At 42.9% G+C, this 250,342-nt stretch overlaps 1 protein-coding gene, 2 long non-coding RNA genes and 1 pseudogene across 3 annotated transcripts; all 4 read right to left on the bottom strand.

Annotated features, from left to right (window-relative positions):
* Positions 1 to 9,015: 9,015 nt before the first annotated feature.
* On the bottom strand, positions 9,016 to 132,511 carry TRPM1 (transient receptor potential cation channel subfamily M member 1). Its single transcript, XM_072784708.1, has 30 exons — positions 132,416 to 132,511; positions 108,747 to 108,837; positions 92,659 to 92,786; positions 91,186 to 91,296; positions 83,929 to 84,008; positions 79,522 to 79,717; positions 78,001 to 78,214; positions 77,228 to 77,352; positions 76,158 to 76,329; positions 74,145 to 74,319; positions 73,591 to 73,714; positions 72,684 to 72,756; positions 71,655 to 71,755; positions 63,578 to 63,751; positions 61,762 to 61,896; positions 60,917 to 60,967; positions 58,547 to 58,687; positions 57,617 to 57,646; positions 53,735 to 54,027; positions 50,775 to 51,003; positions 43,030 to 43,152; positions 42,700 to 42,831; positions 40,328 to 40,456; positions 37,991 to 38,242; positions 36,468 to 36,642; positions 34,865 to 34,885; positions 33,952 to 34,096; positions 32,074 to 32,276; positions 31,046 to 31,178; positions 9,016 to 10,288 (listed from the first exon to the last, which is right to left on the bottom strand). The coding sequence occupies exons 1-30, from the start codon at positions 132,509 to 132,511 to the stop codon at positions 9,016 to 9,018; spliced, it is 5,325 nt and encodes a 1,774-aa protein (XP_072640809.1).
* LOC140624041 (U4 spliceosomal RNA) lies at positions 32,460 to 32,632 on the bottom strand (annotated as a pseudogene).
* A 50,119-nt stretch (positions 132,512 to 182,630) lies between the features above and the next one.
* On the bottom strand, positions 182,631 to 189,068 carry LOC140610114 (uncharacterized). The gene is made up of 3 exons (XR_012011902.1): positions 188,485 to 189,068; positions 183,543 to 183,685; positions 182,631 to 183,414 (listed from the first exon to the last, which is right to left on the bottom strand). It is a non-coding gene; the product is annotated as an uncharacterized lncRNA (long non-coding RNA).
* A 7,624-nt stretch (positions 189,069 to 196,692) lies between these two features.
* Positions 196,693 to 220,364, bottom strand: LOC140610110 (uncharacterized). Its single transcript, XR_012011897.1, has 3 exons — positions 220,246 to 220,364; positions 202,004 to 202,066; positions 196,693 to 196,955 (listed from the first exon to the last, which is right to left on the bottom strand). It is a non-coding gene; the product is annotated as an uncharacterized lncRNA (long non-coding RNA).
* Positions 220,365 to 250,342: the final 29,978 nt, after the last annotated feature.

Raw genomic sequence — 250,342 nt, 5'->3', positions numbered from 1 at the left:
AAGGCAGGCACCAAACCGCTGCACCACCCAGGGATCCCTACTTGAGTGACTTTGTGATTTGGGTTTTGTCATATTGATTTTCTTAGGATCTACAACTTTAATACGTGACCCTACAACTGAAAAGTAGAAAAACTTTGATTTCCAGATTTGTTATTAACCTAACACTAAATTTTATGGCATTTTCAGATACCTAATTGTATTGACTTGGGCTGCCATAATAAAATATTACAGACTCTATGCTCAAACAACAGAAATTTCTTTCTCACAGTTCTAGAAGGTGGGAAGTCTAAGATCAAGGTACAGACAAGCTAGATTTCTCCTAAGAGCTCTTGGACTTGCTTGCCAATGTTGGTTGGCTGTATTTTCATAGGCCCAAGGGTGGGAAAAGCAGAGAGAGAGTGGGAGAGAGAGACACAGCAAGCACATGTGCTCTGGTATCTCTTCTTTTAAGGGCACTGATCCCGTTGGATCCAGATCCCACCCTTAATGATCTCACTAAAAAGTACCTCCTAAAGGTCCTATCTCTGAATATAGTCACATTGGGGGGACACGGCTTCAACATATGAATTTTGGAAGGACACAGTGCAGTCCATAGCACTAGTCTTACAGCCTCTATTCAGCCCTGACCTCCCTGATACTTTGACTACTTCTTCTTTTGTCTCTAATGCCACTATTTTATTCTCCTATTTTTTTTATTCTATTCTATTATTGGTTCTGTCATGATAGATATTGGTATTCCCTACAGAGCACTTCCTTTCCCCTATGAAAAGAAAAAAAGTGCTAACCTTTCTTGAATACCTGTTATATTCTAGGTATTTTATATATTCATTCAGTTATCAAATTTGTATCGAGTGCTACCTTTGTGCTAAAAAAGAATGTTCAGGTGGTCAAGAAGACAAAGTTCCTACTTATGGCATTATAGATAGAATGATACATAAAAAATGAATATATAACATGTCAGATCATAATAAGAGCCATGAAGAAAAATAAAACATGGAAAAAGGATGAGACTTCTATTTTGTGATGGGAGGTGAGGTGAGGTGTGGTCATGGAAGGCTTTTCTGACAAAATGACGTTTGAGCAGAGACCAAAGAAGTGAGGGAGCAAGCCAGGAGGAAAACAGAAGGGAAAGCTTGGGGACAGAGGGCATAGCAGTGCAAATGCCCTGAGATGAGAGCCTGCCTGGTGTGTTTGAGGCCAATATGGCTGATACAGCCTAATCCACTGGAAGAGGAAGTCAAAGAACAGGCCAGATCTCATAGGGCCTGAAAGTTGAGAAAAACTTTTGCAATATTTTGAGCTGAGAGTGATATAATCTGGCTGATATTTTTAAAACAATTGTTCCTACTGCTGTAGAGGTACAGCATGGTAGAAGCCAAGAGACTAGTTGGGAGCTACTAGAATAGTCCAGGTAAAAGAAAGTAATGGTGGAAGCAGTGGGAAAAGTAAAACATGGTTATATATACTGTCCACAAAACTATGCCATTGCCTGGGTATGTGGGCCTTTAAGATGACTATTAAGTAATTTTAAAAATCTATTTCTTGAGGGAGATTCTGGAAACATTGCAACAGCAACATTATTGTTTGCTCTCCACATAAAAACAGGCAAAGCAATTCTAAAGCAAAATCAAAACCCATAGATGACATCTACACCAGATCTAAGTGAAATGGTATCCCCATAATCTCCAGTACAGGCAAGTGAGAACATAGCAATAGCAGTCACAAGATCTTTGTGGTATCAACTGAGGAAATCAGTGAGGCATCTAGAAAATTCCAGAGTAGCAGAAGGTATTCACTGGAAAGCCCAGCCAGTCAAGTTGAAAATAGCAGCTGAAATAGGAAGGGGTGTTTGTTATCTCCAAGATCATGGGAGTGCGAGGGGCTCATGGTAAGGTCTGAGGAGATTGGAGCAATATAACTGTAGGAACTCTTGAAACTGACTTAACCAGGGCTTCCTTAGGAAAGGGGCCAACACTGAGGACAGACTTCTGGGCATGGAAACAAAATTGAACCAGATAGAGACAAAGGAAAGAGAAGGTCCAGAAAAAATAAATAAATAAAGGACCAGAAAGCCTCTACAAGTAAGCTGACTTTTAACATGTTAATATACTACACCATAAAAAATAAAAATAAAAAAATAAAAAAACAGAAAAAGGCTCTTTGTGAAATTAGAAAAGCTGTCCTGAAAACTGCCTCCTTCAAAAAGTTCAAGAAAACCCATTTCACATACACATAAGCAACAGGGAAGTATGGAAGTCAAATCCCATAGAAGATGACCATAGTCAGAAAGAGAATAAGAACAGAATAGCACTTCTAGGGACACCTGGGTGGCTTAGCGGTTGAGCGTGTGCCTTCGGCTCAGGGAGTGATCCTGGAATCTGGGATCGAGTGCTGCATCGGGCTCCCTGCGAGGAATCCGCTTCTCTCTCTGCCTCTCTCTGCCTCTCTCTCTCTCTCTCTCTCTCTGTGTGTGTGTGTGTCTCATGAATAAATAAATAAAATCTTAAAAAAAAAAAGAATAGCGCTTCTACAGATAATAAAAGCATACCAGAAAGACAAGCCCACAGGGAAGATCAAAGCTAACACCCACTACTTAAAAGACACTAAAATGATATGAGACATGAACGAACTATATAAATCAGAGTTAGTAACAATCAAAATGAAACTAACCAATTTGGAATTAGAAATTAGAAATAAGAAATAGGAAATTAGAAATTAGAAATAATTTAGAATTAGAAATAAGAAATAGGAAATTAGAAATTAGAATTAGAATTAGAAATAAGAAAATAAGAATTAGAAATAAGAAATTAGAATTAGAAAAAAATAGAATTAGAAATTAGAAATTAGAATTAGAAATAAGAAAAAAAATACTTTGGAAATGAAGACTAAACTGAAAGAAACCCAAGGGTTAGTAAACACATTTGATTATGCCTTAAGAGAAGTGGAAGACAAAGAGGAGGAAGTTTTTTTTTTTAAAATCAATGAAGAGAGGTTTAAAAAAGATCAGAGAGAAAAATGGCAAATATTGAAGATATGCAAAGGAGATCCAGCATACAGGTAATAGGAGTCCCTGGGGAAAAAAAGGGAAGCAGGGATAAGAAAACAGAACAGATACTACAAACTAGACTTCAAGAAAGTCTCCTTGAGATTAAAAAAGAAAAAAAGATTTGCATCTATGCATTGAGAGGACACATTGCACCTGAGAAAATTGACCTAGAATTATCAACACTAAGACACGTTCTTGTAAAACTACTGGATTTTTTTTTAAAAATTTATTTATTTATGTTAGTCACACAGAGAGAGAGAGAGAGGCAGAGACACAGGCAGAGGGAGAAGCAGGCTCCATGCACCGGCAGCCCGACGTGGGATTCGATCCCGGGTCTCCAGGATCGCGCCCTGGGCCAAAGGCAGGCGCCAAACCGCTGTGCCACCCAGGGATCCCAAAACTATTGGATTTTAAAGAAAAAAATAATGCAAATTTCTTTGGGTACCTAGACAAAAAGAGCAAGTGACTTAGATGAAAGAGATTTAGATTATCTTCAGACTTTTTGGCAGCAATGCTTTATGATGGAAGAAAATGGAACAACATATTTAATATACTCAAGGAGAAAAATGTGAGAACTTGATAATTGCAAGAGATTGAAACACATCCATATGTTAAAATTCATGAGGTAATGATTGTGTGTGTGTGTGTGTGTATCTCAATCTATTGGTCACCATTCAGGATAATAGGTAACCTACTCAACATCCTAAAAACCAATGGGAAAAGCCAATCATTGTCTTTGTTGTACGATATGACCTGTACTACTATGAAACAAGTAGCAGGTGAAAGGAATAATTTCTTTATAAAGTATCCTAACTAATAAAAGAAAAAGAAATCATAGGGTAGATTATTATAATTTTTAGCTTCCTATGAATTAAGTAACCTTAATTCATAGTATCAAACAGTATCAACAGCTACAGACACCCCAGAAAGAGTCAAATAGACATATGTGCCTTATGAGGGAGGAAGCAACACCATCCAAATAGCCTTGCTAAAAGAATTGAATCCAAGCCTGAGTAAGCCTCTAAATTCTGACAATTTGTAGAAACGGTGAAACATGTCAAACTGCATATGAATATTCAACTAGTAAAATTCAGATTGTGGGAAACTTTGCAAGACAAATGGCCCATGCTCTTTAACAGATAGATGTAAGGAAGAGAAAGTAATGGGAGAGAGTCAGCAAGTAGAAAAAAGAGAGAGAGCAAGCAAAGCTCAATTATAGTGCTAAAGGACATTCAGGTGATGAAGCTATAATGAAATGCAAGTGTGGTGATTTTAAAACATGTCTGCAGAATTTTATTTTAAAGATTTATTTATTTATTTGAGAGAGAGACAGAGATAGTGTGTGTGAGGGGAGGGGCAGAGAGAATCTTGAGCAGACTCCATATTGAGCACAGAGCCAGACATGGAGCTCAATCTCAGGACCCTGAGATCATAACCTGAGCTGAAACTAAGAGTCAGACGCTTAACTGACAGCACCACCCATACGCCCCATGTCTGCAAAATTCTAAACACTCCTTCCTCTCTTCAAATCTGGACTGGCCTTAGTGACTCACCTGTAACCAAGAGAATGCAACGAAAGTGACTCTGCATGACTTCTGAAGCTAAGTTCTAAAAAGCAATGACATTTCCTCCTGGCTCACTGGGACACTCAACTTTTGAAGCTCTGAACTACTATGTAAGAAATCTAATTTCTATGAGGCTGCCATGCTGTGAGAAAGCCCAGGTCACATGCAGAGACCATGCATGGGTCCTCTGGTGGATCATCCTAGCTGAGATTCAGATCCCAGCTGACAAACAGGATCCATCCCCAGGCATGTGAGGGAAGGGAAGATGCTTCTAGATGATGTCAGCCTCCAGTTGTTGAATCATCTCCAGACACTGAGTCTTCCCAGCTCAAATACTATGAAATAGAAATAGTGGTGTGCTCTAGTGCATTTGTACTGGCTTGCAGGAGCCAATTGTCAGCATTTTTTCCCAACTCCACATTCAGATATCACATGGGTAGCTTGCAATTGGTCGTGGTAGGAGGGTTTACCATGAAAATCACCAAATACTATAAATCAGGGGCATTTTTCTGTGCCTTGACTGAATTCCTGAGCCACAACATCCATAAACATAATAACATAGGTGTTTTAAGCCACCTAGGTTCAGTCATGTTTTTACAACAAGGAAGTGACTACTGTAAATAGACAGTGGTCATTTTTGTGGGAAGGAAAGTGATTGAGATTGGAACTTCTGAAGCTTCTGGGGTAGCTGGAAATTCTATTAATATGAGTGGTGGTTATGAAGATTTTCATCTTAAAGTAATGAAGTCATATATTTGTTTTGTGTGATTTTCTGTATCCTTTATAATAAACATTTCTTTAAAATAATCTTTTCATGTTGGAGATAGTAGGGTGATGACTTCATTTGTCTTTTTTCCAATATGTACCAAGCAAAATGCATTTTTAAAAGTCTTTATATTTTAAAAATTAATTTGAGAGAGAGCAAGCAAGAGATCACAAGTGGGGGCGGGGGAGAGCGGGACAGAGGAAGAGGGAGAAGCAGACTCCTCACTGAGCAGGGAATCTGATGTGGGGCTTGATCCCAGGAAACTGGGATCATGACCTAAGCCAAAGGCAGATGCTTAACCATCTGAGCCACCCAGGTGCCCTTAAAATGCATTTTTTAAAACTTTTATTTTTAAAATGTAAGCTCTACGCCCAGTTTAGGGCTTGAACTAATGACCCCATGATCAAGAGTTGCATGCTGTATCGAATGAGCCAGCTAACTGCCCCCAAAATGCATGTTTTGTTATGGAATAACTCTAGGATAATGCTAAGAGTTAAATTTTGTAAACCTAAATTGTGTAAGCCTATAGGATTCTCAAGATGATACAATATATATTCAGAAAATAAGCAATAATACAGTCTCAAAGGAGAGAACCACTTATGAGTTCAATTCTTAATTTCTCTCGATCAAAGTAAAACAATGAGCTTACTTTCAGCTTATACAAATATCATAACATTTATGAGTGTGCCAGAATTTATGGTATATAAGAATAGTCTTAGTATATTTCTTACTGTGTTTTACACAGAGCAGAAATATGCTTCTAATTTATTTACTAAGACAATTTTTAAATTTTTATTTATCTGAGAAAGAGAAAGAGAGAATGAGAAAGAAAGCACAAGTGGGGAGAGGGAGAGTGAGAAGCAGACTCCCTGTTGAGCAGGGAGCCTGATGTGGGACTTAAACCCAGGACTCCGGGATTATGACCTGAACCAAAGGCAGGTGCTTAACTGATTGAGCCACCCAGGTATCCCTACTAAGGCAACTTTATAGTAAATGCTTTGAACATACACAGTGTTCCTATTTTAATTGTATTAGATATTAATAGATTTGATTAGATTAGATATTATTTCCTAGCATATATCCTCTATATTTAGCAAACTTAAAATGACAGAGTAATAATATCATAAGCAAGCTAGCACAGTGCCCTATATAATAGGCCCTTATTCAATATTTGAGCTATATTGAGTGGTAGAGTGCGTATATAGTATGATTTCAGGTATGCAAGACAGGTCCCTGCCACAGGTTCTGAAATTCCACCATTACAATGTCCATGGGTCTTTAAGATGAATATCTAAAGGAAAATATCACATCCCTTTCAGTCAACACCTCTACGGGCATCACAAATCTCATGAAACTTATGGGAATGGACTTGGCCCCATGGCAAGATAGGAGAGATCTCAGAAAGGGCAGGGGGTAGCTATGGAATGAATGCAGAAGTGGGAGTTCCAAAGATAAGGTTTGCCTTCTTCATATCCACTCTGTTGAACATAGGTTCTCCAGCTTATTCTGAGAAACCCTTTTTTTCTAGAATGTGGCAAAGAGCTGAAAGTTTTCTTGGCACCAAAAGGAAAGATTTAGGAATGAGGTAAAATGTAATGAATTAAGCATTGGGTCAAATAACACATGTAGTAGGACTGATTAAATTTTCATAGCAGCAATGTCCACAATAGCCAAACTGTGGAAGGAGCCATGATGTCCTTCGACAGATGAATGGATAAAGAAGATGTGGTCTATACAATGGAATATTGCTCAGCCATCAGAAAGGATGAATACCTACCATTTACAAGGCATTGATGGAACTGAAGGATATTATGCTGAGTGAAATAAGGCAATCGGAGAAAAACAATTATTATATAGTTTTACTCATATGTGGAATGTAAGAAAGTGTAAGGGACCATAAGGGAAAGGAAGGAAACTGAGTGGGGAAAAACTAGGAAGACAAACCATGAGAAGCTCCTAACTCTGGGAAACAAACGAAGTGTTGCATGCAGAAGGGGAGGTAGGTCGGGGGATATGGTAACCAGGTGATGGGTACTAAGGAGAGCACATGATGAGATGAGCACTGGGTGTTATATGCTGGCAAGTTGAATTTAAATTAAATTAAAAAAAAAATATATATATATATACATATATATAATAAAATTAAGATTAAGGAAATAAAATCAGCTCTATTAAAATAGGAAAAAACCTCTCAATGTAGCAGTAGCTTTGTTTATTAAGTAAATGTTATCATTTCTTACATTTCAAAGCCCCATCATCCATGCAATGGTATTCTAGTGCTTTTTGATAAATTCAGCCCGATTCAGGGATTTTTAACCTGATTATTAAAAATTTCAGTCTCATTTAGTTGTTAATTATCTCTGATCACTATCTTTATAACTAATATAACTACGTAACTAACATAACTATGGTGAATCTCTCTCTTTCTCTTTTCCCTTGCTGGTTTTTGATGATGTGACAGTCCGAGTCTCACATGAGAATGAGAATGGGTGCAGTGGCTATTTTGTGATTATCATCATTTCTATCTGACCTGCCTCCCCCCATGAGGGACTTCACTAAAGTAACAGTAGGCATGTAACTCCAAGCATGAGGGTGGCCTTCTATGTGTGCTCCAGGGACTCCATGAGTCTCCCTGAGACTTCCCAAGAGAGACTTTTGGGAGATAGTAAGGGCCGAGGATCCAACTCTAACTTCCATGAATATTTAGTGGCCTATGTCCTAGCCAGAGGAGAGCCCTTTCTGTCCCTCTCTGCCCGTTTGTATTGTCAAGAGTGGTGGTGGTAGGCATGGCTTTAAGGGTTCCTAGACAGCAGCTCCTGACATGAGCATGGGGGGCCTCAGCAGTCTGGTAGGTTTTTGAACTTACAAGCTGAAGCACAGCACCTTGTATTCTCAGCCATTAATGGTCTCTGAGATTTTCAACAATTCCCACCTTGATGATGTATGTATCTCTGAGGTTTTACCCATGGCTTTGGACAAACCACTGGATAGGCAGAGGTACAATTTTGTTGTGTTTGCTCTCAGGGACTCTATGACAACAGGAAAATGCACATTGGATACTTTATTTTTACACGTCAACAAAACCCCTGGTCACCCTAAACTATTACAGTATGATCTTTGACATAATCGTGTACTGTTTTCACTGTGTAATTATAAAACATAAAATATTGAAACAGAAATAAAAAACCCATAAAAATATGATGCTGATGGCTCCTTTCCACTTCTTACTTCTTGTACCTCACAATTTTTTCTTCTCCTTCCTCTTCTTTATTCCATGTTTGCTTTTTCACATGTCTCTCTTTTTACATATCCCTTTACTCCATTAGTAACCTACTGGTGGCACACAAGGACATTTCTTAGGCTACTTGGTGGCCTTCAGAAATAAAGAGATTATAGAATCTTTTACTGATTGAGGAATTTATTTTCACTGTCATTTGATCATACCCCAACTAAAAACAACCTAAGTTTACTAATACATGCTAGCAAAATAGTACTTTACGTATAGTGCATTACATTTTAAACCTGAAGTCCAAATTGCCAAACATTTTTAGTGAAAATGTTTTCAGAAATTGATGATTAGATGGCCAAGATGGCATTCATCAATGATTTTGATATAAAAATCAAAGAAACAGAATATGTCAACATTCAGTTTCTGTGGAAGTTTTCTCTTGCTTGGCCTTCTGTTCTTCTGTCGTAATTCCAGACACAACTGCTAAGTTACTTACACTGCAGGCATGTCCTGATCTGTCTAGTTTGTCCTGAGTGGCTCTAGCTTTCCTAGGATGGCCATGTAAACTTTTTGACCTTAGAGATGGGAAACCCATGGTTTGGTCTGGTTTCACAGACAGTAAATTTTCCTTCTCAGTTCTGTCAGTTACGGCTACAGATAAATGAGAGATTTGAGGGACCATTTCAGACACACAGTTATCATCTTCGATATCGGTAAATTGCTCTTTATGCTCGGCTTGCATCACAGCTTCTGAGACAATGTAAGGGATGTCGGTACTTCGAGAACGTGTAATCTTTTGAACTTGATATTTCCATTCTCTCGTCCACTGCTGAACTGTAGAGGGGTGTGCTCGGTCCCTGATTGAACTGTACTCTGTATTCCAGTTGTTAACCCCACGGACCAGCTTTTGTCCACGGGAATATACAAAGCTTCTGGACTTCATGGTTTTAAAAGCACTGAAGGTTTCATCAGGGTGATAGCGTGTCAACTTTGCTTCTTCCATGGGATAGGAAATTGTGCCTTCTATCTGTGTTGTTTCCACTGTTAGCTGAGGGTTCTGAAAATCTGATTTGTTCTGTCCGTACATAACATCTGTTTCATTTACACTTGGGGGAATAGTTTCTTCCCTTTTGGAGTCTACCTGCCTTCCATCATCTTTGGCTGAAATCCCAATATCTGGACCTAATTTCATTTCTGAAGCATTTTTGACGTTGTCTAATGCAAGTTGACTGCAGTCTGGTGTTGCTGGAGGACTTGTGCTGGATAAAAGGTGAAGGCTGCCCTGACGCTCTGGTACCAGATGCATTTTTGACTCCTTATCTTCTTTCATTCGGAAGGAACAGGCTTTTTTCCTGAATCCTGTCCCTGGTGGCATGGATAGAGAAGCATCCTCATACAGCAACTCCTCTCCATTAAAATGGTATCTATACATGCTGTAGCCATCGGCACTATTGATACTGCTTTGTCTTAGGAGATAAGTTGCATCACATTCAGAAGAAGCTCGGGACCGTGTCTGTATCAGGTCCGTCCTGTCAATTCCTGCGAGATTTTCAAGAGCATTCACCATTCTGTTAGACAGTTCTTCCAGTTGAGAAAGTCGAAGGTCAACAGTCTGTAGGGACGTCTTCATAAAATTTTCTCTTTCATTGATTTCTTCCAATCTCATTGACATGTTTTCAACTCTGGTGAACACAAAGGGATAGATTTATTACCCTGAGATGAACTAAATATTAAAAACAAAAGTATAATGTCATTATTGTCATATGATTTTTCTGTCTTTTGAGAATCATGATTGTTCATTGGGCATATTTTCAAACTTCAAACTACTTCATACTTCAAACTACTAAAAATGACTGTGAGGAGCATTAGAAAGTAACAGAAATACAGTTAACACACAGTGCATACTATTTACCATTCATGGCTCTAAATGTCTTATATATTTGCTAATAAGTACTTACTGTGGCACTATTCTAGGCTAGTTTAATCTTCACAACAGCCCTGTGAGGTAAGCATTATTATCATCATCCCCATTTTAATGAGGTAATCAAGTCATAGTGTAAATAATTTGTCCAAGGTCACATGGCTGGTAAGCAATGGAGCTGCACACAGTGTACTTTTGAATGCACACAATGTACCTCTAACATTTGCTCCAGCTTTTGTCTCTTAGCTGGTACATCATGTTGCCTTTGAGAATAAAGGAAGATACTAGCACTTAGGTTTTTGAGGTTTGATTATAGCTATCAGCAATTAATGGTTATGAGGGTAAAATTAATTAAAATCCTATTTGAAGTTCAGGGGATTCAGAAGATGAATTGTTAGTAATTTAGTACAGCTTATCAGATGGTTTACTTAAGGGACAAGAGGTCATTTAATTATCAGAAGAATTACTGCTAATTTTAAATTGCTCATTATATTTAATAATTAGTAATTCCTTAATTGGTTCTTTTAAAAAAGATCATGGCTGGGGATCCCTGGGTGGCTCAGCGGTTTAGCGCCTGCCTTTGGCCCAGGGCGCGATCCTGGAGTCCCAGGATCAAGTCCCACGTCAGGCTCCTGGCATGGAGCCTGCTTCTCCCTCCTCCTGTGTCTCTGCCTCTCTCTCTTTCTGTCTATGATAAATAAATAAATAAATCTTAAAAAAAAAAATCATGGCTGATTATAAATATCTGCTGTCAGATTTTTAACTCCTAGAAGATCAGGCAACAACTTATGAAACCACAGTGTTGTTGGAACTAAAGCCTGCTGGTATAGACTATGTTTTATGTTTCAAAAAAACATACAGTATGAATTTTTTCAACCAGTTCATGAAAGTTAACTCTAAGAGGCAGAAGTACACCCAGCACCTAGCACTGCCTTCTAAAGGTTGAATTTGGAGCACCTGGGTGGCTCAGTTGGTTGAGCATCCATCGCTTGATTTTGACTCAGGTCACTATCTCAGGGTCACGAGATGGAGCCTCTCCCTCCTCAGCTCACACTCAGCGGGGAGTCTGCTTGAGATTCTCTCTCCCACTTCCTCTGTGCTTCCCTCCCCCAACCCCACTCACACATGCACCTACTCTCTCTCTCTCTCAAATAAGTAAGTAAGTAAGTAAGTAAATAAATAAATAAATAATTTTAAAAATAAAAATAAAATTTGAATTTGCTCCTCAGGACATGGTAGGGGTGGGCAATGTGAATCATGGCTCCCAGGCAGAAGCCTCTGGACTCTGAGCCAGCAGTGTGGTGCTCTGTTTCAGCAGGTTCGTCCCTGGGTGAAGACCAATGCTTCAGTCTGATTCTGTCATACTTCGTTTCTTTCCCACCTTCTGATCTTTTCTTAGAAGCGTACAGGCAGTCTCTAGGGCCACCCAGTTTGCATTGAGTCTGTGTCTAGCAGGTCCTTGCTACCTTCTTTACATATCCTTATAAATCCTTTCACCTGTTCTCCTTGCTTCCCGCTTACCCATGCCCTGAATGCGTGCTGCTCTTTTCTGCACTAAGTTTCTTCTGACTATGTCTCCTGTGTTTTCCTTACTCCCTGCTACCTCTGTGGTTACCCTTCCCTACATTCTTCTAGAGCTGCTTTTGCCAATGCTGTGCTTCTGTTGGCCACATTGACAGCTGCACTCTGATGTGTGGGAGGGTCCTTGGCTTCTATTCTTAACTTTTTTTTATGGAGGAAAAGACTATTTATATGTCCCCTAGGAAACCACATCATTTGAGCAGGAAGGGTCTGGCTTCCTGGAAATTCACCACCAGGAGGACCAAATTCACTGTGTATGAGAAGTCCTGACTTCTGTACCATAGATACTACAGGTTCTAAGGGTTCTTTCTTCTCTTGCATTTCAGGGACCAAGAGAACTTTTGCTATAAACTTATATTAACTCAAGTAAGACTTGATTTTCTCTGTTAAATGTAATGTCATCTTGCTTACTTCAAATCTGTTACCCTCAATGATTCCTTTTGTGTTAAGATCCATAATCTCCTTTGTAAAGTCAAACTTGAGATCCTTTAACAAATACTACATTAAGAGATAATGCAGCTGTACAAACTTTGAAAAATAAATACACTGGTAGAATATAGATAAGTATCTCTCCTCTCATCTTTTATAATTCTCTGCCTTTGTTTTTCCTGCATTACCTAATTCAGATAACAGCATTGCCAGCCACTCATACATAAAAAAGAAACTTGCTATTTGTCACAACATGAATGGACTGAGAGGGTATTATGCTCAATGAAGTCAGAGAAAGACAAATACCATATGATTTCACTTGTAGGAGAATCTAAAAAAGAAAACATGTGAACAAACAATGAAATGAAAACAGATCCCTAAATGCAGAGAACAAACTGGTATTACCAGAGAGGAGGGGGAGGGAGGATGGGCAAAATGGATGAAGGGGAGGGGGAGGTACAGGCCTCTGGTTATAGAATAAGCCAAGGAGAGGGAAGGTACATACTCAGTAGTATTATACTAGTGTTGTGTAATGACAGATGGTAGCTACACTGGTGGTGAGCAGAGCATAACATATAGAGTTGTCAGATCACCTTTGTACACCTAACACTCGTGTAACATTGTGTGTCAACCACACTTAAATAAAAAAACAAAAAGGAAATCTCAAAGTCATCTGATTCTTTAGTCTCCCTTACTGTTACTCTGCCTCCCTACTTCAACCCTTGCATTGAATAAGCTACCAATCTCCATAGTGGGATAGGACTACTCTGCAGGTGTCTCTAAATCTCCACCTGTTCCTTCTGCCACTCCCTTAGTTGAAACTGTGGAAGAAATAATGTTTCATGATGTGGTTTCGATAAAGAAAAATTATCAGATGCTTATTTCAACTTTGTTGACAGTTGCTGCAATGGAACAACAAAGTTTAAATGGTTGTACCTAATCAAGGGACACTGTATTGAGTTTTTATAGTATGTATGAGAGGAGAAAGAAATAAATGAGTTTAAGTTCACTTATATCTGAAATGATGAACAAAAAGGATGGATAAGAAACCATCTCCTGTGCTAGCCATATTTTGTGACTTCCCACAATAACTTGAGACATTTCACAAATCTTGACATCCATGCGAAGAGTGATTTCCATTTCAGATGTGGAAAGACAGGCTAGCTAGGAAACACTTTGACAAGAGTCCCAGATCTGTTGACACACTGAGTGACAGGAAAACATATAAGTCTGTCATATCTCATAGAGCAAGATATGAACTTTCTTACTAAGTCTTGATTCTGCTTTTCTTTCAGCATAGAGTGAAATATTTTTCAGCATAGCACAGAATAAAAAGCTATTCTCAGGCTAAGTGATTCGGTCTTAAAAATATTTTCCTTGCATGCCATATTTCTAATTTTACATTTCTTTTTTGAATTTTTCTCTTAGAAATTTTCATACAGTAAATGGACTATTTCTTCTTTTAGTATTCAGTTGTATGAATCATCCACTGGGTAAATTTAAGATGTCAAATGTGTTGATACATTTATATATGGCAATGGGATTAACACTGTAGTGTTAGCTAACACCTTTATAATGTCACATAATTATCCTTTATTTTTTTGTGGTAGGAGCAATTAAGATCTAGTATTTTAGCAATGCTTAAGTTAATAATACCGTATTTTTTTTACTATAACCACTATGTTGTACAGTAGACCTCCAGGACTTATTTATTTACTGGTTGCAAGTTTGTACCCCTAAAAAACATATCCTCAATTCCCATGGTAACCCCTGTGTAACCACCATTCTACTCTCTATTTTTATGACTTTAGCTTTTGCTGATACCACATGTACATGAGATCATACAGCATTTCTCTTTCTCTGTTTGACTTATTTCACTTAAGCCTCATGACCCCAAGGGCCATCCATGTTGCCACAAGTGGCAGGGTTTCTTTCTTTGTCGTGGCTAAATACTATTTCACTGTATATATAAAACCATGTCTTCTTCATCCATTCATCTGTTGTGGACAGACCTAGGCTATTACAATAATGTTGCAATAAACATCAGAGTGCATTTATCTCCTGATACTCTGTTTTCATTTCCTTTGGATATGAGGAGAGAGAGGCAAGATGGAGGAAGAGTAGGGGCTGGAGATGTACCCAGCAGTGGAATTACTGGATCATCTGATAGTTCTATTTTTAAATTTTTGAGGAAACTCCGTATCATTGTTCATAGTGGCTGAACCAATAAGTTTTCATTTCATATCTAGAGAATACAGTGAGTGTATGTTTAGCTTTATAAGAAACTGTCAAACTGTATTTCAGAGTGGCTGTACCATTTTATAGTCCTACCAGCAGTGTAGGAGAGTTCCAGCAGCTCAGTGTCTTTGTCAACACTTGGTATTGTCAGTATGTTTTTATTTTGTTTTTATTTTAAATGTAAATGTGTGTAGAGTTATCTCATCATGGTCTTAATTTGCATTTCAATAACAGTTAATAATATTGAGCATCTTTTTATGTGCTTGTTATGCACTTATGCCAAACTTAAGTCTTCTTTGGTGTGTCTATTCTCATCTTTTGCCCATTTAAAAAATTGGATTATTTTCTCCCATATTATTGAGTTTTGAAGTTTAGAACAGTTATGGAATTTTAAATTCCAGAAGTTTAAGACTGCTGGTACATTGTTCAATAGCACTGGTAGAGTGGACATCCGTACCCTGCTCTCTATTTTATTTTATTTTATTTTATTTTATTTTATTTTATTATTTTATTTTATTTTATTTTATTTTAATTTTTTTAAAGACTTTAGTTATTCATGAGAGACACAAGAGAGGCAGAGACCTAGACAGAGGGAGAAGCAGGCTCTCGTGGAGAACCCGATGTGGGACTTTGGGATCATGCCCTGAGCCAAAGGTAGACACTTAACCACTGAGCCACCCAGGCATTCCTCTTTTTTTTTTTTTTTTTAAATCATGAATGGATTTTGAACTTGGTGGAAATGTTTTTTTCTTCACCACTTGATATCATCATATATTTTCTTTAAACTGTTAATGTAGTAGATTCTCTGGATTTTCAAATATTGAAAAGCCTTTCATCCCTGGGACAAACTTTACTTGGTTGTGGCTAGACTCAACTTGCTGATATTTGTTATGAAGTTTTAAAAGTCTCTGTGATCATAAGGGCTATTGGTCTATAGTTTTCTTTTTTAGCTCTGACTTTGGTTTTTGTGTCAGGGTCATGCTGGCCTCAGAAATAAATTGGGAAATAACTATATCATTTACTATAGATTTTATAGTGGTTGTTCTAGGGACTACAAAGTAGATGGTAACATTTCACAGTCTCCTTAGCAACAATATTTTACCACTTCAATAGGAATGTGAAGACATTGCCACCATACAGGTCCATTTTTTGTTGACATCTTTTGCTTTGCTTGTCTTAGACATTACATAGACATGTATTGAAAACCCCAACATTCCTTCATTCCTGATGGTCCAAGTTTACTTCTGGTATAGGTTCTTCCATCTGAAGAATTTCTTGTAGTAATCTTTTGGAGCCCAACTCTAATCATGAATTCTCTAAGAAGACCTTTATTTCATATTAATTCCTGAAGAATTTGTGTTGCATATAGAATTTTGGGGTTGGCAGTTCTTTTTTTTTTCAGCTTTAAAACCATAATGCTACTTTTTCCTGGTCTTCTTGGTTTCTTGTGAGAAATCTGCCCATATTTAAATAGCTGTTCCCCTATAAGTAATGTGTCATTTTTCTCTGGCTGCTGTAATTTTTTTGTCTTTTGTTTTCAGAAGATTCTACCATGTACCTGGGTGTGGATTTCTTTGAGTTATTCTTGTTTGATGTTTGCTAAATTTCTTTAAGGTGTAGATATATGTCTTTCACCCAATTCGGACTTTTTTCAGTAATTATTTCTTAAAATATTTTCTGCACCACATTTTTTTTCTCTTTTCTTATTAAGACTCTGATGGCATAGTTCACATCTTTTGCTATTGTCTCATAGTTCCATGAGGTTCCTTTTTTCCCTGGTTTATTTACTCTGTTGCTCAAATTAGGTAGTTTCTACGTAAGATATATATATCTTCAAGTTTACAGATTCCTTCCTCTCTCATCTCTGATGAGATGATGCTATGGAGGCTAGCCAGTGAAATTTTAATTTCACTTACTATATTTTTCAGTTCTAAACTTTTCATTGGTTCTTTTTTATATCATCTATTTTTTCCAAGACTTTCTATCTTTTCATTAGTTTCAACATTCTTTGCCATTATGTTCAAGCACTTTTATAATAGTTACTTTAAAGTCTATCAAATAAAAAAAAATAAAGTCTATCAAATAATTCAAACATCTGCACTACCTTGGCCTCGACATTTATTGACTTTTTTTCACCAGGTAAATTGAGATTTTTCTGAATTTTTCATATTCTAAATTATTTTAGATTATATTGTAGACATTTTTAATACTATGTCATATGACACAGAGTCCTGTTTAAATCTCATGAAGAATGTTGATATTTTTCTTTTAGCAGTTGACTGACCTGGTTAGGCTCAAGATGCCAGTTCCACCATAATTTTTGTGGGCTATGATTCCAATTTCAGTTCAATTTTCAAAATCTTAGCAGTGCTTTTGGAATCTATCCTGTGTGTGTGCAGCCCAGTGATCAGTTTGGGATCTTGGTAGTGGTCTGTTTATTAGTTCAGTACTCAATGCTTTTGACATCTTTTGTCTTCTTCTTTTTCTAAAGATTTTATTTATTCATGAGAGACACAGAGAGATAGGCAGAGACATAGACAGAGGGAGAAGCAGGCTCTGTGCAGGGAGCCCAATGCAGGACTCGATCCCAGGACTCCAGGATCACAGCCTGAGCCAAAGGCAGATACTCAACCACTGAGCAACTCAGGCATCCATCTTCTTTTTAAGTACAGGCATTTTCAATTAATGCCTGTATTAAATTTAGTTAAATTTAATTTAAAACGTTTTAATTTAACAGGCATTTAAGTAATTAATACAGAATAATTACTGTTTTTGTAATTATTCTCAGTACTGCTTTTGCTGTGTACTATAAGTTTGGGTTACGTTGTGTTTTCAGTTTTATTCATCTTGAAGTATACTTTTTCTTTGTCTTTAAAAAAATTGTTTACATTGTTGTAAAATACATGTAACATAAAACTTACCATCTTAACCATTTTTAAATGTACAAATGTATAGTTCAGTGGCATTTAGAACATTCACACTGTTGTCCAGCTTCAAAGTACTCTCCAATTTCCCTTATGATTTCTTCTTTGACTCATTGGTCATTAAAGTGTTGTTTAAAAAATAAAAATAAAAACAAATAAAAAAAATAAAGTGTTGTTTAATTTTCATATATTTGTGAATTTTCCAAATCTCCTTTTGTTATTAATTTATTATCTTATTCATTGTGGTCAGAGTAAACACTTTGATTAATTTCAATCTTTTAGAAATTTGGTGAGATTTGCTATATGGCCTAACATACGGTGTATCTTGGATAATGTTCCACATGCTCTTGAGAAGAATGCATATCCTGCTGTTGTCGAGTAAAGTATTCTGTTATGCTGAGTTGGCCTATAGTATTATTCAAGTCTTTTATTTTTTATATCTTTTGTCTAGTTATTCTATCATTAATGTGAGATATTAGAGTCTCCAACTATTACTCTAGACCTGTCTGCTTCTCCCTTTAATTCTGTCAGTTTCTGCTTCATATATTATGAAGCTCTACTATTAGATGCATATATTTATAATTATCCTCTTTGATAGGTTGACCATTTTATCATAATTTAATGTCCTTTTTAAAAATTTAATGTCCTTCTTTGTCTCTATTAACAATTCTTGTCTTAAAACCTGTTTTGTCTGATATTAGTATACTTATCATAGCTATACTAATTTTTTAAAGATTTATTTATTTATTTGAGAGAGAGAGAATGTGAGGGGGGAGGGGCAAAGGGACGAGGAAGGAGAACCTCAACCAGACTCCTCACTAAGGGTGGAGCCTGATGTGGGGCTTGATCCCAGGATCCTAACTGAACTCAAGAATCAGCCACTTAAACAACTGAGCTACCCAGGTGCACCACAGCTATACTAAATCTGATGACTGCTTATGTGGAGTATCTTCCATACTTTTACTTTCAAACTACAGTCTGACAGTCTTTGTGCTTTAATTGGAGAGTTTAATCCATTTATATTTAATATGATTACTGATAAGGTAGAATTTACCCCTATCATTTTACTATTTGTTTTCTACATGTCTTATGTCTTTTTTTGCTCAGTTCCTCCATTACTACCTTCTTCTGTGTTAAATAGACATTTTCTTTCTTTTTTTAAAAAAGAAAATTTACTTATTTTTGAGAGAGAGAGGGTGAGTGAGAGAAAAAAAGGGAGAACATAAGCCTGGCCGGGACAGGGGGGGCAGACTCCCCACTGAGCAGGGAGCCTGATATAGGGCTTGATTCCAGGACCTTAGGATCATGACCTAAGCCAAAGGCAGACACCCAACTGACTGAGCTATGCAGGTGCCCCTTAAATAGACATTTTCTAGTGTACCATTTTAATTCCCTTTTCATGTCTTTTGTCATTTATTTTTTAGCCATTTTCTTAGTGGTTGTCCTAGAGACTACAATGAACATCTTAATTTATGACAATCTAGTTCAAATTAATGCCAATTTAATTTCAATAGTATTAAAAATATGCTCTTTTAAAGTTCATTCCTTCCTCCTTTACTTTATGCTGTTGTCACAGATTACGTCTTTACATGTTGTGTGTCCATCAATGTAGATTTGTAATTATAACTTTATACAGTTATCTTTTAAATCACATAGAAAATAAAAAATTAGTTACAAGCAAAAAATACATTTATAATGTCTTTTATACTTTTCTATGTAGTAACCTTATAATGTCTTTTATACTTATGTATGTAGTTATTATGGTGCTCTTTATTTCTTCATGTGGATTTTAGTAGTCTGGCGAACTTTCATTTCTACCCAAAGGACTTCTTAGTATCTCTACTAGGGCAGGTCTAGTAGTTACAAATTCTTTCAGTGTTTGCTATCTGGGAATATATTAATTTCTCCTTCATTTTTTGAAACACTGTTTTGCTAGATACACTATTCTTGGTTAATAGTCTTTTTCTTTCAGCACTTTGAATATTTCATCCCTCTGCCTTCTGGGCTCCCGGGTTTCCAGCGAGAGGTCAGCCTTTTATTTTATTGAGGATGCTTTGTGTGTGATGAGTTGCTTTTCTCTTGATTCTCTCAAGATTTTTTCCTTTGGCTTATGACAGTTTGATGACTATTTAAATAAGTGTGGATGTCTTTGAGTTTATTTTACTTGGATCACTTCTTGGCCTTTTGACTAAGATCAAGTGAAGTTTATTTTACTGGGAGTTCATTGAACTTCTATGTGTAGATTCATATTTTTCATCAAATTTGGGAAATCTTTGGCCTTTATTTATTGAGATATTTTCTGCCACTTTCTTTTTGTTTCCTTCTGGCATTCCCATTAGGTGTATGCTATCATGCTGATGGTATTCCACAGGTCTCTGAGAATCTGTTCATTCTTTTATATTTCTCTTCCTTAGACTGGATAATCTCAACTGATTTATCTTCAAGTGTACTAATTCTTTCTTCTGCCTGCTCAGCTATGATTTTGAGACTCTATAGTAAAATTTTCCTTTCAGTTATTTTACTTTACAATTCCAGAATTTCTGGTTCTTCACCTTCTCCTTCTCTTTCCTTTTCTTAAATATAATTTCTGTCTCTTTATTTGTATTCTCTATATGGTGAGACCTCATTCTCAACTTCCCTGTAGATCTTTAGAGATGGTATTCTTTAGCTCTTTGAATGTGTTTACAATAACTGATTTAAAGTCTTTGTCAGGGGCAGCCCAGGTGGCTCAGCAGTTTAGTGCCACCTTCAGCCCGAGGTGTGATCCTGGAGACCCAGGATCCAGTCCCATGTCAGGATCCCTGCGTGGAGCCTGCTTCTCCCTCTGCCTGTGTCTCTGCCTCTCTCTCTCTCTCTCTCCCCTCTGTATATTCTAGTGAATAAATAAATTAAATCCTTAAAAAAATAAATGTCAGAAAGTCCAACATCCGATTTCTTAGGGCCAGTTTCTTTGATTGCCTTTTCCCTAGGTGTGGACCATACTGTCTTGTTTCTTTGCGTATCTTTTTATTTAAAACTGGGCATTTTGAGTAATATTGCATGGCAACTCTGGAAGTCTGATTCTCTTTCTTCCCCAGGGTTTGTTAATTATTGATTCATATTATAGTAGTTGTTGCTTATTTAGTGACTTTTCTGAAATGATTCTATAAAGCCTGTATTCTTTGTTGTGTTTGGCCACTGAAATTCTGTTCTGTTAGCTCAGTGGTCAGCTAATGATTGAACAGAGAATTCCTTAAATCTCTGGAATAAAAAAAAACTCCCAGTCTTTGCTGAGGGATTCTGTGCATGTTCATCATCAACACTCAGCCAGAGTTTGCATCTTTGTCTTAGCCTTCACTTCCTGTTTTCACAGAGCCTTTAGGTCAGCTAGAACGGGAAGCTTTCTGTCTTCTCAGTATTTTCTGAGCATGTGCACAGACATATGCATGCCTATGGCCTTCTAGATTCCCAGGAATATGTTAGAACTTTTCAAAGCCTTATGGACATCTCATCTCATTTCCCAGCCTTTTTTCTGAAGCTTTTGGTTAGTCTCATTTACCCCAACTCTGTTATTTATCACCTTGGGGAGTAGGGACCAAAACATTCGCATGTAAATGTTTATGACAAATGCCCTCTCCCTATCCCCACCTTGGCTAGCAGTTTTATTTAGCCTTGGTCTAGTTCCAAGTCAAGGGAAATTAAGGTAAGTCTTTTGAACCAATCTTTCAGGGAGCCACCAGACAGGTCAAAATAGATAATTGCAACTTTTTGTGTATGTGGTTCTTTCTGCTTCCACTAGTACCAGGAATTCAGCCTGTTATTTTCATGGCTGCCAGTGAACTGAGGAGTGGGGGATGGGACTAGGTAAACTGAAATGCACAAAGCTCACTTAAAAAAAATATTAAGCCATGTTTCTTGAGTAAGCACTTCACAGATTGTTACAAGCCATTGGTTCATTTCCATCTTTCTAAAAAGTTGATTCTGAAAGTTTTGACAGTTTTATTGTTACTTTTATGGAGTTATCCAAGAGTTCCTTACTCTACCATTTTTTGTTCACTTTATCTTTCTCAATCCTTTAGGGATGCTAATAGCAGAACCACACACACACACACACACACACACACACACATACACATGCACGCACACACATGTGCACACACACACAAATACACACAGTTTGGGGGTGAGCTCTTAAGTTCATAAGCAACTTTGTAGGGTTACTTTTGCAAGTTCATTCCTCCCTACAATCTCCTAGGTGTTTCTAGTATCTTGGAGCTCCCCCTTTCCAACCTCCATTAAAAAATCTGGGGCTTTAATTAATTAATTTACTCTGCGTTTCACTTCCACAACTATGCCTGCTTCCAGGGCCAAGTGGCAGGAGGAGAAAGAGCAAGAAAGCAAAAAGAAAGAATTGGTCCCACTTTCTTGATTCTTGATGCAATAGTTAAAGACTTTACTGGACCACTGGATCTCTTACAACTGACTCAGCAGAACAATAGGAAGGGAAAGAAGGCACTCTTTGAATAAGCAAGATGAGGTCTCACTATAATTTACTTTAATATTAAAAGATATACGACCTCATTTTATACCCCAGGCTGATAAAGCAAAAAGTGTTAGTTATTAGGAATAGCCTCCTTGCCTCCAATGGCTTCTTGCTCCAACCCAAAACAGTAACACAGGTACTCAATCATGTCACCCCTTGCTTGCTTAAAAACAGTAGCAGTAAAAAAACAAAACAACAACAAAAAAACAGTAGCAGTTTCTCATAACACTTAAGATTAAAAATCAAATTTTATTACAATGTTGGATACCAAGGAGTGTGTTAAAAGGAAACCTTATAATCTCCACTTGTATATTTCTATGATAGAAACAGTCGGCACTGTCTCAGCATCATGTAAAGTGTCATGTAAATGCAGCTTCAGGTTTTCCCTTCCAATTTCTTAGTAGCCCTTAACCTCATCCTATAAAGATTTTTGTTTCTTGGGGTGCCTGGGCAGCTCAGTCAATTAAGCATCTGCCTTCAGCTCAGGTCATGATCCCAGAGTGGTGGGATCAAGCTCTGGTGTCTGGCTCCCTGCTCAGTGGGGAGCTTGCTGCTCCCCCTCCTCCTCCCTAGCTCATGTTCTCTCTTGGTATCTCTATCACTATCTCTGTCTCTCTCTCAGATAAATAAATACTATCTTCAAAAAAAGATTTCTTGGGCAGCCCTGGTGGCTTAGCAGTTTAGCGCTGCCTTCAGCCCAGGGCGTGATCCTGGAGACCCCGGGATCAGTCCCAGCATGTCAGGCTCCCTGCATGGAGCCTGCTTCTCCCTCTGCCTGTGTCTCTGCCTCTTTCTCTCTCTCAATCTCTCTCTCTCTCTATCTCTCTCTCTGTTTCTCTCTCTCTCTCTCTCTGTGACTCTAATAAATAAATAAAATCTTAAAAAAAAAAAAAGATTTCTGTTTCTTATATACATTCAAGACTTTTCAGAATCTGGCCCCCAGCCTCCCTTTCTGTCTCATCTTGTTGCTCATCCTCAAATTTGCTTCACAAACATTCCATCATCATCAAGATGGAAAACTAAAATTCTTCTAGAACTTGAGAACCCCAAACGCCAGGGCACATGATGACCTCAGTTTGAGAAAACTTGTTCTAGAACTTGCTACCTCTGATATTTATAGAACCAGATGAATGAAAGCTGCCTTGGTGATGCCAGGGATCCCAGCCATTGTAGATAAAATTATGTTGCTATCCTGGCTTCTAATATTTAATTAGATTAACATGACTGTATTGTTTATTATTTTTCAAAATAATACTTATTTTATAAAATAGGTCAGTATTTGCTTTTGAGATTTTCAAATCCTTTGGTCAAATTACTTATAACTATTATTCTAGTATGACTAGTATTTGGTTCAAAGAGACTATTTCTTTGGATAACATTTTTGTGCTACAAATGCACTGTCTTAGACTGAAATATTGATTTCTTACAGATCTACTTCTATCCATTTTCACCAATTTGAATTCATGGCTTCTCTAATTATTTCTGTTTGGATTTACATATAGATCACTAAGTAGATTCACTAGGTTTTATTTCACACACCATGGTGGCATTCCCTTCGCAGCCAAAATTCTTCCATTTAGAATACTTTGGCAAAGTCACTAAGGCCATTTTTCTAACTACCAAACATCTGAATTTCAGCTGGCAGGCCAGAAGAACAATTCGTGAGGGTTAGCCTTTTATATCAGAGGAAACTAGAACCAAGTGAAATCTATAAACTGGCTGGGCCCAAAGTAATCATGCTCCTGTCTTTGAATAAAATTTAAGCCGCACTTGATTTATGACAATATTTGCCCTGTCTTTTACTACTTTATGTCTCCTACTAAAATCACTGAGAGTCCAGAACCTAACTGGCTTTATCAATCCTAGTTAATAATAGCTAAATTTGTTCCCTTCACATTTCTGTTTGATTCAGAGATTAGCACAGATTAGTCTACAGGATTTTCTGTTCAAAGCCCACATTCCCTCACCAGTCTCAAAATCTGGCACATATATAATTCTACTTGTTTTGTAAATTAAGAAAGTGAGAGATAACTATACCAGATTAGAAACTGACATTGCACATCAGGACTCTTTGTTTTAGCTTGTTTTCAAGAAAGAAGGGCTGTTTATGATCAATATTTTGTTAACTTCAGGATTCTCTTTGAGTTGTGCCCATATTCACATTAGGGATGAAGTGCTCCATCAGCTCCTCTTTATTATACATCTGTCACCAGTGACAATAAACAGCAATTAACAACCATAGTAGCATGATGGTGTTGTGAGAATTAAGTGAAATTGTGTCAGTGAAAGCACCTTGTGAGTTGTAAATGCTATGCAAGTGTAAAATAATGTGACCGTGTGAAGTAGGTGTGATTGCAAATCTCCAGATGCTTTCATCTGTATCTTCATATATCTATTATCTAGGATATTTCGTTTTGGACATTATGCAACTAAACCTGAACGTAGCTTAATTAGAACACATTTTTTAAAGGCATTGTAAATAATGTTTTCCATTTCATTCAAATAAGAGGCACAACAGTATATAAATTTGTGGCACTTTTGTGGTAACTTCCAAGAGAATACTTATATATGGTATAACTTTATTGGAGTTTCATAGACTCTTATCTATTAAATATAAGGCCCAAATTCATGGTCTCATGATAAGAGTCCATGTGTGTGTTTCTTAAAACCAAGAACTTAGATATTTGGAGTTCTGTAGTAAGCTAGTTACTAAAACCTGTTTTATGTGCAGTCATCTTTTCAAGTGCAATCATTACCCTTCACCTGCAAGGCATCTTATAAATTATATGGGAATATTTCCTTAATGATAGAGTTCAATGTTAACCTAAAAACATAATGTTACTGGAAATCCAGTTTATACTTGAAGAAACCCATGTTTCAAGGTTGCATGGTATTCTATATTGAGTTCTTAGAGTATTCTTACCCTGTAATTTTATTCCAGGTCTACAGATCATAAACTTGTCTGATCTAGTCCAAATTTTATATCCAGCTATTTTAATTTCTATCTACTTCTTCATATGAGGCTGCCTTTTAAGTTTAGTAATTATAGTGAGAACGCTCAGGATGGAACTTGGTTGTGCTTACTTACAGAGTATTTATACGTGAAAGACTAAACAAAGATCAAGACTTAAGTCTGAAATCTTCCAGCTTTCTCATTGTTTTTAATAAACAAAATACTGAAGACTTACCAAAAGAATGTTAAACTCTACAGGATTTTAGCTCTAGGCTAAAATCATCATTTATATATACCAACATGGCCATACTTCAGATATCCTTGGTTTCTAAAATTCAAGTCATCTAAGTCATTAGCCTTTTCTGGCTATATTCCACTTGTCTTGTTCAGGCAAGACTCTGGTCAACCACTCACTGAAGCCCTTAGTGATATCCTAGGTTCTCTCTCCCTTCCAGCATAGTCGTGTCATTTTGCCACTAGAGCTCAACAGCTGGGCAGGGAAAAATGGTACCTTGAGGTAGTGTAATATGTTTATGCTACCATTTGCAAACACTAATATCATTGTGGTATCCCCACTGATTGGTTCTTGGGAACATAGGTCCCTTTCAGCCTCCTTTTTGCTATGCCCCATGCTCCATTCACTAACTGTATCCTTGCCCTTGGGTTCTAGAGAGTCACTGTTAAAGGTCATGGGAATCACCTTGACTTGGCCCAATACAAAATCATATTAGCTAATTTTACTTAGGTCCTCAGTATTCCTTCTGAGCAATCTCTTGGCTAGCTCCTTCCTATCATATTTTCCCAAAAGGTGAACTCAAATCCTCTCTAGTGGCTTCAAGTCTATAATGTTACCAGAGGGTACTCTTTCCCCATTCCTGTCATTCCTTCCTATGTGTCTGGACTTTATATTAGTGTGAAATTCTTGGCCTCTCTACAGTCCTTTATTTATTCTTGAGGAGGACTGATTTTCTGATTGGAGTTTGAAGACCAGAACACCAGCTTGCTTTTCTCTCTCTCTTTGGGGGCCAGCTGCCTGCATAGAGCATGGGTTCTTACTTTGTTTTGTTCATATGGTAAGCTTAGTGGGGAAAGCTGATTCTGCCTGTGAGAAGAGAGGCCAGCAGTTGCTTGTGACTGAGTGGCTATGGCTAATTCTGTGTATTTGGCGAGAACTGAACCATATCCTCTGGCACAACATTTATTACTGTAAAGCCAATACTATTTTTATCTCTATCTGCCTGATGTCTGCATCTCTCGCTGAATTGGCTCTCAAAGTCAGGTAAGGAAGAAGATGGTCATTTACCAGACACAAATTCTAACATTTAATCTCACCCCTTCCCCATAATCCAAGCAACTTTGACTCCAGTTAATTTCTGAGATTAAGACATTCAGATGGAATCTTCCCCAAACTTCTCTCCCATCACTATGTGTTTGTCTTTCTATGATCCTGTCCATATCAGAGGAATCACCCACCTCTTTTCTGAGACTCATCTCTCTTTCAGGTCTTCTTCTACTGACTATCTAATTTCTCTCCTTCTTGTCTTTCTTGTTATGGTCTCTGTTACCAGCATCTCTTCTTGATCACTCAGGAAGAGGATGCCAAATAAGATCTCAAGACCAGAAATTGCTGCTTTCCTAATCAAGCCTAGAGGAAACCCAACACCTTAGCCCAGATCCACAAATACAACATGTGAGCATATGACCCAGAAGTCTTGGTGGAATCCAAACCTTCTATTATAGGTTTAGCTAGTCTAAGACCCATAGATGCTTAAATACAAGACCACAGCATTGAAAATGTATACTTTATGAATTATATAGCCTGCATACTTGAAAATATCATATATGCAAAATAAAATTTATGCAAATAGAAGATATGAATGAGTAAACAAGAGATAGTAAGGAGGCAATGTTCACCATGTATTCCAAAAACCTATAACAATGTACTTGTTATAATTAAATATTAAGTTTGGTCCTAAGCTTCCTTGATGCCATGGAAAAAAGGAAAACACACTGGCTTACATAATTCTCATTGTTCAAGAAAAGGAAGTTGAATCTCTGATGAAATTATTTTAGAAAAGATTCTTTTCAACTCAGTTGTTCTTGAATCTGTGAACCAGGGGATGCCAAACCACAAAAGGAATGATGTGTTCAGCAGTGGATTTTCCAAGAGATACAGAGATGGCTTTCAAATTCTGATTGATAAAGATACATGTTACTAGGTATTAGTCTGATATGATGAGATAGAATATCTAGGTTGACGAACTTTACCTTGGTTGTGCTGGCAGAAGTTATAAAATATTCTTTCACCAGCCCTCTTGGTTATCTGATATTAACCTTTCAGGCAAAGAAGCAACACCTGTCAACACCACAAGTTGTTTTGGCGTTGCTGATATTAAAGATTCTTCCTGACAATTATGGGTAGCAGAATCATTTGTTTATTGAGACCGTTCCTAGTTGCCAACAGCAAAATCGGTTTCAAACCTGGGGGGAGCATAGTTGACATCCTATTTGATATTCATTGAGGATAGGATGGAAATTGCATTCAGGTCAGGACATGAATTTTTTAGTTATCCATTCATTCAGAAACTCAAGCTCTTGCTATGTTGAGATGTGCAGACTTCTTAACCTAGTCTAAGGTATGAGGTGATCAAGGAAGTTTTCCATAAGGAATTGACATTTGAGCAAAGATCCAAAGGGTGAGCAGGCAGAGGGAACAACATGTACAAAACTCCTATGGCAGGAAGGGAGTGGTGGCTTAGAGGAAGTGACAGAAGGCTAGCAAAACTGAACGCCAAGCATGAAAGGAGGACAGTCCAGAGTGAGGCTGGACCTGGGAGCAATGGGAGCCACTCAAAGGCTTTTAAAGAGAGCTAGTGGGGAGCGATGCAACCAGAGTGAAGTCTAGTTAGTGAGCGCAAAAATGAATTGAAAGAGCAGAAATGATTATGGAGAGCTCAGATGCTATGAGAGCAACTGCAGGAATCCTAGTGAAAAATGCTAGTAGCTTGTACTAGTGTGCTGGTGATAGAGAAGGAAAGAGGTGGAGTCGGGATCATGATTCATTCATGGGGGAAGAAAGCAGAATTTGATGATTTGACAGTGTCTGTCTTGCTAAATGAGATGGCTAGTGGAGCCACTCTCAGAGCCCAGAGCATGTCCAACTTTGGGAAGAAATCCGTTGAGTGCAGTGCCCTAAGTCAGCTAAGTGGGCATGCTGGGTGGGGCTTTGAGCTAAGTACCTTGCTGCAGTGTTGTTGCTAACTAAAAACTGAATCATACTGTAAATCTCTGATTGAGGGACTAAATGTTGGATCTCACAAGATGGTGAAATTGTTAGAACTTTATATATTACTTTCCAAACATTAAGGGAAAGCCATGAATGTGCTTCCTCCACAGAAGGCCTCAAAACACCCTGCATGAAGGAGCACAAGTATGTAAACTTCTTGTGTGAACATGTTTGTAAGACTGAGTCATGCAAATTGCTGGCTCAGGTTTTGAAAGGTACCTGACAAGAAGGAGGCCAGGCAGAGACTGATGCCAACAGCACCTTTCATAGAGGCTCCCTCCTAACCAGACCCCGCAAAGTGAAAGGAGCTGGGATGACAGCTGAGAGAACAGCAGAATCATCAAATGGCAAATGGTGACCCGGAAAATAAAAACAACCCAATATGTAAAGAAGATTTTTAAAAATGACAAAAATATCTGAGTACTCAAAAATTTGATTTTAAAAAGTAATCACTGGTGGGGCGCCTGGGTGACTCAGTGGTTGAGCATCTGCCCTTGGCTCAGGACGTGATCCTGGGGTCCTGGGATCCAGTACCACATCAGACTCCCTGCAGGGAGCCTGCTTCTCCCTCTGGCTGTGTCTCTGCCTCTCTCTCTTTCTGTGTCTCTCATGAATAAATAAATACAATCTTTTTTTTTTTTTTTAAAAAGTAATCACTGGTGTCAAATTTAGGTAAAAAGAACTAGTTTTATTTCTATTCTTCAACCTTCTTTCTTGTTCCTCAACTGTCCTGGTGAAGGGTGAAGGAAAGGCACCTTCTCCCCAGACTTTCTCCTCCTTTTGTCTTTGATATGCATCTGTGATTCAGCCTAGAAATGGTCAACAAGTGAACGGGAGGGGCAGGAATGCTCTCCCATCACTCTTGGAGATCTCAATGAAGGGAAACGGGAAGTAGATGTTTTTACGGCCCAGCACATTTTCATTCCTATTACGTGTGCACAGAGCCCCAAGAGGAAAATGCAGTTTGGTAGTGACCTGATAACCACATTCTTGGAGGCTTGCTCTAAGAATGGTAAAAATCCAAACAATGCTGGGAGAAGGGAGGAGGGGAAAAGGCAGAGTGAAACAAAACACAATTTCCATTGTAAATTACTGGCTGTGATCAAATCCAAGTTAATGTCTAACTAAAAAAGTTGAAATTTTAGAATATTAAGATGGGGGTAGCTTATCTTTCTCAGGAAGAAATTTTTATATCTTAAAAGCTTAGTAATTACTATTAAAACAGCAAAGAAGCACTGAAAAGTTTTATTGAAAATGTATCTTATTAAGGCCAAAAGTTAGTACAGATAACCCTTAAATTTGGCAGGTTGGATTACAAGGTGTCCAGTGCTGGATGGGTAAGGGCCCAGAGAGCTACAGCTGCCAGGGGCGTTGTCTCTCCCATGGACTGTGGCAGCCACCGGCCTAAACAGGCACACCAGGGAGACCTGAAGGTGTATTGTGAATCGTGTTGTAATTGTTGAGACCCTCAACTAGATGGTTTCCGAAATATTCTTTCGAATGTCTTTATGTCTGTCAATAAATACATGTAACTGTGCTAGACACTTTGATTCTGAGGACTGAAGGATGGAATGGTAAGCTAGTATCCCCTTAGGCATCGTCCTTCTACCTGCATTGCTGCTTAAACTCTTTGGAAGGATATTTTATCAATTACCACATTCTTTGAGTAATAATAACAATAGCTTACACTGATTGTATTAAGTGATGAAGGTTCTTAAAATCATATGATTTGAAAGATATAGATAGTGTAATTTTATTGTTTTTGTCTGCCCTATGCTGGTTACTCTTTCCCAGCTGCAGGAAGAGCAACACTGGAAAGTCCAGAAAATGTCATCCTTTCTGGCTCTTCCTGGCCTGCCTTCATTTGCTCATTCATAGATTCATGCACGTATGCATTCATTCGTTCTGCATTTATTAAGCACTAGCATATGGATGATAGTGATTTTGCCAGGACCCAGGATGTTAAATTGTCTGAAAAACACATCATGCCCTAGTTTAGAAGCTTCCCATCTCATGGAAGACAGACACTTCTGCTCCTCCCAAAGTTCCTGGTGGCATAGAAGCAGAGAGGAGGGAGCCCTTACCTCTGCTCTGCCAGGTTGGGAAAGGAGCAACAGGAACATTAAGGCACGAAGAGCAGGTCAGTCCCTAGGGGAATACTATTCCTTGACAAGGCAACCCCAAGTCAAAAGATGGCTTCCCCGGCATTTACACAGCCCTGCAGCTGGATTTTCTCTCATTGATGCAGGGTAATTGCAATAAAACCTCTTACTTTAGGAGTGGGCAAGAACGGTCAGGGTTTTTTTCAGTTTGGTTTGGCTTAGTTTGGGCCTGGAATATTTGCAATGCAGCATTCCCTTCTCTATACAATTTACAATCACCATTTCACGGTGGATATTTTCACATTGTTTTGGGGTAAAAACACGCAAAGAATCCAAAGTTTGAACAAAGAAGAGAATTTGGGAGTGAACATTTATATGGACGTTGGCATCCCCTGTAGAATGGGGCGGAGGAGCCCGCAAACCCTTGGCCTGTAGGCCATCGAGGGCCACCACGGGCCACCACTGGCCCCGGGCTGGGCGCACCTCTCACAAGTGACGCGGATGCGCTCATCGCTGGACGACTGCTGCTCATCCTCCTTCTCCTGGAAGTGCTCCTGAACACACTGCTCCTCGAACTCGTGCAGCCTCTTCAGCTCCTCATCGCTGAGAAACAGCTCTGCGTAAAGGGAGAAGCATTTGCTGAGAAATGAGCCCCAACCATAAATAATCAATTTAGTTGCATTATTGCGAATTCCACGAATCAACCTGAATTGAACTCACTTGTTGTCACTTGTAGGCAATTCTCTGACTACACCAATGGTTTATTACTTAAACAGGTTGTAATATGCAGAAACCATCTTTCTGCTGGAGCAAAATGGCTTACTTTTTTTTAACACAAAACACCACTATGACAGCTATTTGCAAAGTGAAACCAAGCACTATTTTCTGGAGAACCCTTTGCATGTATTTTACGGATAGAGTCAGGTGGACATCATTACTGTCCTACCCTCTTCAGATACAACACATTGAAGCAGTCTTAAAGGGAGTATATATATATAGAGAGAGAGGAGTCATTTTTTTAAGTTTAAATATTTAATAATATATTTTTAAAGATATTTAAATTCAATTTGCCAATATATAGTATAACATCCAGTGCTCATCTCATCATGTGTCCTCCTTAATGACCATTCAATCAGTTACTGCCTCCCCCAGCCCACCTCCCCATCTGCAACCCTTTGTTTATTTCCCAGTGTTAGGAGTCTATCTTGGCTTGTCTTCCTCTCTAATTTTTCCCTACTCAGTTTCCCGGTTTTGGAGGAGTCATTTTCAAGAACTCTCTCGGTTTCTGATCTCATCATGAGCAGGCTTTCGGTAACACTAATTACTCAGAAACTAACAGTACTGGAATAAAATCAACATAAAATGAGAAGCATCCTGCAAAGAACAACAGTTGGACTAGAGTGTTATGTTTTCACACAATTTAAGTAATTTAGTGAGATTTCCATGAGGGTGTCCAGTTGGAACACTCTTGAAATTTGCCCAAGAGAGAAACGAAAGAATCCTGCACGTACTTAGACCACGATCCTGCTCATCTTGATCCCCTTCTCTTTTTTTCCTACAGCGACCACTAAGACGCATAATGATTATATAGATGTGGCTTAAAATGATCATCGGTGGAGGTAGGACTGGCCGGTCATGAAATGTCATTATCAGCTGATAACGCTGGAATTTCCACACCTGGTTGGATATTGACTTAACTTCAAAGAAGGTATTGCTTTAAAAAGAATAAATGTTTAATTAGTTATTTTACTTTTCATTTAAATTTCCCAGGGCAATCATTTACTCACATGGAAATGAAAATAAACAATGAAATGGCCTTTTAGCACCTCTGATTATTAGATTACCCTGTCTTTTGGTTTATCTGTCAGTGTGGATTATCTACACACAGGGACATTTTCCTCATATAAGTAAGAATTAAGTGTATTGAAGCTGCTACATATTGTTCTCTTGAAACACCATACTGTGGTCTACTGACTCATATGCTCAGGAAAATTTTATTTCATATTTTTCAATTAGCAATAATCGCACGGATAAACCTCATTGGCTACAATACTGTCACTGCACAAAGCTTTATTTCATATTTTTAAAGGTAGGAGCTATCCAACTAAGTATTTTGAAATATTTAAATCTGTAATACAGTTGAACAAGAGTTTGAACCAGATTCTTTCCAAAGCCTTGGTCAGCTCTAAGATTCTATATTTCTTTGTTTCTTTCTTTTTATGGACAGAATTTCTGTTGTCTTCTTTTTTTTTTTTTTAATTCATGAGAATCAGAGAAAGAGAAAGAGAAAGAGAGAGAGAGAGGCAGAGACATAGGCAGAAGGAGAAGCAGGCTCCCTGCAGAGAGCCCAATGCAGGACTCAACCCCAGAACCCCGGGATCACGATCTGAGCCTAAGGAAGACACTTAATCACTGAGCCATTCAGGTGCCCCAAGATTCTATATTTCTATGAAGGATTTTTCCCTCATATTTTTCATCTTAGAAGATACAATTTTTTGGAACATTTATTAGGCATGGTCATAGGCTCAACACATCATGCGAAAATGGGCAAGTTTTACAAGAGACTTGATTTTATAATTTAAGCCATATCTTTCCTAGGCCATTTTATCTTCTATTCTGTAAATGATAAGGAAAGTATTTTATATAATATTACAGTAATTGTCACAACTTATGAGATTCACATTGCTTTCTGTGCCTCTGGTAATGAATTATAGTCACATCTTGATCAAATCTTCCCTACCTCAGGAGACTTTTATCTAAGGATATATTTTCAGTAGATTAAAATACCTGTTACAATGTTAAAACACAAACTGAGATTAAATGTATTTAACAGAAAGACAAATACCATATGGTTTCATTCATATGTGGAATTTAAGAAACAAAACAAACAAAAAAGAGAGAAAAGTAAAAAGAAAACCAACCCAGACTCTTTTTTTCTCCCCACAGCCTTGAAGAAAAAACCCCCCAAAGTCAGAGAACAAACTGGTGGCTGCCAGAGGGGAGCTATGTGGGGGAATGGGTGAAATAGATAAAGGGGATTAAAAGTACAGTAATTGCATCCTGATGAGCACTGAGTAATGTACAGAATTAATGAACCATTGTTTTGTACACCTGAAACTGATACAACACTATGTTAATTGTACTTCAATAAAAAAATAAGATATTGAACCATCAAAAAATTTCTAAATGTATTTAAGTGTCAACTTTTGATTCATGAATACATGAAACCCAGTTTAAGTTTTAATTAAAGAGATTGCAAAAATTCTGCATATTTAAAAGTTCTACTGAAATTCTGTGTAAATCCATGGTCACACGAGTGTTCCAAGATTAAACTGGAAATTTGTAATGTAATAAATAATAGGCACCCAGTCATCAGACTTGACACATACTTGAAAACTGCAATAAGCAAGTTCACAAGCAGGATGTTGGCCACCAGTAGGTAGCACGCCATGATGGCAGGTGTGAGCCAGGCACCCGGGATACAGGGCGGGAGCCGCTTGCCTTCTTCATCATACTGGTTGTCACCACAAGGAGCTGAAACAAAAGTTTATCTTTATGTAATTTTTACATAAAATGAATAGAGTAAGTAACTTACATATGCCACTACATGATCTTTTTCTTTTTTAATATGATTTTTCCCTGATTTCATAAGCAATGAAAACTATAAACTTGTACAAAGAAAATAAGAAACTCACTTCTACACTCAGAGATAGTCATTCTTGACTTGTCATATTGATAAACATTTTCCTATTTCTGCATTTATGTTTTTCATATACAGAAGTTTTTCCTTCATTTCTAAGCAGATAAATCTATCTGTATGTTTTTTCTTTACTGTTATCTGTTAGAAAGTTATTATGTCTTCTGATTATTTATTTAACATCATCTCATGTTGTCTCCTTGGTATCACTTGTACATGAACTTTGGAAATAATTTTGTTATGAGGGAGGAGGTAAGGATGCCCTCTACTCTCAAATCCATTAATCAACAGATTTGGTGTCATGTTTGGAAAATCATCTTTTCTCTCTCTGCTCATTCAAAATGCCACTTCGATCCTATAGGACCTATTTCCTGAACTAAAAAATAGAATGACCCCAACAGTGATAAGTGAAATAACTTCCATGAATTTATAATCTACCTACTTTTTTACTTACTCATAGTTTAAAAGAGCATTGACATCAGAAAACAAGAGAAGTATTAAAAACCAGTGTAAGAGAAGTATTGAAAACCAACTCCTAGCTAAGGGAGAAACTGATTAATACACACATTTCATGGACTAGAGTCATTGATTCTGTGTAAACTTACGATTAATTTCCATGGCGTAGACTATATAGCGATTGGAAAGCAGGATTTTATTTTTTTAGTTGTGACAGGAAGGGAGGGAAGAAAACAAGACAACAGTTGAGAAGAAAGTAAAACAAATGATTAACAACACAAGAATGGTTTTGGTGTCAAGATATGCAAAGTATTCAAGTTTGGGAATTACAGATTCATGCCAGGAAAAAGTGGTCTATTTAGAAGAAACTGTAAACATTATTAATTCTAGGGAATACATATATATTTCATGAATATTGATTTTACCATGTGTCATAAGCAATAAAAAGCTCACACATTAAAAATACTGTGAAAAAGATATGAGGCTACTGGCAGATGATCATATTAACCAACTGGTTAACCAATCAGGCAGTCTCTATATCCCAGTTGAAATACCTCATAAGCACATATAAATGCAAAATTATTATGCAATAACCAGATCAAGAATGAAAAACCTGCATTTAATGATGTTACTGAGAATAGCCTCAAGTTTGCCTCTTTATCTTCACATTACCCAATTAAATAATAAAAAAATATCATAATTTATGTCTGGATCATATGTTTACCTAAGTAAATACTCTTTTGAAACCAAATTAGATTTTTATGTTCCAGTTTACCAAGCTACACATTCAATAATTGACTTTGAGATACTGGTTATAATAATGTGTTCAGAATCACGTTATAAAAGCTAGATAGAAGGCATTGTGTGAACTAGTTATCAGTCTAACCCAGTGGCAGAAGATGTACTGAAAACCCTGCATTTCATACAAGGGGAGGATGTTCAAAACCATCTCCCAAGAAGCAGAACACCAGAAATAGCAGATGTGCTCTTGTATCTGTATCTTTGTGACAGAGCACAACATGCAAATGAAGGTATGGTCTGGATACAAAAAACAGGTCTGAGGAGCCTCAATCTATTGGTGATACATTAACTGGCCAGGTGAAATAGGCATAAGAACATTTAAGCTTCACTTCCTACAACACGGGAGACACCATGACCTGCTGCCTCAGCCTGGGGAGGAGCTGGGGCCTACGCCCCCCAGAAATCCATGCAGGATTATGGCTCATTTCCTCTGCTAACATCTGGATGATATTGTTGATATGTTGTTGATAATAATAATAATAAGTTGAACTCCATAAGTGAAGAGGAGATTGATAGCCATGTGGAAAATGAGCTTTGGAGAAGAAGCTTGAAGAAGAGGATGACACAAAGCACCAGTCACCCTGTCATGCCTTCTGTCTCATTATACTCATAACACTACCAGCTCTGTCTGAGGGTAGAAAGAGGTTGAAGAAATATTGGGATATTGGCACTGGGACTACATTCATGTGATAAGGTATTCACCAGGTCCAGCTAAAGGGATATGAGACTCTCAAAATTCTGGTTAATGGTTTTTAGAATAGAAGGAATGACTGATGTCTCAAAAACCTACATTTCATATTCTGTATTTATTCCTTCTTAAAATAATTTTATGCTCAGAGCAGAATAAAAAATAATTTATCTCCAAATTAACACATGCTCTTCTATTAATTTGGAACTGATCATCTGCCTCAGAAGCAGGGAAGAGAATCTTACTATCAATTCTATTCTTACGGTCTATCTGGTCTGCAAACACCTCTCCATAGATCATCCAGTAGGGCATGTAGAAGATGTTTCGGGCCAGTTTCCAAGACGGCTCCTCATCTGGGTGCAAAATGGCTTGACGGGCTACTCCAAAACTCATCAGCACAACCAGCATAATGACCACAAAATACAGCATGTCAATCATCTGAGTAAAGAGAAAATGTGTCTCTTACCGTCTTGAGTCATGGGCCAGGTTTGCCTGGTTCATTATATTGCTCTTCATGAGTGTTTAATTAGGATGAAAAGAGCCTCTTTCCCTTCTCTCCATCCCATCCACAGGCTTCTAGTGTTTATATGCCATGCAATGCATACATCTTATTCTAGAACATTGACTCCCCCATTTGCTCTTACTCTTTCTTCTCCTCTATTATTGCCCATAAACAAATATTCCTCTCATAACTACAACTGCAAATGGAGAAAGGGAAGAATTATGGGGGAAACATGGGAATTTGTAAGGGAAACTGAAGAGAAAGAGAAGGAGATATATAAGAAAGGAACAAGATGAATTGAGAGTACAGAATGATATTTATTCATTCATTACACAACTGTTGAGTGGTTACAATGAGTAATGCTCTGGTTACTGTGGATACAGAATTGGTATAATTCCTAATTTTGGATATCCCTGAAGATGAGAGCCCTTGTCAAGATAGGCTAAATCATATATCCCTTCACTCAAAGCTGCTCATGCTATAAAGAGTAATTTGTAACTTAAGATAACTTCCTTTCTTCCAGGACCAGTCCTAACACTGAAGCTATTTTAGGTGATGTAAAGATTACCTGCTAGCTCATTTTTTTGTTTCATATTGTATGATTTATTCTGGAAGAAATGTTGCCATGGATTTGTCTTGGCCTAATCACATGAATTGCCTTTGTCTATTCCAGGCCAGAGTACATGGGCAGAAGACTCTCTGGAATAGGAGTGGGGGAGTGACCCTGGGCCCCATTTGTTTCTGGCTTTTACTACATGTTAACTACAGATTATATATAAATATATAGACACAGTATTAATGTACATATATACAGTGCATCTCTCTTTGTAGATAAAGTAGTATATACTGTGTGTATATGTATATATATATGTATAGGATAGAATAGAAGTAGTATATAGTAGTAGTATATACTGTATTAACATGTAGGAGAACTATGTATCGTTTTTAAAATTTTTATTTATTTATTTGACAGAGAGAGCACAAGCAAGGGGAGCAGCAGGCAGAGGGAAGGGGAGAAGCAGGCTCCCCATAGAGCAGGGAGTCTGCAGTGGGGCTTGATCCCAGGACCCTGAGATCATGCCCTGAACCAAAGGCTGACACTTAACCGACTGAGCCACGCAGGCGCCCAAGAACTATGTATCTTAAAGCAAAAACATTTCCTGTAAGAAACCAACTACAAAGGAAAGACCAAATGAAGTCTAATAAAGCCACACCCAAGGCCTGGTCTCAGGTCCTAACCACAACCACAATGTCTCTAGCTCCTAAAGGGGTGTAAGTACTAACCATCTTTCCAATCATCATCACATAGGGCCCCAGATATTTGTTGACACCAAAAATGTCCAGGACTCGGATATACCAGAAGATGATATCCACACAGTAGATCACTCGGCCATAGCCCATGTATGGCTGCTTCTGTAGGCGGAGGATTGCTCCAATCATGAACATGGAAATGGCTACAAGATCCGTGATGTTCCAGTACTCCTGAAGCCAAACTTTTATTTTCTGGCTGAGTTTGCCTGGTTCTGACATGAGGATCTGAAAACAAATGCCAAAGAACAATAACAGGGAGTGCTGTATTGGAAGCCTCTTAGAATCTTGGAAAGATAGGACTGGTGGAACATTCCAGGGCATCTGGTCCCATTTCCTGCTTAAGACCTTTAAACACTAATCTTCTCAGGCAGAGAAAGATATCTTGAAAGGGAAATTCCATGGAATCTTCTATATTCCTAGATGCAGTGTTTCACAAATTCTCAGGAAATGCCTTCTAAATCATGTCTTTCTGGGTGAAATAAAAGCAGCTGCCTCTTGATTTCTTTTTAATTCTCTGGATATGTGCCCGTCAGCCCACGTTCCAGAGTTAGTCCAGGAAGAAAAGCCTAGAGCAGAGACACACCCGTGTGGTCTACAAAGGGTAATCCACCTGATGGAGAAGGCAGATTGGGCTAGGAGATGTTTTTTTTGCCACAATTCCTTTGCAACTTAGATGTGAGAAGTCAGGGGAAAGTAAAATATTTTCTCCTACTTGAGATATTACCCTTTAAAAATCGCCATTGATTGGGAGTTCCTGGATGGCTCAGTCAGTTAAGCATCTGACTCTTGGCTTTGGCTCAGGTCATGATCTCTGGGTCGTGAGATGGAGAGACCCTGCCATTAGTGGAGAGTCTGCTTGACATTCTCTCTGCCCCTCATTCTGCCTTTCCCCCTGACCTCTTGTGCATGCTCTCTCTCTCAAATAAATCTCTAAAAAAAAGTCACCACTGATAAAAATCACTACTTCCTCAGGGTAAAATTGAAACTACTTAACAAACAGCATGCAAAGATACATAGAGAGAGTGAGCCCCATGGATGTGGCTATGGTGTGCAGTAGGGTGGGGGGCTGCTGTACCATGGTGTACCCCTTCAGTTATGGAGACTGGGGCCCTGGGGACCCCATGACTGGGATGGGGTGGTGGCTATTTTTTGGCCAGCACAGAAGGGATTCACTAGTTTAACAACCCGTGTACACTATAGCCTGGAAGATGAGCTCCTAGAATAAAGAATAGTATCTTAGCAAATGGCTGATGCTCAGCGGCATCATGGTGGCAGTAGGGATGGCATGGCAGGCTACTTGGGGGTAATTCCAGTTGTAACATTTGCAGAGTTTGATGAAGCCCAACTAGAAAAGAAAGACTAGTAGCAAAGGAGATGGGATTTTAAATGTTGGATTTTGGGGTGCCTGGGTGGCTCAGTGGTTGAGTATCTGCCTTTGGCTCAGGGCATGATCTCATTGAGATCCTTGCAAGGAGCCTACTTATCCCTCTGCATGTGTCTCTGCCTCTCTCTGTGTGTCTCTTATGAATAAATAAATAAGAACTTAAAATAAAATGTTGAATTTGGTACTTTTCTTTTTTGGTTTCTCAGATTCTCATTAGACTGACAGCATCGAACTCACTCTATTGGGAAGAAGTTGTCAGTAATATTTTTTCCAATTCAGTGAAAGGACTAATAATGATGGCAAAATAGTAGTACTGATTCTATACCAGTTGGAAGAAGCATGTGGAAACCCTTTTGTATGCTTTTTTAGTTCAGATTCATTTTTTCTTAGATATAGCTTGCCCTTCACAAACTAATAAAGTGAATGAAAATTCATAGAAAAGTACATGTCCCTATTTCCTCTGCCATCCTCTCAGAGCCTCCTGAGAGCCCTTCCTTAATAAGAAGGAAGACTCCACATTGCAGGTGGCAGGGAGATGTGGAATCTGAGTCCTAAGTTGTAGGTAAATAGTCATCTTGTATGTCTTTCAGTTCCAGGGAAACAGAGCAAAAATCTGTACCCGGTTGTAGTAATTGGTTTACCTCTGGCAGCATTTACTATTGCTTTTACAGTCACTGAGACTGTTTTTATTGCTAAATACCATTGATTTTTGCCTTGTGTTTTGATTTGCAAATTCAAATTCAGTTGGAAGCAGAAGACATATAAATCTTAAGCAAGAGAATGGGATACACTTGGTATTGTCATACCCCAAAAGAAAAAGTTACCAGAGCACTCATGATTTGCATGAGGTGTTTTGCAAATAAGAAGCTATATCTGAATCAAAGTTTGCATTCAGTGGCCCCGGGAAGGACCTTTGGGGTAATCACCTCTCGTATTTTCTCCAATGCCAGGGTCAGGATGTAGGAGATGACAATCCACTCCTGGAGACAGGGCCAGCGGTCCATCCGCACCAGGATGACATAGTTGAAGAGCAGTAGGTAGCCCAAGTACGATATCTGAGGGGCAGAACAACTATTAGCAGTGTTTGGGGAGATAACACGTGCTGGGAAAAAAAACTTTTGAAATCCTATTTTCAGGTTGACAGGTCTTCTAAAACAAGTTTGCACTCCCAACTAGACTGACTCATTTAGAGGAAACCTTCTGTTTCCATCGCCAGTGTGGATAAATTCTGAAGCAGATCAGGACGCATTTTATACTTTAGGATGATATGGGCACTGGCATTCTTTTTCTAAAGGAAGACGTTATTTGTGGCTACTATCACCTTCATGGGGGAATTATGGAGCTGCACAAAATGATGATACATAAGGAAATTTTTAATATTTCACTGATGTGTCTTCTACATTCCTGAAATCGGAAAATATTACTTACTCTCCCTGCCTTTCAAATTTCCCTCTTGAATCTTTTCACTGCTGATAAATGTGGGAGGTTAGAAGGGGTGAGGGGTGAGAGCTGTCTGTCGAGGTCCACAGAGCTGTCCCGAGTCCCCACAATTAGGAATGACATATCTATGGTTTGCTGAGGCCACAGCATGCTCCCTATCTTTGTGGCAGGAAAAGATGCAGAGTTTGGAGATATATGGGAGTGATGTATGGGGTGGAGGGAGGTGGTCTGAAGTTCATTGCTTAAAGTTGATTTACGGTGTAGCTGATGAATCTTAACCTCCAGAGCCCCTCGCTGGTCCAGGCTCTTCTGGAGTAATGGGGGTAGGAGTGGGGTATTCTAACAAGTGTGTATTTGTGATTCAACAGTTGTTGTCCTTTTTAAGATTCAGGGGATACCTGGGTGGCTTAATGGTTTAGAGCCTGCCTTTGGCCCAGGATGTGATCCTGGAGTCCCGGGATCAAGTTCCACATTGGGGTCCCTGCATGGAGCCTGTTTCTCCCTCTACCTGTGTCTCTGCCTCTCTCTCTGTGTGTGTGTTTCTTGTGAATAAATAAAAATAAAATCTTAAAAAAAAAAGATTCACCCCCACCTCTCCAAATTGTATAAGTTTTACCAGTAAAATAGGTAAAGTCCCTTGTATCCATGATGTATTCCTTGCAGTAGGATTAGAGCCAGAGTTCTCAAAATTGGGCTGCATCAGAATCCCCTGGGAAGCTATAAAATGTGTAACATCTTGCCACAGGCCAGAGATAGCATTCAGAGTATTCAGAGGTGTGGGGTGACTCTGGGGCTCCTCTGCTTCCTAACTCTGCCCTGTGCTGAGCTCTCCTGCAGGCCAGGTGCCTCACTGGTGCTCAGCTGGTTCTGACTAGAGCAGGTGGGTAACAGTGGCTTCTCTGCATCACCCGTTGTAGCTACCAAAATGTTGGGTGTCCAGGCCCATGGTTGATCTGGGTCCCCATGCAGCCTTCCTCTGCCTACTGCCTGCCCCACTGCCTAATGCCCCATCCAGAGCCTTGGACCTGTCTCCTCACCTTCCATTGCTGCTCCTGCCTAGTCAGTCACAAATGGAACAACATGACAGGGCTTGCTTGGCATAGGCTATAGCATATGTGCTTGGGACTTCATGGGTAGTCTTGCCCCACCCTCCCCAGATTGCAATGGTTGTGAGAGCCTCTACGTGCATGCTGGGCCCTCCTGCAACCAGAGCTTACCTACAAAAGTCATAGCATGCATGTGTAAGGCTGAGGCCACTCTTGTTATAGCTGGCACCACACTCTTGGGGATGTTAAAACAGTGGGCCCCAAAGGCATGTGGAGGAAAATGTACAACCAAGCAGTTGTCAGTTTGGTGTGCATTTCAGAGTGGAGAGGCCTTAATTTGCTTCTCTGTTCTAGGAGCTTATGATCTGGGTTCAACTACACTCCTTTGGTAAACCCACTGGTTTTATGAAGAAAATGGCATTTGTCAGTTCGCTCTTTAAACCACGAGTCCACTTTGTTCACTTAAAAATAAAACTGTATTTCCCTAAGTTTCTATTACTGAAGGCATTAAAAAATCCTTCATCTTAAGCAAACAGGACTGTTTTGCTTTACAAAGTGATGCTTTTGGGGCTAGGATGGCCACATTCCTGCATGCGTGTAAATATAGGACAAGATATGCAGATACAATTTTAGCTGAAGATCTGAATGAGTCCCGGTTTTGTTTTCACAATTCATTTTAATTCTGTGAATTTTAAACATTTTATTTTTTTTTATTTTAAACATTTTAAAAAGCCTTTGACATGTTTTTCAAGTCTCACAATTCTGTGTGCTCAAAACATGCTATGTAGCAAATGCTAAGGAGGAAGCCTTACCGTGTAAAACCAGAACTTGACAATGGGAGCGTTATAGAATTCACAGATTTTCATTCCAATGGGAATGCTTCTTTGCTTTTTGTGCTCATTCTCCTCATCACCCTTTCTTGAACCAGCGTCTGCATTTGCATCCTGGAAAACAGAATGGCACATGTCAAGCAGGTTGCTGAATGGGAAATACATAACATTTAACAGACAGGTCTCTTTAAAAATAAAGAATTATACAGAGTTCCCCAATTATGGTGGTTTCTAAACTCATGGTAAGAGAAATCTCAACAATTTTGAGAATGAGAGTGAATTGATACTTTTATGATCAAGTGTAGCACTGACCATATTCTCCTCTTCTTTCTCTTTACCATCTTCATTCTCCTTGGATGTCTGATAAGAGAAGTCATCATATGTGCGAAACTCCAAAAACAAGATGGTAGGGGGAAGAAGAATCCCCATTATAACCTATGTAGAATGAGAAAAAAATTGTTAAGATTTTTAGATTTTTAAGCTATGGCAAACCTAGAAAATTTTCCTAGTATACGTAAAAATTTAAAATTATGATCTTCAGCATTACTCAATAAATTAAGCAGTCCTATGACAGGTTTATCACTGTCCTGATGTTCTGTGGCTTATTTGGTTTGATACATTGGTGGAGTTGCAGACTGTGAAAAAGAACTTGTGCCAAATTATTTCAGATAGACAGCAAGTGGTATTGTGTGGAATCCTTAAAAAGCAGAGGGCTTACATTAAGTTTCAAAGCAGGTAAATTTTTAAAATATAATAATAAAAGTGAGAATAAATAAATAAAATAAATAATACCTTCAGGGAAGTAAATAGAAAATATTTTATATGGAAATAACTTAGATGTAAATGTGAAGGTATGGATCAAGATAAAAGACAAATGTAATTTGGGCTTGACCTAGACAAAAGGATGCCCTGGCCCGTGGGTGGAAAACTTTGTTGTCATTTTTATCAGTGCTGTGATGTGTATCTCCAATATGGAAATTTGTTCCCAATGTTCAGTGCTGAGAAAAATCTCTCACGGCGATCCATTATTAAGAACACCACAAAGGGGCTATTTCTACCATATTTAAAAAGTTATATGATGAAAAAATTCAGGTGCATGAATAGACCAAACAAAGGAATAGAATAGAAGGTCCAGAAATAGATTCAAATACACATAGAAAAATAGTATTAAGTAAAGGTACCACTTCAAATTGGAAGAATAAAGATGGACTATTTAATAAGTGGTATTGAGAAATCATGGGTGATCATCTAAAACACAATTAAGTTGGATTCTATCTCACAGCAGCATAAATTAAAGATTAAAAATTTCATGAAAAAAAATATAAAGATTTCATGAAAGAAGGCAGCCCCGGTGGCGCAGTGGTTTGGCGCTGCCTGCAGCTCAGGGCATGATCCTGGAGACCTAGGATCGAGTCCCATGTCGGGCTCCCTGCATGGAGCCTGCTTCTCCCTCTGCCTGTGTCTCTGCCTCTCTCTCTCTCTCTGTGTGTCTCTATGAATAAATAAATAAAATCTTAAAAAAAAAATAAAGATTTCATGAAAGAGAAAAAAGGTAGTGGTAGTGTGGGAAGAATGTAAAATAACTAAAAAGAATCACATAAGAATTTTTCAGAAGAGGATGGTTGGGGAAAGGCCTTTCTAATTATGCTCCCAAATCAAGAAGTAATTATACCTTAATTTTAAGATTAGCAAAATGAAATAAGCAATCAAAGAAAAATCACTATATTTGGAAATTTAAACAAGCACGAAGTTTCTGTACAGAAAAAAAAAAAAAAAAAGCCTTAACCGAAGTAAAAAACAACTCATAGGAAAACATATTTGCAGCTCATGTAACAGGCAAAGGGCTAATCTTTCTAATTAGAAAAGAGTTCCTAGAAATTGAGAAGAAAAAAAATCTAACAATCCAGCAGAAAAATAAGCAAAGGCTGTGAGCTGAGACATTGGTACTGAGAGGAGAATGTTCTCACCCTTACTCAATAAGATAAATGCAATTACTACACAGAGATATTGTAGTTTACCACTAGATTGGAAAAATTCAAAAGTTAACTCCTCCCCTGTGTTGGTGAGACTGTGGGAAAACAGACATTCTCCTACATTGTCGGTGGAGGTACAAATTGAACAATCCCCACAGAGGGAGGCTGGTCGAACCTATCAAAATTGCAAGCACATATCCCCATGGAGCCACTAATTCCACTTCTGGACATCTATCTAACAGATACGTGAGACACCATATGTGTCCAAGAACATTCATTCTGCCACTGGGTATAACACCACGAGACAGGAGTGACCTCCATGGCCTCAGAGGGGACTGGCTAAATATTAATCTGAAATAATGGAATGTGATCCAGCTGGGAAAGAATGAGAACTTCCTATATAATAATATGGAAAGAGCTCCTGGTTTAGGTGAAAAAGCAAGATACTAAATAGTGAGTATGCCAGCTCTTGTGAAAAAGAGAATACAAAGACGATGATCACTCATAGTAGCTTTAGAAATGGAAGGACGCACAAGGAATGACTATCAGTGGTTGCTGCTGGGTGGGAACAGGGCAGATGTGGGACAGGTGTGGGAGGGACACATTGTCATTTACACTTTTAAATAGTCTTGTTTTAATTTTTGAACTATGTGCATATTACCTACTTTAAAAAGTTAGGTTAAAAAGAACAAACAAAAAAGAATGATCCAAATAATTATTGCTTTAAAATAAGTATATTTTTATGCTGTAAGTGTAGAAATGCTTTGAAGGAAATTTGGTGCTTAAAAATATTTCTACCTCTTGGCATACATAATATTTAAGAGAAGCATTAGGTGAAAAAAGGAAAGTGTTTGCAACTTAATCAACTTTCTTGGGTCTCTTTTCTGAATTTTATTTACTCATATTTTATTTTATGATTTGTGATTTATTCATATTTTAAAAATCAAAGTGGGAGCACCTGGGTGGCTCAGTGGTTGAGCGTCTCCCTTCGGCTCAGGTTGTGATCTTGGGGTCCTAGGATCAAGTCCTGCATTGGGCTCTTCGTGGGGAGCCTGCTTCTCCATCTGCCTATGTCTCTGCCTCTTTCTGTGTCTCTCATGAATAAACAAAATATTTAAAAAGTCAGAGTAATATGGATACGTGGTTGAACATCTGAATGGGCTGGATGGACTCCTAGTAAAAAGAGGAGGACCTCTGCTCATTTCTCTGCTTCTCCAATCCTGTTCCCCAAGGCAAACTCTTGTAAATATTTTTTATCATAAAATAAAATGCAGATACAAAACACACCACACACACAAAGGCAAAGATTAATGAGTCATTATAAAGTGAGCATCCTCATATTCCTTGCAAATTATAAAATTGGTTCGTGTCAGCCACTGTAGAAGCCCTTTCACGTACCCTGCCCTATCACAAATCCATCTCCAAAAGGATCCTCCATCCTCACTTTAAAGGAACAAAGTTCTTTCTGTTCTTTTATAGCTTTATCTCCTGACTGTGCATCCCTAGATGTGGGTTATCCAGTTTGGGGGCTACAAGCCACATGTTGCTATGGAGCACTAGAAATGTGGCTGGTCTAAATGGGGATGTGCACTTGTAAGTGCAAAGTACCCAACAGATTTCAAAGACTTAGTACAAAAACAGAATATTAACTATCTCATTAATGATTTTTTCAATTGATATGTCAAAACGATAATATTTTGTATTTGCATGTACTGATTTAAATAAATATTAAAAATAATTTCAACTGTTTCTTTTTACAATATACTTTCATTTTTTAATTTATTATATTTTTAATTTTTAAAAAAGATTTATTTATTTATTCATGAGAGACACAGAAAGAGAGAGGTAGAGACACAGGCAGAGGGAGAAGCAGGCTCCTCCACGGAGCCCGATGGGGGATTCAATCCCAGATCCTGGGATCATACCCTGAGCCGAAGGCAGACACTGAACCACTGAGCCACCCAAGTGTCCCTATTATATTTTTAATTTTAATTATGGTATAGTTAACATATACTGTTACTATTTTCAGGTGTATGATATAGTGACTCAACACTTCCTTACATTCCTCAGTGCTCATCATGATAAGTATACTCTCTAATTACAATGTATTTTAACAAAGCTTTTTATAACCATTAAAGGTTTTACTTTTTGTAACTAGAAAGTTTAAAATGACAGGTGGCTTGCATTTTATTTCTATTGGAAAGTGCTGTGGCAGGCACTATGATTTAATCTTGCCCTTTAAAATTCTGGTATTTTTAAAAAAGATTTTATTTATTTATTCATGAGAGACACACACAGAGAGGCAGAGACACCAGCAAAGGGAGAAGCAGGCTCCATGTGGGGAGCCCCATGTGGAACTCATTCCTGAGCCAAAGGCAGAGCTCAACCACTAAGCCACCCAGGTGCCCCCAAATTCTGGTATGTTTTTATTTTTATTTTTTTTTCTGGTATGTTTTTAAATTGTTTTTTGGTATGCATGTTTTCCGGATGGTTATCTGAAGAGCTCGAGGATTTGGACCTGTAGAGTTGATTATGGAGTGGATTTGGGGGATTACATGACTTTTATACTATTCAAGGTGTTCCTTTGTCCACTTGGTGGCTGGATGCAGAGTCCTGACCAGACCCAGGTTCAAGCTCCTTGCTGAGACTGTAGACAGTATGTTCCTTCATCAGGAAGGGCTTGGTGATGTTTGCAGCCACTGATGCTCATTAGATTTGTTAACTCACTGGGTGTTGAGAGTTGGTGATGTTCTAACTCATTTATTTTTCATCTCTTAGTTGGAATAAATCTATGAACACTCTCACATTTCCCTTCATCTTCTCAGTGGTTACTCATGGTTGAGTTCCTGTAGAAAATGCAGGATGAATGCTTGATTCTTATTTAACTATCTTTCAGCTAATGAATTGGTTTCTTATTATCCACTGAAGATATTAAAATATCATTATAAACTCATGGATTTAAACATGTATAATGTATTTCCATCTATTGCTGTTACTAATATTACTAAAAGTCAAATTGTCCCATCTTTGGCCAGTGGAAACTTCTGGTCTTCCGGTTCTTACCCTACTGGTCTTTGATAGCTTCTTTGCCTTCTGGTGTGTCAAGATGTTCTAGGCTTATCTTGTACATTTCTTGCTGGATCTGGAAAGGACCACATCACTAAGAAATTCTGGCTCCAGTTAGTGGGAAATGATATTGGAGATGTTTATGGCTTTTAGGTAGGTCATTGTATCTAGGCTTTTCATGGGTCAGAGAAGGAATGAGTTCATATTGATGCTTCCAATAAGTGCTACAGGGTTTCTACTCTGACCTTTCTAGACTATAGCTGTGTTTCCTTTTGTTTCACACTGAGTCCTAGTTCTCAAGGACTGATCTGATTATAGAATTAAAATATCCCTTGTTACTCAGTTGCTTTAACTTTATAGTTTCAGAATAACACTGTTAATACTACTACTATCAATCATGATTGCTGGAAACATTTCCTTTTTTTTTTTTTTTGCATAGGTGCTCTGATTCTCTCTTCCCTTTTAAAATGGTTATATTATATCTATATTATTAGAACACATAGCCATTACATACTATGGTCTCTCCGTCTTAACCCTTCCCTAGTTTCAGCACTGTAAGTAAATATCTGAGGCTTTTCATTAGTCCTTATACTGATGTCTCTCTGGTTATTTTGGTTCTTGGAAGGTCATTCTCTAATAGTCTTCAGAAAGGGCTCCTAGGAACAATATTTCCTGGGGTTCTTGCCTGTTGGTAAGAACTTTTGTGTACCCTTTATATTTAACAATCACTTTTGTTGGATATAAAATCCTGACTTGTCATTTTCCTTCTGGGAGTATCTTTATATGACACACCCTATTTTTTTTTTTTTCCTGACACAAATGATTGCTGTTGAAAGTCTGATGGTAATTTTCTTTCCCTTATAAGTCACTTTTGTTGCTGTTGTATCTTGCCTGGATGTACAGAGAGCTTTTTGTTTTTCACTAAAATCCAGTAATTTAAAAATATGTGTTAAAAAAAATATGTGTTGATGTTGGTTGTTCCAGTTTGATATACTCAGATTTTGAATGTGTTTTTTAAATATATAATTTCAAATCATTTATCTTCAAGAAAAATCTTTGAATTATATTTTGACATAGTAACTTAGAACTATTTCTGATTTTGTTTTTTTATTTTATTTTTTTTTAATTTTTATTTATTTATGATAGTCACAGAGAGAGAAAGAGAGAGAGGCAGAGACATAGGCAGAGGGAGAAGCAGGCTCCATGCAAGGGGCCTGATGTGGGACTTGATCCCAGGAGGCTGGGATCATACCCTGAGCTGAAGGCAGATGCTCAACCACTGAGCCACCCAGGCATCCTACTATTTCTGATTTTAGTTCTTAATGATAACTTCACATTTTGAACAACCTGAGTGATATCTTATACTGCTATTTCTTTGTTAATGTAAGTATGACCTATTGACATCCTATGATTTTAGACAAGATTTGACCTTTTCATCCTATTCCTCTGTTCCACCTTTAATAGCAACATGAATATTTTCAGTTCCCAAAAAGTTGCCTTTGTAACTTTACATCATAAGCTGAAATCTTTATCTTTTGTGTCAACAACATTTGATAGTCTCAATTTCCCACTTTATAATATGGGATATTATCCTTCTTACTGCCCTCCCTTCTGCCTTTCACCACCCAATTTTTCCCTGCTGTGCCTTTGCTTTTGAGTTTTCATACTTGGTGGCATTTGAATTGTTTAGGAATTCTATTTGAGTCTTCAGTGCTTTGTCTATGGGCCTACTCTAAAAGCTGAAAACCAAGAACAAGCATTTCCACTTTTATTAATATATAAATATTGTGTATTGCATGGCTATATAGCAATTTTAATACAGAATTCTGGCAGCACTAAAGGATCATGTTCTTGGAATCAGAGGTCAAATGGTCTTTTTTACACTCTATCAGCCATTCAGAATCATTCCAAATTTTAATTTTAATCATAACTGAAACTTAACTATTGGTGTATATATTTTTTTTCCTGAGATTGGATTCCCCTTGTACATTCTCTTGAAGGATTTTCTTATTAGGAAATTGTTCTTGTTTTCTTCCTTAACCTATATCTCTGATACTTGTAGCTTCTTAGTACCTCCATTTTTGGAGTCATTTCTGTTCTTCTTGAGCACTTTCTTCTTGGATCTCAATGACTCCTTATACCCATTTAATCTGACTGACTTAATCGTGCTGCTCATTTTTCATACAGGAATAAAGCATAACCTTCATACTTTTTAAGACATGGATTGCCTTCTATTTGACAGAACCACACTACACAGTATAACATACAATGTCTTTTCTTTATACTCATGGCTATCTCATGAGATTGGCATAATATTGCCATTAGGGACTGGGTTATCTAAAGATAACCTAATAGTTGGGGCACTTGGGTGGCTCAGTTGGTTAGATGTCCAACTCTTGATCTCAGCTCAGATCTTGCTCTCAGCGTTGTGAGTTCAAGCCCTGCACTGGGATCCGCGCTGGGTGTGGAGCCAACTTAAAAGAAAAAAAAAAAAAGGTAACCTAGTCATTAATAGTAAACAGCAGAGCTAGGATTTGATCAAAATACACTTTTCTACCCACTACATCCTTTGCAAACCCTTTCATAATTTTATATTCTCTTAGAAACCCTATGTAGTGAAAACATTGCCAATTAAAATAACATCACATAACTTTAGAGTTGTAAGGGGATCTGTAGAAACAGAGTTCAGATGCCTGCTTCAATGGCAGGTAGATGGCCTGTCCAGGGGTTTGAGGTTAGTTAAGGTGGACTCCAAGCTCTGTAAGCCAGGGATTGTGGTTAGTTTGGGCATTAGACCACTTGGGTTCAGATCCTGGACCCATGCTTTACCACGCTTTACTAGGTAAGTTACTTAATATTGAAATGTCAGGTTTTCATCTCAAAGACAAACATCTGCCTGGTGGGGTTGTTCTGAGGAATAAATGAAATAATCCCCAGGAAGTGCCCAGCTAAGCAGGGTGCAGCGTTAAGAGCTCACAGGTGTCACTTGTTACTGATATAACCACAAGTCATACGTACTTTTAGGCCGGGGTTTTTCCTCATTCTCAGCCTTCCCATCCACATGTCAGTCAGCAGCATCTGGCTGCAGGTGTGAGCGATGAAGTCCCGGTGCTTGGCGGCCACCGCCAGCTTGAGGCATGTGGAGTTGCTCCAATTCTTCAGCTCATAAGTCAGCAGTTTCATGGCAATCTGCTCATCATGCTTATAGGACTGATCTAACAACTCCACGGCAAGCTGGCCAAAGTCTCTGGAGGGAAAGATATGAGATCAGAACTGAAGCTGCAATGTCACATGCTCTTTGTTAGAGAGACATGTTGACAGGGACATCATGGAGCCACAGGACAGAGAATGCTTGATTTCCAATCCTCTGCAGTCAGGAGGCTCATGGGGTATGTTGCCAGAGCGGAATAGCTTGGGACCAGAACTCTGTGCTTGGTCATATTGGGCTACTGACTGTTCTTGCTGCAAATGGAGCTTTTTTTTAATTTTAAAAACTAAAAAAAGATTTTATTTATTTATTCATGAGAGACACACACACACAGAGGCAGAGACATAGGCAGAGGGAGAAGCAGGCTCCGCATAGGGAGCCTGATGCGGAACTTGATCCCTGGACCCTGGGATCATGACCTGAGCCAAAGACAGACACTCAACCACTGACCCACCCAAGTGCCCCTCAGATGGAGTTCGTATTGGACTGCCCCTCAGGCCCCAGGGACATCTGCCCCTCAGGCCCCAGGGACACAAAGATGAGAAGACAATTTCTTTCCCTTGAGTATTCATGGAACAGGGATACAGACAGAAAGGACAGCAAAGCCTCTGTGGCAATGGAAGTCAGAATAGTAACTACCCTTTGTGGAGGGTACAGATGGACATTGAAAGGGGACACCAGGAAGGCTGGCAGGTCTGAGTAAGTTCCTGTTTCTTGATCTAGGTGCTAGTCATATACTGGTATGTGAACACATACATTTGTATGTATGCCTTCTCAGCATGTGTGCAATATTTCAATGACATGCTGGTTACAAGAGAATTCAACACTGTCAATGCTATGAAAGAGACAGGTTCTAGCTGTCATGGGGCATAGAGCAGTGAAGTTCTAGTCAATGGAGGTGGAGGATGGGAAAGTAATGTGAGCCAAGTTGGAGGAGGAGAGGATGACATAAGTTGAATTGTAGACATAATATTTTTAAAAAATATTTTAAAAAATATTTACTTGAGAGAGATTAAGTCAGAGAGAGAGAGAGAGAAAGAACACAGAGGAAGAAGCCGACTTCCTGCTGAGCAGAGAGCCCAGTGCAGGGCTTGATCCCAGGACCCTGAGATGGTGACCTGAACTGAAGGCAGACATTTAATCAACTGAGGCACCCAGTTGCCCCTGTAAACATAAAATTTATTCCATTTTCTACATGACCCTCATTCAAATATTCAATAACAGTCATAAACATGCTCTGTTCCTTCAACATTTTCATGGAATGTGGTTAAGATAAAGTCCCATGGTGATCACCCTTCATGTTTTTGTTTCATTTTTTGTAAAGTTTTAGTCCAATGATGAGCTGAAGGATATAGAAGGGAGGAATGGCATTCTCTGTTCTCTCAAGAGCAATGCTTTCAGGCCTCAGGTTCTATAGGCTGTGCGGTGACGTAGCACCATGATAATCTTCCAAGAAGCAGAAGGATATTGCTGAGCAACCCACTGAATTAGGAGAATACTTCCTTATTTTTTAGATAGCCTCGAATTCCTGATGTTTAGAAATCAGCTAGTGACTTTGGAAATCATTGAGTCCAAAATAAGAGCAGTGTGTCTCAGAAAACAAAGATGTTAGATGTTGGCAGAGTTGATTGTACAGGCCTCAAGTTTATGGGCGTATAAAGTTGTATTGGGACTTCTGGGTTTGAGTTCTGCATGTAAGGGGCTTGGAAGTGACCACTTGTCCTAACAATAAGTGAAAGGTTGGACAAACTGAAAAATTGATAAATCTTCTAAATTCATCAGAGAATTGAGGTCACAGGGCCAACTTCTCCCAAAATTGCAGAGACAGACAGGTGGATACAGAGACTCATGACTTACTAGAGCACAAACCTCTAGAACCAGAGCAGAGGGGGTAGTAAAACCCAAACTATAATTGATAAATTGTTGGAGGCTCTGTGAGCACACATCTGAGACTTAATAACTCCAGGGGCGCCCAGTCTTAGGGAAGTGTGCTCACACTTTTGTGAGCTTTACCACCAAGAGCTCCACAAGTTCCCATGAGAGTTCCCAAGTTCTCATCTCTCCCAAGATGAGAGAAAAATCTCCTTATGTGTCAACACAAGGAGGAGAAAAGGAAGCATCCTGAAATATGTCAGAGTACTCTGATCTTCTTAACAAGACTTGCCCAAAGGAGAAACTAGTTAGCCACAGTTTAACTTGGGAGTTATCAGAGCCTAACTGGCCCCTCTAGCTGTCCTGTCCCAGCTAAACGGGAGGAAAATGGAGGAGCACTTGGGAAATTCATGTTCAGGGACACATTTATGAGAGTTGTTCTCTTTTGTGTATTTCTGTATGGAAATCCATTTTACTGTCTTTGCATTAGAATTATGTTTCAATAGCTCAATGAGAGGGCAATAAAAACAATGACAGTATAGAAATACCTCAGAGAGACAGGAGAAAAAATATTGACATAATGGACAAAGTGATTTATGAACAAGCTTTAAACATAATTGTACTGGGAAGCCTGGGTGGCTCAGGTCATGATCCTTGGGTCCTGGGATAGAGTCCTGCATTGGGCTCTCTGTGAGGAACCTGCTTCTCCCTCTGCCTTCTGTCTCTGCCTCTCTCTCTCTCTCTTGTGAATAAATAAATAACTCTTTAAAAAAAAGATTATTTAAAAAATAAACATAATTGTACTTAAGTGAGAAATACATTTGCCACCCTCCCCCAAAAGGGCAAGTACTCAGGACAGTAATTTCTCCTGGTTCTTAAGTTCCCTTGAGACACTAACTTTGAGTTGTTGTCCAAATCCTGGGAGATATCATCCACCAGCTCACTCTCGGAGGATTCATGGGCCATGGACTTGTAGAGCTTACAGGCCACCAGTGCTTTGGCCATGCTTTCCTCTCCTCGCTGCCAGAGGAAGACTGCCATTTTCTGGCGCTTCATCAGCACAGCCCACACCATCAGCTCATGGAAGGGATACTGGAACCGACTCACAGCAGGGTCATCTACATCAATGTCAATCTCTTCCTCCTTTTTCTTCTTTTTCTTCTTCTTCCCTTTGGCTGGAGGCTCATCATCCTGAGGGGAGGCAAACACATTTTTCATGGTTCTGCTATAAGTGCACAACAAAGGATTTCATGACTACCAAAAAAAAAAAAAGGAAAACCCTTCGTCAGCAGTAATAAAGAGATTTTGTAAATATATCTGCAGTTCTCACTCAGTATATTGATTCTTGTGAATAGAAGCACATGTTTATTATAATAAGTAAACCATCTAAACCCAAATTGACAGAAATAGCATACTACTGTTTGATGAGTTTATACTCCTGGGTTGGCAGGTTTTTTTTTCACAAGCCTTTAAAAACTGAGGGAATACAAATAACAAGTATACATGGGGATGTGGAGGAAAAGGCACCCTCATACACTGTTGGTGGAAATGCAAGCTGGTGCAGTCACTGTGGAAAACCATATGGAGGTTCCTCAAAATATTAAAAATAGAACTACCCTATGATCCAGTAATTCCACTGCTGACCATTTACTCAAAGAAAACAAAAACACTAATTTGAAAAGATACATATACCCCTATGTTTATTGCAGTATTATTTACAATAGCTAAGATGTGAAAGCAACACGTGTCCATCGACAGATGAATGAATGAAGATGTGGTATTTATACACAATGGAATATTACTCAGCCGTAAGAAAGAATAAGATCTTGTCATTTGCAACAACATGGATGGATGTAGAGGATATTATGATAAGTAAAATAAGTTAGAAAGAGAAAGATACTACATGATTTTCACTTATGTGTGGAATCTAGAAAACGAAACAAATAAATAAGCTGACAAGCAAAAATCCCAGACTTATGTACAGAGAAAAAACTGGTGGCTGCCAGAGGGGAGGGTATGTAGGGATGGGTGAAATAAGTGAAGGGGATTCAGAGGTACAGACTTCTAGTTATAAAATAAACAAGTCTTAGAGATGAAAACTACAGCATAGGGAATATAGGCAATAATGTTGTAATAACGCTGTATGGTGACTGATGGTGATGACACTTGTCAGGGTGAGCATTGAGTAATGTATAGAATTGTTGAATCAGCCGTACACCCGAAACTAATATAACGCTGTATGTCAACTATACTTCAGTAATAAATATTTTAAAACCCTTGGAAGCCTGGGTGGCTCAGTGGTTGAGTGTCTGCCTTTGGCTCAGGGAATGATCCTGGGGTCCTGGGATTGAGTCCTGCATTGGGCTTCTCGCAGGGAGCCTGCTTCTTTGTCTGCCTATGTCTCTGCCTCTCCCTATGTCTCTCATGAATAAATAAATAAAATAAAACCCTGAGGACATGCTGCAAAACTGAAACAAAGAATACACTAAAATACAAACAGCACCATGGGAGAGGCAGGTAAAGTTTATTTCCTCAGGGAAGTCTCCCAATATCAACACTCATTTGCCAGATATATGTGAACCAGAGATTAATAGGAAAATGTAGAAGGGGATAGAGAAAAATCTTGTAGGTTTCCTTATCAGTGTTTAAATGGAACAAACATTCCTTTTTAAATGAGCTTTGTCCTTTCATGAGTGTGGTACAGAGGAAAAGCCAAAATTTCCATTTCTTAAAGGGATGATGAGCGATGGTTCTGAAAATAGAACAGCATCTGAAAGAAAGGTGGGTCATGACTGCAAGGATTGGGAGTGCAACATGGGAGCAAATTGAAAAATATGTGGGGCTCAGATTATTGCAGGCTAAGACTTCAATACTCAGTGGAATAATAGACATGGATATTTATTCTTTTGCAAACAGCTTTCCCATCAATTATCTATACTTATTCTTCAATGACTCAGAGATTGTGAATTTCTTCCATTCCCTCAGATGAGGAAGTTGTGGCCCAAAGTCTGGACAACATGTGCACATTCACACAGCTGGAGTGGCTGGGCAGGGGGTGGGGCTCTCTAATTCCTATCATGCATTATTCATGACTGACTTAATTGTTATAATCTCTTAGTGAGTCGTTGTAATATTTTTATTGAAACTGCCATACCTTGCCCTGGATTTAAGTGTTTTTATTCTATTTTTCTAATTTGTCACAGTAAAATTACAGTTATAGTAATTTAGGGAAGATTGTTCTATATAGGTTAAAAATTGCCATATAGAAATTTTAAAATAAACATAGCTTTATTTTCAAGAACATACCAAATTAGCCCAGTGTCAGGCTCCATGTTGAATGTGGAATCTGCTTAAGACTCTCTCCTTCCCTTGCCCTTCCCCCACCTTTAAATATATATGTATATATTTAAAAAATATATACCAAAGTAAATATAAATCTACAAATAGTTATGAAATGTTATGAAACAGAAGCCCTTTAAGCCTACCTTTCTATAATATATAATATTATCAAAATATTAATTCATGTAAATTATCTTAAAGTAGTTTTAAGATTGCTAGAGAGAGGATATAATAAGGAGGAGTTAATTTTCCGAAACCACTATCAACAAGAAAAAGAGAAACAACCCAATAAAATAACAAAAGATACGAACTGGATGTATAAAGAGAAATGGACACATCCACAATCACAGTAAGAGTCCCTGAATGCACCTCACTTAGAAATGAACTTGAAAAAATTCCTAAATATAGAAACAAATTAAATTACATAATTACCAAGTTTGATCTGACAGCTAAATGTAAGAAATATTCCCAACAAACCAAGAATACATGTTTATTTCTAGCATACATGGATCTTACCAAAACTCTACCAGGCATTATACTCCAAGTCCTTTGAGATTTTGTATCTCAAAAGATTCCAGAAATCATGTAGTCTACATATCAAGGAATAAAACAACAACAAAGTCTGCATCTGGAAATACTTAAATGTACTTATGGATTTTAAATACTCTTGGGTTAGGGGCACCTGGGTGGCTCAGTCAGTTAAGTGTCTGCCTTCAGCTCAGGTCATGACCTCAGGGTCCTGGGATTGAGCCCTGCAGGAGCCAGCTGACTCCCTGTTCAGTGGGGAGTCTGCTTCTCCCTCTCCCTCTGCCTCTCCTCCTCTGGTTGTGTTCTCCCTCACACATTAAAAAAAAAAAAAAAAAAAAAAAACCTTCAAATGCTCTTGGATTAGAGAGAAAATTATAAACACTTTAGAAATGAATGGCAATGAAGGTTCTACTTACCTAAATTTGTGAAATATCATGAAAACAATGCTCAGAGAAAAATTTATACCTTTCATGCATTTATTGCAATAAAGGGAAGATTGAAAATGAGTCAGCCTCACTTACAAAAGGAGTCAATAAAACAATATAGTAACTATAGAAACTATATGAAAGGAATGAATAAAAATGAAGCAAGTATTATTAAGAACAAAAACAGGAAAAGGAAAGTTGCTTGATAAAGCAAAAATACCAATCAAATATGTAGGCCAGTTTGGTTAAGAAAAAAAGAAGATATAAATTTTTTTAGAAATCAGAAGGGCGCACAATTAAGATATTGAGGAATTTGAAACAGAATACAATATTAAGGTTTATAACAATGAATTTGAAAGTCTAGATTAAATAAATTGTTTTCTAGGAAAGTCTATATAACAAAAGTTGACTCTAAAACAGAAAGCCTGACTGGACTCATAAAGTGATTATTGGTGAATATAAAATCAATGAAAACATATCTTACTTACTTCCATTCCTAGAAGTTTAAGAGCTTTAGGCTGCATAATAAAAGAGGATAAAAACATCCATTTAATCATATAACTAACGTTAGTGACAGTAACATCAGTAGTACATTAGTAGTATTGTTAGTAGGGGACATAATCCTAGGTTAAAACGTACTTTATATCATTAACAATTAAGGGCAATACTCAAGGAAAGGAAATGCTTTAATATGGAAACTGCTTCTGGACAGCTAAAGTCAGTTAAGGAGAAAGATGTGCAGACATATATCTGATTTCAGATGGAATCAGAGAGGTTCTCTAACAGAAATGCAGACACAGAACTTATGGAGCTCTATGTGGGGGTCGAGAGGAGGGCTTCATGAAAGATCTGATATTTGAGTTGGGCTTGCAATATGCGTGGAATTTTGATCAGGGGGAAAACATGGCTCATGGCTAGTACAGTAGTACAGTTTGATTCTGGCAGAGGTTTCTGGTGTCCCATGACAGTGTGGAGCAGTTCTCAGGCTGACAGAGGGCCTTGGATGCTGTGATATAATGAGTTTGGCAGTGATTCCTCAGATGGTGGGGAGCACTGGAAGTATTTGAGCAGGGAATGCACAGCCATGTTCCTTGGTTTGGAAGATGAAGGTAGCTACAGCAATAGGATGGATTGGAGAGGGCAGAGACAAGGGAGCCTAGGAGGAAGCCTATTTTGGACAAAGGACAGAGGGCAGATGTAATTGATGGGCTGAGAGTGTAAAGGCTCTGGGTGAAACATGGGCATCTCTAGGGACTGTACAGCCTCACACCTGGATTGCTACTGGAGGAAGGACAGGTGTGCTTGAGGATGGGGTGATGAACTTGGCTTTGAATAGGCTGAGTTATATTGGGAAGGACAGCAAGGGACCACATGTGACTCTAGGAACAATAAAACATCACAAGTTCACTTTGTTCTACCCTCTTAGGTCCAAACAAGTTGTTATAAAGGGTCCGAAAGCTCTTCCGAGTATAATTGCAGCGATACGCCCCGCCCATGAGGTACTCCAGCACAAGCCCTATGTCGATTAGGCTGATGTGGTAATCAGGTGGCAAGTTGCCCTGGAAGAAAAGAAGCCATGTCTCAGGCCCTGCAAGAATGCATCCCAAGTGTGGTCTTCATCACACACCTTGGGCACAAGTAGCCATTCCAGGCCACAACTTGGATGTTGATGTAAGGAACGGATTAAACAATATTCAGTCTATTACCATATGACTGAGATAGATGAGGATTAAGCCATACTTCAGAGAATGGAGTTAAGCTTTCCCAGTGAGAAAAGTTAGAAAGCCATGAGACTGCAGGGTAGAGCTCTGGACTTGTCCGTGGGCTAGTTCAAAATGGCCTGCTGTGTGCACGTGTAGATGTAGAGGAGATAGGGTGCACCTGCTGTGGAACCTCCTTTGTGAGAGCAGATGAGTTCTATTGAGAAGGTGCTTTGATAGCTGCCTGTAGGGGAGAAGCCAGCTTCAGGAGCCTGGAGTCCAGATTTTGTGCTGAAGGAGGAAGTAACCACATTGATGGGAAGGAGGACTCCATAGGAGGCAGTGGGAAGACAGTGCATCCCAGGGCTGGGAATTTCTTAGGGAAAGCTCCACAAGGTGCCCTGTGACTTTCTGAAGGAGAAGTAGAGTGTTGCAACAAAATACAACAGGATATGTTGAGACAAGGTTGGCCAGTCACTCATGTACCTGGACTGTTGACTTAACCAGGAGGCAGAGATGACCAGTTGATTGTAAGGATTTTTTTTTTCTTTTTTCTTTTCTATATGTTATGTCTTATTGCTTGTTTAGTTTCACATGGCTGAAATGATGGTGGAAACTTGGGGCCCATTGCACAGAGATTACACATTCCAAATGTCCTCTGTTTTATATTAGAATTGGCCACATTTTGCCAAAATACTTCACGCAGGCATTAAGGAGTTTGTTCAGCCCCTATAGATGATCCTTCACCCTGTCGGGGATTCCATATGCAGAGACAAGGAGAGGTGTCCCTGCCCTCAAGGAGCTCACTCTTTTGGAGAAGGGGGCAAAGCTACAAACAGTGAGTTTGGCCCTGAACTCCTGAGGCATAGCTTACCTGAAGTAGCCAGGAGCAGACAAAGCAGGAACTGTGGGTGACAGAGAGGAAGAACACTGCAGACATGAGCAAGGCATGGCCCACTCTGTGGGCCTCAGAGAGTATGGCATGTGTACCTGGGGTGGGGATGGGATGGGAAAGAGTAGGGGGTGTTGCTGGACCTGAGTCCAATGGGGTACAAGTGTCTTGGAAGGACTTTGAACTTCATGAGATTTTGGAGGATTTTAAGTCAGGGAGTCCTATGACTGGGATGGTCAGGGGGCATGGGGCTGGAGATGGGAAGAGGATTCTTGAAGCCATTTAGGTGAGAAATGGTTGGGTCTGAATTTGGGTAGGTGTGGCTTTTGAATGTTTGCTCTTCCTAATCTATGGGATCTGGGGAATCAGATTCCTAATGGAGGGAAGCAAGGGCACTGGTCCCTCTTGGCTCTCAGATCCACTGATTCTGTGCTGATCCAGTGCGTATTTGTAGAAGCTGAATTCCTGAATTCTTAGAAGTAGACATTTGTGTAAAGGATGACCAGGCTACCTAGGACTCTGAAAACTCCATTTTCTCATTTGAGTCATTTTCTCTTGCTCAGAATATGAATAGACGTTCCACACTTTGCAAGCCAGAGACTGCATCCTAGAGGAATGAATCACTTCTACATTAATCCAACCTAATCCTTCAGCCTGTGGTGACACGACAGAACAGTGAGTGAACGAGATCCTACAGGAACACGGATGGTAAGTAGTTAGTAGCAGTAGAAGGCACGGGGTGGTGGGGAACATCTATCACTAATGAGGGAGCAGAGAGGACAACTGCTTCAGTTCACAGAACACACACAGTGACATGAGGCATGTTCCTTCTGGGAACTGGCTCAAGTGAAGGAGTGAGCAGTGGATCTTAAAGTAGATGCAGAACATGAGGCTCTACTGACATGGAGGCTCAGGTCAGCGGTAGGATGACACCTCCCTGGCTGTTGCCCCAGGCATTGGTAATGGTGCCATAATCAGTCATTCAACATGAACCTACCATGTGTGGGGATGAATGTGAAATTTAAAAAAGATAATATATATACATTTTTTTCAGTTTGAAGTAAACCCTTTTATGGAGAGAGGAATTCATTATTTCTGATGCCTCCAATAATATATTTTAGAAATTTAAAAATTGCTTTATAAAATGTCATATTGAAAGACACCAGTGGGTAAGAAATATAAAATGGCAGACTGACCTTTTTTACATCTCTCACCAGCAAATGAAGTGTGTTTGGTGGACCCAGCCTCTGAAAGAGAAGCATTCAGCCATATTAAATATGTTTTTCTCTTGAACTCTTGGAACTAAATCCTACCCTACTCTATAGAATTAATGACCTGTGAGAGCTGGAATGTAATCCACTATCAGACTGTTTCTTTTGCAAGATAGGACTGATTGTGGTTAAGGAGTACATGTTCAAAAATGCACTAAGTGCTTCCCACTGAATTATTTTAAAGAGCACCTTATGGTATGCAATATTGTGTGAAAAATTCAGCAAGGACCAAACAACTGTTGATGACAATTTTCATTATGTGAAATTTTATAATGGGAACAGGGAATGTACATTCTCAAAATCCACATTATAATAATACATGCCAAGAGGATTTTGCACGTATATTTGCATTCTCAGATAGTGGAGTTCTTTGGAGTGAAAGCGTAGTTCATTTTTCTCTGAAGCTGCTTTAAGTGCTGCTTTTTAAGTGGATGTCCCAAGAAACTGCTCACCCTGGTAACTTTTCACTCTGTTAATGACTTAGGAAGCTAGATTCTCTCTTTGTATAAACTAGTGTTCATATACCACACCCGAGTTCTTTCTGCAGCTGTCTGGTGAGGCATGGCAGTAGTTTGGTAAGAACGTGAACATAAGCAGTGGCCAGCATGGGTGAGAACAGCCACCTGCCATTAAATGATAGGCCTCCCAACTGAAACCAGTGTTCCAGGGATTCTGCGCTCATCTTTGGGCATTTATAAAAATATACGCTGGTGATAAATATAATCAGATGGCTAGCTTCCCTCTGGTCTCCCTCCTTCTAGAACACTTACTGTGTTGTAAAGCTCTTCCAGTCTTGGAATGGTGAGAAAGTGTTGCATATTCACTCCATTTTCAATCAGGAGCTTCACAAAGTCCACTCGATCTAAGACTAAAGCATCCAGCATGGCTTGTTCCAGAGCATTTACCTGAACAAACCAACAAGAGAAAGCCCATGAGGAGCACCTGGGTGGCTCAGTCAGTAGAGCATCTGCCTTCAGCACAGGTCATGATCCCAGGGTCCTAGGATAGAGTCCCACATCAGGCTCCCTGCTCAGCGAGGAGCCTGCTTCTCCCTCTCTTCCCTGCTTATGCTCTCTCTCATTATCTCTGTCTCTGTCTCTCTCTCAAATAAAGAGGGAGCCCATGAGTGGCCTCCCAGAGAGACTCCAGGCAAGAGGCAGACTGGAAGCATCTGGAAAAGTACAGTCTGACCCCCTAGGCCCTAGAGCATGCCAAATCTGGTTCTCTTTGCCTTTGAGTTTGTCTGGAGTAAATACTCCCCATCTCCCCTCTTTTTTCTCAGCTTGGTCCCTACCTTTCCTATCAGAGTATCAAAGCTTGACAAATTTTTAACATTTTAAAACAAATTGAAGAGGATTCAAAATTACAACCAAACTGGTGTTGGTCTTTCCAGTTTCGATTTAGTTTTTTTTTTTTTTAAAGATTTTATTTATTTATTCATGAGAGACACACAGAGAGGTAGAGACACAGGCAGAGGGAGAAGCAGGCTCCATGCAGGGAGCCTGATGTGGGACTCGAAACTGGGACTCCAGGATCACGCCCTGGGCCAAAGGCAGATGCTCAACTGCTGAGCCACCCAGGCATCCCTCAGTTTAATTTTAATTAAAAATTGAGTTTATTCACTTTTCTTTTGAAATAAAGATGGCGGACAGCCCGGGTGGCTCAGCAGTTTAGTGCCTTCAGCCCAGGGTGTGATCCTGAGACCTGGGATCAAGTTTCACATCAGGCTCCCTGTGTGGAGCCTGTTTCTCCCACTGCTTATATCTCTGCCTCTCAATCTCTGTGTCTCTCATGAATAAATAAATAAAATATTTAAAAACATCATGAAATAAAGATGGCAAAGAAAAACCACATAAATGGTAGCATTCTTTGCAAAATGCAACTATAATCAGTACTTGAACCTCTAAGCCCTGGACTCCATACACAATGTATTTTGAGGCAGTGGATTATAATATTTTATATGCTATTATCTATTGTTTCTGCTTCTGCCCTTTAAAAATGATGGAAACTGAAGTATTCAGTATATAATGAGAAGTCTTCTGGAGAGAGCAGCTGGGGAGAGTTTAGTGGCTGTGACGATGTCAGAGTCACATGTCAGGGCAGAGGCCTCACGCCTTCCTTGTCTATGTGGTCAGAGCAGCAAGGCCAGGAACACTGCAGCGTGTGGCTCAGCCTCCTGGCGCAGACGAATGCTGTTACCTGCACATCCCAATCATGGGCTCCTTCTACTGTTCCCTGAACTATGTTTATTTCCAAATAATTGGTTGTTTTCCCATATTTTCAGGTATTAAGCATCTACGTATCTGCCAGGCAGAGAGAGCCAATGTTGGGCACCTCTCTGAGCTTCATAGCTTCATTCTCCCACAAGGCAGGAATGTTTGTGACAGGCGCTGTTTGTGAAACCTGCTGCTGCCTTTTGAAATATTGACACCATCCCATCACTGCTCCACTGCCTTCTGGGACTCAGAGCCTGGGTGGAGCTGAAGCAGAGGCAACAGGGACTACTGTCCCTTTCCCTGGAGAATGACAGTCACCAACTCGTGATCTTCGTGACCCAGGAAAGGGGAGTGAAGACTCTACGCATACCCAGTTCAGCAGCTCAATCTTCCGGGGGTCTGTTTCTTCCTCCACCTCCTCTTTCACTTTCCCTTTCTTCTTGCCTTTTCCTTTTCCCCTTCCCCCCTTGGTAGTTGCTGTTGGGGGCTTCTTTTCCTTCTCTGTGACTTTGCTATCCGTCGGGGGTGCCAGGCTTCCCAGGGGCTGCAGTCCACAGCAAACAGAGTTAGGAAAATATGTTAGGGTTGCCCCTGGTCCCAAGACAAGCACATGGACTCTAGCCCCCCTTTCACCTCCAAGTGCACACATATATGTACACACATATAAGCACAAGGCAGCCATGCACAAACATGCATACGTGTACACACATGCATGCACGCACACGCACATACACACACACTCAATCATTGTTGGCCTGCCACTAGCAGGAGGAGGCCCTGATACCATGAACCACTGTTACTAATGGGTTTGATGAAGCACATTTATATACTTAAAGGAGTTGACATTTTGATTCATGTGTGTTTTTGCCCAAAGGAAGGGATGCTGAGAGGTAGGTTCAAAGGCACCAAAGACAGTTGCTAATGTAGAAAGGAGAAAATGATCATGAAGGGATCAGAGACAATGGATATATCTGGTATACCCAAGGATGCCTGTTTGGATAGAACTGTGACTGAGCTTATTGGTGGGTAAAGAAGGCCTCCTGGGTGTTACTGAAGTGAATGCAATGTGGTGACAGATTGGACATGTCAAGACCAAGAATGTGCTCCACTCAGATAATGGGAGAGAGCACAGAAATAGGACCTGGCCCCTGGGCCTGTCTTCTGGTCACATGGAGAACATGGAGCAGGGGCTGGATATGGCCCTGGTACAGATAGCGACAACAACAAGGAAACAAAGTTGACTCCTCCAGCTTCTGTGCTATCTTGCCAGACTTGTCCTATTCTCTGGCCAAGCTCTTCTGGTGAACTGCATCCTTTCCCTTCCCACGCTCTGCTCCACATACTCCATGCTGCTTCTTCCCATCTGACCATTGCTGTGGCTGTGGCCATGGATGACTGTTATGGTGCTACCTCATGGATGTCTCTCAGTCCTCCTTGTGCTGGGCACTTAGCACATCTGTTTCTGCTGCCTGCTTCATCCTTGAGCCTCTTCTCCCTGCTTCTCAGGCATTGCATGCTCTGGTTTTCCTATCTGGCCTCTACTTCTCAGCACAGGTTATAAATGTTAAGGCTCTTTAGGGCTCTGTCCTCAATCCCCTTCCTTTCTTCTGTACTCTCCCTCAGCAACCTTATCGAGGCCCACACTGCCAGTCTCCATGTATTTGCACAAGACCTATCTTTTCTAGTCTCAGTCCATGTTTCTCCCTAGAGTTCCTGCTGCCAAGTTAGTACCTCCACTTGGATGTCTCAAAGGCTCTTTCAGCTCATAATGTCCAAAACCTCACTCAGAACCATTCCCTCCAACCTATTCCTCTTCCAGTGTCCTTTAATTCAGTGAAGTGGCGAACCAGAGAATTGAAAGTAATTGTTGTTATCTCACTCCCCACACTGCCTTCCTCTATGATTAATCCGCCTCAAAGTGCAGTCATGTTTCCTGCCAAATATGGCCTTATTCTGTCCCATTCTTGACTTCTCCTCTGCTTCTGCTCTAGCCCAAGGTGATGTCTTTCTCCTGAATTACTTCAATAGCCTATTAACAGGACTCCTCCCACCTGGCATTGTACCTACCCAATATATTTTCTATGTTAAATTCAGAATGATCCTAAAAATGTACATGCGACCGTGTAACTCTCCTGCTTGACATCCTTAAGTGGGGCAGGGCAGAGATTATATTGAGGTCACCATGCATATTTATATGATTCTTGGTCAACACAGACATATGGATGAGTGTCCTGGCTGACTCCTCATGCAGACAAGACTATTAAAATCCTCAGTGAGAAAGTAACACAGCATTCAACAAATGGTGCTGGGAAAACTGGACATTCACATGCAAAAGAATGAAGCTGGATCCTTATCTACTAACATTGTATATAAAAATTAACCCAAAATGGATCAAAAACCTAAATGTAAAAGCTAAAACTCCAAAACTCTTGGAAGAAAGCCTAAGGCAAGGCTTCATGAGATTGGATTCATGAAGTCAAGCTTCATAACTTCTTGGATATGGTGCCAAAAACAGAGGCAGTGAAAGAAAAAATAGGCAAATGGGACTCTATCAAGATTAACAATTTGTGCATCCAAAGACAGTATCAACAGAGTAAAGGCAACACACCTAATGAAGAGAATATTTGCAAATCACATATCTGATAAGAGATTAACATCTAGAATTTATAGAGAACTCCTACACTCAACAACAAAACCCAGACTGATTAAAAAACAAAATAACTTGAACAGGCATTTCTCAAAAGAAGATCTGCAAATGCCCAAGTACATGAAAAGATGCTCAACATCATTAGTCATCAAAGAAATGCAAATCTGGGCAGCCCCGGTGCCCAGTGGTTTGGCACCGCCTTCTGCCGGGGTGTGATCCTGGAGACCCAGGATTGAGTCCCACATCAGGTTCCCTGCATGGACCCTGATTCTCTCCCTCTCCCTCTCCCTCTCCCTCTCCCTCTGCCTGTGTCTCTGTCTCTCTCTCTCTTTCTCTCTCTCTCTCTGTCATGAATAAATAAATAAAAGCTTTAATTTCATTAAAAAAAAGAAATGCAAATCAAAATCACAATGAGACAACCCCCTATCAAAAACAAGTGTTGGCAAGAATGTGGCAAAATTGGAACTCTCGTGCACTTTTGGAGGAAATGTAAAATGGTGCAGCTGCCATGGAAAAGCTTGGCAGCTCCTTAAAAAATTAAAAATAGAATTATCATATGATCCAGCAATTCTGTTTCTGGGTATATATCCAAAAGAATTGAAAACAGGGTCTCAAAGAGGTATTTGTGCACCCATGTTCATAGCAGTGTTATTAAAAATAGCCAAAATGTGGAAACAACCCAAGTGTCCATTGATGGATGAATGGGTAAGAAAATGTGGTCTATACATACAGTGATTAAGCCTTAAAAGGGAGGGAAATCCTAACACATGCCAAAATAAAAATGAACCTTGAGTATCTTAAGCTAAGTGAAATGAGCCAGTCACAAAAGGATAAATACTGTATTATTTCACTTGTAAGAGATATTTAAAGTGGTCAAACTCATAGTAACAGAAAGTAGAACGGGGTGCCAGGGGTTGGGGGGGTGGAAAGTAGGAAATGGGGAGTTATTGTTTCACAGATACAGAATTTTAGTTTTACAAGATGAAGTGTCCTGCAGATGGATAGTGATGGTTGTACTACAATGTGAATGCACTTAGTGCCCCTGAACTGTGCTCCTCAAAATGTTTAAAGTGGTAAATTTTCTTTAAATGTGTTTTATCACAATAAAGAGATTGGGGAAAAAAGCAGAAACAGGATGATACAGCAGTTGAGGAAACAAAGTATGAAAGACCAGAAGGAATAGCAAAAATTGCCAGTCATCTTATTGTGAAGAGCTTCAAGCAGCCCTGTGGGGAGTTCAAATGGGGAGAAACTGAGGTCAATAAGCAGCATCCACTTGATGACTATTTAGTGAGCCCTCTTGAAGTAGATCCTCCAGCCCCAGTCAAGCCCTCAAATGACTGCAGCCCAAGCCTACAGCTTAATTATAATCTCATGAGAGCACCTGAGCCAGAACTACCCAGCTGAGCCACTCCCAAATTCCTGACCCACGGACACTGTGTGAGATAATATTTATTGTTGCTCACAAAAAGACAAGCCCTTAAGCTGTTCCCCCAAACTCTTGGTCCCAGCCTTTTCTCCTATACCAGGTCTGTAGTGCTCTGTAATGCACGGTCCTGGTTGGCTTGCAGCCTCCTCCCAAGTCAACCCCTTCTCACTCTGCATTCTGACCTTTTTTCCTTCTTAAATAATTATTTGGAAATGTCCCATTCTTTCTCACCCCAGGCCCTTTACATGCTCTTCTCTCTGTATGGAAGATGCTCACCCCTCAGTCTTCACCAGCCAGCATCTATTCCCCTGTTAGGTCTCAGTGTTAGTTCCACTTTTCCAGTAAGGTCTTCCCTGGTGTCTCAATAAAAAGTAGCCCTCCCATCCCCCACATGTCTCATGGAAATGTGCATTTTTCCTTCTTATTACTACAATTTATAATCCGGTATTTATTCTTCTGATTATCTGTTTCTTGTCTGCCTCCCTTTTCTTGCCCACCCTCCCACACCACGTTCACACCAACACCACGCAGAGAGTTCTATAATGGCTATGGTAGGTCTGTTTTATTCACCTCTGTGTCTTCAGAATCTAGCATAGTGGCCTGGCACATAGGAGATGATTGGTGAACATTTGTTGAGTGAATGAATGAGTAAAAACATGGATTTTTTTTAAAAAGTTTTGTTTGGTTCAAGAAAGCCAAAGAAGAGATCAGTTCTACCATTTGCTCCTGCTGAGTGAATGAGAGGAGCAGAATTCCTCCTTCTCTATTTTAACTTCTGTCTTTACCATTGGAGAGAATTAAAGATGGAGTGGATGTGGTCAGGCATCATAAGAGAACTCCTAGATGCTCAAACAAGCTCATCCATTTTTCCTTCAAGGGCCACACCCTGGGATTCTAAGAACATGGTTGGTAATCTTAGAGGGGTAGCCTCTAACCTGGGCCAATACACCCTTTATTTTGAGGAGGGACTTCAGGGGCTACCTGGGGGGAGGTGGCCAATAGAGTGGGCTTGGCTCTTATCTACTATTTATGTTGTTACTCTACTCAACTAACTAAGAGCTTCTAACTAAAATACCTTGAAAACGACCATTCTGGAGGAATCACAAATAATAAGAGAGGTATAATAGGGTGGAAAGAGAGAGTAGGGCACTTTAGCATTTGAGCAGGCTGAGAGGAAAGTGATATGGTAGGTATATTGGGTAACATATTTGGAATTTTAAATATGTTGAGAGGCTGACATGATGGACTAAATCTAGCAAGGTAAGATGTAACAAGAAATGATGTCTCCCACCCAGGTCCACCTGGGCCCAAGAATAGCTAACCTCAGAACAGCAAGATGTGGTTTATTATGTGTGAGCATGATAAAACTCTTGAGAATTTCTGCAGGTAGAAACTTGTACAAGTGAAAGATTACATATTGCTGTATGACCAGAAGTGTAGCTCCAGCACAAGGCAGGTGGCAGTCCTACTCTGAGCTGCACAAGGTGTTAGTTTGTGGACACTACTCTTTTAAAAGGATGTGGGATGGCATGGACCATGTCTGAAGAGAGGAGATTCCTCTTTGCAACCTCACATACAGGTTAAACAATCACTTGCTGGGGATATTGTTCATAATATTCCTTTATTATCTTTTTAATGTCCTTGGGGTCTGTAGTGATATTCCCTCTTTCATTTCTGATATTAGTATTCTTAGTTAGCTTGGCTAGTAGCTTATTAACTTTATTAATGTTTTCGGATAACTAGATTTTGGTTGATTTTTCTATTGATTTCCTGTGTTCAGTGTTATTGATTTATGCTTTAATTTTTATTCTAACATATGCATTTACTGCTAGAAATTTCCCTCTAAGCACTGCTTTTGCTGCATCCCACAAATTTTGTTAAGTTGTATTTTCCTTTTCATATATGAAATGAAAATTTCATTTCAAAAAATATTTACAAATTTCTCTTGAGACTTTTTCTCTGATCTACATGCTATGTAGAAGTATGATAAGTAGACTTGGGAAAATATGTTTAACCTCTTGGGAGCATCAATTTTTTTTCTACATTATAAAATAAGGACAATCAGATCTATTTCAGAGTTGTGAAGGCTAATCCAGTAATACTCATGTATGTGAACATATGGGGTAAAGCTCAGTGTATGATCTAAGCACCAGGCATTATTATCAATTTCTAATTTGAATATAAGATTTTAGTTCATGCGTTTCATTAAGGGCAAGCCCTTGCCTACAGAGGGAAGCCAAATAAATGGTTCTCATTCTGAAAAATAAGCAGACATTTCTTTCTGTTTCAGAAATCTCAGTGAAGCTGCCTAAGGTTTGTAGATTTTTGTCTTTAAAATGGGCAGAGGTTCTCAAACCTAGTTCTTGGATGCTTATACTGAGTTTGGCCTATTTCTTTAAAAAATTGTTAGTCCAAGTTTTTGTGACTTAGTATAAATAAATTACCTTGTTATATGTACGTATCAAACACTACTCCCCCCCCTTTTGTTGTTATGTTCTTAACAAAACCTTTTAACAAAGAGTTTTGTTGTGACAGTTTTTGTTTTTGTACTTAACAAAAAATATAGATAGAAGAATACTGACTAGTAAAATATAACAAATCAGACCTAGGATTGCTTTGTCATGTAAAGTCATTGTCATTGCTTGTCATTGTCAAGTCCTCCCTACTGTGAGTTATATATTATGTCAAGAATTCTAGAAAGACTATATATTTACAGCCACATAATTAATTGAGTGGTTCAACCATTAAAGGAAGATTTTTGGAGACCATATACTGCATTGTGGGGAGACAGAAGGATTTTGGTTCTAGATTGCAGTCTTGAACACATCTCCTGCTTACCCTCTCTCCCCACAGAAATGATAGCAAAAGACTATGATAGAGAAAAATCTATTTCAAGAAGAGGCAGAAGAGAGCTATTAACACATGTCTGAAAATGCTGACCATGGAGAGGAAGCTGAACCCAGAAGGAGTAATGTGGAGGTAACAGTAGAGGTGGAACCAGATTTTTTTAAAGAATGAGACTTAACGTTGGATGGAAAGCATGGTGATTAGTGGAAGGACGGTCTACAGAGCAGGAGACCACTCATTCCTTCTTGTGTGCCATGCCACTACCCCAGTAGGCAGGTGCAGAATAACTGCATTCCTAGTCTTCACCCCTAGGCAGAAACTGGAGGAAGAGCTGCTAAAGAATTGGAAGGATCTGCCTAGAGAGATCTAGAACCTCATTAGTCTATTCTAATCTGTACATGGCAAAGCAAAACTGTTTAGTGACTAAGTAGGCTTCCTACACTAATTAATAAGTCTCATCCCTCACTCGGAAATGGGGATGGACAAGCCAGAATCTGCAACAGAAAAAGACAAAATGAACTTAATGGGAGCAGCTGACCAGAGAGTGAAATAGAATTTAGGGAACAGAAGAGGATTTTAAAAATCCAATTTGTATCTTTAGGTATTGCATTCATGAGAGGAAAACAGGCTGGCATGAAAATGGAACCATCAAGAAGAAACCCTAGAGACGCCTGGGTGACTCATCAGATGAGTGCCTGCCTTTGGCCCAGGGCATGATCCTGGAGTTCCAGGATGGAGTCGCACATCGGGCTCCCTGTGTGGAGCCTGCTTCTCTCACTGCTTCTCTCTCTGCCTATGTCTCTGCCTCTCTCTCTCTTTCTCTCTGTGTCTCTCATGAATAAATAAAATATTTTTTAAAAAAGAAGAAAGCCTAGAGTTGTTTATGACACATACTCACACCTGCACTGCCCGACAACCATATCACACACATGAACATCCTTTTACACATTACACATAGCACACACACAGAGATACCACAGATATATACCACACACACACACACATTGAACCGTACACGTATGTCACACACCACACCACACAACATAACATATACCCACACACATGCTACACGCAGACACATACACCCCATGCCCCAAAGACCATACACACACACACACACACACACACACACACACAGAATTCTCTAGGCCTCCAGGGTACCATGGAACTGAATTAAAAAAAAAATGCTATCAATGCAATCATCGTATTTAATTTTAATGGGCATTTTCTTTCTTCTTTTTCTTGAAAAGAGTAAATCCCACCTTCCACCGGCAAAGATAAAATATTTGCTGCTTATTTCTTCAAGAACACTGGTTTGAATCTGTAATTACTACTAGTAGCTCTTCTTGCTGGTTCTTTGAAGTTAAATGGTGACATCTCCTAATAATCCTAATGGATTGCATATTGGATCATCAGAAACCCCAGGTAATTTCCTAAGATCTGTGTCATGAGGGAGAACATACTAATATATCATCTGTACAAAGTCATGGTAAAATGTATGAAATGAAAAACACTTAGTTTCACCGGCCAGTGGGGCCCAAAGACAAAGATCTGGCTTCGTGCTATGTCGACCCGGTTCCAAGCCAGTGCCAAGCTCAGCTGGTCTGGAGCCGATGCATTTGTTCCTGGAAAGGAAGAAACGAAGCTTTTCTCACTCCATGCGTAGACTGCCCTGGTTTGACAGGTGCTAGGTGGTGAGTACGGGCTTCCCTAAGTTGACTCACACCAGCCTGGAATTAAGCACTCCTGCTTTTTCTTTTACCCCTGGGTGACTGCTCAGGCCCCAAAGCTAAGAACTTCATATTCTCAAAGTTGCCTGAAAGTAGGTTGGAGGCAACCACTTTCCATACCTATGTGGCTTAGTCTCTCTGGAAAGGACAGAAGAGGAACCTGGTGACTCCAGGATCCTCATCTGCAAGAAGGTAGGAGCCCTGGGACTGCCCTGACATCTGCCAGGCCAGGACAAGGGATGCTGCCCCTTCAAGCCAAAGGTGAGTACAGGCCAAGAGCAACAGCTGCACAGGACTTCAGGGAGACCAGCACAGGACTGCCAGGCAGCTGGCCCGTTGGTGACATTCTCCTTTCTCATCCCTGCCTCCTCGTCATCCCAGAGTAGCCAAGAGGCAGGGAGGAAATGTGTGTTCTGGAGCGACCCCATGAGTGCCCAGGTTGCAACCTGTCATTAGGAGCAGGATGGAGAAATTGAACAGAACATTGTGGGATGCAGTGATAACAATGAAAAATGGTTCATGGCCACCCGCTATGAGGAAATCATTAATTGACCAGTTAGAAATAGAAACTGGTCTGACTTGAGCCCATCACGGGTCGTCGGCACACACAGAAAACACCCCTTCCCAGGAAACCCATTGTGAGCTTTGTCACACTGCTATAGCTTCATACTGAGATAACTCTAGGCAGCCTGGCTGGCTCAGGATTCTATCACTAATAGACACAATTCCTGGCAGGAGAAGAGTGAGTTTTCTTGGCCATGAGCAAAGCCCCAGGCTAGGCCAGCACCAAGAGGCCAAGAGTCGCTATTTCCTAAGAGCTTACCTTTCAACAGGGCAGTTAAAATAGACATCTCAATGTCCTGCTGACCTTCGGCACCCATTCTAAACACAGTGACCTGAAAACAAGTTAATTATGAAAAGACAAGGAAAAGCCAAGTTGAAATTGAAAGGGAGAATTGGGGTGTCTTTTTTAAAAAGGACCATGTAAAGGTCCTTTAAGGACCCTTAAAAGGTCCTTAATAAGGACGAGTTTAAAAAACTGACATATAATGCAATGATTCTGAGTGCAACAATTTTAAACCAGGTGCTTTTCATTTCCACAAGTGACAGCATTGCTCATCCAGGCTCTGAGTCCTTGCCAGGATCTCTATCTTATTATTTTACCTAATCTGCTCTAACACTCCCAAGAAGGAAGAACCCATTCAGAATCTGCGTAGTCTGATATCTAAATCGCTATGGGAGATGACACAATCATTACTACTCAGAAATTTGCTCCATTTGAGTGAAATTTGTAGTTAAGAATTTTGAAGGGGCTGCCTTATGTGTGTATTCTTCTACCAGCATAGTTAGGGAGGGCAAGAAGTGAGAATAATTACTGATTTGGAAAATGAAAGAATAAAATTTTGTAAGCATACCTAAAAGGGTATGTCTGTCATTCCTCAAGTCTTTACATATGATTAATGTCATAAACCTCAGAACTGGTGTGATGTGGCATGGTGTCACTTGATGTTGGCTAAGATCTGAAAGTACCTGGGTCCCTCTTCTGTGCATGTGTATTCTGCTTCCATCATGTGGGCATAATGGCCAGTTTGGTAGGCATTTGTCAACTGCCCCTTGGAAAAGCCTGGACTAAAATATGAACAAGTCCATCATGCACACATGGGCAGAATTAGCAAGGAAACATAATTCTCTCTATGGAGCTGGTTTGGAAATAAACGCAAGACACTTACAAGTTCTTTCTTTTTCATGCACTCCATTATAATTGCAAACAGCTGATGTGATTGTGTCTTGTTGTAATTAAATGTTTTCTGAATGGTAACTAGAAGCTGATCCTTGAGGGATTCATTTATTACTCTGTTCAAAGGAAACGCAAAAGAGAAGAAAACACACGAATTAAATCTGTACATGAATAAATCAGACAACTCTATGTCCGTCTGGTGTCTTTGACTTGAATCTTTGCCATTGGAGGGGATCCCAGGCTAGGAGACAAAAAGGGACCACAGTCAAAAACTGCATTCACATGTGTCCTAAATTCCAGGCTTGTTGGAAACCTTATAAGGGAAAATGAAGTTGGAAGAGAGTGTATTCCCCCAGAGAAAGAATTCTGTAAGAAACATCATGCTCTTGACAGCTCCCTCACATGCTGACCTCAGAAAATGGAAGAGATCTAGTAAATCATTATTTAGCATTTTTGGAATGGCTAAATGCACCACTTAAATTTTCTTCTTGGCCTAACAAGAAGGCAGCTCAAAACCCACCCTCTGTAACATGTCAGAAATCCTACCCTCCTTCTTCACAATACTTGTGTGCAAAAGACAGAATGTCTGAGGCTCGTCCGCTGCCATCACAAACCACCACGGGGACCGGAGGGTCTTCTCGGAGATATTCCAAGACGATGGAAACCACATTAGGGCCTCCTTCCACCACCAGGCCCACGACGGGCACACCCTGCCCCAGTCCTGCAACATAAAACACATTCATCGTAGAGACCAATGTCACAGCACAAATTACCTGGGAGGGCAAAGCTGGGCCACCATTATTAGCCTGTCAGTGAATGCTTGTTTCCAGAGTCCTCTCTCTGTCTCCATCAGATAATAGGACTCTTCAGGAACTCGGGAGGAACAGGCTAATTTCTGGAGGCAGAATCAACAGGGTGAACTCTGAGAAGCAGGAGGCAGGAGGAAGACCTCAAGAACCTGAGATTCTGGAGAGGGAAGACAGTGGGAGTGGAGGAGCCACAGAGACGTATTTGTCTACTTGGCACTCAGATTGGACAGGACAGGTTATATTCTGAGCGTGTTTCACCTTGTGTCCCTTGGTGGTGATGGGAGTTAATGAGCATCAAAGGATGACAAGTAGGAGAAACATCCTTTGTCTTCAGTCCCGATGGCCTTCAGATAAAATCTGCTAGCATACATTAGGAGGAAAACTAAAAATTTCAAGTGGCCAGATTCAGAGTTTCTGGTTTGCTTCCACTGTGCATTTCTATATCTAGGAACTCCTAAAAATTTTGAACGATTTTGTCTTCTTCTACCACAATAATATCAGTTATGTTCATTTCAGAGAATATAATGAGGGTCTGGTTGTGCCAAGCGCTGGCCAACAGACACTGCAAAATGGGTCAAGAGGACATGGGCCCTGCCTTTCAGATTCCCAACCCAAGCAACTCTTGGCATTCTAGATCTTCAGGAATATGGAGGCCAGATCACTTTATTTTCTAGAAACAGGGTAAAATTGGTTCTTCTTGGTTTAGGCTGGACTCCCCAAAGCTCCAAGCTGTGAGAGGTGACAACTGAGCACCCCTTTGCTGTCCCTGCCCCTCTCAGAACCCTAGGCAAAGGATGACAAAGGGAAGCCCACAAGTCACATGGCCAGATGAAGTTGGGTAGTGTGAAAACTTAAAGTCCAAGACAAAAATGTGAGAACAAAAAAGCCTGTCATCCAGCAGTTTATCAATCAAGATTTGACTCTTGGAAATCCACAGTCACCCTTAGAAGGTAAGCATTCTAACCATTTGTGCCATCTTCTAGGCCCTTGATTAGCCTTGACCATGACCATTTCCAGGGCTTAGACTGGCTTTCACAAAAATCTCATCAGTGATGGTAAAAGCAAAATACTCTTTAAAATCTTTTCATAATATTTTGGCAATAAGAACTGCTGGAGTATGAACATGTTCCAAGAGATGACACCAGTTATTTTCATTCTAACTGGTTATTATTTCATCTGGTTGTGGTTTGTTCCTTTCTCTTGAGCTTGACCTCACCATCCTCCCCGGGGTGGCAGCTCCACTGCAAAGCTGTGCTACATGAACCAGGACAGGTGGGGCCTTGGGGAGCAACCTCCTCCAACAGTTTCCCAACCCAGCCTGCCTTAGTTTGGATGAGAGACCCAGAGCTACAGAGCTATTTAATGTAATGATCATGCTAACACTTACTTGATGGGAAGGAATCCTACTACATCTTTGAGTGAGAAGCTTTCTTCCTGTTCAGATATTACAAAAATAACTACAGTAATTACCCTGTAATTATGTAGTGGGCAATGCCATCACCATGACAAGTGCCGCAGGGCTGTTTCTTGCACCATCCCTCCTGCGAGCCTGGGGCAGAGCATCACCACATAGCTCAGTGGGTGTGATTTGGTAGGTGGCCAAGGTGAGGGGGCTAGACAAGTCTGTTGATTTGATGTTCTGTTGATCTGACAAGAATCAAGGTGCAAGCTCTCAGCACCCTTGGGAAGTGAGCCCAGGTTTCATGGCAGCAGTGGCAGCCCAGCACCCATGGCCTTCGCCGGAACTTACTTGTGTTAATCTTCTGTAGAGAGATGTGTTTTTCTAGCTGCCTCCGCAGCTTCACCTCGGCACCGTATTTGCCCAGGGTACCATTGTCAGCCAGGATGAAATGGGTGTGCGAGTTGTTGAGCAATGAGAGCTTGCTTAGGGGGTTGGACATGGTCTGGTACACTCTTGTTACCTGACAAAATGCACAACACAGATTAGAGCTGCAGAACTAGGATGTGAAGACTAACAGGGAAAACAAGAAGAATACCTACGTATGCCGTGGCTACTTCATCTAATTGTGCACTTAAATCTACTCTCACTTCCCTGTCCTCATTATTGAAGAATTTCTTTTCACAACTTTCCATATTAAATTAGGAAAAAAAGAAATTATTTTAGATAATGACAACCCAGCATTTTAGATAGTAAAAACCCAGACATTGCATTCCTGGGCACTTACTGCTGAGAAATGAAAACTGACAGTAACACAAAATCTTGCACATGGACGTCTATGGTAGCTTCATTTGTGATAACCAAACTGGAAACAACTCAGAGGCACTTAAATAGATATGTGGCTAAATGAACTGTGGTACATCCATATCATGGAATACCACTCAGCAAAAAAAAAAAAAAAAAAAGAGAGAGAGAGAGAGAGAGAGAATGAGAATGAACCATTGATATACACATCAACCTGGACTGATCTCTAGGAATGTGGATTTAAAAACATCCTCAAGGCTACATAGTGCATGATCCCATTTATAGAATTCTTGGAATAATGACATTATAGAGATAAGGGGCAGATTAGTGGCTGTCAGGGGCTAAGGAGGTTGTAGAGTTGGGAAGGAGCGAGGCAAGGCTATTAAGGGGCAACATGGGTGATCCTCGTGGTGATGGAAATGTTCTGCATCTTGACTGTATCAATGTCAATATCCCAATTGTGATACTGTACCATAGTTTTGCAAGATGTTATCATTAGGAAGGGTGGGAAGGGCATATGGGACCTCTATTATTATAACTACAGGGGAATCCACAATTATCTCAAAATAAAGACTGATTTTTTTTAACTTACCAATATCTAGGGAGAAAATACTTACATCCTTTCCAATCAGGTCTTCCTTATTTTCCACGATGCCCCAAGGAGCAATTCCTATAGCACAAACCCGGCCTCTGGACTTAGAAGAGTGATCTTTTAAGGCATCCCCTACATGGCTGATAACACCTGTAAGCAGCCATAAATCATATTTTTAGGACCATTACCTCACATCATACCATTATTTATGAATGTTAGGGACTTCTTCTCTGAGCCACTCCATTTGCTATGGAATAGGGTTGAAGCATGACCTACATCATTAAAATCAAAGTACATCAAAAGCTGAGTTCATAATACCTAGTCATTCTGCATTAGCTCTTAGAAAAGGGAAAACAAAAACCAAAAACCAAAGCACAGTACAGAGACTTCCTTTACAAATTTCTTGAGACCTAAAGATGGAAGTAAGTGGGGTGCCTTGGCAGTCCTTGGCTACAGTTAGCTAAAGTTGAGAGTCAGACTGCCTGGCATGTCCCTAGCTTCTCTTTGCCTCAGTTTCCTCTCCCATAGGTCAGTGGGAAGGACTGTCAATGGCCTCAGCGAAAATGAGGCTTGAACAGGTCTCAGTTCAAGGAATGGCACATCATGGGTACCAGAAAGGTTGACCATTATCACTATCATATCAAAATAACAAAAAGCCACTGGATAAATATTTCACTTCTGTCATAAATATTGTCAGGTTGCAATACATTTTTTTTAAATCTTAATTATTCAAAAGCTCTTTGGGAATCATAGTGAGTTCTGGGTTTGTTTACTGAAATGGAACGAGGCTGCTCTTACCAGTACTGACGCCTCCAGTGAAGATCCAGGCCCCAGTGGTCATGGCAGCCTTGATCAGACCTTTCCCAAAGACCTGTTTCAGCTTGGGCTGCATCTCAAAGTTCTGGAGGCCTCCATGCACAGATATTAAGAGCTTGGGGAGTTCCAGCTGCCAATCTTTCACCATAAGATGAAGCAGTGAATCTGGCTTGGTGTCATAGGATACTCGGATATACTGCAAAAGAGTGTGTGATGCTCAGTACTGTTCTTGGTTTTCCTTTCATATCACAGGGGAACAGGGCTACTGCTCTTGTCCAAGCAAAAGCTATTTTGCCTTTCTGTTCCTCTGTGTGAGTCTGTGGCCAAGTGAGGGAAGAGAACTTTGGAAGGGTTGCCAGATTTAGCAAATAAAAATATAGGACACTCAGTTAAATTTGAATTTCATGTGAACATTGAAAAATGTCTTATTGTAAATATGACTTATGCAATATTTGGGACATATTTATACTAAAAAGTTATCTGTTGTTTATCTTAAATTCAAATATAAATGTGTGTCCTGTGTTTTACCTGGCAACCCTTAATTTTGAAAATCACTTCTAAAGCTGTCTCAGCTAGAAACATGGCTCCAGAATTTGGACAGGGTATTGTTGAGGGAGTGGCCCACTGGTCACACTGACTGGGTGCTGAGAATGGGGATCCTGGGCCAACCTCTGGACTTGACCTTACCCCCAAAGTGAAGAAGAGGTTAATGATCAGATGCCTTGGCCCCTATGAACTGCTTCTTTGTGTCCATGCCAATATGTAGGGTACCATTCCAGAAGTCCCTATGTGGTGCTATTTGGAACACAAATGAATTTTATTTGCACAATGACGTTGGGCTAGTGGAATAAAATGAAATAGCAAATATGATCTGACTGGGCATGTGGGAGTATTATTCAGAATTAGCTGAAAGGGATCACAGTGCTGACGCCTCCCCTCTCTGGCAGGGCTCATCAGAAAGGCAGAGAGCACTCCCTGTTTACATGCAAATGTGAAAGACCTTAGTCTTCTTGGGCCAGCTGAATGCAGGCCCAGGGAGGCTGTGGACAGACTTCAGAGGGAACTATTTCCAGACAGTCCTAAGCCATTTAGGGTGGGGGAGTGGGAGCTTGAAGGTCCACAGTTATAAAAAACAAAACCAAATCCCAAACAATCCCCCAAAACAAATAGCATCATTTCCCACTCATCACTGCAGATGGAGCAATGAGTATGGTTGCAGACTTAGGCCAGAGCATGATTTGTGGATTCACAATTCTGGTGTGAATTTAGTGACACTACATATTTTTTTTATAATAGTGCTCAGTTTCCAAATCTCATGACTACAAAGTTGAGTGTGCAGATATATTTCTTGCCTTTGCAATGAAATATCTAGGAAGACTGAGCTACACCCCCAGAAAGAAGACCTAGGTGGGGGTCTTGAAGGCTGCAGTCTGGGGGTCTAGGAGGCTGGCCTCTGATGGAGACTGTCGGCTTAGCTGCATCCCTTCCTAAGACCTCTCTTACCATGGCTTTATTGGAGTATCCGCCACCCTGGAATTCAAGAGTTCCATAGGAATCTGTTGGGTAGCTCTGGGTGTGTTTGCTGACAGACCATTTTTCGGGCAGAGTCTCCACCTGTTTATTCTCCTCTTCATTTTTGCCAGATGTTATACCAGGCAGTGGGGGGATATGCTGGTTGGTGAGCTGGCCACAACAACACCTGAAAACAAAGACAAAAGTGAGTCTTTCTGTAACATTTTTCTCCTTAAAATGAGTTAATCTAAACAGAAGGGTAGCACCCAAATAAGGCAGATTAACACCTTACTTATCCAGCTTTGTTGGGATAGAAATGCCCCTTATGATGGGCTTTTCCAGATAATCAACATATATCTATTTATATGCCAGTCCATTTAAAACCCATTGGGTGGTTGCCCTTCCTTACTGAACATGTTTTAACTCTTTTCGATGTTTTGAAAACATCAATATGGACATCAGTTTTGAACATTTTGTGACAAATATAATCACGCCCTCCAGATACAGAGTTGACCTTCTGAGATTTTACAATATTGTTGAATTCTTCTGTTAGTAATAATTCTGCTTAGTAAAACATTTCTCTACATTTTTCTTTTTTTCTCTACATTTTTCTAAGTAACACTGAAAATATATTTCTTATATTTTTATTATATTTAAGAATCTTTTGCTAAGTCCAAAGTCATGAAGATTTGCTCCTATGTTTTTGTCTAAGAGTTTTCTAATTTTAGCCCCTATTTAGGTTTTGATACATTTTGACCTAATTTTTGTATATGATGTGAGGTGGGGGGTCTACATACATTTTTTCACATCTTGGTGTCTAGTTGTTCCAGTAACGTTTGATGAACAGACTATTCTTTCTCTATTTGTTTTGGCAGCCTTGCTGAAATATTGATTGCCCATTGATGTACGGGTATTTCTGGACTCACAATTCTATTCCATTAGTCTGCATGTTTATTCTTATGCCAGTACCACACTATTTTGATTACTGTAGCTCTGTAGTAAGTTTGGAAATCAGGTAGCATGAATCCTCCTAATTTGTTCTTTTTTTAATGTAAGATTGCTTTTGCTATTCTGCATCCCTTGCAATTCCATATTGATTGGCTTGTCAATCTCTGTAACAAAGTGAGCTGGGATTTTTTTAAATTTAAATTTAACTTGCTAACATGTAGTATAACATGCAGTGCTCATCATATCCCGTGCTCTCCTTAATGTCAGTCACCCAGTTACTCCATCCCCCCTGATTCTAGTAGGGACTGCATTGAGTCTAGATTATTTTGTGAATATTGCCATGTTAACAATGCTAACTGTTCTGACCCATGAACATGGGCTAGTTTTTCAATTATTTAGATCTTTGTTAATTTCTTTCAACTATGTTTTGTACTTTTCAGAGTAAAGGTTTTGCACTTCTTTTGTAAGTTGATTCCTAAGTATTTTATTCTTTTATTTGTTCATTTTCACTTTCTAAAATTTTAAGTAGCCTCCGTGCACAGAGTAGAGCCCAGGGCAGGACTTGAACTCACAACCCTGAGATGGAGACCGGAGCTGTGATCAAAAGAGCCTGAGCCTAACTAACTGATCTACCCAAGAACCCCAGTATCTTATTCTTTTTGATGGCATTGTATATGAAATTGTTTTTGTTAGTTTCATTTTCCTATTGTTCATTGTAAGTAGATAGAAATACATGTGATTTTTGTATACTGATCTTTTTTTTTACACTGCAAACTTGCTGAATTTGCTTGTAAGTTACAATAGTTTTTTAGTTATTCCTTAGGATTTTCTATATACAACATGATGTCGTCTACCAATAAAGGTAGCTTTACTTCTTCCTTTCCACTATGGTTGCCTTTTGTTTCTTTCTCCTAATTACCATGGCTAGGACCCCTAGTACAATTTTGATTAGAAGTGGTGAGAGTGGACATCCTTGTCTTGTCTCTGATGTTAGGGGCAAAGCATCTAATCTTTCACCATGAAGTATGATGTTAACTATGGATTTTCATAGATGTCCTTTATCAGACTGAAGAAGTTCTATTCCTATTTTCTAGATTTTTTTAAATCATAAAAGTTTTGGATTTTGTCAAATGCTGATTTTGCTGTCAGTTGAGATGATGATATGATTTTTGTTTTTTACTCTATTGATGTGATGTATTGTGTTTTCTTTTTTTAAAAAAGATTTTATTTATTTATTCATGAGAGATACAGAGAGAGAGAGGCAGAGACACAGGCAGAGAGAGACGCAGGCTCCTCACAGGGAGCCTGATGTGGGACTCTATCCCAGGGCCTCCAGGATCACACCCTAAGCCAAAGTTAGACGCTCAACCCCGAAGCCACTAAGCCACCCAGGCGTCCCACATTAATTGATTTTTCTAGTATGAAACCAACCTTGCATCCCTGGGATAAATAGTAGTTTTTTTTTACAGTGTATAATTCTTTTTATATGTTGCTAGATTTGGTTTGATAGTATTTCTCCAGGATTTCTGCATCCATACTCACAAAAGATATTGTTGTATAGTTTTCCTTTCTTGTGGTATCTTTGTCTGGTTTTGGAGAGTGCTCTCTCATCTATGTTTTGAATTTTTTTGTAAAAAATTGGTATTAATTCTTTTAAAAATATTTGGTAAAATTCAGCAGTGAAGTCATTATCTTGTGGGTAATTTTTATTTTATTTTATTTATTCATAGAGACAGAGAGAGGGGCAGAAACACAGGCAGAGGGAGAAGCAGGCTCCATACAGGAAGCCCGACATGGGACACCCCAGGCGCCAGGCAGCCCTAAACCGCTGCGCCAACTGGGGCTGCCCCCCTGTGGGTAATTTTTGATACTAGCCTATGTCTTCACTTCTTACAGGTCTATTCAGATTGTGTATTTCTTCTTGAATTAGTCTGGTGGTTTGTGTCTTTCTAGGAACTTGTCCACTTCATCTGTTATTTAATTTATTGCCATTGGTGTATAAATCATAGCATTTCTTTATATACATTTCTAATTCTGTAAGATTGGTAGTAATGTTCTTTCACTTCTGATTCCAGTATTTTGAGTTTTCTCCTTTTGTTTATTCATTAAGTTAGTTAAAGGTTGGTGAATTTTCCAAGAACTAGCTTTTGATTTCATTGATTTTGTCTTAAAATTTTCTATTCTATTAACTTCCATTTTAATATTTTTTTATTTCCTCTGCTTCCTTAAGATTTAGTTTGCTCTAACTGAGCCCGGAGGGGAAAGGGGCGGAGCTCTCTTGGTTCAAATACCACAGACTCTAGCCTTTTTTATTGAATTTTTGTAGGGTTTTTTTTGAATAGATATTTATTTCCTATTGGCCCTTGGGACCATTTCCAGGGACTTTAAATGGTTGTTTATTCATTCCAGGGCTTTTAAAGCCCATGCTAGAGGATGCATGCAACTCACAGAGGAATCTCACATGTGAGTCCCTTAAGCCTTTTCTGCTTCTTCTGCCTAGAAACTTGACTGTGTGGAGGACTGCAGTGCAGCAAGTGCTAAGGAGGGCTGGCATAGTAGTTTCCATCAAGGAGGGTCTGGGTGCTACTGAAACAAGGGGGGACAATTATGTGCAACAAAAGGAAGACTTTTGTGATCTTTGGCATTGTCCCCTAATGCATATTTCTTGCCCTGGGGGTAATCACTGGGTTTTAAGTAGGGAGAAGAATCTATGAGGTGGTGGTGGAGGGAGAGAGCTTGAGGACATGGCAGTGCTGACGTGTGTGTCAAATTTGACCTAGGTATTCTCTGAGAATCTGTGCACTCTGTGTCAGTGATCCTAACTGCATGGATTTCATATTGTGTAAACATATGGATAAATCATCCCCCTCTGGCTCTCCAAACTCAACTCGTAGCTGTTGTCCTCAGAGATATGAAGGTTTAGCTAAATTCATTCCCAGTCACTTTCACAGCTTTAGAAGACCTTCTGTTTAATTTATAACAGACTCATTTTCATGTAGATGAATGAAATTCATATTTTGTGTACAAAGTACATCTTTTCATAGAGTTACATATAGTTCACTTAACTGCTCAGACCTTTCCTGTGATGGAGTTGTTTATTGAAATAGCATTATGAAACTTTAATAAGAGGTGACAAAGTTATCCTGGAAACCTGTCTAAAACTGTCAGCATCTTGAGCTCCGTAAGATTAGGAGGAGCACTGTGGGCCCGTCTGGTTATGAGAAGTCACATTAGATTAGGATGAGTGCCAGACAGCAATCTTTCCTGCATCTTAACAGAGAGCTTCTTAGCAGAAATACTCCCTGGGTTAATGCCTCCCATGAGGCATGGATTCTGGCCCATTCTTCTTGTATCCTCTTTCTCCTCCCACAAACACAAGAAGAATAGTTGCTGGCACTTGGTAGACAAGTGCTGGTTTGAATAATGTCTTAATTGTGACTTCCAATTTACCTGTTAGGGTCTTTAGTGCTGGGAATTACAAAGATACACTCTCGTTTGCAAAACGTTTTTTCTATCCAAGCTTTCTGTCCCTGGAAGAGAAAGAAATGAAAATTAGACCAATATAGTCACAAACTATAGTCAGAGTTCTTTCTTTTACTTTTATAAAACCTCTATGCAGCTAATAAGAAGTCTGCCCCAAACATCTGAATAGACACCTCCAATAATGGTGGATGCAACTCTCTAAGGATCTTGGCTTTGGTTCTTTTTCAAAGTGGCTTGGATGTATGTATTCATGGTTTCCATAGGGCTACAAAACCTATGCTTTGCATGCAAGTCAAAGTCTGCAAAGGGGACATTATGCCACCCTGGAGTAAGCCATTACCCAGACAAGCCCTGGTGTGAATCTGAGTTACTAGAGAAACTAACAAAGTCTGCAAGTCTCTAATAAGGACTTTGTTTTGCTGTCAAGAACTTCATCTTCTCTGGACTTCCAGGCACTCACCCACACACCATAGTAGTTTTACAAGTGGACCCTTTAACTGGTGCTCAGATTCACTGAATGCTATTTTTATATTAAAAATATTGAAGGTGGTAAGGAAATGGGTACTCATATAACACTGAATCTGAAGCTGGGAGTTGGTACAATCTCTATCGAGGGCAATTTGGCAATAATATCAAAATTACAAATCATATACGTTTTGGCAGTTTAGTATTTTACTCTACCAATATGCCTGAATGCATGCAAAATGACACATGCTGAAGTTCACTTACTGCATTTATTATTTGTGATATCAAAAGACTGGACATCACCTACTGTCTACCAGTAGGGGATTGCTACCTGTGTTAGGGAAAAGTCACTGATGGAACTCTCCATGACTATTAAAAAAGAATAAGACTTTTCCTCTGTATCATTAGGAAAAGATCACCAAACTATGATAAGTAAAAAAGCAAGACATGGAATAATCTCTAGGGTATTGTCATTCTGTTACAGGGAAGAAGTATTAATATGAAAATACACTTGCTTGAAAATAGACACATTATACTAGGAAGGGTTCACAAGAAGCAGGTGACACTGGTTCTTCTGGAGGGCAGGAGGATCTGGAAGCTGGGAGGATGTGGGTGAAGGGGGAAGACACTCATAGACTGGGTACTCTTTTAAAGTCTTGAACAAGACTTTACTTTTAAACAACAGTTTTATCTTCATAACAAAATTGAAAGGGAGATACAGAGAGTTCCCATATGCTCCCTGTTCCCACACTCCATCATTATCAGCACTGTCCACCAAAGTGGTACATTGTTTACCAAGGTTAAACCTACATCGACACTTCATAATCACCCAAAGCCCATAGTTTACTGTAGGATTCACTCTTGGTGTTGTATATCCTATGTAAATGTATAACGACATGTATCCACCATTACAGTGTCACACAGTATCATAAAAATCCTCTGTGCTCTGCTTTTCATCTCTTCCTCCCCACTGAGCCCCTGGAAATCACTCATATTTTTACAATCTCTATAGTTTTGCCTTTTCCAAAATGTTATATAGTTGGAATCACAGGTATGTAGCCTTTTCAGATTGGCCTCTTTCTGCATTGAGGATTCCAATCTGCATTGAGGATTCCTCTCCACCTTTCTAGGGCTTGAGAGCTCAGTTCTTTTTTGTGCTGAGGAATATTTTATTGTCTGGATGAGCCACCATTTACCCATTCACCCACTGAGGCTGCTGGCTTCCAAGTGCTGCCAAACATGAATAAAGATGCAATAAACATGTGCAGGGTTTTGTAGGGACTTAAGTTTTTCCTTTTAAAATTGCGGGGTTTCTTTGCCCCTTAAATTTTTTGAATTACATAAATGTATTAACTATTTAAAAATATACAAAGTTTGCCTAAAATGCAAAAGTAAAATAAAACAAATTTTTAAAAAGAGAGAAAAGCCCCTGTGCTGCCCTAACAATTGGGTGCTGTCATTTTCATTTGCCAACCTCTTATTCGTCTACATCCATTTGTTGAATTTTTGTGTGTGTGTGTGTAAAGTGCTGTGCTGGGTGCTTGGGGACTCCTGAGGAGATGTGCTTCAGGTACTTGGGGACTTCCAGGACAAGCTGGGTCACCACCCCATGGAAGTGTCAGATGGTGTGGTGTTTGCATGAGCTGAAGGATGTTGGCAGTACATAGTGGCTTTTTGGAGCAGAGGGAGGCAAGAAGAAAACCTGTCCACTTTACCAGGGACCCAGCATCCTTCTGTGTATCTCCTTGAGGCCTGGCTCAATGTACATAGTGCTATTTGTGTATGTGCGATATGTGTGCTTATATGATGTATTTGTGCATGTGTACAATGTATTTGTGGTGTGTAAGTGTAGAGTATATGGAGTATATGTGTATGTGTACGGTATGATGTGTACACATGTGTGGTGGTACATATATGTGTGATGTGATCAATATATGTGGTGTCTGGTATGCATGTGGCATGTGTGCTATGTGGAATGTGGTGTGCATATAACATGGGTGTGTCTCTGAGGGTAGGTTGGCAGGCACAAGGAAATGGAGCAGCCTAGCATGTGAAGCCTGCAGAATCCTGAGTCAGATCTTGGGGACACCATGGAAGACAGAGCCTCATATTTTTGGCCACTCTCCCACAGTCTCCAGGGTGAGCAGCACAGTGTGACCTGTGAGTCTAGTGGCCAGGTGCCAGGTGTGTGACCTGAGAGTCTAGTGGCCCTCACTCACCTGGGTAGCAATGCTGATTAATTTCACCTTCTCAGAGATGGGAACAAAAACCACATGTCACAGATGCTCTCCCCAGTGAGGTCATGTCAAGGACACAATGCTACTTTTGTTGCTCCCCAGAGTCCTGGTCCCAGTCTTAGGGATGCAGAGACAGTCTGATCAGGGTTTTCATCCTTCTGGAGGGACATTTGGGGCCCCAGGTTTTCTGGGAAGATCACATTGGCTGGACACTTGGCTTCTTTTTGAATAACAGAAATGATTTTAATTCAAAATCTTCCCTACAGGTCTTCAAAAAGCAACACTATATACCTTTTTTCTCCAAATAATTTAATTACTTCTTGAAAACCACATTGCTAGTGAGAGAAAAGTGGCCACATCAGCCAGAGGAGAAGGCTCAGAGTGGCAAGCCCCTGAAGCCCTGGCCCCAGCCCTTCTCATGTGGACTGTTATAACAATCTAGTGCAAAATAGCTAAGCAGAGCATTTGCTATCTGGAGAGAAAATGTACTTTCCCTTTTGCATGTCGCTCCTCTCTTTCCAAAGGTGAGAGATTACACCCCTCCTCCTTTTTAAAAAATAGAGTTCACAGTATTTGGACTATATGCCTTCAGTGAAAGACAATAAGAACTCTAAAAAATCTGGAACTCCCATGAGTAGGCTAGTTTTTCACAGAGACATAGGGTAGCAAAGAAATCAGTATATTGTGGTTAATGAGAGCAGAGTTTCTCACTATTGAGGATTACAAATACAGAAAATGGAGAAGGTTAGAACAAATTCCTGTAGCAGGGAATTGAAATTGAAATGATCAGTATGAATCCATGGCTTGTAACACATAGAGAGAGAAAAAATTATATAGATATAGGTGTTTATGGTCCCTCTGCACACACACACACACACACACAAGTATATATAACATGCTATGTTAGTTATCTGCTGCTTAACATAACAAATTGGCCCCAAACTTCATGACTTAAAACAATAAAATTTATTATCTCACAGTTTCTGTGGACTAGGAATTGGATGAGGCTTAGCTGGGTTCTTCTGACTCTGCATCTTTCTCAGGGATTTGATCAAGCCATGGGTGTGGGCTATGGTCTCATCCAAAGGAAATCCACTGGAGAGGACCCATTCCCAGCTCCCTCAGGTAGCTGTTTGCAAGATCCAGTTCCTCTCAAGGATTGTGGGCCCAAGTACCTCACTCAGTTTCTTGCCATGTGAGCCTCTCCACAGGGTGCCTCACAACATGGTGGATGACCTCCATCAGAGGAGGAAGCATAAGAATCACACAAGACAGAAATCACAGTCTCTTTATATCCTCATATTTTGGTGATATCTCATTACTTTTGCTGTATTCCATGGAAGAGAGTCACCAGTCTTGCTCTCCACACTCAGATGGAGGAGATTACTGTAGAGTGAATGGATGTTAAGCTTTTTCTATTATAATGTGAGTGCCTGACATTAAGCTTTTGATTGCTGAGGCATCCATGTCAAAGACATCCATTTCCAATAAACACAGTGCCAGGTGTGTGACACAGCTACTAGCAAAGCAATCAAATAAAGAACTAGACTGCCCTCACTCACCAAGTTCCCTCTTTGGTGACTTAGATACCTGACTATTGACCTTCTTGTGTCCTAGTTCTCACTCATGCCTGAAATTAGCCATAGAGTGAATCCTCAAAACTCTAGACACCCACCTTTGGACCTTATCTGCGACCTTGCTGTGTGGTCCTTGGGTGTGCCATGTATCCTCCAGACTTGTGAGTAATAAATCTTGTTCCTCAAAGTTTCCTGTTGGTTTTTGCTGAAGTGCATCATGGAATCATGATAAGAATGACAAGGGCTGGTCCAGCTACAACATTAGTCTCATGGGGGCAATACCTGTGGGGACTTGCTGTGAGTAACACAGGTCCTGACGAGTGCCTCAGGTATTCCTAGCCAGAAGCATCACTAGCAATAGGCTGGGACCAACACAACAATTTCAAGGCATGAATATCAGAATATCCCAAATGTTTTATGAATGCTAAAAGTAGTGGATAAAAGTTTGAAGAGTAACAGTGCACTTACATAATCTAGTAGTATCTCTCACAGATATTTATTAACTACATAGAGGAAATTAATGGCTAGGCAGTGGAGAAATCTGGTGAACACCACCTAAAACCAAGTGAGCATTATCGATAATGGAACAAATATTCACTATGAGCCACCCAATAAAATGCACTGAGGATAAAAATGTCAAAAATACATAACCTGAATCAAATCAAGAGGAAACTTCAGACAACCCAAACTGAAGGGCATCCTACAAAATAACTGACCCATATACTCTGCAAAAATGTCAAGGCCATGAAAGACAAGGAAAGATTGGGGAATGGTTCTAGAGGCTATAGAGTCATGACAATGGAATGCCCTTTCATCTCTCCACCCTGGCCTCTTTGTCCCACCCCCTCACAGCCTTCTATCTGGTCCCTCTCTAGTGCCACCCACCTGCTCCCTGCTAAGCATTGCCCTCTCTCCCTATCACATAGGTCCTCCCTCTCAGCCCTCCTCACACAACAAATCAGCCAGTGGGCACTTCCAGGAGACCTGTGCCAATACAGTTGGCAATCAAGAAACCAATATCTAGCTTCTGGACAACTAGGCTTAGGTCTCATATCATCAAAAGGAGAAATGTCACCTTCCCCACCAGATTTAATATGCTGAGGTGATGAAGGACTGGGAAAGCAGTAATATGCCTCTTATTTTTATTAATATCTGTTCTGTCTCAAGCAGCATTTAAATGCCTCCATCACAGAGTGCTCCTCCACCCCCACCCCCATCTCCTTTACATGCAGATGCAGGGCATCTGTGACCCTAAGGGAACATTGGCTTGCACATTACCCCCCAAACTTGGGAGGGGCTCTTTTCAGAGTGCCAAGCCCCAGCCCTTGCTTGTAGCCCTGGGCAAAAGCAGCAGCTGGCATTCTGCAGGCCGAACCCATTTCCCTCTGCTTCACCAAAAATCCTTTTTTTTTTTTTCACCTAATGAATAAGCTAGCATGTGATTAACAGACTTTCCCTGGGGGAAAAAGTGCTTTGCTTTAAGTACTAACTGTTGAATTTTAAAACATTTAGTCCTAAAGAACATTCTTGTTCAAAATTCCAAGTTACTATTGAGTCTCCAGAAATGTTCTAGAATCTTCTGAGGATTAAAAAAGATACAAGAGCCACTCTTTGCATGCAATCTCTCACGCTGTTTCAGTCTCTGCTCAAATGTCCCCTCTTTAGGGAGGTTCTCTGACTCCCCATCTCACCCCCAAGCCCTGTTCCCTGTTCTTCATAAGGCTTCAGCCCACTGACCTCCTTCCTCTCTACCCTTCTCTCTCCCTTCCTACAAAAGCCATGGAAGCTGAAACCCTATTCCATTCTCTGCTTTATCCCTAGTGCCTCCGGGAATGCCTGGCAGAGAGGAGGTGCTCAATATCCTATAATGACTAAATGAGTCAATAAATCACTCAGTAGGAGCATTGCCAGGGCCCTCAGCTCTTATCAACACCACCTACCACGATCTTGGCTTCTGGGCCCACACTCCCCCAGTGGGGTGCACACAGAGCAGAAGGGAGGTAACCCAGGTCACTTGAGGAAAGTCTATTCGCCATGGGGAGGAGCTCAGCCTCTGAGTGGCTGCATAGCACTGATGCAGGTGAAAGGCAAAGGGTGGAGGACCTCTTAGTCAAATATTCCTCCTTCCCCTCCAGCTTCTGCTACCAGGGCTGAGTACTGCCAAGGTAACAACAAAGAGTCATGGAATCTTGCAAAGTGTGTCCTTGTGAAATGCAAAAACAGAGCCTCTTAGGGGTCATTTATAAACCCTTCAGATCCCCCTGTTAGGTTAGATATTGCCCACTCAACCAAAATATTCCTGCCCATCACAAATGATTATTCTAAACACTTTAGGGCAAGATAATAGGAACACTGGCGTTGGAGATTAAAATCTGACCTGCTAGAGTGTTCTCTCACTGGAAAGTCTGTCTTTGAGGTGGAGTGAGGGGACATGGAGGTGGTGCCACCATCATGCTCCCTAAGCCCTCTGACCTGTGACTTTTTCATCTCTGAGATGGAAACTGATTTTCATAGATTAGCCTCACCTGGAATAACACTTGTAAAGTATCTGGGAGGTATTAGATTTAAATAGAAATCCTGGTCATTATGTTTTATCACAGGATAGTAGATGCATGAAGAAACAGAGGCAGTGTGTTGTCAAGGCTTTGGTTGGTGGTTCAAAAACCACTGGGTGTCAGGAGTTTGGAGAGGGTAAGTACAGGGAGGAAAGGGACTGAGCTAAACCTCATAGCGTGGCAATATCTAAAAAGGTGGGCTGAAGACATTTGGGGCCAAAGGATGGTGGGGTGTGTGGAACAGCAGGTGCACAGCAGAGGGAGTGAGGATGCAGATAGACAGTGGAAAGGGGGAGGGGAGCAGGTGGTTAAAGGGAAGAGGTGGATGCTCCGGAGCAGATGGGCAAAGAAATGGAGGGGAGGGGATAGGTTTCTCATTCCACCCCTCACCTGTGTGAGATTGGGAGTGGGCTGTGAAGGGGCAAGAGAAGGCTCATCATGTGATGAGCCCACCACGGGCTTCTCCTGGTAGTGCAGTGAAGGCAAAAACCAGGCTGCTACCTATTCATGGTCCACATATTTTATGGGTGTCACCATGTGGCCAGCACAGGGCTATCCCAGTGAGCTTTCCCACTTCCAAATGAATGTTTCTTAATCACTATGGGCAGGTAGTGGAGGCAAATCAGGACGTCGTGGCCCTGCCCTCATGAGGCTTCCATTGAGGTCAGGAAGAACTAACGGCAAACAAGCAAGGCAAAAAAGAAACCAGAGCGTTGCAGACAGTGGGAAGCATATGAAGGGAATGAAGAAGAGTGTGTGATCGGGTATGTGGTGTGCGTACGGGGTGGGTTGGAGGGCTTGTTAGATTGGGAAGTCTTGGCTAACCTGGTCACACATTTAAACTGAGAAGTGAAAGATCAGAAGAAAATTCTAGGCTGATAGAAATAGCTCATGGAGGGACCTGCAGCAAGCAGAACTGGGGCAGTTGCTAAGGAGCGTGAACTGTATATGTGACAGACCTTGGACCTCGAGAGGCAGGTGGGGCATGTTCTGCAGGGACTTTAGGCCTCAGGAATGGGTGGGCAGAAGAATACATGAACTTATGGAGATGGCAAAAGGGAGGCAGGGCACCAGTAGAAGACTGGAGTGTGGTCCAGGCAACACATGCTGGAGGCTTGGACTAGCCTGGGTGCAATGAAGGTGGAGTGGGGGTGGACAGATTGGAGATAGATGGTGGGGGTGGAGGGACAGGGAAAGGCATGACCTTTCGCTGATAAGGCTGAAGGAAGGGGAACCCAGTAATGACCCCTGGCTTTCTGGCTTGTGGAGCTGGGTGCTTAATGATGCAATTTTGGAAGTGGGATAGCTCAGGAATGGATTCTGGGAGGAAAGTCCAGGCTCCAGGCGCCTGTTAGACTTCCAGGTACAGCAGAGGTGTCTCATTGGACCTTATTAAGGTATCTAAGATAATGGGAATTACTGAGATTGCAGAGGAAAGACTACACATATAAGAGAGAAAGGTGCCCTAGCACTGAGCCCCAAGGAGCCGAGGAGGGGACTGTGGAATAAAGGCCAGTGAGTTGGAAGACAGATGCACTGGTGCAGAAGCAGCGATGGCCCCTCTGCCGGGGACTGTGTGCCCATGGTGGGCTATACCAGATGATGGCTCAAGGGCTTAGAACCCCTCCATTTCCCCTGCCCCAGCCAAGCTATCCAGGCCCTGCCCCTCGCTCCTCCACCCCCTCCCCTCCATACCCCTGCCCCCATCACCCCATCCCAGCCCCAGCCTTCTCAAAGGCGTCCAGGGTCTACCAGGTCTTTATTATGATATTTTTTTTTGTAAAGGAAGGAAAAAGAAAGAAAGAAAAACCTGCTGTAAGGATGACCAAGGTAACCTCTGTACAATCTGGGTGTCATGCTCACCCAGATGCTCACTGTCAGACTGTTCTCTGGACTTTTACATAGATTTAGAGGGTGGGGCCCAAGGATGCGCAGACAGCCAGCACCAACCCCTGTGAGAAGTTTCCTGTGAAGCCCCGAAGTGGTGGAAGCTAGAGGGGTGCAAGGAGTCAGGAGAATTTGACTTTCTGGAACTTGTACACACAGTAGGGATGACCCTTTAGGAGAGTTGCAGGAGGGAGGGGGAGTCTGCAGGGGGACACCCTTGAGAAGGTGGGGCTGGGATGGCATGATGGGAGTCAGGGGTGGAGTTTGGAAGGAGGGGAGTTGAGGGGTGGGGATTGGGGCCAACAACTCCAACTCGTGGTGGAAGAGGAGGTGCAAGCGACAGGGGAAGGCAGGAGGCAGGGCCAAGACAATAGGGAGTGGCTTTTGGCCTGGGCAGATGTGATCAACCTTGGGAAGTGGCTTCCAATATGTAAGAGCTGGTTTACTGTCAGGCAAGTCTCTGTTTACTCAGTGGCCCTGTTTCTTGGGCCAAAATTAACAGTAATTAGAGACTGAACACTGGCCAGGTATTGTGGGCTCATTCTCATTTTCTTTTTAAGGTCAGTTATAATTTTCCTTAGAGAATTAAAACCCCTGGGAACCCTGGGTGATTCAGTGGTTGAGTGTCTGTCTTTGGCTCAGGTCGTGATCCTGGAGTCCTGGGATCGAGTCTTGCATCAGGCTGCCCGCAGGGAGCCTGCTTCTCCCTCTGCCTCTCTCTCTCTCTGTATCTCTAATGAATAAATAAATAAAATCTTTAAAAAAAAAAGACAAGAATTAGTTGCCATTATTAACTGAGAGGGAGATTACATCTGAAAATCTTGACTTCTGGCTTCTCTGGAATGCCCTGGCTACATGGGACACCAGCAGACATCCTTGGACAGTTGCAGGTAGCAGTGGGTCCCCACACATGCCCCTGACCTACCCTTGCCTGGTTTCTGGGAGCACCTATGGGCCTGGCAACTCTCCAAACCCAAGAATCAAATAACTTCCCTGCCAAAGCACTGTGGCAAACCACCCATCTTTGTGTGCACAAGCGTTAAAACTCCACAATTGTTCCTTCTGACTCCACCTGCCACTCACTCACCCCACCATGAGCCCCACCCAACAGGCCATTTTTGAGTGGTTTGGCTGATACTCCTGCTCTGGCCCCTCAGGGAGACTCTTGCAGGACAGACCCTGCCTCACTGGCCCCTACAGCAAAGATAACCAGTAGGAGCCTCAAGTAGGGACCCATTGCATGGCTGCCCTTCAGGCACTAGGCCTCAGTTTCCACATCTGTAAAATGGGGATGACAACATGAGACTCCAATGACAGTGCTTATAAGAGCTTCAAGATCTGATTTCTTTGCTTTATTGATACAGTCCCCAGGAGGTGACAGGGCTGGCCTGCAGGACATGCTTGGGGGGTCATTAGAACCCACGTCCCCTGCTCCCCTGGGCGAGTTCCCTCCTCCCCAGATCCCAGATCTCCAGCCTTGTTCTATCCAGGGACCCTCCCTGGGCCACAGTAACACCATCCTCCAGACCAGAGTCCCAGGAACAGAGTAGGAAGTGATCTATCTATCTTTCTTTCTTTTTCTTTCTTTCTTTCTTTCTTTCTTTCTTTCTTTCTTTCTTTCTTTCTTTCTTTCTTTCTTTCTTTTCTTTTCTTTTTTCAAATGAGATATAATTCACACACCCTAAAATTCATCTTTTAAAGGGTGCAGTCAGTAGTCTCTGAACTTCATTCCTATGAATGCCTCACTGATATTCCACTGGAGGAACTCAGCCATTCATGGACGTCTGGGTTGTTGCCATTCCTTGGCTATTGAAAAGAGCACTGCTCTAAAGACATTTTTCTTTTTAGAGGGGATACCTTGAATAAGGCCATGAAAAATGGAAGCAAATTTATTAACTTGATTACTTGTGTTTGTGCTGGGGGCTGCAGAATATTTCCCTTTCATTTCTTACTGTTCATATTGTGTTTTCAATTTTCTTTCCTTTTTAAAATAGATTTTATTTATTTATTCATAAGAAACACAGAGAAAGAGGCAGAGACATAGGAAGAGGGAGAAGCAGGCTCCCTCTGGGGAGCCCTATGTGGGACTCGATCCCAGGACCCCAGGATCACGACCTGAGCCAAAGACAGATGCTCAACCACTAAGCCACCCAGGCTTCCTAGGGTTTTTAATTCTCTAAGGAAAATTATAACTGACCTTAAAGAGAAAATGAGAATGAGCCCACAATACCTGGCCAGTGTTCAGTCTCTAAGCCCAGGGTCTCCCAGCTGCCGTTGGCTCCGCAGGTGGGGGGGTGAGGTCGGCAGCCTCATGGTAACACCTTGGGGTTTTAGTAGCATAACTAACTTTGTAATCTTCCAATAACACAGCTAATTGCCATTCCATCATCTTAGATTTATGCATATTTTGAGCTGTGATTGCAAATAATGGAGTCATAGACAGGTCTTGAATGGTCACTAGTAGTTAAAGTCACAATTACAAAAGATTATCTATATTTTCTACACTTGTAGAAAAAGTTCAATGGACTGAATATTTATGTCCACCCCCCCCCCCATGCTTATATGTTGAAATCCTAACCCAAATGGGAGGGTATTGGGAGGTGGGGCCTTTGGAAGGTGATTAGGTCAGGAGGTTGGAGCCCTCATGAGTGGGATTAGTGCCCTTACAGAATAGACTCCAGAGAGTTCCCTCGCCCCTTCCACCATGTGAGGACACAGTGAGAAGGCAGCCCACTGTGAACCAGGAAGTCCTCACCAGGCACCAAATCTGCAGGTACCTTGATCTTGGACTTCCCAGCCTCCGGACCTGAGATAAATTAGTTTATGAGCCAGCCAGTGCTACAGTGGTATAGCAGCCTGAATATACTAAGACAAAATCTTGCCAGAATTCAGTGTGTGGATTTCATCAAAATTGAGTTTTCCTGTTAAAATGTGAGCACACACCCATTTGTTTCTGGGATGATCATTCTTGATGCAGTCACATCATATAAGATAATGTCTTTAATTCAAAGCGGTGCTGCACAGATGCTGAATACACTTCTCAATGTGCTATCTGCCAGGCTGACCTCACCTTAAGTGAGGGGGATGCCAACCTTCAAATGGAGTGCAGGGTGGGTATTTGCCTTGAGAAAGTGACAATAGTCAAATAGGAGGACAAACAAAAGCAAAACCAAAGAAAAGGAGAGCCCATCAGAGTAATTCTGCTACTTAATTATACAGCTGGGCCAGCCGCATAGGTAGGAGCTGGGCTTAGGCTACTATGTCTTTGATATTTGTTCTTCATTTTTACTGTTGATAGGAAAGACCTTCAGGTCTCACAGATGCAGCAAGAGACCCCAGACCCAGATCAATATTTTGATGTCCTGGAATGAAGGCCTAGTGGGACCAACTCACACATGCTCTTTCTTGGACTATTTGAAGGAGGAGAGGAAACAAAAATGGGCCACATGTTGGGTTATCCAATTCTCCCACTCCCAGACAGCTGTGCTGCTCATGAATGAGGACCAATGCACAAGGAACATAAATGGTTTGTACTCCAGCTCCTGGCTCTCCAGTGAGCCTGAAAACACAGGGTGAACTGTCAGGAGCTCAGGGTTGGCAGGGGTGATGAAGAGAGAAAAGGAGAGGTAGCTAAGGTCAGCTTCTAGCCCCTGCTCCTGGTAAAGCCATCTGAGCAGAAAGCTCCGCAAGTCACATGCCCATCTGGATCTCAGATGCTTCTGCTCCCCATTTACAGAATCACATAAAGGTAAGCCAGACAGGCACTTCTAAACACAAGCTGTGCTTCACAGATGTGAGTGGCCTCTCTTCCTCATTATAGAATGGGACCCAGGGGTGGCCCATGTTTTTTTTTTTTGGCAGGGGGGAATCATGCTTTTGAAGGAGGATGCTTTGCTCTGTAGATAGGGGAAGCCACAGTTTCTGCATGCCGGGACCTGTACCACCTTACATACCTCTTCCCCCTCCAGTGCCAGAGACTGGATGTTCAGGTCAGGGTTGCCACTGCTCCCAGAATGGGCCAGTAGGAGCTCCCTATCTCTTCCCCTCGAGCCCTGCTTCTCAAAAGAACCTGGCCCAGAAACTTACTTCTAGAAGGCGGTCCATAGGGTCTGTGCCAGTCTTCCTCAAAGTATGCAGGGTAGATGGTTAAAAATGAAGATATCTGGCAACTATAGGACACAAGGAAATATTTGCAAATCACAAATCTGATAAATAATTAACATCCAGGGTTCCTGGGTGGCTCCGTAGGTCCTGGGTGTCCAACTCTTGGTTTTGACTCAGGTCATGATCCAGGGTCATGGGATCGAGTACCAAGTTGGGGCCTGTAGTCTCTGGGGAGTCTTCTTAAGATTCTCTCTCCCTCTCCCTCTGCCCCTCCTGCTCATGCTGTTTTTCTCTCTCTCTAATAAATAAATAAATCCTAAAAAAAAAAAAAAAAAGAATCAACATCTGGAATATTAAGCCTTACGGCTTAACAATGACAAAAGCAACAACAAGAGGAAACATCCTGATTTAAAGATGGGCAAAGCACTAGAATCACCATTTTCCAAAGAAGACCTACAGATGGCCAACAAACACAGGAAAAGATGCTTAATATCACTAATCATTAGGGAAATGCAAATCAAAACCACAGTGAGATATCACCTCATACCATTAGGGTAGCTACTATTAAAAAACTATAGGAAATAACAAATGTTGGTGAGGATGGGGCAGTATCTGAACCCTTGTGCACTATGGGTGGGATTTTAAAATGGAGCAGAAAACAGTATAGTAGTTCTCCAAAAATTAAAATTAGAATTATCATATGATTCAGTAATTCCACTTCTAAGCATATGCCCCAAAGAATTGAAAAGAGGGTCTCAAAGAGATATTTGTACATCCATGTTCACAGCAGCATTATTCAAAATAGCCAAACAGTGGAAGCAACCTAAGTGTCCCTCTACAGAGGAATGTGTAAACAAAATGTGTTCTGTCCATACAATGGAATATTATGGGTCTTAGAAAGGAAGGAAATCCTGACACCTGCTACAATGTGGATGAATCTTGAGGACATTATGCTGAGTGAAACAAGCCAGTCACAAAGGCCAAATACTTATATGAAGTACCTAAAACAATCCAATTCATAGACACAGACAGTTAGAAGGGTGGCTGCCAGGGGCTGAAGAGGGGAAATGGGAAGTTCATATTTCATGGGTAGAGTTTCAGTTTCTCCATCCTCTGGAGAAGATGATGATGATGGCCAGACAGCAAAATAAATGTACTCAGGGACAGTGGACTGTATTTTTAAAAATGGCGAGGTTGGTATATTTTATGCTGTGTGTAGTGTTTATGTTATTAAAATTAAACATAATTTTAAAGAATGAAGGTACCTGGGTTACATGCCAGGACTTGGAATCAGAATCAGGGTGTGAGAATCTGTATTTTAACAAGCTTTTGAGATCCACTGCCTATGCTGCACTCAGCTTCCTGCTACTCTGAGTCCTTCCAACCAGACCTCTCAAGGAACTACAATTCCTGGTATAGGGGAGTAAGTCAGAGGGGGCGCCTTTGATGGCAGCACTGGTGCCTGGACACCCAGGGAGGGAGTCAGAGCTCGGAAGCTGCAGAGAGGGCATAGGGCTATTGGGTCTGCTGTGCCTTTCTTGGGTGATGGGCAGGGCCAGGGTTAGGGAGAGGCCAGTAAGGGATGACCAAAATTTAGTACCTGAGATAAATAACATTTCATACAAGATTAAAAAAACTCAAGTCAGTACAAAGAATCCATTGTGAGCACAATATCAAAACTTTAAAGACAGGCTGCTTGTTTCATGACCTTGCATCATTGTGTGAAGGTTGTTTCCCATCAGCTTACAGCTCTTGGGTTGTGCAGCCAGCCATCCCCGCTGGGCGGTGTACAAGGATTTACAGTGGTGTGCCAGCACGCTGAGCAGTGTGAGACTTTCATATAGTTCATGGGTTTTTGACTGCAGAGTTCTTATTCACTTTTCCCAAACAGGTTAAAACATGTGAGGATATTTTGGTAAGTGTATATAGGGCACTCATTGTTCCTTCTCTCACAAACTCCAGTATGGCTCAGCATGGTGTCCACAATAGGTCACTGGTAACCATGGCAGGTTGGCTCTCCGAGGCCCACGCCTCTGCCACAGGACGGTGGGGAAGCCTGTGTTGAGTGTGGCAGAAGACTTCAGCTTCCTCCATTTTGACCTTAGTCTGTATTTTCTAACTAGTTAAATTCTTTCCAGCTTATCTCTTAACTCAGACCAAAGACCTGGTGGGCCAAGCATCCCTTAATGGGAACCACAATAAGGACTGGCCTGACACCAGCAAGACTCCACGTGATTGACCCGAAGAGAGTGATCAACCTGACCTTTACTCCCATCACACATAGCCACCGACCTTTGTCCCACATTCTCCTTATATGAACCGAGAAGTATTTTCAGCACTTGGGAGACAGTCTTTGAGGTGGTTGTCTGCTGTCTTCCCAGTGTTGGTATCACTGAAATAAATTCCTTTCTTGTTTTGTCACCACTCGTCTCCCTGCCTTTAGATTTTGTCAGTGGTGAGTGGCCAAACGTGGTTTGTTTGGAAGCCCCAGAGCCAGCTGCTCTTGCACCCCTGTGCCCGGGCTACAAGGGGGCCTGGGATCATAATGAGAAGACACATTCTAGAGGGCACAGTGGATGGGTGCTGGGTGGCCTGGGAGTCACCATCTAACATGTTCACCCTGTAACATGAAGAGGCATGGAGGCCACTGGCGTGGGTGATGATCCACCACGGGGCGGAGAACTTCAGCTATAGGGCCCCATATTCATCTCTCTGAGACCTGAAACTTGACTTGGAGTTCACAGTTTCTCTAGTCTTTTCCTTAAAGAGATGGGCCCAAAACCTTTGTGCCTGGAGCATAGAGTAGGGGTGAGGATGGCCATTTCCACGGGCCTGTGGAGGGGGTGGGGATGGTGTGGGTTTTTTCCCCTTTGCTTAGAATTATAAACAAACCAACAATCATCCCTAAATTAATATGGGCTCAATGCAACAAATTAAGAAGATTTAGATATGGCTAAATTAAAAAGTGATTTTCCCTCCTTCTGCCCCCAACCCCTTTCTTCCAGCAGTAACCCTTCAGACATTTCCTTCTGGTTTATTCAAACACACACACTCTTGTAAAGAACTTTGTAAAAATGACAGTTCAGTGATATTTGTGGGCATCGTTCTGAGCCATTTTGAAATAGGAAAACTAGAGAGGTGCCACGAAAGACTACTTGTATCCTGCTAGGACTTGCACCCCCTCCTTTACACATGCCTTAATGTATGTCCTCCTTGTAAAGGTCAAGGAGCTAATGATTTCTTTGGAGACTTCCAGCACAATAGATAACATGCAAGGAATAATCCGGTGAGGTCAGCATATACATTTTCCAAGAACACCTTGCCACCGAAACCCCTGGCTCCAGGGCATACATGACTTATGGAGGTCAAACCTTGTTTTGACCAGAGCCTGAGAGGACATGTACACCAGATCATAATCCTCAATAAAAACCCCAGACTTCGAGCAAAGCCGAGATGCACTCTCCTTTCCTTTCTGAGTCTCCCAGACACTGTATCTGCTCTATGTCTTCAATGAACTCTACTCTCACTTTCTTCTTGGCTTGCATTAATAGAGGTCTTTTGACCTCTATTCTGGGTACTTGGACCCGGCCAGCCTGTATCAATTGCACAGAGAGCTTCCTCACCATTTAACCAATAGACATGGTATCCCACCCTGTGACCTCCTGGGCATATTCCACATGGAGTCACACCCTGAAAAGAATCTTTCCAGTGGGCTTGCACTGGTGCCTGAAAGTTTTCCTATTAAAGCCATTTCTTTGGGTTAAGGCTTTGAAGGTGGTCCCTAAAATAAAAATACAATCAAAGGCATGGTGAAAGGAAAAGGACTCCGGATGCGGACATATCTGTCAGCTCCTAGATTCACCGTTTTTTATGTTTATGACTCTGGCCAAGTTATTTACCTTTCCTGAGCCTCGATTATCTTGCCTGTTAGGTGGGATTGTTTTTTGTTTGTTTGTTTTATTTTTTTAAGGTGGGATTGTTGTATGGATTAAATACAATTCAGTGTGAAAAACCTCAAGCCCATTGTCTGACAGAGATTGGTATTCAATAAAAGTTATTGAGTTTCTTAAAGAACATGAACTGAATGAAGTGTAACCAGGATAAGATTTCAGCTTCCCTTTAAAAGTCCAGGATCTAAAATTTGTATTCTATCACTCCGAAGTAAACTTGTTAGTGTCATGTTTTAGTTTTCTCAGTTACTGGAATGCATTGTCACACTTAAAAATGTTGAGGTACCCTAAAATGTGAGGCATTTGATAACATTTTACTTCATAGTAGAGTTAATTGTATCTAGATTGTAGAAAACCAGCTACTGGAGTTCAGTCACTTAAGAACTTAGAAATTCAGCAAGGTTGGGTGAAGAGGGAACATTATAGCACTGGAGAGTAAACCCAGAGTTTGAAGAGGTGCAATGGGAAATAATGTAATGAGAGGAAGGACTCCTTCGGACTGGAGTTAAGGGTAAGCTTTCTTTATAGTCTGAAAATGTCTTGGAGGTTTTGCTAAGTGTCATTCCAGTAACATTGCCTAATGAAGGGAATACTAAAAGATGACAGTTTGAAGTTTATGATAAACAGGATGAAAAGCAAAGAGCTCTTGAGAAATGAGTGGTAACCTACAACAAATTGTGAATTTTAACAGTATTCGGGTGACAACTATCAAATTCTTGGCTTTGAAAAGCTGGCAAATGCTTAATACTGGTATATTTGAGATATTGCTATGTGGATTTTGACCATTTGAGTATTCTTCAAAGACTCTATTTGATCCTAAAACTTCTGCTTTATGAAAGGGAAATCCATTTCTCAAGCTGCTTTGAAGTGTGGCAGGAAGCATACAGGACACTTTGTAATTTATGATAATGCTAAGTGAAATGTCTTACCAACTTCTGTAGAAAGCGACTGCAATGGAAAAATCTCCATTTAGTTCTAAACTAGGTAAAATGGTCTCAACAGTACCACCAGGGGCACTGATGAGTCCTATAAATTAGAAACTAATATAATAAAAGAATTTCACAACTTAAAAAAAAAAAAAAAAGTCCAGGATCTGTCAGGTAAGGTTGGTGGACATTGGAACACATTGTTTCTAATTCCCAGGTCCATGGCAGAGGAAGCAGGAGGCCAGTGAGATGGCAGGGCTGAGAGTCAAGCCCTGGCCTATCTGTCTCCGAGATCAGGGATAATTGATGAGAAAGAGACCCTTCCCTCTCAAACTCACAGCTCAGTCATCAGTCCTAGCAATGTCAGACATAAATCTTGGTTTGCTTTATTCCAGGGCTGTCTTTACCAGTATTCTCCCTTTCATCTTTGTAGCAGCTCTGTGCTGACAATATTATCATCCATGCTAAATCAGGTTCCTGGGGCTCCTGGGGACCAGTGTGAATGCATTAATCAGCAAGCACCTCTCATATTTTAGTACTGTTTGTGCGACAGATTGACCAGTTTGCAATAGTCAGCTCCAAGAGCCTGAGAGCCAGGATGGGACAGGTTTCTTTAGCTACAATGCAAAGGGAAGTTACTCAAACGAGAGGGCTAAGTGTTATTAGCAGAAGGGAGGTTGGGGAGGGACATAAGCAGAGAAGGAATGCATTTTGTTTTGCAGAACCAACAGATCTGGCCAAGGAGACCCCCACCACGTGTTTCACCTGAGAGTCTCTTGTTAGATAGGTCTTGCCTGATAGCCCCTTACGTGAGCCCCTTTGAGCCAGACTGGTTCTGAGACCCTGCCTAGAAGCCCTCTGGAATCATCCTGAAGTTACCTCTAGCTCATTATGATACAAAGATCTCCTCCTATGTGTGGAGTTTTCCACCACTTTTCAAGTATACAATGTGTGCACTAGCATGCTGACACATTGGGAATGCACAATTGAACCTAAGTGCCTAAGTGATAGGATATGTCTACGTTCCTTAATGTATATGCATGCTCCCTCCCGTACTCCCCAGTACACTGAATAAAAGCTTCCTGTACTGACCCCACAGGAAACAGTGCTTTGAGAGCTACCTCCCTGTCTTCTTACTTGTGACAAATAATAAAAGTTCTTGGCTTTCAACAAAGACTTTCCTGCAGGGGACCAGTCTTGGGAGCAGCAAGGAATGCACCTGGCAGGAGGGGCCTGGGATGGGAGTGGCTGTGAAGAGACACGTGGGGACTGGTTGTAGAGGAGGGGGCATGGCTGAGTATGGGGTTCACATTTGCTATCTTCCTCTAGGGCTGTCCCAACTAATGTGGTGTGTAGTGACTGTGACTCAGGCCAGTGTCTGAACTGTTCTTCCTGTATTTATAGATGAGAGTTCCCACATACAACTCAGTATTTAAAACTTGGGAGGGTTAAATCAGAGAAAATATATCTTCAGAAGTTCAGTGGGGCCTCTGTAGCCCCTAGTGACTTTGTAGGATGTGAAAGAAAGCCAGTATTCATGTATTTCACACTCGTAGTTTATGAAGCACCTTTACCTGGTAGGTTGTGCTAGGTCCAGGTGAAGTGAGCACACTCAGCCCTCAGGAGTTCTCAGGTGGTCACAGTGGCACTGTAAAGGTGTGTACAGTGTGGAGGGCCAGGATAGGAACAAGTACTTCTCTTTAGGGAGGAACTTGCGAGATGAAGAAAGCAGGGAGGGGCATTTGGCTTATCCTTGAAGCCTGAGTAGAAATTAGCTGGGTGCAGCGGTGGAGGGAAAAGAGTCCCTTGAAGAGGGAACAGCAGGAACAAGGCAGAGCACCTGATCCCATTTCTCACTGAGGTCGCGGTCACTGTCACACAGAACTGAGATGCCATGGTCATTGGGGGACAGAGGTCTACAGAGAGCACCTGCTCCCTCCCTGTGGTTCTAAAGATGAGGACACTGAGAGGTGAGGGGTTAGGGCTCTGGATGGTGAATGGACATCAAGAGAGGAGACCACATCGTGGTGAAGCCACCAGTCCAGGCTATCCTCATGCCAGGTGGCTGGACCTGACTCCTACACACAGCTGTGTCCCTCCTCACACATCTGTCTCCTCTGGATCATTCCAAATGTTTTCTCCAAAATGGGCAGATGCTTCTGAGCTTCTTCCTTAAAGAGGAGAGAAAACCTTTTGGCATTGTCTGGGGAAGCAGGGCAGCCATGTGCTTGAGTCCAGCAATTCTACCCTAAATTTGTTCATGCATGTGTGGACCAGGAGACCCCACACACATGTTCACATGGCACCAATTATGAGAAGTCCAAGAAACAGCAACCCAGCTGCCCAGCTGCAGTAGGACCTGTAAGTGTATCACCACATATTCACCCGAGAGAACATGATATGGTCACGGAAATAGACAAACCACACCTTCTGAATGGCTCTTAAAACACAATACAGAGCAAAAGAAACGAGTCCCCAAGGACAAACACTGTGCGAGTCTATTTATATGAAGCTCAAAAGCAGACACAGCTAAACAATGTATTGTTGAGGGATACAGATGCAGTTCAAAATGAAGCAATAGCACAGTTCTCAAAGAGTGCACAAAAAACCTGCTATAGCTAATAAATTTAGCAAAAGTGCACACTACAAGATCATTACACAAAAATTGGTTGTGTTTCCAAACACCAGCAGTGAAGAACCCAGAAAGGAAATTAAGAAAAAAAATCTAATTTATAATAACATCAAAAAGAAGAAAATATCTGGGAATAAGTGAGGTGAAAGATCTGCATGCCGAAAAGTATAAGACATTACTGAAAGAAGATAGAAGACATGGCTAAATGCAAAGACCTCATGTCCATGGTCTGGGGATGGATGACTGCCCCAGTCTTCCCCTGCCCTCATCACCAGCTCCTTGATTGGGAACTTGGGGTTTGCCACAAGGGACCTTCCTAGTCCAGCCAGCATCACTTGGCTGGCTTGCTGAGGAGGGCAAGCAAGTTGGGAAGCCACTGTGCATAGGGCCTCCCTGACATGACTCGAGAGCCCAGTCTGTCTTCCCTGGCTGGGAGGATGCAGCCCAGTGCCCACGGAAGAGAGGATTGAAAGACCAGGGCTGACCTCATGCCTGCCTGGCTTCCATGGGGGGCACCCTCTCCTTTTCAGTGGTCTTTTGCCACGCTCTATGTCCCTATCCCAAGGACTTCCTCTATCAGGACTCCCAGGACCTGGGAAGGTGCCCCACACTGCTGGCGGCATGTGCAAACAAGGACTGTGTCTTTCAGGGACTGTGATGACTGTGTCTTTCAGGGACTGTGATGTCCAAACAAGGACTGTGTCTTTCAGGGACTGTGATGACTGTGATGACTGCTGGGTGGGGAAGGACACTGGGTGACATGCCAGTGGAGTGAGGTGGGTGCAGCTCAACGTGATACTTGAGGCAGCCAGCTCAGGAGCCAGACTGCTAGGGCTGGTCCTCGCTCCTCTGCTCCTTTGCTGTGACAACACTTAATAGACAATATCATACAAACAGAAAATAGTGTAATAGTAATTGTACAAAAAATCAAGTTTGGGTCTTTGTGGAGAGTTTTCTGCTGACCTCCGACAAGGTATGTGTGGAGCTCTGCTCATCTGCCTCTCTGAGCCTGCTCTGCTGAAGGTAAAGCAGGTCACTCACCTAGGCACCCTCCCTCCAACCAGATATGGGCTGGAACCACCAACATTTGAGCCGTAGAATCAGGCATTTAAGAGGGGTTAGCCTGGGGCAACTGGGTGGCTCAGTCTGTTAAGTATCTGCCTTCAATCGGGTCATGATCCTGGTGTCCTGGGATCGAGCCCTGCACTGGGCTCCCTGCTCAGTGGGGAGCCTGTTTTTCCCTCTCTCTCTGACCCTCCCCCTACTCATGCTTTCACTTGCAGACCCCCAAAATGAATAACTAAAAAAAATCTTAAAAAAAAAAACAGATCTTGATATGCAAAAGTCTAGAGCTATGTTGTCCAACATGGTAGCCACTGGCTCTATGTGGCTATTAAACACTTGAAATCTGGCCAATCTTAACTGAGATGTGCTGTGAGTTCAAGTATAAGACAGCAAACTGTCTTTTTTTATGTCTGACATTAGAGCCAAAAAAGGGGGGGCATAGTATTTGGTTGGACTTTGAAGTAACAAGAAAAAAGAATGTAAAATATGTCACTGATAAGTTTTTTTATAACTACATGTTGAAATGATAATAGTCGGGATATATTGAGTTAAATAAGTTCTAAAATTAATTTCACTTATTTCAACATGGCTTTACTTTTTTTTAACATGGCTGCTCTATAATTTAAAATTATGTCAATTGCTCAGGCATGACTGGGTGGCACTAGTTTAGAATGATAGACATCAAACCACCAAGTGTGCTCAGAAGTGGGGGAAGGGGAGAAGTGTGTAGAACAGGACCTTCCCTTAGCTTTTCTGCATGGTTATACAACTTCACATATTTGTGTATAGCCTCCCCAACAATTAACAGAAAAAGGATTTATTGCCATGATTCCTGGCCACAATGCTTTCCACCTCACCATGCTTGACATATTTGCCCTCCCCGATGCCCTATCTCTAGGGAGGGCCTGTGGCTCATGGAGAGAGGCCACCTGCCATTTCAACATTAATTTTACATTGGGGCATATCAAGCATGACCAGACCTTAAGGAATGGATGCAGGGCATGTTGTCTGCCTGCCACATTCATGCAGAGAGCAGACCAGGAAGGGTGAGAGCCAGAAGCAGTGGGGGAGGGTGGGGAGGCACACAACAACAAGAAGGCCCTGGCAGCCAGGAAGGGGAGTGCAACTAGCTTGTTTTCTTAAAGCCATCTCTAGCATTGGAAATGCATTCTTCTCTCTGATGTGGATAGCAATTGAGGGCACAGTTTCTGGAAAAGAGCAAGATAAATTCTAGTAAGTATTTTCTGTGGGAGCCTGGGAAAATTGCTCCTGTATGTGATGCGTGTCTGGGGCAGTGAACCAACCATTTCCTGGACACTGGTGCTCCCAGTGGATGCTCTAATTCATTCACTGATTGCAGAGTCTAACAGAGCTAGAGAATGAGGGGGCATCACATTCCCTGATGGCCTGGGTTCCTTTGCACATCAACATGTCTCTGGCTACTGCTTTTTTAATGGGGGTATTAAGATGTTGAACCCCATTAACCTCTAGGTCATGGAAGAGAATCAGGGAGTGGGTCCCATTATTCTCCTGGATGAGGACTTCTATTTTCCCAGATCCAGAATTCACACACGCACACACACACACACACACACACACTATAAGACATCTTGAAAACATTTTCAACCAAAGCAAAAAAGAGATTTCTAAAAATATTAAATGCTCCCAGTACACGGGTTTTAAGTTAATAGAAAGTATGTTTTATTTTAACTTAGTTCAGAATGAAGATGACTAGCCACTTAAAATGCCTGAATGTCATTCTATTTCTTGTACTTAACAACTTTGCAAAGCAAATAAATGAGAATGCAAAGAGCCAAACCAAACAAAATTCCAGACTTCTCCTAGAAAAAGTCCAATAAAACACAAACAATTACATTAAACACATTCAGCATAAGTTGATGTTTTCGATTACATTTTCTGGGGCCTGAGACACATTGTAGGCAGTGGCCAATTTATGCTATAAATACCATTGCAAAAGCCATGAATTAAAACTGCTATTAGATAGTGTACAGAATGATAGTTGGAGAAGATTGCCAAAGACAATCCTTCCTTAAAGTCAAACCTCTATAAAGTCTACTCCCAGAGAGACTGGTGTCCTTTCTAAATTCCTCTCTAAATATTTAATTCAGACAAAGCAAATTGTCTCATTTTATTTACTTATTTGAGAGAGAGAGAGAGCCCACACAAGCGGGGGGTGGGGGGACAGAGGGAGAGGGAGAAGCAGACTCCCTGCTGAGCAGGGAACCTGACACATGGGGAGCTCCACTCCAGCACCCTAAGATCATGACCTGAGCTGATGGCAGACATAACCAACTGAGTCACCCAGGCACCCCTCTATTTCTGCTAATTTTTGCTAAGGCTTTAAAAAAAAGTCAAAAAATTTAAAGACGTATAATTTCTGGTAACAAAAGGAAAATGTATTTGTCATAGAAAATGATTAAAGTAAAGGAAGAAGAGGAAATGTATCAAGGAATAAATAAACATCACCCAGATGGCCTTCATCCTAAAATAACAACAGATAGAATTTCAGTGTATTCCTAGGCTTTTTTTCTGTGAATAGATTAGACAGATGTGTGTGTGTGCATGTGCGTGTGTGTGTGCGCGCGTGTGCGTGTGTAATGAAAAACATGTCCATACTGTACGTTTTCATCATACATTTTTCTCTGTCCTTTTGCAAATGGCTGCATTATATTTCATCTTGTGGATAGACCATGATTTATGTGCCCATGTCTTGGACATTGGACTGTTCTTGTGTCTCACTGCAGGCAACAATGCTATGTAAATCTTGGCTTCCTTCAGAATGGATCCATCTCTACATGAAAAATTGTACTTGGGTACATTCTACTGCACTGCCTTCCAGAAACCAATTCTATTCCCCCACTGCAGTGAGAAAGAATCCCCACCTCCCTTTACAGCCCTGTGTAGTAGAACCTATCTTTTCCCTGGGTTTTTATCTAATAGTTGGGATATCAGCTGAAAAAGCTTATAGGTATAGCCTCTGCCCAACCACCCCCAACCCAAAGAACTTTAGCAATCACGAGAGCTCTCAAGAAGAGGCACACTCTCCAGGAAGCAAAGGAGCAGAGGTAAGATGCTAAGGAGTGACAGGTGAGGAGCCTGAGCTCTGGAGCTGGGGCTCCTCTGCAGATCCCCAGCACCTACATTAAGAAGCCAGCTGTGATGGAGTCTCCATACATTGGAGTCTGGTGTTGGCCGGCTGATGCAGGGCTTAGCCTCCCCTTACGGAGTCAGCCAGGAGGCCTTGTGGGCTGAGAATGGATACACCCCTGTCTGGTTGGCTGGCAGTAGAGGAGCTGGCGGCCCCAGGAAGCAGGCTCCCCAACCTGAGCTTACCCACACCTGAGTTTAGCCCTAACCTGGGCTTACCTGCTACAGTGGCCAAGCGGAGAGGGTCCAGCTGGGCCTCCTCCACTGTCCTTCTCTGACCAGGCAGGAAGCTGGCTGAGGTGAGCCCACCCTTTAAGAGCAGAAGTCCACATGAGGAGCATGTGAGCGCCCGTGCCGGGGCCCTCATGATCCTGGTGAGGCGATGGCCCCGTGACCTCGCTCCCAGGCCAGGAAAGGAAACCAGGGCCTCATGTTGCTAGGCTGCTCTGTGTGGGATCCCATGAAAGCAGCCTGGGGATCTGAGAGAAGTGGGGGAGCTAGAACTTTCCCTTTGAAGTGACCCTCCCCCCAGCCAGTCCTTTCCCTGATGGAAATGTCAGCATGGTTTGCATAATTGAGACAATTGGACATAATCGTTCTTTCAGAAGCCCCTCATCAGGCGGGCAGTGCCAGGGCCCCAGGGAGCCCAGAGAAGGCACCACATGGCACTAATCATCTGTAATTCTTTCTCAAATCATCTGAGGTTGAGCCAGAGGTCGAGGTGAACTTCACTACAAATGCAGTGTGAGTCCCACATGACTCTCGTCCCCATCCGGGTGCTCCTAACTTCCACTGTCCCCACACTACCAGCAGCCTGCATGACCCATATCTTCAGTCTCTCTAGAACCACCATTGGGGGGATGCTGTAGGGATGTGCATGGTTTTCCAGCTTTCAGTGAGCTTTCTCAGACTAGTGAGAAAGAGAAAACCCAAACTTGGAAATTCTCCTGTGCACGACCCTCTAGGCAGGGGGCTGGATTGCCCACACACCTGTGGGTCTCCTGGGATGCCTCCCTCATCTCCCAGAAGAGTGGACAGAAATGCAGACAGGCTGGATGCAGGGGAAGTTAAGGCAGTTTCCATTTTACAGATGAGGACACAGGCCTCTGACTGAGCTCGTGAAGTGGAGCAGAGATGTAAATTGGTGCCATAGAGCCCTGGTGGAGATGCAGCCTGAACCTGGGACCATGCCCCCCAGGAGGCCAACCCCACACCTGCAGGACACTCAGTGGGCTCAGGGAGCTTCTGACCTGAGAGGTGGATGCTAGACCTGGCAGGTGAGCCAGGCCATTTTCTGGGGAGGGAGTCTGTCCTTTGTGAGAGGGAGTTCTGAGCTTCCCTCAGGTCTGTGCCCACCAGAGGCTGACAACCTTGTCCCAGGAGAGTGGGCCCAGTGAGGGTGAAGGGTGACTCTGCCCATCTTTTGCTGGTGCACACAGCCTGGGGGCAGAGAGGTGCCCACCCAGGAGCAACTCTGGACCAATGCCACCTTTGTCTTCCCTTGTAAACTCATGATTGGCTCTAGATAGACTCACAGCTTTTAGAAAGAGTTCCCCCAGGGGCCAGAGGGATCTGCAATGACAGTATTTTGAGTGGCACAGGTCGAGACAGAATTATAGAGGTGGGGTGTTCCTAGGGTATCAAGAAAAAAGCTGGGGGCAGCTGGGAAGCCCCAGGGGCAGCTGGGAAGCCCCAGGTGGCAAGTGAGTGTCTTGCCATCTTTCACGGCATACTTGTGCTCCATCATGTCTACAAAGTATGAAAGTTGGCACAGAACACTGTGCCAATGAGCAGCCCCAGCCCATGGCCAAGACTGGTGATAATGACTTTATACTGCCTGCATGTTGAGATGATATATTGGGTGTTTTGGACTGAATAAAATGTATTATTAATTTTGTTATCTGCTTCTATGCATTTCTTTAAGGTGGCTACTGGAGAATTTAAAATACTATCTGTGGCTCACAGCTGTGGCATACTTTATATTCCTGTGGACTGGTGCTGAGCTGGAGCCATAAGAGGGAGGGGATCCTGAGCAGAATTCCCATTTTTCAGGATGTCCCCTCTCTGGGCATGGCACCCGGAAGAACCCGGTGCTAGGAAGCAATGCACAAGAACTGCGGACATGCTGTTAGTGTGCGAGGATTATTAGGTGTCCAGTGAGCACTCTGAACCAATGATAATAGCACTAACACTAGTGATGAGGAAGACACATGTACTGGTTAACTGGTGCCAGGTCCTGCCACTTGTGTAGTGACCTACTCAATCAGTCACCCAGTCTTGGAGGTGGTGCATTTCTTTTTTTTTTTTTTTTTTTTTTTGAGGTGGTGCATTTCTTAACCTGAGTAAGGAATAAAGGTTCCAAGGCTCCTTGGGAATAACTTGCCTATGATCACAGTTGGTGAGAGGAGCTAAGGCAGTGTCCTGTGTGGTCACCTGTATGGAGCCCTGAGGAGGCAGTGGCAACCAGGTAGCCAACCTAAGGTAGAGCCAGCACTTGCACTCTATGTCTGGGGTCTTGGCTTGGGTCCCCCTCAGAGGAGACCCTGAGACAAGTTCATGGTGTTTCTCTTGCTGCTCTGTGCCCTGCATTTCCTTACCAATAGTAAGATCTTGAGACCCATTTGGATTCAGAAAGGATTTTTTCACAAGGCCCCCTGGTGACATGTGTCCTTCCATCAGGAGGCACCTCATATCCACTTGTCTGTCTTTTGTGAGATTGGGGGAATCTTGATGATGATCGCCTAGAGCCTTTGTATCAATACAATTTGCAAAAGGGTGATCCTCAATTCTACCATTTCTTCTTCATTTACTTGATGGAATTCACTTATGAAGAGAAACTTCCCCTGACCAAAGGGGTTAGTGTGGTTCACACAGGAAAGGCAAAAGGTTTTGGTTTCCAGAGTAATGACTTGGTTCCCTGGCATCATTCCAAGGTGACTCATATGTTTCTTTTTTCAGAGTGTCAGGATGTATGAATTCATGGATGGAAACATACTTGGTGCATTTTATTTATTTATTTATTTATTTATTTATTTATTTATTTATTTTTATAAATTTATTTTTTATTGGTGTTCAATTTGCCAATATATAGAATAACACCCAATGCTCATCCCATCAAGTGACCCCTTCAGTGTACTTGGTGCATTTTTTTTTTAATTTTTATTTATTTATGATAGTCACAGAGAGAGAGAGAGAGAGAGGCAGAGACACAGGCAGAGGGAGAAGCAGGCTCCATGCACCGGAAGTCCAATGTGGGATTCGATCCCGGGTCTCCAGGATCGCGCCCTGGGCCAAAGGCAGGCGCCAAACCGCTGCGCCACCCAGGGATCCCTACTTGGTGCATTTTAGTTCACAGCAGTAACTTTCCTTATTGTTGCTCAAATTGTTCCAATTTCACATGGGTTCTTGAATCCTGGCACAACACCAGGAGTCTCCAAGACTATTTCTCTGGAGCAAAAAGGTGTTTCACATTCATCTGGTACATTTCTTGGCCAAGACCTGGATGTGGCCATTTGTCCAAGGAGAATTTCTAAATATCATTTTAGTGGGAAATGGTACTTAGAAAGAAGTATCTGCTTCTGAATTGAATTGTTTTCTAGTCCTTGCAGTTGGCAGAATGGTCATGTTTTATATGTGTCCATATATATAATATACATATTGTATACAATATACAATTATATATACTATATAAGATACATAAGAGAAAATGCATCATGAATTAATATTGATAGTTCCAATTCCAATTTAGAAACACACCCAGGGGCACCAGAGTGGCTCAGTCAGTTAAGTGGCTGCCTTTGGCTTAGGTCACGATCCTAGGGTCTTGGGATCGAGTCCCACGTCAGGGTCCCTGCTCAGCAGTGAGTCTGCTTCTCTCTCTCCCTCTTCCCCTCCCTCTAGTTTGCGCTCTCTCTTTCTCTCAGATAAATAAATAAAATCTTTAAAAAAAGAAACACAGCTTATTTACTTAATATCCTGATCTTATGTTTGTGTCTCTTTTTGCTTATGCTGAGTCTTATTCCTAATGACATTAACATAATTTGTCTCTTGCTTTATCCTAAGTTCAGTTTCAGAGCAACAATGCCAATATTGCTGTTAACAATACAATTACTAAATGCAGTTTAAGACACTATTTTGTTGTTCATTTTGACCTTAGGTATATCCTATTAGAGTTTTAAAATTACTTAAAATGATTCTTCTCCATGGGGTTATTATATAAACTTGATACATGGTTGAGTCCACTTATTTAATTTTCCTTTGGATTTTTAGGAATTGGGTTTTCAATTTAATTTTGTAAAACATTTTTATTATTGCAAAACCAAAACTGCAGTTAAGTTTTATCCAGAAGTATCTGGCTACTGTATGTCTCTCTCCTACTTGTCCTTTCCTCTCTACAAGTAAAGTATAACATATATCTTTCCTTTTTTAAACACTAGTGTATGGTATTAATTCCATATATATGTCCCTCCTCCTCTTTTTTGCGTAAATGGAAGAGTACTTTACATCTCCACTTTTCCTGGGAATTAATTAGCCGCTTCTTATTTCTTTTTGTAGCTGTATACACCAAATCCTTGGGTGAATGCATGAAAGTTGATTCAATTAGACGGACACTAGGTGGCTTTCGGTCTTTATAGATCTCATAACAACAAAAAGCCATGCCACACATTCTTTGGCATTTTTTCAGTAATCTTTAGGCTAAATTCCTAAAAGAGAGGTTCCTGGAATTAACAGTAAATGCACATGTGATTTTGCTAATATTGAAAAATTCCCTTCCATACAGGTTATCATTATGTGTTTCTACCAACATTTTTTGAGAGTTCTTGTTTCCTCACTGCCTCATCTACAGAATATATTGTGAAATGTTGGGATGTTTGCCAATCTTATTAAGAAACTGTATATAGAGATATAGTTTGAGTCTGACTTGATGGGATGAGCACTGGGTGTTACATGTTGGCAAATCAAACTTAAATAAAAACAAATGTAAAAAAAAAAAGAAAGAAATTGTGTCTGTATATAGTTTGGGTCTGAATCTCCTTTCTTAGGATGCCCTTGTCTGGTATTTGGATCAGGGTAGCACCAGCCTCATAGAATGAGTTGGGAAATGTTCACCCTCTTCTGTTTTCCGTAAGAGTTGGTGAAGGATTGGTACTAATTCTTCTTTACAAGTTTGGTAGAATTTACCATAGAAACCATCTGGGTCTGATGTATTCTTTGTGGGAAGTTTTAAAATTAATAGCTCAATCTCTTTACCTCTTTAATAGATCTGTTCAGACTTTTCCATTTCTTCTTGAGATGGTTTTAATAATTTGTGTCTTTGAAAGAATTGGTCTAATACTTCTGGATTTTCCATTTGTTGGCATGATATTCCCTTATAATCTTTTTTATTTCTTAGATCAGTGGTGGTATCTCTTCTTTCATTCTTGATTTTAGTAACTTGAGTCTTCTCCCTCTCATACCCACCCCTCTGTCCATCTAGCTAAGGATTTGTCAACTTTGCTGATCTTTTCAGATAATCAACTTTTGGTTGAGTTGATTTCTTCTATTGTTTTCCTATTCTTTATTTTACTTCTTTACATTCTAGTCTTATTTCCTTTCTTCTGTTTGATTTGAGTTTCATTTGCTCTTCTGTTTTTAGCTTTATAAAGTTGAAGATTCAATTATTGATTTGTAGTCTTTCGTTATTAACAGAGGTGTCTAAAGGTATCAATTTCCTCTGCACATTACTTTGGCTGTATTCCATAAGTTGTGGTATATTGTGTTTTCATTTTTGTTCATCTTAAAGTAGTTCATCTCTAATTTTTAAAAGATTTTTAAAATTTATTTATTTATTTAATTTATTTATAAGATTTTATTTATTTATTTATTCATGAGAGACAGAGAGAGAGAGAGAGAGGCAAAGACACAGGCAGAGGGAGAAGCAGGCTCCATGCAGGGAGCCTGACGTGGGACTCCAATCCTAGGTCTCCAGGATCATGCCCTGGGCCGAAGGCAGGTGCCAAACCGCTAAGCCACCCAGGGATCCCAGATTTTATTTATTTATTCATGAGACACACACAGAGAGATGTGTGTATCATGCAGGGAGCCTGACGTGGGACTTGATCCTTGGTCTCCAGGATCAGGCCCTGGGCTGAAGGGGGGGTTGCTAAACTATTGCTGAGCCACCCTGGTTGCCCCACATCTCTAATTTTTTGTGTGACTTTTTAACCCATTGATTGCTTAAGTGTATGTATAGTTGTGAATTTCACAAATTTCTGTTATTGATTTTGAATTTAATTCCACTGTGGTTGGAGAACATACTTAGTACAATTTCAATCTTTCTAAACTTATTTAGGCTTGTTGCATGGACTAGCATATGGTCTTTCCTGGACAATGTTCCATGTGAACTTAGAGGAATATGTATTCTGCTATTGGGTGGAGTGGTCTGTTAGATGTCTATAGGTCAGTATAATTTTAATTTGCATTAATGTTACTAGGAGTGAAGTTGGGCATCTTTTCATGTTTAAAGGTGATCTGCATTTCTATTTCTGTGAACTTTCCACATCTTCTGCTCATTTTTAAAATCGAATCTTTTCCTTATTTTTAAAGCTTGTTCATATAAGATGATGAACTTGTGACTGTGCTAAAGTGGCAAATCTTTTCCACTCTCTTGTCATCTGTCATTTAACGGCACTTATTTTCCTTGACCTCTTGCTTCCTTGCTATCCATAGTTCAATTTAATTCACCACTGACATCACCCTTTCTCTTTTTTAAAGTTTTTACTTTAATTCCAGTTAATTAACATACAGTGTTATATTAGTTTTAGGTGTACAATATAGTAATTTGACAAGTCCATACATCACCCGGTGCTCAGGACAAGTGCATTCCTTAATCTCCATCTCCCTCTCTTCTGGTGACCTTCAGTTTGTTCTGCATAGCTAAGAGTCTGATTCTTGATTTCTCTCTCTCTCTCTTTTTCCCTTTGCCCATGTGTTTTGTTTCTTAAATTCCAGATATAAGTGAAATCATGTGGTATTTGTCTTTCTCTGACTTAATTCACTTAGCATTATATTTACTAGCTCTGTCCATGTCATTGCAAATGGCAAGATTTCATTCTTTTCATGGCTAAATATAGTCTTTTGTATAAATATACCACATCTCCTATGTCTATTCATCAATTGATGAACACTTGGGCTACTTCCATATCTTTGCTATTATAAATAATGCTGCTATAAACATAGGGGTGCATATATCCCTTTGAATTAGTGTTTCTGTATCCTTTGGGTAAATATCCGTAATGGGATTGCTGGATCATAAGGTAGTTTTTTATTTTAACTTTTGAGAAATCTTCATACTGTTTTCCAGAGTGACTGTACCCGTTTGCATTCCCACCAACAGTGCACAGTATTCCTTTTTCTTCACCTCCTTGCCAACACCCATTTGTTTCTTGTGTTGTTGATTTTAGCCATTCTGACAACTGTGAAGTGATATCTCATTGTAGTTTTGATTTACATTTCCCCGATGGTAAATGATGATAAACATCTTTTCATGTGTCTGTTGAATCTGTATGTCTTCTTTGGAGAAATGTCTGTTCATGTCTTCTGCCCATTTTTAAATTGGATTATTTGTTTTTTGGGTCTTTGATTTGTATAAGTTTTTATACATTTTGGATGCTAACCCTTTTCAGATATCACCCTGATATGATAACACCCTTTCTGTGCTGTGCAGAGGTATGGGAATGACTCAGATATGACTTTAAATGTTCATAAGCTTGTGGGGGAGGCACCTATACAAACACATTTGAAATACAAGGCAGACTATAGGAAGCATTCTAATCAGACTTGCCAAGCAGTAAGAAAATATAAAGGGATAGAGGACTTATCAGAGGAGGAGAGGTGCTTCAGCTGGACTTGTTTAAGTGGGAAACTAGATGGCAGATTTGAGGAAAGGGGGTACTTTACACAAAAGCTGGAGGGGGGATAAGTGGCACCTCAGTCAGGCCAGCAGACCCTGTGAACTGAAGCATAGTTCCCAGGCCAGGAGGGATGATGGGTGGGGAAGGGGAAAGATCAGACTGGGAATAGGGAGCAAGGTGAGAGATACCTGTGGATGCTGAGGGCTCAGGCAAGTACTTGCCAAGCAGGTGTGTGAATCCTGACCTGGAAGTCCTGTTCCAAGTACCTTCCTTCTCAAAGTCTTATTTGGCATAAGATTTGTGTCTGTGCAGCAAAGTATTGTTCCTGGGATTGGTTCCAGAGGTGAGTTTCCACTTCCATTTTCCCTGGATTTTTTACATATGTTTTAAAACAAGATAGTGGTGGGGCACCTGGATGGCTCAGGTAGTTAAGTGTCTGCCTTTGGCTCAGGTCATGATCTCTAGGTCCTGGGATTGAGCCTGGCATCTATTTTTAACTTTTTGAGGCAACTCCATACTGTTTTCCAGAGTGACTGTTTGCATTCCCACCAACAGTGCATGAGTACTCCTTTTTCTTGACATCTTTGCCAACGTCTGTTGAGTTGAGCCTGAGCCGTGCTCAGCAGGGAGTTTGCTTCTCTCTCTCTTCCTCTCTCCCTCTGCCCCTCCCCACCGTTCATTCTGCCTCTCTAATAAATAAATAAAATCTTAGAAAAAAACACAAGATAGTGTTGACTTTTGAATGACTTAATTGGCATAATTCCTGAAATAAAGAAGCTGAGGTGGTAGATTAAAATATATATTTGCTTTGTTTTTTTTTTTTTTTTTTAAATTTTTATTTATTTATGATAGTCACACACACAGAGAGAGAGGCAGAGACACAGGCAGAGGGAGAAGCAGGCTCCATGCACCGGGAGCCCGACGTGGGATTCGATCCCGGGTCTCCAGGATCATGCCCTGGGCCAAAGGCAGGCGCCAAACTGCTGCGCCACCCAGGGATCCCTATATTTGCTTTGTAAATTAAACTCATATTCCTTTGAACAATGCCTCTGCAAATGAAAAAGGGTAGAGAGGGAGAGGAATTTAAAATCTTTGGTATTGTTATCAAAGGTAATCATAAAAATAAATAAAAGAATAACTAGATTAGGCAGAGGCCTACAGGTCTTCAATGCTTTGATCACCATAAACTCTTTTTTTTTTTAAAGATTTTATTTATTTAACCATAAACTCTTCATAAACTACTTTTCTGTAGATTCTCCACTGACTGACAGATAAAGTGGGGTTTTCCACTTGGGGGAACTACGATCCTCAAACATTTGGAACACAGAGGAAACTCCACTCTCTGGAAGGCAGAGGTCCATCCTGGTGAGTCTTTGGACCCAAGTTGGTCAAAATATGCAGCCTCTCTCCAAAGGATTCTTGGCCCCATCAACAGTTGAAAATTGGCAGCAACTTCTTTACATAACCCTTCCCCATGCCACATGGCTCCAGGCTTGTGGGAGCTGGAGTTCTTAGCACGCCTTCACTGCTGGCCATTCTGCAATGGAGGACAGAAGCTCTGGAGAGTCTACCATGGAGGTATCAAGAGGATCCCAAGTGGACCGTGGCTTCCTGTCCTATCATACCGGCTTTCTTTTCATTTTTTTTTTCTCTTTTCTCTTCTTATTTATTTATTTATTTATTTATTTTTGGCAGTGGATTATGTTGCAATGTTGGCAGATGATGTGAGCTAAGATAACAAGCACATGGATGAAAAACCTGCCAAATATTAAACATTTTAAAATTTTCAGAATAAACTCCACAATGAAAATAAAACCAGTGACTTTGCTGTGGAAATAATCAATTATATCAAAGCTTTGTGGAAGTCTCAGTGGCATAAATGTCAAGAACTGGTAGGACCAGTCTGGGCAAAGAAGAATAGTATGCCTGGAACTGCTGTGGAGTGGCCTCATCATGGGTGGAGCTTCTGGAAGTTCCATAAAAAGAGCATTATCTGAGCTGGTTTTCCTTTTCACAAAATTCTTGACATCTCATTCATCTATAAGTCTGCCAACCACATGTAAGGAGCCCCAGTGCATCACAGTGCTGGAATCCATTCAAGTCTGAATGTAACATTCTGCCCTCTGGTAGGACCTAATGGTGTACTTCCAAATTCCAAACGTAAGTTGCAGCTCATGCTTCTTAAATCTTTACTGTGTAGCAGTGGCAAATCTCCCCAAATATGAGTCCAGTTATATGAAAGTCACTTTTACCTTTTCTTCCTTTAAGATATCTGTGTTCCTGAGAAGAAATTTGGGCAGGAGCCATGGCAAGAAGTTATTTCACCTCTGTGTGACTTGGTTTATAGGAGCTGACGCGTAAGAACAGATCTCTGGGAGATGAAAGGATGTGCATGAGCCTCATAAAGTCAGCTGTGCCTTCTCACAGATCAGCACTGCGAGATGCCTCAGAGCATATAAACGTTCTACAAGCTGTGCTCCCTTGACACCTGGCACAGAAGTTATTTATATTTCATGCATCATGCCTCACTGGAGAGGGAGACCTCCTAATGGTCTTCAAGATAATCTATCAGTCTCATCTCTTTTGAGTAATGCTTCATAGCTACTAAAATTTGGATTTTCCCCAATTTGGTTGCAGGAACCCATAAAGCAAAAATGCACTCAAAACAAATTTAGGCGCATCCAGTAAATCTCAGTACAGTTTAAGCAAAACGTTCTGGGAATAGAGTGCCCTTGTTACTTGAATCTTTGTTTCAATTAGCAGAATGACTTTGAGTTTTAATCTTTTGATAAAAATCTCTTGAAAAGTCTCTGAACAACAGGCCAAGGCACGCTGCTATGGAGAAGGGTAACAAGTATGAGCACACAGAGCTTAGACTGGTTAAGGGCTAGTTCTGTGGGATGCCTGGGTGGTTCAGCGGTTGAGCGTCTGCCTTCTGCTCTGGGTGTGATCCCGGTGGTGATCCCGGAGCCCAGGATTGAGTCCCTCATCCAGCTCCTTGCAGGGACCCTGCTTCTCCTACTGCCTATGTCTCTGCCTCTCTCTGTATCTCTCATGAATAAATAAATAAAATCTTAAAAAAAAAAAAGGCTAGTTCTGCAAAGTGTGGAAACATCAGGAGAGATTCTGGCATTTTATTTTTTAAACAATTTTAATAGATCTTATTATTTTTTTTTTAGATTTTATTTATTTATTCATGAGAGACACAGAAAGAGAGGCAGAGACATAGGCAGGGGGAGAAGCAGCCTCCATGCAGGGACCCCAGTGCAGGCTTGATCCCAGGACCCTGGTATCCCTACCTGAGCCGAAGGCAGATGCTCAATCACTGAGCCACCCAGGTGCCCCAGATCTTATTTTTTAAAACAGTTTTAGATTTACAGAAAAATTGAGAAGATAATATAGAGAGTTCCCATATATCCTGCACTCTTCTATTATCAATATCTTATATTATTATGGTACATTTATGCTGTGAAATAAGAATATATGTGCGGTATATATTTATATTTATAAGGTAACATATATACTATGGTATATTGTTATAATTAATGAAACAATATTAATATATTTTCATTAACTAAGACTACGTCCAGATATCTTTAGTTTTTTCTAATATCCTTTCTTCTGTTCTAGAGATCCATGTTACATTTATTTTTTTCCAGCTTTGGGGATCCCTGGGTGGCGCAGCGGTTTGGCGCCTGCCTTTGGCCCAGGGCGCGATCCTGGAGACCCGGGATCGAATCCCACATCGGGCTCCCGGTGCACGGAGCCTGCTTCTCCCTCTGCCTGTGTCTCTGCCTCATTCTCTCTCTCTCTCTGTGACTATCACAAATAAATAAATAAATAAATAATTATTTTTTTCCAGCTTTATTGAGATACAATTGACACATAACACTGTGTCAGTTGAAGGTGTACAGTGTGTTGATTGGATACATTTATAAATTGCAAGATGATTACTGCCTTAGTATGAGCTATCACCTCCATCCTTTCACAAACTTAACATTCCTTTTTGTGGTGAGAACATTTAAGATCCATTCTTTTTTTTTTTTTTTAAGATCCATTCTTTTTAGCAACATTCAAGTACATGGCACAGAATGATTACTGTCATCACCATGCTGTACATTAGACCCCCAAACCTATTAATGTTACAACTGGAAGCTTGTACCTTTTGACCAACATCTCCTCATTTCTCCCAGCCCCTGTTAACCACCACTGTATGCTCTGTTTCTCTGAGAGTCTAAAAAAGCTTAACTTTTTCAGATCCCACATGAAGTGAGATCATATGGTATTTGTCTCAGTATGACTTATCTCACTTAGCATAATGCCCTCAGGATCCATCCATGGTGTTACAAATGACAGGATTTCCTTCTGTCTCATGACTGAATCATTTTACTTTTTAAAGTTAATTATTTCTTTCCCAGTTGACTCAGAAGGCAAGCAAAAAAGGAACACTTTGGTTAAAGAGATTGTTAGTAATTAGTCCCAAATTTTCCATTGTCCCAAGCAACTGATTGGTTGAGGTTTTCCTTTCTCATCATGCCTAGTTCCTTCTTCCCAAGGGGGAATTAAACTTTTTCTTTTCTTTTCTTTTCTTTTCTTTTCTTTTCTTTTCTTTTCTTTTCTTTTTTTAAGCCACTGAGATCAAGAGGAGTGGTGTCTGCTTTGAGGAGTCCCTACCTCACATGCTCCCTTTTACAATATCGCATCAGCCTGCAAGCAACATTCTTTAAACTTCTAGACTGGGCCCCTGGGGGCTTGGACATTCTCAAAAAAAAAAAAAAAAAAAATGACCCTATGTGAATTAAATTGGGGCAGCTCTCCATAGTCTCTTTTCATTTTGGAGAGTCTCAGTGCTTATTAAGATATTAAAGGCTCTGAGAAGTCATGCAGTGAAGCAAACTTTTTTGCTATTATGGAACCCCAAATTTCCTAAGCTAATTGACCTTTTCTTCTAAAATACTTCTGACTGGGATGCCTGGGTGGCTCAGTGGTTGAGCGCCTGCCTTTGGCTCAGGGCATGATCCTGGGGTCCTAGGATTGAGTCCCACATCGGGCTCCCTGTGTGGAGCCTGCTTCTCCCTCTGCCTATGTCTCTGCTTCTCTCTGTCTCTCATGAATAAATAATAAAATCTTAAAAAAAAATACTTCTATCTCTTAGAGCCACAGGAAGGATTTAGGAAGCCCTAAACTCAGATAACCATGAATTTAACCTCTGAGGTTCCCATAACTGTTCTGTGGTGAAGGAAACTGCCTCCAGAGGTCACATTCAAAGGTCTGGAGAATGGTTCCGGATGGTCCTTATTGAGGGCTCTCTTGGCTTTACTGGGATGGAATCATGTCCCAATGTGGATTCTATCTAAATGGCTCCTATGACTCAATATAGGCCATCTGTTCTGGCTGGGGAATGGTCCCTGATAGGAGTGAGTCTCCCAGCTAAATCAGCAGAAAGAGGAGGGAGACTCAAGCAGCCCTGCCCTTGCATCTGCCCTTTCAGACTCCAGGAAGAACACCTGCTTCTTGAGCTCCTCACTAGGCTATGACCACTGGACTGAGGGTTCTCTCAAGGGCCACTGGTGGCACTTGGCCTCTATGGTTCTACTCCCACATCCACCAAACCAGCTGAATGTCTTTCCCATGCAGGGGTTTTCAAACATGCCCTTCTTCTCCTAATCTCTTTCTTGGTCTTTGACTTTTTATCCAGCACATTTGCTAAGCTTGGACCCTGCTTTCTGTGCCCAACTCATGCTCCACATGGGGGCAGCATCTCCGTCAGCCCTTCCCAGCCAGCCCAGCCATGGGACTGTGGCCCTCTTTGGATGTCAAGCACATTCTATCCTAGCTCCTGTTGCTGTAGATGAGAACAATTGTGCATAGCCCTGTGCTCCCTGCTATACATGACCCCCCTGCAAAGGGCCACATCATGATATGGAAGCTCTCATATGCCTAGCAGGTGTTCAACTGGGTGTTAAATGATCTGCACAGCTCCCCATGCACAGACATCCTTTCCATACCATGCTGTACAGCTCTGGGCTTCCTATCTTGTGTGCTGGAGGCTTGGCATTTGCTGCCCTCTTGGAGGGCCTCATAGGAGGCTCAGCTCTGGCTATGCTCTTGGGGTTTCCACCCACACCTGACTGCCTTGCCTCTGCACCCTTGTAGATCACGCGGTTCTCTTGGCCAACCTCACTTGCCTCCAGGTCCCCAGCTCTGCCCCTTCTGGGAGCTACAAAAAGACTAGAGTTTTCCCTCACTCACTGCTGGAAGGTCAATAGCTTTCCCCTGCCTTCACTCATCTTGCAGGGTGACCTAAGACATGCAGACCAACTGAAGATACCAGCTCTAATCTGCAGATTCAATGTCATCAAATTAGTGTCTTTTGTTTTTAAAGAATGCAAATTAAAGTCATTTTTATTTGTAATTAATTTAACTTTTTAATAGTTTATATATCTACATGGTTCAAACATTTTATTTTTTTAAAGATTTTATTTATTTATGAGAGACACACAGAGAGAGGCAGAGACATAGGCAGAGGGAGGAGCAGGCTCCTTGTGGGGAGCCTGATGAGGGACTCAATTTCAGGACCCCAGGATCACAACGTGAGCCAAAAGCAGATGCCCAACCACTGAGCCACCCTGGCTCGAACATTTTAAAAGCATTAGCAGGTTTATGGGGAAGTCTCCCATCCACATCTGGCAGCTATCTACAGTTTCCACATCTCCAAAATTGGTAACACTTGTTTGGATTTATTTTGTTACCATCTGAAGATGGTGTGTGCAGGCAAGTGTAAGTACAGGTTCAAAAATGGAAATGGTTCCACCACTCTGGAAACCACTGCCCTAGTGTCAGGTCATCCTTGGGCACAGGGAAGTGGAAAGTTGCCCAAGTGATTTTGGAAACTGTCGGAGATGAGCTAGACTCTAACCTGGAAACAAAGAGAACAATGAGGAGAAGCAGGGTGGCTTTTCCGTGATATGTTCAAATAGCCCTGAGACTCCTTTATAATAATTGAAATCCCCTCCTTCTCTTTATCCCCATCTCAAAATACCTAATAATAACCACATTTTTTTACTCTCCTATAAGTCACTGTAAATTAAATAAACCTAAATTATTTTGTTATGGAAAACTGTATGTAACATAAAATTTATAATTTTAACCATTTTAAAGTGTACAGTTTAGTGGCACTAAGCTCACACACATTGTTATGTAACCATCGCCACCATCCATCTCCAGAAATTTTTCATCATCTCAACCTGAAACTCAGCCCTCCTCCCCCAGAGTCCCTGGTAACCACCCTTATGCTCTCTGTCTCTATGAAATTGATTGTTCTAGGGACCTCATATAGGTGGAATAATACAGTATTTTTCCTTTTGCGACTGTTTTATTTCTCTGAGCATAATATCCTCAAGGATCATCTATCCATGTTGTAACAAGTGTCAGAATTTCCTTTCTTTTAAAGCTGAATAATATTCCATTATATGTACAGACCATGTTTTGTTTATCCATTCATCTGGTTTTTTTTAAAGATTTTTATTTATTTATTCATGATAGAGAGAGAGAGAGAGAGAGGCAGAGACACAGGCAGAGGGAGAAGCAGGCTCCACGCTGGGAGCCCGACGCAGAACTCGCAGAACTCGATCCCAAGTCTCCAGGATTACACCCTGGGCCGAAGGCAGGCACTAAACCGCTGAGCCACCCAGGGATCCCCTCCATTCATCTGTTAGTGGGCTTTCATGTTGTTTCTATTTCTTTGCTGTGAATATGTTGCTATGAACAAGTATGCAAATATCTGAGTCCCTGTTTTCAATTCTTCTGCATATGTACCCAGAAGTGGAATTGATGGATTAAATGGTGATTCTTTTTTCAAATTTTTTGAGGAACTACCATACTGTTTTCCACAGCAGCTGCACAATTTTATATTTATGCCAGCAAAGCACAAGGGTTCCAATTTTTCAACATCATGCCAACTTTTGTTGTTTTCTGTGTTTGTGGGTTTTTTTTAAAAAAAGATTTTATTTATTAGAGAGAGAGAGTGAGAGTGAGAGAGAGCACAAGCAGGGAAGAGAGGGAGAAGCAGTGAGGCTTGATTCTAGGACCCTGAGATCATGACCTGAGCTGAAGGCAGATGCTTAACCCACTGTGCCACCTGGGTGCCCCTGTATTGTTTTAAGTAATAGCCATACTAATGGGTGTGAAGTGGAAATTAACTCATAATACTCATAACAGCCTTATGAAGGAGATAGAATAATTATCTCCATATTACACATAAGACACAATGAGTCACTGTGAGAACAACTTGTTTAAGGCACCATGACTAGTAAGTGGCAGCTACAGAATAAAAAATGGAACAATCTTTCTCAAGACCTGTGCTCTGAGCCAATCTGCCACACTGCGTCTCTGCTGGATATACCAGCATTCTTCTGGGATTCACCCTTACTCTGTTCCTTCATAGCTTTCTCAGTAGATATTTAGACTGAATTTTCCTGTTGAGTATTGAAATTTTATTTTATTTTTTGAGTATTAAAATTTTAGAGAAAGAGGAATAGATGGAAATGAGCAGGATCCTCAAATCCAGACTCTCAGACCATGGTAACCCTGTGTTGCTTTGAGTTGGGACCTTGAAGGGACACTGGGGAAAAAAGGTAAATAAACCAGTTTGTACAGGAACTGCAACTCAGTTTAGGGTTATGTGTGTAAAAATATCAAGTCTTACAACTGAATTAAGGTGATCCTAGATCGTTAATGCTTCAAGGTACTTGAAAGGAAAAAAAAATGGTAATCTTCTCTGGAGGAAGATAACAACATCCTAAGTCTCAGTGTATTTCTACAAACAATTTTTTTACATATAATTTATGCAAACAGTTAAAGATAACCAGACACTTAGGGATACAGAACAATATGTAAAAGAACTAGCAGAAACAACAGGCAATAGAAGAAGACTGCCAAGGTTACCATGTATTGAAATTACCAGACATGGGCTTTAAGGCCATAATACTTATGTAACCAATGAGATAGAAGACAAAGTTGAAAACTTTTGCAGAAAGCTTCAAAAAGTATTCTCACAGCTTTTAAAAAATAGCCAACTAGAAATGGTAGAATTGAACAATCTGCTAACTGAAGTTAAGAATTCAGTGAATTAGATTAACAATGTATTAAACCAATTAAAGAGAGAATTGGTGGGGAGCCTGGGTGGCTCAGTGATTGAGCATCTGCCTTTGGCCCAGTGTGTGATCCCGGGGTCCTGAGATTGAGTCCCACATTGGGCTCCCTGTGGGGGGCCTGCTTCTCCCTCTGCCTGTGTCTCTGCCTCTCTATGTGTCTCTCATGAATAAATAAATAAAATCTTTAAAAAAAAAGAGAGAAAGATAATTGGTGAACTGGAAGCCAAATTAGAAGAAATTATTCAGAGTGTTATAGTAGAGAGAAAAGTGAACACAGAAGAGAGGATAAATGCAGAGAATTCAAGGAAAAAGTCTGTTTATATAGAATCCTGGAAACAATAGAGAGAAAATAGAGTAGAAACAACAACTGAGGAGATAATTTTCTGAGAATTTCCCAAACTTATAAAATATATTAACCAACAATTTAATTGATTGGAACTTAAGTGTTCAAATCAATTCCAAGCAGAGTAAATACAAAAAAGTACAGATCTTGACATACAATAGTGAAGTTCCTGAAAACCAAGGACAAAAAGAAAATCTTAAGAGCTTGAAGAGACAAACCCAAATTACCTTGAATAGAGCAGACAGCTATAAAAAAGGCATTTGATTTCTCAACAGAAATAATAAAAGTCAGAATGTGATGAAATGGTGTATTCAGAGTGCTGAAGGGAAACCATTGTCAACCTAGAATTTTATGCCAGCAAAATATCTATCAACAGCAAAAGGAAAATAGAGACATTTTCAGGCAAACAATAACAAAGAATTCATTTATAACAAGCACACATTTAAAGAATTACAAAGGGCTTCCTTTAGATAGAAGTAAAAATATCACAGACGGGGGGTATAGAGCAGAGAGAAATACAGAAAAATGAAATAGTAAATGTGTGTGTACATATACATAGTTACCAACTATATAAGGTAATATCAATAATATCTTGTGGGATTTAAATACTTGGTAATAACTTCTGGTTTCTGCTTGAACATGCATAGATTTGGGAATTCATCACCTCCATTCTTTCAACAAGAAAAATCTTAAGTCTATCAAAGAGTTGAAGTCATGGGAAATGACACCCAGAAGCCTGGAGAGACAGGTGAATGCAGAGAATCACAGTTCATGAGAACCAGGAATAGGCAAGAAAAGTTGAATTGTAACTGACATATTGCTGCAAGCTAACTATAGGCTAGCTTAAGAATGAACATCAAGGGGCTCAGTCTCAGGGAAGCCCCCATATTTTTGTGAGTATTACCTTCAAGAGCTCAGCTAGATTCTCAGAGTGAAGTTTAGAGAAAAATCCTCTCCTGCAGAGGGAGGGAGAAAGTATCCATTTTGATATATGCCCAGAGCCTTCCATTCTCCACTTGCCCTCAAGGAAAACTACTTTATCAAAGCCTAGTGACTGTGAGGGTAGGAAAATACACAGCTACATCTCCCTCTAGTTTTCCTGTCTCATTTAAGTGGGAGAGAAAAGCTGATAAGCATTTGTGAAGGTCAGAGTCCAGGGGCAGAGACTCACTAAAAGTCTGAGCCTTGAGGTAGTATGATATAATGCTTCTCTACTCCTTGTACCTTGTCACTACCACAATGAGGCTCCCCTATATTATAATGGATCACAGCTGAAATAATTGCAAGCCTTGGACTCTTTTTAAGGAGTTTCAAGAGATCTCAAAGATAAAGGGGAGACCAAAAAATAAACAAAAGAGTTACTAGAGGAGAGTAAAACTTTACATACCTATAGTACAGTAAAGAGTAAACACAATGTAACTCCTAGCCAGATAAATATAAACCCTCAATTGAAGTCCCATTTACCTCAGTTCTTATTGTGTAATATACCATGCCTGGCTTTTAACAATTACAAGTCATGCTAAATGTCAAAAAAAAAAATAAAAATAAAAAATAAAAACAAAACAGAAGAGACAAAGCAAACAACAGGACCAGACTCAGAAAACAGCAGAGATTCTGGAATTATCAGACTAAGAATTTCAAATAATTATGATTGATATACTAAGATCTCTAATGGAAAAAAATGGACTACGTGAAAAATTAGATGGGTAATGTAAATGGACAGATGGAAACCCTAAAAAAGAATCAAAATGAAATAAAATAAAATAAAATAAAATAAGAAGCACCATAACAGCAATTACCAATGCGATTAATGGGCTCACCAGTAGACCTGAAATAACTGAGAAAAGAATCAGTTTGATGAGGTCAATAGAAATTTCCAAAACTGAAATGCAAAGAGAAAAAGGAATGAAAAATAAAGAACATAATATCCATAAGCTATGGAAAAACTACAAAAGTTATAACATATATGGAATAGGAATACCAGAGGGAGAAGAAAGAAAAGGGAGAAAAGATATTTGCAGTAGTAATGACTATTTTCCAAATTTAATGACATACATCAAACCACAGTTCCAGGAAGCTCAGAGAATACTATTCATGATAAATACCTCAAAATCAACATTTACACATATCATATTCAAACTTCAGAAAATCAAAAGAAGGACGAGAAGAAGAATAGAATATTTCATCCAATGCCAGCAGAATGTACATTCTTTTCAAGCTCACACTCACCAAGATAGACCACATTTGAGGACATAAAACACAACAACAAATTTTTAAAAATTAAAAAATATGTTTTTAGAACACAATGCAGTTAAACTGAAATCAATAATAGAAACATAACTGGAATGTCCCCAAATACTTGGAGATTAAACAACAGACTTGTAAATAACACATGGGTCAAAGAAGAAATCTCAAGAGAATTTTAAAAATATTTCGAGCTAAATTAGAAAGAAAATACATTTAATGAAAATTTGTGGGATCCAATGAAAACAGTGTTTTAGAGAAATTGGTAGCCTTGATGTATATAATATAAAAAGAATATTCAAAATTAATACTAAGCTTTCACTTTAAGAAACTAGAGAAGGAAGAATAAATTAAATCTAACAGAAGAACAAGAAAAGAAATAATAAAATTAGAGCAGAAATTGATTGAATTAAAAGCAGGGAATCAATAGAGAAATAAGTTAACTTATTCTCTAAGAACTAAAAGCTTGTTCTTTGGAAAGATTAAGAAAATTGACAAATCTCTAATCAGGCCTGACCAGAAAAAAAGAGAGAAGACACAGTTACTAATATCAATTGTTTGATAGAAGCCATCACTACTAACCCCATGGACATTAACAGGGTAGTAAAGGAATACTAGAATATTATGAACAACTCTATGCCCACAGATTTTACAACTTAGATAAAATGAATCAATTCTTGAAAGACAATCTACCAAAACTCACACAGGAGAATAGATAAACTGAAGAAGCTCATATCTATTCAAGAAATCAAATCAATAATTAACAAGTTGACAATACTGCATATTATCATATAGATGTGTTCACTGGTGAATTACATGAATTATATGGGAAGCTAGATGGCTTCACTGGTGAACATACATTTAAGGAAGAAAATATGCCAATTCTCTATAGTCTATCAAGAAAATAGGAGCAAAGGGAATACTTCCTAACTTATTCTACAAGTCCGGCATTATTCTAATACCAAATTACAAACTGTAGAAAACTCCAGACAAATATCTGTTATGAACATAGAGTCAAAAATTCCTTATGAAAATATTAGCAAATCAAATCCAATAATGTATTTAAAAAGCTACATATCATGGCTAAGTGGAATTTATTCCAAGTATGCAAGGCTTGTCCAATACTCAAAAATGAACTAATGTAATGTAATCCATGACATCTATAGGCTAAAGATAAAAAATCATGTAACTGTATCAATAGATGCAGAAAATACATTTGACAAAATACAACACCCATAAATCATAAAAACTCTTAACAAATCAGGAATAGAGACGAACTTCCTCAATTTGATAAAAAACATATACAAAAACCCTACAGGTAGCGTTATACTTAAGGGCGAGAAACTAGAAACTTTTCTGCTAAGATTAGGAACAAAGCCAGGATGCCTCCTCTCACTACTCCTTTCAACATCATATAGAAATCACAATGAATACAATAGATAATGAAATGAAATAAAAGACATACAGATTTGAAATGAAGACATAAAATTGCTTTTGTTTCCAAACGACATGATAGTTTATGCAGAAAATCCAAAAAAAACTGGCAAAACTTTAAAAAAAATTAAATTTAAAAATTTTCAATTTAAAATACACAATAACAACAAAGCTACAGAATATAAGATTAATAGACAAAAGTCTATTACTTTCTTATATACCAGCAATGAACAAGTAGAATTTGGAATTAAAAATATAATACCATTTACATTAACACCAAAAAAGTGAAGTACTTAGTAGTAAATCTAACAAAATATGTATAAGATCAATATGGGGAAAACTATAAAATTCTAATGAAAGAAATCAAAGAAAGGTGACCTTAGGTTTGAGGATGACTCTAGATACAATACCAAAAGAATGATCAGAAAAGAAAGAAAAAACTGCTAAGTCAAACTTATAAAAATAAAAAACTTCTACTCTGTGAAAGACATTGCTAAGAGAATGAAAAAACAGACAAGAGCCTGGGAGAAAATATCTGCAAAACATTTCTGATAATGGACTTATATCCAAAATATACACAAGGCTTTAAACACTCAACAATAAGAAAACAAGCAACCCAATTAAAAATTGGAAAAAGATGTGGACACCTCACCAAAGATATACAGAGGCAAATAAACATATGTTATCAGAAATAGCAGAAATTGCAAATTAAAACGACAAAGAACACCAACACACATACCATGAAATGGTTAAAACCTTAAGAAAGACAATATCAAATGTTATCAAGGATGTGGAACAACAGAAATATTTATTTTCCCTGGTCAGAATGTCTCTTTAGAATACAGTTTGGCTTTTCTTACAGAGCTAAACACAGTCTTATAATGTGATCCAGCAATTGAGCATCTAGATTTGTAGCCAAATGAAAAAAATGAATTCAAAACTTCTATCCACACAAATCTACACACAAATGTTTATAGCAACTTTATTCACAGTCACTAAAACTTGAAGCAAACAATCTGTCCTTCAATAGATAAATGAATGAGCAAACTGTGATACAACCAAACAATGGAATATTATTCAGCACTAAAAACAAATGAGTTATCAATCCAGAAAAATACATGGAGGAAGCCTAAAGGCATATTTCTAAGAGAAGGAAGACAGTCCGAAAAGGCTACACACTGTATGATTGCAACTATAAGGCATTCTGGAAAAGGCAAAACCATGAAGATATTAAAAAGAACAGCTGATGGCAGAGGTTCAATGATATGGGAGGGATATATTGGTGAAGCACAGGGAATTTTTAGGATGGGGAAACTATTCTGTATGATATTGTGATGGTGGACACACGACTATGGATTTTTCAAAACTCACAGAACATGCAACACAAAGAGAGAACCTTAATGTAATCTATAGGTTTTGATTAATAATAATGTATCAACATTGGTTCATCAATTATAACAAATGTACCATATATTGCAAGATGTTAATAATTGAGAAAATTGTGAGGGGAAGAGAGAGAGTAAATGAGAAGTCTCTGTATTATATGCTCAATTTTCTATAAACCTAAAACTGCTCTAAAAAAATACATTCTAGTAATTTAAAAAGTACATGACATTAATAGCCCACAAATTGAGGGTATCAAATGGATTTGAAATTCTAAGGCCTTTGCATTGACTAGAAAGAGGTAAAAGTACTGGGCCACCTGTTCTCTCAGTGGTTGAGCATCTGACTTTGGCTCAGGTTGTGATTCTGCGGTCCTGGGATCAAGTCCCTCATCAGGCTCCCCACAGGGAACCTGCTTCTCCCTCTGCCTATATCTTTGCCTCTCATGAATAAATAAATAAAATATTTTTTAAAAAATCGCTACACTTTGATAAACCAAGAATGCAAGGCGGTAGTCCCAGGCAAACAATAAAAATGTAGGAAAAGAGTATGATTTCCAATCCAAAAGAGAGGAAAAAGATAACAATAAAAATAATCTAAAAGAAGGCAGAAAATGAGATAAATGGGGAAATAAAACAGGCAAGAAATAGAAAGTGCAAAGTAAGATGGTAGGTTTAAATAACCACATCCGAATTTATATATATATATATATATATATATATATATATATATATATATATATATATATCTGTGCTTAGTCTTTTTTTTAAAAAATATTTTATTTATTTATTCATGAAAGACACAGGCAGAGGGAGAAGCAGGCTCCACACAGGGAGCCCGACGTGAGACTCGATCCCAGGTCCCCAGGATCACGCCCTGGGCTGAAGGCGGCGCTAAACCACTGAGCCACCCAGGCTGCCCTGTGCTTAGTGTTGTTTTGTTTTGTTTTGTTTTGTTTTGTTGTTTTGTTTTGTTTTGTTTTGTTTTTATGTGCTTAGTGTTAATACTCTGCTTTGCCGACTTAAAATCCTTAATTTTTGAGGAAAGGGTCAGGTGGCATTCTAATGTTGCACTGGGACCCAGCAAATCTTGTAAGCATTCCTGACAAAAGTCCCTCCAGCTTCAAATCAATGCCGGCCAGTGTCCCTCACGTTGCCTCCTCAGGAGCTTGCAGGCCTGGAAAGCAAGCTGCAAGGGATGCGTAGACCAAAATCAAGCTCAGAGGCCTCATCACAGAGATCAGCCTTTTCATTTTCATGTGATGTTGCTTTTGGTCGAGCCATCTCTCCTGTGAACTGCCCCAGGGACAGTCAGGGAGAGCCCCAGGCGCTTGGCAGGTCTCTGGAGCAGAGGTTCCTCCGCCTTGAGGGTAGACAGATGGGACTAGGCAGGAGAGTCCATCCCAGGAGCTACTGGTGCAACTGTTACAGGGCCTACCCTGGGGCTTGCCCTTCGACTCTGTCCAGCTGAGGGGTCCCGGATAGGCTGGCCCTCCCCACTTTGGGTTATCTGGCAAGATCCTGACAAGGCCATTTTCGGGACCTGGCTCTGCCCACAGCCCCATCTGTGAGCCGACTCCGTCAGCTTAGCTCTCTGCTGCCCCCACCTGACCATCCCTGGAACCCACCTGACCTCCTACAGTTTGCTCTCCTTTGCGAATGGGCACAGACAGACCTTTGTGTCAGTTGTCTGTGGGGACATCCCTACGTGTTGGCCCAGCAACTGGCTGCCTGTGGGGAGTGAATAAAGCACAGCAGGAAAGCTCCTGTTCTCCTCTGAAGACCAGGAAAGATGAGGAGGGGGTGGGCACGGAGTATGCTCTGGGAGGGCAGGCAGCAGGGCCAGGTCCTGTGCAGAGACAGGCTAGGTGGCCCAGGGACAGGAGGGAGGCCTCTGTCATCCCGATGCAGCCCACTGTTCTTGTGAAAGAGAAGTCGTCTCTTCCTGCAAGGAGAGGTGAGCCGAGCATCTGACACCTGTTTCTAGGCCAGAGGTTACAGAACACTTGAGAATGAGTGAAAGCCTACTTCATGGGAGCTTCATGGTGGGGCCATGCCCCAGATTCCGGAGGGCCAAGCCCGCAGGAGGGAAAACATGTGAAATTTGGTCAGTGGCCCAGAACATTCTCAGGTCTATAGCTTTCTGAATCTTAGTTTTGGAAACTGCCTCTTCCACACCACAGGTGGGGCTGGTCTTTAGGGAGGTTGCATTTCTAGATGGTAAACATATCAGGATGCTTCCATGTAGGTCAGGAAGCAGCCACTGCCCAGAGTCGCCTGGTGTCCCAGCCCCTCCCCTGGAACCCTGGACGCGTCACCATGATGTGGCAACTGCAGAGTTCATGCTGGGCACATCTGGGGCCTCTAGGACCTCCCCCAGTGCCCTGCCTGGTGTCTGATCTTTCTGCATCAACACTGCTGTTTACAAGGTCCCTGTGAGAAGCAAATGAGACCAAACGCAGAGAAAATATGTATAGACTGTACAGCAGCAGAATACTCATGGTATTATTACTAGCGGAGCCTGGAGGGGTCGGGGAAGGGGCCAGTGGGTAGGTGGGGGCAGTGAGAGTACCTTTGGGTCTCCCAGCTGCTTTCACACCCAACCACCAGGCTCAGCCAATCTCCACCTTGCCCTCCACTCTGGACTCTTCATGAGTTTAGATCCTGATTTCTTCTATTCTTTATTTTCTTTACATTCTAAAGTGATGGCTTGGCAGCTGTCCTCAAACAGTTGTGTTAAAATGTAAATTGCTGAAATAAGTCCCTGCTATCAACATAACGCAAAATGATGCTCTTGGCCAGGCTTAGCAGCCAGGCCTGCTTTCCATGGTTCAAGGTTTTATCCACAGCCATTAATCACATGAAAGCAGATATTAAAGGAGCATTAGCCAGGCCAGCTGCCGCACCATGTCCTGGGCCATTACAAGGATTACCCTTGGATAGCGCCCTCACCCCTCCCCGCTCAGTTGCAGGACATGGTGCAGCCCAAGAGGGGAGAGGGGGGTGGGGTATGGGAAGGGGTGCAGGCAGATCCATGACCCCCAAGTGTGCCTGGACCTCGAGCTACACACATGCTCTTCCTTCTTGCCTTCTCAATGGCCCTAGAAGTAGCTCCTCTCCCTCTGACCTCTCAGCTCACTCCAGTAGGTTACTGAAGCCGGTGTGACAACTGTAGGGGCAAACAGATGGATGTACCAGTGGGCTCCTGGAGCGGAAAGGTTGGCACTTGGCGAGCTGGGAGGAGGAGTGCCAGCAAGGTGGCTGCTCTGTGGGCAGAGAGGGCAGGGCTGTGGGCAGCGAGCTCATTCCCAGACCCTCCGCAGGGCCACGCAGGGGCCCAAGCAGCCTGGGCAGGTGCTTCTCAAGCCAGCCTATGGTGACTTCCTGTGTGCTGGGCTCACTGACTCAGCGCTTCTGCGGCAGCTGGGTCGTGCCAAGTCCCAGTTGGTAAATATCCAGGCACAATTTCTTTTGCTTACTACCCAATAAGCCCTAACTGATACTGTAATGGAGTGACCACTGGCTACCCAGCCAAATGTGCACCCCACACAAAAGGAGCTGATGCTCCTTTTGCTATGAACCAAGATTACCAGTATTATAAAGCCCTTGGCTTCAGAGACTCTGGGAGTAGGGGGCAGTGACAGTCTACAGATTCCCCTTCCTTGTGGAGACCTTTGCCATCTTTACTCTGACCAGCTCCCAGCTTCTCCAGTGGGCCGGGGAATCCATGTGCAGATGCATGTGGCTCAGTTTTTGTATCAGTGCTACCCAGATAGTCTCCTTAACCAGCAGGGGATTTGGAGAGCTGACGCTGGGAACCGGGCTGCACTCGAGGAAACGGGAAACGGAAGGAAAAGAACCCCAGTGAGTTGAATGCAAAGGCCAACCCCACGGAGGGCCTCATTTCCCTTAGTGGGGCCTTGATGACCAGAGAGAGCAGCTCACTCGTTCTCTAGTGTCTGCATTGCTGGGACACAAGGTGGACAGAACTGCTCTCTGGAGCTGTTGCTCCAGACTCAGAATAAACACACACACACACATGTTCATCATACCGAGTACTGGTTAGGGTGGTGAGGAGAAGGAAGGGGAGGGAAAGGGGATGGTAGGAGTAGCCATCTCAGATGGGGGTGACCCCAGAAAGGGCACCAATGAGCTGGTGGCTATCTGCGCAGGGCATGCTTGGGAGAAAGTGCGGCTCGCGCAGAGGCCCTCAGGTAGCACAAGTGGACAGGAGCAGGGCTGTCATGTGACCCGAGTGCTGAAGGGGACAGGAATGGGGTAGGATCTGGTAGGGCAGGGATAGCCCCAGCTGAGTTCAGCGGGTCACTGGTTTCTGGGCCTCGGTTTCCTAAAATGAAGGAATCAGGCTGATCCTAAGAATCTTAAAAGTGGGACACCTGGATGGCTCAGCGGTTGAGCATCTGCCTTTGGTTCAGGTTATGATCCGGGGTCCAGGTATTGAGTCTCGCATTGAGCTCCCCACAGGGATCCTGCGTCTCCCTCTGTCTGCATCTCTGCCTCTCTTTCTGTGTCTCTCATGAATAAGTAAATAAATAAAATCTTTAAAAAAAAATCTTAAAAGCATTCACATCCCAAAACAAAGAGAAGTGCATTACTTATGAACCCTTCTTTAGAAGCTAACACTGACCGGCACCCTAGATATGGGTACACAACCTGTATGCACAGACATCAGTACACGTTTGCTTGAGCACAGAGGGAATGATGGCAGGTTACATAGCACACAGCTAGATGGGAAGGGGATCAGGGAAAGGAAAAAGTAAGAGCCCACTATACGTATGTACAAATGGATAAAATACCCAGAAATGCAAGACAGAGTTAATTCTAAATCTGCGGATTTTTAGGGATACTTTTGAAAGAGTGAGTGGAACACTATATATGCAGAGTGATGAGAATTCTATACTTCTGCTGCAGTAAAGATGAGTCCTCTAATGTGCCCTTCCCCATACCCCTGTATATGCTTGTTGGTCTGTATGTGTAGGAGCCACACCACGCAAGGTGTGGCCTGGTGGGACATTGGCGAGGTCCTGGTCATCTCAGGGAGAGCAGGAGGGGACCGAAAGCTTGTGGCACTTCCTATGGATGTGGGCTGAGAGGGGATGGGCAGCAGGGAGCTGGGAGAGGGGCCCTGACAGGGACTTTGTGGAGTGTTCCAGGGAGCAAGAGGTGCCCAGTGTCTACAGCACTGGCTGTGTCTCCATGTGCGTTTTCCAGCCCCTGCCACACTTGCCATCTGCATTCAGGGACTGTCTCCTGCCATGGAATACATGTTATAGAGTCATTTAAAAATACAAGGCATTGGAAGCACTGTGTAGTTCAAACAAGCATTTCTTCCAAGCCTGTGGAATGCGAAATCCAGCCGGATCCAGAAACAATTAGCTCAACCTTCTCCTCCCCTAAATCTCCAATCTCAGCCTTCCTGACCCATCTCCTTTTTATAGTTGAATCAATCCACTTCATAATAGGTCAAAGCCAATTGCAGTAAAGGTATGTAAGTGGTCTACAGAGCTGAGGACCTGCAGCACCTTCTCCCTTCCCATCTGCTCCTGCCTACCCATCTCTATTCTCTGCTCTCCCCATGTCTCTCTCAATCCTTCTCCTACTCATGAGACACACAAGTAGGGCCATCGTGTTGGCTGTTACCTCTGCCTGAATGCTCTTCCCACAGGCATCTGGGAAGGCATCCCTCTCCTCCTTCAGGTCTTTGCCCAAAGCCTCCTTCCCTGGGGCTAAAGTCCAATTGCAACTCTGCTCCGAGGTCCTGACCCCTCTGCTGCTCTGTTAGTTTCCTTCTCCGTGTCCCTCATCTGGTTGACTCATCTGGGAGGACAGTGTTGTTTTCTTACGTGTTGTCACTAGATAACAAGCTGCAAGAACACTGCCCAGGACAGGGTGGTGCTAAATGTGTTTGTTGGGTAAATGCTGGTATGCATTTGGGGTTTTGTTTTGTTTTGTTTGTATTGCTTTTATTAAAACACCACGGCAGATTTGCAGAGGAAAACACAAAGAAGCATGCCACGTTTCCAACCAACTTACTAGCAGATGATAGGATTTTTTTGCCTTTCAGTCAGCATGCAAAAAACTAAAACTGTAACCTATTATGATCTTTTTCTTTATGGCATAAAATATATAGAAAGTTAAGGCACATGCAAGGCCAAGTCTTTTTACTGATGAAGAGACTGAGGCCTACAGAGGTTGAGTGGCTTCCCTGTAGTCACAAAGTGAGCTGGAAGATTTCCTTCTCAGCTTTTTTTCCACTCCCAGCTGCTCTCAGATTAGTTGCTGGTGCAGTCTCTGAGTTGAGGGTGGAGGATGCCAGCGTAGCATGCAGCCCACTGGCAGGCTGTATGGTGCTGCACAGGATCACACAAGACTTCAAGAGATATTTGCCTGCATTCCCAAGAGGGAATGTCTCTGAAGACACACTAAACCAATGTGGAAAACAACAATAACTTCCCTTAGAATACTCCCAGGAGCTTCTTTGAAAAGGGGCAGAGGAGAGGGACCCCATGGAGGTGACTGGCTGCCAAACCGCCTTCTAGGGACAGTGGGCCTAGTTAATGGCCTTGGTTTTTGGTGTCTGACCTGCTGGGTGCTGGAGGCTTGCCCCAGCTAGGTTGCTAGCAACGTTATACAGAAAGTCAAGAATGAGGGAGATTTTCCATTTTATCCCCAGGTGCTATCTCATAGCCCTGCTTTTCCCATTGCCTAATGTGGCATTTCAGACCTAGGTGCCAGAGATGGTGACCCTTTTTACCTGGAAAGGGTTTCTGTAGGGAACTCTGGGTTAAATGGAGATTTCTTTCCTACAGGACTTAGTGCCTTTAATAGGTTGATATGCATTGTGAATCTCTGAAAAGGGCCTCTGTGGTCCCTCTGGTTTGGGACTCAACATGCTCAGGGGCTGGTGTTTTCACGCTGCATTTGTTGTCAGGCTTTGGAGGGTCCTCCTGGGAGTCCAGAAGTAGAATGATATCTTAGTTGCTTATGGCCACTCCCACCTGACTAGTTAGAGATTTCTATCAGGCCTCTGACCTCCCCCCGTCCCCCCAGGCTAACTGAACAAAGCAACTGAATGTTTCACGACCCTCTTGACCAGAGTCATTCCCAGATTTCACAGAGCTTCCCTCTGCTTGTCATAGTCCTTTCTGAGAATTCCCCTGCATCCTTCAGCCTGGGGGACGGCCTGTCCAAGGCCTGTCCTGTCATGCAGCAATTTGCCTCAGCAGTTCTCCCGAACATTTTCCCAAGAAAGATGGGGAGGCTGAGTTGGCATTTCGGAGGCATGGCGGCCCTGGCCAGGCATTGGCGGGCCCAGTGATGCCTCAGCCCTGGCCGGACCCAGCCATCAGTCTGTGGGCCCCTACATCTCTCAGGCTCCTTCAACGCGACTCAGTTCACTTTCTGCCCATGTGATTGTGTGGATGCTTCCTCGTACCTCCTTAAAGCACAACTTCCTTGAAAGCCACGTTTATTGTCTTTCCTTCTTGCATTAGCAATTTTACTTCTTAGCTTGAGAGCTGTTATAAATAGACCCCATTAAGACTTTTAATCTTGTGCAGCTTTTGTAGGAATTTGGCATGGTCCCCTCGGAAGGAGTGTGGTTTGGGGGCTTGGTCGTCTTCCTTATCTTTGGACTTGAAGTAATTTACAGTGAGCTGGCCTGGAGGAATGGTTGTGAGTGCATCTATAAGTGGAGTTCTGTTTTTCAATCTTGATCAAAGTTTAAGTGCTTTTCCTTTCTCCTCTCATAGGATTCCCTGCTCCTAGACCCTACCAACCGCAATTTCTACTCCCCCCACCCCACTCATAAGGCAGGATACCAGGACGGGTCAAATAGGGGACTTTCAGTTCAAGAACCACAGAAGCCTGTTCCTTTCCAGTGTTTATCAGCAGGAACAGTGTGGGCCAGCTCTGTGTGGTGAGGAGGGATCACAAGGAGCCACATGACCCCAGGCTGCATCTGAGTCTCATTGGCCAAATGCTGCAGTGGATTTGCAAATACTAATTTACGCAAGACAAGAGTGTGGGCTGTCTCTTAACACAATACTGACACTCACTTGTGCACACAGGTGAGCAAATAGATGGATGCCCCCACTGAGCTCCAAAAGGATGAGTCTTTCTTAGTTTTGAAACAGAAGTGAGTTTTAACTCTTTTGAAAAAAAGAAAGACTTTCATTTTATCCATTTGCATTTTCAGGCTCTGGGATGTCAAAGACTTGCAGAACGTGTGGCCCAACAGCTGTGCCCCGCCTCCGCCACCGCCACGGTTTATAGATGGGGAGACCAAAGCCTGGTGTGCCTGCAGGTGGCAAGCAGTTCCCACCTGGTATCCTCTCTATGTCTAGCCCAGATAAATGACCTTTCCCAGGGTGTTCACCTACCTCACTCTGCTTCTCAGCTTCCACCCCCAGCTCCTGGAGTGCTGCCTGGCACTTAGCGCATGCTCAGTGAGTGTTTGAGGGAGAAATTTGTCCTCTCTGCCCACGCAAAGTTCCTGCTTCTGCTCCAGCCTGTGTGCCATGGGCAGCACCCAGGAGAAGCAGAGATCCCCTCTGAGTCCCGCGGGCTCAGCAAGGGGCTGTCCAGAGGCTTCCAGTGTGGCCCAGCCTAAGCATCCAGCTGGTTCTCATCAACCCTCTGAGCGGCAGTCAGGGCAGAAAGGTGAGGCAGCGACCTATCCAGGACACCCAAGCTCAGAGGGTCAACTAAGGCAGCCCTGGGTGCCAACTAAGGGCCAAAGTCCACTTATCTGGAAGAGTACATCCAGGGTTCAAGACAGCACATACTTGGCAAGGCCCTATAGGGCAGGATCCAGGAGAAGGGTGGGGGAATGGGGTTAGGCCTCACAACACCTTCCTCGAGGTCCCCTCGAAGGTTCCTGGGAACCACCTGGCCCTCCCCAGTTCCTCTGAGATGCTTCTGATCCCCCCTGAGGGTCCCCTATAGCCTGTCAATGCTCCCGCAAATGTGTGATGAAGAACAAAAGGTGAGCTTAGAGTCCAGATGCAAGAGCTAAGAGCATCATCACATCATCACCAGGGAAGTGGTTTCGAAGCCCCACAGCTGCCGAGGCAGCAGGGGCAGCTGCAAAACCCCTGGTGGGCACAGCTCACATGTCCAGAGGCCTTGTGTGTGCCTTGGGCTATGTGCATGGGGTGGGAGCTCCCAGGAGAGGACACGCACTGAGGACAGTGAACAGTAGCAGGAAAGGGAATCCGCCTCCCCAGAAGGCGTCCTGTCATGGGAGCTCCGAATACCCAGCACCCTATCCCTGCCAGGTGTGCAGAGGCCAGGAGCCCAAGGTCCCGCCCTTCAGCCCTTATGTCCTTCTGTCCTTCTGTCCATCTGCCAGCCCAGGGCTACCAAGCAAAGCTCACTCACCTTTTGTGACCCTGATGTCGAGCTCTTGAGAGAGCCTCTCTTGAAGGAGCTACTCATCTTTCTCAGGGAGCCCATGAGCCTGGCTCCTGTGTCCCCAGACAGCCCTGGCGAAGGCAGCCCACCCGGGCCGGGTCAGGGGCTCAGAGGCTCAGGTGAGGCTGGCGGTTGGCTGGGCCAGCCGAGGGGGCACGCATGCTGGTTCCAGCAGCTGCTCCGGCCCTGACTGTGCCGGGGTGCTGTGGGCCCTCTTATAAGAACATCTGTAATCAGGCTTAATCCCTCCGGCACCCCCCACAGGTTTAAGGGGGCAGATTTAACAAATGGCGATTGAAAGTAAATCTCCTTTGAGAAAGTGATGGCTGCAAAGGGTGGTCAAATAGGAAGGATTTGGGTGCCTGGAAAGGCACATCTCAGAGTAGAAAGCCCCACAGCTGGTGTCTGAGCCCCCTGGAGAGCAGCATCTACACTCTCAGAGGCCCAGTGTCCACTTGGGCATGTGCCTGAGTCTGGGAGCAAAATTGCCAACAAAGCCCCGGCCCCTTGGATCCTGGCTCCTTCCTCCAGGCTGTGGATGTATGCTTCCTCCAATGGTTTTTTTTTTTTTTTTTTTAAGATTTTATTTATTTATCCATGAGAGAGAGAGAGTGAGAGAGAGAGGCAGAGACAGACAGAAGCAGGCTTCATGCAGAGAGCCCGACATGGGACTTGATCCCCTGTCTCTAGGATCACACCCTGAGCCGAAGGCAGCTCTAAACCGCTCGCTGAGCCACCCGGGCTGCCCTTCCTCCAATGTTAATACATTTTTCCTGTACATCTGTGTTGGATTAACTGTGGGTTCTGTGCTGACATTCCGATATGCAGGTTTTTTAAAGATTGATTGATTGATTGATTGATTGATTTAGAGCAGGGGGAGGGGCAGAGAGAGGGAGAGAGAGAATCTCATGCAGATTCTGTGCTGGATATAGAGCCTGACATGAGGCTGGATCCCACAACCCTGAGATCATGACCTGAGCTGAAATCAAGAGTCAGATGTTCAACCAGGGGCAGAATCAGGGAGCCCAGCCAGTGGGATGGTGGCAGCTTGGAGTAGCGTGGTGGTGGCAGAGGGGTACATATGCTGACCCTGGAGAAATAGTGAAGGTAAAACTAACAGGACATGGAGGATGGAGACAGAAGTCAGGGCAAGGCAAGGCAAGGCTTTGGGCCAGCGCTGCCGGAAGAGTCGAGTTGCCTGGAGTGAGATGGGAGAGCTGAGGGTGGAGCTGATTAGGGGAGAGCAGAGAGGCCCCTGTGCTGTTAAACCTAGTGGGGGTTTCAGACTTCGGGGAAGGACTGGATTCTGCATCACCGCAAAGTCCGACTTTGTCTTCATCCTTAGGCAAGTCCTCAATGTCCTGATGGTCTAGGCTCTTGCTCCCAAGTTGACACATTCCTCAGGGCTATGCAGAGCCCTCCCCCCTTCTACTCCAGCCCTAAGGAAGCTCATCCTGGCCCTCAGCTTCCTTACCATAAGATAATTCCCAAAGGGTGCCCTGGATCCCTGACTACCCCTCTGGACTGTGCACCTTGCGCCCAGCTTCCCGGCTGACTCCCCATCTGCACAGCTCCCAGATGTGCAGCTCAGCCCAGTATTTCCCTGAGGCTCTCAGGTCTATCTCCCTTCCTCCAGGTCCTCTGCCTCAGTGATGGCACCTCACCAGCAAGATACAAAGCCAAAGGCCTGGAACCCCTTTGTTCCCTGGGGCCCCGTACTGTGGTGCCCTGGACACACATGTTTGTCTACTTTTCTCCACCCCAACACCAGGTCCAAACTCCATGAAGTCTCACTGGAACAGTCAGGCCAAGTAGCCCCTGTTGGGCTCCTAGAACACTCCTGCCCCCATTTCCATCTATGCCTATGTGAAAAAGAGTAATATTTTTAAAAATGCAGATCTGGTCATGTAATGCTTCCACTCAAAGTCCCTCCGGGCTTAGGACTGACCCAAATCCTCACTGGCCTGAGGGGCTGCCTCTGCCTGCTTTCCTGCTCACTCACAGCCCTCAATCTCATCTTTCTGCTCCAGGAATTGTGGGCTGAGTCGCCGAACTTGGGATGGTGACAGGAGGGATTGTTTCAGAAACAATGAGTGAGCCTTCGTGATCCGATGTCTTCCAGTTTTAGAAACTACCAGCTCAATTTCATCCCTAAAGACACGATCCATGGCCTCAAGGGGCTTACCTTCTGCCAGCGGGGAAATCAATGTAAGGATTTACCGGGCAGTCTGATAGAGCTTCCTGCCAAAGAGGTCAGGAGTACCTGCCTCTATGTTGGAAGACACCTGAAACAAGCCAGATACAAAGATCAACTGTGTAACTGATCGGCAGTGTCTGCTGTCCATCTACCTGTTCACCACGTCTGGGTGTCTGGCATCAGTAACGAGTCCCTGATTTTCACCAAGGACATCATTTTTGCCAGCTGATGTGTGTGTCTAAATCCCTTTCTCTCTGTGTCTTTTTGTCACTCTACTGTTTTCTCTTTTATGCTTCTCTGCCCTTCTCCTTCCTTCTCCCTCTTTCTGTAGATTTTGTGCACATTCCTTTATGAGGATGCAGAGAGTCTTCGCTGGCTTGGAACCAATGAAGGGAAAGGTCTCATTGCAGAAGCACTCAGAGCGAGATGGAAGCTGGGAGAGCGTGGCAGGAAGGTTCTTTCTAGGGCAGAGGGGAGGCTGTATCTGCATGTGAATTGCCTGGGGGCGCGCTGCAAATGCAGAGAGCAGCGAGCTCTTGCCAGATAAATGTGCCCTTAGAAACCTGCATTCACCGAGTGTCTCCAGACCCCAAAGAATGGAAAGAATTAACTTCACACTAAGCCCAAATGTTATTACTTCTGCCCCATTCCCCAGGCTTAATCGTCCTGCATTTCAGAGCAACCTAAATCAGGATTAAAAACAAGCCTGTGGGGCCGGGTTAGAACTGAGCCCCTAAATGGAAGCTGGGGATCATCACCTGTATCAGGAGAGTGGCCTGAGGGGGCAGGAGGTACTCTTGTCATCCCTATGGCCCATCTGGCCACCCACCTGCCTCTGTCACAGGACAAGAGACAAGTGTCCCTGCCCTGAAAGCCTGCCTGCTCTATGCTAGCTGACATAGGCCCACGGTGGGCCCTGCCACGTGGCAGCTGTGGGACTCTGCACCCATTTGTTCCCCATAGCTGGAAAAGCCCATAGCTCCCAGCTTGGGTACAAAGTCCTAAAAATATATGTGGAGGTCTCTTGTAAACTGTGAATCACTGCATAGTTTAAAGCCTAAGTGTATCACTGCTACCATCAAGGCTTTGAGGCAGCAGGTGGCTGTTTTCACAGTGACAAATTTGAGCCACTCCATTCTAAAGTTTTCAACATTTATTTCTTGTGAGTGATTTTGCAAAGAACAGAGGGTGTTGCTGGATATGTGAGGGGGAAAAGAATAGAGAGAAGCAAGGTGAATGTAACCGTGTCCCTGCAGCCAATGCCAGAAGATGTATTGTGGGCAAGGCTGACTTAAGACAAGGTAAGGAAGCAGAGGGGTCTGGGGAGGTAGGAGCGTCCTCTGGGAGCAGCAGAGGCAAAACTTGAACAGCACTCCGCGCTATGGACCCCTGTCCTCTTCTAGGCCTGTGGGGTGGGTGGTGTGGAGTCGGGCTGAGGCCTGATAGCAGGTCCATATTTAACACAGACGAGGCTCTTGGACATCCTCAATAATGGGGGGACAGGCCAGTTGAACAAGATCATCAGCAAGAGCACTCTGCTGTGGCTATGCATGAGCTGCTGGCCTGCAGAAGAGGGCAGGGTTCCAGTACATGTACATATAAATTAATTTTTTAATTGGCTAATTAATTAATATATATTAGTTAATCTGTCAGTGAATTAATTGATAAATTCCAAAATGATAGTGGTATTAATCTCTGGGTGGTGGCACTATTTTTTTGTACCTTTTTGTTTCTAAGTTTTTCTAATAAATGTGGATTCTTATAAAAAGTAAAAATGACCCTTGAACACAGTAAATCATCAAACATCGAGAAAGAATTTCAAGCGAAAAGAACTCCTTCCTAGAGCTATATCCGGCGTTCACCAGTTTTCTGTGAATCCTTCAAGAAATGTTTTCTGCATCTTCATGGTTTTCATTCACCAATCTTCCCAAATAGGATTGTGTGAGCTACTAAATGAAACCAGCTTCTTTCACTTAAACATCTCTGACATCTTTCTCCTGATAATCAATGTAAGTGTACTCTGATTACACGTGTGATGATCTATTCATAATAGATGAATATGGTGCAGGATAAGCACCATAGTTGCTGGGTTAAAGGGCATGTCGTTTCACATTTTGGTAGATGTTTCCACTTTACTGTTTAAAAATTTTTTATTGATTCACATGACAGTGAATGAATATTCTTTTCTTTTGTTTTCTTTTAAAGATTTTATTTATTTATTTCAGAGAGAGAGAAAGAGGTCACAAGTGGGGAGTGGGGAGAGGGCAGAGGCAGAAGGAGACTCTCCCACAGAGCATGGAGCCCGATGTGGGGCTGGATCCCAGGACCCCAGGATCATGACCTGAACCAAAGGCAGACGTTTCACCAACTGAGCTACCCAGGTGCCCCATCATCTGCAAATATTTAAAAAGTCATTTTCCCCAGAGACCTCCCAGAAGTGTTCAGGCAGTTGCGAGCAGGGATTGACCAAAAGGAGGCTTCCGATGGTGTTGCTAGCTCCTGAGGGCACAAAGGCACTCTGGGTTACCACGTCCAGAGTGAGGAGAGGTGGCCAGTTCCTAAGGACAGGAAACATTGGTTCATTTGGCATAAAGGGGGGACCTGCATCTATCTCTGTGTACATGGATGTCTAGACAGGTAGAGGTTAGCTTCACTCCCACACCTCTTCCTTCTGCCAGAACATGCCCCCAACCAGGCCTTCCCTGGAAGGACGAGACCTTTCCAGAATCACTCCATGCCTCTGTCAGCTTGGGCTGCCATGACAAATATCACAGACCCAGTGACTTAAGCAGCAGAGATGTGGTTCTCATGGTCCTGGAGGCCACAAGTCCCAGCTCAGGATGTTGGCTCAGTCAGCTTCTCCTGATGCTTCTTTCCATGGCTTGTAGACCATTGCCTTCTTGTTGCTGGGTCTTCATCTAGTTGGCCTGCGTGCATGCACCCCTGTGTCTCTTTGTGTGTTAGAATCTCCTTTTCTTATAAGGACACCAGTGAGATTGAATCAGGGCCTAGCTTATGGGTCTCATTTTAACTCAATCCCCTCTTTAAAGGCCCTGTCTTTAAATACAGTTCAGAATTCTGAGACCCTGGAAGTTAGGGCTTCAACATATGAATTTTAAGTGGACACAATTCAGTCCTTAATACCCCAGAGGAGTTCCCCTCGTCCCCCTCAGGTGCCCTGTGCATGGTCCCCTAACTTCACAGTGTCCTGCAAGCCCTCAGCCCAGGTCATGTTACCTGCTTGCCATTCTGCCTCCCAATTTCCCAGAGGGACGTGCATTAGCCCAATGTGGTGTCAGCTCCGGGCGGCTGTAGTCTGGCCTGGAGCCAAAGGGAATTCAGAACCAGTGTTGGCTAAGAGTGAGCAGGTGAATGAATTAGTGGGTCTAAAGAGAGTGCTTTAGAATCACAGTTTCTTGGAAGTGCAAACAGGGCTAGCAAGTGCGGGGGCAGGTGAGATAGCCTGCCTGTTAGTCACCCTGGCTTTGGCATGTAATTCCCTGTTGTAGTTGAGCCTTTAAAATATGAGGGGGAGAATGGAAATGCCGGTACCTGGGATGCACATATGTAGAAAACAAACAGGAATGAGGCCACTCCATTTCAGCTTTGAAAGTAGAGAATGTTCAGTCTCGTGTTGATGTTAAGTCCTTTCTTCTGTAAAAGAGAACAATGAAATGAAAGCAGGTGCTTACCATGCAAGGTAGGCCCTGCCCAGGTCTATTTCCAGCAGGCCAGGTGTAATCAGGGATATTTTACTATTCCACCCCCACAGGTCTTTGTCTGAACACACCAGGTATGAAGCGTGGGACTGCCTGTGTGGAGGTAGTGACCCGTGGCAGGAGTGGATGGCCCAGGGTCTGTTGGCACAGAGGCCACCCTGGCTCAGCTGTGTGTGCTCTGGTTCCAAGTCATGGCCCACCTGGTTCCCATCCATGGTTCCCACACAGAACATGCATTCCCCAGGCCACACCTGGCATCCACAGAGCTCCACACTGTCCTCACTCCTTGCACCTGCAATCTCCAACACAGGGGCTTGGACCAGAGAAAGCATTCAACAAATGTCAGGAGAAAGGAAATCAGCACATCTTAGAGGCTGCTCCTGGGCCCATGCAGGTGTGGATGGAAGGGAAGGTGTTGAAATGATTCACGATTGCTTGTGGATTCAGCAGTGTGGGAGGCAGGGCTAGCAGGGGCACCAGCCCCCATGTTCTCCTCACCTGAGACAACAGGGCCCATACCTGGTATACCTCATTCCCATCTTGTTCAGTTCCCAGGGCTCCCATAGCAAAGTACCACAACTTGGGCAGTTTCAACAACAGAAGTGTTGGGGTGCCTGTGGGGCTTAGTCGGTGAAGTGTCTGCCTTCAGCTCAGGTCATGATCTCTGGGCCCTGGGTTTGAGCCCTGAGTCAGGCTCCCTGCTCAGTGGAGAGTCTGCTTCTGCCCCTCCCCCTGCCCCTGTGCTCCCCCACCCTCTTCTTCCCAAATAAATAAATAAAATCTTAAAACAACAACAATAAAAACAGGAAAAAAAAAAAAAAAGAGACAAATGTGTTGTCTCAACAGTTCTAGAGGCAAGTCAATTTGTCAGCAAGTTTGTCAGCAACAGTTTGTCAGCAAGTCAATTTCTTCTGGGGACTAAGAGGGAGACTCTGTTCCAGGCCTCACTCCTAGCTTCTGTGGTTTGCTGGCCATCTTTGTTATTCCCTAACTTATAGGAGCATCACCTCAGTCTCTGCCTTCATGTTCGCATGTGTCTGTGTGTGTGTGTGTGTGTGTGTGTGTGTTCAAATTTCCCCTTCTTATAAGGACACCAGACTCCTTGGATTGGGGCCCTCTCCAATGATCTCATCTTAACTTGGTTACTTCTATAAACCATATCACCAAATAAGGTCACATTCTGAGGGACTGGAGGTCAGGACTTCCCTATAGGAGTTTTGTGGGGGACATAATTCAACCCATCACACCATCTGACAGAAGACCCAAGTGCAAAACAGGGAATGTAGGCAAGCCCCTTTTTTGTGCTGGATTCCAGGTCTGTTTGTGGGTCAATTAGCACCAGACATAATCCCAAAGGAAAGGGCCATGTGGGGCTCACCTTGCCATTGTCCTAAACAGGTTCAAGGGTATCATATCACATCTCATTATAGATCATATCATATATCATATGATACCATATCATACATCAAATCATATTTTCCTGCTCACAATAGCCCACAGGCTGCTGTTTTACTTTATCATCTGTTGCCATGGAGCACAGAAAGGACTGTGGACAAACCTCTCCTTATTCTCATAGGGAATGAGACAACAAGGCCCGATGCCATGGAGATCTCCCTTCCAGGCCCTCTGCCAAGACCCTTTGGCTGCCACTTAGGTGGATGTGTGGTGCCATGGGAGAACCCCAGACAGGAGTTTGGGGATCTGGTTTGCTGTAGTAGAGTCATTCTAAGCTATTCCCCTCCTCACCTCTCTCTCTTCTCACTTTCTCACTTCCTCTTAGCTGAGAATTATATAAGGCACACTTGTCACAGTCCCCCACCAGTCAGTGTACCCTCTTCCTGCTCATCCTGAGAGAGCCAGGGCCAGTGTGGTCCCAAGGACATTTTCAATGACATCCAGGTGTGCAACTAATTGAGTCCCAGCAGGGTCACCACTCATCTCAGCCTCTCTTCCCTGTGTTTCTAGGGACTTTTGTAAGGGCAAGTCCAGGTTTAGTGAGGCCCAAAGCTTGTACCATGAGGGGGACCCTCTTGAAGGAAACTACTACAAACTTACAAATGCATAATGAGATGCAGGGCCTTGGCAGGAGCCATACCACAGAGGGGCCCAAGTTTGAGCTTCATTTGCCCCAGAGAAAACGCACTTTTGTGGGAAGGTCCCCCGTGTAGGGGAATTTGCTACAGTCGATGTACTTCCTCCCAAATCTGTTTTGGCAATTAGCAAGCAACCTCTCTGCTTATCTCCACCCATCAGTGAGTGTTCCCTGAGTGCCTGCTGTATGCCAACACATTTGGCGCTGGGAAATGGACTCAAGAGTCTGCGAGGTGGTCCGTGTCCCCAAGGGGCTTCTTTCTCTGTTGCTTGGTAAGAGGTAAGAGGGAGCTGGGGGGTCCCACTGAGTCAGGAAGTACAGGGTCATCAAGCCGCCAGGTGATACCTGCAGTGATTCAAAGTGCCAGTGATTCAAAGTGGCTCAGTTATCTCTTCTTTCTCCTACTCCTTCCTGAGGTTTGCATAGTTAAAAATACAACACATTTTTTTTCTATGCAAAATCCATGAAAACACTCCCTTTTAATTTTGACAGATCCTAGTAATTGCGTTCTATTAAGAAGGTAGCAAGAAAGCTCATTTTCTTTTTTCCTTTCTCTTACATTAAGTTTTAATGTATTTTTTTAAAGTAGGCTCTACATCCAATGTGGAGCTTGAAGTCATGACCCTGAGATTAAGAGTCATATGCTCAACCAAGTGAGCCCACCAGGTGCCCCCAAGAAAGCTCATTTTAAAGACGTGGCATAACTTAAGTGACATGTGAGTGTTGGCATGTAGAGCATTGTTCTTCATCGGGTGAGAAAATAGAATCCCAGAAGTTTCTTGAAATGGGCATTTTACAGAAGAAACCATGCCAATAGACTCTTCTTTGAATGCACCAAAGAACTCAGGCATGTCTGTGAATACTCCAAATCTCTAAAACTTGGAGCCTTAGAAATAGCATAATGTTTTTGAAAGCATAGAAATCCAGAGAGAAGGAGGGAAAAGAAACCCACTGAAAGCATGCCAGAAGCAGGGCTACTTCTTGGGCATTTCAAGGAATGATCAAGGTGGCCATTTTCTGAGCAAATGACCCAAGGGGAGCCATAATCTTCCCTCCACAGCAGGAGCAAGTGAGCCTTGAATTGGGGGCATCCATCATGGTCCTGAGAGCCCCGCCTCTCTTGTCCTACTTGTAACTCCTGGGCATCCCCCATGTGGAAAGGCCTGAAGTCCAGTGACACAGCTGTTGGTCTTGGCAGCAGAGTTTAATTGGGGCCCAGCCTCAGCACTGATGCTCTGGGCTGGTCTTGTTCACAGCCACTCCAGGGCTCTTCGGTGGGTTCCTGAACCATGGCCATCAGAAGTGCTGGTGAGTTCCAGTTCCCAAGCTGGGCCCCACACTCAGGATGATATTAGGGGTGACTTTGAGGAGCAAGAAGAGGGACACCTGGGTCTGAAATCTTTATATTTATCAATTAGACCCACAGATAGCATTGAGGACAACAGGAAGGTAATTATACAATTCCAGGAAGCAGTATTTGGCTGTGATCTTAGCCAGTATTACTCTGGATTAGCCAGCTATCCAATTACAATCCAATGGTATTCCACACTTACTCAGCTGGTTACATAAAAGGAAATGAAAGCAAATACCAGAGTACATAGAGAGACTCAATTTGTTAATTATTATATTTATAATCATTAATTTAAAATATAATGGCAGTAAAGTATACAGCCCAGCATTGGCACCCTATCTTGTTCTCAGCGTTCAATCCATTCTTATTGGCCCTCACAGTGACACCTACAGTGACATCCCACTATCTACACCTACTGCTTGCATCCTACCATCTACACTCTACTGTCTACACTGACTGACTACCTGTGTCCCACCATTTATACCCTACTGTCTACATATACTGTCTTCACCTTACCATCTATACCCCACTGTCTACACCTTCTGCCTGTACCTAACATCTATTCCCTACTATTGACATTGACTGCCTGTACCCCACCATCTATATTCTACTGTCTATGCCTACTTCCTGAATTATACCATCTATGCCTACCAGCTAACCCTTCCATCTACACCCTACTGCCTATACCCTTACATGTGTACTCTACTGCTCTAAGAAGGTAAATTCAGATGGGGATCAGTAGAATCAGTGTGGACTCCAGGACAGCCAGAGCAGGCAGTTTCTGATTTGTGATTTTAGGAGCCCTGCTCCTGCCCCTCACCCTCCTCCCCGTAACACCCTTTGCAAGAGAAAAAGTGCTATAGACCAGGGCGTGTCAATCTGTACTGTGCACATGAGTTTCCTGGTGATCTTCATATTCAGTTTACAATAAATTCCTGGGGTACTGATGCTGCTCATCTTTGGATCATACTTGAGTAGCAAGGAGATATGTGATTCTTTGGCCTGGAGGATTCAAGACCTACTAAGTCACTAGACCCTCACGGGAACTGTCAAAGCCGACTGCACAAACACTGCTGATGACCTCCCCAGCATTGCTTTCCTTTTTCTTTTTATTACAGAACAGATTGAATGTTTGGAGCAGCTCAATGGGCATCATTTCCCGTTCATGATGATGTTGGAGAATCCTTTCTGGCCAATGAGGCACAAAGTAAAGAAAAGCCTGCTGGGGAAGGGAGAGGGCAGGAAGGGGCTTTTGCTTCTCTGATAAGCTGCCCTTCTTTCTTTGCTTCCTCTCTCCTTTTGTCTGCCCAGAGCACATTCTCAAACTGCTACCTGAAAATGGGGAAGGTAATTTTCAAGTGTGAGGATCAAGGCTGTTCACAAAATAATGGTGGGAACAAAAAGTCCGTGGGAGCCTGTGTCCCTGAGGGTGTCACAGAGCCACTATTTCTATCTGGAACACATACCTCCAGGCTTCTACTTACTGAGAAGTGTACCCTCACTTGCCATGTCACTGTTTTGCAGTTTTCTTTTATAGACATGTTGTCAAATACAATTCCAACCAATAATCTCTGTCTGGGATTTGCTTGACCAAATAGGAAGAGAATTTCTTCACAAAAGATGTTACCTGCTGGGGGGGAGGAGCAAGATGGCGGAGGAGCAGGGTCCCCAAATCACCTGTCTCCACCAAACTACCTAGAAAACCTTCAAATTATCCTGAAAATCTATGAATTCGGCCTGAGATTTAAAGAGAGACCAGCTGGAATGCTACAGTGAGAAGAGTTCGCGCATCTATCAAGGTAGGAAGACGGGGAAAAAGAAATAAAGGAACAAAGGCCTCCGAGGGGGAGGGGCCCCGCGAGGAGCCGGGCTGAGGCCGGGGCGAGTGTCCCCAGGACAGGAGAGCCCCGTCCCGGAGGAGCAGGAGCTGCACCGACCTCCCCGGGCGGAAAGGGGCTCGCGGGGAGTTGGAGCAGGACCCAGGAGGGCGGGGATGCCCTCGGGCTCCCGGGGACAGTAACAGCAACTGCGCGCCCAGGAGAGTGCGCCGAGCTCCCTAAGGGCTGCAGCGCGCACGGCGGGACCCGGCGGGACCCGGAGCAGCTGAAGGGGCTCGGGCGGCGGCTCCGCGGAGGGGGCTGCGCGGCCCCGGGAGCAGCTCGGAGGGGCTCGGGCAGAGGAAGAGGCTCCGTGCGGAGGGGCCTGCGCGGTTCCAGGAGCAGCTCGGAGGGGCTCGGGCGGCAGCTCCGCGGAGGGGGCTGCGCGGCCCGGGAGCGCGAATCCAACAGCGCAGGCCCCGGAGCACAGGGCGCCGGGACACAGCCCAGGATCCCGCCTCCCCCGGGACAGGCAGAGGCCGGGAGGGCCCAGGACAGCGAGGACGCTCCTGCCCCAGCTGAGCACATCAGCGGCCCCGCCCCGGAGCCTCCAGGCCCTGCAGACGGAGTTCCTGCCGGAGCTGAATCCAGGTTTCCAGAGCTGCCCCGCCACTGGGGCTGTTCCTCCTGCGGCCTCACGGGGTAAACAACCCCCACCGAGCCCTGCACCAGGCAGGGGCACAGCAGCTCCCCCAACTGCTAACACCTGAAAATCAGCACAACAGGCCCCTCCCCCAGAACACCAGCTAGACGGACAACTTCCAGGAGAAGCCAAGGGACTTAAAGAACACAGAATCAGAAGATAATCCCCGGTGGTTCTTTTTTTGTTTGTTTGTTTTTGTTTTTGTTTTGTTTTGCTTTTTGATTTGTTTCCTTCCCCCACCCCCTTTTTTTCTCCTTTCTTTTTCTTTCTCTTTTTCTTCTTTTTTTTTTCGTTTTTTTTTTCTTTTTCTTCCCTTTTTTTTTCTCTTTCTCTTTTCTTTCCTTCTTTCTCTCCTCTCTTTTTCTCTTTTTCCCAATACAACTTGCTTTTGGCCACTCTGCACTGAGCAAAATGACTAGAAGGAAAACCTCACCTCAAAAGAAAGAATCAGAAACAGTCCTCTCTCCCACAGAGTTACAAAATCTGGATTACAATTCAATGTCAGAAAGCCAATTCAGAAGCACTATTATACAGCTACTGGTGGCTCTAGAAAAAAGTATAAAGGACTCAAGAGACTTCATGACTGCAGAATTTAGAGCTAATCAGGCAGAAATTAAAAACCAATTGAATGAGATGCAATCCAAACTAGAAGTCCTAACGACGAGGGTTAACGAGGTGGAAGAACGAGTGAGTGACCTAGAAGACAAGTTGACAGCAAAGAGGGAAACTGAGGAAAAAAGAGACAAACAATTAAAAGACCATGAAGATAGATTAAGGGAAATAAACGACAGCCTGAGGAAGAAAAACCTACGTTTAATTGGGGTTCCCGAGGGCGCCGAAAGGGACAGAGGGCCAGAATATGTATTTGAACAAATTCTAGCTGAAAACTTTCCTAATCTGGGAAGGGAAACAGGCATTCAGATCCAGGAAATAGAGAGATCCCCCCCTAAAATCAATAAAAACCGTTCAACACCTCGACATTTAATTGTGAAGCTTGCAAATTCCAAAGATAAAGAGAAGATCCTTAAAGCAGCAAGAGACAAGAAATCCCTGACTTTTATGGGGAGGAGTATTAGGGTAACAGCAGACCTCTCCACAGAGACCTGGCAGGCCAGAAAGGGCTGGCAGGATATATTCAGGGTCCTAAATGAAAAGAACATGCAACCAAGAATACTTTATCCAGCAAGGCTCTCATTCAAAATGGAAGGAGAGATAAAGAGCTTCCAAGACAGGCAGCAACTAAAAGAATATGTGACCTCCAAACCAGCTCTGCAAGAAATTTTAAGGGGGCCTCTTAAAATTCCCCTTTAAGAAGAAGTTCAGTGGAACAGTCCACAAAAACAAAGACTGAATAGATATCATGATGACACTAAACTCATATCTCTCAATAGTAACTCTGAATGTGAACGGGTTTAATGACCCCATCAAAAGGCGCAGGGTTTCAGACTGGATAAAAAAGCAGGACCCATCTATTTGCTGTCTACAAGAGACTCATTTTAGACAGAAGGACACCTACAGCCTGAAAATAAAAGGTTGGAGAACCATTTACCATTCGAATGGTCCTCAAAAGAAAGCAGGGGTAGCCATCCTTATATCAGATAAACTAAAATTTACCCCAAAGACTGTAGTGAGAGATGAAGAGGGACACTATATCATACTTAAAGGATCTATTCAACAAGAGGACTTAACAATCCTCAATATATATGCTCCGAATGTGGGAGCTGCCAAATATATAAATCAATTATTAACCAAAGTGAAGAAATACTTAGATAATAATACACTTATACTTGGTGACTTCAATCTAGCTCTTTCTATACTCGATAGGTCTTCTAAGCAAAACATCTCCAAAGAAACGAGAGCTTTAAATGATACACTGGACCAGATGGATTTCACAGATATCTACAGAACTTTACATCCAAACTCAACTGAATACACATTCTTCTCAAGCGCACATGGAACTTTCTCCAGAATAGACCACATATTGGGTCACAAATCGGGTCTGAACCGATACCAAAAGATTGGGATTGTCCCCTGCATATTCTCGGACCATAATGCCTTGAAATTAGAACTAAATCACAACAAGAAGTTTGGAAGGACCTCAAACACATGGAGGTTAAGGACCATCCTGCTAAAAGATAAAAGGGTCAACCAGGAAATTAAGGAAGAATTAAAAAGATTCATGGAAACTAATGAGAATGAAGATACAACCGTTCAAAATCTTTGGGATGCAGCAAAAGCAGTCCTAAGGGGGAAATACATCGCAATACAAGCATCCATTCAAAAACTGGAAAGAACTCAAATACAAAAGCTAACCTTACACATAAAGGAGCTAGAGAAAAAACAGCAAATAGATCCTACACCCAAGAGAAGAAGGGAGCTAATAAAGATTCGAGCAGAACTCAACGAAATCGAGACCAGAAGAACTGTGGAACAGATCAACAGAACCAGGAGTTGGTTCTTTGAAAGAATTAATAAGATAGATAAACCATTAGCCAGCCTTATTAAAAAGAAGAGAGAGAAGACTCAAATTAATAAAATCATGAATGAGAAAGGAGAGATCACTACCAACACCTAGGAAATACAAACGATTTTAAAAACCTATTATGAACAGCTATACGCCAATAAATTAGGCAATCTAGAAGAAATGGACGCATTCCTGGAAAGCCACAAACTACCAAAACTGGAACAGGAAGAAATAGAAAACCTGAACAGGCCAATAACCAGGGAGGAAATTGAAGCAGTCATCAAAAACCTCCCAAGACACAAGAGTCCAGGGCCAGATGGCTTCCCAGGAGAATTTTATCAAACGTTTAAAGAAGAAATCATACCTATTCTCCTAAAGCTGTTTGGAAAGATAGAAAGAGATGGAGTACTTCCAAATTCGTTCTATGAAGCCAGCATCACCTTAATTCCAAAGCCAGACAAAGACCCCGCCAAAAAGGAGAATTACAGACCAATATCCCTGATGAACATGGATGCAAAAATTCTCAACAAGATACTGGCCAATAGGATCCAACAGTACATTAAGAAAATTATTCACCATGACCAAGTAGGATTGATCCCTGGGACACAAGGCTGGTTCAACACCCGTAAAACAATCAATGTGATTCATCATATCAGCAAGAGAAAAACCAAGAACCATATGATCCTCTCATTGGATGCAGAGAAAGCATTTGACAAAATACAGCATCCATTCCTGATCAAAACTCTTCAGAGTGTAGGGATAGAGGGAACATTCCTCGACATCTTAAAAGCCATCTATGAAAAGCCCACAGCAAATATCATTCTCAATGGGGAAGCACTGGGAGCCTTTCCCCTAAGATCAGGAACAAGACAGGGATGTCCACTCTCACCACTGCTATTCAACATAGTACTGGAAGTCCTAGCCTCAGCAATCAGACAACAAAAAGACATTAAAGGCATTCAAATTGGCAAAGAAGAAGTCAAACTCTCCCTCTTCGCCGATGACATGATACTCTACATAGAAAACCCAAAAGTCTCCACCCCAAGATTGCTAGAACTCATACAGCAATTCGGTAGCGTGGCAGGATACAAAATCAATGCCCAGAAGTCAGTGGCATTTCTATACACTAACAATGAGACTGAAGAAAGAGAAATTAAGGAGTCAATCCCATTTACAATTGCACCCAAAAGCATAAGATACCTAGGAATAAACCTCACCAAAGATGTAAAGGATCTATACCCTCAAAACTATAGAACACTTCTGAAAGAAATTGAGGAAGACACAAAGAGATGGAAAAATATTCCATGCTCATGGATTGGCAGAATTAATATTGTGAAAATGTCAATGTTACCCAGGGCAATATACACGTTTAATGCAATCCCTATCAAAATACCATGGACTTTCTTCAGAGAGTTAGAACAAATTATTTTAAGATTTGTGTGGAATCAGAAAAGACCCCGAATAGCCAGGGGAATTTTAAAAAAGAAAACCATATCTGGGGGCATCACAATGCCAGATTTCAGGTTGTACTACAAAGCTGTGGTCATCAAGACAGTGTGGTACTGGCACAAAAACAGACACATAGATCAGTGGAACAGAACAGAGAATCCAGAAGTGGACCCTGAACTTTATGGGCAACTAATATTCGATAAAGGAGGAAAGACTATCCATTGGAAGAAAGACAGTCTCTTCAATAAATGGTGCTGGGAAAATTGGACATCCACATGCAGAAGAATGAAACTAGACCACTCTCTTTCACCATACACAAAGATAAACTCAAAATGGATGAAAGATCTAAATGTGAGACAAGATTCCATCAAAATCCTAGAGAAGAACACAGGCAACACCCTTTTTGAACTCGGCCATAGTAACTTCTTGCAAGATACATCCACGAAGGCAAAAGAAACAAAAGCAAAAATGAACTATTGGGACTTCATCAAGATAAGAAGCTTTTGCACAGCAAAGGATACAGTCAACAAAACTCAAAGACAACCTACAGAATGGGAGAAGATATTTGCAAATGACATATCAGATAAAGGGCTAGTTTCCAAGATCTATAAAGAACTTCTTAAACTCAACACCAAAGAAACAAACAATCCAATCATGAAATGGGCAAAAGAGATGAACAGAAATCTCACAGAAGAAGACATAGACATGGCCAACATGCACATGAGAAAATGCTCTGCATCACTTGCCATCAGGGAAATACAAATCAAAACCACAATGAGATACCACCTCACACCAGTGAGAATGGGAAAAATTAACAAGGCAGGAAACAACAAATGTTGGAGAGGATGCGGAGAAAAGGGAACCCTCTTACACTGTTGGTGGGAATGTGAACTGGTGCAGCCACTCTGGAAAACTGTGTGGAGGTTCCTCAAACAGTTAAAAATATACCTGCCCTACGACCCAGCAATTGCACTGTTGGGGATTTACCCCAAAGATACAAATGCAATGAAACGCCGGGACACCTGCACCCCGATGTTTCTAGCAGCAATGGCCACGATAGCCAAACTGTGGAAGGAGCCTCGGTGTCCAACGAAAGATGAATGGATAAAGAAGATGTGGTTTATGTATACAATGGAATATTACTCAGCTATTAGAAATGACAAATACCCACCATTTGCTTCAACGTGGATGGAACTGGAGGGTATTATGCTGAGTGAAGTAAGTCAGTCGGAGAAGGACAAACATTATATGTTCTCATTCATTTGGGGAATATAAATAATAGTGAAAGGGAAAATAAGGGAAGGGAGAAGAAATGTGTGGGAAATATCAGAAAGGGAGACAGAACATAAAGACTGCTAACTCTGGGAAACGAACTAGGGGTGGTAGAAGGGGAGGAGGGCGGGGGGTGGGAGTGAATGGGTGACGGGCACTGGGTGTTATTCTGTATGTTAGTAAATTGAACACCAATAAAAAAAATAAATTAAAAAAAAAAAAAAAAAAAGATGTTACCTCAATGGGATAAAAAGTGGTACTAGAAGCACATAACAGTGACTATAAATGAGCCCCTCATCTTTCTCACTTAGTGATATTGGTCTCAACTTAAACTACGACTTAATGAAAATGGGGAATTACACCAGAGTTGTAAAATGTACTCCATGGGTAAAATACCTAATTACACATGTAACTGAGAGACTTAATAAACTGCATGGAGCCAAAGAGAGGGCAATAACTTGCCAAGCATCATCCACGTGCCAATGCTTCCTATAAATTATCTGCAAGGCCTCACAGGGACCCTCAGAAGAAGAACTCACTGCTGCTATTCGAAGATGAGGAACAGAGCAGTGGCCCACAGGGAAGCTGATGGATCTTCAGCTTCATGGCCCCTCATCTGCCCATGACACTCCCAAGGCCCTGAGAAGGGCTCTAGCCACATGCTTATATGCTTTTGCTTACTTAATCTGCATTAGTGGGATATTTTGAAATTTTTTTCTTAAAGAGCATTCTGGTTACTCTGGCTGTGCAATAAATTGCCCCAAAACTTAGTGGCTTAAAACAATAATCAGACCCAGACTTTCTGTCTAGACAAGATGGTTTATACTTGTGTCTGTCTCCTCCTCCCTACCAAGTACAATCATAAACCCTGGAAATAACACTAAAGAAAACCAAAAGAGAATTCTGACTGATTGTGAGGTGAAAGCAAATTGGTCGAAGGCCCCAGGATTAGACAAATAACATAGGGGTGAGGCATCTAATGACCCCTTCTACCATGAGAAAAAGATGACATAGGCCCAGTGTTTCTGGCCACCAATCTAGCCAGACAATAAATAACTTGTCTTCCATATATTGGAGTTCTGTGTTCTGATTGGTAATGTATTTGTTTACTGAGGTGTGGGCATGGAGGCTGGCCCTCATTGTTTTAAAACCCACCAAATGAAGTGATTTTCCAGGCATTTAAAGGAAAAGAACTTGATTTCTTTTCTGTTTTTCTCCAATTGGTAATCTAGACATTTAAGGCCTAGGACACTTAAACACAACCACCATACGGAGAATGGGGGTTAGAAAGTCACCATGCATGCCCAAGGAAAGGCACAGGCCCCTGAGAAAAATCTTTTTTTTTATAATAAATTTATTTTTTATTGGTGTTCAATTTACCAACATACAGAATAACACCCAGTGCTCATCCCGTCAAGTGCCCCCCTCAGTGCCCATCACCCATTCACCCCCACCCCCACCCTCCTCCCCTTCCACCACCCCTAGTTCGTTTCCCAGAGTTAGGAGTCTTCATGTTCTGTCTCCCTTTCTGATATTTCCTACCCATTTCTTCTCCCTTCCCTTCTATTCCCTTTCACTATTATTTATATTCCCCAAATGAATGAGACCATATAATGTTTGTCCTTCTCCGATTGACTTATTTCACTCAGCATTTCCAGTTCCATCCACATTGAAGCAAATGGTGGGTATTTGTCATTTCTAATGGCTGAGTAATATTCCATTGTATACATAGACCACATCTTCTTTATCCATTCATCTTTCGATGGACACCGAGGCTCCTTCCACAGTTTGGCTATTGTGGATATTGCTGCTATAAACATTGGGGTGCAGGTGTCCCAGCGTTTCATTGCATCTGTATCTTTGGGGTAAATCCCCAGCAGTGCAATTGCTGGGTCATAGAGCAGATCTATTTTTAACTCTTTGAGGAACCTCCACACAGTTTTCCAGAGTGGCTACACCATTTCACATTCCCACCAACAGTGCAAGAGGGTTCCCTTTTCTCCACATCCTCTCCAACATTTGTGGTTTCCTGCCTTGTTAATTTTCCCCATTCTCACTGGTGTGAGGTGGGATCTCATTGTGGTTTTGATTTGTATTTCCCTGATGGCAAGTGATGCAGAGCATTATCTCATGTGCATGTTGGCCATGTCTATGTCTTCCTCTGTGAGATTTCTGTTCATGTCTTTTGCCCATTTCATGATTGGATTGTTTGTTTCTTTGCTGTTGAGTTTAATAAGTTCTTTATAGATCTTGGAAACTAGCCCTTTATCTGATGGGTCATTTGCAAATATCTTCTCCCATTCTGTAGATTGTCTTTTAGTTTTGTTGACTGTATCCTTTGCTGTGCAAAAGCTTCTTATCTTGATGAAGTCCCAATAGTTCATTTTTGCTTTTGTTTCTTTTGCCTTCGTGGATATATCTTGCAAGAAGTTACTGTGGCCGAGTTAAAAAATGGTGTTGCCTGTGTTCTCCTCTAGGATTTTGAGGGAATCTTGACCCCTGAGAAAATCTTAAGCTTTCATTTAAGGTTGATCCCCAGCAAAGAGATATGCTATAACATAAAATGCACACACAGGAACAGAAAGTCCTAGAAAGTGAGAGAAGCTGATTTCTAGAATTACCACAGTATAAGATTCAAATGTCTAGTTTTGAGCAGAAAAAATGGATTAAAAAGCACAAGGTATATGAAGAAGCAAGAAAGTATGACCAATTCAAAGGAGTAAAGTAAATTGACAGAAACTGTCCCAGAGGAAGCCCAGATGATGGACTTTACTAGACAAAGACTTTAAAATAGCTGTCTTAAAGATGTTCAGGGAGATAAAAGAAGATAGGAACATAGACAGGGAAAAAAGATATAGACAGAATGAGAAAGCAATCAAGATAGAAATTATTAAAAAGAACCAAAAATAAATTCCAAAGCTAAAAATACAATAACTGAAATGAAAATTCACTTAGAGGGGTACAAAATCAGTTTTGAGCATGCAGAAAATAGTATCAGCAAACCATAAGATAGGACAACTGAAATCATCAGGTCTGAGGAACAGAAAGAAAAAAGAATGAGTAAAAGGGAATAAATCCTTAGACACCTATGAGATATCATCAGGAGGGCTAACACACACAATATTAGAGTCCTAGAGGGAGAGGAGAGAGCAAGAGAGAGAGAGAGAATATTTGAGGAAATAATGGCTGAAAACTTCTTAAATTTGATGAAAGACTTGAATATGTAAATTCAAGATACTCAGCAAATTTCAAATAAGATAAACTCAAAGAAACCCACAATGAGACAAATCATAATCAAACTGTCAAAAGACAAAGACAATGAGAGAATCTTGAAATAAGTGAGAGGTGACTTGATATGGACAAGCAATGCTCAATAAGATCATTAGCCAATTTCTCACCAGAAACTTTGGAAGCCAGAAGACAATGGCCGATGCATTCAAAGTGCTGAAAAAGAAAAAAACAAAAAAACAAAACAAAACAAAACAAAAAAACCCTGCCAACTGAGAATTCTTTATCCACCCAAAGTGTCCTTCAGAAATGAGGGAGAAATGAAGACATTTCCAGATAAAACATAATTCATTCCATTAGATCTGCTCTGCAAGAATGCTGAAGGGAGTCCTACATGTTGAAGTGAAAGGGTTTTAATTAGTAACTTGAAGTCTTATGAAGAAATAAGATTTTGATAAAGTTAAATACATAGCAATTATAAAGTTTATTACTATTGTAATTTTGGGGTTTTTTTATGGTTACATGCTTTAAAAGACAAATGCATAAAAACAATTATTTGTCAGTCATACTTGGTACAGAGTGTATAAATTATAATTTGTGACATCAATAACACAAAAAGGGGACAAAAGAGTATAGGAGTAGAGTTTTCATATGCTATTGAATTTGTTGGTATAAATTCAAATTAGGCTTTTATAACTTTAGCACATTAAATGTAATCCCTTTGGTAACTACAAAGAAAATATCTATGACATATACAAAAGGAACTGAGAAAGGAATTTTAAAATTCCACTATAGAAAATTAACTAAACAAAAAGAAAGTCAATATTGGAGGAAACAAGGGCCACAGAAACTAAGAGACATCTAGAAAACAAATAGCAAAATGGCAAGAATAAGTCTTGTTTATAATCACTTAAATGTGAAAGGATAAAATCTCCAATGAATAGGCAGAATGAATTTAAAAACAAAAACATGATCCAACTCAGGGCACCTGAGTGGTTCAGTGGTTGAACATCTGCTTTTGGCTCAGGTCCTGATCCCAGAGTCCTGGGATTGAGTCTTTCACTGAGCTCCCTGCAGAGAGACTGCTTCTCCCTCTGCCTATGTCTCTGCCTCTCTCTCTCTCTCTCTCTCTCTCTCATAAATAGATGAAATCTTGAAAAAAGAAAACAAAAACAAAACATAATCCAATTCTATGCCATCTACAAGAGACTGACTTTATATGCAAAGACACAAACAGATTGAAAGTGTAAATATGGAAAAAGATATTCTGTGTAAATAGTAACCAAAAGAGAGCTGGAGTACTATGCTACTATCCAAAATATAGACAAGTTTTAAAAGGACACTATATAATAATATATTTATAGTAATAAAAGTCAGGTCACTAAAAAGATATAACATATAAACATATGTGGATCAACTGTTAGAGCCACCAAATAAATGGAGCAAACACTGACAGAATTGAAGGGAGAAATAGTACTACAGTAATACTTGGAGATATTAATAACCTTCTTTTGGCAATAGGCAGAACAATTATACAGAAGGTAAGTAAAGAATAGAGGACTCGAATAACACAACAAACCATGAGATCTAACAGGCACATACAGGACACCTCACTTGATGTTAGCAGAATACACATTCTTTTCAATTGTACAAGGGACATGCTCTAGGGAAAACCATATGTTAGATCCAATCTCAACAGATTTTTTTTTTTTAAGATGAATATCATGCAAAGTATCTTGTCGAACAAGAATGGGATGAATTAACAAATCAATAACTGGAGTAAAACTTGGAAAATTCACTAAGAAATTTAAACCATATACTCAAATTAGCAAACAACTAATCGGTCAAAGAAGAAATCACAAGGGAAATTAGAAAATACTTAGAGATATATAAAAGGGAATTATAACATACCAAAATGTGTGGGATGCATCAAAAGGAGTTTTCAGGAGAAAATGTATAGCTTAAAATTAAACACCTAACTTTATACATTAAGGAACTAGAAAAGGAAAAATGAACTAAACCCACAGTTAGCAGAAGAAAGAAAATAATAAATATTAGAGCAGAGAAAAAAAAAGTAGAGAATAAGAAAAAATTTGAGAAAATCAGTGAAACTAAAAGTTGTTTCTTTGGAGAGATCAACAAACCTGACAACCCATTAGTTAGAGTGACAAAGAGAAAGGAAAGAAGATACAGATATCTAAAATTGCAATTGAAAGGAAGAGCATTGCTATCATTTTTACAGAGATAAAAAAAAAAAGGTTACAGGAGAAAACCATGAACAATTGTATGCCAACTAATTAGATAACCTAAAAGAAATAGACAAATTTCTTGAAACATAGAAATCATCTAAACACTTGACACTCCCTTGAAATGTACTCTTAGAGACTAACAAGGCCATAATTTGAACCAGAGGCATTTGGCCTAAAAGTTTAGGGAAGAAGAACATGATATGGGATTATGAAGAATTCTCAGAGGACATTTACACTGAGCCCAAGATACTGGGGCAGTGGCTAGAGGGAGCTTCCGAACTCTGCTTCCCTTCCTCGTTTGCTTGGCAGGATGACATGTTGGGTACTACCCCAGCCAGGCCTTGCACAGCTCAGTGGTGCCATCTTCACTGACTTGCCATTAGGAGAAGCTTGGATGTCAGAGGGTGGGAGTTGCTGACCAAGGCCAGAGAAGGAGGACCCTGCTATCAGCTGGTAACTCTAGAATGTGACCCCCAAAACCAAGGAGGGTTCAGTAAGATAAACTCAGAGGATGGGTATTGGGTAGGAATGAGACTCCACCCTGAGGTTATGTGAGGAGTGAGGGCAGCCCAGGGCTTCTGCAGACCAGAGGAAATCCCTTCTCCATTCTCTTTTCCCTCAGGGAAATGGCCTGGGAAAGATTCTCCAAGGATTGACATATGGGCTTCCTTCTTACAACCACCTGCCCAACCCTTCCAGAATCTCCTCAGGAGCAGGTTTGTGGGGTGAGAAAGCTCAGCACAGACCAACGTGGGCCAAGGGCATACTTGAAAACCACCAGTGTAGCCATCATGCTGCAGTGCTGGTTAATCAGGACTCAACCAATCTACGTAAGGTGCTAAGCAGCCAGGGGCAAGAGGTAAACTCTCAAGGGGCCAGAAAAATTGGGGGGCTGATACTGCATGTCTGGGTAGGGAGAGGAAAGTACCGAGGCTGAGAGGTGGGCCCAAGTGAGGGGATGCGGCTATGGCACTCAGAAGGCAGGAAGCCCTCACTGAGGTCCCTGGTTAGTGGCTGCAGCCTCAGGGAAATGGAGTGGTGGAAATTCCTTTCACTGGCGCAGAGAGAGTCTCTCTCTCTCTCTCTCTCTTTTTTTTTTTTTTTAGATTTTATTTGAGAGAGAGAGCATGCACAGGGGATAAGGGCACAGGGAGAGGGAGAAGCAGACTCTCTGCTGATCAGGGAGCCCAATGTGGGACTCGATCCCAGAGCCCTGGGATCATGATCTGAGCTGAAGGCAGTTGGTCAACCAACTGAGCCACCCAGGCACCACAAGAGTGAATCTTTTTTTTTTTTTTAAGAGTTTATTTATTAATTCATGAGAGACACACAGAGAGAGGCAGAGACACAGGCAGAGGGAGAAGCAGGCTCCTCGCAGAGAGCCCAATGTGGGACTCGATCCCGGATCCCAGGATCACACCCTGAGCCAAACGCAGATGCTCAACCACTGAGCCACCCAGGCATTCCAAGAGTGAGTCTTTTATTGAGGACTTGGGGAAATAAACAAAGAACAAACCAAAATCCCAGCCTATGCCACAAGTGGTATATTACTTTTTTTATTGCAGTGTCACAAAGCACCACAAATTCAGTGACTAAGATAAGTCAAATTTATTTCAGTTTTTGCGGCTCAGGAGTCTGAGCATGAGTCCTCTGCTCAGGGTCTCACCAGGCCATAATCAAAGTGTCATGCTCTCATTTGGATCTTGGGGTCCTGTTTCAGGCATATTCATGTTGTTGGCAAAATTCAGTTTCTTGGGGTTGTAAGACTGGGTTCCCATTTCCTTGCTAGCTATGGGCCAGCTGGGGACTTGTCTCAACTTCTTGAAGTCACTCTTGGTCCTGGCCACATGGTCTGCAAGGGCAGTTCACAGTATCACAGTTTACTTTCTTCCAGGCCAGCAGGAGACAGTTTCCCTGATGCATCACCTTCTTTTAAAGACTCCTCTGAGTGCATTGCCTCCAGCTGTCTTCTCTCCTTTCCTACCCCCTCTGCACTTTGCCCTCCCCTCTCCTCTACCCTGCAAGGCCATGTGGTCCATAAAACCCTCCTGCCCTACTCCAGCCTGCAGTGGGAGGGGTCCCAGCTTCTGGCCCCACCTCCACTTCTGCTAAATATATTTTTGGTGATATTTTTACTTTTAGTATTTTATACCAGTTTGTGAAGGGAAAAGAAAAATACAAGGTTTGATTGTTTCCCGTCACTCATGAACTTCTCTGGCGTGCTGATGACCACTCTGCTCCGGCCAGGATTTGGTTAGTTGGGCATATTCCTCCTCATTCTGTGTGTTACCCAGTGTACCACTCATCACTATTCTTAAATATTGTTGCCATAGAATAATCCATCAGTGGGTCTTTCTGAAAATAAATGAGAAAAGTTTAGTGCCAAAAAAAAGATATGCCCACCTAGGATCATCTCATTGGATGGTCTCTCTCAATTTTTTTTTTAATTTTTATTTATTTATGATAGCCACAGAGAGAGAGAGAGAGAGGCAGAGACATAGGCAGAGGGAGAAGCAGGCTCCATGCACCGGGAGCCCGACGTGGGATTCGATCCTGGGTCTCCAGGATCGTGCCCTGGGCCAAAGGCAGGCGCCAAACCGCTGCGCCACCCAGGGATCCCCTGGTCTCTCTCATTTAAAAAAAAAAAAAATAAGTCTGTCTCTTGATTAATTCAAAGCCAACTGATTAGTGACCCAATCTTGGAAGTAACATCCTCTTATACTTACAGGTTCTGCACACACAGTCATGGAGAAAAAATTATAGTAGAGGACTTATACTAGAAGGTGTTGGTCTTGGGGACCATCTTAAAATCCTGCTGTGCATGGGTTTAGAGTCTGAATTTATACCTGTCTTGAGATGTAGAAATCTCCAAGATTAACATATAATTGGTCACAGGTAGGAAATGTCTATGCAGTGCAAGGCTGAGGCAAATGGAAAAATCCTTGCAGAAAAAATGAATGTATTTCCACAGAAATTTTTTTTTTCACCAAACACACAGGAATACTATCCACCATGCAAGCAAGTTGTCAGGCAAAACAAACAGGAAGATTAGCATTTGAAACCTGGAGACAATAAGACAAAACCTCTCCTCTTAAATGTGTATGTGTAATATGGTTACTTACTATATACTTGGTGTTGAATCTAAATATCCCTTCAAGAGGACAGTAGGAATGAGCGAAAACCACTATGTAAGTGTTGAAAACTTTCATTATGAAATTAAAGTACTAAAATGTTTTGTGATGTTTTACACATTAATAAAAACTTATCATGTGACCCCCTGCAATATTTTATCATAATTTGTAAATTTTGCAGTTGGCTTCCAAATCTAAGCATTGCTTTAAGAATTTGAGTGGTAATACCAGTTGCTACTGCCCGAGCAGGGTGAAGTTTCTCCAAGGTGAAGTGGATTAAACAGAACTATTTTGACTCAAGAAAGGTTGTCTCACTTGCCATCCTATCATGTGAATGTAAAATCTGTGAGAATCTTATTATATCAATATAATTAGGGATTTTGAGGAAATATAGGTATAAAAAATAAATGTTATGGAATAAATAGAAGTTTATGAATTAGGACTTTATTATTCATGCAAACAATGCCAATCTATCAACAACGCACTCAGACACGCACAGTAATTAAATTCAGCCATCTGTGATATTTTGCCAAGTTTTGTTGCATAAAAACTATAGCTTTACACATAGTAGCTCAATTTATGACTTCGGCATAGTTAGACATGTGGTCAAGGGGCCCTGGGAGCTGTAGCTCTAGGAGAGTGACTGTGGAGAGGGGGGATGATCATGAGGAGCACAGCAGGTGATGCTCCTGGCCACCTTGGTCTAAGGTAGTGGGGAACGCCCCCCTTCCAGGGCTGTGGCGCCCCTGCAGGGGAGATTAGGTCTGCAGTGTCCCATTATGTTGGCCTGGGCTTCGGTGGTGCTGTCATGTGGCCGGATACAGTGAAGGTAGAAATCTGCCTCCCTCTTACCAAAGAAACTTTATGACCAAGTCTGGGAGGATATTTTGGGAATTTAAGGAGAAATGGAACTTCCAGGGGGAAGATATGGTCCTCTCTAAAGAGGATACCAGAAGCAATTGAGTTTTTAAAAAGTAATCTGCTTTCTGAGTTTGTAGAGCAGTTCATTTGGGTTAAAAAAATACCTGTCAAAAACAGATTGTTTTGTGCATAGGAGCAAAAAGCTGGCAGTATAGAGGCTAAGACACAGATTCTGAACTGACCTGGGCTCGTTACTGGCAGGCTGTTTGACTTGGGGGAAGTTGCTTGGTCTCTCCAAGTGTGTTTTCCACTTGTCAGTGGGAGCCAGGGGCAACTCTGACATCACAGGGATGCTGCGATAAAAGCTTTGCCTGGCTCCTGGAGCACCATCCAGGCTTGATCAAAGTAGTTTTCCTTCCCCTTCCCCTTCTCTCCCTCTCCTCCTCTTCCTCCTGCCTCTCACATTTACTCATGGACTGTTTGTGATGAGTTCATGAATTTAGATGCAGGTTACCAAGGATGCTGGAATCAATCTGCTTCTACATTTGGCCTCACACTGTCACTCACTTGCCTGGATTCCTACTACATTCCCCCAGTACCTTTGCCTTCCTCCTCCCTTAATCAAGGATTTCTAACTTTCCCTCTACCTTTAAATATTCAGCAAACCTCCTTCCCGCCATCTCATACCTGATGGCCTCCCGTCTCAGTTGGTAAAGCAAACAGGGGAATTAGGAAATGTATCCCTTCCCCTGTCCTGTCATCAGCCATCTTCTCTTTTCTGCTTCCATCAAGGCCAGCCTCTCCCTTGTCCCTCTGTGGCCCTTGCCCTCCTCAAGAGCTTCACTCTCGCAATTATCCTTCCTCACACTATTTAATTACCATGACCCTATTAAATCAGGTCTACCTACACTCAAACATGTTCAGAGTCCTCAATCTTTAAAACAAAGAAACCAATAAGCATGCATCCTTGGCCCTGCCCCATGCTGAGCCTTGCTCCAGGGGCTGCCCTTTCCTCAACTCCCTTCCCTATGCATCTGTTAGCTCCACTTCTTGCTGGTAACTTTCCTCCAGACCTGCTGAGAGTGAGCTTCTGAATTGGTCTCTCCCCAGAGAGAGCTCTTTGTCAAAGTCATTAATCACCTCCTGGGGCCAAATCCAATGGACATGACTCTGACAATGGAGATGAGAGGGTGGTCTAATAGGGGAGTAGCCCCCACGGCAGGCTCAAGGAAGCTTCTTACCCACAGCCTCTCCCCCAACCACCAACCATACTGAACCCTGGCCTGACATGTCAGTTATTTGTTCCTACAGTAGCGCCTAGCCCATCCTGATTAACACAGTCCTCAAGATCCTTTATGTGCTCCTGCATCAACAGCTATGTACCAAGTGGTACCCTCAAGACTCACTGTTACTATAAGTACCCTCACATTGAACTTACTTGTCATTAGCCTGGAAGGGTGCATTGCTTTTGGTATGCATGAGGGTGGCATTCAGGAATTCATGCATTTCCCATGAGCTTCTTATAAAACAATCTCAGTGTGAGAAGCCACCCATGAGTGCTCACTCTGCACCTTTGAATTATTCTTGGTACCTTATCATATCTCCCCAACATCAAACTATGCACTCATACTAAGAATAGCACAGGTGGGTGGGTTTTCCTGACTTCTTCATGGATGGAGGGTGAAGGCTAGTATCACATCCCACAGAAACCTTAATGAAGAAGACCCCATCAAACATGACTCTCAAAACTCTTCTCTGCCTTCCAGTCGCCTTGCACCCTTCTTTCATCTTTTTCTCTAGAACCTGATTTCTTGGGCCAAACCATTAACTCTGGCCCTCAGCTGTAAAATCTCCTCCAGGAAAGTGAAGACCCAGGCATCAGTCAGACTGGTATCCTCAGGAAGTAGCTGGGGGAGCACCTGTTGCATACCTACCTCCTCTGGATGGGAGATTCTCCTCAGCTCCTGCTGTGACTTTCCTAAGGTTACATAAGGAGGGAATTGGGGATCCATGCTGTGAGGGTTTGCCCAGAAGCACCGTTTCCAAAGTATCTCAAAGTGAAGTGGGCCTGGAGCAGTGGGGGTGTGGGAGGGAGAGTCTGGGCCTCCGCCTTCCCCACTGCTGGCCTCCACCCTAAGGAAGCTACCAGGGGACATTCATTTTCCCTGCCTTCTCCATTCTGTCTCCCCTCCATTCACTCCAGATCCACATCTGTGACATCCTGGTCTCAATCCTTGGATGTCCTGTCATGTGAACAGAGAGAAGCTACTGAACTTACGGGGAGTTTGGAACTTACGGCCAGCCCAGCTGGCCTCATTGGGCTCCTAGCCCTCGGGAGGTGGGTAGAAGGTCCTGGAGGAGAAATGGTGTGGAAGGAATATCATCTGCTGCCAGCAACCCCTTCATTTTGTTGGCCAAGACCCTGAGGATGAGGCAGGGCAGCAACTCTCCACTCCTTGGCTAAGACAGAGCAGGGCACTCTACCTTCTGGGCCTCTTCCACTACCTCATGCTTACTTAGAAACATCCAGAAGCAAAACATAAGGTCACAGCTCCTCAGAGTTTTCTTTCCACTAAGCAAGCTCATAACTCACCAGCAGTTAAAACTGAGCAAAAATTAGCCTTGATTTCCTTTTAAGTTTGTCTGTGTGTGTGTGTGCATGTGTATGTGACTTTTCCAATCAGTAGAACAAAAGGATTTAATGAGGAAAAAGAAATGAGCCCACTGGAGTTCGGCATGAGGAGGCACTGCTCTGTGAGGCGCCCTATTATTCATGAAGAGCCCAACCTGCTGGTGCTCCTGCACAGCCATGGCTGCTCATCCCCACGCCCCATCGCCAGCAGGTGGGGCCTGTCAGCCACCCTCTGACAAGAGTCTCTTAGCAAGTCAGCCCTGGAAGCTTCTTGCCTGAAAGAATGAGCCAGTGTTTCAACTGGGAAGAGTTCATCCTGAGCTTGCTGGGGGAGAAGAGAACCTGGAAATCAACTTTGCACAGCACAGATGAGGCTTCATACTTAGTCAGGAGCCCCCCACTCCCCCAGCCACGCTTTCACTTGGGGTTCTGCTTCTATTCCCAGGAGCAGTGGATTGGCCCTTCTGATGTCATAAATTAGTCAGCCTTGATCTGAAGGGATTAGATGGCTTGCTACATGTCATATAATGGCAATGTTTCAGAGTGCAGCTGAGAACCAAGGTCTCAGATCCGGCTGCTTGTCACCACGCCCATGCTGCTTGAGTGTGTGTCCTGGGCCATGTCTCAGATGAGCTCAGCCCAGGCTGTGCTGTCCTGACCACCTGAAGCCTCAGCTCCTCAGAACCAGTGTTGCCATGTCTCTGGGAGGGTCTGAGAAGTGGATGTGGTGACCTCGGGTGAGTGCGGGGATTACTGGCTAGCCATAAGGCCCAGTGATGTCATTCCTGCCCCATGCGCATTCCTCTGGCTTACACCCTGCTTTAGCCAGGGCTCCCCCTACTCTCAGCTGTCCCTCTACCCCCACACCCACATGCTCCCTCACATGCACAGGTTCTGGGCTGAGTGCTGGCTGGATTGTCCCCTACTAAGCTGGAAACCCCAGACAGCCATCCCTTGATGAGAGTCCAACTTGGTTTGTCAGCATCAGGGGAGATAGGTTACCCAATGAAGAATCATTGAGAAAAACCCAATCCACTCAGCAGGGAACTTTACTGGAGCATGACTATATGGACTTAGAAATAATGGCAGTTAATGCCACAGTGTGACCTCCTCATTAGTGCACCATGGAACCTTCTGGAAGGCTGACTGGGCTTGCTCTCTCCCACTTCCCCCAAGACTCCAAGGTCTCTGGGGCTTACCCATCTGTCCCTCCAAGTTGCTCAAGGCTCAGAGCCATGGGCCGTGTGATAGGGGTCACCGCTATGCATGAGAAATGTGGGGCTTCTAGCTGAAAGTTAGCCTCTTTTCACCCAGATATCAATTCTAGCACTAACATCATGCTTACCTGCATCAGTCATGCATCATATTACCATGAAATTAGTATATGTAAGTGCTTTACATGTATTAATTCACTCAAGCCTTGCTTTAATGCTAGGAAGTAAATGCCCTTATTACCCCTCATTCTACAGGTGAGAAATAAAAATGCCCAGTGCAACTGACTAATGTAACAGGGTTACTTAACCAGAGAGCAGCAGAGCTGGGTGACCAGACAGCCTGACCTGACTCGTGTCTTCTCTCTTCCTCTCAGGATGGCCACCCACACCCCAACCAAACAGCTTTCATAAAACTTGGAAAAGGACATTTTGTTAGCCTGTTTGTCACGGCCTACCTATGGAGACCCTGCTCAGCTCATGGACCTTCCATCATCCCCTGGGATCCTTATACCCTGGGTCCCTGGTGAAGTCTTTGCCTGGCTTCTCCTTTAGGACAGGGGAAGGCCTGAAAGACCTGCCACCTGGCCCAGGATGAAGATGTGTGGGCTCACCAGTTATGAAGGGATTTTGACCCTGAGCAGGAACTGTCCAACCTAAATACTGTGGGTTAGATTTTTCTTCTCAACCCTACACAAAATTATGTTGAGGCTAAGTTCTAATAGTGGAAATGGCCATGTTGGAATCAAATGTTTGAACTTGATTTAATCTTATACAACAAATTCTGCTGTGTGTCTAGAATAACGTTAGTTAATAAATGCTTCCTGCCGGTCCCCTGGGCATTGAAGAAACATAGGTGAGCAAGAATGACATTAGACCCTGTCTGGGGATGCCTGGAGTCTACCAAAGCCTTTACAGCCAGCACCATGAGAGCCTCTTTGTATCACAGAACCATGGCCATTAATCATAAATGGCATAGTTTATTACTGAAAAGTCCAATATTCTCCCTGATACCCCTGCTGCTGCCACCAAGCCATTTTTTTTTAAATAACAGCCCATGGTGTGATAAAAATCTTTGCACCAGGCCAGGCTTCCTGAATATATGCTCTCCATCCCCTTGCAGGGGGGCAGATAGAGGGAGAGAGACAGAAAACCCTGCGATTTTCAGGGATCATTGCAGCCTAATGTCACTCACCAGAAACCCTGTGTTTTGAATGCTAGCACAGACATCAGGAAGATGTGACCCCACCTTCCTCTTGCAGGGCACACCAAAAGGTGTGCTGGGTGTGGGTAGGGGAAACTCCAGCCCTTGGCCTCACAAAAGGGATGGACCATCAAGCTGGCCAAGGGTCGCAGGGCAATGAGTTTTCCTGGATTCATGGGTGGATTTCTGTAGAGAGCAGAGAGGTCTCTGCAAGGATGTAGGAGACTTGGTTGCAGGGAGCAGGGACAATTAAGCCCACTTCAAAGGTGCCATACAAATCTAAGCCAAAGCACAAGGTGGGGCACAGGCTTTCCTATCCATTATCTAGTCGTGGTTTCACCCTAATACCACAAAGCAGACACTCACTATCTCCAGAGAACCAAAGCTCTGTGGGGCCAAGTGGTCCATCTGCAGTAAGTACCCTTGATCTTGTCTCTTCTAGGTGAGTCCACTATGGAGGAGAAGTTATCCTAACATATGGATCAGAAAGGTGTTCAGAGGAACCAGACTGGTAGAAAGGATTCCAAGTTCACCCAGGCTCTCATTTTCAGCTAGATGGTGACGTGACCTGGCTCTCCATGCTGGGGTTTGGCACTACCTGGTTTTCCTCCCATTGTAGTTAACCTAGACTCCTTCAACCCCTGATGAACCTCAGTGCCTCCTTCCTCGCTAGCAGAAGGGAACAGCTGTCCAACCTGGCCTCAGGGAAGGGCTACCTCTGGGCAAGCAGGAGGCTCAGGGCTGGAACATTAGGTCCAGCAGAGCTGAGGCAGTGGAGCTCTGGACAGGAGTAGTGAGCCTTCTTACCTGAGGTCCCAGGCCCATGGAGCAGACAAGGAATCACAGTCACACTGGGCAGCATCCACCAAGACCCTTTGTTTCTCCCAGCCACCCCTCTCTGCAAGCTGGGCCCATTACTGGGAACTGCAAGAAGTAAGACTTATTAGAATGGCTGTGTTCATAGGGCACTCTTGTAGCATTACTATAAACTAAGAGGACATCTGTGTGTGTAATTACATTATTTATACATCACATTGTGTCAGGGATGTTTTAGTGTCTTGGATGTATCTTGTCCGGACGATGTCTGATAGCTCTAGTTGAAACAGCATGTAAAATTACCACCAAAGCAGTGAAATGCCAATTATAGTGACAAATTGATAAATAGGAGTTCACGCTTCAGAGAGTGTTTAAGATGAATCTCTGCACAAGAGTCCGATCCACTTGAAATGGTCGGAATTCTTACAGTTCATATGGGAAGAAAGCTGTTACAGAAGGTGTCAAACTTGAGTATTAAAATATACATATTACCAACAATGGATTATGAAGATGAAGATTCTAAACTTCCTTTTTTTTTTAAAGATTTTATTTATTTATTTGAGAGAGACAGAGAGCGCACAAGCAAGGGGGAGGGGCAGAGGGAGAGAGATGAGCAGACTCCCTGCTGAGTGGGGAGCCCACCACAGAGCTGGATCCCAGGACTGATCAAGACCTGAGTGAAAACTGCTTAACCGACTCAACCACCCAGGTGTCTCGAATATTCTAAGCTTTCAATTACAAAACCCTTTTTTTGGATGCTAGACCATCTAGCAAACTGTGGCCTGAAGACTATTACCTGTTAATTTTTTTTATTGTGGTAAAAACCCATAACATAAAATTTACCATTACAACCACTTTAAATTGTACAATTCTCTAGCATTAACTATGTGCATATGGTTGTGCAACAAATTTCTAAAGCTTTTACATTTTACAAAACTGAAACTCTGTACCCACTGAACAACAATTCCCTATTCCTACCTACCAGCACCTGGTAACCACATACTTTCTGTTTCTATGAGGCTGACTACTCTAGATCCCTCATATAGGTGGAATCATGCAATTTTTGTCCTTTTGTGACCGGCTTATTTCACTTAGCATAATGTCCTCAAGTTTCATCCATGTTATAGCATATAACAGGATTTCCTTCCTTTTTAAGACTGAATAATTTTCCATTGTATGTATAGACCACATTTTTTCTATCCATTCATCCATCAATGGGTATTTAGTTTGCTTCTACCTCTTAGCTATTGTGAATAATGCTGCAATGAACATGAAAATGCAAATATCTCTCCAAGATCTCGTTTTTACTTCTTTCGGCTATATACCAAATGGGGATTACTGGACCATATGGTAATTCTATTTTCAATTATTTGAGGAAATGTCATCCATGTTTTCCATGGCAGCCACACCATTTTACATTCCCATCATCAGTACATAAAGTTCCAAATTCTCCACATCCTCACCAACAATTGCTATATTATTAAATTTTTTTTGATGTTGGTCATTCTAATGGACATGAGGTGATATTTCATTGTGGCTTAGATTTGTTCTACTCTGGTGATCAGTGATGTTGAATATCTTTTCATAATCTTATTCACCATCTGGATGTCTTCTTTGGAGACATGTCTATTCAAGTCCTTTGCTCATTTTTAAATTGAGTTACTTGGCTTTGTTGCTGCTGAGCTGTAGGATTTCCTTATATATTCTGGATACTAATCCTTCATCAGATACATGGTTTGCAAACATTTTCTCCTATTACATAGGTCATCTTTCCACTTGGGTGATTGTTTCCTTATCTGTGCGGAAGTTTTTAAGCTTGATATAGTCCTATTTGTTCACTTTTGCTTTTGTTGTCAATGCTTTTGGTATCATAGTCAACAAATCTTTGTCAATCCAACGTCATGAAGCTTTTCCTCTATGTTTTATTCTAGTATTTCTATAGTTTCAGGTTTTACATTTAGGTCTCTAGTCCATTTTGCATTGATTTCTGTATATGGTATAAGGATCCAACTTCATTCCTTTGCATATGGATGTCCAGTTTTCTGAGCACAATTTGTTAAGGAGACTATCCTTTCCCCATTTTGTAGTCTTGGTGTCCTTGTCAAAAATTATTTGACCATATGTGTGAGGATTTATTTATGAACTGTTTATTCTGTTCCATTGATCTATATGTCTGTTTTTATACCAATACCGTGCAGTTTGGATTGGTGCAACTTTGTAATAATATATTTTGAAATCAGAAAGTGTGATAACTCTACCTTTCATCTTTTTTCTCAGGAATTTTGGGATCTTTTGAGATGCCATATGTCTATTCAAATGTCTATTCAAATTTTCTGCCTATTTTTTAATCAGGTTGTTTGGATTTTTGTTGTTGAGTTATAGAAGTTCATTAATCATTCTGGTTGTTGCCCCTTTATCAGACATGTGATTTACAAATATTTTTTCCCATTCTGTGGGTTGCTTTTTCAGTTTGTTAACTGTGTCCTTTGATACACAAAAGTTTTTAGGTCTCGTATTGCCCAAATTATCTATTTTTTCATTTGTTTCCTGTGCCTTGGGAGTTACATTTTGGTTTCTTATGCCCTACTAAAATGATTTTAAAACTCATGAATGAGGGACATAATGTAAAACACAATGACTATAGTTAATGCTGCTGGATGGTATATATAAAAGTTGTGAAGAGAGTAGATTGTAAGAGTTCTTATAACAAGAAAAACATTTTTTTCTTTATTTTTTGTCTTGCTATGAGGTGATGAATGATAAGTAAATACATTGTGGTAATCATTTCAAGATATGTATAAATCAAATCATTAATGCACATGCTTTAAATCTATACTGTATGCCAATACAACTGGATAAAAACTCTCATGAATGGAATTGTTATCATCCAAACTCCAGAAAATTTCACACTGCAATACCTAATGAAATAATAGATAAAAGCCATGATTACTGCTGAGTACATTCATTGAATGGACTCTGATGGGTAGTGTTGAAAATACATTTTGAATTCTCTGGTTAATCTGAACATCACTAGGAGAGATACAACTAGACATTATGTACCTGCTGGTGGAAATGCATCACATCACCTAATGAAACATTGCCAAAAAACATTCACTGGAGTCTGATGGGTTCTTTGATCTAATGACCTGCATCTAACCACAAGTACAGAGGACAGAAGAACATGTTAAACAACACCAAGGGAAGCAAACAGTATAATCAGAATATGGAAAATTCTTCTGGACAAGGAAAAGCAACACACATTCTTCAATAAATTATGGTAACATCAAAGAGAGAGAGAACAGAGAATCTATAGACTTGAAGAGACTTAAGAGACTTTTCCAAATGCAAAGTGTGGGCTTCTTTGGGTTCTAATTCAAAAAACCAACTATAAACAAGTAACGACAAAAACAGAAATAATTATGTGACAATTGGACAACTCTAGAGACTGAGTTGGATATTGTCAATATTAAGATGGGTAGTTAATTGTGTAGGCTGTGATAATGGGCTTGTGGTTATGTTAAAAAGGGGGGCTTCTGTTTTAGGAATATACTCTTGTGGTAGATCACTGTGGTAATGGCTCTCAATGAATTATTCCTGTTTCTAAGTCCTTGTACATTTCCATCCCCTCTCCCACATTGATTGCAAGCTTGGCTACATGACTTGTTTTGGAAAATAGGATATCAGCAAACAGGACACAAGCAGAGGCTTGAAAAGTACTTGCACATTGGGGCTTGCCCTCTCTTGCCACTGTAAAGTCTCAGAATGTTGCCACCATGGGGGCAAGCCCAAGCTAGTCTGCTGGAGAGGCCATGTAGACAACTGAGGCACTTTGGCTAACTGCCAGACATGTGAGTGAGGCCATCAAAGACTGTCCAGCCCCAATCAGATCTCAAGCTAACTGCATCTGTTAGATGTTAGAGAGCCAGACAAAACCAACAGAAGAACCATTCAGCTAGTCCCAGCCCAAATTGACAACCCATAGAATCATAATCTAAAAGATTATTGCTGTTTCAAGCAGCTAGACAGCAGCAATAAATAAGCAATGTAATTCTTAAATATATACAGATAAAATCACTGATGTTTAGGGATTAGCTTTAGGAGTAAGTGGAAGTGATCATTGTTGAAGCTGGTGAGGAGTATATGAGGGCTCATTTTCCTATTCTCTCTACATCTATGTCTGGAATAAAAATTTCCATGATAAAAAAAATTGAAGGAAAAAGAAGGAAGGGAAATTATTCTTCTCCCTATTAACATATAAAGCAATTGAAACTAAGAGAAGGACAGTGAGCTTTGCAGTGTAACACAGCCAAGTCATAGCCAAATTCATTACTAAACATTCTCCTGTCTCCTGGGGCCGGCCCTTCTGATCGCCCCCTACAAGGTCAGAGACAGGAAATTTTCCATAGGAGAGGCAGTACAAGTAGGAATATTTTCTTCTCTTACTTGCAAAAAGCCTTGTGGCAGGTCTAAGATGTTAGTAATGATGAGAGCTTTAATGACGAATGATCTTCATTTACGGGATGCATTGTTCATCTAATGTGTGGGGAAGATATATTTGTTTCGCCATGTACGTGTGTTGGGTTACATAAAGATAGGCTGGGAATACCTGCCTCCACGCTCCACTGTGCTTTTTGGCACCAAAAGCTTGTTCTGTTTTCAAACGCCTGGAGTAACCGTGGCAAGGAGGGCCAGCCCCATGTCACACTGCGTCAGGATGGCAATACTGAAAAGTTTTCAAGGCCAAATATATGAACGTTGCCTCTTTCCCACATGTACAAAATGAGAAAATCTTTCATTAATCATCACGTGGGAAAATTAAGCACTGCAATTATTTGTCTACTGCCCCAGGATACACTGGGCATCTTTTAATCAGATGTTGCTACATAAAACCACAGACTGTGCCCAGCCATAAACCTACATTAAAGAAGGATTTCTTCATGAAAAAGGCCCTTCCAGGTCTTATTATCCAACGTTGGTTTTCCTGAGAACCTTCTGCACTTCGGCTGGAGTTTATAGGGAGGAAGGAAGATTCTAAAAGGTGATAACAGGGCCTGTGACCAAAAAGTCAAATAAAAACAAAGTGAAACTCAATTGAAATCTTTCTCATAACCTGATGAGCAGGGCCTCTGTCTGCCTTGCTTCCCTTGAGCACCTTGAGTTTACTGAGAGATCCACAGGGTTTTGTGTTTGAGGATTTGTCTGAAGAGTCCTTGAGCCTTAGAGCCAGCTGCTAGAGCTTTGTGCAGCCTGCATTGTCATTGAGGGTAGAGAATTGGCAGCCCCTGCTTTACTGGCAAACAGGGTGTTGGAGCGCAACTCTGAAGGTGCACAATACATGGAAGTATCCTGGAAGACAATGGGGGATCCCCCACTTCTCCCTCCTCAGAGGGGCCTCTGGGCCCCGTGCTCAACTGTTTAAGGGTCACACTCTGAAGTCAAGTCATTTTTTCCTATTTAATTGCCATCCATTCAACATATAAAAGTTTTCAAAACAGGTGGTCTGCAGGTGGGATGGGAAAGAGGTTGGGAGTCCTGTGCCCGGTGGGTTTAAGATTCTTTTCACTCTAGAGCACTCATGCTTGGTTGAGCTGGGTGCTGACTGGCTGAGGGCCTGCCTGGAGTGGCCTGGTGGGACCCTCCTGTCCCCACCTACCCCAGAGAGAGCTATGATGTCGAAGAATAGTCCCTTCATCTGTAACTCTGGCTGACCGTAAGCCTGGATGCCCAGGAAAGCAGCACCAGGCTCTCTTTGCTAGAGCTCCGTCTTGCCCAGGTGCTAAGAAATATTGCTTTTCCAATATCCTCTGCTAGCCCTCCTTATCCACCCCCACCCTCAGCATGACCTGCCACTGCGAGAGGCTTCCAAGCATCCAAGAGTTATTTACAGGGGACATGTGGAGGGCTCCCAAGCTAAGGGCAGTCCTTCTACAAGCCTGGGGTGGGAAGCAATTGCTGGCCGGTCAGTTAAGCTCCAGGGTTCTGGATTCAGCCTCATGCAGGGGGCGGCCCCAGGCTCCCAGGTGTCGGTGTGCTGCTGCTGAATGCACACCAATATTGCACGTGCCACAACGCAGTGAATGCAGCTTCCCACAGTGAAATCTCAAACCTAGAGTCCCTGCATGTGGCTGAGCCCCTCCAGGCTGCATTTCTCAGATGAGAAGCTCCCCTTAGCCCCAGCACTCACAGAGGTGGGCTTCCCAGAGGCAGCAGACAGGATTCAAACCCTGCAAAAGGAACCAGGGGATGGATAAGCATTTCAGTGAGCCACTCAGAAAACTTCTGGGATAAAGTGAAACCCTGGTCAGGTGATCAAAGAGTAGGGCTTTTCAGGAAGACAGTTCAGCTCCAGCAGGAGGAGCTCCAAAGCAGGAGAGTTCACAGCATTAGGGGACAGTAGAATGTGACACCCATCTGTGTAGCTCATGAGGTGTACAGGACAAGGTGGGGCAGTGCAAGGATGCAAGTTACTGGGCCCCCTGACACCATCTATCCGGGTGGAGGAGACCACTGCTGGGACATCCAAGGGCCGATGCCTGGAAGGCTCTGTCACTTCCACGCTCCTTGGCCAGGCCTTGCACAAGGACAGTGACCTGTGCACAGCCCACAGGGGCAGCCGTGCCAGGACTGCTAGAGTGTCAGGTGGGCACAGGTGGGCAGCAGGGTAACTCTCGGCAGGGCCACCGCCAGGAGGACTGCCACAGGGGCACAGAGGCCAAGTGCCTGGGAGGCATCAGTACCTCGGAGGCTCCCCTGGACAGGGCCGGGGTTCCCCCACCTAGGCAGACGGACAATGGTCAGGGTCAGGGGACCTGGGTCCCTGTGGAGAAAGGCCAGAAGGCGGCCTCTAGGGCGGGGACTCTAGGATGCGGAGGCAGGTGGCAGACACTAGGGGGCAGGGGGAGCCGCAGTCGGGAGCCGCCCGAGGCCGGGGTCTGAAGAGGGGCGGGCTCCGGGGCGCAGCCGACCTGGCCTCCGGGGCAAGGCGGTCCCCGCTCCGCCGGCCCAGCGCGCACGGATCCCCGCACCGGCCGGCTCCGGAGCCCCGTCCCCGGGCACTGGGGGCGGGAGCGGGGTACGCCTCCCCCGGTGGTGCCCGAGTCCCCAGCCGGGCGGGAGGGCCGATCTGGCCCCTGGCCCCCCGCGAGGCCCGCGCAGGGCCGCTCCCGCTGGCGGATGCCCTCGCTCCCGCCCGCCAGCGCAGGCCCCGGCGCCCACCCGGGCAGGGGCGCGCCGCCCCGAGTAGCAGCCCCCAGCCCTGCCCCCCGCCGCAGACCCGGCTTCCCGGGCAGGGGAGCGGGGAGCGGGGAGCGGGCGGGAGGGGGCCACGGTGGAGGGAGAGGGGAGAGGGGGAAGTGCGGCGGGGTGCGAGGGAGCAGTTAGAGGGGAGGGCAAGAAGAATGGGGGAGGGCGAGGGGGAAGGAGGGGGGAGGAGGGACGGGGAGCCGGGAAGGAGAGGGAAAGGAGAGAAGGGGAGGCCAGGGCCCCGAGGATTTGTGGAGGGTCGCAGCCCCGCCTGTTTCCTCGGCCCAGCCCAACCTCCGGGAAGAAATGTCGAGATGGGTGAAGCGTGCATCTGCCTCCAAGGCCTAAGGGGTCTGAGGCTTAGGCCCTACTAGCAGCGCCCTGCCCCTTCCTTTGTGTCCTGGTGCCTGACCCCACCCCCACCCCCACCTTGCCTGCCTTCTCTCAGCAAACGCATTGTGCCTCCACAGTTCCCAGGTTCACAGGAAGCTAAGTTCATGGACCTGGCACCTCGCCCCAGGCTGCTCATGGCCCCCAACCTCCTGCAGCAAAAGCCCAACGGAAGGAGGGAGAGTGGTGAATGCTGGCTGTCTGGCCTGCACTGGGAGGCACCGCAGCCCACCCCTCTCCTAACACTGGGTGCCCCTCCTGGGAGAGTCCTCCAGTCCCCTGGCGATGGCTCCACCTGCTGAGTTGCTCACTAGCTTGTATTCCTACTACCTGTCACTTACCTGCGTGAGAAAGGTAAATACTTGCTAGAGAAAACTAAAAGAATTCATAAATGGACCCATCACAAGAGGACACTGGATCCGTGTTGACCTTTCTCCCTGCGCAGACCCCCCCGGCCCCCACTTCCAGATAACCACTGGTAATGGCTGAGTGTGTGCAGTTCTGGGTGGGCACACACCAACGTGCATGGATGCCTGGAAATTGCTCTGTACAGATAGGAGATGAGGATATCATGAGAAGAGCTAATGCATGATGAATGTTCACCAAATGCTGAGCACTGGGCTCAGTACTTTACATATATTATCTCGTTTCATCCTCGTGAACCTCTGTGAGGCCTACTGCTGTCATCTCTACTTTTTGGAGATGAGGAGTCTGAGGCACAGAGGTTAAGTAGCTTGCCCAGGATCACACAGCTACTAAGTGACACAGTCCGGATTTAAGCCTGGCGCCAGAATCTGCAAGTTAACAACTAGGCTTTCCCATTTCTCTATACATATTGTTCCACGAGTTGCTTTTCCACTAAGACTTCTGTTCTTTTCTGCAACAAATGGAAGATTCTGAGAAGAGGGACCATTGGCTCTGTGCATTTGAGATTTTGGCAGATAACTAGTGAAATGCTCTGAAGCAGAGATGGCTATACGCCCAGTCTGCAGGTCCAGGCTCTACAATTAACCTCCCCAACCCCAACACACAAACGAGCACACTTGGTCCCCCTCAGCCCAAGGCGTAGGGAAGAGAGATGCCCCCAGATCAGGGGAAGAGGCTCACGCAAGCCCTGGAAGTGGGTGTGGTGACATGTGGGCAGAGAATTCTAGGTGCTAGATATCCAGAGCCAGTTCTAGAAGAGGATGCACAGTGATGGTGCTGGTGGAATTGCCTGGCTGTGGCTTGGTCCAGCTGTGGCATCAGTGTCACATGTTGGCTGTAGCATCTGAACAAGCCTGCTCCTACTACCATTGGTCTGCAGAGGCCTCTTGACCCCTGATCGTTTTGGCAACCTGTTCCTCTAGCATCTTTAAGATTCTAGGAGTGCTCTTCAAAATAAAATCCATTTTTATTCAAAGTGGCTGTTGCAGGAAATAAAAATCAAAACCACAATGAGATACCACCTCACACCAGTGAGAATGGGGAAAATTAACAAAGCAGGAAACAACAAATGTTGGGGAGAATGTAGAGAAAGGGGAACCCTCTTGCACTGTTGGTGGGAATGTGAACTGGTGCAGCCACTCTGGAAAACTGTGTGGAGTTTCCTCAAAGAGTTAAAAATAGACGTGCCCTACGACCCAGCAATTGCACTGCTGGGGATTTACCCCAAAGATACAGATGCAATGAAACGCTGGGACACCTGCACCCCGATGTTTCTAGCAGCAATGTCCACAATAGCCAAACTGTGGAAGGAGCCTCGGTGTCCATCGAAAGATGAATGGATAAAGAAGATGTGGTTTATGTCTACAATGGAATATTCCTCAGCCATTAGAAACGACAAATACCCACCATTTGCTTCGACGTGGATGGAACTGGAGGGTATAATGCTGAGTGAAATAAGTCAATCGGAGAAGGATAAACATTATATGTTGTCATTCATTTGGGGAATATAAAAAATAGTGAAAGGGAATAAAAGGGAAAGGAGAAAATGTGAGTGGGAAATATCAGAGATGGTGACAGAACATGAGAGACTCCTAACTGGGAAACGAACAAGGGGTGGTAGAAAGGGAGGTGGGTGGGGGGTGGGGGTGACTGGGTGACGGGCACTGAGGGGGGCGCTTGATGGGATGAGCACTGGATGTTATTCTATATGTTGGCAAATTGAACACCAATAAAAAATAAATTAAAAAAAAACAAAGTGGCTGTTGCTATAGAGTAAGAACCCTCCTGCTTGATACCTACAACTTACTATTTGTAAACTTTAAAAATTTTGCCATTCAGAAAGGAAACAGAAAATAAGAAAAGGAAGTGGTTCATAGATTTGATTGATATTTCCTTATGATGGGGAGGTGGGAGTGGAAACTGCTCACTTCAGGTAAGATCCTTTCTCTCCTTCTAGGATAAGACAGATGTAGCTGGGTGGAAGTGCTGACTGGACTACATTTCCCAGGCTGCCTTGCAGATAGGTGTGTCGTTAGGATGTTCCCACCCACAGAGGAAGAGGATGCATCAGACAGAAGCTACTTCTATATCTGGGCCTGCAAAGAGTGGCTGTGTCCTCTCCAAGATGCCTAAACTCTGGCTGTGGCAGCAGCCCAGCCCAGCGCAGTGCCCTGCAAGTTGAGAGGAACCTGGGGCCCTGAGTGACCATAAGGAGCAGAGCGGCTGCTCATCCCAGGACGGTAACCTGAGAAAGAAACTGAGATGATTAATTTTATAGGTCAACTTAGCTGGGCCATGAAGCTCTAGATAGTTGCTTAAGCATGATCCTAGATATTGCTGTGAAGGTATTTTATGGAGGAAATTAACACTAAAGTTAGTAGTCTTTGAGGAAAGCAGATTACCCAAGATGACGTCGGTGGGCAGTGTCCATGAAATCGAAGACTGTCAGAGAAAAAAAGGCAAGACATCTTCGAACAAGAAGTTCTGCCAGTGGACTGCCTTCAGGCTCAAAGTGCAACATCAACTCTTCCCTGGGATCTCTGGCAACCTGCCATCAGGATTTTGGGCTTTTCAGTTTCCACAATCACATGAGTCAATTCTTTAACTTCTTTCTCTCTGCGCGCGCGCGCGCGCGCACACACACACACACACACACACACACACACACACCCTTACGTTAAGTTTTTTTGTCTTCTTCATCTTATCCTCCAAGAATTTTGTAAATTAGGTACCATAGCCATTGGACCGTTATTCATGTTGCCGATATCTTCTTGTTGTCAATCGTTTGCCTCGTCATTTTGTTTGGGGTGGCTTCCATCCTAGGGAACATATTGGTTACAACTCTTGATGCTTGCGAGAAATCCAACTCAATCCAGTATAATGTATGTGGGGGCTTGCTGAGCAGCTCATTTAACTGCCACCTTTTAATACTGGGGATTCCCACCAGAAACAATACATTTCTCAATTTATGTTCTTTTATATGATTTTAAATCTCCTTCTTGCAGGTCTTCCAAAATTTTGGATTAGTCTGTGCCTAGATGACTTATGTTTTTTGTTGCCTTTGCAAATGTTCTCTCCTACCTGGTTAATAAGGGCATATAGGAAAAGTGTAGTTTTTTGGTGTTTGCTCTGTGCCCATCTGCCATCGGACAGGTCCTTATATCTTATTGAACCTCTCTGAGGTTATTAGTTTCACTTATTTTAATGTCCTCTTCTGATTCCTGTGTCATTGTATTTTCTCCAGCGTTCTGTCTGGTTCTTCCTTGGCAAGTTGTTGATTTCCTTCAAATGTATGGGGATTCTTGGTTGTCTGACCCCATTTGTAAATGTGTCAGGATGATGGCTCTTATTTTTTTTAAGATGTTATTTATTTATTCATGATAGACACAGAGAGAGAGACAGAGACACAGGCAGAGGGAGGAGAAGCAGGTTCCTTGAAGGGAGCCCGATGTGGGACTCGATCCCTGCACTCCAGGATCACTCCCTGAGTCAAAGGCAGATGCTCAAGCTCAACTGCTGAGCTACCTAGGTGTCCCAGGACGATGGCTCTTAAAGTGTGGTCGGTGGATCCCTGAGAGTTCCTGGGACTCTTTCAGGGAGTCCACAAGGTAAAAACTATTTGGGAGGAACACAAAGACATTTTTTTTTGTCATGAGTGTTCGGCGGTATTTTCCAGAGTCTAGATAATGTGTGATATCATAACAGATTGAAATGCAAGTGTGAGAATCCAGTTGTCTATTAAGCCAGATATTGGTGAGATTTTCAAAAAATATAAAATAATGTCATTCATCTTACTAAATAAGCTATTCTTAGACAAAGATAGCTATTTTCATAAATGTGTTATTTGTGTTAACATGTATTGGCTTTATTATCATTTAAAAACAAGTAAAGATTTAAAATGTATCTGCAGTCTATAACTTCTGTTAGAGTAGATATCAGTAGGTTTTTCCCATACAGTAGGCCTTTCTAGGGCCCTGTAGCATTTTTAAGAGGGGAAAGGAGTCGTGAGTACAGCATGTATGGGAGCTGCTGGTCTTGACTGATCACTCTTGTGTGTGGAAGATATCTTGAACACAAGCAAACTTCCTTTCTGTAAGGGACTGTCTACTCTGGTCACAGCAACCCTGGAACCCCTGGGCACTTGGGGTCATGGAGGCTGGCAGGGATGTGCAAGGGCAAAGGGCCTACTGGAGCCTCTGATCTCATGTGAAGAGATCGTGACCCCTCTTGGGGTCACTCGTGTCTCTCACTCTGGTGGCAGTTACCTGGGCAAGGTCCTGCTTCTCTCACCTGGGACACTCCCCACACCCCCTTGCAGCAATCTGCCTTCAATTTTAAATCTGCACTCTGATTTATTCTGAGGAAAAATGGGGTACTCTCTCAGCTGCTGGGGGAACCCTTCAAGTAATCATTTACCAATGTCCCGAGACTCCCTTCTCCATGCCACCATTTCTCCCATTTCTAGATTGGAGGGGTGGGGGTGGTTAGGGTTAGGATGGTTTCCCATCCGCTTGGCATTGTGGGCTCCTCTGCTTCGTTGGGTTTCCCCACTAACCTGAGCCCATCTGCTTTCTATCTTCCAGAAACTCTCCAATGTTCCGATCTGCTAATGGCAGTTTTTCCTAGTTTTCCAGGGCTGCTAAGCACCTATTTTTATAGTCTTTCTGGTATTTCAGAGAATCTGGGGAGGGAGAAGTACCTGGATGTGGTTAATCAGCCAACTTACCCCAATGTCTGCAATGTTTGAATGAATGAATGAATGAATGAATGAGCAAGGGCTCTGTGCCTGAGCAGAAGTGGAAGGAGGGGGCCGGTGTTTGTACTGCTGAAAATGTTTAAAGATAATTTAGAGGATGCAAACTTTATTTACCACTTCAACTAGGGTCCAGAGAACTGCCAGAGGCAGGAAGCTTTCCTAGGATAAAGAATAAAGAACAGGGAGTTTTAATTCTGGAACTCAGAGTTGACCAGGCATTTGGGGACTGGCTGACCAGATGCATGGCCTTTTTGGTCACACAGAGCATTTTCAGTTGCCCACAGTTGGGTTTGATGATGAGGCATCCCAGGCAGGAATAGCTCCATCTCAGGGCTAGACAGCTATTTCAACTGTATAGACCTTCCTCCGAGACAAGGTTGCTGTGAGGGTCAGATGGTGGGACTACTTACCCATGGACACCCGCTTGTGTGATAGCAACTGTGCATCAGGAGAAGCCAGGGTGACCTGTCCCTGTTGTTGGCAGGAGCTCAGCATTGGTGGAAATGCTCCTGGGGATCTAGAGGGACAACACACAGGGTGTTGCAGCAGATGCACCTCCCTTCAGGTTTAATTTACAAGATGGGATTTAACCCTCGGAGCCAGAATCGCTAGGAAGAAGGAAAAGGTGATGTCCTCATTTTGTTCCAGGTAGAGACTCTTTAGGACAAGTGGGCCCGTGTCTCCTGGGCACTGGCCCCAAAGTGAAGAGGCATCCCAGACTGTGTGTGGAGGATGCTGTAGGCAGTCTTGGGAGCCTGGGGAGCACCATCCCTCCTCCCTGCCTTGGTCCTCTCTGGTTGATAACATCAAGCAGGTCATGGGATCGGTTACCTTCTCCTGAAAAGCACGCCTTTTAAAGAAGTGGTCTGACAGCTGCAGGGGTTCATCGGTAAAGCAGATCAGGGGAAGGAAACTTAGATCAGCTCACATTTTAGTTAAATGAAAACACTTCCCTCCTGAAGCAGGGTCTGAGCTATGTGCCTTGGCAAACACAAAACCAAAGCAAGCCCTGCACAGCTTCTCTGGGAAGTCTGGCCACACCTTCCGGATATGGGAAAGGCTTTCTTCTTCATTTCAAATGACCCTGTTTTGCCTTTTTTAGATGCCAATGTTTATTTGGTCTGACTCTCAAATACCTCAATGCAGCTGAAATAATTTAAAGCAGCTCTGTAAGAAGTGACCACTTCCTGACCTTCTACATTTGAAGAATTCTTTGCAAGGGGTCCATGGAGGGATCAGCACAGCACCTGAGGGGCAGCCCCAGGCCCTCCCTAGGGGGGCCTCCCTGGTTGGGCCAGCAGACTGGTCAATCTGTGCAAGGACCCCTGGCACCATGTCACAGTGGGCGCTCCTGCAGGAAGAGCCATGAGTGGGAGCCAGCGATTGTCAGGGACCTGATGCATGCCTATTACCTCACCTGGGAGAGGAGCCAGGGACTCACCTTTCGAGGTTACCAGGTACAATTTGATTTTTACCCCCAATCCTGGAGCATCGTCCAGAAGGAGAGGGGGTGTCTTAGGACCTTGTGGTACCAGTAAATCCTAGAGAGACAGGACGCATTGAAATTTGTGATGGAGGGCAGCCTGGGTGGTGCAGTGGTTTAGTGCCGCCTGCAGCCCAGGAGATCCTGGAGACCTGGAATCGAGTCCCACATCGGGCTCCCTGCATGGTGTCGCTTCCCCCTCTGCCTGTGTCTGCCTCTCTCTCTCTCTCTCTCTTTGTGTGTATGTCTCTCATGAATAAATGAATAAAATCTTTAAAAAAAAAAAAGAAATTTGTGATGGAGATAATCTTTTCCTGAAGTGTTGCTGTGAAGATTAAATTAATGTAATGCCTAGAAAATTTTCCAGCTGAGCGTGGGGGGGTGGCCGGGGAGAGTCTGACTTGGCTGGTAGATGGGCCCAGTTTACCACTCTCTGTCTATACCCACTGAATAAATAGTGTTCGCTGGTCTGAGGATTCACGTGGGCCTAAGGGTACCCTTGTCAACAATGTCAGGAGCTGTCGCAGCATGATGCCTGTTCTGTAGATGTGAAAATGGAGCCTCAGAACTGTTCAATTAGAACTGGAGCATGAGCCCAACAGCTGGCCAGAGCCCAGCCAGGTCCCCGACAGCACCACTGCCCTTACAGGTTTGGGTCTCAGGTGCTGTATGTGCGGTGGGGAGCAGCCTGGGCCTTGGCTCTTACATCATCAGCTGCCCACTGCCTCGGGCTTGCACCTGCCTTTTTCTCCTGCGGTGGGCTTCCCCCCCACCCCAGCTTCTGAGGGCTCCTACTCCTGGTCAGTGCTCAGTGCCTGTACTGCTTCTGCTGATGGAGCATGGCCCCTGCAAGGTTCCAAGCCGCTTGCCCTCTGTGGAGCGCTGGCCTCCACGGGCCTGTGCGGTGCTTTTCTTCTCTAACTTGGCATCCAGTGCAGCTCCTGGCACAGAGTAGCTGCTTGAATATGAATAGTGGTGTCCTGCAAGAGGCTGGAGGAGGTCAGGAGGCTGGAAGTTGGGGCTGGCTCCAGCACTTTCTGTTATCTGGCCTTCTGGGAGGGAGTCTGGTAACCCACCTGCCCCATGTCCCCCTTCACTGTCCTTATTGCCTTCCCTTGGCCTGCAGGGATAGCTTGAAGCTGGCCCGGGCCCTGGTCCCCAGTTCTGGGACTGTCCTGCTTATGATGGGAAGGGGTGCAACTGTGTTGAGGGGGCAGTTTGCTGTCAGGTCCAGTGGTCTGACCACATGGTGCAAAGCTGTGGGCCAGACATCCTTCCAAGTGGTTCTATACACCTTCCATCTTGGGAACATCACGTTATGGAGATATGCTGGCTAGCTATGGTGCTTCAAAGGGAACTTTCTGGGAATGGAGGCCCACCTGGAAGAAGCGTGAGGGAGGCTGAAGGTCTGGGACCCGGGGCAGCTTCTCGCTGGTCTGCCTGGCTTGTCCGAAGACCAGAAGGGGTCAGGCAGATATTCATAGAGCAGGGCCACCAGATACACATGGGAATCCAGAATGTGCTGAAGATGACATCTCAACCTGTAGGGGAAATGGGTTATTTCCATGGGTGGGTTATTCACTACTTAATGTCGTGCTGGGATGAATGGCTAGCCATCCAGAAAAGAATAAAATTGAGTGCCTGGTTCCTATTGCCACTAAAATACATTCCAAAGGGATCCAGGTAGAATGGAGATTTAAATGCAAGAAGATGGAAACTATAAAAATGCCAGAAGAAAATGAGAAAACATTTGTAATCTTGGAGGGGTGACCTTTTTGATCTTGTTACAAAATTCTGAGGCCTTAAAGAGCCTAATTGATTTATTCTACTAGATAGGAGCCAGATATTTCTGTATGGCAGAAAACATCCTGATTAAAGCAAAAAGGCGAGATGCCTGGGTGGCTCAGTGGTTGAGCATCTGCCTTCAGCTCAGGGCTTGGTCCTGGGGTCCCAGGATCAAGCCCCACTTCGGGCTCCCCACAAGGAGCCTGCTTCTCCATCTGCTTATGTCTCTGCCTCTCTCTGTGTGTTTCTTATGAATAAATAAATAAAATATTAAAAAAGTAAAACAAAATAAAAAGGCAAATGATTAACAGAATAAAATTATGGCACATCCTTAGGATGGAATTATCATATAGTCATGAAAAAGAATAAGATATATTTATGTCTATGACATAAGAATAGCACCATATGTATAATAACATATGCAGTTAAGTCACAAGCCAAGGACTGCTATAAATCAATAAGAAAGGGACATTTGGGTGGCTCAGTTGGTTAAACATCCAACTATTGATTTATGCTCAGGTCATGATCTCAGGATCATGGGATCAAGCCCCGCTTCCAGCTCCATGCTCAGTGGGGAATCAGCTTGAGATTCTTCCTCTCCTTCTCCCTTTGCCCCCCCGTCCCCCTCAAATAAAATAAATCTTTAAATTAATAAGAAAAAAATCCAACAACTGTATTGAAAAATGGGCAATGGATATAAATCCTTCACAGGAAATGAAAATGTTTCAACACATTTGAAAAGACACTTAATCTCTCACTTAACAATAAGAGAAATATAAACTGAAACATCAGCGAAGCCCTACTTGACACCTATCAGACGGGCACAATTCCAACCTTTGGTAAGGACTATGTGAGTGAGCAGGATGGACAAGCTCTGAGATGGGGTTTGGGTGTGTCGGTCAGAATTAGAAATGGTCCAGCCCAGCAATTCCACATCAGGACTATGTCCTGCACATTAGGACATTTACCAGAGGGGCTCATGGAAGCATTCTTTTTGATTATAAAGGATGGAAACTACTTAAATAGTATCAATAGAAAAAAAAAAATAGTATCAATAGTAATATTAATTAAATAAATCACAGCACATCCCTCCTATGAGATTACATACATTTTAAAAAACAGGTACTTTTAGGTTTATGATATGGAGCAAGCTTCACAGTGTATTGTTGCATGAAGAAGAGCAGGTCTGAGAGTGTGCATAGAATCCCCTCCTTTGTGTGTATATGTTTAGAAGCATGAAATTCAATTCCCAGAAGGGTACATAAAATATGGAAATTGGCACCATGAATTTCCTCTGGTGTTATTATTGTAAAGGTTTATTTATTTATTTGGGGGGGAGAGAGGCAGAGGGAGAAGGAGAAAGAGAATCTCAAGCTGACTCCCCTGCTGAGCGGGGAGCCTGACACAGGGCTCAATCCCAGGACCCTGAGATCACGACCCAAACTGAAACAAACTCAATGTTTGTGTCTCTTCAAAATTCATATATTGAAGCTCTAACCCCCAATGTGAGGGTATTAGGAGGTGGGGTCTTTGGGAGGTGATTAGTCATGAATGGGATTAGTGCCCTTATAGAAGAGACCCCAGAGGGTTTCCTTGCCACTCTGCCACGTGAGGACATGATGAGAAATTGGCTGTCTGCAATCCGGAAGAGGGCCCTTATCAGAACCAGATTGTACTGACACCCTGATCTTAGACTTCCAGCCTCCAGAACTGTGTGTTTTGTTACTGCAGCCCAAGTGGACTGAGACATCTAGAGAAGGGGCCTGGGATCTGCAACAAGTGGTGGGAGACGCGTTTCCCAACCTTCCTTCCTTCCTTCCTTCCTTCCTTCCTTCCTTCCTTCCTTCCTTCCTTCCTTCCTATTAATGGTTCACACTTGCATGAAGCACATTTTCGGTTTTTTAAACCATCAAAGCCAGCCTTTGGGAGGCTGCCACCGCTCTCCAGCTCTACTTGTACCTGCTGCTGGCTGGAAGTGGGGTCTACCCTGCTTTTCCCCAGGGATGAGGAGGATCTCTATTTTCCATTGTGGAAAGGTTACTGCACAACACAGCCAGTGTCCCACCAGGAAGGAGTAGCAGAGGGACAGCCTACCAGACTGCACACACTCTCACAGTTGACTCATTTTCTTCCCATTCCTAACCACAGTACTCACCTGGATCATTGCTGATGCCCCCAGGTGGATCATCAAACCTGATGGCTGGGGCTGAGGTCCACTCGAGGCACAGAGTGGGTTAAAGATGCTGTCCAGAGTAAGGAGGTGGAGGCTCCAGCCCCAGCATGTGGTGTTCTTACAGGCCCAATATGAATTGGATTTTTCTTCACTTCCTTCCCTTGCAGGGATCCATAAAGATGCCCAGAATGGCTCTGCATCTCCTGTGTGCAGTGGGCCAGCCCAGGATTCCCTTCCAGAAGGTGCCTCTCCCTTCCAGAAGCAGTTCTCTTGTTATGGACTATACAGTGCAGCCCCTGTTGCCCTAGGTAGGGTCTCAATGGCCTCAGGCCCTTCTTCCTTTAGAATTGCACACACCCACACCCACACATACATACTTCTCCCCCTGCTTCCCTGATCCATTCCCAGCCTGGGAAGCAAAGACCCTGCTTTTTCACCTTCTACAATACTATCCCCTTGGGAGAGGGAGGAGACTCTAACTACAAATGTTTTGAACATGTATTTCACATGTTCATTAAGTTTGTATTTTTTTAAATAAACATCTGACAATGCTCAGGTCACCAAAAGAAATCTTAATGGCTTCCCTGAAATCTGGCAGAAATACATGTGCCCACCATAACTATGTAAGCTACAAAGGGCACAGCTATGGGAACATAATAGGCCCTGTCCATGTGTCCAGCCAGACCTTTGAGCATTTGAGGCTGCAGGCAAATCTTCGGGCACAATTCCAACCAAATCCAAATCTTCATGTCCCAGCAGCCCTGGCCAGAGATAGGAGGTGGGCGAACCTGCATCACACTTGGCTGCTCTTGGTCACCAAGGTCTGCCCTCTGCCAGGAGCCTGCTGCAGCAGAAAGGAGACGCTTCTCGTTTCAAGGGTTAAACCCCCAAAAGCACGGCAAAGGCCACACTGCAAGACTTACCTTCCTTCACATGGTGCACACTCACATCCTTATCACTCTGGTAATTATTCCCACTAAAGTCAGACATAATTTCGAAGGTGGGTAAAAGTAATTTGAAAAGTAGGTGGGCAGATGGCATAGAGCTGCTCAACCTTCTCTCAAACTGTCATTAGCTGTACAGGTTTCAGCTGCCATCTCGCATGATTACCATTGTTATTTTTCATTTGTGCACATTTCTGTTTGTGGGTTGGAGGGAGGAGACTGAGCAAAGCCGCAGGGAGAACATGAAACAGCCAAGTTCATATGCCCCTTGGTGCCATGCTTGGCTGGTGACTGGATCCTGTGTGGGTTAGCAGAAGCTGGCAGCACGTGGAGGGGACCAGCTTTCCATGGCTCTACACACTCAGCTTGAGCACTTCGTATCATCCCTGGGCTTGGCTCCTCTTCCTGGGCCTGGCTCCTCTTCCAGGGCCTATGTAGGCAAAACAGAACATGCACTAGGAGACAGAGTTTGCCCAAAGGGCTGCTCTAACAATTCTAATCATAATAGTGGTGGCACTACGATGAACTCATTTCTCCTTGCAGCAACCCTGGGGGCTGGGAACCACTCATCCATATTTTCCAGTTAAGTTGATTGAGATGTAAGGAATGGAACAGGAGGGACCCAGGACCTGAGGCCCTGCAAGAATGGGGGCAGGGGCTATGTTGCCAAGAATCAGTGGAACCCAGAAGCCTGGGCAATGAGAGGCAATTGTCACCATAGGAAGTGGGATGATGTAGGGAAGCAAAAAAGAAAGATTGATTTGAATTCTGTCTAGGAAGCCAGTTGGATCCCAAGACCCTCCAAAGCAGTCTCCAGACAAGCTTAGAGGTTTGTTCTCTAAAGAAATTGGAGAGGAGTGGCTCTGGGCTCAGGGACCGGAGGAGAACAGGAGGCAGGGGTGAGATTCTGGGCTGGAAAGGGGATGGAATATAAAAAGAAAGACTTTATAATGAGAAGACCCCCAAGAGCCACTCCCCAACTCTATTCCCAGGAAGCTGGCAGCATAATGTATGTGCCCCTGGAAGGGTATATATCCCTAGGAAACAACCTAAAAATGCTTACATGTGAGGGTTCCCTGACAAAGAAATCTGTTCCACCTACCAGTCTAAAATTCTCTCCTCCCCCAAAATCTTCAAAGAGCTCTTCAGTGCCTCACTCTCAGCTATGAACAGATTGCCAAGGATCCCTGAACATGTGAGTGATGCTACCAGCATGGAGTTAAACAAACAACAAACAGAAGAAATGTACTTGTAGGACTTAGAGAGAAGGGAGCAGAACAGAAGCTCAAAATAAAATTCCTATCATAAATATCCTCAGGGAGATGACATAGATACTGTATAGGAGAGAAAATATCAGGATTCTGTAAGGAAGGGGTCATCAGAGCATAAGAAAGAGGGTTTCTAATACATGAGGTAGAAGTGGAGTTGTCAACGAAATCTCTTTTTTAAAAAAAGGCAAAGAAGAACACCTGTGTGACTCAGTTGGTTAACTCTTGATTTTGGTTTAGGTCATGATCTCAGGATCATGGGATCAAGTCCCTCATTGGGATCCCTGCTCAGCATGGAGTCTGCTTGAGATTCTCTCTCTCCCTTTCCCTCTGCCCCTCTCCACCTGTTCTCTGTCTCTCTCTCTCTCTCATTGTCTCTCTGTAAAATAAATTTAAAAATTAAAAATTAATTAATTAATTAATTTAATTTAAAAAGGCAAAGCATTTGACAAGAGAGTAACTACAACTAGAAGTTAGGTCCAGATCATTCAGTGTGCTCATTCAGTGTCCTACTAATTGGAGTTACAAGAAGAGAGAATACAGAAAACAAAGATATTTCAAAGAAATAATATAAGGAAATTGCCAACTAAAAGCTGGAGACTTCAAATAGAAAGAGCTCATCAAACACCAGGACTGTGAACTTTTAAAATTCTGCACCAAGGTATATATATCCTTGTAAAATATGAAAGCTTCAAGGATCAAGAGAAAATCCTAGGGATACCTGGGTAGCTCAGCAGTTGTGTGTCTGCCTTTGGCTCAGGGTGTGATCCTGGGGTCCGGGATCGAGTCCCATGTCGGGCTCCTTGTGGGGAGGCTGCTTCTCCTTCTGCCTGTGTCTCTGCCTCTCTCTCATGAATGAATAAATAAAATCTTTTTTTTTTTTTTAAAAAAGAGAAAATCCTAGAAACTGAGGATTGAGGGGAGAGATATATAAAACATACAAAGGTTTAAGAGTTAGAATGATAGTAGACTTCACAACAGTAGCACTGGAAGATAAATGGAATTATGCCTTTGAAATTTTGGTGGAAAATTATTTTCAACTTAGATTTCTACATCTAGCCGATTATCTTGGAAGTATGAAGTGGTATAAAAGTATTTCTAGGCATGCAACATTTTTAAAGCTTTTTACCTTCTGTATAGCCTTTCTCGGAAAGATACTGCAGGATATGTTCCAGCAAAACAAACATATAAACCAAGAAAGAGGAGGACCTGGGGCACTGGAAGTGAAGGACCCAGCCTGACAGAGAAGCCAAGAGAAGCCCCAAGGTAATAATTTGTAACATAGACCAAGAGAACAACTGCTCATATCTGAGCAGAAGGTCAGAGGACTGAGAAGGAGGCATCCAAGGAATGGGGGGATCATCCAGATTATCTGATGTGTTAGGGCATTTGAAACAACTATTGATAGGTATTTGATGAAAATATAGAAGTATTTGGGTACAAGTTAGCTATTGAAAATAGTAAGTAATAGTAATACATTGTATTAGTAAGACATTGAAAATAGTAAGAGGAAGCATTTATCTCTGGTGTGGAGGGGTAGATCATGAGAAAGGAACATATTCATTATACATTGTTTGGCTGTGTGATTAGTGATAATCCTGGTAATAATGTAAACACTGACTATTAATTAACCCAAAATTATAATATAAAGATATATTAGGCTGATGGGTAAGGGAAGTGGGAGCACAGTAGATGAGTGTCAAATCTTCCACAATTATAATAGAAATTCAACAAATATCATCAAAATATAATTATTTAAAAAGAGGCAGATTTCCTTATTTATTAAGAAGTAAATTAAAAAAAAAAAAACAACTTGAAAACAATGAGCCTGGGAGTGGGACTGTTGGATGAGAGAGCCCAGGAAAGATTGGCTGCATTTCACTGTGAAACTAAATTATTTCTATTATACAGCACATGCCAAGATCATTTTTACAAACTAAAAAAAATTAATTGGAAAAGGAAAAGGACATTCCTACCACTTGACCACTGTTTTAGCTGGTGTGTTACAGAACAGGATGTGGAGACAGGAGTGAGACATGGTCAGCAGCAGGAGAATCCAGGAGGCTCTGATGAATTGGGGTATTTAACAAATAGAAGAAACCAGTCTGGCAAATCCCTGGAGGCAGAAATCCGAGGCCTGAGAAGCCATTATCAGCCCTTCTCTCTTCTGTAGGAATTCTTATCAAACCACAACAGTTGGATTTGTTGATGGAATATTTGGCCTCCAAAAAATACCAGCCACTGGTGCTGGTGCAGAGGGATGATTTCATGACCGAACTAAGAAAGTGATGGTCCTCAGGTAGTGTGGAGAAAATAAGATGTGGCAAGGCTCCCTTGGAGTGGGATTGGAAGGATGGAGGGGAGAGAAATTTGACTGAGCACCTCCCTCCTTATAGGAAATGAGAGTAAGCCAGTATAGGGGAGGAGAAAGCAAGGTCAAGTTTCCTTCTCAGGCCATGGGTCAGAATTAGAACATCCCCTAGGGTTATCTGGCACTCAGGTCGCTATAACCTTGCCCTTTTCCCTTAAAGGAAAGATCGATTTCCTTAATCTATGTTGGCCTCTCCCGGTAACTATTGAGTTAGGGCCAGAGGGCTGGTCTTCAGATGAATGGGGAGCTGGTGAGAGGGGCAGAAAGATGGAAGAAGAGAGAAGGGCAGACTTCTGGAAGCACCTAGCAGGGTGGGGCAAGCTTCCAGCCTGACTCAGCAGCGCCGGGAGGCAGAGATGTAGTTGGCTAGAGTATGAATTCTCTATTGCTGCATAACAAATAACCACAAAACTAAACAGTTTAAAGCAACAAACATGCATCATCGGATATAGTTTCTGGGAAGGGGTTGAAGTCATGCAGCTGCCCAGGGCAGTTGTCTCTGGAGGCTTGACGGGTACTAGAAGATGTGCTCTGCTGTTCATTCACACTCATGGCTGTTGATGGGAGGTTTCAGTTCCTCACCACATGGGCATCTCCAAATGGCTGCTCACAAAAGGGCTTCTCCCAGAATAAGCCATCACAGAGAGAGACTGAGAGAGCCGGAGATGGACAGACAGCTCAACCAAGAAGGAAGCCATAGTGCTAAAATACCACCTCATCTCAGAAATGTCACACCATCACTTATGCCATGTTGTTTCAGCCCCTGGTGCTGTGTGGAAGAATTCTACACACTGGTGTGCATGCCAGGAGGTGGGGTCTTTGGGGGCCATCATGGAGACTGCTTCCACAAGTAATAATGGGAGATGCATTGGTTGGACACTTACTACGTAGGCAAGTCCATGATTCTGGCTGTGGCTGTGAAGGAGACACCTGTTACCAAAAAAGTTAGGCTCCTAGTGAAATTCCAGTTCTCCTTCTTCCCCTCCCCCCACTCCAACCCTAATTTTCATAATAGAACCATCAACTCATACTTACTTCCCCCTCTTCCATCTTCTCTCAATTCACATTCCTTATTAAAAGTCTCATGATATCTCTTTGCTACAAGTTGTACATGCTTTATTACTTTTTGGAGAAGACAATCAAAGTGCACAGAGATAGGCCCAATATTGGCCAAAGGCTTGGCCAGCATGGTGATCCCACAAGGGGGTGAAGAGTGAAGACTGCTGGAGCCGTGAGTTTTCCACTGCTCATCTCTGGTCGTGGCTTTCCCATTCATTCTAGCTTCTCACTGATGTCCTCATCCAAAGTACTGGGGAAAGGACAGTGAAGAGGAGAGGCCTTAGTCTCTTCCCTGTGGAGCTTATGGTCCAGGGGGTGGGGTGGATAGATATTAGTCCAAGTGTCTTACAGATAAATACAATTACAAGTGAAAAACACTGATATGAGATAAAGTGCAGGGTGAAATGAGATAACAGGGAGTCTGGCTTGGCTGAGGGCCCAGGAAGTACCTCTGAGGAGAAAAAGCAGGCAGCAGGGGATAATTCCTGGTTGTCACTAGGATCAGAGGAAAAAGAAAGGCCCAAACCTCTCATTTATGTTCAGGCTAATATTAGCATAAGAGACATATGAATAATTTATTTTTTCTCACAAATATTGTTAATACTTAAGGGTAATGAGTAAAAACTTGAGCCCTAAATTAAAAAATGAAGACAACCTTCAGTGATATATCTCTGCACCAGGCAAGGTGTCTCCTTATGGGAACAGCAGAATCACCCAGAAACAAGTGTCTAATTATAGCAGTGCCATCTGTGGCACTAAAATAAGGATGATTATCAACACTATCTTTCAGGTTTTTCACTAAGTCAGAACAATTTGCTAAAAATAATCTGTACTGTATCTGCAACGCCCCCAAACAATGTGTGTTTTCCCATCACCACAGCCTGCTTGCTCCCCACAGCCCTGAAGACTGACAGGGAGTATTAAGTCCTGCTGGCAGTGTGTTCTTTTGTTGGCTGGTTTTCAACCTGAGCTTTGTCACTATAGCAGTGGAAGATGGCATAGAGATCTTGAATGCAGAAAGCTGGGTGCATCTCCCAAGAACCTCCAGGGGATTTCAGGACTGAGAGCCCAAGGTCAAGTCTTCAGTTCATGGAATCAAGTAGGGTCCAAGGAGGCTAACACATGCTCTCTCTCTGTCTCTGTCTGTGTCTGTCTGTCTGTCTGTCTCTCTCTCTCTCTCTCTCTCTCTCACACACACACACACACACACACACACACACACACTGCTATGTAAGATGCTAAATTATAGAAGCCAGACACCAATTTGTTTATCGTCCATAAGGAAGTTCTCTTGTAGGCCTGAACACCCAGGTCCCCCATCAAGGGGGTCCCTTTTTGGGATCAGAATTACAGTGAAGTCTGCAAGATCACAAAAAGGCCCAATAAATGTAGAGACTGAGCTCAGAAAGGCAGGTAGAGTGATTATGACATTTCATCTTGAGCATAGGGCCACTGTTGGCCTATATAGAATCTTTGTGTGAATTAGAAAAAGGTGACCTAATCCAACCCAAGGACCCAGTCAGGAGAGCAGAACAGGTACTGAACTTCAAAACTCACTTGCCTCCTGGGCCAGGAGCTTTTGAGTAGCATGTACCTGCACAACAGTTCATTGCCCACTGTTGTTGCCATGGGTATAAGAATTCATTTATTGCCCCACAGTACCACTGGCCCCTTTGAGCCAGAAGAGCCCCTCCTGCCTCAGACTCAAAGACTCTTCCCTCTGAACAGAGCATTATGGATACAACCAATGCTGCCCTTTGGATTTCCTCAGGGCCAAGGCAGTATTAAGGTGATTTGTAAATTGATTTGTAACAGTATCCTCCCTAGCATTTCCAGGAGGAGCTTAAGATTGATTATGGTGAGAGGCAGGTTGAGCAAAAAGAGTTCTGGACCTCCCACCCCTGCTTCAATGAGGAAAGCTCTTTTTTTTTTCCCCTGCCTTACTTGTTGGACTACTATGTGAGATTTACTTTAGGAAAAGGGTTTCAAATGAAATATGCCTGAAATAATATTTCTACCCAGGGAAAATATCTTTTAAGAATGAGAATAGTGGCAAACTGAAAGAAATGGATAGGTTCCTAGAAAATACAATCTATCAAGACTGAATCATGACGAAGTAGAAAATCTGAATAGACTACTAGTAAGGAGATTGAATCAGTAATCAAAAATTTCCCAATCAACAAAAGTCCAAGACCACATGGTTTCACGGTAAATTCACCAAGCATTCAAAGAAGAATTAATACCAATCTTTTCAAACTCTTTCAAAAATAAAAGGGTTGCTCTTCCAAACTAAGTTTACAAGGTCAGCATTACCCGATACCAAATCCAGAAAAAGATGCCACAAGAAAAGAAAGTTACAGGCCAACATCCTGATAAACATAGTTGCAAAAATCCTCAACAAAATATTAGCAAACTGAACTCAACAATACATTAAAAAGATCGTAGTGGATGATCATGATCACTTTCAGTGGCCCTATGATCAAGAGAGATTTATTCCAGGGATGCAAGGATGGTTTAACATCTTCAAACTGGTCAATGTGATACACCATATTAACAAAAAGAAGGATAAAATCAACTGATCTCAATGGATATAGAGAAGGTATTTGACAAAATTTAACATCCATCTATGATAAAAAAAAACTTTCAAGAGAGCGAATATAGAAGTGTACCAGAAGTGTACCTCGGTGTAGTAAAGGCTTTAGATGGCAAGCTCACTGCTAACATCATATTCAATGGTGAAAACCTGAAAGCATTTTCTTTAAGGTCAGGAAAGGACAAAGATGCCCACTCTCACCACTTTTATTAACCTTAGGATTGGAAGTCCTAGCCACAGCAATTAGGCAAGAAGAAAAAATGGAAGGCATCCAAAGTAAAAAGAAAAAGTAAAACTGTCACTATTTGCAGATAACGTATATAGAAAACCATAAAGGCCCCATCAGAAAACTGCTGGAACTAATGCATGATTTCACTAAAGTTACAGGATACAAAATCAATTCACAGAAGTCTGTTGCATTTTTATACACTAATAATGAACTATCAGAAAGGAAAACTAGAAAAACAATTTACAATTGCAACATAAAGAATAAAATACATAGCAATAAACTTAACCAAGGAGGTGAAAGACCTATACGTCTTGAAAACTACAAGACATTAATGAAAAATTTTTAAAAGACACAAATAAATGGAAAGATATGTGCTCATGGATTGGAAGAATTAATATCTTTAAAATGTCCATACTACCCAAAGCAATATTCAGATTCAAAATTCCAATGGAATTAATCTACAACAAAGGAACCAAGAAAATACAGTGGGAAAGAAGCAGTCTCTTCAACAAATAATGTTAAGAAAACTGGGCTGCCACATGCAAAAGAAGGAAACTGGACCACTTTCTTACACCACACGCAAACATTAATTTAAAATGCTTAAAGATGTAAATGTTAAGACCTGAAACCATAAAACTCCTAGAAGAAAACAAAGGCACTAAGCTCCTTGATATAGGTCTTAGGAATAAAGTTTTGAGTCTGAAAACTAAAGCAAAAGCAGAAAGGACTACATCAAACTAAGAAACTCTGCACAGCCAAGGAAACCATCAATAGAATGACAAGACAACCTATTGAATGGGAGAAATATTTGCAAGTTGTATATCTGATAAGGGGCTAATAGCCAAAATAGAAGAACTCATAAAGCTCAACAGCAAAGAAACAAACAGTGTGACTGAAATATGGGCCCAAGATCTGAATAGACATTATTCTAAAGATGTATAGATGGCCAACAAGTTCATGAAAAGGTGCTCTCTACATCACTCATCATCAGGGAAATGAAAATCAAAACTACAATGAGATATCACCTCATACCTGTTAGAATGACTGCTATCAAAAATATTAGAAATAACAAGTATTGGCAAGGATGTGGAGAAAAGGGAGACTTGATACTAATTGTGGAAATGCAAAATGATGCAGCCACTATGGAAAATAAATGGAGGTTCCTCAAAAAAAATTACAAATAGAACAGCCATATGATCCAGCAATTCCACTTCTGGGTATTCATCCAAAGAAAATGAAAATACTAACTTCAAAAGATATCTGTACCTCCATGCTTATTCACAATAACCAAGATGTGGAAACAACCTAAGTGTCCAATGATGGATGAATAAAGCAAGAAAATGTGGTAGGTATACACAATGGAATATTATTTAGTCATAAAAATGCATGAGCTCTTGTCCTTTGTGACAACATGGATACACCTTGAGGGCATTATGTTAGATAATAATAAATTAAGTCAGAGAAAGACAAACGTTGATCTCTCTAATATGTGGAATCTAAAAGTAAACAAACAAATGAACGAATCACACCAAGGTCACAGAGACAGAGAACAGATAGGTGGTTGCCAGAGGCAAGGTGTAGGGCATGTGAAAAATATGTGAACTGTTTTTGTTTTCAATAAAGTGAATTTTAAAAATAAACCATGCAAAACTCCTAAAAAATAAAATAATAAGAAAGCTTCTACATAGCCAAGGAAAAAACAAACTAAAGGAAAAAGCAAACTATGAAATGGAAGAAAACACTGGCAAACCATATATCTAGAAGGTGCTACTATGTGAAATATACACACATAACTCAACAGCACAGAAACTAAAACAGTTTTAAAAATAGGCAAAGGATTTGAACACACATTTTTCTAAATAAGATATACACATGGCCAATAGATACATGAGAAGGTGCTCAATATCACAACACATTCTCTACAGTATCATGAAAAGAAATGAGAGTAATGATAAAGGTTTCTATCAAAATTGAGAATGAGACATGCATGGTCCCCAGTGTGGTTGCTCCCTCCATTCTGCATTCTCCACTGTACAAGACTCATGAGCATATCCACTAGTCAAATTCTCCTGTCCATTTGGTGATTTAGTGCCTCTCCTGAGTGGTTACAAAGGACCTTGTGCTCTGTGGCCACTCTATATGTCCAACCACATGCCTCTTCCCTAGGCCTCCTTGTCCTTGAACCCCTTCTAGGCTCCTGACCAATCAGTGAAGCAACCCCTCAGTGCCCATGAGTACATGCATATCCTTACCTTGGGCCACTGTGTGATGGATCTAGGCCAAGAATACATTTTTTACCTGATGTCCTAACAGGAAGGGCATGATGGCACTTTGAATACCAGTATTGGCTTGAACCATATCCAATTGGCCTTGAAAATCTGGTTAATTCCTCTTTTCCAAGGTGTGGTTATCCAAGTAGAACACCACAGATTCTTTAAGAGACAGACTAGAAGAACTGCTGCTGTCTGGCACTCACCGTGGCATTGCAAAATTCTTCCTTGCAGAGCTCAGTCTCCTCTTTATTCAGTGGGTTCTGGGTCTGGTGTGGAAAATGGGCAAAGGATGTGACCTACCATAGTCTTCTGTGAATACATCCTTTTTTGAGATACAATTCATATAACATGAAATTCACTGTTTTAAAGTATACAATTCAGTGGTTTTTAGCATATGCACCAGGTTGTGTAACCATGAGCACTATCTAACTCTAGAACATTTCCGTCACCCCAAAAAGAAATTCATACTTCCTAGCAGTCAGGCTCAATTCAGCCCTTACAACAACCTCCACTAGCTCCCACCACCCCCAGCAACTATTAATCTACTTGTTTCTGTACTTGCCAGAATATTGGACATTTCATACACATGGAATCATACAATGCGTGACCTTTCAAGACTGGCATCTTTCACTCATCATGATGTTTTTGAGGTTCATCCACGTTGTAGCAGTGTCAGTACGTCATTCCTTTCAATGGATAATATTCTACCATATGAATATGCCACATTTGTCTATCCATTCATCAGCTGATGGACATTTGGCTATGAATCCATTCCCAACCCTTTTGATTATGTTTATTAAGCAGTGCCCATCTATTTTGCCCCTAGGAATGTCCTGTTCTATAGACTGTCTCCATTACCTGTGTCTCTGAAAAGTAGAATACTCACCCCTTTTCCCCTCATTCTGACCTTACAGTCCATTATGGTAATTACACCAATCTTGAAGAAGCAAGTGCTACACCTAAATGCTATTGTAGGGTTGTCATCTCCATTGCTCCTGGAAGCCCTGCTGTAGGACAGTGTTTCCTAGCTTCAGCCTGGCCTGTGAAGGACAGCCACTGTTAAGCTTTCTCAACAATGTTAGTGCTCCCCTCACCAGTGGGCCATTGCTTCTTTTCCAGCTTCCAAGAGCCATCCCAGAGGGAATCATCCTAGGACACATTCCACAGTGTTATACTACTATGGCTGAAGGACCTCGTATCAACAAATCTCTCTTATCCAGCTTATTTAATTGTCCTCTTAGTCCAGCACCCTCAGGACTGACTCCCAGGCACACTTTCATTCCTGCTAGTACACATTAGGCAGGTTCAGGAGCTTCTTTGGTGTATAATTCCTCTCCTCCCTGAGAAAATCAGCAAAAGTCAGGGTCCAAGGAAAGGGATGGGGCCCTGACACTTGGGATGGGATATTGGAACTTGAGGACTTTGAGCCTCCAGATTCCCCTGAAACTCTAGAGTTTCACTCCCATTTACTGAGGATAGAGTCCCTATCCATTGCTTGATGACTGCACAGGCTCACATGAGGCAAGTGACTTTTAAGACCATGCTGGCTCTCCTTGGGGACTAGCCCCACCTCCCCTCTTGGCTCCAGTCCAATAACTAAAGCCTGGTGGCAGGCAATACAAATCAACTGGAATGACTCAGCAGAAAAGGCCTTTACTAGAAGAAGGCTGGGAGGTAAGGCTGCAAAACCCAGCTTGAAAAACATCCAGGAACCAAGAGGCATTGGAGCAAGAACCACATTCACAGCCATGCTACCAGAATGGCCTGTCGGGGGTGTTGCTGCTAACTTTTAGAACAGCCTGATGCCCTCTCTGTGCATAAGTTCTCACCATTCCTTCAAGATCTCACCTCTCACCATGAGTCCAAGCCCCACATAGGAGCATCCAAGTGCCTGAACCTGGGTCACTGGCATGTGCTCTGCTGGGTAGGTCAGGAGGTGAGGAAGGATGGTGTTGGTACTTTGGCTTCAGAAGTCACCTCCCATTACACTCCCACCATGGGGGGGGGGGCGGGATTCCTTGCTAACACGGAGGAGTTTTAGGCCATAGTCAGGTAAAGATAAATGTCCCTTATCTACCACTGAGTGAGAGGGACGTGAGTAGGGGTGCTCGGCTATTCCCAAAGCACACACATATTGGCAATTCCAATATTTTAGAGTATGGCCCTTCTTGGGGAAGCTTTAGACCATCCCAGACTTCCTTCCAAGGAGTGAAGACCTATTGCTGAATGTGGGAATCTAGCCAATAGGCTCAGAGGTATGGTGAAAGATGCTAAACCCTTCTCAGCACCCTTGGAATCACCCCACAGTAGAGAATGGAGTTTGGGGTGGGTACTTCTTACCCTGTTTGAACTTGAGGCTGATCCTGCCAGAAGGCCTACTATTGGGTTGGGATGTATGTAGAGCAGACACATACCGTACCCAGGGGATCCATGTGGGGCTTATAGATACATCCTCTTTAATTCTGGTTACAGATGAAGTTAGCCAGGTATCAGCCTGTGGAACAGGATAGGCTGAAGACTGGAGCTCTGTACTGGGTCAATAGATAACTCTCTCCAGATCAGCAAAATGAGGCATAGGTTAGGCAAAATGGCCATAAAGAGTTCTGAGCTGTGGCATAGTCAATTCTGAAGTGAGACGATCATCCCAGCCCACAGCAGACTCATCATCACACCCTCACTTCTGAGTGTTCCTCAGTTGGTTATACTGGACAGGGCACATATCCCCAAAATGTGTAGATTCAGTCTAGGCTATATGGTCACTATAATGAATCACGTAGCTCTGAGCTCCCTGGCATCCATGGCAATGATGGAAACTCAGTGACTTATGTTGCTGAGTTAATCAGAAGAGACAAACTTTGTTGGCATGTATATTAGTTTGTGTGGTCTGCCATAGCAAAATATCTTAAAATGAGTAGCTTAGACAAAAGAAGTTTATTCTCTCACAGTTCTGGAGGTTAGAAGTTGAAGATCAAGGTGCCAGCAGAGTTGGTTTCTTCAAGGCCTCTCTCCTTAGCATGTAGATTATTGCCTTCTCCCTAAGTCTTCACATGGTCTTTCTTCTATGCCTATCTATGTCCTAATTTCTTCTTATAAGGACACTTGTCAAATGTGATTAGGGCCTACCCTAACTTTACCTTAAATACCTCTTTAAAGTCTCTATCTCCAAATATAATCACATTGTGGGGTACTGGGGGGTTACAACTTCAACATATGAATTTATGGGGGCATATATTTCATCCCATAAAAGTGTAAAACTAAGTTGTGTTCTTGTACAAGAAATACTTATGAGCAATTTGTCTTATGTCTTCCTTTCTTGGCTCTTCCCTGTTTACCGCAGTAGACTACCCATTTGGCCCTTCTTGGACAATGATTCATGCTTCAATAGTATCCTTCTCTCCTTTCTACACATCCTCACTACCTAGTCATGGTCAAATACAGTGTGGAGATTTTATTCTCAGTAGAGTGTAAGGGACTGATAACCCTTAAAGAATTCTCCATTTTGTGTAGGATGGGAAAGAAGTAGCATTCTAGAGAATGTGGCTTTAGGCCCAGAGGTAGGTTGGACTAAGGAGGTAAAAAATGTCTTCCAGTCACCCTTCACCTTCCTGCCCTTGCTGACTGCCTGTACCACAAGGAAACATAACTGGGAGTCAGGATTCAACTGCATCATTGTCGCCTGTGTGGTGGTCTCAGGGTGGCTTTTAATTGTTTTGAAGGTCATTTTTTGCATCTGCAAAGTGAACATTGCCTTCATATCTATCTTACTTTGTTCTCGTAACAATTTCAGTATGTTGTAAAGTGGTATGTCAGTACTCATCATACACATGTCACAGTAGACGGGCAGCAGGTTAGAAATGACAATTTCTATGATTACTTGCTCTTTGTTCCTTCATCTCCAGGCAGACTCTGTGGCCCCTGCTAAGTTTGGGGGCTGTGTCCACTGCAATTTAGTGAAGGAACATCTGTACTGGTGAGTCCTCAAGATGCCACCAATCCGCAACATTGCAGGCTTTGCTGGGGAAATGTCAATAGGCTGGTGGTGCTGTCCTGCATCTCAGAGGAACACTAGATGATTTTCACACAATGTCCTCATTGTACAACCGAGAAATCTGTGCTCTGGAGAAGCTCAAGGCAGCTCCAAGTTCCCATGACAACTCATCAAGAAAATTGAGATAAGAATGTATCTTCTTTCTCCCTTCAGAGCCTCAATTTCCCTCCCCATTACACCGAGAAAAAGAATATGACTTCCACTCTGTTAGCACTTTGAGAAGATAAATATAATTTTTAAGTGTATAACTGCATTTAAAAATCCAAGCAACCCATTCTATAGTTGAGAACACTGAGCCTGTTTAGGTCATGTTGAACTTCACACCCCATGACCTGCAACATGGCCTCATGCCATGGTCCACCTGAAGACTACCATGGATAGTATCCTTCATGGAATTATCTTGCATGTGTCATGAGTGCCCTCAACACTTGCCATAATGAAGGGGACTTATGGTGGCACCACCAAGTGAGAGAAGGAAGACTGGTGGCCAGACAATTGCCTGATGCCTACTCTGTGAGAGTCACATATGTGCAATGGACATTTGCTTATTTATTGAAAATGTTTTGGACATCTACTAAGGCAGTTGCTGGGAGGGAAGCTGAGAGGTAGGAGGACCAGGCAGAGCAAGATAAAGAAAGAGGACCATGTCCTCCAGATAGCAAGACAACAAGAGAAGGAAAGGGGATTGGCTTTGGAGACCCAACTAGGGGCTTGAGGAGGAAGGTGCAGCTTCTACCCTTGGCCTGCCACATAGCAGGTGCTTGGTAACTCAGGCCAGTATGAACAGGCCTGACTCACTCTGTAGTGTCTCCCTGAGCCTTTCATCATGTGGCTGATAGGGGCATCACAGAAGCCACTGGGGTCTGTGAATGCTCTCCAAGGCCATACACAATGGTAGATATGGCATAAGCAGGAAATGTCTTTCTTCCACTTGAAGCTAAGATGGGATATTGTTATTATGAGGTGATGATGGTAGTGGTGGTGTTGATAATAATGGCAATGATGATTATGGAAATGGTGGTGGTAAGTGATGGTGATGATGGGGATGGTGACAATGATGCTGGTAGGGATGGTGGTGGTGATGGTGATGGTGGTGGTGTTAATCATGGTGATGATGATGGTGATGGTGATGATGATAGTGATGGTGATGATAATGGTAATGGTGGTGGTGGTGTTGGTGATGATGATGGTAGTGATGATGATGGTGGTAGTGATCATAGTGGTGATGATGATGATGGATGATGGTGATGATGATGGTAGTCACAGTGATGATGGTAGGTGATGGTGATGATGGTGGCAGTGATGATGGTGTTAGTGCTTATGATGTTGATGATGATGATGATGATGATGCAGAAATTCACAGGCTTGGTTAAGACCATCACCTCACACCCTACCTGATGCTCACTTATCAATTTGAGATGTTACTATGAAAACTTTGCACTTTTGACTGCAGTTTTTGCCCCTGGTAAAGGACAACTGTCCGTGGGTGAGAGAGTTATGTTAGGCTTCAGCAACTACTTACCCCTCAGTGTGGCTGGGCTCAGGATCTTTCACGAAGGTGTGCTTTTCTGGGAACGTTGCAAAGAGTGGGTTTTCATAGGAAAAATAAGAGGGTGGACTACAAAAATCTTCTTTGCTCTGTGGGCCTCCCTTAGCTGTCATCTCATCCCTGTATCTGCTGCCCACATGCTCTGCCATGCATCTCTGGGAAGACCTTTTACCTCACTCCTTTACCACCCCATCCTTCACCCCTGCCAGGCCCTGAACACCTCAGACAAGGCACCAGCATACTAAGCAGAAGCTCCAGGAATGCCTTATCTGCCTTGGCCATTCCAAATTGACCTTGCAAAGTCAGGCAGAGGCATAAGCTGGCTACCCCTGGGCTGCTCTTGGGGAGCTCCTGGAGTTTTTAAATTAGTTAAAAATTAGAAGATTTCAAGTTTTTAAGAATTGTTTCTTTAGCCTGTTTAGAAAAAGTGGAATATTGGTGTTCATATAGGCAGCCATCAGCAGAAGCCTCAGAATGCCTGGCTGAGCCTAATCCATTCCAGATTCAGTAGCAAAATACCTGATATTTGTTTTATGCCACTGCTTTGGGGTGGTTTATTATGCAGCAAGAGATAACCGGTACAACAACCAAAGATGTCTAAACCACCCTTCCCTGAGTCGTGGCAGGTCAGGGGTGATGCTTCAATTTGCCCCACTCATGTTAGGGTCTACAGAATTCTAGATCTGGTAAGGCAATCACAGCTGTCCACCCTGTGATCTACCAGCCAGGACAGAAGGAAATTAGGACATACAGTCTCCTTATAGGCTGCAAGGAGGCCTCTGTTGGGTGTATGGTTCCTGCCCTCCCATGTAAGGGGTTTGATATTAAGAAACCAAGGAGGGACGCTGGGTGGCTCAGCGGTTGAGCATCTGCCTTCAGTTCAGGGTGTGATCCTGGAGTCCGGGGATCAGGTCCCACATCGGGCCCCTTGCATGGAGCATGCTTCTCCCGTTGCCTGTGTTTCTGCCTCTCCCTCTCTCTCTCTCTCTCTCTCTCTCTCTGTCTCTCATGAATAAATAAAGAAAATCTTAAAAAAAAAAAAAAAAGAAACCAAGGAAAACCTGCAGTTTCTATGCTCCCCACCCCAAGCCTGCGTTGCTGGCTCTGAGCTGTGATGCCATATTTGATCTTGTTCCAAGGGCCGGCAGATGTTCCAGGGCTGGCAGATACGCTCCTCCTCTCCTTTGCAGTCCTGATTTGTTCTCCAACTGTAGCATTGGGCCCTTCATCCCAAGGTGTTTGAAGTTTCCTGGCCCTAAATTGGTCTTGAATGGACTTGGTCTAATTATGCATCAATCTTTCAGCTTTGCTCTTCTGCCCCCTGGTGGAAGGTCTTATGTGGCCAGCCCACCCTCTGACCGGCTGTGCTTCTGAAATCCAGCAGAGCTCAGCATTCGCCTCCTTTCTCCAGCTCCATATGGGGGTTCTGTGGTTGGGATACTGAACCCAACAGCTCTCATTTGGATGCCAGTGCTTCTTTACTTATGATTCTGGCCAACCTTGTACCTGTGGGGGTGGGGCTCTGGGTCTGATATATCAAAGTGGGCTCCTATGCTCATCCAGTGAGACAGAGCTCAGAGAATGCCAATAGGTAGACACCAGGCAATGGCTTTCCCTATTTTCCCATAACCACTGGTGTGCCAATACCACCTAGATCCATGCCATGCCGTTCTTCCTTCTGCATGAAGGTGGGACCCTCTAACCCTCAGTTCCATCCCCATGCTCAGGACCAGGACCACTCATGCAGCCTGGGGCCAATTGGCAGAGGGTCCATCTGCATCCACACCATGCCTTGGGGTCATAGGATAGAGGAGTGTCCCACCCCCACCTCTCACTCCTCCTTTTGGGCAAAGGTTGTGCTCATTGGTGACAGACAACTTAAAATCTTGGGCTTAATGGGGCACTGAGATGTGGTTTCTCTCTATTTTGTTTTAAAAACAGTAAAAACAAAATGGCATGCTTGCAAAAAAAAGAGGGATTTGCAGGCTATTCCATGTTCTTTTCCCTCACAGGAGGTGTGCTGCTTGGTCTAAGAGGAGTCACACAGACCTTGGAGTATCTGGCTTATTGCAATAGACCAGCCACACTTTCAAGCTAACTGTTCCCAGTGAGAAGGTAAACTCAGGACTGGGAGGTTCAAAGTTGGTCCAGCCTCTCTGATAGGAATTCTACAAGGAGCTGTGAGCACAATTACACATTCTTAAGGGAAGCTTCTTGCACATGTTTCTAGTCTCCAGCAATAATGAACCCGCAACTCTGTGTTTCTAAAACTGCTTTAAAGGAAGCCCCCAGACCAAGCGCTGGCTGTCAGAGAAGCAAGAACCTTACTAGCTCCTTGCCACTAATATGCACTTTTCTTCCAGAAAAAATTCTAAAGCCTTAGGAAATTGGATGCTCAGTGAGGCTGGGTTACCAATTGATTTCCAGTTGGTATTTTTTTAGCAAGTTTTATGGACTTCATATAATGCCACAGAACATTGATTCTCAGGCTGGGGCATCCAGTCCTGAGCTGGGAATTCTCCCCACAGATGGGATCCCAGTTCCCATGTGCTCTCTAAGTGTGGTTTCCATGGTCTCTAAGCCACCAGGGCTTGAGCCAGACCATGTGCCCACATAATACATAACACTCAGCAGTGGGGACCATGATGAACAAAGCATGCTCTTGACTTTGGTCTGGGGGTGATAGTTTTAATCACAAGAGTAGCTGAATACCTCCTCTAGATGCAAAATATTGGTCATATTTCCAGAATGTGGCCTAGCTGGGGAAAATAATGAAGGTGGGGGTCAGCTTCACATGGGTCACAGAACCTGCACGTGATGGAGGGTAGGAACCTTTTCCTGAAGCTTGTTCATCATTGGTTGGATTACACACAGAGCCTTCTCATACCTCTTGGCTTCTCCAGCAAACAGATGCCTCTGGACTTGTTCAGTTTGAACTCAGCTGAGCCCATACCTGCACATACATACCTCAGTTCATTTCACCACCACCCTGGGAGGCAGGTAATGATACAGGTGGGGGAAACCAAGGCTCAGAGAGAGGAAGTAGTGCAGCAGGGACTTGATTCCAAAGCCAACACCCTTGACTCTGTTTCTCTCTGCCTCCCTGTCACATTGAGCCACTGGCCCTGCAACAGAATATGATGTCACCATCTCCAAATAGCCTGAGACTGAAGCCCAGAAAGTAAGTGACTTGCCAAGATGACAAGGATTATTAGTAATGGATCAGGAGCCACCAGCTGTTCCCTGTCCCCATGCTTGGTCCTCTGCACCCACTGAAGACATATTTAAAATACGTCCACAAATTCTTAGCTATTCTTCCCATTAGACTACAGAGACTGATTCCCTTCTTTTGAGTGTGGACTGTGTTTAGTGACCTGCTGCTAACAAATGGAATGTACCAGAAGTGACTGTGTATGACTCTGAAGACTAGGTCATAAAATGTACTGTGGCTCCCTCCTTATTAGTCTCTCTTGGATCACTCACTCTGGAGGAAGTCAGCTGCCATGTGAGGAGGACACCTAACAGCCTCATGGAGAAGTATACTCAGCTGAGGCCAACAATCACGTAAGTAACCTTGGCAGCAGACCCACTGGCCCCCATGGCCTCTCATGGCTGCAGCCCTGGTTGACATCTTGACCACTTCTTGGAAAGAAGTGAAACCAGAACCACCCAGATTTCTGACCCTGGAAACTATAGGAGATAATAAATTTCTGTTGGTTTAAGCAGTCAGACTTCTCTCTGTCTCAAATAAATAAATAAAAATCTTAAATAAAATAAAATAGAAGTGAAAAAGCGGGCATCTGGGTAGCTCAGTTGGTAAAGCGTCTGCCTTCAGCTCAAGTCATGATCTCAGGGTCATGCTCAGTGCTTCTCTCTCTCTGTCTCAAATAAATAAATAAAATCTTAAAAAAAATAAAGGAGCACCTGGGTCCTGAGTTGGTTAAGCATGTGCCTTCAGCTCAAGTCATGATCTTGGGGTCCCAGGATCAAGCCCCTCATTGGGCTCCCTGCTTAGTGGGAAGTCTGCTTCTCCCTCTCCCTCTACTTCTCCTCCCCTACTTGTGTTCTCTTTCTCTCACTCTCTCAAGTAATAAATAAAATCTTTAAAAAAAAAAAGAAGTATTGCATTTATAAAGAAAGTAAAAAAGCAAGCAAGCAAGCAGCCAGGCTTGGCTCTGATTGGTTATGCAGCAACAAATAATTAATACACCCATTCCATCCCCTTCTTCCTTATCATCATTATCTGCTTGGTGTCACTCCCACCCCCTCCAGAGAAAGCCTGTTCTTTAAGAAGGGAGAATATGGGTTGGCTCTACCATTGTGTTCATGGTCAACAGCATGCTACATCTCAAGTAGTCCTTAGGGTATCTACCAAGAAACTCTTCCTTCCAAAGGACAAAGAGAGCCCATAAAGTTGCTGACAATGGTTGCCTCGGGTGGAACCACCCGAGGAAGGTGGGAAAGCAAGACACATTTTTCCTGAGTACCTTCTTTTGTCTATTGAGTTTTGTACTATGTGTATGTGTGTTGCCTATTCAAAGATAGATAAATTAAATATATTTAAAGTATTATTTTACTAATTACCAAACTCTGCTTGATATTCCTAAAAAAAGAAGACCTTTGTGGCCATATAAGTCTGGGGAGTTTGGCTGATGTGTCCTATTCCTAGAGAGTCATGTTAGGGAATTAAAGATCTGAGAAATGCTGTGGTAAAGAATCGTGTTTAATCTGCTTAAATCCAAAATATCCAAATTTGTTCAAACTCATAACTATTTTTCCATAAACCCTTGGCTTTAAATAGCCTTGACTATAAATAGCTGTGTAATGCCACAATGTTTGGGAATGTGTCTCTGACAACATGGTGCCAGTTATAAAATCCTTAAACACCAGGGGTAGGGGCCAGACATGAAGGGCACTAGGGGCAGGTGAGCTCTGGGATCTTGGAAGCATGGAAAAGGTATGTCCAGAGAGAAAAGCCCTTCAATCTACTCTCTACAGTTTACCTGAGGGCAGGCCTGTCACTATTTCATTTTTAATTCACTCATGCACTCAAACATACACTGGGTTCATGACCTGAGACTCAATCAGATACATTGTCTTCTCTCAAGAAGCTCATCCCAAAGAGGAAGATGTGCAGAAATCAGCAGGCCAAGACAGCACAGCAAAGACTCCCTGAGAAAGTGGCCTGTGAACCATACATGGGGCGGGGGGGGGGGGGGGGCGGAAGCAGCCAAGTAAAAAAGTGCAGAGGATGTTCCAGTAGCGCTGCTGAAAGCAGACCAATGGAGCTAGAGCAGGTGAACTGTGCTGCCCAGTGTCTGTGGTCCCAGCCCATGCCACCCTCTTGAGCTCTGCTCTGGGGTTCCCAAGTGATCTGCATTTTCCAGGCTCTGTGCCTACTGTCTCTGTGTTAGGTCCTGCTATAGGATCTAACACAAGAGGCAGAGCAGGAGCTCAGAAAGCAAGAGAGAAAGCATCTGCTCTGATAGGATGGCAGTTGTAGCACAGGGCCTGGGTGATTATAGACCCCAGCAGCTCTGGCAAAGGGAGCACCTTTATCAGAAGTCACAGTCTCAGGGGTGTCTGACTAGCTCAGTTGGTAGAGCATGACTCTTGATCTTGGGATTGTGGGTTTGAGCCCCACGTTGGGTGTAGAGATCACTTAAGAAGAAAAATCTTTTTAAAAAAGTGTTGTAGTCCTGAACAAGAAGATGCCCCATTCTAGATCTAGAACCATCAATCTCAGCTTCTCTCATACCACCAGCTTCTTCCACAGGACAGCAGAAAGTGCAAGCTCTAGGCTCTAGCCCAGAGGTGTTAGTGTTTCTTATCTCTAGGAATCACCCCTGCTTCCTTTAGTTCTCTATCCTTCTTTCTCCCTTTTACTCGTGCATCCTTCCAACACCTCTGTAACCAGTTCTCTCTATGAATTGCCTCTGTGTGAAATATCTAAAGTGATTTCTATCTTCCCGACTGGACCCAGACTATCTCAGTACTGATTCAAGAAACAAGCCCTCTTACTTAGGTTCCTGCAATGGCATTGTTCAGCTGTTTGAGTGTGAAGGCAGAAATGGGCTCATCGCCAGTGGAAAACAAGACCCCAGTGATCTGTGGTATGTGGTGGCATTATAATTACTCAATCACCACCCATGGTTGCCTGGGAGGGAACACTGTTGAACGGTTAGATTTTGGGATAGACAGTTGCCACTGCACTCAACCATTATGGAAAACTGGTGTCTACAAAGAATGTCAGCATGATTTATGACCTCCCTGAAGAGATTACAAAAAGCCAGAGGCATACAAAGAGGAGGAAAATGAGGAAAAAGAGAATGAGGAAGAGAGGAAGAAAAAAATGGAATTATTTGAAAATTAAAATTAAGAACATACGTACATTCAAAAGATTCCATTAAGAGAGTGAAAAGGCAAGCTACAACTGGAAAAAGATATTTGCCACACACAAAAGACTCATATCTAGAATATATAAAAAGCTTCTAGAAATCAATAAGAAATGGCAGGCATCCCAGCACGGAAAAAAAAAAAAAAAAAGTTGAAGATTTGAGTGGGGGACACCTGGGTGGCTCAGTGGTTGATCGTCTGCCTTTGGCTCAGGGAGTGATCTCAGAGTTCTGGGATCAAGTCCCACATTGGGCTCCCTGCAAGGAGCCTATTTCTCTCTCTGTCTATGTCTCTACCTTCTCTCTATGACTTTCATAAGATTTAATTAATTAATTAATTAATTTAAAAAAAAGATTTGAGTGGGCGCTTCACAAAAGAGTAGGTTCTAGTTGCTGATAAACGTATGAGGTGCTCAAGCTCATTAGTCATCAAGGAAACACCAACTAAACTACAATATATCAAAACCACAATGGAGTACCACTTCCCACATATTAGGATGGCTATAATCAAAAATATAAGTATTAACAAATAATGGTGAGATTACAGAGAATACAGACCCATGTACTTTGAAAGTAGATTCCTGGCATCATTAATTAATAAGCTTAGGAAAGCAATATGGAAATCCCTCAAAAGGGAAACATAGTTACCATATAGCCCAGCAATTCCACTTCTAGGTATGGACCCAGGAGAAATGAAACTATAAACTCAGAGAAAAACTCGTATGTGAATGTTCGTATCAGCATTATTCTTAATAGTTGGAAAGTAGAAACAACTCAAATGTCCTTCAACTGGTGAATGGATAAATAAAATGTGGGATATCCGTACCATAGAATATTATTTGACCATAAAAAGGAAGTACTGATGCATCCTACAACATGGATGAAACTTGAAAGTGTGCCAACTGGAAGAAACCTGCCACAAAAGACTGTTACGGGGATCCCTGGGTGGCGCAGCGGTTTGGCGCCTGCCTTTGGCCCAGGGCGCGATCCCGGAGACCCGGGATCGAATCCCACATCGGGCTCCCGGTGCATGGAGCCTGCTTCTCCCTCTACCTGTGTCTCTGCCCCTCTCTCTCTCTCTCTGTGACTATCATAAATAAATAAAAATAAAAAAAAAAGACTGTTACATAATTTAACTTCTATTAGAAGTCTGGAATAGGCAAATCTAGAGACAACCAGATGAGTAGCTGCCAGGTGCTGGGCCAAATTGGGTGTCAGGGTGACAGCTAGAAGATAATGGGATTCTTCTGAGGTTGATGAAAACATTCTAGAATTGATAGTAGTGATGACAGCACAATTCTGTGAATATGCTAAAACCCATTGAATTGTATCCTTTAAATGGATGCATTGTATCTCAATAAAGCTGTCAAAGAGAAGGAAGGGACACCAGAGGGAGGGAGGATGAGAAGGAAGAAAAAGCTACAGTGCAACACCACCACTCACCCATCAGAAAGGGTAAAATGAAAATGAATCCCCAGCATTGCTGAGGGTGTGGAGAAAGCAGAACTCTCACACACAGCTTGGGGTAGACTCGGGGGGAGTGTGACTTGATGCAATCACTTTGGAAAACAAGGGTATTACTCACTCCTATGGCCCACTGGCCCTAAGTTATTTTGCTCTTTTTTTTTTTAATTTTTATTTATTTATGATAGTCACAGAGAGAGAGAGAGAGAGGCAGAGACACAGGCAGAGGGAGAAGCAGGCTCCACGCACTGGGAGCCCGGTGTGGGATTCAATCCCTGGTCTCCAGGATTGCGCCCTGGGCCAAAGGCAGGCGCCAAACCGCTGCGCCACCCAAGGATCCCCCACTGGCCCTAAGTTAGAGAATAGACTATATGAGTCCACGCATATAAAGTTCAAAAGAGGTAAAACGGCTATACGGTGTTAGGATGGGATGATGCAGTAGGCCTTGGGGGGGGTGGTACAGGAAGAGCATCTGGGATACTATGTTCTGTTTCGTGATCTGGGTGCTGTTGCTCAAATATGTTCACTTGTGTGCTCCTGGCTGTACACTTATAATTTATGTACTTTTCTGTATTTATATTAGAATGACTGAGACATTTACCAAAAATTTTTAAAAATAGGGAAAGGAAAAGAAAACTCTACAGGCCCCTAGCAAGAAAAAACATGTGCCATAGCAGCTAGTTTTCATTTTTGTAACTAGTCTTGAGATCTGTTGGCCTTGGCCTTAAGACCTGACCTAGGACTTCCTGTGTTCCTCAGCCATTCTGGGCCTCCTTTGCCCCTGTCTGTACCTATGTGGGTTCTTTACCTGGTGAGGTTGTTCAGAGCTTTATTTGGGAAGGGTCTGTCTCTGGCCTGTTGTTGTTGCACCTTCTCATTGACTCCATTATTGGACAGGAAGTACTAAGAGATACCCTGGAGACTCTATGGGCTTCTCGACCTGTCCTCCTTGCCCTCCACTTGTAGCAGCAGTCCTTGGTAATCAGGTTGGAACCCCCAGCTGGTAACACCCCCTTCTTTGCCCATTGGCCCAGGAGCATGAAGATTCCAAGGTAGCCATCTCTTGGCCTCAATTTCTGATTCAGTGGAACTTTGCTTCCTCCCTGGGGACTGAGACTTTTCTCCCTGGGGAACTGAGACCAAGCCTATCAGGCCAATAGCTCTCCAAGTTGCAGAGGTGAGAAGCAAACACTTGGTGAAGGTGTATACTGCAAGAAGCCTCTCCCACATCCACTCCTTGATTCCTGGATCTGTGAGAGAAGCAGCAGCATATACAGGCTGCAGGTTCAGAACATGTAACACATCCTCAGGACAGTACCAGCCCTGGAAATATGTTTTGTGGGTGCCAAAACTGAGCCTTGGGTGGGCCATTCACCATTCTTCCAGGCCAGCTGCTTCTGGGATATTCTGTGCATTTGTCCTGGACTTTCGCAGTTTTAGAACTGAACTCTTGAGACCAGGAGCCCTTTCAGCCCCCAGGAAAACCAGATGGATGGTCATCCTGGATATCTTCCAAACCAGAGTCCCTCCCAGCAGTTAAGACCAGGACTTTGTGCCTCTGTATGCCCTGTGCGTGGCCCAGCACAGGCCAAGTAGATCACATCAGCTTTGCTGCTGGATCTGGAGGGTCAGGGGAGCCTCCCAGCTGCTATGACCCTGAGGAGTGGCAGCCATGACATGTGTCACTTGCAGGATTCAAAATGAGGGCACCGACCGTGCCTTGGATTTCGTTGTCATAGTCTGTGTTGATTCTTTTGCTAACTTGGACAACTGCTCTACCAGGGAACAGGAGAAACAAACATTTAAAAGGTAATTTGTAGTCTTTTTAGGGATTTTCCCTCCAGTTGCCTTGTCCATGTTGTCACCTCAATTCTGCAAGGCAGGCAGGGTTGAGACCAAGAAAGATGACACGATTTACTCAAGGGCCCTGGCTTCTTGGCATTGGAACAGGCTCCACCCAGTTCTTCATGCCCCAACCCCAAGCTGCCTCCCCATCCTTTGTGCCTTTGTACCCTGGACACAGTACCTGGCAGCTCCCACCAGCCTGTCTGTTGTAGCTGAGGGACCCCATCAAGCCACCCCCACCCTCTCATTCTTCATCTGTGGGTTGCAGATAAGTCTGAAGGTCTCAGTGAGATTGTGGCCAACTATAAGCAACCATCAGATCAGGTGTAAGAGCATCCTGCTTAGCAATTTGACAGAGGTCCCTTTCTAGGACACTGAGCTGTCTATAGGTTTATTCCTCAAAGTGGGGCCTGTGACTAGCAGGCATGGTGTTATCTGAGGGCTTCATACCCACACGGAATCTCAGCTGGCCCAGCCCTAGGGAAAACCAGGCAGTGTGTGAAGTGTGGGCAGGTGCCTTTTGGGAGGTGCTCTTAGTCACCTTTGCTTACACTTTAGTCAATGAACTGTTGTCTTTCTTCCCTGCTGGAACCTTCTAAATGTTTTCTTGTCTAGTAGTCTCCTAGGGCTACCATAACAAAGTAGCACTGACTGGGAGGCTTAGATAACAGAAATGTATTTTCTCGCAATTTTGAAGGCCATAAGTCCAAGATCAAGGCACCATCAGGGTTGGTTTCTTTCAAGACCTCTCTCCTTGGATTCTTGGAGATGGCCAACTTCTCACTGTGTCTTCGCACGGCCTTCCTTTCCTGTATGTCTGTTCCTAATCTCCTCTTCCTTTGAGGACACCAGTCAGATTAGGTAAGGCCCACCATAATGACTCATTTTACCTTAATGGCCTTTGTAAAGGCCCCATCTCCAAATATTATCACTTTCTGACACACTGGGAGTTCAGGATCCAACATATGAATCTGGGAGGACATTTTAAGCCACAGTAGCCCATTTGGTCCATGGCAGGCCCAAACATCATGCTAACCCAGGGGAGTGTGGGGCATGGCCAGGGTTACAGAGGGGAAGGGCACTCTGAGAAGCTGCTGTTGTGAGCTGCAGGTACCCAGAGACACTGAGACATGCCATCTTGGGGGGAGTTAATTCAGCAGCATAGGGGGAGAGGTTGCTGGCATAGTGGGAACAGCACAGTTCAAGGCACCAGGGCAAGGAAGGGCGTGCCACGTGCAGAGAGCTGTTAGAAGGTATTTGGCAAGCAGAAGACCAAGTAGACAGGGGCCCAAACTCCCTGCCTGGGCAGGTGACAAGTCTCCACAGCACTGGGTCTCTTTTAGGATTATAAACAGGGAGAGATGTGGTTAGTATCAGCTAACCCATAACACGTGCTCACCATGTGGGCATGGTGACCATGGATGGGAGATGAGGACCCAGGGTTCTGGTCCTCCACCGGTCACTGACAGTTTCTGCTCCTCTGGACAACATAGTGCAGAGAGGGCTTTAGAACCTTAGAGATCGTGTGTGAACTTCCTGCTCTGATATCTACTGATTCTGTGACCTTGGGGACTTGGCCTAGTCAGGCTCTGGTTATTCATTTATTAAGACCCAGCTTACTGTAGGGACTAATAAGATTGAGTTAAGTGATCTGACACACAGCAGAGGGACCAATACTGCTTGTCTCATTTCCCTTTGGCTCCTTGGCGTGTTGTTCCTCTGTAAATCTGCTGGGATATGAAAGGACCTGCACAGGCCACTCACAGTGGGAAACCACAGGACCTTTGACAATAGTCTGTGCAGCACAGAGTCAGTCCCTTGACCTGAGGAGTCTGGGCAGAGGGAAGCTTCTGGAAGGGGCAGGGGTGGAGGCATGGTAAGCTAATGCCCTGGACTTACTCTTGACTCAGTTTATCACCCAAACTCTCCATGCATGGCCAAAAGCTGAAATTTCTGATTTCTAAGCTCCTACTCCCAGCCCTCAAGGTCCTCGCAGACCTTGGAGAGGTGGGTGTGCACCCTGGGACTCAGGAGGTGTGTGCCGGGGGAGAAGGTGGGTAGGAGGAAGAGCTTGTGTTAGGCATGAGACATCTGCTTGCATTTTGAACTGTCTCTGAAGGTTTGTTCTGGGTTCAGCGAGGGAAGGGGGAGGCGAGCACGGAGAACACTGATCTCTTCTGTGTCACCTGTCTCCCCTCTTGGGGATGCCTCTGGCATATTTACAGTTTCAGAAAGGATTTTGTTTGGGGAAAAAAATAATTCTGCTGTAAAAAGAGCAAAATCTGCAGTGTGACTTTGCCCCACACCAGCCCCATTGGATCTGTCCCGGGATGGGCATCTGACCCAAGCCAGAGCGACCAGAGCCCCCTCCCCCAGGAGTACGAATCCCAGCTCATTTTGCAGAGATGTAAACTCTGCCCACCTTCAGAGAAAGGTGCTCCACACCAATGCGAGAACCAGAGGAGAGGCAAAGGGGGCATCCAACAATGCCCTGGGCTGTGCAGTGGCACCCCACCCTCCCACTCCTGGAAACCCCAATGTGGCTTTCTTACCCTCAGTTCCTGTTTTGTAGAAAGCCAGCTCGAATTGGCTATTTACAAAAGACCTAAATCATGAGTGAATTTGTTGCAGAATTCCTCTTACTCTAGAAAATCTGACGTAAGCATGGAGACCTTGGAGACTGTGAAAATGTTTTATCCTGTAATATGTCCTCTCGTGTATGATGCATCGCTCACTCACACACATGAAAACCTGGAGTTGCATTTCTATCTGTAAAGGTAAATGTCCTCTCCAGGTTTTACCATTATCCTGGATCTCCTGCCTTGAGCTGGGAATTCCTGTGCCCCTTAACGGGACTTGCTGCACTAACTCCACAGCTCGGGGCGTGGATCGATCCTGCTGGAAGGCCTTGGCAATCTGCCTGCAAACACTGCCACCACTGTGGTGCCATCTTCCAGAACCTCAGCCTTAGCTTGTCATCCCTCGCTTTGGGACCTGGCAACATTCCTGCTTGCGGGATGCTCAAGCTCAGACCCCTGCCTAGTCCAACAACTGTCCTGCTGCCCGCCTCCCCTGTGCAGCTATCCCCGCCTCCACCCCCACCTCCGCCCCTCACCATTTCCTTCCCCAGAGGAGCAGCGTTACCTGCCTTGAGAATCTCCTTCTGCCTTCACCACCCGACAGCCAGGGCACTGGGGAGCAGTTCCCTTGCGTCTCCCCTAACCACTCTGCTGTTCCTCTTGGCATCTTCCCAGTGCTGAGCATTGGTCCTGGCACAAAGCCGGGGTTCCGCAAACATGGGCTGAACTGAAACCCAGCTGAGGTTGCAGCTTCCTGAACTGGCCTCTCTTCTGTTCCCACTCTGGCTCCCAGTCACGGCTGGGGCAGGCACCCTCAGTTGTGGCCCAGACACGGTCTTTCCAGGAGGGCCCTGCAACCCTGGCACCCATGGGATCTATTTGAGCAGCACCTAGGCTCCCAGTGGCCCCTTCCTCATCCCCCCTTCTATGGCCACCTTGAGGAAATGTGTACTTAGCAGAGTGAGGTTTCAATTTAGTTATGGACTTAGGATCCAGAAGAAGAATCCTGGGAAGTAGGTTGCAGAACTTTCTGGCTTAGAGCAGGAGGTAGACAGTGGCTGTGAGGTCCTGAGCCTGGGGAAGGGGTGGTGGCAGCTTCAGGGAGCCCACAGGATGGTTCGCCAGCCTCCAGTGTGGCACCCCATCCTGGACGGAATCCTGGGGTGAGGGCCCCCCTAGCCCTGCAGGGAGGTGAAGCCCTGCTGTGTCCCACATATGACAGTACAGGAGGCAGACTGTCAAAGACACAGGGAGCGAATGCCCATCTCAGGAAGTGCCCTTCACGCTGCCTCATTACAGAGTAACTGATCCTGGAGATCCGATCTGAGCTGGGAGGCTGGAGATTTTCACCTGGAGAGCCTTCCCTATCTTCTCTCTTCCCTTCTGCGGAGAAGAGGATGACAAAGTAGCTTCTGGAGGCCCACACAAGCACGGAAAAAACACATTCAGGGCACTGATGGGCTGTGCCCACTCCCTTGGGGAGGAGATTTGCACTCTCAGAGTACAGGGGAGTGAGGAGCCAGAGGAAGCCAGGGCCACAAGCCCACACTCCTGGGGCTCTGAGGGCCCAGGGCAGCCCTCAGGAATACATCCAGCTGCGAAGTCCAGGCACCCAGTGGGAAGAGGCTTTGGGAAACTGCCTGTGGTCCTCTCCTAACAAGAGCTGGGCAGGGGTTCAGGCTCTGCTGTGTTAGAGCACTCTCTGGGCCTTCCTCTCTGCAATGGCTCCAGACTGGGTGCACAGTCAAGGAGTTGGAAAGGGGAAAGCACTGGCTAGCTGCGTCACTCTGCTCAGGAGGGCAAAAGAGTCTCCAGAGACCATGGTTAGGGGCAAAAGGCTGCCTACGCTGCAGGGGAAGCTATGAAAGTGAACACAGGCTGTTGGAGTTGATTCAGGACACAGCATGGCCCACCCCTTGGGAGTGGGCTGGGATGTTGGGGGGCAACTGCAGTGAGGCCCCACGGGGACCCTCAGCTGGGCAACATGGGGTCGGTCAGGCAGCAGGAGGGTCAGCAATCTGGAGACCCCATAGGATGGCCCAGCACGTGGAGGCTCCAGGCAGCCTGTGTGAAGGCCCTGGGCCGCAGGGTCAAGAGTTGCTTCCCTGGTCAAGAGTGGTGTCCTTTCCTGATGTGGGAGCCCACTCAGACCAGCTCAGGGCTGTGCAGAGTAGCCCTCTGATAGTGTGAGGAAATTCGAATCATGGGTCCTGGACTCCAGTCCCACTTACAGCTTGCTGGGGCCTTCCAGTGACCTCTAGGGTCTCAGAAATGAGTCAGCAGGTGGCGAACACCTGGCACCTGAAGCGACTCCCTTGTGGCCCTCAGAGGAGGCAATGGGGTCAGCTGGGGGTGCCTGGGGAAGGACAAGAGAGATAGGAGAACTGGGGGTTGACTTCCAGGAACCCAGGATGTTGGGGCACCCCCAAACCAGCCATAGGAGAGGGGCTGCTGGCCCAGAGCCAGGGGCCTTCTCTAGTCAAGACACCAGGGCTGTGTGATCAGTGATAAATGTCTATCCCAGGAGAGGTGCCCGCTGCATTTGGCATTCACTGTGTCCTAATCTTTCTAGAACACTCCTCGGCAGGGAGAGCCCTCCACCCAGGTACCTTTGGGGAACACTGGGGCTTCTCATTCCTTCACTGTTAACAGGCTTTGAAGGAGCCTGGGGACCCAACGGCTAGTGCAGAGACCCCATCCATCCCCCATCACACCTCCCCTCCAGTCCCCCACTGATCAGACTGGTTGACACCTCAGAAGGAGGCCGCTGGGTCGTTATGCCGAGAATTGAAACATTGCTTAACCCCAAGGAGAAACCACAAGAAGAGAAAAACACGCAAGGCTGTTGCATGCAGCTGGGTCTGAGCCCTCAGCCTGCTCGCCGTCTGCCTGGTGGGTTGTCTGTGTGACAGGCCACAGAGAGGTTTGCTTGCGTGGGACTGTTTCCAAGACCCCAGAATGATTCCCTTTGGACAGAGAAGGGCGTCCTTTCATAGGGACCACAGGGCTCGGGCTTCTCATGCCTTCGTCATGTGGCCTGTGTCCTCCTGGTGAGTGACACGCCTACACAGAGGGCCTCCACCCCCAGCGGTCCAAGGAGCAGAGCAGCCCCCCAGGGGTAGGACACAGCTCTTCATCACAGGGCTCTCGAGGACACCAGAGACTGAGGCTGCTGCTCTCAAGGGCAGAGCTGGGCCACCAAGGAGACAGAGCAGACCCTGCCAGGGAGCCCCGCAGGCAGGCCGCTGGGGGAGAGGCAGCTACAGAGAGTGTGTGCAGAAGATGGCAGGTCTAGAAAGGAGCTGCTTTCATTTCAGCAGAGATGCATGTTTTGTGTTTGCATTTTGGGGAGGGCCCGCCGTATCTGGTGTCCTGAGGATCTGTAGGTCTTCATGGTAAGGGTCCGAGGGCCATGCTACCGACCAAAGGCCCAGATCTGGTTCTCCTCCTTGCAGAAGGCCTTCTGGTCAGTCTCCCTGTCCACTCCCACACCCCAACTGGGACACATCCTATTCTCCTCAGAAGGCTAAATTTCAGGAACTTGAGGCCACTGGTGCAGTGGCCGCTGGGCATGTGTTTAAAGTCTAGCCTCTGTGGCAGAGCCAGCAGGTCACTCCAGGCTTCCCAGGGACTCCTCCTGTCCCATCCTGACCTCCCAGCTGTCCCATTCCCAAGGCTGCTGCCTGCCTGTACACCTCTTTTCTTGCCCTTCCCAGACCCCTGAGTCCAACTGCCCACCACCCCATGCAGAAGCTGCACTGTGCCCGCACACACACAGACACCCATCCACACTTACACAGCCACACCAACACATATGTACACGTGCACACACACACCATAACCCCCACAGATGCACCCACACACACACAACCCAATACTTATACACATGTACATGCACACACACCGCAGGGCTGTCCCTCCTCCAGAACTCTGCGTCCCCACTTCATATGAGCTCACCCTGGTGGTCCTGGCATCCCCCACATGTACATCTAGTTTCCACAGTCATTTGCGGTCCCCAACCCTTTCTCAGATGACAGAAACCCGTGCTACGTCCACGAGGGGTGGTGGCCCCATGGTTCCCACCCCAGTTTGCTCTGATTGACCCCATGCCCTCTGCCCTCACCTGGTACTTGCCCCTTAAGGCTGGTCTTTCTGCTCAGAAGGTGAAGGTTGAAGCCCCCTGGGAGGAGTCTGGTAGAGGGAGAGGGGTCTGTCCCTGAAGCTCGCACATAGGCTTGTCCTGAATCTGGCTGCTGTGCCTATGACCTTGGCCCTCCTCTAAGCGCGCCTTGAGTTACAGACCCAATTCAGATCAGTTCAGGAGGACACTCATTGGTCCTGGAGGGGTGTAGTCCAGTCCTGAAAAGTCTTCCTCTTAGCAAAAAAAAGAAAAAAGTTAAAACTGCATATTAGTTAATTGGAAAATTGCATATTAATCTTAGAAACATTTTGTAAGAGCATGAGGGCTCTGTCATCTGTGCCTTACTGTGCTTCAGGGGGCCAAGCTCCAGGAGGCTCAGGAAACACACATCTGGAGACTCAGTCTACCCTGATGCCTTTGGTTCTGTGGCCACCACCAAAGACAAAACAGCATCATTGCAATGCATCACTGACCCTTAGCAAGGCTCCTCAAAACTCAGAATGGTGACATGCCAGCACAGCCTAGATGGCCCAGACTTTCCTGGAACACACACAGGAAACACTGTAGGTGAGACCCCCCACCTAGCCCTGGCCTCTTGCCTCTGGCCAAGATAACCAAAGCTGGATTCTAGTTAGAACAGTAGGAAAGATTTTATTTCATAATAATTATTCCAATAGGCAGGAGAGCCCAGTGGGAACTCTCCTCAGCTTCCCAGAGACAAAAGGCAGGAGATGTTTCAAAGGCTCGAGCGTGCTGGTGGAAGGGGCTAGGCCACCTGCTCATCCAGAGGAAACCAGACCTCCTTATATCTATATGATGGGAGACGGTGGAGCCACTTTGAGCATGGGCCCATCCACCAGGTTCAGGCTCTTGCCTCTCATAGGACGGGACTAGGAGGGAGAGTTAGCTCTTGAGTGCTTGCATTTCCAAGAGACCGTTCTGGATGATAAAAGATTTACATCTCAAAGGGCAAAGAAAGGACTCTAATTGTAAGCTTTCTGAAGTAGCTGCTCTAAAAGGAGGGTTCAGGGGCCTATCTGCCTATCACCAAGTTTTGGCTGGAACAAACAGTAAATTCTCCTGGCAGCATGGAGCCTTCTCGGGCAGAAACTTGAAGGTTTGCAGTTGTCATCCTAGAGATGCGACCCAAGGCTATTAGAAAGTCTGCTAGTGTTTGTTCAAGTCTCTTGGTGTGTGGGGAGGGGAGGGAGGGTGAGGAGACAAAATCATTTGCGCTGACAAACAGTTTTTATAGGCCCAGGTGAAGGCCCCGTTGAGAAGTGGGCTCAGTGGAGCTTGGCTAGAGTTTGATCAAGGAGAGTCTGTCAATGCTGCCACCACCTTACCTGTACCTGTGGTTTCCTCCCCTCCCGGGGGTGCTGTCTCCACTGCTGGTCATCTCCTGGGCACTGTTGTTCCCATCAACGTCATCGTTGTGATGCACAGGAGCCCATGGGATCAGGGGAAAGCTCAGAGAGCAGCAGCTCAGGCACATGCATCAGACTGAGCTCCCTGGGACTACAGTGTGGGCCCTGCTGCTGGCTCAGGAATTGAGAAAATAGCATTTTCTCCCTTTACCTGTGGCCCTGCCCATGCCCTCAGCTCCCTGGAGGACATGCACATACCTTTCCATGTCCCCTAAGAAGTCCAAGTGCTCTCAGGCCACCATGCTGTGAGGAAGCACAAGCTAACCACCTAGACAGGCAACGCAGAAGACCACCAAGGCACTAGATAAGTGAAGAGAGCCTGCTTGGGCCTTCCAGCTCAGCCTGGCTGCCAATGCCAGCTGAGAACAGCACAGTTAAGAAAAGCTAACTCAGTCCATTCTATGTGTTTACTGCATGCAGCTCATAGAATTACAAGAAATAATAGGTCACTTTTGGGGTGGTGGACCATGCAGCAATATGCAACAGAAGCATTCAGGGGCTGTCTGGTAGTGTCTTTGGATCTCCTGGGAAGGTGGAAAAGGTGACCAGTCACCTTCCTGAGAATGCTGTTATCAATGAAGAGGAAGCTACAGCTCTTGGGGCCACACAGTGATCTCGATGTTTTCATCAGAAATAAGCTGTGAGGAAGAGGGATGAGTTAGGGGATCAGGAGAATAAGTGGGAGAACGGGCATAGGGTTTCCTGGAAACCATGGAAAAGGAATCTCGAGAAGAGAACCAAAACAATGGGAGTGCGTGCCATGTTGAAGTCAGGAGAGCTCTGGGATCCCCAGGAACCTGGAAGGGTATAAATACTGGGGTCTCAGATCCAGAATGACTCCAGGAAGACTGTCACAGAATGTCCCTGAGCATTGCATGTTCCTTCCTCCTGACCAGGGGCCTCCTGAGCTAGGGTGAGTCTGTGATTCCACAGGGGCTGGAGGTGGGCAGGATGAACATGATTCCTACTGGGGTGAGAGGACAAGGCTTGGTCCAGCTCCAGGATTGGACAGGAAACAGGAAAGGCCCGGGCTACGGTGACAGTAGGGGGAGCCGGGAGCCAGCTGGTTTCATGCCCAGATCTGGAAACACCTAATTGGCAAACAGCTCTATTGCCAGTGAATTTCCAGCCAGAAACAGAATCCACTCCAGTTATTTTAGGCAGAGGGGCCTTAGTGCCAGGCATTGGTGATAAAGGTGCTGGAAAGGCTGGAAGAGGAAATAGGGGGAGAAGGTGCTACTTGGAGATCTGGAGCCATTTCTGTTCTGCACCTATACTGGGAGGCGCCAACTCAGCCCTGAGCAGGAGCCATACAGCACCCCCATCCTTCTGTGCTCATGCTGCTGGGGCCACTGTCAGTGGCCCTGCAGGGTGTATCACCCACTTCCACCATGGAAGCTACAGCCAGCAGTAAAGGAGTCTCTTCTTGTTTCCCACCTGTTACCTCCTTCCAGGGCTTCCCAGGGGCAGGACTGCAAGGGAGTGTAGGAAACATAGTTCTCATGCTCCTAGACCTTTGGACTGCTGAGGAGAGCATGAAGGGCAGACATGGAGAGAGAGCATGAAGAGTGGATATGGAGAGAGAGCTAACACACCACTGCTGGGACATTGGGCACCAATTTAACACAATGGCCCTGGTTTTACCTTGAAATTCTCCACCCAGCAGAATAGGTGATGTGTACGCTTGTATTCTCTGGGCATGGGGACTTCACATGGTCAGAATAGGGCAGGAACGCCTTTGAACTCACCAGTTCCACTGGGTGTTGGGACCTTGGCAGAGATTGTCCTCTCCTTTGATGGTACTGTGAAGTTCCTAAGGTGCATATTAATAGACTCACAGGGCAGGGACTTGAATTTGGTGGAGGTAAGAAGCTTGTTTAATCATCCTCAGGAGACACTAAAACCACTTCAGTCTTGGGAATGGATGTTCAGAAATGCAGCCATGTTTACAAACTACCTCAATGGTTCTTAATTCTTGTGATAGCAGGCTGCTGAGAAAATTGGTTTTACAACCTGGCTAAGGCCAAGGGCCTGCTCAGGATGATGGTTTAGTATAGGGGTAAAAGCTGGCTCCCGGAAGCACACAGTGGGCAGGTGTTCTCTGGGCAGGAATGGTGCTGGCACTCAGCCCATGGGGTTGTGGAAGAAAAGCAGGTAAGGAGGTTCTAGGCAGGGCTGGATGCTTCGCTCTTTGTGGCCACATGGGACCCAGAGTTAGGCATGCTCCTCCTGGCAATGATCTGTTGTAAGGATAGTAAAGTACCTACTGTGTACCTGGCTCAGGCATCTGTTGTGTCAAAAGGTGAGGGAGCCCTCTTTGAAAACCTTTACTTTATCCTTTCCCTGGTTCCCTTTGTCTGTGCCATACGGAGGCCTTCAACTCACAGTAGAGTGAAGGAGTGGAGGGCCACAGCCTGGCGGTCTCTGCTTCCCCAAACCCAGCCCAGCTTCTGGTGGGGAGAGACAAACCCAAGCAAATGGACCTCTTTCCAGATTGTAAAGCTTGGTGAGGAGGCCCAAATGTGGCCCAGCTGGCCTGAGAGCAAGGGACAGGATGGGCTATCATTGCTTTGGGCTACCAGGAAGACCCTGGCTGGCTTGGGTTTCGATCCAAGCTCCAACCTACCAGCCGTATGGCTTTGGTTTCAGAAAGCTCAAGTGAAAATGGAGCTAATTATAATGCCAAACCCAGTTTGGAGGATCACATGGCATATTAGTTGTGGTGGGGACCCCACGAGTTGGGGGCATGGCTTGAGAGGCCTGGGATTCATCCATGATTCCCATCTCTCTGAAGGAGCCCAGTACTAATTGGAGCTCTGAGACTCCTGACTAGGAAAGTATGGGAGCAGTGCGGAGACCGGCCCGCACAGGGGGGATGTGGGGACCAGGAGGGAGGTGATAGTTTGGCAGAGCCAGGCAGGCCCAGATGGTAAGAGACTTTGCTGCCAGGCCAAAGTTTTGGGACTTGGAGATGTAAAGGGCAGCCTTCAGGAAGCCTCTGCAGAAGGCTGGCCTATTACTGGCAATTAAAGAGAAAAAAGTAAACCACTATGCTAGGGAAGGGGGTGGCTTTTAGTAGAGGGCTGGACAGGATCCAGGCTGTAAAGGGCACCGACTTGGGTGTGGCTGGGCCACAGGAGTCCCATGCTTCCTGCCCCAGGGCTTCCTCCCTCCTTGGCTCTGGTAGTTTCCAGGGAAGCCCTCTGTCATGGGTCTGCCCCCATGGGAAAAGGAGCTGGGGAGCTGCGTGCCGCAGGAGGAGCTTCACTTTTGTTCAGGAGGTGAGCATGCAGAGAAGCCGCCATGCTGCTCCTGCCCCAAGGGGAGGAGACTCTTTGGGGTTCAGAACTAGGCTGGATTGATTCTGTTTTAAGCTTCTGCTAGCTAGTCTGGCGTTCTATCTTCTGGGAAGCCATGCAGGTCCTGTATGGGCTCCTGACCTCCAAGCTGCAAGCCTCATCAGATGGTCCCTTTAAGCCCAAGTGCTCTTGGCTATTCTGGAGTGGCCTACCCAGGCCTGCACACTCTGACCATGGCCTCCAACTGGGCTTGGAGGCCCTACCATCCAATTTCTACTACAGCAGCAGAGAACCTTACCTGTATTACCCTGCTTCCTCCTCATGAAACCCTGCGAAGTACATGTGGTTGTATTCTCACTTTCTAAGCCAGAAAACTTCGATTTACAGAAGTTATACCACCCTCCCAGGGGATGAGGCTAGCCTCCTTGGACCAGGGATTGAGACCTGCCCATCCCACCCCAGACACCATGAGATGGACCAGGCTTCCATCCTGAGCTTCCGTGGGGCTGGAACTGCCTCCTACACCTGGTCAGACCATAATACCTTAGAGAAGAAGAGAACAAGATGGTCCCACACCCTGAAGCCTGTGCTCACAGAAAGGGGAGAGGACTCTCGCTCACCACCATTTGCTGGGCCAGGACCTATATGGACTTCTCTCCTCTGACGCAAGTCTTATCTCCCTTTTGCATCTCTGGGGTCACATTTCTGTCCTTTGTGCAAGTGCAAGACACTGCAACCACTCCCCTCCCCTAAGAAACCCGCTAATTCTGCCCCCCAGCACTCTCCCCTAGAAACCTGGGGTGTGTGACCCTTTCTCCATCACATTAGGCCTCTTCTTTCCAGAGATACTCAGGCCACAAAGGTCTATCTGCTCTAGTGATCTGGTCTCTGCCTAATACAGCCACTCTGAGCCTCAATGTTCTGTCCAGAACATTGCTGAGAAAACAGGTTTGCATAGCCTCCCACATCTTTTAGACCAATGAACTTTCACTGATGTGTAAAAGGGCAAAAGCTAATATTAAGGAAACATAATTTTATTCACTCTCCTAATCTTGACTCAAAATTTGGAAGATCTCCTTGTAAAGCAGACAATGGAAAGGTATGTTAGGTGTACAGCATGGTCCAGGGCCTGGAGCCCTCCATTTGCAAGGCAGCTGGTAAGGTTTGCAGACCGGCCCTCTGTCTGCCCCTGCCTGGTCTCTCCTAGCAGGTCTTACCCATCCAGGCCCTGAGATGGGAGACTAGACCCCTCACAGGCCTGGCAGATGATGAGTGGATACTCTCTGCTCCTCACTGCACCTTACTGAATGGGGCATCAGCCAGATGCCTAACAGGAAGCCAGTGGGCACCCTTGGGAGTACCCAAGAGCCCAAGACTCACACCACTCCCAGGGCTGGCAAGTAAGGTGAGTGGATCACAGCCCCTGCCTCCCTCTGTGCCTCAGGTCAGTGAGGAGCATGTTTAGGAGACTGCACAGCTGGGGGCCAAGGGGCAAGTGGAGGAGCTGCTACATAGTTGACCTCATCACCCCCGTTTCTCCGAGTCACAAGGCTTGGAGGTTGGGGCTGGCCTATTGATTCAGGGAGGTTGCCACATGCTTGCCCCCACCTCCCGATTTGCTCCCAAAGGAGCAAGGTGGAAGCATTTTTATTATTCTAACATCTGGCTTTGGAGTTGCCCTTTGGAAGGAGTGATGGCTGGATGGACCCCAGGGTGGAAGCAGGGTCCCAAGGGCCTGAGTGAAGACAGAATGTTCTGAGGCAACTGCAGAGCAGGGGAGGGCCAGGGCTGGGGCCTTGGGGATGCACACTACCAGTCTCACAGGAACAGGGAGCTGGGAGGCCTGGGGTGGGGGTTGGGACAGGAGTGCACAGTGCACAGCTAGTGCCTCAGGTGCAAGCCCCAGCCTGTCTGTACTATCCACTGCGTTGGGGATGTCATGTGAGGGTTTGTGGAGCAGAGGGGCTGCAGTTCACATCCGGACATTTACAGGCAGCAGAGTCAAATCTGGGCTGACAGCAGAGGGGGGCCCATGGAACATGAGCCCCAGGGCTTCGTGAATCCCTCAGGGTCAGTAACAGGCTTCCTGCGATCCCAGGCCATTTCTCCAGCTGTCTGGTGTGGGCTCTGGGTGCCGCTGAGCAGGGTGAGTCCTCCCAGAACCCTGCCCACAGGGCCTGTGCTCTGACATGGGGCTCTGGAGCCTGCAGAGGCTGGGCCCCACTTCCTTTGGGCTCAAAATTGTTACCCTGGCTGCTGAGGCTCCACCCAGGAATCACACTCAACACCCCCCACCCAAGCCTGTCCCCCAAAATTCCTGGGGTCTGTCCAGTTGATCTGCAAAGTGAGTCAATCTCCACCAGGCCTGGGATGGTACATGGACTGCTCCTCTGCCAGACCAGGGTCCCCGCCGCTGCCTACCACGGGTGCTCAGACACTCACAGGCTGACTTGCTCTGGCACCTGTTCTTCTCACCAGAGCCTGGTTCTAGTGGGCAGGCCCCACTGGACCCCTTTATCCTCCTTTGGCCCCAGCACGTCTCTCATCTCTGCGGTCTCCCTCGACCACCTTGGCGTCAGTGACTTTATCCCATTTTTTTTTCAGACCAGCCAAAAACTACCAAATCAATGCCAACAAGCCTGGAGGCCAGGCCATTTGTAGGCAGAATTCACTGTACATGAACTATCTGTTCATGAAATGGCCAGACTACACAAGCTGCTTTGGATACATGTGCATTCTCGCCCAACACGAATGCAAACTGCTTCTGATCCCCCTTTCTGCAAGGATGGAAAAGAGGACGTTCTCTGATGGATGCCTGGCGCCACACCCCAAACACTATTAATCGGCTCTACCCCAGAGGCGGCATTCGACACAGCCCACTGCTTGGTGAGGCTTGTAGAGCCTGCTGCATCGCTCTGCTCAGGCTGCCATGACAGGAGGGCGCTAGCTCGTTGACTTACATGACACACTTATTTTCTCACACTCTGAAGACAGGAGCCCGCCAAATCAAGGTGCTGTCGGAATTGGTTTCTGGTGAGATCTCTTTGGGTTGCACATGACTGTCTTCTCACTGTCCTCATGTGCACACAAGTGGAGACAGAGAAATCTCTGCCGTCTCTTCCTCTTCTGAGAAGGACACCAGTTTTATGGGACCAGAGTCCCACCCTCATGACCTCATTTGACCTCTATCTCTTTCCAAAACGGATGTCCAAATACAGTCAGCTTGAGAGTTAGGGCTTTGACCTCAGAAGTTGGGAGCGGGGAGAGCGGGGATGGAGGACACAATTCCATCCATACACCCACTATAATCTGTCATCATATTTCATTTTTGTAGGATCCAGACTTGTGAACTAAATAAGGATATGATAGAGACCACCGCTCCTGAATTACTGGGTTTTTTTTACTGTGGCACTAATCTCTGCCATCCCTTTGGAGTGGAACTATTTTAATATAGCTTGGCTGGTTGGGTGGGGGCAATTTCAGAGGATTTCACTTAGCCCTCACCACCCTGGTAGTTCTTACCCCATAGGTTAAGGAACCATGTGGGGGTTCTGCTCACTGCCAAGGAGCTGCATCCCAATGATCCAATCTGGAAGTGGGGAAATGACCCAGTGGGCCACATGGCACCTGTCCTGAGAACTGGTCCTACCTATTTCTCCCCCACCGCCGTGGTGACTCCCTGGTCATCACTCATCAATAACAATTCAGACCCTGTGTTCAAGAATCCTGAAAAGTCCCGAGTGGCCCCCATTCTCATACACATGATCGCCCAAGTGAAAGGCTAGGATTCTGCTGGGGGAAGCCAAGAGGAGTAACTACTGCACACACCTGCCATGAAGTTCAGGTCCTTCCGCACAGAACTGGCTTCTCTCTCGGTCTGGATTCTGGATCTGATAACTGACTCAGGGGCAGAAAACAGCCAAGACACCATGATTTGGCTGTTGTCCGCCATCTGATCAATCATCATTAGTATTATTTATTGCACAGATTAAGCAGTGCCTTACCATAGTATTGACCATCCAGCTCACCTCAATAGATGCCATGTCCTAGAACCATCTCCTAGGCTATCTGTACAACAGGGCCCCCAGTTGCTGTTCCATCTTGCCACTTACTAAGAAATGCATCCACCTTGCTTCTAATGGTTAAGCCCTGTTATCTGTCCTCTATTCCTTTGTGACCCTGTTGTCCACATTGCTAACATAGCAACCCCCACTGTCAGCCCTGGCCTGCAGAGGTCACCAGCACTGAGCTTCTCAGCAATGCCTCATGTCCCCTCAACAGCACTCTCTTTGTCATGTTGGTAAATGCAGGTGTGTGTGTGGGGGGGGGGGGGGTCCTTCCACCCCTCCTGGGTTTTCTGGCCTTATTCTGAGCCTTTGGTTCCATCCACACGGTTCTGGTATATGTCTGCACACACTGTGAGCCATCACATGTTAGCAGTGGTTCCTAGGATTCTTTTCTTTTTTTTTTTTCATTTTTATTTATTTATGATAGTCACAGAGAGAGAGAGAGAGAGAGGCAGAGACATAGGCAGAGGGAGAAGCAGGCACCATGCACCGGGAGCCCGACGTGGGATTCGATCCCGGGTCTCCAGGATTGCGCCCTGGGGCGAAGGCAGGCTCCAGACCGCTGCGCCACCCAGGGATCCCGGTTCCTAGGATTCTTGCCAGGGCGGGAAGTTCCATAATCTAGAAATTGATGGGCTCCCCCTCTTCCCATGTTCTGCCTTCCTTGCTCCTGCACCCTCAGAAACCAGTTCCAGGTACCTTCTATTGGCCTGCCAGGTTCAGCCTGGGCCTGCAGCTCCTTTGGCATAAACCCCCTCCTCTCCCATTCTGATCCCTGCTACAATGTGGGTGAAGCCTGAGGGCATGATGCTCAGTGAAATAAACCAGACACAGAAGGGCAAATACAAATAGCCTGATCTCACTTACATGAGGCATTAGAGTAGTCGAATTTATAGAGTCAGAAAGTAGAATGAGGGTTGCCAGGGGCTGGGAAGAGGGGATAATGGGGAGTTAGCATTTAATGGGTGCAGAGTTTCAGCTTTGCAAGCTGAAGAGTGTTCTGGAGGTGACGGGAGTGGTGGTTGTACAACAATATGAATGTACTTATGCCACTGAACTCTGCACTTAAAAATGGTTAAGATGGTAGCTTTTATGTTTTGTGTGTTTTACCATAATAAAAACAAAACAAAACAAAACTCAATAAAAAAATGCTTCTCCTTCACACCTCCCTAGTTGGGCTGTAGTGGGATTTAACCCTGCCAGTCAGGCTGCCCAGAGGGAGTGTGGAAGTGGATTCTGAAGGAGCAAGCACTGTCTTGTTGGACACCTGCCAAGCTTGGGTCCATTGTGTGATCTCCCAGCAGATGGGAGTGGGGGCAGGGCACTTCTGCAGGCTCACGTGTTCACAGGTATCTGAAGTTGCAAGTTCTCATCTGAACCTAACGCAGACCTCCCCACCCCAGGTCTCAGGATCCTGTGGCCATGACCTTGCAAAGGACACCCATCAAGGTCAAGGTTGAGAATTCCACCACTCCTACAAGAAACTTCTGAGCCTCATCTTCTGCACTGTCCATCCCCTCCTCTATCCCTTTGACAGAAGCTAAAGTCCCCCAGATTGCTCCAGGGAGGCCCTCTGGCTTTCACATTTGGGGTAGAATTGGCCCGTCATTGTCTCTTCTACAACCAGTGGTATTCAGAGCAGCCTGCCCCTCCCAGACCCATATTCCTTTATCTTGTCTTTCTTTCTCTCTTTTTTAAAAAATATTTTCTTTGGGGGCACCTGGGTGGCTCAGCAGTTGAGCATCTGCCTTCGGCTCAGGGCGTGATCCCGCATCGGGCTCCCTGGATGGAGCCTGCTTCTCCCTCCGCCTGTGTCTCTGCCTCTCTCTCTGTGTCTCATGAATAAATAAATAAAATCTTTTAAAAATATTTTTTCTTTTGCATAAAATATAAATCCAAATTAGATTTTCAACTTCTTGAAGACATAGACTTGGAGAGAGATATAATGTATATACAAGTATATAATTTTAAATAATACATCAGCAGCAAAAATTGTTGGCAATTACTAAGTGCTTAAATACTCAAGTAATCGTCCATGTATGCATTCTCCCTCATGTTTACTGTCATAGCACAACCTGTTACTCCCGGGGGAAAATATTCATCATTTTTCTATAAAATCACATTTTCAGTACTTTCTCATAGTTTTTCTATGTGTTAGAATAATTATTACTGAAGAAATAATTTATATTTATAGATCTATTGTTTCCATAAAATGATAATGTATTGACAACAGGTAGGTCACTGTTCCAAGATTAGTAAGGAAGGACAATTTTTCATAATGTATAGTTATTAGTTTACCAGAGTAAAGGTTTTTTTTAATTCAAGTATAATTAACATACAGTTATATCAGTTTCAAGTGTACAATATAGTGATTCAACACTTCCATACATCACTCGTTACAACAGGTTCCCTCCTTAATCTCCATCACTTATTTCACCCATCTTCCCTCCCACTCCCCTCTGGTGACCATCAGTGCATTCCCTGTAGTTAAAAGTCTGTTTTTTTGTTTGTCTCTATTTTCTTTCTTCATTTTGTTTCTTAAATTCTACATATAAGTGAAATCAGATGATATTTGTGGTTCTCTGACTTTTTTTAAAAAGATGTTATTTATTTATTCATGAGACACAGAGAGAGAGAGAGGCAGAGACACAGGCAGAGGGAGAAGCAGGCTCCATTCAGGGAGTCTGACATGGGGCTCGATCCCGGGTCTCCAGGACCATGCCCTGGGCAGAAGGCAGGCACTAAACTGCTGAGCCACCCAGGGATCCCCTCTCTGACTGACTTATTTCACTTAGTATTATACTTCTAGATTCATCCATGTTGTCACAAATGGCAATATTTCATTCTTTTTTTATGACTGAGTAATATTTCATTGTATATCTATATCACATCTTCTTTATCCATTCATCTATTGATGGACACTGGGTTGCTTCCATATCTTGGTTATTGCAAATAATGCTGCAATAAACATAGAGGTGCAAATATCTTTTCGAATTAGTGTTTTCATTTTCTTGGGGTAAATACCCAGCAGTAGAATTGCTGGATCATATGGGAATTCTATTTTTAATTTTTTTTAATATTTATTTATTTACTTATGATAGACAGAGAGAGGGAGAGAGAGAGAGAGAGAGAGAGAGAGAGAGAGGAGGAGGGAGAAGCAGGCTCCATGCCAGGAGCCCGACGTGGGACTCGATCCCGGGGTTCCAGGATCGCGCCCTGGGCCAAAGGCAGGCGCCAAACCGCTGAGCCACCCAGGGATCCCCTATTTTTAATTTTTTGTGGAACTTCCATACTGGTTCCCACAGTGGTTGTACCAGTTTGCATTCCCACCAACAGTGCAAGAGGGTTCCTTTTCTCCACATCCTTGCCAACACCTGTTGTTTCTTGTGTTGTTGATTTTAGCCATTCTGACAGGTGTGATGTGATAGCTCACTGTGGTTCTGATTTGTATTTCCCTGATGATGAATGATGTTGAGCACCTTTTCATGTGTCTATTGACCACCTTTATGTCTTGCTTAGAAAAATGTCTGTTCCTGGCTTCATCCATTTTTTAATTGGATCATTTGGGTTTGTTGGGGGGATTTTTGGTGTTGAAATATATAAGAACTTTATATATTTTGGATTATTAACTCCTGATCAGATATAGCATTTGCAAATATCTTCTCCCATTCAATAGATTGTCTTTTTGTTCTGTTGATTGTTTCCTTTGCTGTGCAAAAGCTTTTTATTTTGGTGTAGTCCCAATAGTTTAATTTTGCATTTGTTTCCCTCCCTCAGGAGACATACCTATAAATATGTTTCTATTGTGATATCAAAGAGATTACTATGTTTTCCTACCCTTAGCTCTCTTACACCAGCTGGCAGGTCCTATTCCTTAAAATGCCTCAGCTCCCCACCCCCATGAAAAGGCAAACCCCCCCTTGGCTACAGCATGCTCTATCTACTACTTGTGATCCTTGGTGCCAGCTGTTGGCAAATGATCCCATTTGGGGTCTTCTTCCTCGGAGATATACCAGGTGAGTGTAAGGAAATGAGGAGAGCCGGATTGGGCAGAGGGGGAGAAGGACCCAGGATGCCATTGAGCCCAAGGCCTCAGCAGATCCTGCAGGAGTCCTGCAGCCTCCAGTGCTGTCCCCAATGGAGGATGGGGATTGACCTCTGTACCAGTGGCACAGGTAGTCATTGGCTCCTGAAGGCATCATCTTAGGTAAAGACAATGCCCATGGAAGGGCTTGGCTGTGAACCGTGAGTGGTCTTGTTCCCCCAGCTGGGAGTGGGCTTTGAAGAAGGGATCCGGTCTTCACAGAGCACCTCATCCTCCATTCTGGTTTTCAGTTCAACACTGCTTTCCTTCTGCCTCTCATTCTGATTCTTGGCACTGGTGTGGCAGCTTCAGGCTAGAGGGGTGAAGGCTTGACCCAGACCGTCCAGTTCTGCAATAGTACCGCAGGCAGAATCCCCAGCACTTTATTGGCCTTAGAAAGGTGGGAGAAAGGCCCTTGCAGGCACAGCCAGTTCCAGGTGCAAGCCACAAGTACACAAGCCTGGTGCTCAGAAAGGGGGAATCATGCTTGAGGTTCAAGGTTCTGTGGTCACCACCCAAAATTCTTTTTTTTTTTTTTTTAAGATTTTACTTATTTATTTGAGAAAGAGAGAGAGAGAGCACAAGTGGAGGGAGGGGCAGAGGCAGAAGCAGACACTAAGCAGGGAGTTTGATGCAGAACTTAAACCCAGGACCCCGAGATCATGACCTGAGCCAAAGGCAGGCACTTACCCAACTGAGCCACCCAGGTGCCGCCACCACCTAAAATTCTTAACAGTTTTATTCTTGAATGTGTGTTTTGTAAGTAAAGTCAGTAGGACAGTGGAGCGTGTGTAGGAGTGGGGGGGTTTGCCTCCAGCTGCCTCCCCAGAAAGGGTTCTCAACCTCCCGCTCCCCTGCCCAGTGCTCAGTGACCTGAGCCACATGGTAGAGGACACAGGTCAGGCATATGCAGTGATGTGTAGAACAGAGCCCTGGGATTATGTGCGGGTCTGTATTCCCCACACAAGTATCCTGGAGCCCAAGGGAGCGCAGTATTAAATAGAAAATCTCAGAAATTATGACAAGTTAAGAGACAGACTATGGAAGAAAGGAAAGCACTTTCCCCTGCTTTTTTTTTTTTTTTTTTTTTTTTTTTTTAATGATAGGCACACAGTGAGAGAGAGAGAGAGAGAGGCAGAGACACAGAGAAGCAGGCTCCAAGCAGGGAGCCCGACGTGGGATTCGATCCCGGGTCTCCAGGATCATGCCCTGGGCCAAAGGCAGGCACTAAACCGCTGCGCCACCCAGGGATCCCACTTTCCCCTGCTTTTTGAACAAAGGGCCTGCCTTGCACTTTTATTTAGGGCAGGGCCTGTAAATCCTGCTGCCTGCCCTCAGATCTGCCCTCCCAGTCTGCAGGCTTTTTCTCACTACCATAAACCCGAGCATGGTGGCCAGCATGTTCCCGACACTTGGCTAGCGTATCTCACCTTATTAACTTCCACTAAATTATTTCATCAGGATAAGGTGCCCCAACCTACAAATGACTTCAGGACCTGGTCCTGTTCACTTGGAGAGGGTGCTGGGTTAACCTGAGCTAACCAAGGATGTCTGGGATTTTTCCAAGATACCAAGTATGAGTGATTTGGGAAACCTTGCAGGGAATTCAGCTGCATCTCAACCCCCAGCTCTGTTTCTGCAGTTCCAACCGTGACCAGATTGGCACCAATACCCCCATGCAATCCCCACGGTGGTGGCCTAGACATGCTGTCATGGCCTTGGGTGTCAGCTCAGAAGAGGTCTAATTGTCATCTGTTCCCTGCTCACAGAACTGCGTATTTGCAGTTCATATGGTGTGCTTTTTCTCCCCCTCGGGGTGTGACAAATGAGTCCGAGGCCCTGAGCACCAGAAATCTACACAGGGTTGGGCAGTGTCTCCCTTGTGCCTGGAGCTCAGGGAATCTCTAGGATGTCCCCTACTCCTTTCTCCATATACTCACCCACCACAGCACATGGAAGCCTGAAGGTCCCTGGGGACCACTGGCACTGTTTCTTTGGGTGAGAGCTTTATATTTATAGAGACCTTGCACCAGCTCTCAGCAGAGAGAAGGTGGTGCCAAGTGAGTATCCAGCAACAGCTGGGCACTCTCTCCAGATCATGCATGCCAAGGTGGGGGCAGGGAGGCAGCCCTCCTCCGAATCTTGGGGGAGCTACCTCCCCAATAGTCCCTCCCTCGGCTCCCCTGGGGAGGGGTGGGAGAACACAGGACGATTGTCACAGATCATGTGCTGGAGGTTGGGGGAAAGGGGGCGATGAAAACAGCCCTTTGTCCAGAGCCTCATTTGCTACACACTGGGCTTGTGTTTCTTGCTTTATGACAATTGGGTGAAACATTAGACCGCGGCATCAATTATTCAGATTTCACTGCGAGGTCAGAACACAGCAGCCCGTCCTGCCCCCACTCGGAGAACCCAGAAGGAGAGAGCTGAGGTAGCCAGTTCCAGGAGGGAGGCCATGGAGATTGAGACAGATTCTGGGGCTGGGTGTCAGAGTCCCTGCACCTCCAGAACTCAGCTGCCTGTCTCCCCTCAGGTCTCACCTCTCTCTCCCAGAGCCAGCAAACTGCTGTTCAGGATTCTCTGGGCATTTGGGTAGCAGTGAGCATCAGAAAGCATTATTCCATTTTCAGGCAGAAAGTACAGTCGAGGGAATTGTACTGGCGGTGGAGGAGCTCAGGCCTCCAACCCTGCTCTCCCATCAGGCACTGACTTCCTTCTCTGACTCCCTTTGTTTGCTCAGGACCTGATGCCTGATCCCTTACTATGTCCCACTGCCTCCCTCAAATGTGGCCTCAGCGTGCCTCAAACACAGCTCTTACCTACCTTTCTCCTTCCCCTACAAGCACTTAAAGCTGTATATTTCCCCCTGAACTCTAACTGTATCCTGAGGTTTTTGATAGGGTTATGTTTTCACAGTCATGCCATTCGAAAGTCTCTTTAACTCTCCTCATTATTTTTTCTTTGATCCATGGAATTTCTAGGAGGATTTTGTTTGACTTACAAATACTTGGGAAATATCCAGACATCTTTAATTCCACCATGGTCTGAAGATATTCCTTGTAGTATGTCCAACCCTTTTAAATGTATTGAGATCTGTTTTATGATCTAGCATATGCTCTGCTTTGGTGAATGCCCCATGTAAAACTAATGCGCTGCTTGCAGTTGTGGGATTAAATGTCCATTAGGTCAAGTCGGTTGATAGTGTTGTTCAAGTTCTCCGTATCCTTGCTGACTTCCTAGGTATTGTGTGATGAAATGTCCCACTCTAATAATGGGTTTGTCTACCTCTCTTTCCAGTTCTGTTTTTGCCTTGTTTATTTTGAAGCTTTCTTATTATGCACATGTGCATTTAAGATGGTGTCTTAGTCTGTTCTGGCTGCCCTAACAAATAACCATAGACTGGGTGGATTTAGCAATAGAAATTGATTATGAAGTCTAGAAAGTCCAAGATCAAGGTCCAGCAGGGTTTGGTTTCTGGAGAAGCCTCTCTCCTTGACTTGATGGCTGCCTTCTGACTGTGTTCTCCCATAGTCTTCCTCTGCACACAAGAAGAAAGAGAGTGAGAATGCTGCATGGTCTCTTTTTCTTCTTAGAAGATCCTATTGCATTAGGACCCCACCTTTATGGCCTCATTTAAACTTAATTGCCTTTTGAAGATCCTATCCAGATAGATCACCACTGGGTGGGGCCTAGGAGTTCAACATCTGAATTTTGGGGAGACATAATTGAGTTCATGGCAGTTGATTGTCTTTTTGATGAATGGATGCATTTGTTAATATTTAATGCTACTGTGCTTGCTTTGGCAGCATATATAACATGAAGTGCTTCTTCTTACCTCTAGTAAGATTTCTCTATCTGAAGTCTACTTTAGCTGTTATTGATGAATCAATTCATATTATCTATAATTAGTGTTTACATGATACATATTTTTTCCATCCTTTCACTGTTTATCTTTCTGGGGTTTATATTAAAAGTGTACCTTTTATAAATAACATATTATTTGGATGTTTTTAAAATTCAGTACAATGTCGTCTGCCTTTTCATTTAGTTCCTTACTTTTTTAAGATTATTGATAAGGCTGGCTTAAAATTTGCCATCTTGCTATTTATCTTCTTTTTATCTATTTGTTCCTTTTTTTTCCTTTCCTGCATTTTTTAGGGTTGTATATTTTTAAATATTCCGTTTTTATCTTCTCTTTTAGCTTACAAGCTATTATCTGTTATCTTTACCCTTTTACTACTAGTTGCTTTAGATTCACAAATCCATCATTAACTCAACAAATAATTACTTGCTTACATAAATGTAAACCTTACAACTGCATATTTTTATTTTCTCCTCTATTCCTTGTCATCTTGTTATTTTTCCACTCTATTGTAATGAGATATATGACTTTCACGTAAGTTGCAAATCCGTTTATACACCGATACTGTTGTTGTAAACAGCCAATTTTCTTCTGAGGAAATATTTTGAATGCCTAAATGTGAAAAGCTCCCTTTTTCCAGCACTTTAAGGACACCTTTTAGTTGTCTTCTGCCCTGCATTGTTTCCAACGGTCATTATTATCTTTGTTCTTCATATAGAATATGTCTTTTATTGCTTGCTGATTTTAAGATGTTCTCTTCAACACCAATTTTTAGTGATTTGAATAAAATGATCTTTGCTGTGATTGTCTTTGTGCTGATTCTTCTTAGGTCTCATTAAACTCTTCAGATTTATGTGTTTATGTTTTTCATGATATTTGAAATGCTTTTAGCCTTTCTTCATATATTTTATCTGCCTATGCCCTTTTTGAGGACTTCAGTTAGAGCTAAGTTTCACCCCCGAGATATTGTTCCACAGGTGAGGGAGGGCATGTATTCATTTTCTTCAGTCATTTTCCTCTCTGTGCCTTAGTCTGGATCCTTCGAGTACCTTCTGTTCATGTTAACTGCCTTTACTTCTGCTGTATCTCATCTTCTGTTAAGCCCATCCAGTATTTATTTTTCAGATTTATAGTGTTTTTTAAAATTAACACACACTAAAAAGGCCTTTTCTTTCTTTGGCGTACAGTCCTATGAGTTTTAATACATGTGTAGGTTCACGTAACCACCACCTCAATCAGAATACAGAACAGTGCCATCTTCCCCCTACCCCCGCCAAACTCCCTTATGCTGTTTTTTGTAGCAATACTCTCCCCCCACCTCAGCCCACCCCACCAACACCTAACTCTGGGAAATCCTTGATCTGTTCTCTTTATCCATAGTTTTGTCATTTCTAGAATGCCATACACATAGAATCAAAATATGTAACATGTCACATTGGTTTCTTTTACCTAGCATAATGTCTTTGAGGTTCAATAACGTTGTTGCATGAATCAGTAATTCTACCTTTTTATTGTTGAGAAGTATTCCATTGTACAGATGCCTACCCATTCATGGACATTGGGTTGCTTCCAGTTTTGGGTAACTATAAAACATGCTACATAAATTTGCATACAGGTGTAAATATAAGTGTTTCTTCTTTAGGGAAAATACCTACAAGTGGGATTGCTGGGTCATATGGTAAATGTAAAAGGCTTACATTTATATAAATATACTAGACTGTTTTTCACGGTGGTTGTCCAATTTTACATTCCCACTAGCAATAAATGAGAGCTTCTGTTGCTCTGCATCCTCTCCAATGCTTGGTATTGCCAATTTTTAAAAACTGGGATATTGGTTTCTTAATGTTGAGTTTTGAGTCTTCTTTATATATTCCGGATATATGTCAGATATATCAATTGCAATATCTTCTATCATTAGGTAGCTTGTCTTTTCATTCTTTTAGTAATGCCTTCTAGTATTCCATTGCATGTCTTCTAAGACCTCCAAAGAAACTGGGACAACTCGAGACTTTCTGCACAGGCATAGCCTGGAGGTGGCAATTGGTTGGAAGTGGACACTGGGGAAATTGTATTGAAGTTGGTTGAGAATATAAGAACTTATTTTTATTTAGGCTGTGTATTTATCTATGGTGGCTTGGGGAAGTCCTCTCAAGCCACTGTTTGGCTCAGCCACCGAGTGGAGTAGAAAAAAATGACACACAAGTTGGAGAACAAATTGTGAGCTTACAATAAAGTTCTAAATTGAATAGATTCAATGATTGAAATTCCTGATGCAGAAAGGACTGAGGATGGTTTAGAAAGGACAATTTTTTAAGTGCTTTATATAAAGTAAAATTTATAAATTTTGGTGAACTCCAATTTCTGTATTTTTTTTAATGTATTATGTTTTAGTGTCAAGTCTAAGAACTTTCTGCTTAAATGACAGGTCATGCAGATATTCTCCTTTGTTTATACCTAAAATGTTTATAGTACTGTAGTTTACATTTAGATTCATGTTAAATATTCAATACATTTTGATTACATATAAGGATTAGGTTCAGGTTTATTTTTTTGTATATGAATGTCTAGTTGTTACATCACCATTTGTTGAAACAACTATCCTTTCTTCATTGAATTGCCTTTGCACACCTGTCAAAAAAATATTTGGAAGAAAATTTGATAAGATCACAAATATATGGAAACAAAACAAAATACTCCTAAGTATCCAAAGTGTCAGACATCAAAAAGAATATTAAAAAATGCCCAGAGATCAATCAAATGAAAGCAAATGATACCTAAACTTATAGATGCAATGAAACCAGAGTTGAAAGGGAAATTTATAGCTATAAATACTTATATTTAATAAGAAAGATCTCCAGTTAGAAAACCCAAACTTCCACCTTATGAAAGTAGGAAAAAAAAAAAAAAAACAAAAACAAAAAAAAAAAGGAAAAAAAAAAAAAAGAAAGTAGGAAAAGAAGAGAAAACTAAGGGCAGCGCTGGTGGCGCAGCGGTTTAGTGCCTCCTGCAGCCCAGAGCCTGATCCTGGAGACCCAGAATCGAGTCCCACGTCGGGCTCCCTGCATGGAGCCTGCTTCTCCCTCTGCCTGTGTCTCTGCCTCTCTCTCTCTCTCTCTCTCTCTCTCTCGGTCTCTATGAATAAATAAATAAAAAATCTTAAAAAAAAAAAAAGAAGAGAAAACTAAACACAAGTCAAGCAGAGGAAGGAAATAATGAACCCTCAGTTACTTGAGGGTCCAACTCTTGGTTTCTGCTCAGGTCATGATCTCATGGGTCATGAGATGGAGCCCCACATTGGGCTTTGTGTTCAGTGGGGAGTCTGCTTGAAGATTCTCTCCCTCTGTTCGTCCCCGCCTCTCAAATAAATAAGTTAAAAAAAAACCCACAGCTAACATCACAGTTAATGATGAAAGACTGGATGCTTACTTCCTAAGATAAGGAAGAAAACAAGGATATGTACTCTGATCCCTTGTCTTCAACATTATAATCTGGGTTCTAGCCAGGGAAATGAAGCAAGAAAAAGAAACAAAAGACAAGGCATCCAGATTAAAAATAAAAAGTTAAACTATCTCTATTTGCATATGATGTTATATAGAGAAAATCATAAGGAATTCACTAAAGAACTATTACAACTAATAATAAGCTCAGCAAGTTTGTAGGAGACAAGATCAATATACAAAATCAATTGCATTCTTGCACACTACCAAAAAGAAAGTTCATAAAACAATTCAACTTATAATCATATAAAAATACTTAGGAATAAGTTTAATGATAAAAGTGCAATATTTCTTCATTGAAAACTACAAAACTTCATTGAGAGAAATTAAAGGAGATCTAAATAAGTGGGAAGATATCACACATTCATTGGTTGGAAGACTTGACATTACTAAGATGACCATATTCTCCAGATTGACCTGCAGATTCATCAAAACCTTATCAAAATCCCAGCTAGTCTTTCTGCAATTGATAAGCTGGTCCTAAAATTCATAGGGAAATACAACAAACCTGAAATAAATAAAATAATCTTCATAAAGAAGAACAAAGTTGAGGGAATTTACAGTTTCCAATTTTAAAACTTACTATAAAGCCAGTAACCAACATTATGTAAGTCTGGAACAGTGATAGATACATAGATTAATGTAATAGAATTGATAGTCAAGAAATAAGCCTACACACTTATGAGCAATTTGTTTTAAACAAAGATTCCAAGACAACTTAGTGGGGAAATAATATTTTTTTCAATAAATGTACTGAGGCAGTTGAATACTCATATGCACAAGAATGAATTTGTATCCCTATCTCATACCATTTACAAAAATTAACTTAAAACGTATCAAAGATCTAAATGTCATGGCTTAAATTATAAAGCTCTTGGAAGAAAACATAGTTGTATATCTCTATCACCTTGGATTAGACAATGGTTTCTTCTATACAAAACATGTAAAGCACAAGCAATGAAAGAAAATAGATAAATTGGACCTTATCAAAATTGAGAACTTTTGTGTTTCATATGACAATATCACAAAGTGAAAAGATAGCCCACAGAATTGGAGAAAGGTAAAAAAAAAAAAAAAGAATTGAAGAAAAGTTTGTACATCATATATTTGATAGATGTCAACTATCCAGAATATGTATAGCATATACTCTTACAACGCAATGACAAAAAAAAATCCCAATTAATTAAACTATGGGCAAAGGATTTGAGCTTTTTCCCAAATATACAAATATATGAAATAAATGCAAATGATCAATAAAAGCAAGGAAAAAATACTCAACATTATTAGTCAGCAGAGACCTGTAAATCAAAACCACAATGAGATACCACTTCAAGCCCACTAGGGTGGCCATAATCAAATATCCCAGACAAATAAGAACAAAAGATGGCAAGGATGTTGAGATATTAGAACATTCATACACTGCTACTGGTAGTGATAAATGGCACAGATGCTTTAGAAAACTATTTGGCAGTTCCTCAAACAGTTAAATATATAGTCACCATATAATCCAGCAATTCCACTTATAAATATAGCCCCCCCAAAAATGAAAACATATGTGCACACAAAAACTTGTACACTGGGCAGCCCGGGTGGCTCAGTGGTTTAGCGCCGCCTTCAGTCCAGGGTATGATCCTGGAGACCCAGGATTGAGTCCCATGTCAGGCTCTCTGCGTGGAGCCTGCTTCTCCCTCTGCCTGTGTCTGTGCCTGTGCCTCTCTCTCTCTCTGTGTCTCTCATGAATAAATAAATAAAATCTTAAAACAAAAAAACTCGTACACTAATGTTTATAGCTGAATTATTCAAATAGCCTAAGTAGAATCAACCCAAATGTCCACCAGCTGATGAATGAATACACAAAATGTGGTATATCTATACAATGGATTATTATTTGACCATAAAAAGGAATTAAGTACTGATACATGTGACAACATGAATGAATCTTTAAAAAAATTTAGCTAAGTGAAAGAAACCAGACTAAAAAAAGTCTAGTTTATGTATTATGTATTATGTTTTCATTTATATGAAATGTCCAGCATAGGCAAATCCATAGAGACATAAAGGAAATTTGTGGTTTCCAGGGACTGGTGGATGGAGGAATGAGGAGTCACTGATAAGGGGTACAGGTTTTTTTAGGGATGATGAAAATATTCTGGAACAAAATAGTGATGATGTTTGCACAACCTTGTTAATATATTTTTAAAATTTTTTAAAATGACACTTTAAAATGGTGGGTGGGGATCCCTGGGTGGCGCAGCGGTTTGGCGCCTGCCTTTGGCCCAGGGCGCGATCCTGGAGACCCGGGATCGAATCCCACATCGGGCTCCCGGTGCATGGAGCCTGCTTCTCCCTCTGCCTATGTCTCTGCCTCTCTCTTTCTTTCTCTGTGACTATCATAAATAAATAAAAATTTAAAAAAATAAAAAATAAAAAAAAATAAAATGGTGGGTGGCTCAGTTGTTTAAGCATCTGAGTATTGATTTCAGCTTAGGTCATGATCTCAGGGTTGTGAAATTGAGCCCTGCATCTGGCTCTGCACTCAGCATGAAGTCTGCCTGTCTCTCCCTCTGCATCTCCTCCCTGCTCACTTGCTCTCTCTCAAATAAATAAATAAAATCTTCTAAAAAAAATAAATGATAGATTTTATGGTATATGAATTAAATCTCAATTCAATTGGTCAAGTTTATGTAGGTTTATTTCTAGAGTCCCTAATCTATTCCACTGATCTGTCTATCCCTTCACCAGTAACATGCTGTCTTGACTGCTATATCTCTACAGGAAGTCTCAAAACCAAGTAGTGTGGATCCTTGAATTTTATTCTTATTTTTCAAAATTCTTTTGGGTATTCTAGCTTCTTTTACTTTCCATATAAATTTTAGAATTGTCTTGTCTACATATACAAAAATAAAGACTTGCTGAGATTTTTATAGGAATAGTATTGAATCTAAAGATCAATTCTGGGAAAATTGACATAGAGACTATATTATTGAGTCTTGTAATTCATGAGGATGGTATAACCTTATATATCTATATATAGATATGTTTTATTTCTTTCATCAATATTTTATAGTTATCAGCATATAAATATGAATATATGTTGTTATATTTATAGCACATATATCATTTTTGGAGCTACAATATATGGTTTTTTAAAAAATTGCTTGTTAATTGTTCATTACTACTATGTAAAAAATGCAATTGATTTTTACATGTTGGTCTTTTATCCTGAAACCCTGAAAAACTAATTTATTAATAATTTACTAAATCTAGGATCTTTTCTTGCATATTCCTTAGAATTATGTCTGTAGATAAACATGCTGCCTGTGAAAAGGACAGTTTTATATCTTCTTATGAAATCTGTAAGACTTCATTTCTTTTTCTTGCCTCATTGCACTGGCTACTACTTCCAATACAATGTTGAATAGGAGTGGTAAGAGCAGATATCTTGGTCCTGTTCCTGACGGTAGGAGGATACATTCAGTCTTTTATAATTAAATATGATGTTAACTGTAGTTTTTTTTTTTAATAAGTGCCCTTTATCAAATTAGGGAAGTTCCTCCTAGTGCTACTTTGTGGAAAAATTTTTAATCATAAATGGCTGTTAGAAATTTTAAAATATTTTCTGCATCAATTGATATGGTCATATAGTGTTTCTTTTTTAATATGTTAGTATGGTAAATTATACGGATTGATTTTCGAGTATTGAACCAGCCTTGTACTCCTGGGACAAACACCTCTTAGGAATGATGTAATTTAAAAAATATACCTCTGAATTCTATTTGTCAATATTTTCTTGAGATTATTTGCATCTATTTTTGTGAGGCATTGCAGTCTGTAGTTTGCTTTTCCTGTATTATTGTTTGGTTTTAGTATCAAGGTAATACTGGCCTTATAAATTGGGTTGAGAAATTTCTCCTCCTATTTTATTCTTTTAGTATAAAGAATTAAAGTATAAAGGGATTGTGTAACACTTGTTGTTATTTCTTCTCTAAATGGTTAGTAGAAGCTATCAATGAAACCTTTTGGATCTGAAGATTACTTTTCCAAAAAAAAAATTTTTTTTTAACTGCAAATTAAATTTCTCCAAAAGACTTAGAACTATTCAGGTTGTCTGTTTCTCCTTGGGTGTATTTGATAGTTTATAGCTTTCAAAGAGTTGGTTCATTTTGTATAAACTATCATATTTATTTGCATAGAGCTATTCATAGAATTCCCTCATAATGTCTGTGGGGAGTGTAGTGATACTGCCTTTTTAAGAACTGATATAAGTTATTTGTTCTTTCTCACTCTTTGTGTGTGTGTGTGTGTGTGTGTGTGTGTGTGTGTGTATGAGAAAGAAAGAGAAAGTTTGGCTATAAGCTAATGAATTTTATTGACCTTTTAAAAGGATCATCTTTCTGTTCATTGATTTTCTCTATTACTTTTCTGTTTTCAGTTTCACTGATTTCTTCTCTTTCTTTGCTTCTGCTTGCTTTTCATGTGTTTTCCTCTACTTTGTCATTTTACTAAGGTAGAAACTTAGATTTTTGATGTGAATGTTTTTCTTTTCTAATAAAAGCATTAAGTGCTATAAGATTTCCTCTAACCAGTGCTTTAAGTGTATCTTCCAAATTTGAACATATTGTATTTTCAATTTCTTTAAAAAATATTTTTCTAATTTCCCTTGAGACATTCTCTTGTCACCTGGATTATTTAGAAGTGTTAATTTATAAGTGTTTGTTGATTTTCCAGTTATATTTTTGTTACTGATTTCCATTTTAATTCCATTTTTGTCAGAGAATATGATTTGAATTATTTAAATTCTTTTAAATTTGTTAAGGTTATCTTATGACACAGGACATGCTCTATTTTGGTGAATGTTCCAAGTGCACAGAAAAATAAGAATTTGTGTTCTGATATTGCTGGAGTATTCTATAAATATCATTTAGATATCTTTGCTAAATAGTGGTGTTTAATTCTTCTAAATGCTTACTGATTTTCTGTTCTTCTTGTTCTATTGATTATTGAGAAAGGAGTGTTGAAATCTCAAATTATAATTATGTATGGCCATTTCTTCAGTTTTATCAATTTTCACTTCATTTATTCAAAGTTCTCTTGTTAGATGCATACATAGTTAAGACTCATATTTTCTTGCTGTAATGACCTTTTATCATTGCTATGATGTCTACTTTCCTGATATTTGTATATCCACTCCAATTTTATTATTAGCATTTGCATGGTAGATCATTTTGCATCCATTTACTTTTATCTTACTATAGTATCATATTTAAAAATATAAAAAATAAAATTAAAAATTTATCACATTAAATACATGTAATATGTATTACAATGCGCATTCTTAACTTTTCAACATATACATAGAATTAATATTTTATCAATTGAGTGGAATTTTAAAATCTTACCATCATGTAGGTTCTTTACCTTTCTCCTTAATGCTATCGTTACCATATGTATTACATCTACCTACTTAAAAATCTCATAAGACAGTGTTACATCCTATATGCTCAGTGGTTATGCATGTTTTAAAGAATTTAAAGACATCAAACTAGTCTTTTATATTTACTCAGATATTTGCTGCTTCTGTGTTTTTCCTTAATTCCCGATCCTTCAAGTGTTCCCCAGCATCATTTCTGTCCCATTTAAAATTTTTCCTTCATAATTTTTTCTTTTTTAAAGGCAGGTCTATTGGTAACAAATTATCTTAGTCTTCCTTAACTTTGCAATGTTTTTATTTCACTTTTGTTCTTGAAGGATATTTTCCTTAGATATAGATTCTGGGTGAACAGTTTTTTTTTTTTTTTTTTCAGTACTGTACCACATCCTTCTATTCTCTGTGGTTTCTTTTTTTTTTTTTTTAGATTTTATTTATTTATTCATGAGAGAAAGAGAGAGGCAGAGACATAGGCAGAGGGAGAAACAGGCTCCACGCAGAGAGCCTGTAAGAGCTTTTTTAAAATTATTGACTGCTGGGAAGCCTGGATGGCTCAGTCAGTTAAGTATCTGCCTTCAGCTCAGGTCATGATCCCAGGGTCCTGAGATCAAGCCCCACATCGGGCTCCCTGCTCAGTGGAAAGCCTTTTTCTCCCTCTCCCTCTGCTGCTCACCCTAGTTATGCACTTGTGCACTCTCTCTCCGTGTCAAATAAATAAATAAAATCTTTAAAAAAACCTCTGACTGCTAATTCTATCATCTCTGTTATTTCTTAGTCTGTTGCTATTGAATCATTTTTCTTTTGGTTACGGGTTATATTTCCCCACCTTTTTGCATGTCTAATAAATTTTATTTAAT

Source organism: Canis lupus, chromosome 2 (assembly GCF_048164855.1).
Source record: "Canis lupus baileyi chromosome 2, mCanLup2.hap1, whole genome shotgun sequence".
NCBI classification, from domain to species: domain Eukaryota; kingdom Metazoa; phylum Chordata; class Mammalia; order Carnivora; family Canidae; genus Canis; species Canis lupus.
Note: the sequence above shows the minus strand (reverse complement) of the source record. Positions and strands in the feature narration are given on the sequence as shown.

Coding starts and splice junctions, on each gene's coding strand:
- TRPM1 (XM_072784708.1), bottom strand. CDS start 132,511: ATGGCCTTGTCAGGATCTTGCCAGATAACCCAAAGTGGGGAGGGCCAG. Junction 72,757..73,590: donor GCATGAAAAAGAAAGAACTT/GTAAGTGTCTTG, acceptor ACTTGTTTTCAG/GTCACTGTGTTTAGAATGGG. Junction 43,153..50,774: donor GGAAAAACCCCGGCCTAAAA/GTACGTATGACT, acceptor CATTCTACATAG/GTTATAATGGGGATTCTTCT.